The sequence below is a fragment of the Lepisma saccharinum genome, chromosome 30 (genome assembly GCF_977018435.1).
Source record: "Lepisma saccharinum chromosome 30, izLepSacc3.1, whole genome shotgun sequence".
NCBI lineage: Eukaryota > Metazoa > Arthropoda > Insecta > Zygentoma > Lepismatidae > Lepisma > Lepisma saccharinum.
Window position 1 is genome coordinate 32,108,724 of NC_139258.1, and position 254,000 is coordinate 32,362,723.

The 254,000-nt window shown below is 37.6% G+C and overlaps 4 protein-coding genes and 2 non-coding genes across 7 annotated transcripts in view; 3 read left to right on the top strand and 3 right to left on the bottom strand.

Moving 5' to 3' along the window:
* Positions 1-1,036, top strand: part of LOC145981925 (zinc finger BED domain-containing protein 4-like) — a 26,008-nt gene extending 24,972 nt beyond the window's left edge. Inside the window, exon 3 of the mRNA XM_083115421.1 lies at positions 911-1,036. Within this exon, the coding sequence (XP_082971547.1) occupies positions 911-1,036 (126 nt within the window). The remainder of the gene's footprint in view (positions 1-910) is intronic.
* A 20,828-nt stretch (positions 1,037-21,864) lies between these two features.
* On the top strand, positions 21,865-150,627 carry Cep290 (Centrosomal protein 290kDa). The gene is made up of 39 exons (XM_083115643.1): positions 21,865-21,964; positions 24,891-25,113; positions 28,181-28,328; positions 30,611-30,729; positions 32,805-33,011; positions 37,806-37,941; positions 40,939-41,075; positions 43,609-43,731; positions 44,801-44,916; positions 46,175-46,313; positions 48,195-48,385; positions 53,732-53,873; positions 60,084-60,213; positions 62,684-62,890; positions 66,126-66,291; positions 68,021-68,222; positions 71,864-72,313; positions 74,195-74,335; positions 76,459-76,632; positions 81,172-81,271; positions 82,868-83,049; positions 86,867-87,032; positions 88,087-88,267; positions 90,327-90,615; positions 92,060-92,221; positions 96,041-96,166; positions 99,422-99,655; positions 102,695-102,867; positions 109,299-109,517; positions 111,400-111,619; positions 119,717-120,166; positions 122,018-122,210; positions 126,698-126,903; positions 131,061-131,227; positions 132,030-132,120; positions 138,031-138,159; positions 142,754-142,922; positions 144,529-144,662; positions 149,983-150,627. Exons 2-39 carry the CDS (start codon positions 24,934-24,936, stop codon positions 150,037-150,039), a joined length of 6,756 nt encoding a protein of 2,251 aa, XP_082971769.1. The 5' UTR covers positions 21,865-21,964; positions 24,891-24,933; the 3' UTR covers positions 150,040-150,627.
* TRNAS-GGA (transfer RNA serine (anticodon GGA)) lies at positions 27,052-27,122 on the bottom strand. The gene has a single exon. It is a non-coding gene; the product is annotated as a tRNA-Ser (tRNA).
* A 10,235-nt stretch (positions 150,628-160,862) lies between the features above and the next one.
* The window catches only part of LOC145982052 (multicopper oxidase 3-like), a 115,685-nt gene continuing 22,547 nt past the window's right edge, over positions 160,863-254,000 (bottom strand). The window contains exons 2-12 of one of the 2 annotated variants that reach the window (XM_083115635.1): positions 225,720-225,756; positions 182,503-182,617; positions 179,381-179,598; positions 178,371-178,581; positions 174,399-174,682; positions 172,001-172,124; positions 170,648-170,865; positions 168,058-168,244; positions 166,385-166,591; positions 165,450-165,668; positions 160,863-163,371 (exon numbers count right to left, since the gene is read on the bottom strand). In XM_083115635.1, coding sequence (XP_082971761.1) covers positions 163,019-163,371; positions 165,450-165,668; positions 166,385-166,591; positions 168,058-168,244; positions 170,648-170,865; positions 172,001-172,124; positions 174,399-174,682; positions 178,371-178,581; positions 179,381-179,598; positions 182,503-182,575 — 2,094 coding nt within the window. In that variant the 5' untranslated portion in view covers positions 182,576-182,617; positions 225,720-225,756 and the 3' untranslated portion in view covers positions 160,863-163,018. The remainder of the gene's footprint in view (positions 163,372-165,449; positions 165,669-166,384; positions 166,592-168,057; positions 168,245-170,647; positions 170,866-172,000; positions 172,125-174,398; positions 174,683-178,370; positions 178,582-179,380; positions 179,599-182,502; positions 182,618-225,719; positions 225,757-254,000) is intronic. The other variant, XM_083115636.1, reaches the window with a different exon arrangement.
* LOC145981926 (uncharacterized) lies at positions 228,172-228,597 on the bottom strand. Its single transcript, XM_083115422.1, has one exon. The coding sequence runs from the start codon at positions 228,595-228,597 to the stop codon at positions 228,172-228,174; it is 426 nt and encodes a 141-aa protein (XP_082971548.1).
* On the top strand, positions 250,681-250,762 carry TRNAL-UAG (transfer RNA leucine (anticodon UAG)). The gene has a single exon. It is a non-coding gene; the product is annotated as a tRNA-Leu (tRNA).

Genomic DNA, 254,000 nt, shown 5'->3' on the forward strand with positions numbered 1-254,000 from the left:
AAGAAAGAAAGAAGGAGAGAAAGAAAACTCTCTCTCTCTCTCTCTCTCTCTTCTCTTAAAGAAAGAAAGAAAACCCTTCTTTCTCTTCTCCCTTCTCTTCTTTCTTCTTCTTCTCTCTTCTGTCAAAGAAAGAAAAAGGGAAGAGAAAGAAAGAAAGAAAAAGTAAGAAGAAAAGAAAAAGAAAGAAAGAAGGAAGAAGAAAGATAGAGGAAAAGAAAGAAAGAAAGGAAGAAAGTAGAAGAGGAAAGAAAGAGAAAGGGAGAGAGAAAGAGAGGATGAAAGAAAGAAAGAGACAGAGAGAAAGTTTTTCTTCTTCCTTCTCTTCTTCTCTTTGCCTTTCTTTCATTCCTTCTTTCTCTCTCTCCCTCTTTCTCTCTCTCCCTCTCTCTCTTTCTCTTTTCTCTCTCCTTCTCTCTCTCGCACACACACTCTCTCTCTCTCTCACTCTCTCTCTCTCTCAAGAAGGAAAGAAAGAAATAAAGAAAGAAAGATAGAGAGAAAGAGAGGAGAGGCCGAAAAAAGAAGAAAAAGAGAAAGAGAAAGAGAAAAGTTCATTTTCTTTTTTCTGAAAGAGAGAGAGACAAAGAGAGAAAGAAAGAAGTAGAGAGAGGAATAAAGAGAGAGATAGAGAGAGAATCACGTAGTCTATGCCGGCCTCCGTAACGGAGTGGTTATCGCAGCGCACTTCGACGTCGGGTTCGAATTCCCGGCCTTGGCATGGGTGTTCCTTGTGATTATCCTTTTCCTCAAATTCATCATATCATCCCTCATCTTCATCTTCGCGATTAGTCAAAAGTGGCAGACAAACGAAGTAAAATAAATTAAATCAATCAATCAATCGAATCACGTAGTTTCGATCTCCGCGGATTAGGCATGCTTTCTATTCAATTTCTTCTTTTGTTTGTTTCAGCTGGGTTGGAATATCTCGCTTGAACTAAAGGAAGCCGTTCAGCTCTATGTGCGGTCCGAGCTTCCCGCCTGCACACTGAATCTTCATCAGCGGAGTGAGAGAGCTGCTCCGTGGTGGATTGGTTAGCACAGCACGCTACGACGCCAAGGGTCTCGGGTTCGAATCCCGACCTGGGCATGGTCATGCATTTTCATCATGCATCCTCATTGTCGCGATTAGCCAAAAGTGGTAGAAAATCGATGGTAAATATAAAAAATTAAATTCAAATCAAAATGGAGTAGGGACTTATTTTGATTTATTGTTTAAGTCTACTTTATGCACAGTAAGGTTAATCGGGACTGGACCTGCAGTTTAAAGTGAGATCCGGACCACTTGTGCCTCCACCGGGTATCGAACCCGGGACCCTTTGATCACAAGGGAACAACGCTACCACTGCGCCATCGGGGAGGCCCAAGAGTAGGGGCTTGCGTTGAGAGATACTGAGAGGGAAGAGGCCCAACTTTTCACGAAACCTCTTCCTGTTCTTCCTCCATGGTTACAATACCACTCAGCACTGTTACTCACGAATCAGATAACGAGAGGCTTCCCACTGCAAGAACACTACCGTTTGATTGGTTGATTAATTTGGTGTTTTATGTCCACTTTATGCACAGAAAGGCTAATCGGGAATGGACCTACAGTTTATTATGGAATCCGAACCACTATGTGCCTCCACCGGGTATCGAACCCAGGAGCGACGACGTTACCACTGGGCCATCGGGGATGCACAGACGCGACCGACGAAGCCTCGTGCCTCAGTCACTCCCTCCTTTCCTCTCCTCTTACAACACTACAGTGCCACTGCTCGTTCTTCAGTTCACCCGTGCATACGAGAGCGCTCTTCCACAAATACGACGGGTTGCCCAGGTGTAGCTTAAAGTACAGTCACCGTCAATAAAAATGGAACACCTTTTTCCTGAAATGCTTGCTCCCCTGGAAGGCGATGTGTGTTGCGATAAGTGGATTTTAATAGCAAATTAAATAGCCGTAGAGTTAGGCAACACACACAACACCTCCTTGCAGGGAATAGAACCGATCAGGATCTAGGTGTCCCAGTTTTTTTGCCGTTGACTGTATAATGGTACTGTACATACATTAAAAATCACAGTGAACATGACACAATAAACAATACACCAGTACATATTCAATGGAATCGCTTTTGTACTGTATTAAATACTGATTATAGCAACATAGAAATGTGTTGTTTATTTCTGGAATTTACTAAAAATAGTTTCAGATAAACACTCCTCGGGTAAATGAGTTTGTAGTGCAGTTGTAAGACCATGTTGCGTACGGTTTTTACTGTGAGGGAATTATCATGACTGTTATTCTTATGTAACTGTTAAACAAAGAAATAAGCTTTCAGTTTCTAAGCGTTAAGCAAGAGAGAGTTGACTGTTAATTGGGTCTTGTTCACCATGAATGATGGTGTGTGGCTGAAAGGAAGGCCAAACAGGAAGTGGCTACATTGTATAGATTTTATTTATAATGCATTTACCTTCCTAGCTTTTACAGTGGCATTGTCAAGGAATTTTGAGTGGGTTTAACGATGGATGAAATATTTACAGGTGCGTTCTGCTTCAGTGATCGCGAATCTGTCACTCTTTCTCTCCTTCTTTGTTCCTCTCTCCCTTCTCCCTCTCTCTCCTTCCCTCTCTCTGTCTCTCTTTGTTCCTCCGTCTCTCTATCGCGTTATTTCTATCTTTACCTCTCTCTTTATTTTACTCACCCGGACCCCTTTTATCTTTATTTTCTCTTTGTTTCTCTCTCTCCCCTACTACTTTTATATTATTTTTCTCTTTCTCTCCCCTACTACTATTATTTTTCTCTTTCTCTCTCTCCCCTACTACTAATATTTTTAATTCTCTCTCTCTTCCCTACTACTTTTATTTTTATTTTTCTCTTTCTCCTTTCCTACTTTTATTTTTCTCTTTCTCTCTCTCCCCTACTACTATAATTTTTCTCTTTCTCTCTCTCTCCCCTCTACTTTTCTTTTTCTCTTTCTCCCCTCCTACTATTTTTTCTTTCTCTTTCTCCCCAACTACTTTTATTTTTCTCTTTCTCTCTCTCCCCTTATACTTTTATTTTCTCTTTCTCTCTCTCCCCCACTTCTATTATTTTTCATTCTCTCTCTTCCCTACTACTTTCATTTTTTCTCTTTCTCCCCTCCTACTTTTATTTTTCTCTTTCTCTCTCTCTCCCCCTACTACTATTATTTTTTCTTTCTCTTTCTCCCCCACTACTTTTCTTCTTCTTTTTCTCTTTCTCCCCTCCTACTATTATTTTTTCTTTCTCTTTCTCCCCTACTACTTTTATTTTTCTCTTTCTCTTTCCTACTACTTTTATTTTTCTCTTTCTCTCCCCTACTACTTATATTTCTCTTTCTCTCTCTCCCCGTATACTTTTATTTTCTCTTTCTCTCCCCTACTACTATTATTTTTCTCCTTCTCTCTCTCCCCAACTACTATTATTTTCTTTCTTTCTCTCCCCTACTACTTTTATTTCTCTTTTTCTCTCTCTCTCTTCCCGCCTACTTTTATTTTTCTCTTTCTCTCTCTCCCCTACTACTATTATTATTCTCTTTCTCTTTCTCCCCTACTACTTTTATTTTTCTCTTTCTCTCCCCTACTACTTTTATTTTTCTCTTTCTCTCTCTCCTCTACTACTTTTCTTTTTCTTTTTCTCTCTCTCCCCTCCTACTTTTATTTTTCTCTTTCTCTCTCTCCCCTTATACTTTTATTTTCTCTTTCTCTCCCCTACTACTTTTATTTTTCTCTTTCTCTCCCTTACTACTTTTATTTCTCTCTTTCTCTCTCTCTCTCCCCTTCTATTTTTACTTCAATATCTCTCTGTCTCTTTATTTCTCTCTCTTTCTTTATCTCTCTCACTTTCTTTCTCTCTCTCTTCCCTTCTATTTTTAATTTTCTCTTTCACTCTTTCTCTGTTGTAATATTTATCTCTTTCTGTCTTTCTCTTTCCTCAATTTTCCATTTTTGTCTTCCTTTACTACCTTCATTTCCTCCTCTGTATTCTATATTTGTTTTGATGTTTCTGCTTTCCTTTTTATCTCTCTCCTTCTTTCTGTATTTCTCCATATCTTGCTATTACCAAAAATAAGGGTATTGTTGTTCATGTGTAAGTGGATATAATTACTCACTAAACACTTATCACGTAAGTACGCTAAGTGGCGAAATAATGCAAAAGTATTAATTTACGTGATTTTTAAAAGTTTTTTTCTGAAATTTTACTACATTTGGTACTGTACATAACACATCAAAAATCGTAAATTTTCTTCTCTACGAGTTGGATGTTTTCGATACCATTCTCGCAGAAAGCATAGTACTTAATGAATATAGTAGTCACAATTGATATGCATAGGAACAGGAACATTGCAAATGGTTGGGCTGTTTTAGTATTATTTTCATGTAACAATTTTCCAACAGACTTTTTTTTTATCGAAAGTTGGGTCCGACCCATATTCATCAGTTAAGTTACTATTATCAGTAATAGACTTACTTTACTTGTTTCTTACTTATCTGGTTTCTAACTGAAGCATGTCAAGCTCCGATAAGCACGGAAGTGCGTAAGTCGTTGTTGTCAGACAGGAACTTTGAAAGTATTTTTTTCTGCGAACAGAATCTTGGATTTTCCTGTTTCCGATATTCATCATTAGTACAGCTGCACTAGCTCACCGAAAGGAAAGTAACGAGCTACTTGTAACGCATTTACAAGTAACAGTAACATTTTTCGAGAAACAGTAACTGTAAATAGTTACTTTTTGAAATTAGTAACAACAAACTCTGTAATTTTTTGAAGTGACTACTAAAGATATTAACAATTACTTTACAGCAATTTCTTTAACTAGACGATAATATAAAAGAATGAACTAGTTCATAATTGTCATAATTATATTTACATTAAGATATGAGATTGATTATCATTATTTGAAATTAATGCTATTTTTTATGTCGTTGATGAAAAGAAAAGCCTAATTGTAATTCACACATGAAACTAGTTACAAGAAAGAATTATATCTTATCTAGAATAAAGTAAATGTAAAATAATTTACTGTTTTAAAGTAACGGTTACACTCTCAAATGAGTAACAGTAACCTTAACTGGGGGTTACTTTTTTGAAACGATGTTGAAACTTTCCAATCACTGACGAATAGCAAAAATGAGAAATTCTCAACAGCCTTAGTTATTTGTTGCAGAGCAAGAATCATACACACAAAGGAATACAAAGTAATATAACCGATGGTTATATTTTATATTTATATTATGATTGTGCATTATATATATATATAATATAACTTTTGATTGAGAATTTGATTATCATATTCTGTTTACATATTGTACTTTTTCGCACAATCCTTTGTGGGAGTTTAATATCTTCACATAGGCCTCCCCGATGGCGCAGCGGTAGCGTCGTCGCCTTGTAATCAAGGGGTCCCGGGTTCGATACCCGGTGGCGGCACATATTGGTTCGGATCCCACTTCAATCTGTAGCTCCAGGCCCGATTAGCCTTACTGTGCATAAAGTGGACTTAAGACACGAAATAAATCAATCAATATCTTCACAGATGCTCACACATACACACACAAAGGTGTTTCTTTAACGTTGGTTGGTTACACATTGTATAATTGATTGATTGATTTGCTTTATATTACTTCTATTCTTGTGCGACTTTTGGCTAATTTGCGAAGATGGGGATGATAATGAATGAACACTCACAAACATTTTGCCTTGCCTTTTGCCTGTCCGGATTAAGCGAAGTCCGGCTTATCGACGTCCGTATTAACGAGGTTCTACTGTACTGAGAAGAGTTAAATAGCCACTTCAGATCAGAATCCTGCGTAATTTCCCACAGACCCCTTAAATAATTTATGAAATTTTCCTCACAAATAATATTTTGTTACAAAATGAAATCGTGTTGAATGTTTTACATTGGGCCCATTATAGGGGGCCCAAACGAGAACTGGGAGGCCCGGCCTCCCCGGTTTCGGCGCCCCTGGGGCTCGGGTCCGATGAACCCATGACTGATACGCCAATCAAGGCCAGAACTGTACAATTCGGTACGAATGAAAAGAAATGGAAGGTATACTTCTGGACAAACGTAAAGAAACTCTGGGGGGATGCCCCCACCCACAAAATGTTTTACCCCTGGCAGAAAAAAATGTTTTTAATCCGTGTCAATGATGTTTTTATCCCCCCTGAAAGAAAAAGGAATTGTAACCATACAGTATGTAGCTACTTCCTTCACAATGGAACAACCACCACTTAAAAAACATTCGGGATCAGTTTTTTAACCTTTAAGACACTTGTATCTACTTCTTGTCTGAGGTTCTATTTTTATTCTATATATTTCACTACAACCACAGATAAAGGTAGGCTATATAAGCAGATATGGAAAGAGGCAGGAAAACCGGTGCACTGACCTCCTGCTGAGAATCGACACTCCCAAGAAGTTTTGAAATAATCCGTTGAGAGGCGCTGAAGGCACCACTCGCACTCTTGCTTCCACTTATTCTGTCAGAAAGAACAAGAGATGGCGCTGCTGTATTTCCCCTCTGTCGAGGTCAAAAACCTTTATCTGTGGTATAACTAGTTCAATAGCTCCATTTGTGTATAAGTACCGGTTCTCTTAGAATGTAAATATACTGTTTCTAAATTACATCTAAATGTTATCATAAGATTTAATATTTCACTAACTGGTAACATATACAAATGTTCATACCCCCTCACCGCCCAAAAATCAACCCCCCGCAATGAAATCACAAATACTACACTGGCAAAAAGCTTAATTCGCACCCTGCTTATCATCACAATCTTGACGAAATATCAAGAATCCAACGTGTCCGCATTGGTATTCTTAACAAGAATTGGTAATATCGAAGCGACATGACATTTAGGGTCAGTAGATTTAACTAAACCTTTTGGAAGTGTCCTCAGTAGATCCAACTGTTTTCACATATAATACGTGGAAATAGAGAACTTTAATTCCTCAAATCTGAAATGTTCCTGCGTCACTGATAATTACGATATTATAATATGTTTTTTATGACAATATAAAACCCAAGACACAATAGGTAACTGAGAAACCGAGTCAGAAGTCACGTACTTAAAATAAATAAAAAATTTAAGAGGCACTTTTTTAATTTATCTTACCAAGAATTATCTGAAATATGAACTATTGTTTAAAAGTTATTGTCTTTATTTTCTCCGGTTGAACAACTTAGCCATTAAACTTAATTTCTCTAAATTACTTCTCAACCAACAACATGACTTGAAGAGAAATCAAAAAGGCGCTATACTTTGACAATGACATAACCTTGAAGTTAGAAAATATCAACAATAAAGGCTCGCTTAGAATAGAAGATGAAGATGCCTAGTCTGTAGTGAAAGTCATTAGTTCAAGACAAAGATATGAGCAGAAAGAGACGATAGGAAAAACCAGACATCTAGGATCAATATATTTAACTAGACCTTTGTGAAGTTAATATGCCCTGTGTTCATACTATAAGAAAACCTTGCCAGTCTTCAGCCAATAAAGCACCTTGGAAGTAGACCCACATTTTTTTATTAATTTTGCTGATTATATTTGTATTTTTGACGAATCAGGTGCTCTTTGTAAATACCCCGATTGGTTGATTGAATTAGTGCTTTAAGTCCACTTTATGCACATTAAGGCTAATCGGAACTGGACCTACAGTTTAGAGTGGGATCAGAACCACTATATGCCTCCTCCGGGTATCGAACCCGGGACCCCTTGATTACAAGGCGACGACGCTACCACTGCGCCATCGGAAAGGTCCCGGGATTTGTCTTACTGGATTCAAACCGACCGGTAATCAGGTATTAGCGATTAGATGTTAAGGGTTAATAAATATTTATTTTATATATGTTTACAAGTATGTGTGTGTATGCGATCTTATTTGATTATGTTTTACCTTAGATTTTCTTAGACAAGTTGCGGGAACTCATGTATGCAAAAGAACCATTACAATGGAAAGCCTTCAGGCTTGCGAGAGGGGAATTTCCATTGACAACAGGGTTCCTATAAAAGAGGCAGTTTTAACACCGCCACACCCAATTTTTCTAGGCAAGGAGAAGAGAATTTGCTGTTCAACGGACAGTGGGATGTTTCGGAATCTACGATGTTTGGTCCGTTAAAGGCAAGGAAACCAATAGAAATAGGAAACTACTAGTAGCAGTTGGTGTGAGCCAACGAACGAGTTAGGCAGTTCTCAGACCGAAGCGACACATGTTACTTGGGAAAGAACTAATCAACAGCAACCTTTCACACCTCCGCGGAATGACAAGTCGCACTAATCTGGCTGGTGAAATCTTCAATCAACAAGTGACACGTGTCGCTTGGAAGCGAACCCTTAGTAATTAATGCAACCTTTTGAACCGAAGCGACACGACTAGCTTGCGTGTGGCTCGGACTGGGTAGTTTTCTCAGCGGCGTGCATCGTGTTGCCTCGGTTTTTAGTTCGCACATGCACGGTGAATGCTTACTTACCGGGAGTTTTCAGACCGAAGGAACAATGAGTACATGTCTCTTGGACCAGATCATTTTCTCAATAACGTACATCGTGTCGCTTCAGTCTGTTGGTAGAGCATGCACAGTGAATGCTTGCTTATAGACTGAAGGGGCTCATTGTCGCTTGTCATTTCGCTGTGAACACCGCTGTCGGGTGTCGCTTTTAGACTGCCGAAACAACAGGGACCCAGTGTTGCCAACCTCCAGATAAGAAAAAGTGCAGTTTAATCTGTGAAATTATGCTAATGCTGATAAATTATGCTACGATCTGTAATAAAAAAAGGTAAAGTGCTCCCCTGTGCTTAGCACCACGCCATGAAGAAGGCGTATAGGGGGTGTGGGGGTAACGTCCCATTTCTTGATCCGGTCGTGAGTGAAGGTGATGTGATCAGCATCACGCCCCTGACCGCCTTTACCCTTCAGGGTTTCCCCCAGGTACCCATGTTATTCGACGCTGGGGCCGTTTCGAACGTTAGAAAAGTTCCCGGGTGTGAACCGGCCGGTGATCGAAGCCGGGACCTATAGCATGGTAGTCAGACGCGTTACCGACCTTTTCTTTTCTCTTTTTTATTTAAAAAGGAAAGTCCCTAAGCGGAAGCTTCCCCCATCACACTTCATTCACTCATATCAATTCACTCAAATTTCTATTTCAGGACTTTTTAGGACAGACAATCACAAACATCCATGACCGAGCCGGGATTCGAACGCGGGACCCCTGGCGTCGTAGCGCGATGTGCTAACCACTCCGCCACAGGGGCCGCCAATGAGCCACCGCGGCCATCTGTAATACAGGGTGTTCATAAATTATATTTACAACTTTAGACTTTAATAACATGAAAACTATACTAGATAATGACAAACTGTTTTCAACATGTGACAAGAAAACTCATAAAGTTTTTTTTTATTTTCCAGGCGACGCAGATTTGACGAAAAATGTGGACGGCACAGGAAAAAGCTCAGTGTGTAACCTGGTTTATAGAGACGAAGTCCGATACCCAAGTACCTGAAGCAGCTGCACCTTGTAGGCATACATACAAAAGTAATCTCTTATGCAAGACTTTGTGCACTGTTGCTCGTGGCATTGCCAACTCTCTGCCCACCGTACACACTGATTTTGTCGGTCTCCGTGCAAACGCCTGCCGGACCCTGTCCACGTTGGCGTCTGACACAGATGGCCGACCCGCTCCCTGTATATGGACAACACTACCCGTTTCCATGAATGACGTATGCCAAGCCCGAATGGTGGTTCCCTTCCATACTGTGTCCGAAAGTTTCGTTGCACTTGGGTATCGGACTTCGTCTCTATAAACCAGGCTGCACACTGAGCTTTTTCCTCTGGCGTCCACATTTTTCGTCAAATTTGCGTCACCTGGAAAATAAAAAAAAACTTTGAGTTTTCTTGTCACATGTTGAAAACTGTTTGTCATTATCTAGTATAGTTTTCAAGTTTTTCAAGTCTAAAGTTGTAAAGATAATTTATGGACACCCTGTATAATAATGAATTATTACTCTTATTGATAATTTGATAGTAATTTATGATTATAATCCTTTTCAGCCGAGATGACTTCAACATTGAACTAGAAAGAGTTTGAGATGATTCGTTGACTACAAAGTGGAACATTTGTGTCATTTGCGCCCCACAACTTTCTACCGATTTCTTGCCTTGTTCCTCACGAGATAAACTGGGGAGAATAAAGAAAATATGAAGAGAAGAGTATGATTAGACCGGAGATAAGATCTGTATACAATTTTATTTTTAATTTCTAAAATTATCGTGTTTTGAACTGAATTTCTACCTCCCAGAGAAGCAAGTTTGCAACTATGCTAGATTTTTCCCATTATGCAAACACGCTAGGTGCCAACGAACCTCAAATTGTCCTGGGTTTAGCATCATTTTGCTAGGGTTGGCATCGCTGCAGGGACCCCTTCTGTATATAAGCAAGCATTCATTCACCGCGCATGCGCGAACAACAGACCGTGGCGACACGATGCACGCTTTGAGAAAACAACCCAGTTCGAGCCAGACGCATGCGACACGTGCGGCTTGTCGTGTCGCTTCGGCTCGAAAAGTTGCATTTATTTCTGAAGGTTGCTTTCCTTTTAGACTTCAATGCGAGCTGTACCATAGCTAAAATTTCTGCGTTAGTTGACATTGTTGCAGAGGCGTCTCGTGAACGCATGCGGTGAATGCTGCGCATGCGTCAATTGTGGGATAAAGGAAAACTTGCTCTGCGACGACATTCATGAGTAGAGCCCGGAATTTCAGGCATTTATTTTCGTTAAAATAGGCAGGCAAAAAGGCATTTATAATGTGGAAAATAGGCACTAAAAATGAAAAAAAAAAGGCACATTTAGAAGTTGCTTACTTTTATCTATAATTTCTGGCAAAATGTTAAAATCTAAATTGGAAAGAGCATTTCAATTTTCTCAGTCTTGATTGCACATAACTAGAAGGTGCTTTTTAAGTTCTCAACATTCATTGATAGTCGTCTGTCAGAGAGAATGTTTTTCATAATAGAAAATGATCTTTCTACTTCGACAGAAGTTATTGGAGCATATATAAAACAAGCTAATGTAGCTGGACTCATTTCGGTAACAGCATTTTCACCTTTAAGAATATCACAAATTGTTTTCAATTGTTTCAAGTCCTCGTTTGCACTTTTCCGCAACAGCTGACCCCTTATATCCTGGCACTTCCATCATCTGCTGCATAGATTCCTCGAAGATTTTCATGGATGCTATAATTGTAATTGTCTCTGGCAATGCACCATAATGTGCAAAAATAAACTTGAATAGCACAGGAGTTTTTTCACTTCACGAATTGAAGCCGCTTCATTTTCTGGAAAAGCATAGATCACCTCACTGATTTTTTGAAGGTTGTTAGCATAATATATAGCTGCTGATATCCAGGTTCCCTATCTCGCCAAGACTGGTTGCTGAGGTAAACTAAGCTCAATCGCAACTTCTTGAAATTTTCGGGTTCCAGAGGGAGATTTCAGAAATATCTTTCTGTTCGAAATCAACCTGTCCACTTCAGCAGTCAATCATGCACAAGAAATGTTAACCGAAAGGCAATATCCTGACTCAGCATGAAATACTTTTTTCTCACACTTTTCTCCTTCAGCAATGTTGAAACATGCGTGAGTTCAATATTACTTAAATAAGGCGAAAATTATTCACATAATAAACGGAAGAAAAATAAATGCCAACAACGTTTTTTGGGAGAAAAATAATTTATATACACATTTTTTAAAAACAAGTTGTCAAATTTCATTGAAAAAGGCAAAAAAAGGCATTATAATTAAAAATAGGCAGTGGTGTCCCAAATAGGCAAAATAGGCAAAATGAAAAGGCTTCCAAAACATTCGAAACAACATAAGAAACGTATATCCGGAAAAATTTTATCAATATATGCAGTAGATAAAAAGAGGCATTTTGCCAAACTTCCGGGCTCTATTCATGAGCATTTCTACATTCTTCATATAGGAGAAGTATTTACTTTACACGAGAGCGCTGAACTAAGCTTATATGCGTATTACGTTTCTTGGATCTGAAGTGAAAGAAAGTCACTTCAGATCCAAGAAATGTAATATAAGCTTAGTTCAGCGCTCTCGTGTAAAATAAATACTTCTCCTATATGAAGAAATTAGAATGTAGAAATGCTCATGAATGTCGTCGCAGAGCAAGCTGTCCTTTATCCCACAATTGACGCATGCGCAGCATTCACCGCATGCGTTCACGAGACGCCTCTGCGTTGTTGTTACCTTTGTCCGTCAAAAGTTAACCTTTTCAACTTCACTTAAATCAGTTCTTGTTCCACCGGTCCCCTAGTAGCTCTGCAAGGTGTATATCATCCTAGTTGAGAAAAAAAATAAGAGTAGAAATGTTACATAATAATGATAACCCGTGTCCGAATACCGGCCTCACTCCCACGAGAGGTGGCACATCATCCAATCGGTTATGGAGTGGCGTGTGGTAAGCACGACGAACCCCCAGTCGTTGTAGGTTTTCTATAACGGGTTATGCTACTCATTCGTAGCTCCCAAGTTTGCTCACGATGGTGTCTGGCCACAGGTCCAATGCGAAGGCCGAAATCTCAGGAGAAAAGCTGTTACGCTTCACCCATGGGACTCGGACCTGCGTGCGTCCTGTAGCCGGAGCTCGAAGCTTGCGCCTTAAACCAGAAATATTGTATAATTACATTTATTCACAGGTGCGACTAGGAAATTTTTTATGGGTTTCAATACAATAAACTTTATAAGCTCAGTAAAACATTGGAAGAAAAAAAGCAAAGACAAGTGGTAAATTTGTGATATTTATTATAACTTGAATTGGAAGAACTAGAAAATATTAAGAAAATATTCATACGCTCCCACATTTTCCTCGTTAAAGAAAAGCAATGTACTTCTATTCGAACCTTGATGCTCTTATAATTGTGGGAGCTGCTGTGTAAAACGCGAGACAACACTGATGTAAGATACAATATCCTCTGGCAACAAGCACACACACCAAGGTTAATATATTCCCTCCCCTGCCACGCAAGTGCGAGTCATTCTTCCCATGCAGATAAAAGCGCGGGAATCTGATGACGTATCCTAACGTGAGCGGTCAGCTGACCATCACGCCACTACCAGCACTTTCACTTCTTGACATAGTGGTCATGGAGAAAGTAGAGCAGTGTTGCCATATGAAGTCAAGAAATCTTCCCTCCGCGAAGGGAAATTTCCCTCGGTGCAGGGAAAATCAACTAAAATGTTACGCGAAATGGGGAAATTATGTAAATGAAATTGCTATTTTGTGAAATGGCAAAGAAAAATGATGGTGGCTCAATCTCAATCCCCAAAACGCCAATTTCAGTGGCGAAGTTGTTATCACAGTGCGCTAAGACGTCAGGAGTCACAGGTTCGACACTTTATGAGTGTCCCTTCATCAATTTAATCTAATCATCACCCATCCTCATCGTTGCCATTAGCCCATATTGACAGAAAACCGAAGATAAATAACAAAAATCAAATCAAGCTCCAATTTTTTTGTTTAATTCTTAAAAATATGTTTTTAGAGAAATTGAGACAATTTCAATCGGTATCGTTAGATAAAATTATAATTTATTTTCTCAATCGAAAAAAAATGCTACATAGCCGATATTCTGGATACAAGATGCTCGCAAAACTTTTTGGGTGGTGGTGTGCAAGGGGTGGAAATTTCAGAAGTCTCTCAACTGTGTCAATCTCACGTCCGCATTGTCTGCATTCTTGCAAACTAAGGAGACTCTGGTGTCTGGACTCACAACCAGCATAATCCTCTAATCGTCTGTGTTGTGTGTGTTGTGCACTGACCATTTGTGTTTGTGATTGTGTCACCGATTTAATCTAATCACATCACCATTCATCCTCAGCGCCGCGATTGACGATTTGTTTCAGAAAAAAATGTGCTAAAACTTTCTATTGCATTCGTTCCAAGTGGCTATAATAGATTATGGTCCGTACCCAGGGGAGGGGCCATGCCCCCCTCGAACCAAGGAATATAAATATCTGAACCTACAAAAATGGCATTGGCGATTTTCAGATTTTGCAAGAATTTCGATTTCGTCCTTGCATTATGTGGAGAGACAACAAGAAGTCTGCAGTCTGCAATACTGAATAATTTTAGTTTTATAACCATTGATGAGAAGCTACCAGACTTTTAGTCAGGACAGTCCATTCTTATTAATCCCTGTCCCATCTTTATTCGAACTGTAGTCGTGTTGAGAAAATGTCTCGTTTTTTGTTAACCCACATTTAGACATGTTTTTTATTTTAATAATAACACAGGTCTAGAAAAAATATATACTTTTGTAGTTGCCAAGGATTTTTGACGGATTTAAGGTTTTTTGGTTGTGCTGAATCTAAAGTGAGCATTAGTCTTGCTAAGTTGGATCTGGTTCTTGAGATACTTCGATTTTAAGTTTGTCTCAATAAGAGCTGTAGGTGTTGACATTCGATAGGGCACATGCCTTTTATTTAAAATATAAAAATATTTCTCTAGTCCATCCATTTTGCATAGAATATATTTATTAAATGTTAGTTTTTATTTTATTTATTATATTTTCGTTTTATTTCTATTGTTGCGGGGAATGAAACGTTAAGAGGCTGCGTAAATAATCCTGATGCATTCTGCTACATTTGATGACGAATATTCTCTGCATAAACAAAGATCAAACACCACTCACTTTGCAAAGGAAACATAGGGGAATGTGGCCTATAATGACACACTCAGGTAAAATGACGTAGTGCGTGTTTCTCGGATGTGGAGGTCTACAGGCGAGGGCAATTCATACCTTCCGCCAATGCACAGTGTAAAAAAACTGGAACCTATGAAATGGCGAATGTGTACGACGAATGTGCTGTTGTTGGCAAGTGATTTTGTGAAAAAGTAGGTGGTGAAGTTTTCTCTTGCAAGTAACGGGAAATGTATTTGCACATCTTAAACTGTACACTATCGGATCAACAATAGGGATTTCTGTGCATAGTGTTCAATGGCTTAAATGAGAATGTACTGTCGCGTGGAATGTTCTATTGGCGTCAAAACTTCATAACTTCCTTTCATGTTGCCGGGTAAAACGACACATTACTGATAAGCCTAAAACTACAGTATGTCACTTTACCCTAATAGTGAAAATGTGGAAACATTTATCTTATATTTATCGTCGTCGCCTTGAAATCAAGGTGTCCCGGGTTCGATACCCGGTGGAGGCACATAGTAGTTCGGATCCTACTTTAAACTGTAGGTCCAGTCCCGATTAGCCTTTCAAATTCAATCAAAATTACACAGTATGTCATTTTACCATTACTTACTATGTCATTTTAGGCGTACTATTTCAGTACTTGAAAAATTACATGTTGTACTTCAAACGATTATTATCAGTAGAGCCCGGATTTAAATTGAAATGCATATTCTTTTCCAGAGTTCTAATGGTAAGGAGAACGGTTATACTTCGTATTACATAACTTGATGAGCTATTTAACTAAGGTTGAAAGTGCTTATAAATGCTTATTCTGCAGGAAACGGTTATGCTTGCTTATTTTATGATTTTGGTTTAAAATAGCATATTTTACCCAAATCTGCCATATTTCAATCCTATTTCAATCATACGATGGCATCGGGATGACGAGATCAATGCTTCTAAATAGCCGCATCCGAGAAAAGATACAGTACATCCATAATCATTTTTCCAAATTACCTGATATTATAACACAGTTCAAAGCTCGAAATAATGCATTGCAACATTTACTTTCTCTGCTTGATGAAATTTCAGTAAGGTTGTCTTCAGAAACTCAGTGTTGCTAAAATTGTGTCCGACAAGATCAGTCAGGTATTATTGAAAAATCCAGGTTACAAAACACTGTCAAATTTATAAAAATATTTCTGGTGAAGAAACAGACATTGAAGAGGAATTCACCGAAGAAGAACTGTGGTGTTTTTCACATGCGCCTGTGATGTCATGCGACGTGGAAAGAGCATTTTCACTGTACAAATCATTCTTCACTGACAGACGCAGGAGCTTCACACAATAAAATCTCAGGATGACCTTCCTGTAACAGCTTTGAATAAGGTAATAGATCTAATAAAGAATTATTTTTTTCCAGATTTTCCTGTATTTGTTTATGCTTATTTTGGTGCTTATTTCTTTCATTTTTTGTGCTTATTAACTTGCTTATTTTACTGTTTGATTGTGCTTATAAATCCAGGCTCTAATTATTAGTTGTTCTTTGAGCATATATCATTCTAATTATTTTTATATTGTAACTAAGGAGTGTAACAATGGGTTACAACAAAATCAGCTTTCTAACCTGTAGTCTTGTCCTATTTTTAGGCGTTCTACAAAAAGTATGTTATTTTAGGCCAATTTCCCCTAACTCTCATATTTTGGAATGCAGCATGGAGACCAAGATAAGTCTTGGGCTCATAAAATTTGCAAAACCTGTGTTGAATGTTTGACAGCGAAAAAATGGAGAACGGAAAATTCTGAACTTTGGTGTGCCTATGGTGTGGAGGGAGATGACGACCCACTATGACAACTGTTATTTCTGTGTTGTGAATGTGAAGGGCTTCAATCACTACAAGAAACATAAATGGGAATGTCCTGATTCAGGGTGCGAAATCAAACAAAGATCTTAATCTACACACATGTACGCGCAGATATAATTAAAATTATAATGTTATTACATGTAAATAAATTACTAAATATTTAAAAATACATTATTATTGAATATTAAATTAATATCAAATACATAGAATTAGTTTGTTACTTTTATTTGTATCAGATATTTATAAAGTAGAATACTAATTCCTTCACTAATTTGTTAAAGATGTCAATTACAAAATGGTTCAAATATTTTTATTATGTATAGTTGAAGTGAAATGGTTTTGTTTATTTTTTGCTTTTATTATTTGCGAAATCAAACAAAGATCTTAATCTACACGCATGTGCGCGCACATATAATTACAAATTATAATGTTATTAAATGTAAATAAATTACTAAATATTTAAAAATACATTATTAATGAATATTAAATTCATATCAAATACATAGAATTAGTTTGTTACTTTTATATGTATCAGATATTTATAAAGTAGAATACTAATTCCATCACTAATTTGTTAAAGATGTCAATTACAAAATGGTTCAAATATTTTTATTATGTATAGTTGAAGTGAAATGGTTTTGTTTAGTTTTTGCTTTTATTAATATAAAGCAATTAGATTTCTTACTTATATTTGTCTTGCATTCTTGTTTTGATTTCATTGCATACATTGCTATTGGTGTAGATCTATTAATGGTCTCTTGAAAAAAGATAGCGTGTGTTTTCAATATTATCCTTAGTAAAGTATATTTTAAGTCAATACCAATTGCTTATGTTTTGTCGTTATCACAAAAATCTCTAGCTCCCGGAAATTTTTGGTGGTGGGGATTTTTGAGGCCAAGATTGTTGGTGGGGAGCATCCCCTCCCTTTCCCCCACGATTTCGCACCCTGTCCTGATTTGGAATTAGTGTGACGACCTGCGTTTCATTGCGAAGACGTTCCTACCAGTATTTACCACATTTCCTGGCCTCCCATTGTCAGATGTTGAAGAAACGCAGGACTTCGTGTTTAACACACATGGTCATGGTAGTAGTTAGGGTGACCAGATATTTGTTGACCAAAAAGAGTATAGTCTATAGGTTGAAGGTGAGCATGCATTTTGTTCTTTCACGGGTTCCGCAAAAATCCCGCGCGACTTCTTGACAGTCTAATTATCCTGGAAATTATACAAATTTAAACTTCCTTTTTATTGTACACTAATTTTGCACGAAAAACTTTATTTTGTGACTATATAATATCTATTTTAATATTCTGATGCAATTCTTGAATATCCTAAAGCAAATTTCTTGGTATGTTGATGCATATAATTGGAGAGGAATATTTACACACCAATATTCATCAATATTTTGAACAAATTTTATTTATTACAATTTTCAAATGTCGGTATCGGTATCGGTGGGAATCGGTAAGAGTATCGGCATCTGTATCGGTATAGGTTCAAAGTGGTATCTGCTCAGCCCTAATCATTATCATTAAATTCCAATGAATTTGAAATATGTTTTGCTTGTTGATGGAATATGAAAATTACACTTGAAATTGTTCATAGGAAATTCTTGAGTCAAGGAGTAAATACTTCAGTTTGTTGACATCTTGACGTTTTTCGTTCTGTGGATTTTAAGGCATTTTTACACGTAAAATAATGAATGAAATTAAATAGCAAGGAAAAGAGTATATTTGGAGATTTTTGCAAATTGAAAAGAGTATAGAGTATATGAACACTCTTAAAAAGAGTATGTCTGGTCACCCTAGTAGTAGTGGAAGTGAATATGAAGGAATCATTTCAACACCTCAACAGTTCGCCCAAGAAAAACTCAATGATATCATACGAGACCTTGGTCTATCAAAGCAAAACCCAAACTTTTAACATCCATGATACAAGAAAAGAACTGTCTTAAACAGGAAGCTAAAATAACAGCTTGTCACACACAGTGCCGGATCTACAAGCCGCGAAACCCCGCAGTGTGTGTGGGGGGGCGGAGACAAGTAAGTCTTTGGGGAGCCCTCAGCCATTGACATAGTAGATAAGTAGAGGGTTCGTATATGTGTATGTAAAAAATAAGCTTAGTTACTCAGGCGTACAGAAACGAATACAATATATACAGGTAAAGGTAAAGTCAGTGCCGAATGTACAAGCCGCAAAACCCTGCAGTGCGGAGACAATTAAGCCTGTAGGGGGCCTTCAGCCATTGACATAGTAGAGGGTTCGTATATGCGTATGTAAAAAATAAACTTAGTTACTCAGGCGTACAGAAACGAATACATTGTCTCGCTGGGGCAGCCCGCAGTTTCCACCTTTCACTGTGTGCCGTGTTGCCATGTTCCGCGTACAGATTTACTCCGTTGAATAAAAATCTGTATAACATCGGTTTCGCAATGTGTATTGGCAATTATAATAGATTTTAAAAACAGATGCAAAGAGCTTAAAAAAGAGACCAATATTGTATTTGTAGTAGGACTACCCAATACCAAGAAAACCTTGTTTCGCAAAATTAAAAATAACGGTCTTTTTGACAAATTTTAAAAATCTGAAAATTAAGAATTGTGTTTCAAACCTTTCTGTTTGCACCATAATAAAATTTCATCACGATCGGACCACCCGTTTTAGATTTAATTAGTTTCAAAGAGAGCGATCGTTTGCAAAACTCGTTCTATATAAGTCTACTGGTTAATTTTTAATTGGGATCCACACTCGAGTGTCTATAATTTTTAATCCGATAGTAGAATCACATGAAGCTAGAATTTGACAAGAAATGCAGAGGTGAAGGTTTCTTCAGCCCTTCTCTAATCAGGAAAAGTTACGACTGCATGATTGTAACAAATGTATCCTTTTCCAGGTGTGAGAAAACAGTGTCATGTATATATCACATCACCCCCTTTCCATTTAAAAATTTTGAGTTGAATTCAATATGGCAGTCAGTAATATGGCGGACGTCCCCCTAATCCTACCTAACCTGTTTCATTATGACCAATAGTACCCAGCCTAGCCCCTTTACTCTTTATAAGGGTTGTTGAGGGACTTTTGGATCATCCTCTAGACCCTTATAGGTGACTTTGTCAACATGAGATCAAGAATTACACACACACACAAATATATTATTTATATATGTATATATATATATATATGTGTGTGTGTGTGTGATGGTGTGTATTTATATAGTGTGTGTGTGTAAGGTAGGTAGGTAGAGGGGGCCTTTGGCAATATTTTGCGAGGGGGGGGGGGCAAGATTTGTAGATCCGTCACTGGTCACACAAGAGAGGTGAGTCTTCTCTCATTCTTCAGCCAATATGTAGCTAACTCGTATATTGCATTTGCAATAACATCTCTTCCGGACCCTGTGGCCAAGTGGTTAGCACATCGCGCTGCGACGCCAAGGGTCCCGGGTTCGAATCCCGCTCGGGCTTGGTTGTTTTGTGAATGTCCATTCATCAATTTCATCACTCATCCCCATCTTCGCAAATCAGCCAAGATAAAATAAATTAAATCAAACAAACAAACCATCAATAACATCTCTGGACTTAAAACTACTACTTCAATTGATACTACTGGAATATAACGACCAGACGATTGGTTGTAGATAAGATAGTCATAATTTGTTTAAAAAAAACAACTGCCCTGGAAAGGAAATTAATGTCAGATAGTGAATTGAGTTAGATCCAATTGTAATAGGCAAAAATAATTGTACGGTGATCACTTTTAATTGTCTATTACAATTGACGAGAAGTAAAGTTTCTGATTATTATTTTATGCACATTATCATTTGTAGTAGAGTGCATAAATCTTTGGAACTGTTCTTCAAAGCCGTATGAGCCAAATTCCTTGCGTTCTATTAGTTCACTGGAAATAAATAACAATTACGTATATTTTGATTATTTAATTTTAGTACTTGGTAAGTATTTCTGGGAGGTCCGGACCCCCCTAAATACAACCTTGAACGCGGTGTTTATGTTTTTATTTATGACTTGTCCTAAATAGTTTGTCTTTGAGAAAATAGTGTTTTGTGTAATTAGTGAATGTATTTGTCTAGAACTGAATTATTATTATAATATTTCTAAATTGTGATTTATTATTCTATTGTGTTTATACATTACACGACTGTCTATATTTATTGTGTGTGTTCTATTATTATGGATATATTAGAGTGATGGATGAAATTGATGAAGGGACACCCACAGAGAACACCCAAGCTCAGACCGAAATTCGAACCCGGGACCTCTGGCGTCGTAGCGTGCTGTGCTAACTACTCCGCTACGAGGACCGGCCTTACTTCAATTAACTACCACAAAAAATACTACTCTTTGTAAAGGTATTTGATTTAAAATAAACACGGCAAAAATATAGAAAGGCAATTTTGTTGATGTGTTTTCTTAACTTTCGTCCGTTCAGTTCAACAACTGCATGAAATGTAAAGGAAAATGAAAAACAGCTATGCTTGATATTCATTCATCTGCCGGATCGAGTAGAAAGGTCTTCTCAAGATATTTTAATAATAACAACAACAACAACAATCATGTTTATTTTTATGAGATTTTAATATCCATTATTGTTATTATTTTCATATTAATGGCATGATCCCTCCTAAACGTTTCTGGCGACCTCCCCTCCTCCAGAAAGTTTTCATGTCTGCGGCCATGTCTACTATATAATTGTTTTCGTTGACGACACGACAACATACGACGTCTTATGTAAGCAAGCTTGCCATGCCATCTGATGTAATTTCTAGTTCCGTCGTTAGATGACGTCTCAAACGCTAAATGAAATATGTTCTCTGAGTCCTCTTGCGGCGACTTTGAGAAATACTACCTAAACCTATATTCTATGGGCTCTGGTTAGTTACAGACAAATGACACCCACTCAAGGCAATGCGCAGGTCCAGGGTAATAAAGTCATTTACGAAAAGTTATGCTTTGCTACATTATCTAAAAGGTTTACGAATCCTTTTTTTTTTTTTTTTTTGGTTTGACGGAGAAACTCTCACCATAGCTCTCACTTCGGTGACTGAAATCTCGTCTTCTAGAACCAAATCCAACCAGCCTAACCGCCTAGCCTAACCTAACCACCACAGATTATTTACTACCCCAAAAAGCTACCAGCCAATGGGAATGCTTGAAAACGTTGTAGCAACAATCACTACCGAATAGCATAGACACACTGCATTGCGCAGCTCACATCTTGCATGCTGTATAAAAGTGAACCTCTCGCAGCAATTCCATATCAAACACAGACTACTCATAAGTTTGAAGTTTGTTTACATCAAGGAGTCCGAAAGATAGATATTTTTGAATTGCAATGAATAATGTAATACATACATTTGTTAAAATAATATTGCAATAGATCGAGGAAATGGTAAAGCTTAAGCTTATTATTCTTATATGCAATAATTTTGTGTGTAAATGTTCATTATAAAGTGGAGAAGTTTAATTCTGTGGGGGCTCGTCTTTTCCTATTTAACCCCTGTCACTGGTCAAGTGCAGGTTTTCTTTTTCAGTTTGAAACATATAGAAACAACAGTGCAGTGCATATTTTTTTCTGTTTCTTGTAGTCAGGTGCCAACCTCGGATGCAAGAAACCAGTGTATTGAAAAATTACAAGGAGGAAATAAATAATTTGCAATGTATCTCAATGTGTGCATCAACGGATGATATTCAGCGAACAACTTCCCTCACACTTCATTGCGGCATATTTTAAGCAAACAGATCAAATTCTGTATGAAAATATGCCGGGTAAACATTCTGCATGTGGTCTTTGCCAATGTTCGTGGTCATATTACGAGGCATGTGTACATTTTACTTTTTGCATTATTCCATGACTTTGTAAGCATGCAAGAATATATTTCACATTGTCATTTTATCTACTTATTACATTGGTAATTTTCGGCACCAATGGACGTTTTCCCGATTTTAAATAAAAAGACAGACAGTTTCAGTTAGGTTTTCTTGCATAACATGAAAATCAATGGCGTGGGGTGACATTTTTTGTTGAGGAGCAGATCCACAAAATTTAAGAAAACCAGTCGAATTAATTAATGTTCCATCAACTTGGTAACATATTGATCGGTAAATGTTCGATCTAGCACAAACAGATTTCTTAATTTTTACAGGAGAAAGTACTTACCAAATTTAGTTTCTATAGTTTGTTTAAAGGTCGTGGATGTATTTTTTTTCCATTGTGCAATCTATTTGACTGCAAATTCATGTATGTAGTATCTTTTCGACGTACAATTTCTGTTGATATTATTAGCTTTCTTCATGTGAACCGAATGTTGCACCTGTCAGTGCTTCCAACCATGCCGTTGTTTTGCAAGAAGATGAAAAATGAAATACGACCACAAATTGTAACTATGTTTGCCTAACCTAACCTTCCGTGAATGTTTTCTGGGGATATGCGTGAATGGTTTTTCCCGCCATATTGTGTCTTACCGAAGCGAAAAAAGGAAGAACAATAAATACTCATAATGTGAAAAATTGAAGTTATTTTCTTGACAAAAGCTAAATAACACCTTAAAGAATCTTTCGAATGCATAATCGGTAAGTATGAATGTAAAAAATGAAGTAAACGAGTCAAAGGTGTTTGTGTGAGATCGAACATTTGTGTCTCCATACAATTCTACACAGATTGCCCATCTGTCTGTCTTATGTACAGGGTGGCCCGTAAGTCCCTACTCATTCACATATTTTATGTGTCCAGTGTATCTGTGTACTGTCCTTCATTTTCACTACATAATATTATGCGATGCCATGTTCTGTGAGACATTTTTCGCAACATAGCAGGGGTTATTGTTCCAAATGCCATCATTGGAATTGTAACGTTGTTTCGACACAATGTCCTTTATGTATCCCCAAAGAGAGTTATCACTCATTGTCAAGTCCGGACTTTCATAGGAGCCGGGAATATTTCAGAACCACAACCTATCCATTTGTTAGGGTAATTGTCATTGAGATATTCATGCACACAGAGGGCATAATGAGCTGGAGAGCCATCTTGTTGAAACAAAACCTCATCTCTGATTCCAAGTTCATCGAGTTTCGGTATAAACCATTGTTGTAACATATTGAAATATGAGATATGGTTTACTGGCCCATGAACATGGCATCGCATAATATTATCCGCAACAGCACACATTAAACTCTATACATTAGATACATAAGATATATGAATGGGTAGGGACTTACAGGCCACCCTGTAGGTAGGTAACAGACCAAGTCCTACCGACATCAAAACATTTGAGTGCATATATATTTCAATGTGGCCAGCTACCAATCATTCAAGTAGTTCTGCCCCTGCATTAAACGTTTGAGTGCCCCTGATTTACAGTACGTATTATTTTAAATCAGTTTGCTTTACATATTTCATCCATTTCCTTCTTTTTCTTTTTTTCTGTCAAACGTTATTCCCTCCAGAAAAATGCTCATGCAAATACCTAAGACAGTATTTTTATTTTTACTTATTTTCTTGCTTTATGTATATATAACATTTTTAGACCCAAAATTCTAGCACCCCGAATTTACAGTAACAAAGTACAGCCTGCTTTTCAGGACAAAGTTTCTGCAAAATTATTACTTCTTGTAGCATCAAACCAACTTATACTCGTTGTAGAAACATGAAATATTTAATTCACTGTCATTTTAGAACCTTGAAATGTTGTCTTCCAACTTGCCTTGTGAAAGTCATCCAGCATATAGTTGGCACTGAAAAGAAAATAATGAAACTTGAGTATTGCATTAAAGCTTATGATTCATATTTCCACTTTTCTAGTACTTCTGTTTCAGGAGGAATGCATACATTTTTTTTAATGTTTCAAGTTGATAATATTAGTTACAAAATTCCAACCTCATTCCAATCTATATTTAAGAAAGGACTATATACCGTTTTTGCTAGCATATAACACCCCCTATTTTATACACATTTTTGAGGAAAGAGCTTTATCACTGAGTATTGTAAGTAACTTATAGTATTTCAAATATAAAGTAATATGTAAGTCTACTTTCAACAAATAACTTACTTAATCTGACTAGGAAAGAATACATTTTAATATTCTTCGTCAAAATGCACACTTCTTAAACGATTTAATCACTCATAGTTTTCACAGCATTCCATGGTGCTTTGACCCATTCACTAGCTTGAAAAATATAGCTCTTTTCCTTCTTTTCGACCGATAAGACTGTTTTTCAGACCCATTTTTAAAGGAAAAAAAGTATGTCTTATGTGCCGGTAAGTACAGTAAAGTTTCAAAGCGTATGTAATTTTTTTTAAATATTTTGTTACATTTCAGGATTACATCATATGATATTGTGCATTTGTAATTCCTAAGCAAGATGGTTCAGCTTGATTGGAAGAGGGTCCTCTCATTGTCGCCAGAGGACCTGTCCGAACAGGACAAGGATGACTTCTATGAGTCGCTAGTGTGGTATGAACCAGAGGCTAACATTGAACCTGATAACATGAAAGTTTTATTTCAACTGACTCGGGAGATTTTAAAACATAAGGGAGAGCAGGTATGTAACTATTGGTAAAAACTAAATGGAAATAGTTATAGAGGCTTCGCTTTATAGTAATGCTCATCGTAATAGTACAGTACGGGCTGTACAAGATGTTTGTGAATTTCACTTCTCTTGCTGCTCTTTTGTTCTCCCTCCATCTGAAAAGTATAGTCACATTGTTTCATTGAGCTTGTTGACTCCAGACGTTAAAAAACAAAACAAGTGAATAGCCTATAGCAAATTGAGTTACTGATGGTTCTTCTGAGGTGGTTTTATCTTCCAGTAAAAATTAGCTACAAAAGTCGGCTATTGAGTTGGGCCAATTCTTGGTATACAATGTAACTCTTCTAATATTTGTGAAGGTTAAAACAGATCAAGGAGCAATTTTACAATACCGGGAGTTTCTCCAATTTGTTTCAAATTCGACTCTAATTTTGTCCTCCTAATCACGAATCTGCAGTTAAAATTTGGCGCTCACGCGTACAAATTGCAAAATAACCGAAATTAAGTGGTCTGCGATCGGCACAATTGCTCATTATTTATCAGAAAATTTTCTGTTTCAAATACCTAAAAAACGATATATACACCCCTGAATAATAATCTGGAGCACGGAAAGAAGTATTTACGAATGTATAGCCGTTTAAAGTTAAGATATTGCCATTTAAAAATGTCCCTCCTCCATTCTTCCACGATCAATGATCTCCAAGTGACAAATTAACAATGTCGCAACACTATAGACAGCGTAACGAATACCGATCTTCAATTGTTCACATCATCAAATTTGGCTACCATAATAGTGTATCAACAATCATACCGTTAATAATTTTGCAATTTCTATACGCCAGCGCCAAATTTCAAATTGAGATTCATCATTAGGAGGCCAAATTTAGTGAGTGTCTCGAATTTGAAAGCATGAACTCCCCATATTGTTAAATCATACCCAGATAAATTATAAAATAAAAATAGTTTTGAAATGCAATAATGAATTTTGTTATTTATTTCAACTTTTCTTCCACTTTTGGCTTATCGCAAGGATGAGGATCAATAATGATATGACGAGAATGATGATTGGATGCTCACAGAGAACATCCATGTCCAGACTGGGATTCGTACCTGAGATCTCTGGTATTGTTGCATGCTGTGCTAACCACTCCACAATGGAGATCATCGTGTCCCAATAAATAATGTCTAATACTGTTGCTGTAACAAAAAAATACAATATTCTGCCCACATTTTGATGACAGATTATGTTTTTTTTCACAGCTAATGCCTTTCATCATGAATAGTTTTATTGCTGGCATGTGGGGTTTGAGGAAGTTTCCAATTTTTAAATATGCAGTTCTTTAATTATTTTTTTTTCAACTCATTCCATATATTTTGCTGAGAAGGAAGTAAAATGTCATAATATCCTGTGTTGCATGATACCTACACAAGACATGACAAGGTAAAGTAATGATGAAGGCAGAAAAAATTGATTGATTAATTTTCTGTCACCTTTGGCTAATCGCAAAGATGAGATTGAGTAATGATATGATGTAATTGATGAAGGGCTCAGAAAAACCTAGGCCAGTATTCAAACCTAGAACCCTGGTGTCGTAACAGACAGTGCTCACCACTCCGTTTTGGAGATCAGCGAAAGCATGAAAAAATACTTTCTTGAAAATTATATCTTATAGTCTGATCTGTACTGAAAAAACAACAACCTTAAACCTGGGTCTTGAAGATACTTAAATGCATTTAATCAATTATGATATAATTTCAATATTTTGCATGTAAAATTCACAATATGCAGTGGTGAAAGCACACCTGTTTGAAATGTAAATACTGGGTGGCCCATAAGTTACTTGACCACTCCACCATGGGGACCAGTACTTCACACAGAAGACAATCATGAAGTTCATTAAATTAGGCACACACAGGAGATGTACTACGTAGATTTTCAGCGAAAAATGCAGGCTCGACCAGGACTCGAACCCGGGTCTCTGGCAATCCGTGCCATTGCTCTACCACTGAGCTACCGAGCCGGCCTGGCTTCCCCTGCATTTTTGCTGGCGCTGTTTTACCTGTGTGAAATCGTCTCTGCAAGTGCTACTGCAACGGGATCTGTTGCCTTTGAAACACTATAGAAGTCGACGTTGCCTGGTTCCTCCCAGGATTAATGGATTGACATCTCTACGCTGGGAGGAACCAGGCAACGTCGACGTCCATAGTGTTTCAAAGGCAACAGATCCCGTTGCAGTAGCACTTGCAGAGACGATTTCAGACAGGTAAAACAGCGCCAGCAAAAATGCAGGGTGAAGCCAGGCCGGCTTGGTAGCTCAGTGGTAGAGCAATGGCACGGATTGCCAGAGACCCGGGTTCGAGTCCTGGACGAGGCTGCATTTTTCGCTGAAAATCTACGTAGTACATCTCCTGTGTGTGCCTAATTTAATGAACTTCATGATTGTCTTCTGCGTGAAGTACTGGTCCATATGGTGGAGTGGTTAGCCCATCATACTACTATGCCAGGGGTCCCGGGTTCGAATTCTGGCTTGGACATGGATGTTTGTGAATGTCCAATTGTCAATTTCATCATATCATTGCTCATCCCATCTTCGCAAATTAGCCAAAAGTGGCACAAGAAGTGAAGAAAAATATAGCAAATCAATCAAATCAATTCTGAAGTACACAAACAAACTCTTTCGGAGATAACTTTCTATTCATTGTACACTTGAAATATGCTAAGTGCTTGACTTGCTACAAGCATTTTTTAATATCTACCATTCACTAACTATAGCCTAACCTCAAATTAATGAAGAGGTACCAACTGACTGTATGCATAGACGTAACTTGATGGGAGCAAGAGGGATATTTGCTCCCCCTGAAAAATATGTTCAGCTCTATTAAAATTTACATGCTAGGGATCCTTGTGATCTGAGGAGCAAGACAATAAAGATAAATTTTATGATTTCAAAAATTAACAGCTATATTTACAAAAAACAAACTTGTTTTGATCCACCCTGTACTTTGTATGAAAAGCAATGGACACAGTTACGAATCGGTAAAGAAAGTGTTCGTAGTCTCACTGAATTCCTCTTTTCAGGTTGAATCTCTGCTAACAGAACTTGATGAGATGGCCACCCGACAGGGAGAAGAGGAGGCTCACAGGCAGCGTGCTCTTATAGAAGAAAATGAGGAGCTTAAGATGCAGCTTGCTGAAAGACGAAGGGCTGGCAGCCAAGCTGGAGCATGTACGTTCAGATTTGTTAATCATTTCTTGAACACACACATTTGAGAAAAAATCTGTATTTGCAAAATATACAAAGAAGAATCTTTGTACCTATAAGCGGATACTTCTGTTTCAATCCAACGTTTTAGACTATCAGCAGTTTTCTTTATAGTCTAATGGAAGACTGCACATACTTGACCCCATACCACTGGTGTACGCAGGATTTTTTTTCGGAAGGTGCTGGAATTGTAAAAGTGGATCTAGAGGTATGGGATACACAATAACATTTTTTGTATATTTGGCTCTTTTCACTACAGTAAAAAACTCGTTAATCTGGACCCCATTAAGCTGGACTTCGCTTAATCTAGACAGGCAAGAGGCAAAAGAAAAAAAAAGCAGAATGCAAGGTTTTAAATGTGTCAACAATTGCATTTGTCATATTGCTTCTTTGCTAAGAATACGTACATCCAACGTCCATGGGAGAACTTTCCAAAGAAAATGCAGTCATTGCATTGTCATATTGCTTTACATTTTACTCTATTGTATAGTGTATTTAGGCCTATGCCCTAATAAACATGTTTTGTTGCTATAAACGAAGTTTTAATGCAATTTCTACTGTTCTTTTAGGTTATTTCAGTTAATCCGGACTTTCGTTAAATTGGTCAACTTATCCCCCCATTTGGCCGGATGAACGAGGTTTTAATGTATTAAAATTGTACTTGGAGACATAAATAAGGGGATTTGGATTTAAACCTTTTTTTTTTTTAGTTCTTAACTGATTTTCATTTGAAAATTTTGATTTTGTGAATATTTAAGGAGGGGCTGTAGCCCCATTAGCTCCCCCCTGTGTATGCCAATGCATCGTACCATCATCAGCCAAACTTTTACGGTTTAATACAATCTTCCTTTTCCTTTCCTTTCTTTGTAATGTTTTAATTCCTGAGGAGGGGACCAGAAATTGGTCCGAAACATTGGTCTGAAGCTGAAGTATCCATGTATAGCTACAAGGGTTATTTTTTGTATATTTTCAAATTATAAACGTTGGTAATATGAACATTCAAGAAATTGTTTAGCTGGAGCATATATGTAAGTGGGGGTTATACAGGGTGTCCAAAAAGTCACACAACCGAGACTTTGAACCATCTAACTTTTGTACAAAAAGTGAGAGAGACATGAACCTTGCAATGGGTATTAACTTTGTGTTTGTGGATATTTTTTTTAAACATGAAACAAGAAAACTATTCTCTACATAACCATTCAGTATGGGAAAAAGTTACTAAGGCGTAAAACAGTTTTTGTTCCAAGTAAATAGAAACATGAACAAAAGACATCTGTGGAGTTGCTTCCAAAAATTTTCAGTTTGTGTCAATTTTTCTCTGTTGGTTTTTATCGAATTGATTAAAGAAAGATAATTTTTAATGTATTTTATGCATTACAGATGATTTATGGGGTTAATTATGACATATTCATAAAAATGTATCTTTTTGAAATTACGAGGTATACTGGCAGCATTGGTCATGTCAGAGGGCAGTATCAGGTGTGTGTAATATATCTGGCTATGCTATTTAATCAATGTCCAGATGAAAAAAAAGTTTAAATTTATTGTATCAAAAACTAACCTATCTACATTTTGTTATTTCACAATGCAAATTCATCACTCTGTGTATATGAGAAATTACTAGAGGCACATATTTTTGGTAAATAGAAAAGCAAAATTTCGGTACAAAAACAGAGTCAATTTTGGGTTCAAAAGCGGTAAATAAAATAAAATTTCACTGTTATAGCAGCGAAAAATTGGTATATAAAATGACATTTTGGTTTTAAAATTTGGGAATATAACCCACATTTGATTTAAAAATGACTCTTACTATACAAAATAAACAAATCCCTTCTTATAACACATTTATGTCATTACCAGAATATTAAGTTTATTCCTACATGAAGGGGGTCCATTTTTGCTTCTCAAATATTTACAGCAGAATTAATCAATTTTCTGTGAATTGCATAACTCACAGGATAATTCTGACTTCAGAAAGTGTCGTGGCGGTAAATAAACTCTAAATTTCATGTTTAAGTTTCAGAAAAATGAAAAATTAACATTACAATGTGTTATTTCACATTTCTTGTTTTCATCAAAAACGAAATATGTATGTCTCTAGAAATTACTTATCTTTCTGTCAGGAGTGACTCTGCCTTCAACATCTTTGAAATCTCTAATATCTTGATATCTCTAATGAGGTAGAATTCTGCTACACTGCTGTTTTTCTAATGTATATGTGCCTTAATTGTACTTTTCCTTTGTAGTGGATGCATCGGATCCCCAACAGCAAATAATGAAATTGGAAATTCAGAAGGAACAGCTGTCAAATGAGCTACATGCACGAGAAGAAGAGTTGCTTCAAGAGCGCAATGAGTTGGAAAAGGTATGTGAAATATTATTTGCCTTGTTTTATATACGGTACCTAAATATTTTAAGAAGAATATGACCAAATCTATGTATCCATGTAAAGTGACTTAAAAATAGGCAAGCAAGCATATTGGGAAATTTATTTAATTTATTGATCATTATGAAATATATGAACTGTGTTTTCTGCATATAAATAGTGTTTCTTCTTTGGTACAACTTTTCATTTTCAGTTTTCTTGACATTTCCATGCTACCAACCTTTTTCCGAAGATGAAGGACTAATTACAGAGAAACTTAGTACTCGTGTTTTCTGCATAACTGTTTTCCGTTTATCTACTTATTTTTGTGACCACTCCATCAGGCTACCTTCACATGTTCGTATTTTGTCACCCTGGCCTATTGGTTAGCATTTTTCTTTACCGAGCACCTTGTATTCGAGCCTAAGGAATGGATAAAAAAAAACTGAGGAATGGCCCAGGCTCTCGGATTTGCTTTCCAAAAATACACTTTTTTCTCTGGATGCAGCTTGCTTGCCCCCAAAAATTATAACTTCTCGTCCAAAATTAGATTTTTTATTCTATTTTAAAAATCGTTGAAATTAAGCATTTTGACTCGAAAATGAAATTGTCAGCCATTTTCTTGAATTTTGTCATACTAACCGCCACTAGACACGGCCACCATCCTCGTTGGAACTTTTGCACTATGGCTTGGGTCACTTCTGTTGTTTATTGTTCCTTGATTGCCACTAAGTGCACTGTTGTCGCCTGTCTGCAGTGTCCACTGAATAGAACAACTAAAAACAGCTTCACAGAAAACGTGAGTACTAAGGTTTCTCTGTAATTATTTACTACATTTCTCATTTCCCAAAATATGAATTAAGGACTAAGGTGAGGGCATTTACTTTAGTCGTACAGGATTTTACCCTTGGTCTGGCAGTTAGTCAGAGGTAGAGCAAATTACAACAAGGGTTCTGCATAAGTATATGTGTATTAGAGCTCTTGCACACATGCCAATATTTTGTCGGCGTTGTCAAGAGATTGTGGACAAAATGTGAGATCGGAGATTGCTCCTGCCTGGAGAAAGGTTTTATCTTTTGTGCTTGTTGCATTTGGACATAACTACAATCGCTATATAAAATATAATAACATTAATATAAATGTGAAATAAGAGACGTTACTGGGTGCATCCCAGAATGTGAAATAATTGCAATAATATATCTGGAATGGAGTTCTTATATCATACCAACTTGCTCCTTTTTATCCATGTGGTGAAAGACAGGTTCCAAGAGAGCAAAATCTCAATTCCAGCCTTTTTGCCTTTCTGCAACCTTCAAACGAACCACAGGTTTTGTCCTGAGGGGTTATTTTAACAACACAGCTTCTTCCTTGGCACAGGAATTTATGGCCGAGGGTCTGTGTCTTTTTCATAGTGAGTAGTTATCGGCCTGGATGGACTGCTGTTTTGTCGAGGGGAACTGTGGCTGCATACCAACATGTTGGTGGTTCTTCAGAAAAATGTATTCTGCCAGACCATGCCATTTCCTCGTTGATTTCTCGTGCTGACAATATCGATTTCGAAGACAACACTGTTGTTATTGGTACATGCGTAAATGCTCTTTCTGTTACCGATACAAGAGTTCTCTGTTTATGATGCAGCTTATAACGATAGATAAGCAATGGTGATCAGTTGAGTCCACTAGCGGGAGCAGGCTACTTAACTGGAATGCCAGTCCTGCTGGCTGGCTGAAGCTGTTGTTCCTCTGTACAGGCCCTGGTTTTGGCCCCACAGGTCAGCCCAACACTGAGGCTCAATGCTTAACAAGCAATTGTTAAGCATTTATAATCAAACGTTTGATATATTTGCATGTTGGCCTGTAGATATTGTTTAAATGGTAGTGAAATGTCAAAATTTTCTTGAATAAACCACTCTGTAACTAATAATGATAATTCAGAATGTATTCTCTGTGAAGTTAATATAGTAATGAAAAATTGAAGTTAATACTGATATGCTGCTGTCATTGGTAGCGTAAAAAATTAACATTTTACTCCATTGTTTGCTTTATAGTAGTTTTCTAAATGTTGTTTCTCCATAGCTCTCTGCACAGGTTGCCTCTCTGGAGAGAGAGAAAGGTGAGATACAGAGGGAGCTGTCTGCTCTTCAGAGTGAATCCATTGACCAAAGGCAAGCCTTACTTCAGCAGCAGGAATCTTGGGAAATAGAAGCCCAACACCAGAAAGAATTGGCAGAAGTCACACGGCAGAAAAATCAACAGATTTCTCAGCTTCTTACCGAAGTGGAGGTAAGTTGTGATTTATATAATAGGTAATGCACTCCTACCGACTTTTATATATCTTCATTGCATTAGTATGTTATTACCCTATCCCTCTTCTTGCTGAAACGATAGAGCGTGCCATGGTTGACAGTCAAAAGCATTGCCACATATTTTCTCTCTTCTCATCTGTCAGCCGCCAGCCCTCATTTGGGCATGGTTACTGCATCACCCAACAGCATATATATGAGGGAGGAATGAAGAAAGAGACTGAACCAAATCTTTCACGACCCACCAAAAAATGCTCAAGGGAACAAGGGAAGAACGTCCAACTGCGTCACCCTCTCCCTGTCCTGTTTTAGGGGGAGGGGGAGGGGGAGTGGCCACTCCAAACTGACCTTCCTTTGTGAGTGTACAATTTACAAATGCTGTTCTAACACTTAAAACTTAGTTAATAGCATTTTAAAGCATTATAGAATTTACTGGAAATCTCTTTAAAATTGACTGGAAAATCTGTTTTTTGAAAATTAGTGGGAACTCTGGAAAAATTTCCATGTTACCTTGAACCGGAGCAGGACTATTTTATACATAATTCCATTGAACAGTGGAAAAATTTTCCTTTATGATAATTTGGCCAATCAATTTTACAGCTTAATCATGGCTATGAGTATGGAAGCTTTGACAGCAAGGTGACAAGTGACATGCAACACAATCACTTAATGACCCATCAGTAGCAACGTTTCACACTGCAGTGGCATCACAACCTTCATAAGTTTGCATGTGATTGGCTGGGCTCCAAATAACACATGTCAAATGCCACTTTTCCCTTTGTGTGAAATCTCCTTTATGAAAGATTTTTGAAGCATTGTAGGGATCTAAAAATCTTCATCTTGCAAGAATGGTTCACTTTGAAAATAAAGAAATAATTTAAATAGATTTAATTCATATTAATTTTAATCCTTGTTTCTTTGCAAAAAGTGCAAAAATGTTGATATCCTATGTACACTAATTTTGATAAATTTTTAGACAGTTTTACTATCTGAAATATACCGTGCGTTCATTTCGATCTTCAACCGAGAGATCGGAAGAAGCGTGGCGGGCGGCGCTGACGGAGATGCCGACATTTTCGGCCTGTAATGCCCGCTTATTTTTATTGACATATGGAGACATTTATATAATATTGCAAAGTGAGCACTAACCTGTGTTATAGCATGCAAATGTTCTTCTGTAATTAATCCAAGTTCTGCCCTTGTATACACAAATAAATACACTTTAGAAACGATGTTAAGAGCCACAGATAATAAAACATTTTAATCATAGTTTTGACCAGTAACGTCCTGCTTAAGTTTATATCCTTGAAAGAGTTTTGTGTCGATGGGGATCGTTTGGAGGTTTCGAATGTGCAACTCTGTATCAAGATTACGCTGCAGACGAAACCGTTAAAAGTCGATGGTTTTCGTGACCTTCCTTGAAATCCAAAATCTCCGAGCTCGAGTTTTTTGTTCCTTCGCGACTAGATGAAGACAGAGCTGTTAATATAGGGGCGAGCAGATGTAAACCAAGAGCGTGTTAATTTCGTACTGTGCGCAAGAGTGTTATACTTGGTTACTTGCCGTTACTTGTTTGTGGTATTGCAGTGTGTATGTGTGTTGTGTCAGTGAGACGATTGGAATGCCAGCCACAAGGTTCACGTTAGAACAAAGAATTTTTATGTATGACACTTACGTGAAAACAGACTCGTGTCGAGACGTGTGTAGGCAATTTGTACAGAAATTCCCAGGCGTTTCACCTCCACATAGAGATACAGTTAGACATCTTGTCCCTAAATTACGAGAAACTGGATCGTTAAATTTTAAAACACCTAAGCAAAAACGACGGATTCTAACCGAAGCAAAGCTCGATGAAATTGGTGCAGTGTTAGAACGTTCTCCAAACAAACCTCTACGCCGTGTTTCACAGGAGATGGGCGTGTCAAAATCATCAGCACATACAGCCACTAAGCTACTAAAATTAAAACCGTACTCTTATAACACAGGTTAGTGCTCGTTTTGCAATATTTATATAAATGTCTGCATATGACCATAAAAATAAGCAGGCATTACAGGCCGCAAATGTCGGCATCTCCGTCAGCGCCGCCCGCCACGCTTCTCCCGATCTCTCGGCTGAAGATCGAAATGAACGCACGGTACTTCTCAACAAAGTTGGCAATTTTGGTGACTAGACTTCACCATCAGACGAAGTCACAACAAACTCTCAATCACAGTGTACAGTACAGGAAACCAGATTCAGGCAAACACTACATTCGTGCCATCTCCAATAAATCTAGCCAAACAAAAGGCAAATGTATGGCTAAACTTTCCAAAGAGCTTTCTCGTAATGATCTAGTGAGCATGTTTTGAGGAAAGAGATAGCCACCATGGTACACTGAGTTACATTGAGTACCAACTGTTCACTTAGTGTAGCAAAGCCGAAATGCAGGTCAGATATCCTAGTCAACATGACTGCCATGCCCAACTGCCTAACTAAAGCACTCTGGTAATGTAAAGTTTCCTGTGCATGTAACACCATGCCATTAAGGCACATTTATGTTATGTATTGTAGGGACATACACATTCCCGAACTTGGTCATTTTAGAGGTGATGTGATCAGCACGATGCTCTGGCCACTTTAACCCCCTAAGGTTCCGCACAGGTAACCATTGATTTGAGTCGCTTTATGCGGGAACAAGTCCGATAAAATTCTGACACTAGATTACTCACCCTGGGAATCGAACCCGGGTCTCCTGCATGGCAGTCCGACATCCTACCAACTAGCCCGCTGTGGCTCTCTTGACACTAACTACAATATTAATGTAACTAACAAACTCAGCAAACACAAATGATACCCCTGCCTCCAGCCCTTACTCTTGATTTCCCAGGTGTACACAGTGCAGAGTGTGAGTGTAATGCACATTACATCAGCAGATCCATTAAGGCTACGAGGGTCAGTTTCCACGTCCATCCAGTCACGAAACCCTGAAACTGCTCCTCCCCACCGACCTTTCCTTGCTGCAAGCTGGAGTGCAGAATGGTCATGGGAGGAGGAGATAGCTTAGTATTATGCTTGTGGAAGTATGATGTTACTTGTTCTCTTTGGAATATCAAACTTCCGATGGTGTAAAAACATATGAATGGAGAAAGAACACTCAATATTTCATTTGCGGTTGGAAAAGTCAAAGTGCCCATTTGATTAGACATAACTTAAAGTTGCCTCTCCATAAGAAATATATGGGATCCTGTAAATACTATTTCACCATATTTTTCACAAATCGTGTCTGGCGTAATAATCAACTTATAAAACCGCTTCCACTTCCAACATGAGGTGAAATTCATGCTCTCTTTTGCCTCTGTCATTTTTTTTAAATAGCAGTTTACACTTCAACGTTATTGAAATACATGCCCACCTGGTGCAAAACTGTCTGCCATAGCCTTAACAGAAGATTCCAGCAGCACAAACACACAAACACAAAACATCCCACCACAAGGCTGTGGAAAACACATCAAATACAATAACCACGAAACCAGTCAAGTATATACCGAACTCGTAGCTCAAACATGTACGAACCTCAAATTATCCAAATAAACATTAAGGTAAAATTGTTATGGAGAAAGGTTTCTTGTTATTTTCTTGATGTTTTGTACCACATGTAGGTGTGATTCTTAAGAAATGCAAATAGTAGGAACCTGAACAATCTATTGCCATGCCCAGAATTAACCTTTAAACCGCCGGGCGGGTTTACGGCAGTAACCCCTTTTCACAGAGACTTTTCCGTGCAAATTTTAAATTTGTACACTTATTTTGGAAAAACGTTATAACTTGTAGACTATTGGACCAATCTGCTTCGGGTAAGTTTTGTTTTCAAGCTAAGACACCGGGGCATGCAACTGTGTACAATTCAGAATGCAAAAGTGAAAAGACGGGGTAAGGTGGGCCGTGTCCCCAAATTTCCATGAAAAAATAATAAAAATCTGAACTTCGCCCCATCTTTCCCCACTCCTATGGGGAAGGATGCACACTTTAGCTTCCTTTTCATAGTATGGACCTTTCGTAATGACATGAAAGTTGTTTCATGTTCCTAGCTGGCACACATTTACACTACCGGGTAGGTTTGCCAAATGTAACCCCTGATTTGCCGAGGCTTTTCCACGTGGTTTTTAAATTTTATTTCAGAAAAACGTTATAACTCGTAGACTATTGGACCAATCTGCTTCGGGTAAGTTTGTTTTCAAGCTAAGACACCAGGGCATGCAACTGTGTACAATTCAGAATGCCAAAGTGAAAAGATGGGGTAAGGTGGGCCGTGCCCCCCAAATTTCCATGAAAAAATAATAAAAATCTGGGCTTTGCCCCATCTTTCTCCACTCATATGGGAAAAGGATGCAAAATTTAGCTTTCTTTTCATAGTAAGGACCTTTCATAATGAAATGAAAGTTGTTTCATGTTTCTAGCTGGCACGCAAAATGTAATATGAGCCAATATGTTGAAGTCTGCATGCACAGCTTGAAAAACAAGGTTAACAAGGACTCGGACACGTGACCTGGGCATGTTGAAAGGGGGAAAAAGTGCTCCAACCTTGACAAATGCTTTTCCCAGAAAGCCGGTTAGTGTTTCCACCACCATATAAAACTATCAAGGTGCAAATAGCGTGGGAAATTTACCTAATTCGTCCTGTCACATATATGTGACAATGGCAACAAGAGCCTTACTTTGCGTGACACATATATGTGACAATAGCGGTTTAAAGGTTAAGTAATTTTGTACCTAACTTACTTTCTTTCATTGTAGGAAGTTGAGAAAGAGAACAGCAGCTTGCGAGAGAAATTGGCAAGTGTTCGGGATGAATTATCTGATGCAACAAGGCTTATATCCCAAATGACTGGTGAATACACTGGTTTGAAACAGAGTTGTCTGGAAAATGATGGTAAGTTGGGTGAAAATTGCAAAAGGTCTCACCTGTTGTTTTTTTTTGTTGTTTTTTTTTCACTTACCAGGTGTTTGGACTTTAACCCATTAAGTGTGGAATTTGTTGAACAATCGCTACTGGAAAATGTAGTTTTTTTGTTGTTTTTTTGCTGGAAAATGTAGGTTTTTACGTCAAATTCAGTATACGCCCTCCGCATTGTGCTGCTGTAGTGTGGAAGGTGTATATATACGCTTTATGTTTGTTTCAACTATATTCGATTTACTGTGGTGTATAGAGTCACAGAGACATTTGGTGAGGTAGTTCTTCCTGTAGTAGAAACAAAAAATAGCATCAGAGAGGAAAAAGATGAAAAAGAAGAAGACGAGTATACAGGGTGATTGGTAATTCGACCTATTCCTGGAAAGGGGTGTTACTAGAGCACATTTGCAACTAATTTGACCCTATGTACCGGGGGTCGGAAATCAATGGGTTTCGAGTTATTGCAGTTTGTAGATTTTCGTGACATATTCCGACTTGCGGCCAAAAAACTACTAATTGTGAAAAAAACTACTACACCCTGGGCACTTAATCAACACGTTGCTAACAGCTGACGAATGAGTGACTACTGGTAAAAAAATTCATGCCCAAAATTCCCATACCTTCAAAGAGTAACAGTCATTGGAGCACACGTCATGAAAAAATTTGGAAATTATCGTTTAAATCGAATAGGATTACTCAAAAAAATGGTAACACACTTAGCGTAAAAATTACGGAAAGAACTTCCTCGTTTCATAAGCTCTCCAAAAAGATACAAATGTTGTCAACTGGCACACGGGTTGGGGGAAAAATCTTAATATAAAGCGGAGAAAGTTCTTGCTGTAGTAGAAACAAAAAATAGTAGCAGAGAGGAAAAAGAAGAAGATGAAAAGAAAGAAGACGAAGAAAAATTTAGTTTCGTCTTCTTCTTTTTCATCTTTTTCCTTTCTTGCTACTATTTTTTGTTTCTACTACAGCTAGAACTATTTCACCAGACATCTGTGTGACTATATACCCCACAGTAAATCGAATATAGTTGAAACAAACATAAAGTGTATATATATATGCCTTCCGCACTACAGCAGCACAATGCAGAGGGCATATATATGTGCCATCCACACTTTAGAAGTGGTTAAGTGTACACATGTTATATTGAAACTAGAGAGCAGCCACATATTGAAACTGCCATGTACTTTTGAACAAAAAGTTAAACTTTAAAATAAACTCCAGGGTGTAACAGCCCATTGAGTGGCAGTGGCTGCCAAGTGACTCTTCATTGGGTGAAACATAGTCATTGTATCAAGTCCCTTCACCGCTGTTTTCTTGCTTTCAAGACTGGTGCCCACTACTTCTTGTCTTCAAGCAGCTCCCCAATTGTCTTCAGGAGGTTGCATTAACACCAAGTTCTTTGAACTCCCACCGGGAATTGAACCCGGGACCACTCGCACCAAAGGCAAGAATGATAACCACTTGGCTACAAGGGAGGCTTTTAAACAAACAATACCTACTACAAATTGTTGGAGAAACATAAATAAATAAACAAAAAAGAGATGCACTATTTCCTAAATATCCTTCCCTATGAGTCTTGTTGCTGTGATATGAGAAGTGTTCTACATTAAAATGCAGAAATATGTTTTCAACGAAGATAGAAACATTTTTTATCTTTGTCATCCTAGCTGTTCAAATGCATTGCATGCATTGCACATGTCACTGGAGCTTCAAATAGGCAAGAGGCATGTTTTGAGTGACATTTTTGGTCGGAAATGATATTAAATATAATTTTAATATACATAGAGTATTATGTGAAGTGGTTACCAGCACTTGAATGGAAGTCAGTATGAAAAGAACAACTTGAAAAGAGAAAATATTCTAATTCTAAGAGTGTTGCAAAATCATTTAATACATGTAATGTTTATTTAGGTCTTATTGGGGAGGAATAGTACAGGGTGATTCATATAAAACTAACACATTTCATTCATATTTTACTTCAATAGGAATACATCATAATACTCCTTGTTGGTCTCGCATGACGTGGGACATCTGGTACATTTAAACATTCTTACCCAGCTGTGCCTTCAGGAGGGGGAAGGACACTTTCAACATGGAATATAAATTTTATTAAACTCCCATATTTATGCTACAGTGCAGATGCAATAACGTGTTGCTATCTTAATTCTTGTTCGAATACATTGATAATGAAATGTGCCAGAATGGAAGTCAGTATGAAAAGAACAACTTGAAAAGAGAAAATATTATAATTCTAAGAGTGTTCCAAAATCATTTAATACATGTAATGTTTATTTAGGTCTTATATGTAATTGGGGAGGAATAGTACAGGGTGATTCATATAAAACTAACACATTTCATTCACATTTTGCTTCAATAGGAATACATTGTCATACTCCTTGTTGGTCTCGCATGACGTGGGACATCTGGTACATTTATACATTGTTGCCCAGCTGTGCCTACAGGAGGGGGAGGACACTTTCAACACGGAATATAAATTTTATTAAACTCCCATATTTATGCTACATTGCAGATGCAATAACGTGTTGCTATCTTAATTCTTGTTCGAATACATTGATAATGAAAGGTGTCAGTTAATGTCTAACAAGCAATGCAATACATGACAATCTACTACACATTCACAGATAGAAAATTGTATGAAGGGTGGCATTTTTACATTGGTGGTGAAATTTTGAATTTCAACCTTGCTCCCTTAATTTGTATTAGTTCCAAAATTGTTTTTTTTCTTCTTACTACTTTGTTTACTACACGATGTGCTTCATTAAATGTTTTGTCACAGTTTCTTATGTTTTTTTTTATAGCCAAAGATACAGCGAGGTATACACATTTACACAGAGAAAACACTTTCTGAGACATTACAGTTTGCGATTTCAGTCTTTGTACTTGGAGTTGTTATTTGTTGCATAATAAAATTTTAAAAATGATGTATTATAAATGCATTTTCTTATTTAGAGAAGATGTCTCAACTCCAGGAAGAGAATGTTGCATTGAGGTCTCAGGTCGATGACCTTGTTCAGCAGAAGATGTTCAGAGACCACCAGCTGGATGACTTCAGTGAAGCCGTGGATGCACGGATTGAAACATGGAAAGTAAGTACCATTTTTTAAGGGATGGCACTCTTTACAGTATGCTCGTGGAGTGTGAAAGTTGATAAAAATTTTAATATTTACCTTTTTTTTTACTAAAACATCATTCATTTTGCTCATATCGTTGCCAATGTTCATTGTCCATTGACAAAGTATTTTTTGAGTATATCAAGGTGCAAGATGCAATTATAATCTGTTTAATACAGAGTGTCCTGGAAAAAATGTAATTAAGAGTGTTGTTATCAAAGTACTTCAGTTCCTTTTTTGGGTCACCCTGTATATTGAGGGTATTACTCAATCTTATTACTCCTAAGTATTCAAATACTTAGGAGTAATATTAACAAATGAAAATTATATTAAAGAGGAAATAAAAAGTAGGCTTAATTCAGGAAATGCATGTTACTTCTCTCTTCATAAACTTTTGTCTTCTTGTTTAATATCTAAGAAACTAAAAGTTAAAATATACAAGACAGTAATTTTGCCTGTAGTATTATATGGGTGTGAAACTTGGTCCCTTACATTGAAAGAGGAACATAAATTGAGAGTATTTGAAAATAAGATCCTTAGGAAAATATTTGGACCTAAAAGGGATGAGGAGACAGGTGAGTGGAGAAGGTTACGTAATTTAGAACTACATAATTTGTATCCATGTCCAGATATTATCAGAATAATTAAATCAAGAAGACTTAGGTGGGCAGGCCATGTGGCACGAATGGGAGAGGAAGAGGAGTTCACAGGATTCTTGTTGGGAAACCTGATGGTAAGAGACCTGTAGGAAGGCCAAGACGAAGATGGAGGGACAACGTTGAGATGGACCTAAGGGAAATCGGTAGGGATGGAAAAGAGTATATAGAACTTGCTCAAGATAGGGAAAGATGGAAGGCCTGTGTTGCTGCAGCCATGAACCTTCGGGTTTAAGAAGGCTAGGGAGTTAGTTAGTTAGTGTATATTGAGGACTCCTGCATGACTAGAGGTTTATTAATCTTTTTCTTCGGTGTGAGTGATACCAGGTTCAATCCCTAGTGGAAAACAAATTGTGTTGACTCAACATCATCAGGACAATTAGGGTGGTTCTCGAACTTCAGTCTGAAAATCAGTTAAGAAACAAAATGGAACTTTCTGCACTGACCATGGCTAATTCAAGCATAAAAGTCACTTCCCCCTCAAAGAACTGAAGTGAGACAAAGGGTTTTTTTTTTAATTTAGTAAGATGAAATATTCTGCATATGCAACTTTGCAGCCAGCATTTTCTAACACTTTCTAATCAAGTAACACACAAGAATTTATGTAAATATATGTGATCCATAACGAACCACTCATCTAGCCCTAAGCCCATATATTTTAGTGGAGTAGATAGCGACCAATATAATCTCTGATTAGCATATTTTTTATTTTATGTTTTTAATCCTTTTAAGATTTAATGGTTCTTTAATCTTTTGTAACACTTAATTTTTTTTGCATATGTTTTCATCAATTCCAGAAATGTCACAGTCAGACAGAAGGCACTTGCTCATTCATGTACTATATTTTTTAGGAATGTAGCCAGTAGTATTTATGGACTAATAATTTCATTTTGTTATAGTTGATAATTTTTCTCCTCTGATATTCCTGCAAATATTCTTAATGAGATCAATATTTTGTTGATAAATTCTAAATTGTTTCTCAATGAATGTGAAAGAATCGTATAGAATATCATATTATTTATTAATGAACTTGCTTTCTTGAAACTTTGTTGTTTTTATTTTCGTAACAAGAAATTGGCAAAATAAACAAAGCAATAAAATTATATCATGTGATAAACACAAGATTATTAGAAAGTTGTTTTATCTCTAGAACATTTCAGCAGGTGACTTTCCCTTGTCAACTGTACTTTCACCTGACAGGCGATTTGGATAAACATTTCCTTTCATCTGGAAAGTGGTTGGACTCTTTATCTCATGTTATTTTTTCTTTTATCTTATCCTTTCTTTCTTCATTCCTCTTCCTTCTTCTCTCTTTCACTCTTGTCCTTTCCACTCTTTCTAACACCTTCTTCCATTCTTTATTTATCTTCAGTTCCCCATTCCAGTTCATTGTGTCTTCTTCTCCTTTCTTCTCTATTTCCTTGGCCTCCTTCCATTTTCTTACTAGTACTCTCTTCTCCCTTCCTATCTGCTTAGCCTCATTCCACTCTATGTCATGTCCTGTTTCTCTCGTGTGTTTAAATATCGCATTTTTCTCACTTTTAGCCTTTTTTTCGTTTCTCTTATGTACACACACACTGACATTCTTTACACTTCACTTCGTAGATGATCACTTCCTCTTCCTCTTCTCTGTTTTCCTTTTTCTTGTTTGCATTCTTCGCTATTCTTAAGATGCTTCTCCCTCCCTAGAAGGTTGAAACGTTATGTTTAGTTTATGTTTTAAAATAAAGTAAATTTTCTGCCTTGGTCAGCATATTGAGTTTTTCATATCATGGAGACAAGGCTTAATGGTGTTATAATTGAAACAAAGTTTAAACTTTTTTTAAAAACTGTCTTGTTTAATTTTATTGCAGAAATTAATGGACCAAAAAGATGCTGAAATTGAAGAACTACAAGCTAGACTTTCTCACCTGGAAGCCCAGGCTCCAAATATAGAAATAGATACAGAACGCAGCCATGTAGCCCTTCTCACAAAGGTAAGTTTATTTCATGGTGGACGTGGTAAACACAGTTTAGGTATTCTGTACGTGAAGTTCTGTGTTTCCGGGTTGCAGAATTGGATAGTTTTTCGATTAATTTCAAAGGCTGACTGTCTTCATTCACTAAGAGTACGACGTCTGGAACGAAGATTGTAGCTATCCAGTTCTGCAATGCACGTACACGGAACTTCACATACATAGTATGTAGCAAAGAGTATAATGAACACTCATCAGACTATAAGAATGTTCCTTGATTTGCCCGTCAAAGGTGTGCCTGATCCTGTAAAATTTTTCTCGGTATCTTTCTCTTTGAGTTGCACTGTCCTGCTAAACCAAAAAGCCTCAATTTCATTCCAGAAAATTTTGAAAATATGAGTAAATAGTCCTATGATCTGTTGACAGACGACTTTCTCAATTTTATTTAGCCAAAGAGGCAGTGGCAAAATTCTGCTCCTATCAAGGGGGTGGGATTGGACATTTTTGTCAACTTATTGAGTGTGAAAAGACAGATCACAGTGTCATATATTCATACATACATACTTGAAATGAAGGGGTGGGTGGGTGTTTTGTAGCTTTTGCTACCGCTTTCTCACGGGAGTATTTGTAACTGTAAGGGCGAAACATCTTTGCTAGTTTTCTCAACATTTTTTGAACTGATTTAAGGCTTTTTGGTTTAGAAAGGCAGTATACGTAGCAGAGACCTCAACTATAATAGTTGACTATATTTTCACTTAAAATGTGAAAGGAATTAAAATTTGAAAAGAAAATGCTCAACTGCGTACACTGAAGCAGTTCATTTACTGTGATTTTCTTGCTGTTTTTCTCAGAAAGGGATTTTTGTGTGAGTACAAGCTTCCCTGAGTCTGCACTAGTTAATTCAGTCACTGTAGTCAACGCATCCTAGGTTTGATTTCTAGCAGAGGCACATTACACAGTGGTTAAGTTCCTACTTTAAACTGCAGGCCCAGTCTCTATCAGCCTATCCGGACATAATGTGGACTTTGTCATTTGCGTACATCGATTTTAAAATTTCCTGCATAATTGAAATAATCCTGTATATTTCTAGACTCTTCAGGATAGGGAAGAACAAATAGAAAATCTGCAGAAGCAACTATGTCAGGCAGCAAAGGAGCTAAACGAAAGTGCAGGTGTCTTTGAGCAGATGAAATCTCAGTCTGTGAAGTAAGTGTTGATTCCGTTCGTAAGGGACTATGTTAAAAATAGAAATATCATGAAGGCATATTTTTAATTAGTAGGGAGACAAATTTATGGTAAATAAAAACTGAAAAAAGTTGTAAATAAAATGTTAGATCAGCGGTATATACCAGCGGTGGAAAAAAAAATGGCACACACTTTTTCATCATGAGAGGAAACAACATACAAAAGAGCTATAAATTGATAAACTACTTCATTTTTATATACTGTACACATACACAAGTACTTAGCTGTCCTACCAAAGAGATAACTTCAACACAAAATCACTTCATTTCTAAATTGCATATCTCAAGTGATTTATTCATTGTATATATTTAAAGAATATCCTTGCTGTCCTTTCACTACTGCACACACACAAACACATGTTGAAAATCACATGATGATAAACAAAATTCATTCATAACTGAACACAAATGACACCATTGTTTCCCTCAATGTGCGGGAGCAGACTAATCTTATCGCTGCTACAGCTAGCAAGTTCAATGAAACTGGAAGTTGAGTAGACATTCGGGGAAAGAAAGGAATGCAGCTTGACAGGGAGCGAAGTTTTCGAACTGAGATTATGTGCATGGGAAATCCCAATTTTCAGCGTCTTCCTGATGTGATCGAAGGTAAAACATTCTTCAGTTGCAAGTGGTAGGAAACTTTAGGCAAACGTTTCGTTACAAATTGACAGTTTACGCGCACAACCTTGATTGCCGGTTTTTGCATGTTTTCTACTTAATTTGATGACATTTCATGATTATTTCGCAAAAAAGCATTCATTTCATGGAGAAGCACACATTTCGCATTACTTCGTGAATAAAACTCATGCATATTTCATCATTGGGGGTGTAGTTATGTGCAGAATGTTCAAAATTGCATCTTTTTTTCACATTTTGCGATTTCGCGCATCGCGAAAATTCAATGTCCGTATTAATTAGTAAGGAAGTAGATTGTTTCGTCAGAATGATCTGAAAATGTAATTACAATTGCCTCAAGAAGTTGGGGAATTGGTCTAGTGAAAATTAATGGGAACCTCATTTGGACCGTACTGTATAATTCACATTGTATCTAAAGATATCTGTTTGGCGGTTACGCGGAGATATGTAATTTACTCTGATAAGCTTACTTTCATTTTTCGATTCAAATTTTCTTCATGATCGATTTTGCCACCCGTCTCGTGGCTTCGTTAGGCCTGTACTGTCTTGCTGTTGGAGGTGGTATAATTTTTTCTGTTTTGCAGGCAACCTGTTAGTGCGGAGGTTGATGCAGACACCCTCAGGAAACTAAAAATAGATCTTCAACAGGCAGAGTCTCGTGTGACACTGTTGGAAAATAAGTTGCACGATGCTGAAACAGATGCACAAACCAAAGCTGAAGAGGTATGTTTCAGTTGAGTAAATTTTTTGTTGACTTGCTTGTCAATTGAAGAACATATTTTGACATAGACAGTTGTACAGTTGTAAATAGAAAAAGTACAAGTTATGAACGTTTTTCTGTTTTGCGTAGGAAAGCAAATAAAGATCATTCAGATTTTAGTTGTGGAATTTTGTAATATTGTATTCTGTAGATGTTTTGAAAATAATTGTTTAAAACAATATATGTGAGCAATTGCTAAATACATGAAATAGGAAAGAAGGGAATCTTACAGGACATGTTACCAACATGATGAGCATCTTGACATTTGCCATCTTCGAGTCAACTTCATTTTCTTGAGGGACAAGATGGTCATCTGGAATATTAAAATGGGCTAGAATTTCACGAGAAACATTCTGATATCTTTATTTTTATCATAACATTAACAGTTACGCTGCTTGAACCACAAGTATGTTTTGTTATGTTGGTGGTGGTGGTGAAATAGAAACTGTTGGAAATCATTTTGATTATGCCATGTTATTGTAAAAGATTTCAAGGAACATCATCTTGAAATCTCAAGAAGTGGATACAGTTAACTTCTTCATGTATCAACCCACCTATAACAGTAAACATCTTGAGTTCAGAGAGCATAAAAGTTAAAGTTACATTCAAATTAAGCACATCATGATGTTGCTCATGATATTCTAGCACATTTTAGAATTTATTTACTTTACAAAATCAGCACATGTATTATATTTTTGTTCATGAATGTAATACCAAACTGACCGAGTTTTGAAATAAATTGCAGGCTATTAGTGTATGTTGGGCAGTAATTTTACCAAAACTAATACATTTATGCCTATTCATAATTGGGAAAAGAGAGACGTGGTACTATATAAATGCGGAGAAACTAGTACTCACTTTTATCTGCGAAGCTGTTTTTTCTTCTTTTTCGATTAATTTCAGTGGCCCCTGCCACCATCCTCGTTGGAACTTGTACTGTTGCTTGTCGTGCGTCTTTTGTTCGTAGTTCTCTGGTTGCCGCTAGGTGCGGGCAAGCTCACCACACTTGGATTCCCCTACTACAACAGTTATCACCCGGAAATAACAGACGACACAAACCCAGACGGACAGTTAACAACAGCGCACCTAGCGACAACCAGAGAACTACAAACAAAAGACGCACGCCAAGCAACAGTACAACAAGTTCCAACGAGGATGGTGGCAGTGGCCACTGAAATTAATCAAAAACGAATAAAAAACAGCTTTGCGGATAAAAGTGAGTACTAGTTTCTCCGTATTTATGCCTATATTGGCCAATTCTGGAAGAGTAGTGACGAATATGTCCCATTGCATGTTAGTTGAAGATTCATATAGTGAAAATCTTAAAATTCCAAACAAAATATAATAACACTAAATATGCTTATGAAGGCAGTCTTTATTTCTGTAAATAACACTTAACATCTGTCATTTGAGTTTGGTTCTGAGTGAAAAAGACACTGATATGGGGTTGAAACTATTGTGTGTTACATGTTTTTTATGGGAATATAGACTGCCTTGGTCAGCATATTTAGTGTTTTTTCTATCATAGGAACAAGGCGTAAAAGTGTTACCATCAAACAAAATGCTTTTAGAATTTAAACTTTCCAGATAGATTTTTAAGTTCTGAGGACTTTGTTTGAAGCATTTCACTATAGCTAGAGTTCTTCAGTATGTATACAGTGACACCTCAGTTTTACTTTTTTCAGGGGCCAAGCTGTAAAAACTTAAAATCGAGAAAAATTTTAGAACATTTTGTTTTGGTGAGATCTTTAAGAATGAATGTGTGAAGCAGAAAACTGTCAAATCTGGTGTATTTCGTTCAATGTTTATAAGACATGTGTGTGTATTTGTGAATGTTCTTTTAGATGACGGAGATGGTTATCCAGTTGAGGGAATATGAGTCGGGTGACTATGGATTGGCCGAAGCTGTTGGGGAAATTAAAGAACTGAGGAGACAGTTGCGTGTGAGAGATCGTCAGATTGAGGAACTAGTACAAGAATCCAATGAATTGCAGTCACAAACAGGACAACTTGAGGATGAAAATATTGCTCTTCGGTATGAATTTTTTTCTTTTCATCCAATCATGTTGATATTGTTCTTCTTACTTGATAGGTAGCTTGCAAAATTTATCCAACTTGTATGCAATAAATACACGTAAATGAGTTACTAACTTTATCCAGGAGGCTTGCATTTAAAGGTCTCACGGATAAAGTTAGTAACTCGTTTATATGTACAGTGAAATCGCAGTTATGCATTTCGCGATAGTATGTTTTTCTTGTTAGTATTTTGTCTAGGAATTAATTCGTGCGGTTGTTACGCACACATTGAAGCTGTAGTTCAAACACAAAATACATAAATACCTTAAGAAAAATATTGTCCATCGCGAGCCACCACTTTCGCCCATCTGTCAGGCAAGTTACGGATTCCGTGGCGAAAGAAGTCATCCTTTGAAGCGATCCAGTCAGAGACCCATTTTTCGATATCTTCTGAAGAAGTGAACCGCTGTCCAATCAAATCGTTATTCATGCAATCGAACAAGTAGTAGTCCGAAGGAGCAACGTCTGGTGAATACGGCGGGTGGGGTAAAACTTCCCATCCGACATTTTCTAAATAGGTTTTGACCGGTTTTGCGACATGTGGGCGAGCGTTATCATGTTGAAAAATAAGTTTATCATGTCTGTTCTCCCATTCTGGTCGTTTCCTGGCCAGAGCTTGCTTCAAACGCAATAATTGTCGTCGATAACGTTCTCCATTAATAGTTTCACCCGGTTGCAGAAGTTCATAGTACACCACACCTTTCATATCCCACCATATGCACAGCATAACCTTTGCACAGTGAATATCTCGTTTCGGTTGTGATGGACCTGGTTCACCTGGCTTCACCCAGGCCTTTTTTCGTTTCGGGTTCTCGTAATGGATCCACTTCTCATCGCCAGTAACAATGCGATGCAAAAACTGTCCTTGAAGCAGCAATTCGCAAATGGTTTTTCGTCTTTCAACGTCTCTGTCTTTCAATTCATGTGGAACCCAATGTGACATCTTTTGAATCATTCCCATGGCTTTGAGGCGTTTGGAAACTGTTGTTTGATCAACGCCTAATGCTTCTGCAAGTTCTTCCTGCGTTTGACACGAATCCTGATCGAGCAATGCTCTCAATTCTTCGTCTTCAAATTTTTTTGGCTCTCCAGGTCGCTCTTGGTCTTCCAGGCTGAAATCACCACTTCTAAATCATGCAAACCACTTCTGACACGTTCGCTCAGCTAGCGCATGGTCACCATACACTTCCACCAAAATATGGTGACTTTCGGTAGCACTTTTCTGCATGCTAAAGTAATGAAGCAGAACACCCTGCAAAAACACTTTATCTGGCACGAACTGCGCCATGTTCAGTTGACTACAAAATGCTGTTGTTGACGCGTCAATCAACTGCCGTATACTACGAACGATGCACGCTGACAGGAGTTTTCAATGCATGTGTGGCTACATGGAACTGTGGGACGATACGCTTGTTACGCCATCTCTTGTCCAGGCGCACGAATTAATTCCTAGACCAAATACATTTTTTTCCTGGCAGTCCCTGCCAATTTCCATAAGGCTGCGTATTATAATATTTCAGATATATAATTTTTCCAGTTATACGTTCAGCGATTTTAGTCCCAACAAGGGAAATACTTCAGTTATACGTTTTTAACTGTGCTTTCTGGAAAGAATCCTGCTCTTGGAGTTCAAGATTTCCGTGATGATAATAACATGTGCACCCATTCCCAAACAGGTTTTTTTATCAGCTGCAACCATGGGACCAGACTCTCGACTTGGAATTCTATTTTTGTCGCTTGCATCGGAAGGCAGAGGATGGCACCCTTGAACCAGATTGGCCTATGCTAAATAATACTGCTTTTGTTCTTTTGCATTGTATTGGGCAAGTCGTATCTGCCTGAAGCAGATTGGTAACTGATATCTTTCAAGCTGTCACACAAGTCACTGGCGCCAAAGCCTAAACATTACAAACAAGCTGAAGAAAGGGAGGGGGAGTCAACAGCAGTTTGCAGGTGGGGAAAAGTTCCCCTGTGTCTTATTACCATAATATTTAACAATAATATGGTTGACAGAGAAGTTGGAGTACTATTTTTTTATGCAAATGAAATCGCAGATAAACAAATTATTGAAAACTGTGACTTATTTTTAGTGTGTGAATGGTGTGAATTGCTACAAATATCAAGTGTCTGTGTCAGTGGAAATTGGTAAGGGTTGAAATTCGTAAGCAAACAAAAGGGATACAAGACAGGCAACTTGGTTACAGCACTAGCATTAGATTACTGACTGTTTCTTTCTTCACTACTTCCCAACCATTCCCCCTGCCCCCTTACCTTTCCCAAGCTGGCAGGTTGCAGCATAATGAATACACACTTCGAAGAAATTCAACAACCTGAGTGAAAATGGAATAAGGGATGAAATCCATTTTGGAAATAGCTAAATTTATAAAGTGATATAGACCTTGAAAGAGCAAAAATATGCCAAATACAGGGTGTACACAAAGTCTCTGACACATTTTAAATTATTAATAAATTAGAATCTTGTAAAGATACAAATAAACTGGTGGCAATGATAGATAAATAAACTCAAAACGTTTTATGTCCTGTGTCAGTACCGTATTAATCTATAAGATTATATTTTATTTAAACTCTCTCTGGATGCTTCATGTTGACCAGGGCATTCACTTGTTTACTCCAGTTGTCTCAACCTCTGTAGTATGTGAATAATGCACAGTGTTGTGCTATGCAAACTTCCTGATGTATTCAGGATATAGGAAGTTCCATCATGTTTATGGAGTCAGCTGTTTGCAATAGAGGTAGTAAAAATCACGATTTGGCATGGAGGAAAGTCTCCATGGCCTGGGTGAGACAGACTGAGAAGGGACTGACTTTTTTTTTGGATTGAGGAGAGAGAGGAGCTTGGAGAAAGGACTTGAGGGAAAGTGAGGCGAGTCCTGGTCAACGAGCAACGAAGCCTTGAGAGGTCTTACTTTTATCTTCTATATGTGCTCCTTTTGTCGCACAGAGAATGTCAAGATGATAATCTATATCTTCCCATGTTGGCATCCACAGTGGCTATCGCGCTGTTTATTATGGCTTCCAGAACTTCCAGGTGGCTTTGCGGGCCAAGGAATCTGACACATTCATCTTCATTGCTTGTGCTGGGACATCCTGAGTGATTCTATCAAAGGCACTCTCCGTTTCCAAAACTCTTTTTTTTTTTTCAGTGACTAATAGTGTTTCTAGAAGGAGGACATTCTGGTAATGTTTTCTAAGTTTATCTGTGTCTGTGTCACTGATTGTATTTCCAAAAACCAGAACACAGTTTGAGCTTTCTCCTGTAGAGTCTCCATTTTCTTCATTTACAGTAAAATTTCCCTGTTATCCTAGTCTGTGGAATCACTTGTGATATTTATTTTTATTTATTTATTTATTTATTTACTGCCCTCAACAGAAGTAAACCTCCACTTACAGATGGCAGGAAAGAAACAAAGAAAACAATACAATTAGCAAATATATAAACATACATCCACCGATAATACAATCAATCAATAACATAATCAATAATGAAATTAAACAATCTGACGCTTTCTCTTGTCGTTCACCATACAAGAACAAAGACTTGTGCAATAATTACATACATAAAATACCTATAGATATGTAATTGTAGAATACAATGGAAAATAATGGGGAAAATAGTGATACCGGAATGATTACAGTGTATTTTTGTCATAATTCTGATTCAATCATTGATATGAAAAGATAGAAAACATTTTTGAGTTTTTCTGTTGATTAATATCAATACTTCACTTGTACCTATGTCTAGGCTGATATTATTCAACAATGAAGTGTGTAACACACTTTGTGTTCACCATTGTATAACCAAAAAATGGCTAAAATATGCTGTCACAGAAATGATGAAATATGCATACATATGCCTTAACCTTTACTGGCCCGATGATACTATATGGTATCATGGTGCTTACGAAATGGATGTGCTTTTTGACCTTCATACTCTTATGTTTGGGTGGAAACTCTGACATAGATCTGGAGCATGCCTGGGAAATTCACATTGATGACCCCCCTCCCCTCTCTCTGCAACATATCCATGCCACATTTCGGAACAGAGTTTCACATTTTGGCTTATTATTCAACTTGTATGGCACCCAGGAACATGAAACATGTTTCATTCTCTTTTGAATCGTCCATTCTTTGAAAAGAATACTAACATTTGCACCCTCTCCCCAAAATAGCAGGAGAAGAGGGGACAAACTCCAGATTTTTATGTCTTTTTCCATTGGAATTCGGGGGTTGTGACCCCCCAAAGCTCCCCTTCCTTGGTCCGGCATTCTGAATTGTACATGGTTGCAGGTTGCATGCGCTGATGTTGTAGCTGCAAAACAAAAGTTATCCGAAGTAGATTGCTCCAATAGTGCCCAAGTTATAACAATTTTCCTCCAATGAGTGTTCGAATTTAAAATTCCTGCCGAAAAGCTTGGACCAGAATGGGATTACTTTCATAAACCTGCTCGCCCGTCTAAAGGTTAATGTAATTAATTTTTCCTAGCATGAATTTCTATTTGTTGCTGGAACATATCACCTTTACCAAAAAAAAAGAAGAAAGAAAGAAGATCCTGTGACAGCCGATATTGGTGCTGATATATTTGTATTGGAAAGTATGGGCTTTAATTTGATGTCCAATACCAGCTGATGTGCTTTCAGAGTGAGTGAATCTTGCAGGTTCCACAAAAATTAACATTGTCTAGAGCCTAATCCTGAGAATTATGCAAAGTGAACAATTTTTATCATTGCAACAGTATTGCATGGAGATATGAATTTTGTGATTCAATCATCATTTTATGTTAAATTATGAATATTTTAAATTTAATGTAGTAGATTTATATTTTGATAAATTTATAAATACAGGAAAAACTCGTTAATACGATATTGACAGTACTTTCCACTAAATTACAAATAATTTATAAATGTATTGGCTCAATAAAATTATGACAAACTAATACACTAATATGCCTATATCAGCTGTCCCTTATAACAGTGTGCTGGCTCCCATGGTGGAGTGGTTAGCACATCGTGCTACAATGCCAGGGGTCCCAGGTTCGAAACCTGGCCTGGGCATGGATGTTTGTGAGTGTCCATTCATCAATTTCATCATATCATCACCCATCCCCATCCCCATCTTCGCAAAAAGTGGCACAAATTTCAAAGTAAAATAAAGCATATCAATGAATCAAACCTTATAACTGTGCTTTTTTCATTTGTTGAAATAGTAATTGAAACTGTTTAGTAATTGCATTGCTTAACCTGTATTCACATTTTGAGTTACTTTATACCCCCACTTTTTTTCTAGTGAGAGGCTGGGAATTCCTCCTAGTGAATCTGTAAGTGTGAATGGTGTTTCAGCTTTGAGGAAAAGGGAACAGTCTTTGCTGCAAGTCCTTCAGCAGGAGGCAGAGCATTTGGAAGAGGACAAAGTCCAGCTTAAACTTGAGGTAAACAGAAAGGCCAGAGGCTGTTGTACAATTAGGCACTGTAAGGGAGATTTTACACCAAAGTGACAAGTTGCATGTCATTTGAAAATTAACCCTAAGACATAAATTCAACCTTTCATACTGGAGTGACCTGACATACCAAATGTGTTACTTATCATTTGAGGTGTTATTATTAAAGATTTTATTGATTTTTTCTTAAGTGTCCGTATTGTGTAGGTTAGCTTTTGGTGGATGGCACTATGGTAAATAAAAAAGCAAAATTTCGGTACAAAAACAGTTGATTTTGGGTTCAAAAGCAGTAAATAAAATAAAATTACGGTGTTATAGCGGTGAATAATCACATCAAAAGTGCTATATAAAATGACATTTTAGTTTTAAAATTGTGAATATAATCCTAAATTTGATTTAAAACTGCACTTATTACACAAAATAAACTTACCCCTTCTAATAGCACATTTATGTAGTTACCAGAGTATTAAGTTTATTCCTGTGTAAAGCAGTCCATTTTTGCTTCTCAAATGTTTACAGCAGAATTAATCAATGTTCCATGAATTGCATAACTCACAGGATACTTCAGACTTCAGAAAGTGTCGCGTCGGGATATAAACGGTAGATTTCGTGTTTAAAAGTATATTTCGCATTATTTTGTGACAAAACAGGGTAGAAAAATGCGCCTCACACCTTTCAGAAACATGAAAAATGAACGTTACAGGATATTATTTCATATTTCGTGTTTTCGTCAAAAACAAAATTTTCATGCCTCTAGTTATTAGCATTTTAAGAGTTAGGGGAAAGTTCCATAACTACAGCTTGATAACAACCCACGCACCAACAGAGGATAAATCTGAGGAAGAAAAGGATGCTTTCTATGATAAATTGGAGAGGGTTTACGATTCATGCCCCCAATATGATATCAAAATAATTCTTGGAGATTTTAATGCAAAGGTAGGCAGGGAAATCTGGGCTAAACCTGTGATAGGATCTCATAGCCTGCACCATGAGAGTAACAATAATGGAATAAAACTGATTGATTTTGCAAATAGGCATCAAATGATCATAGCAGGCACCTTTTATCCTCACAAAGATATACATAAAGCAACATGGAGAACTCCAGATGGGAGATCAAGTAACCAGATAGACCATGTAATTTTAGATAGTAAACACAAATCAAGCATTTTAGATGGACGTAGTTTTAGGGGAGCAAATGTAGACGCAGATCACTACCTGGTGATTACTAAGATCAAGAACAGAATATCATGTATACACAAAAGGCAAGAAAGTAAAATCACAAAATATGATATATATAAATTGAAGGAAAAAGACAGAAAGAAAACATATCAGCAAAAGATTACTGACAGACTGAAAAATCTGGAAGATGGCGTGAACAACACTAATCCCAATGAAGAGTGGTGCAAAATACGAGATGTAATAATAAAAGTAGCAGATGAGGAAATAGGGGAAATGAAGAAACAAAACCGTAACGAATGGTTTGACGAGGAGTGCAAGGAGATAACCAAGCAGAAAAATGAAGCATACAGAAATATGATACAAAGTTATTTTACAAGAGCAAAGCTAGAAGTATATAGAGAACTGAGAAGGAAGGAAAAGAAAATACACAAGAGAAAGAAAAAAGAGAGTGTGGAAAGTAAAATGAGACAAGTGGAATCATTTAATGGAAAACGAGAGAGTAGAAGATTCTATAGAACTGTCAATGAAATGAGAGGATTCCAAACTGGAGCATATATATGTAAGGATAAAGACGGACGACTGTTAAGTAATGACCAGGATATTTTAATTAGATGGCAGGAACATTTTAATGAACTTTTGAATGAACAAAACCAGAATGGAAGTGGAATGGAGCAAGAACAGAATCAGCATACGGAAGAAGATCAGAATGTAACAAATCCCCAGCTTAATGAACAGGAAAAGCAGGGACCTAGCCTTGAAGAAGTTAAGAGTGCCATTGAGAAGCTGAAAAACAATAGAGCGCCAGGATCTGACAAAATAACAGCAGAGATGATGAAACTTCACGGAAGGGACTTCTTGAGAAGCATTCAAAATCTACTAGATAAAATATGGAAGGATGAAGAAATCCCATTACAATGGGAAGAAGGTATAATATACCCCATATATAAGAAGGGGGATCGCCTACAAACAGAAAACTATAGAGGCATCAGCAAACTTAACACCGGATACAAAATTCTCTCTAATATACTTTTCCGAAGGCTCTCCCCGTATGTAAATAAAATAATAGGTGACTACCAATGTGGCTTTAGAGAGGGAAAATCGACCTCAGACCACATACATACAATTAGACAGATATGCGCAAAGACAAAAGAATTTGGAATAAATACATATCACCTTTATATAGATTTTAAATCTGCGTATGATACCATACGAAGGAACGAGCTGATTGAAGCCATGAGGGAATTTAACATCCCACAGAAATTAGTAAATCTAGTAGAAGAGACTCTAAAAAAAGTGCGATGTAGAGTACAAATAAGAAATCAGCTATCTCAAGAATTCGAAACAAAACAAGGATTGCGTCAAGGAGATGCCCTGTCATGTATGCTATTCAATATTGCACTAGAAAAGGCTGTCAGAGAATCAGGCATAGACACTAGAGGAACTATAATAAACAAGTCAGTGCAAATGATGGCATACGCAGATGATGTGGTTATAATAGCTAGAACAACAAGAGCACTGCGTGAAGCTGTAGCTAATCTCCTTACAGCAGCACAAAAAACGGGGCTTGCAGTAAATGCTGCTAAAACAAAATACATGGAAATAACCAAAGTGCATACTAGTACTACACATTTTGAAGTTAACGGGCTCTCCTTTGAGAGAGTACAGGAATTTAAATATCTTGGAGTGTATATAACAGAAAAAGGAGATTCCCTGACAGAGATTCAACACAGAATAAGTATGGCAAATAGAAGTTACTTTGGACTTGGAAAACATATGAAGTCCCGGTATATCAGAAGGAAAACAAAAGTTAAGTTATATAAAACGTTAATAAGACCTATTTTAATGTATGGATGTGAATCATGGATTATAACTAAGAATGCTGAGACAATGATCGGAAGTTTTGAAAGGAAGATCCTGCGCAGGATCTATGGTCCTATATGTGAAAACGGATTTTGGAGAAGAAGATACAATAATGAACTATATCAACTCTACCAAGATATAGATATTGTGAAGGAAATTAAACTAATACGGTTAAGGTGGCTAGGACATATATACCGAATGCCAGATAACTCGATGTGCAAAAAGATAACGTTTATGCATATGGAGGGCAGGAGAAAAGTAGGAAGACCACCTTTAAGGTGGGTTGATTCGGTAGAAGAGGACCTAAGTATGCTGGGAGTTAGGAGTTGGAGAAGGAAGGCGCTGGATAGAGATGGATGGCGGAAGATTCTGAAGGAGGCCAAGGCCTGTGATGGGCTGTAGTGCCAGAAAAGAAGAAGAAGTTATTAGTTTAGATAAAACATAAAGGTATTTTTAAAATCTGTCTTTTGAGATAAGTAAGTACACACTTCCAACTGAGCTAAAATTGTAGAAAATTTTACTGAGATATTTTTACTGTGTGGCCTAACTGATATAAAATGTGCATTCACACTGAACAGAGAGATATTTATGTTGTAAGAAATAAAGTTGTCAGATATGGTACTTAACCTGTGTGGGTCAAACTGAGGGTAAATGATCTACAACTGCATTCCCACTCGTAACCAGGTTAATGTAGAGCCAGGATGACTTGTGGTAGGAAACCATTCTGGTAATTTAATTTTTAACCCACTGAATTGTAGAGCCGCAGTGGTCTAGTCAGTAGGGCATCTGACTGCTACGCGGTGACCCATGTTCTATTCCTGTGGTGGGTGATCTAAAGTCGGAATTTTTTGTCCTTGTCCCCGCATTAAACAACTCTGGGGCTCTTACATATTTCAGCACAAAATCGTTATTTTCTGAAGATTGTTTACACAGCCACCTCACACCCTCACCCTGACTAACAGATTTTTAAAAAATAGAACTGTTCTTCCAGATATTTTTAAAAATTGAGAAACCTGTTGATATATACATCTTGTACTAGTACTTGTATTTATAACATAACATAATGATTATCGACAATTTATTTGGATTGGATTTCAAGGTTTTAGTAACAGATTCATATTCCTTTTTTCATGCATATTATTCACTTGCATAGGCTAATTATGATGTGAACGTTAAATATATATAAATATATATATATATAAAAATGTCCAATATAATAGCACAAACAAATTCTGGTTTTTCTACCACTGCCAACTGCCATAACCATCTTGTTGCCAGATAAAGTTCTCTGGTTCAGCTGCTAGAAGTTGTGGGAACAACCATTCTTGAAGCATATCCAGGTAGATTACCCCTGTCGCAGTTTCTTCCACGAAGAAGAACGGCCCATACACTTGACTTCGAGACACTGCACAGAACACATTGAGTTTAGGTGAGTCTCGTTCACATTGCACGAACTCGTGAGGATTTTCGGTACCCCAAATACGAACATTGTGTGTGTTAACATGTCCCTGTCGCCTATTCTATTCCTTTGCTATGCCAGCGCCGCCAACTTGGAAAACTGAGAACTAATGAACACCAACAAAATTTCAAACATTCAAGTCATGAATTAACACTGAATGAACACTGTTCACATATTCTACAAGAAGTTATAACAATTTAAAACTAGGACATTCTTTTTTGTACACACTGTACTTTTATAAATCCAGTGTGCTAGCCAACTGCTCAACGCCACTGATTATGTACTAAAATCACAGGCCTGTCATACATTCGATCCTCACCACTAGCAAAAAGAAATTTATTCACCTGCTCTCTCAAAAACATTGTGTTAGAATAAGTATAGTTAAAGGCACTAGACAATGGATAATGTATAATTAACATTGCATGCTAATGTAGAACCATTGTCACTAATATACAGAGAACTAAGAGGAAGTTTTCATCAATATACATATGCAGCTGTGGTGACTCATCCAGCTTCTTGCTAACCTCCATGGCAGAATGGTTAGCACAGTGTGCTACAATGCCAGAGGTCCTGAGTTTGAATCCCAGCCTGGGCATGGGTGTTCTTTGTGAGTGTCCCTTCATCAATTTCATCATGTCATCACCTATGCTCATCTTCGCAAAAGTGGCAGAAAAGATAAATAAAATAAACTAAATCAATCAATCATGTAGCATCACCAGAATCGTTCCCAGGTTTGATACTCTGTGGACGTGTACAGAGGTTCGGTCCCAATTGAAAATGATGGTCCAGTCCCAATTAACATATATGTGCATCAAGTGGAGTTAAAGATGCAAACTCAAGAAATAGGTGCCTGGGTGGTTGTTAACCACTTGCTTGATTAACCCGAGTTAACTCGGAATTTGTTTTTGCTTTACATATTATTTACCTGAGTTATCTCGTTAAAATCGTACAACTACAGTGCACTTTTCTGCCTACCCGGACAGTCTCGTTTGAGCCTTAATAGGTGTTAATTCCCATTTTGGCCACTAGGTGGAAGGTGTAGATAGCTTGTCAAGGTACTGTTGCCATCTACCGGATTCCCGTGACAGTACGTAGTTGTCGCCTTTCCAGATGCGAGAGGAAAAAAGTTTCGTCACGAGTCAAGATACTATTGCCCAGATTGCAATGTTGCACTCTGTGTTAGCCCATGCTTTCAGGTTTATCACACTGTGGGTAGTAGCATTTGATGTGACACAGTATGTGTGATAGTCTGTAAACTTGGACAGCATTAAAATGTGAAGACATTTTATTTTCGACAGTTTATATGCTATTTTCAAACATTTGTAGTACTTTATATGTACGAGTTAACTCGGGTTAATAATTATGGAGGATTTTTTAATAGTTTTGTGACCTTATTTGACCCCAAAAAAGAATTTTGTTACTGTCCCTTAATTGCCGATATTGTTACAATACAAACACACAATAAAAAAAAATGTGTAAAATATGGACCATTTTTGGGAAAATAATGTATCAGGCAAGTGGTTAAGGCAGATGGAGATATCTGCTTATAACATTGAGTCTGCTGTGGCCACAATTCAGAATGTGATTTTATCACACAGTATAGTGCACTTACTTTTTATTTAGAATCTATATGTTTCTTTTTTTTTCTTTTTTTTTCTTTTCCTTATTCTGAATTTGTAATTGCGACTGTTTTCTATTTACAGAATAGGAAACTTAAGCAGCAGGTTAACAAACTTATTCGTCAGATGCAAAGAGTTGGTCTTCAACCAAGTGTTGATTCTGTTGATGTGGCCGATTTTAGTTCTGGATGGCGCTCCAAGGTTTCTGATACAGGTACTTAGTAGCCACTGTAATTTTTGTTTACAGGGAAACCTCGATTTTACATTTTTTTGAATGGATCATGTTGAAAAATACTTGGAAGTTCAAAAATTTAAAATCCAGGAAAATTTTATAGCATGTTGCTTTATTGAGACCATGAGAATTGAATGTATAATGCGAGAAAATGTAAAATCAGAGTTTCCATTGTACCTAACTTTAAAAAAAAATTAAGGTATGATATTTTGCATTCAGCTGCATTGAAGCTCGGGAGGCTGAATAGCCAAATTAGTTACTACTTTAACCTCAAGGCCTAAGTTCAGTTCCAATAGGTAACCCCCAGAATTGCAGTGGTGACTCTGCATAAAGAGGACAATAGGATGGCTACTTAAATGGAAGAGACTCAAGTCTATAAATCTGGATAACAACAGCAATGCACTCATGACCGGATCAAGAAAGTGTAGGGCGTTACCCCCACACCCCCTATACGTCTTCATGGCATTATGCTAAGCACAGGGGAGCACTTTACCTTTTTTTATGCAACTTATGCACTGGCCATGTGTTACCAGTAAAAATCCTCTGACAAATCTTAGCTGCCAAAGGTCAAAGACATAATGGAGTTAATTTATTGGAATTGCAGAACCATGTTGTGTACAATTACACAATATTATATAAGGAATATAACAGATATACTAGTTTTTCTTGTATGTGCGCATTGCTTGCATTATAAAATTATTTTCCTGTAGTTTACGGTTATTACAAGCATAAGAAAACAGTTTTTTGTTGTTATGTTTCAGGAGAACACACGCTCCCTTCATGAGACATTTATTTTCATTTTGACTAAAGATACCTTTTTTTTTTCAGAACACACTCTCCCTTTAACAGACATTTATTTTCATTTTGACTAAAGATACAGTTATAATAATGGTTAGCAATTTTTTAAACTTTAAATTTTTTAAATCTTTAGTCAAAATGAAAATAAATGTCTGATGAAGGGAGTGTGTGTTCTCCTGAAACGTCACAACGAAAAACTGTTTTCTTATGCTTGTAATAACAGTAAACTACAGGAAAATAACAGATATACTTCTTTATGTTTCTTATATTTTGCAGTTACAATTATAATTTCAGTTTATGCCCAAACTTGCTGAAATATGCAACATAAATGTGATTTCATTTACTTACACAAGTAAACAATTTCTTTTTAACATGCCTTTTCTGTAAAAAACATGCATGTGTATATAAATCCTCACTACCCATATATGAGTATATATTAGGAATGGGCCAATGTGAAATTTTGGTCAATACCGACAAAGCACAAATATGAAATTTACTGATATCGATAACTGATATTCTACCGATCCGATATAAAATTCCAAATGGTACTTAAAGAACTTGAATGGTTCATTGATCTTCTTCATAAATGTGTGTTTCCAGTTGACTGCAGTGCAAAGGAAGTTGCATATTTACACATTTACTTTTTTAAAAGTTGGGCATGGAGATTATCCATAAAAAATTTAACAAAATGGCAGAACTTTGCACTAAATTATAAGATATTTATAGATATTGTTGTAATCCCGTCTTACCTGGGATCTGAGGTCACAGGGATGCTTCAATAATACATTTTAGGTAGAGCTTAATTATACTTGTCAGTTGAACCTGCTCCGATTAAGAGGAATGAGATATGGAAGGTTGAATTTAAAGGTTATTTACGCTTGTTCATACCTGGTAGGCGAGTGATGTTCTTGTCCAGATGCTTCTTGCAGACCGAATTGTGACTGATGTCAAGGTTCGATCCTGTGACCCTTGACTCACTGATCCGAGCAATCCCGCGCGACTGGCTGCATGCTTATGCAGCCGTAACTTCGTGTACCGTCGTCGTAGTTCAGTAAGTTGTAATGTGTCGTAGAGTAATCCAAGAGTAATGAGCGACTAATGAGACGAATGATCCAAAATGAGCCAAAAGAGCCAAATGAGAGCAAGCTTCCTTTTATAATCTTTGGCTTCGAAAGGTTATTACACCTTTCGAACACGCTGGATCATGTTAGATCCACGCATTTGCCTTTCAGTCATTGCTTCACAGAAGTTACAAAGTTAGCGAATTCTTGGGATCGCCCGCTGGTCGGACAATTCCAGGAAATAAACAAGCGTAAATATTATCATGACGAGGTTTTCTCGTATTTGAAATCTCCATATCTCTACAATATATTGGATCAGTAAAATAATCGGTAATTTTGCCAAGAAACCAAATGCTGATATCAGCTACCAATAGCATACCGATTAATCTGTCCCATCCCTAATTGAGAGCTACGTGAAACTGTTAAAATGTTCAGCTGACACTATCAGTAGGAACTGACAATAGTATTGGCAACAGAATTAATATAAATTCAAGGTCCTAGACAACTTCTTTGATAATTTATTTATTGTTTTATTAGTCAGTGCCTGAATATTTTAATGTATTAACAAGTTACACTATTTATTGTACTTACAGCCAGAAGACAATTGAACTTTGATGCCATAAATATACATGGAGATGAAAAATTCCCTTCATTGGAAATTGAGAGGCTGTCTGCAGAGAACGAACAATTAAATTGCGTTAATAAAGATCTTGAGACAAGGCTGCAAGATACAATTGAGGAGAATGACTGTCTGCGGAAAGGATTACATGAAATTTTGGAGAGTGTGCATCTACAGGATGGTATGTAACACAGAGTTTTGTTTTTAATATGCTAATTGTATGCCGTTTACATTGAAAAACCAGAATCAAATCATAGGGGAGTGGGTAGGGGGAGGGAACAAAGCTGCACTTATTATTTATAGTGGTATTTTTGTTTGTACTCTTACTCATCCTGTTGCTGTTGGGCTGTAGAGCTGTGGTGAACTAATTGGTAGAACATTTAACTGCCACGTGGGGGACCCAGGTTTGATCCCGAGGGTGGTGATTTCAGGTGAGAAGTTTTCCTTCAATGTCCCAGCATGAAGTGGCTCTGTGGTCCACCCAGCCTCTAATAGATGTGTACCTGGTGGGACAGGGTAGGAGGCCTGAGCATGGTGATGCAATTTGCATACTTTCATTGATATTTAGACTCCATGAAAGTGTCATGAAACCTTTTTTTGGGGACTCCTCAAGGCACTTGAACAGTCGAAAAGTATCGGTCGATATTGGTGATTAATAGGGCTATGATTTTCATCACTTTTTGATAAGGGTGATGTGTTCCCTAAATATATAGAAATTCATATTATGAAGACACTAATTAAATTACAGTGCTTTCTAAAGGCATATTTAGGCATATTTGGCCATTTTTACGTGATACAGCATATTTTGATAGATTTTCGGTCATATTCGACATATTTTCACTTGTTCAAGGAATATTCAGCCATTTTCGAAGTGGATTCATTCTTACTCCCATGTTTATTCAAATTGTTCAGTTTATTTCCTGAAAAATGGTAAAAACCAGTCTTCTTTTTCTAATTGAATGAAATCAGAAAATGGACTTTGGCCCAAAATAACTCTGAGCAAATATTTGCTTATTGTTGAATTTCTTTGCTGTATATTTTCTGCAAAATTATGAGAACATTGCTGATAAAGTGAACTAAAAATAGTATGTGAAAATATCTCAGCATATGTTAAACATTGATGTTTGAAACAGTTCAGTTGTAAGGGAATATTTTTTTCAAATTATAGTGCATATTTTTTTAAAATTCTAGGTCATAAGAGCATTTATTTTGCATATTTTGGTGATTTTTAGCTCATATAAATCCTTGCCCTAGAGATAAAATTCCAAGTGATATTTTCCGATACCTAGACTTTTCTATCAGTATTAGCGATTTTGGCAGTTTTACTGTAAAAACCGATACACTGTTATGCCTATACTCATAGAGAACCAATTCAGCTGTCTCATTCCTTCTTAAGCTCAGTACATTTTTGTAGACACAGAAGATGTATTAGAAATTTAAGTTGAAAATATAAACTTAACCAACAATGGCAAGGTATGCCAAGGACGTATCTTTGATGCCTGAAAGCACAGCACCCTATGTGCACAGCCAGGGGTCACAGGTTCAAATCCCAGCCTGTGTATGGGTGTTTTTTGTGAGTGTCCCTTCATCCATTTCATGCTATCATCACTCATCTTGATTGTTGCAAATAACTGAAAGTGGCAGATTAACAAAAATTAAATCAAATCAATGCCTGAAAATGTGTTACCATGATACACAGTAATTAAAAATCATGTTATTGTTTTGTGTTTAATATAATTAAACTTTCCCCATTGATAGGGAGGTTAAGTCATAAGTCATGGCAACTATTTTTTTTCTCTCGAACGGAGAATAAGATGAAAAATCTAAGATATACGTTTGAAAGTGTATGGAATATACCTTTGAATGAAGCCACCAGATGAAGTCTGGATGCAGGAGACCTCGTAGGCAAGAGGCAGAACACAGGACATTGGACAACAGTGTTTTATTATGTCATGAACAACAAGTACACAAGACTACATGGTTTAACAACCTTCAAAATATTCTCCCAAGTTATCCACTTGTTTTTTTATTATGGCATGGACACCCAGTGCTTCCCGTAGCTCTGTATGGCATTCCCGTCCATTTCTGTCGCGGAGAACTGCTATTTTTACGTACAAACGTTGCTCCTGCTTCATAACCTAATTTCCGAATGCTGTCACTCACCGACTGAACTTGGGTGCATGCTTACTGCCTCACTATTGTTCACATACACCATCTGGTGGCTTCTTTCGAAAGTACATTCCATACACTTTCAAACGTATATCTTAGATTTTTCATGTTGCCGTAACTTATGACTTAACCCACGTATAAGAAAAACACAGTGCACCATACACCAAAACTCAATTGAGATGGAGTGGTTAGCACATCGTGCTATGGATGTTTGTAGTGTCCATTTGTCAATTTCATCATATCATGACTCATCTGCATCTTCGCAAATTAGCCAAAAGTGGCACAAGAAGCAAAGTAAAATAAAGCAAATCAATCAATAAACAATTGAAAAAGATAAGCTAATTACGCTAGCATATAACCTTCCCACATATGAAAGTTATACTTCATCCTTCTCTTTCGTATGCTCACAAATCCTAAACAAAATAGTATTCCTATTAGCCCTCATAATAGGAACTTTACTTTCTATATCATCAATCTCATGGTATGGAAGGGGCCTCCCCGCTGGCGCAGTGGTAGTATTGTTGCCTTGTAATCAAGGGGTCCTGGGTTCGATACCCGGTGGAGGCACATAGTGGTTTGGATCCCACTTTATAACTGTAGGTCCAGTCTCGATTAGTCTTTCTGTGCACAAAGTGGACTTAAAACACCAAATCAATCAATCAATCATGGTATGGAGGCTTAGAAATTAACTTAATGTCATTTACCCATTAATTTCTATGCCAGACAACCAAAGAAATTCAAAGTATGTTACATTTATTGTATGTGTTAAAAAACATAGTTAGTTCCTTACTTGGAGAAAGGTGGCATCATTGATTGTACAGGGTGATTCAAAGTCACCATATATACATACATAGCCAGTGGCTGGCCAACACTCTTCCCAGACTTGACCACTGGATTTTTATCTGGGGGGGGGGGGGTCCACTTGAAGGTGATCATATATCAGGAGAAGATTATTAGAGAGTTGTCCACTTGCAATGCCGCAATCTTGAAGCATGTTCTAAGATTTCTGTCAAGAGACTGCACGGAGTGCAAGCCGAGTGGGTGAAACGCATTGACATGTGCACTCACAACAAAGGGGGTTGTATTGAATGTGTTGTATAACCACAAAACTGCTTTGTATGCTATGTATGGCAACTTTTGAATCACTCTGTGTGCATAGTGCATGTTACACTTGTATGAATATAGAAACATGTTTTTAAATGTTTAATTGCCAGTAAATGATATATGAAACTGTTACTTCATTTCAGCCTCCAGCAGTGTGAGTCTAGAGTCTCCTGTTTTGGAAAAGCTCCTGCAGGCACTGGATTCACGGCATATTAGTGGATGGTACCACCCAGCAATGAGGCTACAGGCTCAACTTCAGGCTATGGAGGGGACCAACACAGCTTTAAGGGAACAACTACGGGGCAGCAGGTGTCATATTTTTTAGTTTATATTCATTGCACTGAGATTGCATTATTTGCTGTATATGGATGTTTGTATATTCACTTCAAAGAGTATTATTACTGCATTTCACTGTGTCAAGATGGCACAAAGGGCGTGGCACATTTTTGATCTCTGTGTAGGTGCAGTCTCTTAGTTCCTTTTAAAAAAATATTATTTTTCATGCCACCACATTTTGCTGAAAAAATAATAATTTATCCAGAATTATGCATAACGTACAGGATAATGTTTACTCAGGAAAATATTATGTTTTCATATAAATTGGAATTGTTGTGCTTAACCACTTGCCCGACACATTATTTTCCCAAAAATGGTCCATATTTTACACTTTTTTTTTATTGTGTGTTTGTAATGTACCAATATCAGCAATTATGGAACAGTAACGAAAGTCTATTTTTGGGGTCAAATAAGGTCACAAAACTTTTCAAAAATCCTCCATAACTATTAACCCAAGTTAACTCGTACATATAAGGAAGTACTACAAATGTTTGAAAATAGCCTATAAACTGTTGAAAATAAAATGTCTTCACATTTTAATGCTGTCCAAGTTTACAGACTATCACACATACTGTCTCACATCAAATGTTACCCACAGTGTGATAAACCCAAAAGCATGGGCTAACACAGAGTGCAACATTGCAATCTGGGCAATAGTATCTTGACTCACGACGAATCTTCTTTCCTCTCGCATCACTGGAAAGGCGACAACTACGTCGTGTCACGGGAATCTGGTAGATGGCAGCAGTACCTCGACAAGCTATCTACACCTTCCACTTAGTGGCCAAAATGGGAATTAACACCTATGAAGCCTCAAACGAGACTGTCCAGGTAGGCAGAAAAGTGCACTGTAGTTGTACGATTTTAACGAGATAACTCGGGTAAATAATATGTAAAGCAAAAACAAATTCCGAGTTAACTCGGGTTAATCAAGCAAGTGGTTAAGGCACCTTTCAGACCAAAGTAACAACCATCAAGTAACATTGACACTTCCTGTAAAAGGCACCCACTGCACGTGCATGACCAAGGTGACACAATGCACGCAATTGAGAAAAAAAGTCCAATGTGGGTGACAACACAAGCAACAAACAGTACGTACATCGTCCTGTTCCACTTCTGTGAGGACCAGGGCCTCTCTCCGACCTACTAAGGTGGGAGATCATTCAACCAGTTATGGGGTGATGTGTGGTCAGCATGAAGAACCCCCCAGTCATTGTTGTAGGTTTCCGTGACCAGGTTACGCTACTCATTCGTAGCTCCTCAATTTGTGAATGGCCACTGGTCCCATACACAGGCCGAAATCTCAGATGAAAAGTTGTTTTACCTCTCCCTGCACACTGTAGTCATCACATCCAGAGATTTGGCTATAAACAATGAGGAATAGTCTCCGAAACTCCGTGCCACGAAATAAATTTAACAGCATGGCATATTTCATTGCCTCAATAAATGCTGACATTAATCATCTTGGACAGCACATAGGTAAATTAGGTGCCAAATCATCACAAGTACCCATACCAAGAGCCCAAAACATGATGGCTTAGACCGCACGGCCATGGTGTGAGACTTTTCTACAGAAGGTTGCATTTTTTTTTGAAGACCCATTTTGAAGTGTCTTGGTTGTCGCTTATCGCTTATTTTCTTGTCTGTTTGGTCTGAAAGCTACCCAAGAGTGTATGCATTATTATGTGTATTTATTTTGTAGGCAAGAAGAAAGCATCAAATCTCTGGAAGTACAAAAGGCTCAGATGAAGATAGAGAAACTGGAATCTATAATAGCACTGTGGAAGGAGAAGAGATCTTCAGGAATGGATATGGTACAGGATCTCTCATTGCCATCAAATCTCCCATTTTCTAGTGCTGAAGTAATAGCCAAGCTGAACAAGCACCTCCTTACTGTTTTAAATGTGAGTGAAGGAAAATCATTTTTATTTTTTTATTAGGGTTCAACTGATATTACTTTGAACCAATATCATTGTCAATACTCTTATCGATTGATTGATTGAATTGGTGTTTTAAGTCCACTTTATGCACAGTAAGGGTAATTGGGACTGGATCAGAACCACCATGTGCCTCCACCAAGTATCGAACCTGGGACAAGGTGGCGATGCTACCACTGCAAATACTCTTATCTAGGGTGACCAGACGTCCTCTTTTATCCGGACATGTCCTCCTTTTTAGATGTCTGTCCGGCGTCCGGGCGGATTTTTTAGAATTCTCTAAATGTCCTCCTTTTCTGGAAAGAGCATAGCATCGACCATAGCAAATGTGCTGCATAGAGAATGCTTTCACACATATGATTGATTGATTGATTTAGTTTATTTTACTTCGTGTTTTGTACCTCTTGGCTAATTTGCAAAGATGGGGATGAATGATAAAATGATGAAATTGATGAATGGACCTTCACAAACAACCAAGCCCAAGCGGGATTCGAATCCGGGACCCTTGCTTCCACACATAACATTCATCATTAAGTGCATTAAGTATTCGAGCAATGCTCACCTAGCATCTCGGAGCTAAACACTATTACTTTTCCAACTGAGTCATTAGTAGGGGTGAGCAGGATCCAGAAAAGTCAGTACCGGATCGGTAAGAAAAAATTCCCGTCTCGAAATGATTTCCAGACTTTTCGGGATCTCGAGCAGTCGGGAACCTCCAAATGGTCATTTTTAAAAATGGTTAATTCTTGATGTTTTCTGCATTGAAAGTGTCTTGGCACTCTTCGGAAATTGTTAGCTTTTATTTCAGAAATTTCAGAGGGCAAAAACTCAAGGAAAAATGACGTGTAAAATTCGTGATTTCCACAGCTGAAAATTTCTCGGCTTTGTCTGGAAATTGCGGATTTTTCCCATCCTGAACGTCCGGATTTAAAAAAAAAATTTCCATCCCGACGAAAAAAAAGTTCCGTTCCGCACACCCCTAGTTCATTAGTTCATATTATTCTAACTCGTTGCTTCGCAATCTGAGACTTTTGAAACACACATATTCTGAGCAGTTCCTTTTTGATTAATTGATACGGCTTATTTTAATTCACTTTTTTACCACTTTTGACTAATCGCGAAGATGAGGATGAGCTATGATATGATGATTTTCATGAAGGGACACTCACAAAAAGCACCCATGCCCAGGCTGGGATTCGAACGCGGGACCTCTGGCATTGTGGCACGGTGTGCTAACCACTCTACCACAGAGGGTGGCCAGTTCATTTTCGAGTCACACACACGTGATACAGAAACGTGTAGTGAGAATTTTGATTAAGTAATATTTACTTTTATGAAATAATGAGGCGAAAGCGTAAATTCACCAATGCTCTCGCTAGAATATATCCAGCTTTCAAAGGATGGAAGAAACGAATATGAGGTAAAGTGTAAGGTGTCTGTCACTTTCCCCTGCTGTTGGAAGACTGTTAGAAATGTTCCTGGCATTAAAATGATATCTCTTGACCCAATCTAAATGACCTAAAATTTAAATTCGGTTTTTGGAAATAATTTAAAGCGAACCTTACTTCTTACATTTGCATTCACTTGTGAGTATATTACATTCTAATATCCAAGAATTGGAAAAAGAGTAACATTCTGTGCTACAAATTATAGATATTCTTATTTCTGATTGTCATGTGTTAAATAGTAGATTAGGAGTTTGCTTTCATTACTTAAAGGTAAGAGAAAATTATTGAGAAAATGATGAGAATTATTCTGTGAGCAAGGTGTTGGTAAAGTAATGGCAAAATGAGTTGCCATTTTTTGCGGTGTCCTCTTTTCTATGACTTTGTCCTCCTTTTTAACTATGCTCTGTCCTCTTTTTTGAATGTATGTGTCTGGTCACCCTACCCTTATTGATTTCCACCTGCCAACCTCCAAACTGAAGTGGTCAGTGCACTATAAAGCAAGAGGTCCCAGGCTCGAACCCTGGTCAGACATTGATGTATCATTGTTCCATCACCCATTCCACCAGCTCAGCTATTAACACAAGAAGTTGAAAAGTGATGTAAAACAACATAAATTAGGGGTGGGCCGATATGAAATTTTGGCTGGTACTGATAAAGTACCAATCTAAAATTTACCAATACCGATAACTGATATTCTACTCATTCGATATAAGATTCGAAATGGTCCTTGAAGAACCTGAATGAATCATTGACCTCCTTAATAAATGTATGTTTCAAGACAACTACAGTGCAAAACAAGATGCATATTTAGGCATACATATGGAGATTATCCATAAAACTTTGCAGGATTTTGCACTAACTTATAAGATATTTATAGATATATATGATTGGTAAAATAATTGGTAATTTTACCAATAAACCGATACACTGATATGCCTATATCGGCTGATTAATCTGTCCCATCTCTAACATAAATAGTGAAGAAACAAATAAAGATTCTTATCCATATTGATATGTGAACATTGTAAAACCTTATTGTAGTTCAGAAAATTTATTAGTGTTAATGTGGTGGACCTCAATTATATATTTTTCAGGGAACTGTGGCTAAGTAACTTACACTGCAGGAATATGTATAACCCAGAAAAACTTTATAACATTTTGACCAGAAAAGTAAATGTATAATGTTGGAAATTGTAAAATCTGGGAATGTAAAATTGGAGTTCACTATACCGCATTTGTTACAACCTGTCCCGGTTCCTGCGCTAGCTGGTCGCTGGCTTTTCTCCGTGCTGGGGAAAGTCAAAGCCAGGCAGCCAATTAAAATACGCAATGTCTCAACAGTGTCTACGTAAGCGCCTTTCTTCTGGCTTCCATTCGCTCCTCGCTGCCCAGCAGACGATTTTTTCCTCGTTTCTCATTGGCACTGAAACTGTCAAGCGATCGCTAACGCGGGAAGAGGGACAGGTTCTAACAAACGCGGTATAGATAAGTATTGTATTAGAACTGGAAAATATCAATTTTTCAAAAGTATTTATAAGTTGACATTTAAGATCATCATTAAAATATGTGTCACTTAATTGCAAAACTAAATTTTTCATACAATATTGATGTAAAATGATGGACAATAATTAGTTTTGTGTAATTTCCTGAGAATTTCTGGTGGTTTCTTGGGTAGACATGCCAAGACAAAACCTATTTCTATTTTGCTGGTTTCCAAGAATTCAGTACAAAAATTGTTTAATATAGTGGGCTGGACCAATTTCAAACATAGACCGATAGCGATAATGTACCAATATAAAATATACCAATCCTACTGTTATACAAATGATCAAATATAAAATTTAATCTTCCTTGAAAAGCATGAATGTTTCATTTCAATATTTTTTTATTTTTATTTTGAACACTGAACTGCACTTTAAGAAACCATGTTAAATTAATAATACCTTTATAACATAATAACAGAATTTTACACTAAGTTACAGAATCTTTATAGAAATACCAGATCGGTAAAAATATTGATACTTTCACTGATACATTCATTTGCCTAACAATTTATGTGTCCCATCCCTACAATGTAGCTAGATGGTCTTGTATGTATTCATTTGATGTTATTCATTAAGGCACAGCAGATTTTAAGTCCCATTGTTTTTCTTTTTACAGGAATATCACAAAGAGGAGGAAAAGAGTAAGAAGTTGGAGGAAAACTTGGATATGCTTCATAAAAAGCTCAACATTCTTCGCCATCAAATAGGACTTATTTATAAGCAACACAAATCAGAGAAAGGAGATTGGACAAAGGAAAAGTTGCAGTTGGAGGCCGAGAAGAACAAGTTAAGTGATTCGGTAGCAGGTGCTACTGTCAAAATTCAAGAGTATGAAGATCATTTAGAAGCAGTGGAGAAAACTGAAGATGAACAAAAGCAGTTTGTTGTGAAGAGTGCGAGGAAGATGGCAATTCTGAAAGCAAATGAAGTACAGTTGGTGAGAAAATGTGATTATCTTAAGAATCGACAAAACCAACTAGAGAAAGAAAACGCGAAGCTCCAGGATGAGATGGCTTCTATGGAGTGCAGCGTTGTTCAGAGAATTGGGGATCTTCAAAGACATAAGGTAAACTTTTTGCCCATTTGTTACTTTGCTGTTTAATTTTGTCCTCAGTAATACAGGGTTATTCAAAAAGAAATAAACACTTTTTAATGAGTGTAACATGTGTTGTTATTGAGTTGCGCTAATATGTTATGGATGTATGAAAATAGTAACTCAAAACTTTTATTTCAGTGACCACCTGCAACCATAGTACCTACCAGTGACATCACATTACCACTTTTCCCAAAATTGCTGCTACCCCAACGGATAAGCCCTTTTATGTCATGAAAGCCTGTGTCAACTACCTCAGTACTTTGAAAATTCAGGACCGAATTTAAAAGAGCTCCACATAGCAGGCCATCAACATCGGGGGAATGGGTGGATGAGATCTGGGCAACATTCCTCCGAAGTCCAAGAAAAATCTAGATCTTGTGCCATACCAAGCTAGGTAGTGCCTTTTAAAATTCTATCCTGGTTTTGCAATGTACTCAGGCTTTCAAAACTCCATAACACAAAAGACCTTATCTGTCGGGATAGCAGCCATTTTGGGAAAAGTGGTGACATACTACGATTGTATGTGGTCACCAAAATAATACTTTTTGAGTTACTGTTTTCATACATACATAACATATTAGCACACAATAACAACACAAGTTACAATCATTGAAAAGTGTGAATTTCTTTTTGAATTACCCTGTATTAATTAAGTTACCCAGTTATGTTATACTGTAGAAGATTTTTCCAGTTCGTTATGAATGTCAGACGCAAGTTCGTAACGAGATTAGGAAATTATAGACTTTTTACACTCAAAGGTATCACTATGACATGATTAAACTTCAGCACATAGCAAAAACTCGAAGAAAAGCGAATCCGCTATATATCTCTGAGGGAACAGCTAGGGAGTTCAGCTTCCGTGGTGGTACTGTGGATGTCGTTTACCTTCGTGTGTGGTCGGAAATACTCGGTGTGAATCAGTAGAGGATGATGAAGGAATTGGAAGCATGAAAGGCAAAATATCAATTTTACTAAAACATCGTCCTGAAGCTCGCAGTTGAATGCTCATTCACCCCAACTTCCACGGGATGCAGAGCCGAGCAACAAGAATTTTTCACTCGGCTGTGCACAGTCAGCAAGGCAACCTCCACTGTAAATTTCCACCTGCACCAAGAGATACCCCAGGTGAACAGTTGGAGGTGCAAAGTCCACAAAGTCATGGTGAAATTTCCATGTATAAAAATCCCTGGAGATAATGAATGAAGCTCCACATCATCAGGAACTCGATTGACGAGACCACGACATCTGCCAGTTAAGAGATCACGACGTTATGAGGTGGGAATGAGCAAGCAGAATGAGAAGCAGTCCGGACTGTCTATGGGAGTAGGTGACGTAAACAAACATCCAGCCACGGGGAAAGATTTTCTTCAGTGTTACTTTTGGAAACGTTGATTTCGGGAGAAAGAAGTGTTCTTATTATGTTAATATAAATAATTTAAATAGCTCAAAAGGGCGATAAGTAGGAGGGAACAGCCTGTTCCCTTTTTCCATGGAGGGACCGCCACTGCTTAGTTTGTTTGTTCCACTTGCTGCCTATGTAAATTGCACACAATGTGCACTCATACGTTTCAGTTTAGTATTTTTTTGGTATTTATGTCCTTTTTTCTCGTGTTTATCAACTGTGTGATTCAATGCAAATGTTCAAAATTAATAAAATTATATTAATCAATGAATGTATTACTATTTATATTCTTTAAGACAATCAAATATCTGACTTGAGAAGTAATTTTTCTTCTGGGTATTTTTTACCAGTGTGCATCATTACGTCCCAGCGGAGAGTGTGCATCCTTCTAGTTAAGCATAATTGATTGTGGTTATTTATTTATTGTGGCAAATTCTAACTGATTTCAGGAAATGGCTAACTACCGCATCTCAGCTTTGCAGCACCTTGTGGAAGAAAGTGTTCCATTGCAGATGTTGGAGGCTGCAAACAGGCAGTACGCTGAACTTACTTCAAAGTATCGAGATTTACTGCAGAAAGAGCACAGCTTGGTAAGGATATTTCCATATTTTTGTGTGATTGGAAGTAGAAAGGGTTACACTGCCCCACTGTTACCCTAAGGAAGCTTCCAGATCAAAATGTCATGTGACTCTTGTCACTTGGAAAAAAATAATCTGTATATTATTTTCAATTCACAGAATGTGCAAAGATGAGATGTGGAAATTTGATTTTTATACTAGGACCATTGGTAGCTGCGATGGATTAGTCGGTAGGGCTTCTGGCAGCCATTCGAGAGACCCAGGGTGGGTGATGTAAGGTCAGAAATTTTCCGGCCTTGTCTCTGCATAAAGTGGCTCAGAGGCTCACCCAGCCTCAAATCAATGAACACCTGGGGGAAACCCTGCAAAATGCAGCCAGAGCATGGTGCTGATCACATCGCCTCCAAAATGGCCAAGATCGAGAATGTGTGTGGCTCTACTCCCACATTCCCTAAATGTGCCTTCATGACGTGGTGCTATATGCACGAGGAACTTTACCTTTTTATTCCACAGCCATAATTTTTATATGTTTTGCATTACTATTTGATTGCCCATTACCAAGATTTCAACATTGTAATTTAGCAATAATTGTGGCTGTTCCAGAAACGATAGCAGCATTATGTAAGAGTGACATGTTACCACATAAACAAGCTCGAATCGCAAAAAAACAACATATTTTTATGACAGGTTTACAAGAAGCTACACACTATCGAATTTGACTTGTATTAAAAAACACATGGAAAAATACCGTTATACAAACATTTTTGTCTGAACGATAAACAGAGTTAAAATTACTTTTTTCTTACTTTTGTCTAAAAGCAGGTATTTCTGGGCTTTCCACTGAGGTGTATGTGACTTTTTTCCCTCCAATGGAGTACAATTTTATGAGTATGTGAACAGAGTGCTCAATATTTTTGATGTGGACAGTGGAGGATAATTTTGTTGTGGTCAGACTGCACCATGTCTAGGTTGAGTAGGAAAATAGATTGGAATCAGCTGTGGTGCTTTCCTGTGAGACAGAACAAGTTTCCAAATGGTTGAAATAAAATTACAACAGTGACTAAACATGAAAACTAGGGTCGGAAGTTGATGAAAAATCATATTTTTTTTCTGAGCCTTGAAAACAATGCTAAACCATTTTTTTTTCATTTGGTGGCTTTTTATGGCTTTTACGTCATTGCTTCCCCCCCTTTTTTTCAATTTTTGAGATTTATTTTTCATCTCTCCTGTTGTTCCATGAATTTTAAATGCATTTGGTAGCATGACTTACATATTTAAATTACCTGACATGGTCTTTTTAGCAAGTTCATCATTAATCAAAAATACGGTCAATGGAAAAGCACAATATTATGTTTAACTGAATTTGGCAATGGATTAAATAATTAATTGTGGTAAATTTATTTTTCCTCCAACAGACTTAAAATAATTTGCATGAAGCCTACTGTGACGTTTCCTTGCTGGTCTCAAGTATCGCTTTAAGCTGTGGTTTTAAAGTAAAATTAGTCTGAACATAAAAAATATAACCTGTTGTATGCGAAGCACAACTGTATTTTCAGTTGCAGATGCTTACTGACTACTGTATCGTGCAAAGCTCTTTCTGAAAGGAGGTGAATGACTCATACAAATAAAAATCTGTGTAGTTTACGTAACCTTGACATATAAATAAAGAAATCTACATTAGCACCTAATTTCTTCTTTCCTTTACTTCAGTAGTTTAAAACACCAAACAAAGGCTTTAATCAAATTATTCAACTACTCTCTTGTAATTTATGATTTCTTGTAATGTATGAAAAATCAAGCTTTCATTTTAAGAGCGAAAATTATTTTTATGTAATTTTTTATGATTTTTAGATCATTTTAAAATAATTTTAAGGATCCTGTAGGTCATTTTTTTAGGTCATCAACTTGCAAGCCCTAATGATGACTATTGCACGTGTAAAGTTTTGTGTTTCCACATTGTGATCCTCAGTTACTGAAGGCAATGGTCCTTCTAAATTAATGGGAGGAAAAAAGCATCCAATTCTCAATATGGAAACATGAAACTTTACTTGTGCAATACTAAACAGCATTTAATTGAAGAATGTCAAGTGTACATTGCATAATGTTACGGAAGTATTCTTTCGTATTTTTCCTAGGTATCTCAGAGCCAGTTAGCTGCAAGGTTGCAGGAAGAGGAAGAAATATTGAGAAAGGACAAGGAGGAATTGCAGAAAGAGTTGCATGGAACAAAAGAGAAATTGCACTCCTTAGAAGTGATTGTTTCATCTCTTGGTGAAGATAGGGTTACACAGGAGAGTCATGACAATCAGGTAATGTTACCTGAATTTTTTTTTTTTTTTTTGCAAGGGTACACTGGATTGCATGTACATGGACCCCTCCAAGAATCATTAAAATAAAACAAAAAAATTACAAACCACAAAATTTTTATTCAGGATCAGCCATATCGACTAGACGTACATCTTTTTCAAAATATGCACCATTGACAGCTAAGCAAGCGTCCATACGCTCCTGCCACTTTGTGAATGTCTTTGAAAAGTCGTAGTCAGGTAGCGAACTGAAGAAAACTTGTGCTGCGGTGATCACTTCTTTTTTTCCTTTAAAAGTGGAAATAACCAAAAGTCTCAGTGTGCAAGGTCTGGGCTGTATGGTGGATGCAGGGAAATTTTATTTTTCTCTTCGTCGTGTAATCCTGAAAAGCCCACGCGGTATGCGGGCGTGCGTTATCGTGGTGCAATACGAAGGAGTTCTTCAAATGCGGCCTCTTTTTTGCTACGTGCTGGCGCAGAGTCGCAATGACTCCTTGGTGGCGACTGTGACTGTGGCTCTACTCAGTCTGTCTTGATCGGCATATGCCTGTTGAAACATTGCATATGTTTCCGCAGCACTTTTCCATAAACGCCAACAAAATTTTATGGCATGTCGCTGTTCATCTTGAATACTCATCGCGAAAAGCAATGTTATACACAAAAACCTGGAGAGGTAAACGAAACACGTTCCACGTAAATTAACACAGCTGCTCACTAACGTGGTATCGCAACATGTGACACAACTTTCTACGGAAACAGAATGAGCCAGCCTACACGACGCGACTAGTGCCGAAACCATAGGCAGTGTTGCCAAGTCAGGAAAAAATCTGTCTCACCTTCTCTGCGACAGCCTTTGTATATACACTCATAGTGAAACTTTTTTTTTCTTCTTATATTTCTGATTTTTGCACTGATACTATTGGTATTATCTGTGGAGCTGCGGTGGTTTAGTCGGTAGGGCATTTGACTGTTGACCTGGGTTTGATTCAGGGGGTGGGGGATCTAAGGTTAGAATTTTTCCAGCCTTATTCCTGAATAAGGGGCTCTGGGTCAGGGTTGTTAAAGGTAGAGAAACCCGTAAATTCTAACGGGTTATATTGGATTCTGTAACAGGACAGGAACCCAGTTTAAATTTGGTCCAAGTTGCATATTTGGACCGTATTTAAATTGAACCAGAGAAATGGTTCCGGGATCGAATTGAAATAACGGGTGTCCCACGAACGGCGCAACTGGGAATTAAGAGTGGCGTTACTTTGTAACCGAAACCTGTACATACATAAGTCATACACCAAATGTTAGCCCTGTCCAAGTAGATATTTTTAAACATAGAAACAACAAACGGGGTGCAGTGTTGTTCATGCAGTGTTGCCAAATGGAAGTGAAAGTGTAAATTTATTTTTCCACAAAGCATGGAAAATTGCATGTCAAACATTCGTACGGAAATTTGGACGTCAATTTCCACCTTGGGTAGGTGGACTATTTCGCCATCTATAGTTCAGAGAAGAAAACCGATCGTTTTCGCGTATAGCCAATCCTGAAATGCCTCGTAAAGGCATACCGGTCCAAATGGGTGTTTTATAAAAATTATGAGGTACAGTGGCAACACTGTTGATGTTTGAAGGCAACAAAAGGTGTGTTTAGTGATGGTCTATGACATGGAAATACTGGAAACAGGAAAAAAAGAAAATGAAAATTATGGTGAAAAAAGTGTTACTTACCTACTCCTGGCAACCATGCAATGCGATAAGAGCGCCCACCGAACGAGAACAAAAGAATCAGTTAGTTGTGTACTCAGAACTGTTTGAGCCGTGCATTTCGCATTGTTCGTAGGGGAAGATTAGAATTGTTCTGTGAAATGAAGTACTCTTTGGAAGAGAGGGTGTTCATTGTGGAACATTATTTTTGTTCAAAATCGTATGCTAGTGTAAAAACTGTGTTTCGCGAGAAATATCCGAATAACAGTGTTCCAGAAAATTCGACGATATATCGACTTGTTTCCAGATTTCATGAAACAGGATCAGTTAATGACAAACCCTACCACAGACAACCACCAGTTTTGACACAAGGTGTGCTGCAGGATGTGGAGCAGAGAATATCACAATCTCCCAGGAAATCTGTTCGTAAACTTGCTGCACAGTCAGGTGTATCAAAAACAACAACTCACCGAGCGTTAAAACAATTGCACCTACGTGCATATAAGGTACAGGCTGTGCAAGAACTGAAGGAAGCAGACAAAGGTGCACGTGTAAGATACTGCCAGTGGTTTAGAAATTTTATTAGAGACAATGGTGTGAATATTTTGGATAAGGTTTTTTTCAAGGATGAAGCATGGTTCCACTTAAATGGATATGTCAACAGTCAAAATTCTCGACACTGATCAAGTAACAATCCCCATTTGTTACATGAACAATCACTTCATCCACAAAAGATCGGTGTGTGGTGCGCGATTTCGCAGAGAAAAATAATCGGTCCATTCTTTTTCAACACAACAGTTGACGGAATAGTTTATCGTGACCTTATCACACAGTTTATTTCTCTGTTGGAACATGATGAACGTGATTGTTGGTTTCAACAAGACTCCGCAACATGTCACACATCTAATGAAACTTTAGACATGTTGGCAGAGTTTTTTGGCGATCACATTATAAGCAAAAAATTTTGGCCCAGTCGCTCCCCGGATCTGACGTCTCCAGATTTTTTTCTGTGGGGTTATTTGAAACAAACAGTTTACATTAATAACCCAAGAACACTTGATGATCTAAAAATAAACATTTGCACAGCCATTAACAATATAAACCAATCAACCTTGCATAAAGTTGCTTCCAACATGATAAAACGTGTTGATGAATGCCTCGGAAAATGGTTGTCATTTTCAACATCTTTTGTAAAGCTACACTGCCTGTTACGTGCATTGCATGGTTGCCAGGAGTAGGTAAGTAACACTTTTTTCACCATAATTTTCATTTTCTTTTTTTTCCTGTTTCCAGTATTTCCATGTCATAGACCATCACTAAACACACCTTTTGTTGCCTTCAAACATCAACAGTGTTGCCACTGTACCTCATAATATTTTTAAAACACCCATTTGGACCGGTACGCCTTTACGGGGCATTTCAGGATTGGCTATATGCGAAAACGATCGGTTTTCTTCTCTGAACTATAGATGGCGAAATAGTCCACCTACCCAAAGTGGAAATTGACGTCCAAATTTCCGTACGAATGTTTGACATGCAATTTTCCATGCTTTGTGGAAAAATAAATTTACACTTTCACTTATATTTGGCAACACTGCACCCCGTTTGTTGTTTCTATGTTTAAAAATACTTGGACAGGGCTAACATTTAGTGTATGACTTATGTATGTACAGGTTTCGGTTACAAAGTAACGCCACTCTTAATTCCCAGTTGACCCGTTCGTGGGACACCCTGTACTTTAATGACAGAAAGGTTATTTATGGTCCAGAAACCATTTACGCTTGCTGATTTTCTCTTCCGGGCCAGAATTGAATTTCTGGACCCTTAACAACCCTGCTTTGGGGTTCACCTAGCCTCAAATAAATATCTGGGGAGAATGGGGTAAAGATGGCTGGGGCATGGTGTTGATCACATCATCTCCAAAAAATTAAAAAATATCAAGATCGATATGTGGGGCACTAATCCGACATCCTGCCTTAGTGCAAAATGCACGGGAAACTTTGCCTTTACTAATAACCCATGGCGTAACATTCACTCCCATCAGAGGTGGGAGATCATTCAACGAGTTATGGGGTGATGTGTGGTCAGCATGATGAACCCCCCGTCCTTGTAGGTTTTCTTTGATATACTTCTCTCAGGAGACTTGAACCTGCATGCATCCATAGCCGGAGCCCAAACTTGTATCTTCGACCATATGGCTGCGGTGCGGGACAAACTTTATTTTTACCATATAGATATTTTCCGATTCCAATTCATATTTTTTGATTTAGCAAATGCCCAAAATTTTCCTCTATTGAGAATTAAATTTTTTTGAATATGTAATTGCTAGGGGCATGCATATTTCGTTTTTGACGAAAAACGAAATTTGAAAAAACACATTGTAGTGTTAATTTTTCATGTTTTTGAAAGGTGTGAGATGCATTTTGTGACCATGTTTTGTCACGAAATAATGCGAAATGAACTGCAAAAAGCGAAATGAACTCTTAAACATGAAATTCAGGGTTTATTCACCGACGCGACACCTTCTGAGGTCTGAATTATCCTGAGAGTTATGCAATTCCTGGAAAATTGATTAATTCTGCTGTTAATATTGAAGAAGCAAAAATGGATTCCTTTACACAGAAATAAACTTAATACTCTGATAACTACATAAATGTGCTATTAGATGTGAAATGTTAATTCTGTGGAATGAGTGTAGTTTTTAAATCAAATATAGAATTATATTCAAAATGTTAAAACCAAAATGTCTTTTTATATACTACTTTTCATCCAATTTTTCACCGCCATAACACCGATATTTGATTTTTTTTACCAAAAATATGTGCCTCTAGTAATTGCTTATTTTCAGATATCAGCACTATCCAAACAACTTGCAACGCAGGAACTGAAAGAACTCACTGAGAGACAAAGGGCAGATCATGCTGATAAGATGTACCAAATTCTCAGAGGTGATTAATTTGCTTTCATGCACTAATGTAAACCATATTTTAAGATATATCAATTTTTTCATTCATGTTTGTGTACAAAGTATTCAAGAATTACACCAGAATATTAAAATACCTATGAAATCACAAAATACAGTTTTTTACACAATACCAGTGCAAGAAATAAATTAAATTTTGGATAATTTCTAGGATAATTAGACTTCACAAAAGTGTCATGTGACATTTTTGCAGTCTGTTATTGGAATATAAAATCCAACCGATACTTTCTACTGGTATCAGCTAATAACGATACATCATCAGTATCAGCTCAGTCCTAGATATGTCATTTTAATTGATACCTGTAAAATATCCAAACGGTGGAAGCCTAATTTTATGTTCAAAGATTTTACAGTTTCCCATAGTTTTAGTTGTTTTTTTTTCAACTTGGTCCTAAAACCTGTAAAATGAAGGTTCCCCTGTATTAATTTATTGATATTGATATACAACATTCTATCGATCCAATATTAAAATGTAAATGTTCCATGGTGGCTGAATAGTTAGAAATCATACTCTGTATTATGACATTTACCGTATTAAAACCACAGTGTATATGTTTACTTTAATAAAAATAGTAACAAAATGGCAGAATTGTAGACTAAGTGATAATTAGAGGAATGCATATTTCGTTTTTGACGAAAACACGAAATGTGAAATAACACATTGTAATGTTAATTTTTCATGTTTCTGATAGGTGTGAGGTGCATTTTCCTACCCTGTTTTGTCACGAAATGATGCGATGCAAAATGAACTGCAAAATGCGAAATAGACTCTTAAACATGAAATGTAGAGTTTATTTACCGACACAACACTATCTCAAGTTTGAATTATCCTGCGAGTTATGCAATTCACAGAATTGTTATTTCACATTTCGTGTTTTCGTCAGAAACGAAATATGCATGCCTCTACAAATATCTTATCACAGTGCAGCATGTATGTATACATCATTGTTCACTTACCGATAAGAATAATCATATTCTGCGAAATAATAAAATGCAGTTAAAACATTCAATCAAACATCATTTCAATGTAAAAAAAATGTAAAAACATAAAATGTCAGCCCAGGTACTTTCAGCCCATAATCATCTATTTCATTTTCACATATCTCGGTAAGATTTACAAGACTGCATTTTAACATGGAGATGATCACTATGTTCACTTATTTTTCAATTTCAATTAATCATTTACTTCACGATCCATAGTTGAGGGCCAAGTACCATAGACAAATTACGGAAATACATCTACTAATAGGGTTCGAGAGTTCGAATGTATTTCACTTGTTCGGTCATTTTTTGCTCGAGCGGAAGAAGTATCAATTCTGTGTGCCATCTAACTTTGCCCGTGCAAACTATTTGCCACTCGAGCGAAAAACGCTCATTGCAGCACTAATCTGTAAAAATATTTGATCGTTAAAATGACTGGCAGTTTTACTCATAAACCAACACATCAGTGTGCTTATATCATCCAATAGTGATTGAAACATTGAAAACTTTGAAATATGTGCCACATATGCTTCTTTATTGTTCGTTCATATATGGTAATGCAATCTTATTCAAATTTCAGATCAGGTGAAACAGTTGGAGGAAAGAAACACAGAGCTGGAATCACAGTGTAAAGGTGTTGTGGAACAGAACTTAGAACTGCAACATATAGAGAGGGAACTACGGGATCAACTTCTCACATTTGTTAGCAAGGAAAACTTTGAGGAAATTCAGTCCCGTCTTCAGATTGTGGAAACACAAAAGGTAGTTTCTTGGATCACTTGTTAGTGCATAAGAGTTGTGCATGCTCTGCCTTACTATGAATGTTAGAATTTCAGAAACTTACGTAGTGTTCTGGCGTGTAGTATCGAAACAATTTCTAATTCTGAAGTGTGTTGTTTCTTTTCTACTAAATACCTCCAAAACTAAATAAGACTCTGTGACACAACCGCCCTTAACTCTTTCGCTGCGGAATTCTCTGGCACACAATATCCCTTGGCTGCGTAATTAAATTTGAAAATATATTTTTTTTATAAAAAAATAGTTTTCACAATTACATTGCATTATATATGAGAGAGAACTTACAAAAGTCATTCCTTGCACTGGAAAACCATTCTGTAGTCCCTGGTGGTATGATATTTTGAAAAATTTTGAAATTTTGAAAAAACAACATTTTTTTAGAAACAATAATTTTACAAACATTTTTTTTAGAAACAATAATTTTACACAATTAAATTGCAAAATATGTTATAGAGAACTTACAAAAGTCAATCCTTGCACTGGAAAACCATTCTGTAGTCCCTGGTGGTATCATATTTTGAAAAATTTTGAAATTCCCGCACATAGATCAATGCTGTTTTGCACTCTGCTCCATGATGTTACGGACGGCGGTACAAATTCTTCATCAGACACTACACAATCACTGTCACCACTTGAAGTCTCATAAAAACTGTCGCTATTATCGTCACAACTTAATTCACGTTTTGATTCTGAGTCGACAAATAACAGTTGAGTAACATCATTATCAGACAAGTGTTGACAACTTGACGAAGCCATGTTGTTTACATTCGAACATGCATTTGAAACTGACATGTAAGAGCACTCAACGCTCGTATGTCAAAGAATTCTAAACGGAGGCATAATTAGCGACATCATACGGATAAAAACAAAACTACAAGTTCAAATAGTTCAAAATACTATCAACAGATGTCAGAAGGCTACTAAAAGCGACGTACTTCGGAAATGTGACACCCGCAGCGAGTGGAAGTATGATCTCGCAATAATGCGACTTCCGCGGAGCAAGGCACCTGCCGTGCTGTGCATAAAAGCGACGACCGCAGCGAAAGAGTTAAGGGCCGAGGCTTGCCAAGCAACTTTTCATTGGATGAGGGTGCTACTCTCTGGGAATTCCTTGTCCGGGAATTATGCTTGAATTATTGGCTCTGCGAATTCTGCGTGAGTTTTTCTCCGTAGACATGGAAAATTGCAAGTTTTATTAATCCAAATCCCATTCAATTAATTTCATATTTATAAATGCCCTGAGGCAAGTTTTTCTCAATTTAACTTTCAATTTTATCAAGGAAGGAAAAGAAAGCTGCATAGTAAATAGAACAGAATTCTCTCAATCTGTTTACTTTGTTAGTGTCCTTTGTAGAACAATCTACTTGACAGACGGAAGATTATTGCCAGATAAGATACCTTGAAGTTGATTAGGTAAATTTGAGCTTGAAATTATTATACAATTACTATATCCCGTAAAATAAGTAACTTATGTTTGTAGATATATTTTGTGTGTGACTGTGCAATGGCAGTTGTAAACTCCTCACCTTAAATTAAATATTTTAAATACATATACCATTTAATTAAATTAAAATAGAATTTTTGGATATGTTGGAATCACACAGCCTTTATATATTGTTCATATATTTGTGTGTGTTGGGGGAGGGGGTGAGAGGCGGCAGGCAATACATAAGGTTGAAATAGAGATAACATATGCTTGTACTCTTGAATTTTGAAAAGTTCACCTTGTGAACTGGTAATTTTACTTGAATTTTATCATGGTCTGGAAAGTTCACCTTGTGAACTGGGAATTTTACTTGAATTTTATCATGGTCTAGAAAGTTTGCCTTGTGAACTGGGAATTTTACTTGAATGTTATCATGGTCTGGAAAGTTCGCCTTGTGAACTGGGAATTTTACTTGAATTTTATCATGGTCTGGAAAGTTCGCCTTGTGAAGTGGGAATTTTACTTGAATGTTATCATGGTCTGGAAAGTTCGCCTTGTGAAGTGGGAATTTTACTTGAATTTTATCATGGTCTGGAAAGTTCGCCTTGTGAAGTGGGAATTTTACTTGAATTTTATCATGGTCTGGAAAGTTCACCTTGTGAAGTGGGAATTTTACTTAAATGTTATCATGGTCCTAGAGTGTGCACCCTGGTGATACTGTCAGTGCATCGAATCTCATCACAATTGTTATTTGGCTTTCTAGACCAGAGCCTGCTACTTATTAGCAAGCAGCTCCCCCAGTTGTCCTCAGGATGCTGGGCCAACAATGGAATTATTGGAGCTCCTTGGGGATCGAACCTGGGACCAGCTGCCCCAAAATCAAGAGCACTAAGCATTCAGCTACTTGACAGCCCAGTAATACTACTTAAATTCTTGCAGATTGCCCAACCAGAAGCACTTTGACCAATATTACATGCCCCTGCATGGAATATATCTAATTTAAGTTTGTTATTATAACACCATTAAGCCTTGTTTACATGATATGAAAAACTCAATATGCTGACCAAGGCAGAAATTTATTTTATTATAAAACATAAATTAGGTCATTTTTAAGTATTTTTGCCATTTTTGTTGCATTTTTAATTATTTTTTAGGTTTATTTTTGCTCTGTGTTTGCTAAAATAACTTACATATTTTAATTCCATAACATGGTCTTTTTAGCAATATGCCACTAATTGAAAATATTGTCAATGCAAAAGCACGATATTGTTTTAACTGATATCTTTGGCAATGCAGTAAATAATTAATAGTGGTAAATTCATTTTTCCTCCAGCAAAACTTAAAATACTTTGAGTGAAGCCTACTGTGAGGTTTTCTTGCTGGCCACCATAATCGCCTAAATGACTGAGATTGATAGAATGTGTGAGGACCCTACCCCAGATCACCCTGTAGATACCTCATATCAAGTGCAAAGTGCATGGGGAACTTTACCTTACCCTTACCTTACATACAGGGTGTACCAAAAGTTCCCTTCCCCCCCTTCCCCATTGAATTGTAGACAAACATGCAAAATGTTATTTTAACAGCATGCGTATGATGAGAGGATGGTATACCATTAAATCAGACCAATGACCACCATTTACTCCAGAGGATCTGTGTGCACACCGCCATTTTCATGGCACAGTATTATTCGCCTCCAGGTGTGATGTGAAATCCTCCGTAACATGGCTGACATGAGAGAAGCAAAAGAACTGCGAACATCTTCTTGAAGTTCCCCAGTTGCCTGTTAACGATTATGGGCGACTTTCTGTTTGATATGTCCCCATCACAAGATGTCCGACTTGGACTTTGGGGTGGCCATTTTAGAGGTGCTGGTAAATTTGGCGATCCTCGCCCAATCCATTTGTCTCTGAACACATCATTGAGGTATTCTCTTAAAATGGCCACCTGAAATCTAGATCTGATATCGTATGTTACGGAGGATTTCACATCGCACCTGGAGGCGAATAATACTGTGCCATGAAAATGGCGGTGTGCACACAGATCCTCTGGAGTAAATGGTGGTCATTGGTCTGATTTAATGGTATACCTTCCTCTCATTGTACGCATGCTGTTAAAATAACATTTTGCAGGTTTGTCTACAATTCAAAAGGAAGGGGGGGGTAATGGGACTTTTGGTACACCCTGTATATTGGATTAGTAAAATTATGTGTCACTTTACCTATAAACTATTATTCTGATATGCTTATTTAGCCGATACTGATAAGAATACAGATCTGTCCGATTCATAATTGTACATTGTATTTTATATTGCATATTTTCTTATTAACCATATTTCAATATTTATTGTTGTAGAGTGAACTTCAGTTGGAGAATGAAAAACTACGAGAGATGGGTGATATAGGCCAGGAACAAGTTCGGGCCTTAGAATTACGGAAATTTTCAAAGGAGTTAGAACTGGAGTCATTGAAGAGACAGGTTCTCGATCTTCAAGCATTTAGTGATGAGAAGAGTACAATTGGTAAGTTATAACTCAAATGTGATGAAATATCATATGGCTAAAATTGTAATGAACATATAAGTTTTCCAATTTATGTTGTTAAGTATTCTGCTCAGCCATGAGTATGGTTGGGTTGAGTATTGTCTTAAAAGAATTCTCCATTTCAAAATAATCAAATCATGACTTTCTTAAATGTTTGCATACCATGAATCTGCATATCATGACTCTGCAAAGGTGCTAAGAGTTCAGAATTAATTTTATCTTCAATTTTATCATGCTGTTTCTGTGCAAAATATAATGTTGGGAGCATATGGCATGAGAGCATTGACATGTTGTAACCTTGTTGTCCTATATTATGTAAAGTTTCACTTGGCATCTTAAGGGGTATTTTTGAAAAACTGAAGCACTTAAGTGTTGGAGACAGCAGCATCAAGGGGTCCCAGGTTCGGTACCCGGTGGAGCCACATAGTGGTTCGGATTCCACTTTAAACTGTATGTCCAGTCCCAATTAGCCTTACTGTGCACAAAGTGGACTTAAAACATCAACTCAAACCAAACCAAACCAAATGTAAAACGTGAGGGTTGAAACATGTTGTTCCTACAGAACATTGGCGTGGGGCATATTTAATTAAAATATGATGGAAGTAGATTTTTATTATTTCATTAGTTTATGATTGCATTGAATTGTGAGTTACAAAACGTTAATGTAGGAATATAAAATACTAGTCTTGTGTAGAATCCAAACCTTTTCATTTCAGTCAACAAGATTCAAGCATGGGTACTCTTCGTCCTAAGGCAATAGCTGTAATCTATGTATGTATTAAGGGAAGGTCATACCTTTTGTGTCGGGGAATATTGAATTTTAATTATATATTATGAGAACAATGCAGTGGAAAGTTATTTTCCAGCTTGCATAGTTCATGTTTAAATGAATTATCATACATTTTTGCACTTCTATGTTTTAATATAAACTATTTATTTTTATAACTGTAATTTATGAAGCGTGTGAATATTCACACCTAAATAAGTGTGATAAAAATTGTCTCACAGTTCTTTAATGCCTTTTCTTTACTAGCTCGACTACACAATGATTTATTGAGAGTGCAGATGAATGAGGTAACAGTGCACAAAAAAGTTCAAAAGTTGCAGGGACAGATCTCAAAATTACAGTCTCAAAATATACGACAAGAGCAGAAGTTGGATGAGAAGGAAAAACTTATTGCCAACCTCAAGAATCAGCTCAACATTCGATGTCGGTAAGTTTCCCATTGTTTCATATTAATTTAAATTAGTTATTGGAATTTTATTTACATTTATTTTTGTTTATAAAGAAGACCATTTTTCCATCCCACAATTTGCCTCAGAAATAAATCAGTATTCCCAGGTTCAATACCCAGTGGAAACACATAGCACAGTGGGTCGGATCCCACTTTAAACTGTAGGTCCAGTCCTGATTAGCCTATATGTACATAAAGGGAACTTAAAACTTCATAAAAACAGTGCAACTCAATGTCTGTATCATGCAAACTTCGTTTTTGATCCATATTTTGATTTTCTATTATGCACGAACTGCATCGAATGAGAGCAGACAACTTTTCTTACATCTGAACTTACTATTTTTTTTTTTACTACAGCCAACACAATCTCATGTAACGTGATTGTTATGTTTTCAATGTCTGGGCCGGCAGTCAAATTTTGTCAAAGCAACCACACAAGCATATAATATATACACGCCTTCTGCACTGCAACATCACATTGTCAATTGTATATATAAGCCATGCACACTTAAGGGGTTAAGGAAGCTAAAATTCCAGTTTTATATTAGCAGAGAATCTCATGACATAAGATATTTAGTTTAAAATGTAGTGCGTGGAGGGTATTTACACTGTAAATGTTAAACATATATCAGTAGGGCATCTGACTGCCACGCGGGAGACCTGGGTTCGATTCCCAGGGTGGCTGATCAAAGGTCAACATTTTTCCAGCCATGTTCCTGCATAAAGCAGCTCTGGGGCTCACCAGCCTGAAATCAATGTACCTGGAGGCAACCTTGGGGGGGATAAAGGTGGCTTGACTATCACCTCTAAAATGGCCAAGATCAAGAATTTGTGGAACCCTACCCCCATATCCCCTAAATGTGCCTTCATGGCATGGTGCTATATGCAAGGGAAACTTTATCTTTTTACCTTTTATATCTTTTATCCAAATTGTGACTACATCTACTAGTGAAGAACCCTTGAGTTCGTGCATCTTCCTTCCCAAGTTACGTTACGTTACAGAGTGTAATCTCACATTTTGTTTTTCTGTCAAAACCAAATATACATGGTGCAATAGAACATTGCAGTTTATTTACTTTTTCTAGTGTACTTGTTGCTGTTGTTGGTGTATCATATTTAAGTACTATTGCAAAAATTAATAGAATCAATTTTGTGGATAAAGAAAGTACTTGTTTTGAGTATATTAATAATGCATAGAGACACATATTTATAAAAGGTAAAGTGCTCCCCTGTGCTTAGCACCACGCCATGAAGGCGTATAGGGGGTGTGGGGGTAACGCCCCATACTTTCTTGATCCGGATGTGATCAGCATCACGCCCCTGACCGCCTTTACCCCTAGCCACCGTGGCCAAATAAAATATCAAGATTTTGGTACAAAAGCTGGGAACATTTCGGGATCAAAAGCAGTATAAAAAATGACATTTTGGTGTTAAAATGGAGAATAGAATCCTAAGTTTGATTTAAAAACTACACTTATGACACAAAGTAAATATTTCCATTCTGATAGTACATTTATGTAGTTATAAGATAATTAAGTTCATTCCTGTGTAAGGCAGTCCAGTCTTGCTACTTAAATATAATAAATAAATTTTCCGGGATTTGCATAACTCTCAGGATAATTCAGACTTCAGAAAGTGTCGCATTGGTATAAGTTTATTTTGCATTTTGCAGTTCATTTCACATCATTTCATGACAAAATATGGTAGAAAATGCTCTTTACACCTTTCAAAAATGTGAAAAATGAATATTACAATGTGTTACTTCACATTTTGTGTTTACAGGATGGAGGCACATGGCACAGTGGTTCAGATCCCATTTTAATCTGTAGGTCCAGTCCAGTCCAGTCCCAATTAGCCTTCCTTTGGATTTAAAAGAACAGAACAAATCATATCAAATCACATTTCTTGTTTCCGTCAAAAATGAGATACGCATGCCTCTATTAATACATAATCTTTCATTGCCTGAAACCTGAATTGCATGCATATGATTCTGTATGTAAAATAGAAAGTACCTTTGGTTTCTTATATTACTTCACAGATCTCTGCATGAAGTAATCCAGGACTTAAGGCGACAGTACAGTGGAGCTGTCCCACTCACAACCCAGGAGAAGCTGTCGCTCTCTCTAATTACGGTTAATGAGGAGAAGCTTGAGGTTAGCCAGAAACTGAAAGAGGCAGAGAAGGCAGCCTGGGAAGCCGAATCGCAGAAGGAAGAATTGGCAGCTCGAATTCAGTCCCTGGAAGAACTTCAGAGCAGGCTGAAATCTGAAACTGGCTCTAAACAGATTATTGACTGGCACAACAAGAATGAGGAACTAAGACTCCAGGTTTGTTGATATATTTTATTTATTATATTTGTTCTGTTGGTTTAAAGTTGTAGTATAAGTAATGGAACTTTTCACTGTATATCACCATTTTATTCCACATATTGAAGAATGGTGATGAAATTGGTAAGAAAAAAAATAAATGTGCGATATGGAAATTAGATAGGGAGAAATTATCTGAAATCTGCCTTTCAAATTAAATTATTCTTGTATATACACTGCTGTTTGTGAAAATTGCAACACCCAGAAAGAATGGCCCGAATGAATCCAAACTCTGAGAATGTGTAGAACAGTGTACCAGCAGTAAGTGATTAGGACTGCAGAGAGATGGCGTACACGTAGGCCCAGCAGCACCCTCTCTTGTGTGACCAGAAAGGTCAGTGTTACGCCAAACTCAGTCATTGAAGAGCCGTCAAACGAAGTGGAAACATGAAAGCAAGTGCCGGTATGCCTCAATGAGACATCAAAGGGCGCAATATCAGCATGTGAGTGAGTTCGAACAGAGCAGAATGATCGGTCTCCGGGAAGCAGGTTTGTCATTACGTGACATTTCGGCTCATACAGGGCATTCTGCTACAACAGTTATGCATGTGTGGAACCAGTGGATAGAAGAGGGTCGTATGCAGCGACAGGTAGGTACCGGAACACGCAATGCGACCACAGCACGGGGTGACCGCCATGTTGTCTGCATGGCTATAATGGACCGTACAACTTTGTCCACAGTGTTGGCTCGACTCTGAAGCACTGAAATGGCTGTGGACCTGTCTGTGTCGACGGTTCGATGCCGTCTGCTGCGGGCTGGACTGGTGGCACGCAAGCCATTGCTTCGGCTTCCATTGTCCAGAAACCACAAACATCTCAGACTGCAATGGGCAAGTGAACGCCATCGCTGGCGTGGTGAGTGGCAAAATGTAGTGTTTTCAGACGAGTCCTGCTATAATATAATATAATTGCAGTGAAAGATGCATATACAGTAAAACTAATCCGGACTAATGGGGTGGGGGGGGGGATAAGCTGACCAGTTTAACGAAAGTCCAGGTTAACTGAAATGACCTAAAACAACAGTAGAAAGTGCCTTTTCTTTGTGAAGTTCTCTTGTTGACTTCTAGCCACATTTAAAACCTTGCATTCTGCTTTTTTTTTTCCTTTTTCCTGTCCAGATTAGGCAAAGTCCAGATTAACGAGGTTTTACTGTATTAAAATTTATGAACATTCCGATCTACTTGGAATTGGTACAGTTTTTGAGCATTGGTGTTGTGTTGTCACATCAAAATGGAAAATCGTTATCATAATTTCACAGTTAATTCATATTATCTAATACTGTCATTTTGGCAACGAGTAGTTAATAAAGAAAATGGGTAGTTAATATATCAATTGAATTGCATGTTGTTCCCATCATTGGTATTGTTCACAACTTGCAACAAATTGACGTTAATGTTTATTACAGGAACTGAAATCAAGGAGGCAAGCAGGATATCTGGAAAGACAAGTGAAGCATTTGGAGGAAACTATGAGAAGGCAAGAAGCATACATAGACAAATTGGAAGAAGAAAAGATCCATTTAGAAAAGGAATGGGAGCAGAAACAAATTGTATGGGAACAACGTGAGGTAAATTTATTGATTTATTTTCATAAGCTTCACCTTCACGACAAATTGTATGTATTTATTTAGTTTTACAATCTTCACCACTGATTCATCTTCAGTAAGGTACAGTGTGTTTTTAAAGTCGTGCAGGATTCTAAAAACCTATAACTTTTAATGTAATAAGTTTATTACAATGAAATATTGTTTGTTACACAGAGTAAACTTGAAAATTAATATTGGGCGTGGTTTGGTTCATCGTCAGATCTCCAGCTGGGCACCATTCACTTCCAAACACTCTTGCAATCTTCATTTGAATCCGAGAATTGCGTTCTGACGGTGCTCCTCCGGAATGTTGGGAATCCTATCGTGTATCTGGAACTTCAGCTCGTCAAGATCTGTCGGTTTCTGTGCGTACACCTGGGTCTTGACATGTCCCCGCAGCCAGTAATCGCAAGGTGTAAGTGGGTCTCCCCCGAGTCTGTAATGGTAACATCATGGCCTTGTAATCAGGGATGCCTGGGTTCAATACTTGCTGGAGGCAGATAGTGGTTCGGATCCCACTTTAAACTTTAGGTCCAGTCCCGATTATCCATACTATGCATAAAGTGGACTTGAAACACAAACTCAATCAATCAATCAGGCAAGGTGTAAGATCTGGTGACATTGCAGGCCAAGGTGTGGGTCCTCTTTTTCCTGCATCGATGCCATCTTGGAATCATGTGATCGCATGATCACCTGCACACACATCATTCAGAAGTGTGGACAGCAAAATTTTAAATTTTCCTCTGTGTAAAAGAAAACAATATTTCGTTGTAATAAACCGATTACTTTAAAGTTGTATTTTTTTAGAATCCTGCAGGACTTTTAAAACATGCTGTACATTGAAAGTGGAGGAAGTACTTGACTCACAATCTTGCCACTGAAGATTCTATGTTGATTTCCATCCTGGACAAGGGTGTTCCTTTGTAAGGTGACCCTTCATCATTTTAATATAATCATCATTGATGAATGCAATAGGCTCGAAGTGTAAGAAAAGAAAGACAAACTAAGAAAAATACCAATACAATAAAATCTCTGTAGTGTCATTCATTTGGTTTATTTTTGCTTTTCTGCAACTTTAGGCTGATTGTGAAGATGAGGATGAGTGATGATATGATGAAGAGACACCCACAAAGAACACCCATGCCCGAGCCAGAAGCTCGAACCTGAGACCCCAGACATCATAGTACACTGTGCCACAGAGGTTGGCTTAACCTTTACAGTCCCGATCGGTCATATGCAGACCGATGGAACAGAACATTTTTTGTCACCTTGCAACCCTGTTCACTTTCGATACTCATGCCTCCAAGTGGCTGGAACTTTAAACCATGTTTCAATATGCATCGACAGTGACGCTGGTGCTCTTCAGCTCCCTAATGACGTCAGCAGTAGCTGCTAAATTTACACCTCCTCTTTGTCTGTGCAGTAAAAGAGGCATCGAATGACAAAGCTCACAGAAGTGAGCTGGCGCCGTTGTAAATGCTTGATTGCCTTGCAGGAGGAAAGCAACGTATGAGGAAATTGTTTGACCGAAAGTTCGTAACATCTCAGCCAACTCCACTCCGCTCAATGTTTTTAGACTGTATTTTGATGAGCAAATTATAGAACTTTTGATTGGTGCAACAAACATATGCATCTCGGACACTGTTACCGGGTGCACCACAACTTGTAAGGACAACATACAGAGACGGAGGAGAGGGGAGAGGTGGTGCATGTTCAGTTTCAGCCTTCAGTAAGTTTTTATTTTTACTTCCAATTTCGTGTATGTATATTTGAAATTCCTGTCTTTAAAAAAAAAAAAGTGCTTGTTGCCAACCTTTGTCGAAAATAACTCATGCACTTAGTTTTCTTCCATTTTTTCTTCAGTACATTTTATTCTTAGTAAAATGTTTCTTGTTTCACTAAATTATCTGCCATAGGAGGGAAGCTATAACAATTTTTGCTAAACCTTACAAAACTCGTTTAAATGGCCTGGGACAGAGGTAAAAAGTGCATAAGTGCCACGGGACTGTAAAGGTTAATTCTATCTTGAATTCAAGTGTTCAATTGTTTGTATCCCACTTTAACATTAGCATGACTGAAGCAGTAAAGTTGACTGCAAGTTTATTTTATCTATTATCTCTGAATAAAATTTACCTGTGTACTTGAGCTTCTGTGGTATTTTCTCAACATGTAGATATAAATCTTTTAATGTAATTTTAAGTATTTGGAAGTTTATTTTTTTGACACCTACAAATGTTCAATGTGTGCACCATGGGTGACACAGCACACATCTACATGATAGTGTACTTCTTGCCACACTCTCATCAACATGGGCCTGTTAATAGTGTATTGCTGCGATATCATGTGGCTTCGGTGAGATGAATACCCTGTATTTGATGAGTCTTTGATGAAACCCCACAAAATGAAGTCACGGAGTATAATGTCCAGTGATCTTGGGGAACAAAACACTGTGACTGATGTGGGTGGTTTCTGTGTCGCATAGCAGCAGGGATGTGAACTCTCAGCTTAACAAAATATAAAGGCACAAACTGTGTGTATTCCTCGATCGTTCTGGAATGGTTTAATTTACGTAAGTTCAATAGTTTACTTGCAATGATTTTTTGTAACCCCCTCAATTATTTCTGGAACACCTGGTATTTCCCATTCTACCTAGAATTACTCCCCAATTTTCTTCTTTCAAAATCCAGTTACATGACGTATTTGAGGGCACAGGAATTAATTAGTTTATTTTCTACAATTTGTTGCTGAATATGTTATTTCAAGTTGTAGGCTAACATGTGTTATAAGTTTCTGTAAATATATATCTTCCTTTTTATCATTATTCTAACTTTAGAAAATGGGGACATAATTTGAACTTTTTATCAGGAAAAGGCATTAAAAGAAAGTACTACTTCAAAGCTCTCCTCAGTCAACTGTTGATGTGGACAAGTGGGGACGTTTGTAAACATTGAGCATTTACAGCAAAAAAATGTAGAGTTGATACGTCGGATAATGTAGCTCGCCTGTTCTCTGTCAAGTTTGCATCTTAAGAACTGGCCAGTTTCTTCAAAATACTGATGCATAAAAGGGGATAATATATCTTGCTAACACATTACAAAAAATTGTGGGGAGTTGTCTACTCATTGCGAAAATTAAGAGGATGCACATCAGAAGTAAAGTAATGCACAAATTTTATTAAATTATTTTTCTAATTCCTAATTTCCAACATTCTACCATTTGTATAATTAAAATAAGAACACTATAAAAATATATGAAATGCATAAAAATTGTAGAAATATAACTGTATCCTTACGTCACAAGCATACAGAAAAGTTGACCATTGTTAGTAATTATAGGTGTTATCAAGTGTTCGTAATGTGAGTGTTAAGCTGTAGGTCCTGTCCTGATTAGCCTTTATCTATGTAAGATAGATTTAAAACAAAACATGAACTTCTACTCTGTCTTCGCCCTGATTTCCACGTCTGCTGTATTGCTTGACAAGAGACACGACCACTGAGAAAGCTCCCAGAAATTATTAAAGTGGAGAGTCAGCCCATTGCAAATTTACTTGTTACAATATCTCACATATAACATGGGAAATGATAAATGTGATTCAAGATTTATTTTGTTAATTCATGGGTAGTGTGTGCTTGTATGGTATACCTGGACTTGAAGTTTGTAATCTCAGTGTTACTTAAATATGAAGAGACTAGGTTTAAAGGACGATGAGAAGAAGGCTTTAAAAGAAAATTCACATCATAGATGGTTGCTGTAAACAGAAAGATGTAAAGTTCCTTGATTTTAAAATTTAACTTGTTACAGGTGGAACTTCAAAAACAGTTGACAGATGAAACTGAGAAACAGAAAAGCCCCAAAGATGAAACGAAGCATCTATACCAGAGGCAGATGTCGGAAGAAAAGTTACCTGAATCTGAACAGCTGAAGCAGGTTTGTAATCATTAATATCGATCTATAAGATTGGGCTTTTAAATAGGACTAAGCCGATACCAAATACTCTTACCGATACAAATGCTTGAAAATTGAAACAATTAAAAGTTGTTCTAAATATTGATTAATGTTTGTGTGTGAGAATTCTACTCCAATGATTCCAGTTACCAGAGTTTTGCTTCATAATATTCAAGATCTACACCAGAATATGAAAGTACTTGTTATGTCAATGCAGAATACAGTTTCTTACACAATTTTGGTGCAAAATAAATGGAAACTTTTAATTTAGCATAATTTCCAGGGTAATTAGACTCCAGGAAAATGTTGTGTTGCATTTTTGTGGACCCCGTGAAAAACCAAAATGCTGGAAAAGTACGTAAATAAAATCCAACCAGTACTTTCCGATAGTGATACATCAGTACCAGCTCAGCCCTACTTTTGAATGGAACCTGATTTGTTTATACATAAAAGCAGTAAGAAATTGGTATAATTTTGTGCTCAGTTACAGGCTAGACTGATCTAAATAATGGATTGGTTGAAGTTAATGTCAGTTTTCTTAATACTTCTGTACGTAGAGTTCTGGACAAACTTAAAGAAAGTCGGACCTTATCTTCTTCACAATTTTGACGAGGCACATGACCCTTCAGTGTTGCCAGTCCTAACATGTATGTTTACTAGGGAATGCTTTGAAGATTCAAATATTGAATCGTGACGGATCGAGTATGATTCCAGGATTTGGGATTCAAGATTCGATTTTGAGATTCAAATCCTGTATTTGGACTTTGAGATTTGAATCATGAATTTGAGATTCGAGATTGAAAGCAAGAATTCAGGTCCAGAATTCAATTCCAGGATTCAGTTTGAGGTTTAAATCCAATAGGATACAGATTCGGATAATTTTGGATTTCGATAATTTGGATTCAGATTCAAATACCTGGTCAAGATTAGGAGGAAGATATGGTGCAAGCCTCTTTTAAGTTTGTCAGGACCTATATGCCTATATTGTCCAATATTGATAGAGCCCCAATTTATCTGATCCATCCCTATAAGATAGCAACTGTATTGTGAGCTGTATTGATTAGGGATAGGATATACATTAGCATATTTTTTTTTTCGGTAAGGGTGATGTGTTCCCCAAACATATAGAAATTTATATTATGAAGAAACTAATTAAGTTAAGGCACTTTTTAAGGGCATATTTTGGCATATTTGGCCATTTTTCCATGATATAGCATATTTTGATGGATTTTCGGTCATATTCAGCATATTTTTGCATTTTCAAGAAATATACAGTTATTTTCGAAGTGGATTCATTCTTAATCCCATGTGTACTAGATAGTTGTTTTTTTTTGGACTGTAGAAATTATTTTTTTTCATTTTTATTTGAAAATTTAGAGAAAGTATTCATTGTGCATTGCAACTCAGGGCCCATAAAGTGAACTAAAAATAGTATGTATGTGAAAATATCCCAGCATTTAGATATTGATGTTTGAAACAGTCCAGTTATTAAGGGCATATTTTTCAAATTATAGTGCATATTTTGTAAAATTTTAAGTCGTAGGAGCATATTTTATTTTGCATATTTTGGTGATTTTTAGGTCATAAAAGTCCTAGCTGTAGTAATGATAAACAAATCATCTTGTCCACAATTTTATGATTCAACTCAAATGAAATTAGGTACAATAATTTTATAGGGCTGAGCTGTTGATACTCATAACAATGCTGATAATTTACTAGAGCTTTGCTTTAAAACTATTAGAGAATTACAATGTTCTTCGTGAAAGTTTACCTAACCACCATTGTGTAAATGTTACTTGCAAAGTGTTTTTCTTTTATTCTTGTGCTGATGTTTTGTCTTTGTTCTTCAGAACTTTTTCAAGCTTACATTACCAAGATATATTTCCATTAGGGGTGGGCCGATGTGATATTTTGGCCGATACTGATAAAGTGCCAATATAAAATTTACCAATACCGATACCTGGTATTCTACCGATCCGATATAAAATTACAAATGGTCCTTGGAAGAACCTGAATGGATCATTGACCTCCTTAATAAATGTGTGTTTTGTGGTGACTGCAGTGCGAAAGGAGTTCAATATTTAGACAATCACTTTTTTTTAAAATATGGCATTGAGATTATCCATAAAAATTATAACGAAATGGAATAATTTTGCACTAAATTATAAGATATTTATAAATAAATTGAAGCCATGGTAGCTCAATCGTTAGGGTGTCTGACTACCATGCGAGAGGCCCAGGTTCGATCCCCGGCGGGGGACAACCGGCACTTTTTTCAACCTGCTCAAGCACCTACCCAGCATCGTATAAAGTGGGTACCTGGAGGAAATGGGGGGTAAAGGCAGCGAGGGGCATGGTGCTGATCACATCACCTCCAGCTTGGCCGAGATAAGACAGTGTGGGGCCGTAACCCGACACTCCCTATACGCCTTCATGGCATGGTGCAAAGCACATAGATAAATCGGATCAGTAAAATAATCTGTAGTTTTACCTATACACCAATATACCTATATTGGCCGATGCTGATAGGCTACGGATTAATCTATCCCATCCTTAATTTCCATACACATATATTATTAGCGTAGAGTGACTAGCCATATAATATACAGATAGATAGAGAGGAAGTAAATAGCTGAGAAAGTTCTTCGGAACCAGGATGAAAGAAAACAATAATAATAATAATAAAGAAACCCTTTCATAGTAACATTTATTGTATTATTTTGTAATATTCAAATATTTACATAAGAGTATTAAAATAAACATAATTCAATCACAGAATTCATTTTTTCATATAATACTGGTACAAAGCAAATAAAAATTTTGAATTTTGCAAACTGTTGCTTGACATTTTGCAGATCTTCTGATGTACCCTGACTTGGGAAAGTATTGGTTTGTGTCACTGTTTAAATTCTGCTACCGATAGCACTGGCATTTGCTGATGCTGACATACATATCAGCTCAGTTCTAGTGATGTGAAGTTTGAATATATGTTAACATCAATTGTGCATCTTTCTGTTTTCTGCTTCCACACCCTTGAGCTAGTTAACATCAATTGTGCATCTTTCTGTTTTCTGCTTCCAGGCCCTTGAGCTAGTTAACATCAATTGTGCATCTTTCTGTTTTCTGCTTCCAGGCCCTTGAGCTAGTTAACATCAATTGTGCATCTTTCTGTTTTCTGCTTCCAGACCCTTGAGCTAGTTAACATCAATTGTGCATCTTTCTGTTTTCTGCTTCCAGGCCCTTGAGCTAGTTAGCAGTAATTCTCAGAAGTTGATTCAGTATGAAGCTGAGTTGAGCCAATTGAAGGGAAGAGTAAGTGCCTTAAGTGAGCAGTTGGAGGACAAGGAGCGCTCTCTTCAAGCCAAGGAAAGGGTTTTGTCAGAGCTTCGAATACAGATACCAACGACAGTTGAAAGGCTGATTAGAGAAAAGGAAAGTGCTGAAGATCTGGAATCAAAATTAGCTTTAAAGGTATATTTGCACTATTTTTTTTTTTATTTCCTGTCTTTTTAAAGAATATTATACTTTCAAAACATGGAATTTGAGAAAAATAGGTAAGGAAAGGTACATGCTTTTAGTCAGGGGGAGAAAAATACAGTGTGTCCAGTTGCCATGGTGCCTGAATTTTTTTAACTCAGTTCTATTTTCTTTATAACATTTCGAGTTCACTTACAGAAATTTCCATTACCATTTAAAGAAAAGAAGAATGAATAATGAATACAGTATGTGTTTTTTTAATGTTTGTGTATTATCTGTATCACATATATCATTAAATCAGAATAATAAATATGCCATTATAAATGTTTGCACTATTACCAGCCGAATTTTAATTAGAATGTATTGCTGTTACCAGTTGAGTCCTCTTTAGGAAGACTACTCTTGTACAAGAAGTAATTACTATTAATCCAATCTTGTATTAATTAATAAATTTAATGTTTCAATATGACACTTCATAGCTTGTCTTAGTTCAATTCATTGCTTTATTAGCCTTTATTTATGAAAAAAAGAATAAAAGCTGGCTCTTGACAAAGAGGGACTGGCATCTCAATTATTTTTAGTTTTGTCTACTCATGCTTCTAATAATATTTTAATATAAATAAATATGTGTGAGGGGTAGCCACAAAGTAAGTTCCAGTAGACTGTTAAGGAAAGGTTGAGTTGGTTGGTGTTTTAAGTCCACTTTATGCACAGTAAGGCTAATCAGGACTGGACCTACAGTTTAAAGTGGAATCCGAACCACTTGTGCCTCCACCGGGTATCGAACCCGGGACCACTTGATTACAAGTCGGCGATGCTAGTGTTAAGGAAAGGGACACACACTTATCACAAGTTTATTATATTTGTTAAAACACTAAAATAACACACAAACGGCATGATAAAAAACACTTCGGAGTTCTTCCAAGCTTTTGACTCCTTCACGGAGTCATCTTCAGGGCTGGTCGAGGAAAGACGGAGTAGACGCGGTTGTCGTTACACTGGAGTTACTTCATGTGTCCGTCGGCAGATGTCATTACGGTCTTGCAGTGTTGGTAAGTCATGGTGGGTTTGGAATGCTGGTTGGGGGAGATGGAATTTTGAGTTTTACTGTGTTGTACCAAGAAGAATAAAGATTTCCACATAAATTGTCATTGAGGTTATTTGTGTTTTTGATCATGTGTACCCCTTCCTTAACGTCCCGTTCTATTTTTCCTTTCGCATCTGCAATAAAGGAAACGCAATCCTGTGGAAGTTGATGGTTGGTTTCTAAGGCACAGACATAGGACAATTCAAAAGACCCATCAAAAACCGTTTTGCCGACCACCTAGGGTACATACGCAGGAAAGAAAGTTCTTCTGGTTTATCCAAACATGCCTTAGAAACCAACCATCAACTTCCACAGGATTGCGTTTCCTTTATTGCAGATGCGAAAGGAAAAATAGAACGTGACATTAAGGAAGGGGCACACATGATCAAAAACACAAATAATCTCAATCACAATTTATGTGGAAATCTTTATTCTTCTTGATACAACACAGTAAAACTCAAAAATCCATCTCCCCCAACCAGCATTCCAAACCCACCATGACTTACCAACACTGCAAGACCACAACGACATCTGCTGACGGACACATGAAGTAACGCCAGTGTAACGACAACCGCGTCTACTCTGTCTTTTCTTGACCAGCCCTGAAGATGACTCCGTGAAGGAGTCAAAAGCTTGGAAGAACTCCGAAGTGTTTTTTATCGTGCTGTTTGTGTGTTATTTTAGTGTTTTAACAAATATGTTACCAGCATGTGACATAAGAAGTTTTCTACAGTCATAAGTTTATTATAGTTAGAATCCTTACACTGTATTTTTATTATAGTTAGAATCCTTACACTGTATGCTATTCTCATTAGAATCTCCACCATTATCAAGGGACTGTCATTGACTGTGCCTCCTCGATGGTGTACTGGTAATGCCATCTCCTTGTAATTGAGGGGGTCCCAGGTTTGATACCCGGTGGAGGCACACAGTGCATAAAGTGAATTCCTGTGCATACAGTGGACTTAAAAACAAACTCAGACAAATCAATAGAAATCAGCTGCCTTATTCTTTGTCATGGATATGAGTTACATATTTTCATGCATACGAGTATAAGGAAGAGTTAGAAAACCTTAAAAGTCCCACACAAATTGCAGGACAGACTGTAAACAGCTCAAATTTACATGAGGTATCAACTGTTATTTACAAAACTACATCAAGGCTGCAACACTGATCAAGTGAGCTTCACAACAGCATTTTTGTCATTTTAAAGATGGTGCCTCCTTCATACACATGCTCCAGCAAAGAGCAGTTGTTTTTTGCCCCCTGGAAGCCTAAATAGACATTCTACAGTAAATAAACATTCAATGTCTCTATGCATACTTACCACAGCAGCAAGTTTACAAATAGAGGAGGAAGTTCAACAATGGCATCAGTTCACCTGCAGATGGGTGGAAAGACCTTCACGGTGGCTCATAAGTGATTGCACATAGATTCCAAATATTCTTCTTCTTGATGTATTCAGGTACTAACTCAGACTTGAAAATATATGTGGACCAGCAATGGGTCTATCCTATATTTCAGCAAACATGAGCATCCCTTCATGCAGAACCCTACTAGTTAGTAAATAATAATAATAATTAGGTTTTCATTTGACTCATGTGATATTTATCCAATTGGAGGAGAATATGATTTTCACTCTTATGTATGGAAAAAGGTGTTGGTAAGGCATAGTGTTGCTTATCACCAAAGAAAAACCAAAACACTTGGTATTTCTATTGGAAAAGTTCTGTTGATTGTCCTTGCATTAAAACCATGTTTTGTTTTGCTTCTGCATGTTTCTTGAAGTGTTGCAAAAATATGCATGCCCATTTGAGGTATGTATCTATAAAAGGATTATCTAGATCTACAAAATCACCACTTCAAATATAGTTTTATCTCTCTCTCTCATACAAATATGCATAATACATTTACTTGTACTTAAACTAAGAACCAATAACTTGCAGGGTACCATTCAGAGTTTGAAAGATATAATTGGTCAAAAAGAAGACACCATATCCAGATATCAGTTGATGTTGAAAGAAGAACGTGATGAACATAGCAAAGCTGCTTTCAAATTTCAAGAGGAGATTCGTGAGCTTCATAACAGTCTCAATAATCAACAGGATGCATATAATAGGTAAGTGAGAATATAATTAAATGTGTTTACACAAAGTGTGAATCTGTAACTTCATAATAGCTTAATATTGTGCAAAAGAAATAGATTATAAAAAATTTCATCATCACCTCATACTTGTTTATTTGTTGATACGAGGGGTGTCCCATAAGTAGTGAGCCTGATAGAGTTCCCATAGTTCAATCTGAAAATAATTTTGGGATTTGAAATAGCAATTCTTTGTAAGTGTATAAGAAAAGCAGTGTCCAGTTCTAGCCATCCTATTCGTCTTTGCATGAGCTAGAAGTGTGCTAAGTGCGTAACGTCAGAAAAATGAAGAGAGAAGAGATACAAGCAGTGATCAAGTATCTGTTGAAAAAGAGATTGAGTCCCAATGAAATCAATGAGGATATGGTGACAACATTGGGAGAGGATGCTCCATCCTCTGCCACAGTGAAGAGATGGGTAGCCGAACTTAAGTGGGGGAGAGTGAGTGTGGAAGATGGCCCTCGTCCAGGCAGGCCAGTAGAGATGGTGACAAGAAAATGTAGAGAAAGTGCACAAGATTATTCTTGCAGACACGTGTGACTGTGCGATATATTGCAGAGGAACTGAAAATGTCCAAATCAACTGTGGATCGCATTGTGCGTGACCAGTCGGGGATGAAAAAGGTTTCTGCGTTGGGTTCCAAAATTTCTAACAAGTGAACAAAAGTTGACAAGACGCATGATCTCGGAACGAAATCTTGAGCTGCTCCAGGCTGATCCAGACGGGTTTGTTGAACGACTTGTGACTGTTGACAAAACATTAAAACATTAAAACAGTGCAAACACCCCGGCTCCCCAACCACAAAGAAGGCAAAGTCCGCTCCCTCTGCTGGCAAAGTGATGATGACAGTCTTCTGAGACTCTAAGGGTGTCTTGTTGGTTGATCATCTCCGAAAGAGAAACACCATGACCGAAGAGCATTATGCTTCCCTCGTGAGGCAATTATTAGGTGTTTTGAAGACTAAGCGACAGGGAAAGCTCTCTAAAGGGGTGATTGTGCACCAGGATAATGCACGTGTTTATACATCGCTTGTTGCGATAGCAACCATTGTGGGTTCGAATTATTGGAACATCCCCCTTATTCACCTGATCTTGCTCCATCAGACTTTCATCTCTTCCCTAATTTAAAAAAGCTTTAGGGGGTGTGCATTATCAGTGTGATGATGACGTCATCAGTGCTGTGGGTGATTATTTTGCAAGCCTTGAGGAAAGCTTTTATGAGACAGGGATAAAAGCACTTCAGAAGCGTTGGCAAAAGTGTGTGGACCTGCAGGGAGACTACATAGAAAAATAGGTTGCTGTTGTGGTCCCATCCTGTTCCCTTCTAGGCTAGGCTACTTATGGGACACCCCTCGTATATGTCCTTAGAGACTTGAATAACACCTATTGTACAGAGTGGTCACAAAGTTGGTGTCCCCCCTTATTTTTACACTACGATGGTTTTGGTTAACCTATAGACGCTGAGGCTGATTTTCCAGGTATTTGCACTAACGCCGAGTGTGTTTTCAGCGGGAAAATTGAAATTATGCATGTTGCTTAATGAAATTTTATATTTCCGGGACTAAGAATGTTAGAGGTACAAATGATACATTGTTTTGTTCAGTATGCTTTGCGCTATAATCCTGATGGGAAAAAAAATTCCGCAGTCAGTTAGAACAAGAAGAAAAAAAAGGGAAAGTAACTATTTTTTTACATGAAATTTGAAATTCATCGGATCCTTACGCAGGCCACGCCAGGACGTAAATCTCCAAAAGGTACCCGCGTAAAGCCTGGTATGTTTGCCATTGATGTAAAAAAATTTACTCACTTATTGCTAGTACTTTCGGAGAAATTTTTTTTCAATGCACAAATGCCGAGCATGTTTTCAGCGGGAAATTTGAAATTCTGCATGCTTCTAAATTATATTTTATTTTTCCGGAATTAAGAACGTTAGAGGTACAAGTGATATCTCGTTTTGTTCAGTATACCTTGGGCTATAATCCTGATGGGAAAAAATGATTTTCCGTAATCAGTTAGAAGATGAAAAAAAATGAAGTAACTATTTTATTGCACGAAAATTGAAATTCATTGTGCTCCCACGCAGGCTATACCAGGACGTGAATCTCCAAAAGATACCTACCATCTTATACGACCTTTACTCTTGTTGGAGGAGAAAAAATCTCAATGCCACAGCTTGCGGCTGGTCACATGCCACATGCTGGGGAACATACACACTGACCGAAAGTTGAAACTTGAATAACTTCAATTTGTCCAACTCGCTTTGTTAGTCTGTCATACCCTCTGTGGCATCTTACCTAAGTAAACATGTGATGCAAGGGGTTAAATATAGCATGACCAACAGAAACAAGGCAAATCATTCAACAACACTTCCTTGTAATCCTACGGTGCAGTTTTGTGAAACAGCAAGGAGCAGTTAGCTGTTTTCCAACCTTTTGTTGGAGGGTGGAGACTTTTGACTTCTTTCCCTGCTGCCTCCCCCTTCCCCCTCCCGCCACCACCACCTATGCTTTTGGCACCAGGAATGTCGGAAGGTTGTACTTCTATTGCCAAAAGCGTGTTTTGAAACACCAAAATTGAGAAAGAAGCGATGTTTTCGGAACAAAACAAATCACAATTTTTCACCCCCCCCCCCCCCAAATAGTAACAATGAAATTAAACTTTACTAATTGTCAATTACATACCTCTACACTCATGCAGAACTCAAAACACGTATCTCCGATCATTATCCAAGTTACAGTATATTAAGAAAGTAACATACTATGAGAAAAAGCTGCTTGTGACACCGGTGTAACAAGCTGTCCTTAAGGGAAATACCTGCTGTGACACCCTTGTCATGGCCCATCCTTTAAGGGTTAAATGCTTGACATCAACTGTACATCTTACTTAAAGAATTCAGAATCGGTGTGGAGACCATCATTTCTCGTAGCACAGCCAAATTCAGTGTCATGTTCTGGCAGATGTTTTTGCAGAAATTAATATGGGGTCATGTACATGAATGTGCATGTAAGTTATCCAATGTTATTTTCAAAAGTATAAACAAAAGTGCCACTTAATTCGACATGATCCAAGTAAAATTCAGGAACGAGGAAAACATGATATCTAGTGGTTGGAATCTGAAAGAAGTGGTTACAACCTGCATGCACAAGAGAGACAGTCTGATTATAATCGGATAGCTATAGTGAGTTGTTCATTTACAATAGAATTTTATAGGGAACGATGGGCTATGCTCGTTTCTCATCAGGAAAGGTTTAAACCCTACAAGCACCTCCCCTTTTCTCTTAGTGCTCCTCAAACATGCCCAAAATAACGATGTCTGCATTCTTGCAGTTACTTAATGTTGTTTGACATCTTTGTAAGATGTGTGGAATAGTTTCTTTTTATTAGTGAGACTGCCTAGTTCAAAGTTGAGAAGGCACTTTTTGCAATTTTTTGCAATCAACCAATCAACTTAATAAGAGACCACCAAATTATTGATTGCAAACTACCAGTAGCTCATGGGAATATTTTCAGTGGCTCATGAATGATTAGCCATGTTATATTGAAGTTGCTGATAGCTGTCTTGAGATAAATTTCATAATGTTTCCCCATGCTGTAGCCTGTAGAGGATCATTAATAGCAATAATTCTCCAATACAGTAGAATAAATATCAGTATTTCACCAGCTACCAGAATTGTAATCAAGGTGCCTTGGGTTCAATAACTGGTGGAGGCACATAGTACAGAGCATTCCCTGACATTCGCTACGAGACTCAGCGGCAAGCGGCCCAGGATCAGCGCTTGTCTTTCCCGGTGAACGGATCCGTGACAGTCTCTAGAGTCGGCTATTAAAATTACAGTTTTCATATTTTGTACTAACCTTGACTACAAAAGGTGTTGAAAATAATGTCCCTCTGCTGCAACTCATGCCTGGCATCTCCGAAGGAAATTGTCAGTTACATGTGCAAGTTCGTCTACTGTAATTCTCCCGATTTCTCGTACAATACTCTCTTCCAACTCGCGGATGGTGTGCGGATTGTCTTTGTATACTTTATTTCCCCATTTTTGTTTCCACTTTTATTCAGAACTGACCGTTACTCTAAAGTGGTCCTATGTGGAACAGGAACACCAGGAAATTTCTTTGCAAAACGTCGTCGCACTTCTCCACAATTCCTCTTTCCAAAGTAACACTTGACAAGATAAATCCTTTGTTGTAATGTAAACTTTTGTGGTGCCATATTAAGCCACAATCTTCAACACAAGGACACGACACAACACAACTTCCGAGGGAGGATCATACTGGCGTCAGTCTGCAACGTCAACAGAAAGGGAAAGAGAGCGAAGGCAGGGAGAGTGAAAAAAACAGACTGTAGCGTGTGACTGTCGCGGACTCCGTTCACCAGGAAAGACAAGCGCTGACACCGGGCTGCTTGCCGCCGAGTCTTGTAGCGAATGTCAGGGAATGCTCTGCAGTTCATATCCCACTTTAAACTATAGGTCCAGTCCAAATTAGCCTTTCAGGGTGTAAGGGGTGACCCTTTACGGAGACACCCAAATGTCAAACTTCATTCCATGCAGTCAACATGGACTGCATTTGGCAGACTAGAGGCTCTTGACATCTAGACTCACTGCCAGTATAATCATCCATGGGGCTCGTGCTGTGTCTATATGTTTGTTATTGATGCAAAATAATCTAACACGGTTATTTTTAGTAGTTTTTATGTATTTTATCTGCAACGTTTCGTTCTGGTTTCCCAGAACTTTTTCAAGCTACACTAACATTTAATAACACAACCTTACATGGCTAATCACTTTACACTTCTAAGGAATGAATAACTGTCTCTCCTTATTTCCTCCTAGGTAAATTGGTTTTTCCTTGCAGGTGTCATAGCTGGCTGTTTCTCCCCCTCCCCTCCATCCTGTAACCTACTCTTCTTGTCTTCCCTCCCCTTCTCCTGGTGGCACTGACATTCCCTTTCTCCTTTAACTTATCTGGCAAGTTGAAATATTCCATTTTTGTGCAGAAAATTGAAGGTGGCCTAGGAAACTTAACCAACTTACTTTCCACATGCTTTTTTATCAGTTCCACCCATTTCATTCAAATTTTCCCTTCGTTTTTGTTCATTTTCTCTCCCCTGTTTATGCATATGTGCTTTGTTTCATCCACGTTTCTCTCTATTTAATTTTCCCTCTTCTCCTTTATTTGTACTTTCTTAATCTTGTGCCCATATGTCAACATATGCTCACTCAATGCTGGACTAGGATCTTCCTCTTAAATGTCTCTCCTATGTTCTTTAATTCTCTCATTGGTGCTTCTCCCTGTCTCTCCTTTGCATTCATTAAACCATTTCTCGATGCTCTTTGGTGGCTTGAAGGCTGCTCTTAGTCCATACTTTGCATAGATGTTTCTTATCTTTTTCTACATCTTTCTTCTGAATGGCACACTCACATACTTTTTCTCTTCCTGTGATTCCTTATTTTCTTCTTTTTTTCCTTAGTGTTTCTCTTTTTTTTCATTTTCTTCTCTGTTCTTCTTATGATGTGAATTATATCCCCTGCTTTGTATCTATTTTCCTGTGCGGCCTCTATTACCCACTTCATTTCTCTGTCATAGCTTGCTTTGTTGTTCCATAATATCATTGCTCTCCATACAAAATTCTCCCAGAGAACTTTTTATGGTACACCCCGGTTTCAAGTCCTATCCCTTTTACTTCCCTTTCCAAACTATCCAAGTAGTTAATCTTTCCATTGTCCATTTCCTCTTTTATATACTTTATCCTTGTATTGTTGTTGTATGTATATCTTAGTGTAGCTTGACTGGGAAAATAGAACGAAACTTCACAGATAAAATAAAATAAAAACCACTATAAATAACCGTGTTAGATTATTTTGCATCTATAAAAAGTGGTTATGCAAACCTTTAAGACGAACATGTTTGTTATTGTCCCTCATCCATCTTATCTTAATCACCATTCATCCTCATCTTTGCCATTAGCCAAAAGTGTCAGGAAAGGGAAGTAACCTAAACTAAATCAAATCAATCATACTGATTAGCCTTTCTGTGCATGAAGTGGACTTCAAAATAAAGTCAAACAAACAAAAAGCCACCAGAGCTAAGAATATAAATTGTAGTGAACTCATGATCCACAGAATATTAGATTAACACAATATATATTAACTCAATCAGCCTGTCTGTCAATATCTCATAAACTAGTAAATATGAAGATTCAAACTTTTCTAAAGATGTGGCAAATCGGAGTTTCACATGACATAATTTTTTGATTGCCCCATCAATCTGCCTATTAAAAGAGAGTAATTTCATTACATTTTCATGTTTTTATGAATAGAGAAATCAGGGTAATCAAATGTGGAATGTTGCTCTGTGGTCCGTGAATATTTGGTGACTAAACATATGTTTTAATTCTCGTTTAAGGTTGAAAAACAACTTCCAGTATCCTTCAGCAGATGTTGCTTCCACAGGCTCCCTCGTAAGTCAGCATCTAACTCAAATCCATGAGCTGGAAGATGAAGTCGCCCATCTGAATACATCGATTGGTAACCTTTCAAATCAGCTGCAGTCATGTCATGTGGAAGCAGAGAGGGGAAGGTCAGCTGAAGACAGATTACGACAAGTCAAAGAGCAACTACAAAGGTACTTAAAATATAAATGATACTAATAATAACATTAACCCATCAGGCCTGGGCCAGAGGGGGCTCAGGCCCCATTTGTTTGAGGTGAAGAGTGAAAATGTAGGCAGAATATATTAATTTGTTCACAACTTCGTTCGTTCATCTTGTTTATGAGCAGAAGTCTAAGCAGTGACAAGTGTTTAGAAGATTCTCTAGACTTTAGAAAGTTCTTTCATAGGGAGCCTTCTTTATCTGTACCTTCCCTGCCCCTGTTGCAGCCTCTCGTTTGACAGAAATCTCTGACTTTGATGTCATTACCCACATTCCTTCCGCATCTGCATCAAATGTCAACAGATCCTAAGTTTTAATGCTTTGGCCGGGGGTGGAATGTACATTTTAGCATGTATGATATAAATATCTGCATCATCAAAAATAGTATGGAGTGTGTATTAAGAGATGGCGTCAGTAGCAGTCATTAGCACTTCAAGAGATGTTTTAGAAGATATAGAAAAAGAAACTGTAGTATTCGTATGATATTTCTAAATTTTATATTTTAAATTAATTTAATGACCGCGACATACATAATTTACCTTCATTTAATACTATTAATCTTTTGAAAAATGGACTTTGTTTACAAAGCCTTCCCTGATAATCTGTAGCCCCTTCTGGAGGCCAGTTCTAGCTACGGGCCTGCAACCCATGGCACCTACTAAGGTGGCAGATCATCCAACCAGTTATGGGGTGACGTGTGGTCAGCACAATGAACCCCCAGCCATTGTTGTAGTTTTCCATGAATGGAAATATAAATGATGCATATTGTTTTACTACTAACACTTATTTTAATGCAATAAAAACAAACACACAAGTTTTATGAATCAATGTATCAGTTTTACTTACGAAGCTTGATCTGGCTAAATTATGATGTTATAACAAGATTCTTATTGACCTGAAGCTGACCTCCTTGTGGAGTGGTTAGCACAGCACACCACAGGGTTCCAGGTTCAAATCATGGCCTGGCATGGGTGTTCTTTGCATATGTCCCTTCATCTACGCATATCATTACTCATCCTCATCATCGCAATTAGCCAAAAGTGGCAGCAAAATGACCCCCCCCCTCCAAAAATAGGATCATTGACCTGGAAATCATGGAATACCAGGAAGAGTCAGGGAACTGAACTATGGAGTGAAAAGGTCATCTTAAAATACATTTCACTCTTCCTCCTAACTGGTTTCTTTCATAGGTATATTTCATACATATAAAATGTTCATTTTCATTATTTATTGGATTCCAGATTCGATACCCGGTGGAGGCACATAGTGGTTTGCACCCTACTTTAAACTGTAATTCCAGTCCCGATTGGCCTTACTGTGCATTAAAGTGGACTTAAAAGAGAAACTCAAATCAAATCTATTATTTATTTTAAACAATATTCAATAAGTTTGATTAGTTTAATTAATATGCACAACATTAATTTATTGGTATGTTAAATGATTATAGAGTAGTTTGTAAAGCTATTTAAAAGTACCTGGAAAACTGGGAGAAGTCAGGAAATTTGGATTTGCAAAGTGGAAACCCTGTATTATTATTATTATTATTATTATTATTATTATTATTATTATTATTATTATTATTATTATTATTATTATTAATCTATTTTATTTGTAATAACTACTACTCCCAAGGATGAAAGGTTATAGAATAAAAATAACAATCAAATTGATGGTTCTAACTAACTGACTCAGACAAGGATACTAATAGTAATAATAATTTTAAAATTTCAATACAGGGAAATTGTTCATTATGAATATATTACTGTCCTAGCAGTGTGCTGCCCACTGTTGTTTGAAATATATATTCCTCCCTTCTAATATACTAGTAATAGTGACATGTCTATGCACTATAGGCACGAAGAACAGCATCAATCTGATCAAGAGTTATTGGAACGATATAGACAAGAGGTGAATGATCTGAAATCTGAGAATTATAATCTCAAAGATGAACTGAGGCAGCAAGTGAGCACCAGTACAATGTCTCCATCTGCAGGGTTGAAAAAACTGATTCAAAAACTGCGGAAACAGCTAGAGGAAAAGGAGAAGAAAGAAGAAGCTCTGAATGAATTGAAGGTAAGTCACAAGTCTATTTTACTAAAAATATGTGCATGTGTCGTAAGACAAATCTGATTGGTTAATTTGTAAGTGTGTTCTGAATAAATTTAGTGTTAATCAGGGTGGCGACAGACCTGGAAAACCTGGAAAAGTCAGGGAATTTGAGGTGTCAAAAAAATCAGGGAAATGTCAGGGAATTTCACCTTCACTTACTTTTTTAATTTTATTTATTTATTTATTTAAAGATATCGTTATGGAACTCTGCAAGGGGACAGGAAATAGGAAATCTCGTTTGTAAGTTTCGGCCTCAACTTTTAGGCCCCTTTTATGCGCAACTCAACCACGGCGCCAGAAACCAGTGATGGCGGGAGGAGAGAGAGAGAGAGAGAGAAATTTTTCTCGCCCGGTCTTCTCGGCGGGAATTTTAAATTCGAACACTCTTTGGAGGAAAATTGTTATAACTCTGGCACTATGGGAGCAATCTACTTCGGATAACTTTTGTTTTGCAGCTAAAACATCAGCGCATGCAACCGTGTACAATTCAGAACACCAGACCGAGGAAGGGGGGCTTGGGTGTGGGGGGGCACGTCCCCCGAATTTCAATGAAAAAAAAAACATAAAAATTTGGAGTTTGCCCCTCTTGTCCCGCTATTTTGGGGAGAAGGCACGAACTTTAGTATTCTTTTCAAAGAATGGACATTTCTCAAGAGAATGAAACATATTTCATGTTCTTGGGTGCCATACAAGTTGTATAATAAGCCAAAATGTGAAATTTTATTTTTACGAAAAATAGGTAATTTGCATTTTTGGAGGAAAATTGTTATAACTTGGGCACTATGGGAGCAATCTACTTCGGATAAGTTTTGTTTTTCCGCTAAAACATCAGAGCATGGAACCGTGTACAATTCAGAATGCCGAACCGAGGAAGGGGGGTTTGGGGTCGCGACCACCGAATTTCAATGAAAAAAACATAAAAATCTTTAGTTTGCCCCCTCTTCTCCAGCTGTTTTGGGGAGAAGGTGCAACCCTTAGTATTCTCTTCAAAGAATGGACGTTTCCAAAGAGATTGAAACATGTTTCATGTTCCTGGGTGCCATACAAGTTGAATAATGAGCCAAAATGTGACACTCTGTTCGGAAATGTGGCATGTATATGTTGCGGAGAGGGGGGGAAGTTGGTCATCAATATGAATTTCCCAGGTTTGCTCCAGACCTGTGTCAGAGTTTCCACCCAAACATAAGAGTATGAAGGTCCAAAAAGCACATAAATTTCGTAATCAGCACCATGATACCATATGGTATCATCGGGCCTGTACGACCTTACTCTGATGATACCATATGGTATCATCGGGGGAGTAAAGGTTAAGCCTCTAAATATTACCTGGAAAATGCATTGCATTATCATGTTTTCTTCTCCGTATAGGAGTAGTAACGGACTTGTCAACAGATGGAGGGGATAAGAGCGGGTGGCTCCATCCGATAGTTGTCGGACGTCGTAGTAACGCATTTTGTTGGGCAAACTGAAGGAACATGGAAACAAATATGTTCCATTGATACATACGATTTTTGTCGAATATCGCCACCCGACAAAGTATCTCACTACAACATGCGATAGAAATTGCATGGACTGCAACATCCAACAAAAATTGCATGAATAAACAAGAAGAGCTTTAGACTGCAAATATGCTGCTGGAATTTTATTGCTCTTCTGGCTCACTTCACCTTATTTAATATAGCAGTGCTTACGAAGGTTTTCTTTCATCATCCTGACGTATTACTGGTTTCGCACAAGTTAACATATGTTTACAATGACATTGCACTATTCTTAGATATCAAGAAGAATCCAACCAAATGGGATATATATTGAATACTATCACGAAAAAGCGAAACTTAAATCTGCATTGGTGAACGTTATAAAAATTGGCAAGTGCATGCTCCCAACCTCAAATTTACTGCAACACTAGTATTGCAATGAAATTAATGCCACACTCTGTCATGTCTGTCTAAACTCGTGAGAGATGGTCATTAATCTCTCACTGAGTAAGGTTAATGTCCAATATTATGAAATAAAGTACTAATAATAAATACTTAAATATTTTAATCAATCAATCATAAAAGCAAATCACATTCTTCAAGAAATGACTTTTCGCTGCCAGCCCTACTAAATTTTCACTTTCCATATACTGATTTATACGAGGGGTGGCCAGAAAGTAATTTCCGATTAGTAGGGACATTGATTTTTCGAAAACGCCAAAACCGTGAAAAATGGTAATTGCTGCGAAGTTATGTTTAGGAATGTGCTGTGATGTCTGGACACATTTTTCGCCCATTCGAAATATCGAAATAATGCGAATTTGGCATAAAATGCGAATTGTTGGCGTTTTTAGCGATTTTTTTTAAAGAAATGTCCTAAAACAATGAAAAATTTCATGAAATCCAACATTCTTGTCTTTTCTAGGCCATGTTTGTGTACATAGAACATGCAAGTTTTCCAACATTTTACTCAAGAGTAAACTATAGAGTTACACGTACATGGAATAATTCCGACAGCCACATTAAATCATGTATATCCCACGATTTTTTCAACTTCTATCAAAACCATTTGCATCACAGAGCAAAGTGGCATAGTTCTAACAGCAGATCGAGTGTGTATCTACCGTCACACAGGAGCCACATCTTCATGTTTGTCGCACGAGATATGTTTTGAATTACCAAGCTAAGTGCGCACCATCGGCATTTGTCGAGCGAGTAATAATGGAGCTCAGTCGTTAGGGCGTCTGACTAATATGCAAGAGACCTGGGGTCGATCCCCTGTGGTGGAGAACCGGGATGTTTTCCACCTATTCAAATTGCTCTGGCACCCACCCAGCATCATATGAAGCTGGTACCTTGAGGAAACTTCGAGGGCTAAAGGTAGCCAGGAGCGTGGTGCTGATCACATCACCCCCACCTTCAGCACTGATCAAGAAAGTGTGGGGCCCTAACTCCACACCCCTATACACCTTCATGGAAAAGTGCATGGGAGCGCTTTCCTCAAAAATCTATTCCAACATATCAAACTGTCACGAAAATACGTATACCATGTGACCTACAATTTAAAATAATAGTTTAAAAGCACAATGGAGTATTAAGTTTCGGTATATTTGGCAGATAAATGTTCTAAAACAAAAACACGAATTTTGGGAAACGTAAAACTAACAAGTCAAAAAAAGATAATGCCAGTTTTTGGTGCCATAATATATCGGTATCTGTTACGTGAGATTGATTGATTTTAATTGTTTGGGTGCGTTGCCACTTATGGTCATTATGCACTCTTCAGTATACCGGGTGGTCCATTTATAATGATAGTATGGAATATCGCATGCAGAATGCATCCAATCGAAAAATTGCACAGAAAAAAGTTTGATACTATTGAGGGGGTAAGTCAATGCTGCAATGTGAAATGAAACACCCCCATTCGTTTTACATATTTGGATTCCATGTTGAAAAAGAAGTATTTTTTGTTCGAAAAATTTTGTAAAAAAAATTGCAACCTTCGAACATTTATAAACATTTGGTAGTTTCAGTTTCATTTTGTTCCCTTTATGTAATAACAGTTTTGGTTTCCATTGAAAACATTGCAAAAACGAATTTTATTCATATTCATATTCTTTATTTTGTTCAATTCAATTGTTTCACTTATATGCAAGAGTTGTTTGCTTTACAGAGAAGAGAGAAGTAGTTTTATGCATTGAAAATGAGTCCGCACTCATGGTTCTTGCAAGCAGAGGGTTCCAAACCTGAGTGGAAATATCAACATATAATACCGAGAATGTATAAGGAGACTGATACATTACAAAATGTATTTCTTAATCAATCACTCTTCACTCTAATCTCATTTAGTCGTAACTTAAAAAATAATCAAGTATTTTATTTTAAACTTACTGCGTATGACAAAATTCCGTAATCCTTCCCTAGCTTGTGAATTGTAATAATTTCCCAAAGTCACTATTTTGCAGTTTGAATTCAATTTCATAGAAGATAATATTGGTACTTAACAAAACCATACGTGGATCTGTATTAGTTTATTGTTTCCATTTGCAAATACATCAATTTACTTTATTTTGTAATTGTCAGGGAAAAATGTAAATTTTGTCCTGGAAAAGTCAGGGAATTTCATTTCTGCTTGTTTGTAGCCACCCTGGTTAATGTAGGGATGGTAAAAAGGTAAAGGTAAATCTTCCCATGCTTACTTGCTGTGCCATGAAGGTACGTAGGGGAAAGGTGAAGTAGGGTTCCATGTATTCTCGATCTTGGCCATTTTCTGTAGGTGATATGTGAACAAACAGCAGCATGCTCTGGGTGTCTTTACCCCCAAGGGTTGCCCCCACGTACAGCAGTCAGCCCACAAGAAGATCCCCAAATGAGGAGAGACAGGGGTGAAGAGAAAGATGTCCATTTGAAGATTTTAGGGGTGACAGGAAGATTTCTGCCAGGGTTGGCATGTTTAAAACAAAAGTTTTTTAAACATTTAAAACACATCGCTTTGTTTTTTTCACAAATGTTTAAAACGATTAAAACAAAGTGTTTTAAACATTTTTTTTCACACTTGTTTAAAACACATTTTGATACCTGATGTTTGTGGTTATTTTCGTGTTTTGTAACTATGCCTTTCTATTCAATGCATGTCATTCTGTTTACTGTGCATTGAAATCTGTTCAGTGGCTGAAAATGTATATAGAATTAACATATCTTGATGAATACCCGTGGGTCACGTTTAAAACACCTGGCTATGTTTTTTTTGCAGGTGTTTAAAATATTTTTAAAATTGAATCCTATATGGATGAAACCAATTTGGTCCTCACTTAACACACTGCAAAATGTGCACTTTGTTGTTAATGTCAAAATGTATTAAAAAAAGAACAAGCGTAGCTACCACGTGGGCTCACTGGAGCCTGGCAACTGTGGATTAGTTGCAGCTTCTCCAACAGCCTACATGCGAGATTGAAGAGTAACATCAATGTGAATTTTAAAAAGTTAGTCAAGCGTTTACTATATAATAGGAACACAGCCCATGCTTGGATGATTAACTGATTCCTTATTAATAGGGACATTGAATTTTCGCGATGCGCGAAATCGCAAAATGTGAAAAAAAGATGCAATTTTGAACATTCTGCACGTAACTACACCCCCAATGATGAAATATGCATGAGTTTTATTCACAAAGTAATGCGAAATGTGTGCTTCTCCACGAAATGAATGCTTTTTCACAAAATAACCGTGAAATATCATCAAATTAAGTAGAAAACAAGTAAAAACCGGCAATCGAGGTTGTGCGTGCAAACTGTTGATTTGTAACGAAACTTTTCCTAAAGTTTCCTACCACTTGCAGCTGAAGAACTTTTTATCTTCGATCACATCACATATGGCCTCTAAATACTAAGCCTTGTCTAGCGAGAAAAGTAAACTATCCTTGCCCCACCCACTCGCTGCTACTGGCAATTACAGTTGAAATCTAAGTACTTGTGTATGTGTACAGTATATAAAAATGAAGTAGTTTATCAATTTATAGCTCTTTTGTATGTTGTTTCCTCTCATGATGAAAAAGTGTGTGCCAATTTTTTTTTCTTTCCACCGCTGGTATATACCGCTGATCTAACATTTTATTTTCAACTCTCCTCAGTTTTTATTTACCATAAATTTGTCTCTCTACTTATTAATCATTATTCTTAGAAAATAAGTCTGCTTGGCATTATGTTTTAAACGTTTTATTTGTTTAAAACATGTTTTTTCTGTTCTTGTTTAAAACAAAAAAAAATCTGTTTTGTTTCGTTTAAAAAAAACATAAATTTTGCCAACTCTGGTCACTGCCCTTTTGGAAGTGAGTGTTAGTTGATATTTTTTCATCCTTTCGTGGTGTTCTGGGAGTTTTGGCATGTGCAATGAGGAAATTTGCTACTGTGCATAATGAAGCATGTGAGATTGCAAGCAAAGTGATTGATTTCTGTGACCGTGAATCTGCAGAAAACAACTTTTGGTGCCAATTAGAAAGAGCATGAATCATCCATCTGCCTCAACAGGTTGCTGCTTTCTTCAGTGTATATAATATTTTTGTATTGCTTGTCCTGTACATTATGTAGTCTGAATGTGAAATAATGTTCAAAGAGAATAAACTGCAATGACTTGTGTTGCTTCACCTGTTATAGCGAGACCAGGTTGCACTTCCCTGAACCTAATAGTGAGTTGCCTGCTGCTAAATCACTTCACTTCCATCAGAGATCTTCTTGTGAGCTGTCAGCTGTCCCATTTTTATTACTCCCTCTGTCCCATAATTATGGTCCGGTATGCCAAAATGGTGACTTTTTATTTATGTTCTTTTGGATACTTGATCGGCCAATTTGTACTGATCCTTGAGTAATAACGTTGTATGACTCATTCCCGTTTTTAATTTTCTACTTCTGTATACACCAATGTCACAGTTTGCCTATCGGACAATTATTATGGGACAACAAACAAAAGTGTACCAAACAATAATTATGGGACAGAGGGAGTAGATATGAGCCACTTCATAAGAACAAGGTTGGAAAAGCGTTGACCCTAGATCACATAGACTGAAATGAAACCCAGTTAGATCTCCCACGTGACTACTGATTGGACCACTGCGACCATTAGGGTAGGACTGATGTGATATTTTACCTGATAACGATACTGATAACTAAGCTGAGGATTTACCCTAAAATGCCTTTTTTATTACCTAGCAAGGCTTCTAAGTTGAAAAGCTATTTCAGACGATTTCTGCAAAGAATAGTGCAGATAATCTTATGTACTGCTTATACCTATTCTATCACTATGTCTGTCCTGGGAGCCTATGGAACAAGGCCTCACATAATGGTAGAGAAGGGATTGGGCAGAATAAAGCAGGATGCCCTGCTAGGCACTCTCCTCTTCATGCACTCACTTCCCCTCTTACGCATTCATTGGTTGAGCACTCTCACGTCACTACTTGCACAGAGACTTGTTTTTGTTCCCTTGCTCCAGTGATTGCTGGGACAGAGAATACAAATCTGTGTGATAACTGACTACTCCATGATGCCCTCTGGAATCCCCCAGGTGTCCACTTATTTAAGGCTGGGTGAGCCCCCGAGCCACTTTATGTGGGGACAAGGCCAGAAAAATTCCAACCTTAGATCAGTCACCCCGGGAATCGAACCTGCGTCTCCCACGTGACAGTCAGATGCCCTACCAATTATTTAAAATAACTCGTTCCCATCCTTAATCAATATATAAAACTAGGGATGTGCCGAAGCCGATTACAGATGTATTAAAATCGGCAGAAATTGACATATGGGCATTGGTATCGGAATCGTCAAAAATCCGATATTTAAACCGGTACAGATTATACTAGAGTTTTACCTAGTAAGATTTATTGAAAATTTGGTTATGATTCGTCATTATTGTAGAGTTTTTGTAATAAAATTATTGCAAACTCTCATTCAGACGATCAACCTAACTATAAATCTGAAATAATTGCTGAATCAGGATCTGCTGTTGTATTGGAAATTCAAAAATGAGTATTCAAACATGAAGCAAGTGCTGAGCAAATGCTTGAGCATACCTGCTGCATCAGTATTCAGTGAATGAGTGTTCGGTGTTGCTGAACAGATTTGCGATAAGAGAAGAAGTAGGTTACTTCCTGAAGTGCTTCCAAATCTTGTATTTCTGAAGTTGAATCTGGCAGAACAGGAATTCATTTTGCATTTCAAAGAAATACTTGTGTACTAATGTTAAATCTCTAGGTTCACATAACCTTTTGTAGATGCAAATGTACTTTGCATCTCTTGTGAATGTATATGTATATACATATGATATGCAATAGAAATGTACATACCAAATTTATTTTTGTCATGCAGAAAATAACATCCCATTTCTGTTTAATAATCTTATGTATCGGAATCGGTTAAATATCGGCATCTGTATCGGTTCCAAAAATTATCGGTGAGTACATCGGGATCGGTAAATTTTCAGCTTCGTCACATCCCTATATAAAACCATGTAACTGAAAATTGACAATTTTATTGATAAGCATACGTTAGCAATCTTTTTCATCGCTTTATGCTTTTTACCTTTTTGTTCTAAGGGTCAGATGAACCAGTTTGCAGAAGAAGTGGCTGAGGAAATAATAGCAGAGAGAATGCCTGCTGCACACGATGAGGAAGCATCCACAAAGAAAGTAGAGTTACTGGAAGAGGAACTTCAGGAGACCAGAATTGAGAATCTCTCACTGAAGAAACAAGTGAGAAACAGCCGTAAAAGAGAGAAAAAGTATGCGGATGAAAATACAACTCAAAAAGAAGATTTGACAAACGCCCTAGATCGTAACCGGGTGTTGAAAGATGAGAACGAGCATTTGGCACGGGAAATCAAGAGATTGAATGAGCAGAAGTTCCAGAAGAAGTCACAGTCTGAGGTGTTGCTGACTGCGGAGAAAGAAGATTTGCGTCACAAGGTAAAACTGCTTGAAGAGAAACTTGAGGCTGCAAACAAACTAAGTTCAAGTACGGTAGAAGAGGATACTCGGAAACTGAAGGTGAGATTTTTCTTTTGCTCTCATAAATATTAATTTTGTTACTTATATATTGCCAGTTATACACCATTCATTCTTCATATTCGTAATTGTGTTCCTAGCTTGCGATTCCCATGTTCAATATTTGGTTACATGTTGCCTGCATCTGTTCACAAAATTCTGGACTGTTAGTGTTGCTAACCAAGATTATATGTCACTAAAATGTAACTTTTTCACGTTGCCCATAAAATTGCTTTTCCTAAATAAACTAGGGCTGAGCTGGTACCACTTGCAACCGATAACCTTAGTAATCACATTGCATCTAAAGATATCAGTTTTGCGGTTACACGGAGATATGTAATTAACTCTGATACACTTACTATTCATTCGTCAGTTCACGCCTGATGAAGCCACCAGACGAGTGGCGAAATTGATTGCTGAAAAAAACTTTCGCGGAAAAATGAATAGTAAGTGTATCAGAGTTAATAACCTTAGTAACGTTAAAGTTCTTGCAGATTCCAATACTTGAAAATTAAAATTCAGTAAAACCTCGTTAACCCAGACTAATGGGGGGGATAAGTTTACCGGATTAACGAAAGTCCGGATTAACTGAACTAACCTAAAAGAACAGTAGAAAGTGCATTAAAACTCAAACTCAAATCCGTTTATAGCAACAAAATACGTTTATTATGGTGTATTTAAAGGGCATAGGCCTAAATACACTATACAGCACAGTACAGAGTCTGCGGGAAACAGAATTTCATCAGTGGTTGACTGCCTTTTCTAGCCACAATTAAAACCTTGCATTCTGCTGTTTTTTGTTTTTTTTTGGCCTGTCCGGATTAAGCGAAGCCCGGCTTATCGGGGTCTGGATTAACAAGGTTTTACTGTATGTTCAAAATGTTGATTTAAAATTCAAAATCAAGTATTTCACACAATATTGATGCAAAATAAATGGAAACATTGAATTTTGCATGTTGTCCAAGATAATAATTAATTAGACTCCATGAAAGTATTGGTTGACAATACCAGCCAAAACTTTTCTTGAATTTAGGTTTTCTGTGAGGTCTTCAGTCTACAAGTATTTCACACCATTTTTCCTGATCCTGTGAAAGACCAAAATACCAGAAAGTTTTGGCTGGTATTAAATAAATTGCAGTTGATACTTTCTGATACTGGTACCACTAATGTCAGATGATACTGAAACATCAGTGTTGATATGGGTGTAGCCCTAGAATAAACTATTTAGCATTTTCATGAAATATTTGCAATTTTATATCTGATTGTTAAATGAATGGTTATTACTGTCGGTAAATTTTATTTTGCAATTGTCAAAAGTTTCATGTCAGCTCATCCCTATTTTTTTGCAATCTTAAATACATTTATTTTATGGATGGACTGATTTGAAATTTTGGCTGATACTAATAAAGTACTAATATAAAATTTACTGATACTGATAACCGATATTGTACCGATCTGATATAAAATTCAAAATTGTTAATTGACCTCCTTGATAAATGTATGTTACCTAATAAACCAAGCTTTTGCAATGCAAAGGAAGCTGCATATATTAAAACATAATGGCACAATATTGTACTAAATTGTAAGATATTTGTAGATATGTCGGATCAGTAAAATTATCGAATTTTGCCGATAAACCAGTACACCAATAAGCCTATATCGGCCGATATCGATAGAGTATCGATTAATCTGTCCCATCCCTAATTTATTTTGAGTATATTTTCAACAATCATATATAAATGTTTTTCTCGACTCATTTACATTTCATTCACGATATAGAAAAATGTTCTAGAGTTTAAAATTTCTTTCCCTTTAAACTCCAAGGGAGTCATTTTTCTTTTCATCTTTCCATAGTCAGCAGAAGAGCTTGCACGTTGGGATGAGAGAAAGCGGTGGCAGCAGTCAGCTGACAGGCTGAAAGAGAAGTTGAAGGAAAAGACAGCGTCACTGGAGAAAGTGGAACAGAACAACAAGTCATTGAGGGATACAGTAACACGGTTGGAAAGGGAGAAGAATTTCCTGCAAGCCAAGTTGAAATCAAGCAAAGGTGATTAAATTTAGCTATTCATTGTGTAATATATAGCTGCGGTGGTCTTTTGGTACGGCATCTGGCCGCCACGAGGTTTGATCCCCAGGTGGGTGATCTAAAGTGGGATTTTTTTCAATCTTCTCCCCCTGCATAAACAGGGTGGCCACTCACTGGGAATTCTGCATGAATTATTTCTTCCTGGAATTATGCGTGAATTCTGCATGGATTTTTCTTTGTAGACTTGAGAAATTGCAACTTTTATTAATCCAAATCCCATTGAATTTATACATATTTTTAGATGTTTTTAGGCAAGTTTTTAACAGTTTAGCTTTTGTTTACATCGAGGAAGGATAAGAAAGCTGCGTAAAAAATATAACAAAATTCTCTCAAAGTGTGTACTTAGGTCTTTTGCAGAACAATCTATCTGACAGATGGTATATTTTGCATGATAAGATATGTTGAAGTTGATTATGTAAAATTTGTAGAGCTCAGCCGATACCACCATTTGTCGATACCGATGCCGATACCATGACCAATACCCACCGATACCGATACTTGTATAATTCCAGTACAAAATAACAAAGGCTAGTTACCAAGTCATACTAACTTGTCACTACACTAGGCACGTTTTTAGAAATATATAAATTGGGGAGCTAGTCCAGGCCAAGTGTCTCAGAAATATGATAATACAATTGTTTCTATTTAATACGTTAATATAATTTTTTGTAGTGTCGAATGACATGGGTACCTGGGGGAAACCCTGGGGGGGTAAAGGCAGTCAGGGGCATGATGCTGATCACATCAACCCCACTCACAAATGGATCAAGAAAGTGTGGGGCGTTTTGTAATAATATGAAAATTAATTAATTAGTACTTAATTTCTCCGATGCGTATGGAGTATTGTTGTATGTAACCACATACTAAGAAACAGAGGAAAGACAACGTTAATAATTATTTTGTTCTTTCTATCTTGACTAAAAAATATTGTTATTACATAAATAGTAAAAATACGCTCTAAAGTCAGAGATAAAACAGCAAATATTCATCATCTAGCTTACATGTAGTTAAGACCGCTAAAATTTGTGTAAAAACAACAGTCATGGCAAAGAAATTTATGTCAAAGAAGTAAAAAAATTGAATATTTATTGAATAACAAGAAGAATGAATGTACGTCCATTTGATGAATAGTAAAGTCCCTGATAAATATTTTACGTACATTATTGTAAGTAGTGGTGTACATATATCTTTAGAGGGGCCTCTCCGATGGCGTCACTGTCGCCTTGTAATCAATAAATCGCGGGTTCGATTCTTAGTGGTGACTCTTAGTGGTTCGCGTCCCACTTTAAAATGTAGGTCCAGTCCCGTTTAGCTTTTTTTCTTAGTACTGTAATTCAAAGCTGTATGTTCTCAATGTAATCTCAGCGGAAATTATTGATTGATTGAACAAACTTTGAACAAACTTTCAAAAAGGGGAAATGTTGAGACGAGCTGTTCTCTTTGCCCTTTTTTCTAGCCACTGAAAATCTTTGATATTGGATTGTATCGGTAAAAGAAAATCAACCGATACATTGGTATCGGTATCGGTTCAGCCCTAAAAAATTGAGTTTGAAATTCTTATACAATTACCAATTTTTCGCAGTTAGTATATCCCGTGACGTTTGTGACTTGTGTTTGTAGATGTATTTTGAGTGTGAGTATGTGAAATGGCAAATTCTGCACGTTAAATTAAATTTTTTAAATATATGTACCATTTAATTGAATTGAATTAGAATTTTCACACGGACCCTTTATATTGTTAATATATTTGTGTCTGTGTGTGTGTGTGTGGTTGGTGAAAGGTGGTATTATGGAAGATTGAAATAGAGAAAACTTCTGCTATTACCTTTGAATTTTTGGAAAGTTTTCCTTGAAAACCAGGAATTATCATGGACTAAGAGTGGCCACCCTGATAAACAGCTCTGAGGTTCATCCAGCCTCTAATAAATGGGTGCCTGGTACCTTGAGAGTAAAGGTGGCCAGAGGCACAAATAACCGATATTGCAAAATTGTGGGACACTACCTCCACATCTTCATATGAGCCTTCATGGTACAGTGTAAGGATCATGGGGAACTTTACCTTGCCTATTCATTGTGTAATACAAGGGTCGTTAAAGGTTGACCACGACTTTCGTGTGTAAAATATTAATGAATGAATGTAGCGCTGCATTACTCCGGCAGGACAGACCATGATTCCTTGCGAGTAACGATGATTCTTTGCGATGCATTTGGCGCATGCGCAGTAGTGTAAACAAAGATGGTGACAAGTAGTGTATCTGTTGCTGTGGAATGCGGTGTATAATGAAATTTCTCGTGAAGGAGAAGGTGAAACCTGCTAAAATTGGGCGTAGACTGCAAGCACGGTATGGAGAACAAACACTGTCACGGGCAAGAGTGTTTGGATGGTGTCAACAGTGCAGTGAAGGGTGGGAGTTGGTAGCATGCTGCTTCTTTTGGTCTCCAGGGTGTGATTAGGGTCTGCCGTCTGCCGGTAAGATTTTGGGAACTATCTTCTGGAACATGAAAGGTGTTATCCATGTGGTTTTTTTTTTGTTTTTGTTTTTTGGAGAAGGGTGCCACAATTAATGGCCAGTATTACTCAACACTGCTTCACAGGGCTGTACGTGGGGCCGATCGGAAGAAAAGACTTGAAATGTTGTCGTAACATGTCATTCTTCTCCATGACAATGCCAGGCCACACACTTCTCATTTGACTCAAACAACACTGACCAACTTGCACTGGGAGGTTTTACCACACAGTCTTTACAGTCCACATTTAGCCCCCAGTGAATTCCACTTGTTTGGGGCTCTTAAAGAGCATTTGGGCGGTATGCACTTCCAGACAGATGAGGAACTCAAGAACGCTGTCCTTCAGTGGTTACGACACCAACCTACTTCTTTCTACGCCAAAGGTATCAAGGAACTTCCACAGCGATGGCAACAGTGTCTGGATGTTCAGGGGGAATACTTTGAAAAACTGACATAGTTTGGTGCTTCTATGTATGTATATTTCCTGTCTAGAAATAAAAGTCTTGGTCAACCTTGAACGACCCTTGTATATGAAGTATGTTTATTTGTTAGTGGTTAAGTATCCTTTTTCAGTAAAATCGATGAACTTACTATATTAATTTGGTTAATTTTGGTTAAGATACATCAACATTGATCTTAATTAAAACACTATTTACATGTAGTTCATACCAATTTCTATAGACACTGCCACCATCCACTTCAGAACGTAATGTGTTGTGCTGGGCAGTCTTCCAATAGCCAGAAACCCAGGTTAAACCCACAGTTGAGTCTCAGATTTTCAATAAGTTAAACTTTGTCTTGCTTCAGTTAGAAAATGTTGTAGTGAAATTACTCTACATGCAAAAGCATTGAAGAAATATCTGATTGGTCAGATGAGGCTTTATTTTCTCATAATTGATGGTTAAATTCTGTCTTAAAAAATGCTATTTCTTACTCATTAAGATTTTTCCAGTCTCCTTATTGGAGATGAACTGGATGTTTTTATGTTCTCATCCATTGATCATTTCATTATTCTTCGTCCATTATTGGAATTAAACTGTCTACACATGTTTTTAACTCAATTTTATTATTTATTGTTATATTTTTATTTGTTCTGTGTATCCTCTTGTGTTCATGCTCTCTGACAAGTAAGATGATCACCAACTAGAAATACTAGACTAACCAAATTACAAATAACTATGCAAATAAAATTGATATTTATACTACTAATGATTTATTGTGATGATGTTCAGTGTCAGATAAGAGATAGGATATTAAACCTTGTTTCCATGATAACCAAAAACTCAATATGCTGACCAAGGCAGAAATTTATTTTATTTTGAAACATAAACTAAACGTTACATTTCAACCTTCTAGCAAGGTCTTCTTCAGAATCTGTATCAAATACAAATGAATAAGGTACAAAACAGGAATATATATATATATATATATATATATATATATATATATATATATATATATATATATATATATATATATATATATATATATATATATATATATATATATATATATATATATATATATATATATATATATATATATATATATATATATATATATATATATATATATATACACACACACACACACACACAAAAATCACTCCCCTCCAGACACAAGATTATTAGAAAGTAGGTGGCCTTCTCCTGTCAACTGTTGACACCTGGGAAGGAATGTTCCAGATAATCAACTTTCTAATAATCTTGTTTCTGGAGGGGAGTGTGTGTGTATATATATATATATATTCCTGTTTTGTACCTTATTTGATTTGTATTTGGTACAGAGTCTGAAGAAGACCTTGCTAGAAGCTTGAAACATAACATTTAGTTTATGTTTTAAAATAAAATAAATTTCTGCCTTGGTCAGCATATTGAGTTATAGGATATTAAAATGTAAGTGCACTGTTATATTATATCTTTATTTCTGCAATTCTAAAGGTGTGGAAACATACCAGACTCGTGCTGAGGAGTTAGAAATTAACAAGGTAAAACTGGAGAATGAGATCTTGGACTTGAAGAATCAATTGGAAAGGCTGAGACAGAAAGATATAGCCCCTGATGTGGCCCATAGACATGTTCAACTTCTGCAAGAAAGGATTGAGACACAGCAGCGTCAAATTACAGCATTGGAATTGGCTAAGAAGGTATGCATTTCTTTGTATTTAAGTTCATTTTAATTTTTAGGCCTTATACGAGGGAGTGTCAAACGAAACCTTAATTTGGTTTTGTTTCTTGTCTAGTAGATTTCTGTCCAATGGAAACACTGTTAAGCCTTGTTTCCATGTTAATAAAACATCCAAATGCTGACCAATTCTTTAATAAGATTTTTTTTATTGTGAATATTCATCTGAAGAAGACCCTGTAGAGGGTGGAAACGTTTATACAATAAATTTTGCATTGGTCAGCATTTGAATGTTTTGTTTGATTTCTGTATGTAGAGTTGCACCAGTTTGCTGCATTTTAGCACAGATCCATTGCTGATCTACATATATTTTCAACTTTGAGTTGGTGCCTGTATACCTTAAGAAGAATGAATATGTCTTAGGGGTGCATGTGCAGTCACTTATGAGCCACTGCGAAGACCTTTCCACCCATCTGCCTGCGAACTGAGGCCATTGTCGAACTTTCTCCTCCATTAGTGAACTTGATGGTGTGGTAAGGTTGCACACAGATATTGCATTATTATTTGTCTAGAAATTCCTGACAGAGGGCAAGAAACCACTCCTCTTCACTGGTGCAAGTGTGTATAGTAGGCGCCATCTTTAAAATGACAAAAAATGTTACTTACTACCATGGTACTATCATCATTAGTTAGTACTAAATCTAATGTTCTATTGTTAACATTTCTAACATCATTAATAGAGTGTAAGGAATACAAATTCAAAAAATTATCTAACGCTCTATAACAAGGCCCCCCCTTTTTGAAGTTCATATGAAGAATCAATTATTAATGGGAGATTGAAATCCCAGCAATTATTACATTACTACCTTGAAATTCTTCGTTATTTTCAAAGAAATCCTAAAATGCTGTGTATTTATCAATATCACTGTTTGGTGTGAAATATACCGTAACTATATAATAAACTACATTTTTTAGATTTACTTTGACACATAAAGCATCAAAATTATCATCTAGAATAATATTCTTAGACATAATATTTTGCTTAATTGCTATAAGTACTGCACCACCTCTATTCCGATCTAACCTATCATGACGATAAATTCTATAATTATCAGTAAATAGCTCGTTGCTATATACACCTTTATGTAGCCAAGTTTCAGTAATAATAACTATATCATATTCATTTGTAATGTTATTTACATAAAATTCTTGTATCTTTGTGTTGAGCCCCCTTACATATTGATAGTAAATTGTGACATCCTCAGAATTCGCCATTACATTAACTTCTCCACGTCTTCAATTGTTTTCAGTAATATTATATTATGATCATCTTGATTTTTCTTTAGTTTGATATTCCCTGCATAATCAACCCATAAATACGCATAGATCTTTGTCAATATGACGAACAAATTTGACAACTATCCCACTTCACTTTTGATGGGGGAATTTTTTTAGCCTGTGACAGCAATGGCATGCAATGCATGGCAGCAATTGATGTGTCATTTCTTGAAAACTAAACACTGTAATTCAGTTCTGTCTTTTTTGTTCATTAACTTACATATAAAGGTATTACATACTGTAACTAGCTGATTCCCCGGCATTGCCCGGGTATTTATTTATCCCAATCTTCTATTAGACAGGAAAATAATGAATTCTAACTATAGTGCAAAATGTAACTAATTTTGTATACAGGTATTTAAAAGTATAAGTAAAATATTCAAATTATAAAGTAAAATCTTTTTCGTCTAAAGCAACATAAACTGAGAGTTGAAGAATATATTCACCTCTCTCTCTTTCACCAATTAGCTTAGCGACTCCGAAAACTATGGTGCCATGGATGTCTTACCCCCACAGTATTTCTTTCCAGATTGTTAATCATATGTGTACCAAGTTTGGTTGAAATTGCTCCAGGTGTTCGAGAGTTATGCCGGAACAAACATACATACGTATATACACATACATTCATTTATATATATATATATTGTAATTACATATACAATACATCCATTGTTACTATTATTAACAAGTGCCTTTTGAAAAAGCCCTTTGTTTTCCTTTTGTTACTATGGGATACATTGATGATAAAAGGCTATAACTACTGAACTACTGCATCTTTTTGAACAATTTATATTCTATATACAGGGTGACCTGTAATTAGATGTATTCCCTGAAAGGGGTTAAAGTAGAGGAAATTTGCAATAAATTTGACCTTATGATACCCCGTCCGAAAATTAGTAGTTTTCGAGATAATCGAATTTCTATTGTTTTTTTTTTCAAATGACAATTTTCCACATAAAAATTCGAATTGAGAAAAAACAGCTTATTGTATGGCACATATTTCAGCGTTTTCTGATAACTAACAAATAAGTGGTTCGTTGAAAAAAAAGTTTGTCCCAAATAACAATCACATGTAAGTAACGGGTGGATCTAAACTTACAAGTGGTGATAAAAAAATCCAATCTTAGTTTACTTGGGATTTGTGGCATTTTATTTTTCACCCCATGCCGATAGGTGAACTTGGAGTTGTACTGCATTGGGAGTGCCACTTTGGATTCCATTTGCAACACAGCCTGAATGTTAGACAACCTGAGAAATACTATCGTTGTGCAGATTGCATAGAGTCGCAGATGTCTTGTTTGTGCGGAATTTAATGTCGGTGGTTCTCGATTATTTTTTTTTTTTTTACATGTCACCCCTTTCCACCCCACCCCTAAGGCTGCCAGGGGTGTCTTATCCCCACAGTATTTATTTCCAGATTGCAAGTGATACGTGTACCAAGTTTGGTTGATATCGCTCCAGTCATTCGAGAGTTATGCACACACATACATCCATTTTTATATATATAGATTTGAGTCTTACATAATAATATACGGAATTATTATTTAGAATTGTAATTGCATAGACTGGTTTCCGTTCCATGTATGGGTTTTAGGTTTACAGTGCTGCTTATTAGGCTCTGAAATACAGGACGTTGTCAATCATTCCACTACGAGTGCAGTATGCTCGAGGGTGGGATACTCAAATGAGTTTGATCTGAAGTGGAAGTGGTCCCTTACAGCACTCTAGCATATACAGTGGAACCTCGGTTTTATGTTTTTCAGTGTATCAAGACAAGAAACCTTAAAGTGCATGAAAAGTTTGTAACATGTTGCTGTATTGGAACCATGAAAATTGTATAATGTGAGAAAATGTAAAATCTGGGAATGTGTAATCAGGGTTTCACTGTAATATTTAATAGAGGTTATAAGTTAGTTCCAACTTCTTTATTTTTTTCATTAAATGTTGTGTAAGTCGCATTTGTTATTCTTTAAAAGTTATTTTTTATTTGTTTTTTGGGGGGGGTGTAAAACCTCATTATCAGCTTAGAAAAAGTCAAGAAATTATGCTTGTGGTCAAGAATGTTTACTATTTTTTAAACTGTAGTGAATTTACATTGTTATATGCCTGTATTGATACAATTGAATATTTGGAAATATAAAATTGTATTGAGTTGTGGTTAAGATTTGCTCACTTGTTTCTTAAGAATTAAATTCTTGTGTGTGTGAAGTTTTGTAAAAATATTAAATTAAGTAATGTGGCCATTCCCCATCCAGGATGAAGTCTGAATCATTAATGTTTTACATGCATTAATAATTAAAGCAAGTCTAAATCTCTTATTGAAGTACAGCTTCAGTTTTCATCTTAACTGGCCTTGTGGCAGGAGTTTTTCATTGAATAAAAATACCTATTTTTCTTAATTTTCCAACTATATTTAAGTAGGGGGCAATTAAATAATGTTAAGAAAAAGTGGAAAAGGTCAAGAAAAAGTAATGAAAAAGTAAAGAATTTTGGATTTGTAATTTTGGTAGACACCCTGTGTTAGCCCATGATCTGTATATATAATGTTCGCAAATATTAATACTTGAGCTGTTGGTCAGCTCATGTAGTATGACTAAAAGGAAGCCAAGAAGAAAATACACACTTGGTTAGTGCAGACAAGGTGAGATGATACAGGATAATTAGTAAAAATTTGTTTATCACAGCATAACACAGCAACATCATCATCCTTCGCCGTTTCCTGCCTCTGGCAACATGAAAGTGGTAATGATATAAAACTCATAATGCAAATATTCTTTATGAATGATGTAATAAAATAACAAGTGTTGTGAACATAGTTTACAAAGCATGCTTATCTTGCAGGGAAACCCTGCGGTAGCGCAAGAAGTGGAGAAGCTCCAAGAAAGAGTGTCCCTGCTTCAAAAGCAGAATTTGCATCTTGAAAGTTCCAATCTGGAGTTAAAACTGGAGCTAGAAAAATTGAGGACTGACACTCCAAGGTTGAAGGAGCATGTTGAACATTTGGAGAAGTAAGTGAATGAGTATGTAAGTGTGGAGAGGCTATTGCTGTGTATGTAATTGTCTGAAGTGTTTTATGGCTCAAACAAGAACCTAATGTGGCCCCTTGGCATTCCACAACTTTTGTATTTTTCTGTTTATAACCCCTGTCACTTCAGCCACAATCCTACCTAGAGGTTTGGATGTCTTCAACTGGTAATGGGATGACTTGGGGTCAGCAGGTCGAACCATCAGCCATTATAGGAGATTTCCCAGACTGGATTACGCTACTCACTTGTAGCTCCCCAATTGCCTCATGATGGTGGGTTGCCACCTGTCCTATACACAGGCTGAAAACCCAGAGACTGAACCCAGGCAGGCTCTAACCCATGCCGTCCCACAGTCAGAATCCAAAGCAGAGCACCTTAGACCGCACGGCCACGGTTACGGTGAAGTCAGTAATAGATTGGTTTTCAGACCGTATGTAATACCAAATACCTGGGTTGAATCACAATTTCTAACAACTTTTATGATGGTTGATTTTTGCTCTCCTGAGTACAGTATGTTATTGTTAATAGTAATTTAAGTTTGAAGAATGCCACCAGGACTCAACCTCCGATGAGGTTATGAGACTTATGTCTCAATAAAAATCATGGTAGAGTGCCTGACAATAAGTGTTTGCCTGAAGGTGTCACCAATCGAATGCAGGCTTGTTCAGCTTCTCAGTCACTACATTATGAAAAGTTGCTGTTGATTGGTTTGTTCCCAAGTGACATATACCACATGTCACTTCAGTGTAAAGTCTCCCTAACACCTTTTCATTTTCTGTTCCAGCTATGTATCCCTGCTGAGAGCTGAGCAGTCAGAAGATAGAGTAAGAATTGCACCATCCTCCAGTTCCAGTTCAGAGGAGAAGCCTGTGAAGGTAGGCATTCTGTTATGTTTTAATCTTGCACCACAAGACTTGCCTACTTTGAAATTGAAGATGTGCCTCTTTTCTAAGTTAATGGTGTGAGGTGAAATTTATTCAAAAATCAATAATCACTACTTGTATACATTTGTATGAAGTTTTAAACAGATTTTTATGTTTATACATTATTTATATATATGTATAAACAACACAGTGACTCACTGCAAGATATAGTTGGACCCTTCTTCATGGGCATCTGGAAGGGGGGGAGGGGCATGCCCCCCCTGGAAAATGAAAGTCAACCAAAAATTATATATTTCACACATATAATTTCATTTTAGCCACAATAATATGTGTTCATTATTGCATGAACAACATAAATTCAAATTTAAGCAATGTTTTTTTATAGGGAACAACACTATTTTTCGAGTAAATGTGCCTTGTTTGCCCCCCCTGGAAAAAATACCTTCCTTGCCCCTCCCTGGAAAAAATCCTGCGGATGTCCATGCCCTTCTTATGACACCGAGTCTGAAATTGTGGAAAAAAAATTGAAATGTGTGTATTTGTGATTAGGTATAGAATATGTTTTTTTATGCTATAAATAATAAATAGAATGCAATTTTCTGTACAAATAATATTCTATATTCCACAAGGGGATATATTGAAAGCCACACTAGTCTAGTCGGTAGGGTGTCTTGAGTACCACGTGGCAGGAGACCCGGGTTCGATTCCCACGGTGGTGGATCTAAGGTCGGAATTTTTCCGACCTTTCGCCCTGCATAAAGCTACTCTGGGGCTCATCTAGCCTCAAATCAATGTTAGGTAAAGACAGCTGATGCTGATCACATCACCTCCAAAATGGCCAAGATCGAGAATGTGTGGGGCCCTACCCCCCACTTCCCATAAATGTGCTTTCATGCCACTGTACTACATGCTCGGGGAACTTTACCTTTTTAACTAGGCAATATGTTTTAAAAGAAAATAAAACTTATCGAAGAGATTAGGAAAGCATTTGCTGAATTGTTAATAACTGTATGTGCCTGCAAGTGTTGCCAGTTCACCAAATTTGCTTTTTTATCTGGCAGAAGGTTTTGTATCATATGATAATGATAATGAACTGGCAGAACAACGAGTCAGTCTATAATAAGTAATCTTGTTCCCACCCGCACCCCTTGCAATATAATTTCCAGTACAGAATCTAAATTACTTAATTGTAGCTCAGGACCAGGATTCAAACTTGCGTCTGGTACAGCATGCTAGAAGGTAGTTGACTACTTCATCATCACAAGCAATTCAAACGCAATGGATCCCATCGCAAATTACCACCACACAGATAATACAGCGGAAGGGCAAAGGCAATGCCAGGACTGGCTGAGTAGCTCGGCAGAGCTATGGCACAGTACCCAGGTCTTGGTCAAACCTACTGAATTCTTGTTTCTTTTTTTGTGCTTTTTCTGATAATAGCCGAGGATGAAATCTAGCCAAATCAGAGCATTCGGCCATCCTGTGGCCTTGAGTGCCATGCAGAGATATAAGACCGAGAGCGATAATAATTGCTGAGGCTATTGTAATAGATGTTGTATAGAATCACATTATTGATTTATTAGCTTAGTCGATATCAGTGATGTATTCTGGATTGCATCTCATGTTGGTATATTTGTGTAGAACCATTTCAACAAGATTTTTTTTTGCACTAAAATATGCGGTAAAAATTATGGATGGGGCAGATTAATCGGTACTCTATCGGTAGAGGCATGCATTTTTGACGAAAACACAAAATGTGAAATAACACATTGTAATGTTAATTTTTCATGTTTATGAAAGGTGTGAGGTGCATTTTTCCACAATGTTTATTCACGAAATGATGTGAAATGAACTGCAAGATGTGAAATAGACTCCTAAAAACGAAATTTAGTGTTTATTTACCGATGCAACACTTTCTGAAGTTTGAATTATCCTGCGAGTTACACAATTCACCGAAAATTTATTAATTCTGCTGTAAATATTTGAAAAGCAAAAATGGACCTCTTTATACAGGAATAAACTTAATACTCTGGTAACTACATAAATGTGCTAATAGAAGGGGTATGTTTATTCCATGTAATAAGTGCAGTTTTTAAATCAAATTTGGGATTATATTCACAATTTTCAAACGAAAATTTCTGTATATACATTGCTTTTGATTCGATTTTTCACCGCTATAACACCGAAATTAAATTTTATTTACAGGTTTTGAACTCGAAATTGACTCTGTCTTTGTACCAAAATTCTGTTTTTTATTTACCAAAAATGTGTGCCTCTTATCTATTGGTATCAGCTGATATTGGCATATCAGTTTATTGGTAAAATTACCGATTATTTTACCAATCCGATATATCGATAAATATCTTATAATTTTGAGCAAAATTCTGCCATTTTGTTATATTTTTTTATGGATAATCCCCATGCCACACTTTTTAAAAAAGTTAATGTCTAAATATGCAACTTCTCTTGCACTGCAGTCACTTCAAAACGCATATGTATTAAGAAAATGAATGATTCATTCACATCTTCAAAGAACATTTGGAATTTTATATTGGATAGGTAAAATATTGGTCAGCATTGGTAAATTTTGTATCTGTATGTTATCAGTATCAGCCAATATTTCATATTGCCCATCCCTAGTAAATATTAATAACGAAATTAACCTAATGTTAGTATTGTTTAATTGTATCATTAACATATAGAGAACTATCAAAAATGAATGAATCTTGTTGTTATTGTATGTACTTTTACTTATTATATAAGTTTTTTTATTTTATAACTAGTTTTATAACCACAAAAATTATTATTATTATTTTTTTTTTTTTGCTACACTGCAGGTCTGAAGATGGGAGAGGGTGGGTGCTACTGAGACACAATATCTCTGCCATTTTTGTGTATGCATACATTTGTTTGTAAAGCTACAGATAAAAAACAAGAGAATAAAGTTTCATTGGGATGAGTCAATATGGAATTTTGGCTATACTGATATAAAGTTTTTCCAATGCTAGTTACTTCTTCTGCTCATCTTGCGTAAAGTCACAAACATTCCATTTAGAACATGAAAGGGTTAGTCGCATCTTCTTTAATCCAAACTCTGTGGTGCAACAGATTGAAGGCCAAAGTCTGTGAAGCAGCTTCTCTCTGGATGATGGATGCATGGTCAGTGCATCAAGTCCTATCACACTTTTTTCTAGCTTTCAAGGCTGCTAATATGGCTTTCAAGTAGCTCCTCGATTGCCCTCAAGACACTGAAATTTTGTAGCTCCAACCAACCATCGCACCTGTGACCACTTGCTCCAAAGGCTATTCATCTGCACAAGAGCTCAATGTCTGTAATCAGTTGACTGCAATAGGTACTGTCTGAGGGAAAGTAACTGTGCATTTAGATAGGTACTTATCAAAACCAGGGTATATGATTTAAACCTTATATTCAGTAAAATTTCAACAAAAGTGGCAGAATTTTACACCAAGTGACAAGTTATTTATAGTAATATCAGATTGGTGAATTATTGATAGTTTTACCAATACAGCAGTCTCTCTATATATAAAAATGGATGTATGTGTGGGTGTGTGTTAGGGTGTGTATGTTTGTTTGTTCCGGCATAACTCTTGAATGCCTGGAGCATTTTCAACCAAACCTGGTACATGTATCACTTGCAATCTGAAAATAATACTTTTGGGGGTAAGACACGCCTGGCACCCCTAGGGGTGGGATGGGAAGGGGTGACATGTAAAAATAATCCAAAATGACCGATGTTAAATTCCGCACAAACAGACAGCCATGACTCTATGCAATCCTGCACAACGATAGTGTTTCTCGGGTTGTCTAACATTCAGGCTGTGTTGCGAAAACAACCGATATTAGTGTGGAATCCATAGTTTTCGTGACACTCCCAATGTGGTTCAAGTTCATCACCTATCGGCATGGGGGGTGAGAGGGGGTGGAAAATAAAATGCCACAAATGACCTAGATTAGTGTCGAATCCATAGTTCTCGGAGTGTCTACGCTAATTGGTGGCATTCACGATGAAATAAAATTAGTTACATTTTACATTATAGTTAGAATTCATTATTTTCCTGTGTAATAGAAGATTGGGATAAATAAATACCTGGGCAATGCCAGGTAATCAACTGATATGCCCAGTGCTTGATAAATTTTCTTCAATGCTAGGTGCCAGCTCTGAAAATCAGGCACCAGGAAACCACCTACTAGCAATTGTGCATACTACAGTATGTTTCAAAAGTCGCGCAATCCAAACTTTGAAAATGTATATCATGAAAATTGTAAGAGATATTTCCACCGGGTTTTATGCACTAAACTAATCCTGTAGGCTATCACTGGGTTCATAAATGTATATTAGCATTTATCTGAATAAAAGCAATTACATTATTTAAAAAAAACATTGTTAATTTGCTGAAAACATCTGAGAACTGATTTCCAACAATAAATACCAACTCTTAAACAATTTGTGGGATCATTTGTTGGTGTTTGACTGGTTGTAAAACAGTTGTTTTGTGAGGTACAGCAGAAGCAGAGCATTTTTATTGGAAAAACTCTTGCACATGAGTGTAAGAATGAGTAGTAAAATACTTTTCAGCAATGCACACGCACTGGTCCAATGAGTACGCCATGCTGAATCAATTAAAAAAAAACAGGCACGGTAGCGGCAAAAGTGAGCGAAGAGAATTGAATGTAACCAGGGGCAGTCTAGGATTCTCTCAAGAGTCCAATTTCGGCACAACATCTTGATTTACGATTTTTCACGTAAATGTATAGCCAATACTTAGACACATGTTGCATGCGACTGTTGGCAATATTTCGACCTGCTAGTGTTGCCATATATGGAGATATGTCCCAAAAGTTGCACTTTTCACTCAATCCATAAAATCGCCAGTCAAAAATTCATCAAATTTTGCTCATGGCCAGTATTGATCGCAAATGACAGACTGACATGGCATCGTTCATCAATTGTGTAATTATGACCCTTCGATAATTTCTTACATATTTTTCTTAGTCAGAAGTTCATTTCTGGAAAACATTGAATGCTGCTTTCCATCAGTTATTAATTTATATAATTTTCTGTACAGAGTGAACTGATAATTTTAAGCATTAAAAAATCTCTCAATGGATCAGGCTTTATAATGCAGAAAACCCGGTGTAAATATCTCTTACGGTTTTCATGATATACATTTCCAAAGTTTGGTTGTGCGATTTTTGAAACACTCTGTATAAGATGCTGAGCATCACGGTATTCAAAACATCGCTAAATTATTTGATAAAGCAGGAAATGGGGTGTTGGGGGACAAAGGGTAAGAAATTGTTACGGACTCTGGAATGTTCACAACGTAGATAGAAAAAATCATTTGCTAACTTACGCTGTACTGCAATTTGAATTTAGAGAATCATCAAAATTTCGTACATATTACAGCAAAAGCTCACAGTCGCCAGGCTGAAATTTTTAGTCACCATGGGGACCGGGATTTTTCGAGCCCTGGGTATGCCTATATTAGCCAATGCTGATAGAGTATAAATTAATTTGTCTCTTCCGTACTTTTTATACATCAGGTAAAACAATACCTGAATGAACATTTTTATGTACTGTTCATTTATATTTAGAAAAGTAAATGAGTAAATGAAACTCGCGATGTAATTGAAAAGATGGAAAAACATGTCTAATATGACCAATCTGTAGTGTAGAAATTCTAAATTTTACTTGTTTCCATTCTTACTTTGATGATGGTTTCTCATATGTCCGTGTTGCATTTAGTGTAAAAGTTGATTATTTTATTGTCATAATGAAACAACTTCTGTACATTTCACATCAGTGATGTTTAGCATCAGTTCAAATATTTTGTTTCAATTCAAGGAATTAATTGATTTCTTTTCTTTTTTTGTGATAGAGTACTTCAAAGAAGTCTACTGCAGAATTAGAGAAAACCATAATAGTTATGAAGAGAATTATTGAACGCCTTCAACTTGAAAATAAGAAAATAAAAGGATCAAAGAAAAGTGGTGCACATGAAAGAAAGGTGAGGAAGAACATTGTAAAATCAGTGCTTTACTGTAAGTTACAAATTTCTCCCTGCTCTCTTATATCCCTCACAATAGAGGCAAATTTTCATACCTAACACAGAGTGGCTACTCACCAGGAATTCCTTGAATTCTGAGAATTATGCATGAATTATTGGCTCTGGGAATTCTTCATGAATTCTGCATGAATTTTTATCTGTAGGCGTGACAAATTTGCATTTTTTATTATTCCAAATCCCATTGCATTAATGCATATTTTTAAATGACCTAAGATAAGAAATCTGTGTGTAAAATCCGTTTATTTTATTATTATTATTTTGTATGTGTTTCTTTGCAGAACAATCTATCTGACAGATGAAATATTATTGCAAGATAAGATATCTTGAAGTTGATTAGTTAAATTTGAGTTTAAAAATCTTTCACAATTAACAATTTTTCATTGATCAGTATATCCCATAACATTTGTAACTTGCATTTATAAAAAACAGGTAAGGTGCTCCCCTGTGCTATGCACCAAGCCATGAAGGCGTAAAGGGGGTGCGGGGTTAGGGCCCCACACTTTCTTGATCACGGCTGAAGGTTTGGGTGATGTGATCAGCACCATGCCCCTGGCTGCCTTTACCCTCCAGAGTTTCCTCCAGGTACCCACTTTATAAGATGCTGGGTGGGTGCCGAAGCCACTTGAACAGGTGGAATAAGCCCGGTTCTCCCCCGCTGGGGATTGAACCGGGGTCAGACCATAACGAATGAGCTACCGTGGCTATTTATGGTAGATGTATTTCGAGTCCGAGTATGTGAAATGGCAAATATAAAATCTGCACCTCAAAGTAAATATTTTAAATATGTATACCGTTTAATTGAATTGAATTATAATTTTTGGATTGGATCAGAATCACACAGACCCTTTATAATGTTAATATATTTGTGTGTGTATGTGTGTGGGTGGTGAGAGGCGGTGGTAATACATAAGGTGGAAATGGAGAAATCATCTGCTTGTAGCCTTGAATTTTTGGAAAAATACGTGTAAGAGATACAGTTTAGAATATACCATTCTCAGTCTTGTGTCCCAATATTTGATAATTAATATCTTTTAGATACCATTCTTGTCAGAATGATTTACTGAACTTGGAAAAGTAAATAGTGATCTGAATACACATTATTAGTGTGATATCCATATTATTGACATATCCGTTATCCAGATGTTGTGGCCATCCTTAGTTAGAATAAGCTGTAAGTGGTTGAAATGTCACACGATGGATAATGTCCATTCTATGCAGGAGCTGCAGAAATTAATCCTGCAAACCTGGGAGAATTTTTTTTCTGCAAATACTAATTTCGGGGAAAAGGACAGAAAAATATTTTTGCAGGGCCATAATTCAATGTTTCGTGACTGATGCCAATATTGGTCATGTACAATGCTTGAGAAGTTTGAAAATGGCGATTTTATGCATGAAGTAAAGTGGAACCACATGGAAATTCATAAGTAATCATTTTTCTCTGAAATTTTAATTGAAGGGCTCGGCTGTATAACATGGTAAGTGACATTTTGGTCATTTCTGAGTTCATTAAGAAAAAATATTTGAAGCTCCTACTGTAGATAAATTGTTTTCGTGTTGTGTTTACCAATTTCAGGGTTCCCACACACCTGGAAAACCTGGAAATCTCAGGGAATTTGAAAAAAATACAAACCTCAGGGAAAATCTTGTAATTGATTAATGGTTCCCAATGAAGCAAAACTGAGGGATTATAATATGCTCCTGTCTGTGGATAATCCAGGCTGTTGTAGCATTTCTCTTTCAGCAAGGAACTCGTATCTATTTGTTTGTCTGTTTCTTGTTTTTAAATATGATTCCAGGGCTGATGACCAAGTGTATACCCTCATAAATTTTGTGCTTTTTAAAATTTAATTAGCCTATTTCGATCTTTTACATGACGTAAAATATATTTCAAGATGTGGAAGACTCATAATAAAGATAACCTAATGTCCAAAGTTAACCAGTGTTCATCTGATTTCCCTTATAAGGGAGTAGTTTTAAGTTTTTTCTTCCTTCTTTTTTTACAAAATAGTAAAAAAAATGGAGTGTCCTGTTTAGGGAAATATTTATTTTCTGCCATATTTTGTGTACAATATCGTTGATAGTGTATTTACTGCATTTAGAACAAAATTTTAAATATTTACGTACTAGTGCCATATATGAATTATGTACTGTTCATAAATACTTGTTCATATTTTAAGTTTTTGATCATGTTTAACTATTGTTATAGTCATGACATGACATGTGAATTTTTACATGCCTCAAAAGCTCACATATGTGTAAAATGGAATTACTTGTAGGACCAGGTTGAATGGTGTATACTTAATTCCCCCATCACACTTGCACCTGCAACTGTCACTAACTTACCATTACGTACTAGCATTCCTCACTTCTTCATCTTAGATTAGGCTTGTTTTTGAGCACTGTTAAGTTGGTTTAGATTTTATCACATGGCAATGCATATGTGAAAAGTGGGTATTCTGTAAATAAGCATGTTTTAATAGAAAACTTGAAAGAAGAGTCTGTTGTGGCTATTCAGCAAGTTTATGATGCAGTGAAAGTGGTAGGAGGAGTGTCAAATGTAGAAGTAAGCAAAGATATGATCCAGAGTGTTACAGGTGCACGTATTAGATACGAAGAAGCATTGCAGAAGATGAGAAAGAGATGTGATCACAAGGAAGACAAAAGGAAAGAAATGAAACGTAAAGCAAGTGAGATCAGTGCTTTACAAGCCAAACAAACAAAAGATGCAATAAGAAGCAAAGGCTATTGCAGAACAATTAAAAAAACTTGAAGCTTCTGAGAAGTAAAGTTTCTTAATTTGCTGTATTATGACGATAAAATGATGAAAAGAGAAGAAAGTGAGATGCAGACAGTGAGACTAAATATCGAGAAGACAATTCAGTCTAATCTCTCCCAACTAATCAATCACTGTGATAAATGTCCTCGCTTAAATATGAAGTCTTGATTGGCACATCATTTTATGTATATACCTGTCAAAAATTCAAAATCAATGTTATAGCTCAGTAGAAAGCTAAGGATATATGTTGAAAAGGAATACCAGCTTACATATGCTGATGAATAGTGTTTATGTTCAAACTATAATATATATTTTTATAATTATTATATTAATAAAAAACTAGAAATAACAAAAGTTACAAGAGCATCCAATTATGCATTTGTTTACAAGAACATTTATTATCTCCTTGTGAGGTAGAGTAAGTCTTTTTCTTAATATTTTGGCATGCATCAGTTCTACATCTGAGTATACTCAATATGTCAATTTCTTCAACCAGGTTTACAAGATGGCTTCCATTCTTCAATTTTTAAAACTCCACATATGGTTAATTCACATCCAAAATGCAGAAGATATTTGTCTCACTTTGTCTTATTTCTCAAAACATTCATTTGAGGTAATGCATTATTCATCTACTAGCTTGGTAATGCAGATGCAAGCAGATAATAATTTCCTGCTTCCAATTTTTAAACTTTGCACTTTTCACAAGTTCCAAATCTTTTTTAAAGATTATGCCATTATAAAAGCATTTTCAAGATTCTGTTATGAACAAAATGTCTCTATATAGTTTAAACAAACTATTAAAGATTAACTTGCAAAGTATAATCTTTCAAAATATCAAGATTTATACAAATATCAATCCTTCACCAATAGCCACATTTTTACGTATCTTCCATCCCTCATGTATTATTTTTATTGTCATAGCATCAGACATTAAGTACATTTCTTGTTTTATATTTCAGTCTCAGTAAATTATTATTCCTTTTTAAATTGGTACTAATAATTGTCACTTCACATTTATATGTTTTAAAAATTCCAATAATTTGTTTGTCTTAACTATTATTGTATGCATTGCAGATCCATCTTTGTTCTTAATTACATGCAAAGAAGTGTAATTTTATTATTGAACTAGTTGTGTTACTTGCATCAGAAAGCAACAGTAATAAAGAAGGTGAGGATGGTATGGCTATGAGTGAAAATGGAGGAGGCTATTGTAAAATTATAGTGGTCATTTACTGTGCATTCAATACTCTGGAAAAAGTATGAGGATTCTGGAAAACTCAGGGAAAATGGATTTGGAATTTGCGTGGGAACCCTGCAATTTCACAAGTCTTCACTGAGTCCAATGCAAATTGTATGACATGGCAATTTCATTCGAAAATTGAAGGATAGGACATTTTAAACTCAAAAATTACCAAAATGTCACTTACTATGTTTTCCACCCGAGCCCTTCAATTGTCTTACTTAGCAACAACAGTCTGGACAGACACAGGCAAACATGTGCAAAAATACTGACAATACAACTGCATGGAAATTCATAAATAACAACTTTCCTCTGAAATTTTACTTGTGTGTAAATTTTGTTACACCTGACAACAGTGTATCAATAAGAATTGAGAAATTTTAAGAACACTTGTGTTTGCACAGGATAATTTTGTATTGTTTTTGTATTATTTTTTTTAATTCTTGGATTTCGTATGATTTGAGATGAAAAAAATATTATTGACTGTGTACGTACTAACTTTCCTTTCATGCTTATAGAGTTCTCCTGATAGAATGCAAAATGAACTGAAGTTGCTTCAAGAGGAGAAGAGAAGTTTGCAGGATCATTACGTAGATGCCTTGAACAGGGTATCAGAACTAGAGAAAGAGTTACAAAATTCTAACAGACAGTGCAAACTATTAGAGGAAAAACTGCACCTGTTAGTGAGTAAGTATCAGAAATTTTGCATTTTATACCCCCAAGTACTAGTAAATTGTACTATTTATAGAAATATAGAATCAGCAATTTTATTGGCACCAATAAAACACTGATTAATCAGAATAATCCCATATGAATGGATTTTGTTTTGTTTTATTCATAATTCTGTGTTCATTATTTTTATTTTGCTCATTATTATTATTGTCCCACGCCATGGCCATGTTCTTTGGGCTCTGGCTATGGACTGCACACAGGTTTGAGTCTCCTGGGGGAAAGCAGAACAACTTTTCTCCTGAGTATGGGACCAATGGCCACCCATCATTATCAGGAAATTGGGGAGCTACAAATGAGTAGCTTAACTCGGTCATGGAAAACATTCTACAACTGCAGGTTCATCATGCTGACCATATGTCACCCCATAACTAATTGGTAGGCAGGCCCTGGCCCTCACGGGCTGTCGCACGAAGTTTATTTACTTACATTATTATTATTGTTGTAGCCCTTAAACATCATAGTGACCACTTGAAAATAATAAAGTATGTACTACCCCTTGTGCTGATGATGTTACATAAATAAATTAAGAATTTCATGAAAGAAGTTTAAGTACATGGAAATATTTTGTAGGGTTGAACTAATACCACTGTATCAACCAATAGCAGTGCAATCAATTGAAATTGAATTACCAGCATTGGCCAATACTTTTCCAGAGTCTGAGAATCTCACGGAGTTTACTTAATTGCCTAATTGTCATTATTGTTGCAACAACATTGGGGAATAGATGGATTTTTGTGATGAAATGATTATTTCATGTGAAATTATTAGAGGCACATATTTTTAGTAAATAAAAAAGCAAAATATCGGTACAAAAACAGAGTCGATTTCGGGTTCAAAAGCGATAAATAAAATAAAATTTCGGTGTTATAGCGGTGAATAATCACATCACAAGTGCTATATAAAATAACATTTTGGTTTTAAAATTGTGAATATAATCCTAAATTTGGTTTAAAAAATGCACTTATTACACAAAATAAACTTACCCCTTCTAATAGCACATTTATGTAGTTACCAGAGTATTAAGTTTATTCCTGTGTAAAGTGGTCCATTTTTGCTTCTCAAATATTTACAGCAGAATTAATCAATTTTCCGTGAATTGCATAACTCACAGGATACTTCAAATTTCAGAAAGTGTCGCGTCGGTATATAAACGGTAAATTTCGTGTTTAAGAGTATATTTTGCGTTTTGCAGCTCTTTCGCATTATTTCGTGACAAAACTGGGTAGAAAAATGAGCCTCGCACCTTTCAGAAACATGAAAAATGAACATTACAGCATGTTATTTCATATTTCGTGTTTTCGTCAAAAACGAAATTTGCATGCCTCTAGAAATTATGAATATTTTAAAGCAAAACTTTGGTTACTTGCTACAATATAGTTTCCGTGGAAAGATTTCTATTTGTAAATATTTTGCAATGATTTGGATTGTTAAAATTTTCAAGTATCGATGGAAATCGTTAAGAGTATCTGCATTCAAAGTGGTATTGACTCAACCCTAGTAGTTTATGATCGAAAACATTTGTATTGTTTATTAATATTTCCTCCTTCTTTTGGTTATTCAGGGAGCGACAGGAAGCCAACATCTGATGAAATGGCAGCACTGAAGGCCCAACTTGCTAGGAAGTCAAATTTGCTGGCTGATGTTAAACAACTGTTACAGAGAGCTGCCATAAGGGAGAGAGAGTTGCAGGCACAGGTATGTATACTTCATATATTAGCACAAGAATGTGTTGCACCTCTGCTAGAAAATATATTTTCTTTATGATTTTTTACCATAAAGAGCACAACATACCACAAACTGCAAATGGTCATGTTAATCCATGGCATCAGAGCCCATGGCCTTCCTATCGAGTACCGGCCTCACTCTTACAGGGTGGCTACTCACCGGGAATTCCTTGAATTCTGGGAATTATGCATGAATGCTACATGAATTTTTCTCCGTATACATGAAAAATTGTAACTTTTATTAATCCAAATGAATTCATACATTTACAAATGTCTCGAGGCAAGTTTTTTTTACAGTTAGCTTTTATTTTTATCATGGAAGATAAATGAAGCTGCGTGGAAAATAAAACAGAATTCTCTCAATCCTTTTATTTTGTTAGTGTCCTTTGCAGAACAATCTTACTGACAGAGAGAAGCTTATTGCAAAACAAGATATCTTGAAGTTGATTAGGTAAATTTCAGTTTGAAATCCTTATACAATTAACAATTTTTCGTAATTGGTATATTCCGTAACATTTGTGAGTTGTGTTTGTAGATGTATTTCAAGTCTGAGTTTGTGAAATGACTCCACACCTTAAATGGAATATCTTAAATAGTATATATATACACACACACACACACCATTTTAATTTAATTGAATTAGAATCTCTGCATACATTGGAATCACACAAACCCTTTATTTTGTTAAGATATTTATGTGTGTGTTGGGATGGGGTGGGGGTGCTGGCGAGAGGCAGTAATACGTAAGGTTGAAAAAGTATCTGTTTGTACCCTTGATTTTTTTAAAATTTTGTCTTGAAATCCAGGAATCATACTTGAATTTTATCATGGCTCTAGAGTGGCCACCCTGTTCCACCTGCCAAGGTGTAGTTGTCGCCCAATTTTGTCACAATGGTGGGTGGGCACCAGTCCCATACACAGGCCAAATCTCAGGAGAATCGCTTCCCCCAGGAGACTCGAACCTGTGCACAACCCGTAACTGGAACCCAAAGCATGATGCCTTAGACTGCACAGCCATGGTACGAGACAAATGGTCAAGTTCTACATATTTTCCATTCACGTTTTCAAATCCTGTGCGGTTCTGTTTTTCTGCTTTCCGTCCAGGTGTTTCATGGTTATATTAATTGGAGAGTCAAAAACTAACCTGAATACTGTATTTCTTTTATTAACAGAATATGTACAATATGTTTGAAAACACTTCATCAATTTTCTACATAGCCTCCACCTGATTCAATGCAGTTGTGCCAGCATTTCACGAATGCCTGGATTCCATGAGAAAAAGAATCCTCTGATTAACTGCATAACCGTTCATGCACCAGATCTTTCACCTTACTGTTAGTGCAGAACTTAATGCCACCTTGTACTTCCTTAAGAGGGTCAAACACATGATAATCACTTGTTGCTAGGTCCGATGAGTATGCAGGATGTGGTGGACACTCCAAATGAATTTCTGTAAGTTTTTGTGCTGTTGCATGAGCTGTGTGTGGCTCTGTGTTGTCTTGAGGCAAAAGCACACTAGAACTGAGCAAACTGCCACGTTTTGACCTGATTGCAGATTTCAAATGGTTCTCAGGCATATCACAATATTACTCACTGTTAACATTGCAATCTCTGTTCATGTAATGTTGCAGGATTGGACCTTTACAGTCCCAGAAGAGTGTGATTATCACTTTGCCGGCAGGCGCAGCAGTAAGGAATTTATTTGGTTTCAGCCATGATGAATTCCTCTTCTTGCTGGCTTGCTTGCTCTCTGGCTGGAAGTAATGGACCCTGGATTCGTCACCAGTGACTGTACTCTAAGAAACAATCTCCTTTGGCTTCATAACTTCATAGCAGTGTTTCACAAACATTCGCATGACATTCCTTCAGTTTTGGAGGCAACTTGCTTTCATACCCATCTAGCATAGACTTTATGTTACTGCAGGTCATGAATGATATGGTGTGCACAGCCACCTTGTCAGTCCTTGCCCTATGATTTTCTCGGATCATTCGATACACTGAAGCAATAGTTGCAGTGTGTGGTAGACAGGATCGAGCTGCATCATTTAGATTTGACACTACAGGTTTAAATATTCTATACCACTCACCAACGTGATTAAGTGACACAGAGGAATCATCCTACTGCCGTTTCATCCTCTGGTGAATGTCTGTTGATTTTGTACCCTCACTACCGCTGCTCCTCTGTGGTGTATATCTCCAAGGGGGCAGCCATCTTGCTGTGATCCTTAACGTCATATTTCCCATCAAACTGGGCATGTTGGTAGTTACAACAGGAAAATAATTCTACAATGCAAGCAATGCGTACATACAAGAAAAACTATTTGATTAGATAGTTTACAGTTTTCTGAAGGGCAATTCTGAGAACTGTGTGTAGCCTTCATGCAATTAAAGCAAGGTGAAATACATTTTGCTGCCTTTATTCTTTCTGGTACCAATTTTGCTATGAATTAACTGCACTGATAAATGCAGTATGAAACATGGATATTTGTTTTGAAAGTAGTCTTACTTTTCTATCCACCTTTTGAGAATAAGAACCTTTGTTATGAAGTTCAGAACCTTTATTTTGTGTGAGCCCATTGTTATCCTCGACACCTTTCATGATGGATGCGATAAACGCAGTTTAAGAATTACTTACGTGAAATTACATATTTCCGCGTTGCACAATTTAATGTTTATTCCCAATTAATTTTGAAGAGACTCTGTCTTCATTCGCTAAGGGTACGGCATCTGGAGTGGAGATGGTACAGCATCACTGCTGCCCGGAAACTAACAAAGCAGTGACATGGTACCATCTGTGCTCCAGATGCCGTACCCTTAGTGAATGAAGACAAAGAGTCTTCAAAATTAATCAGAAATAACCAATAAATTGTGCAATGCGGAAATACGAAATTTCACATAAGTAATTGACACCTTTGTTGCAAAAACTGATTTAACTGTGACATTGAAGGAAGTTCTTCCCATTATTTATGAGTAACACTATCTCATTTTTTCGTCACTAAATACAGAAAAAGAGCGCTCTAATTGTCTGTTGGTTGACCAAGCAATTTCAAAACATGTAAATGTTTCACCATTCTGTGTAAAAGTCATTTCAAGACAGCAGCTGATTCTCTTTCAACAGGTGACAAGTCAAATAATGCCTTTATATGTTTGTTTACAATGTATCTTCTGTTTTGAAACTACTCCTTTAGAAGTGACTAGTGTTGGGCGATATATCGTCCAGACAATATATTGCGATATTGAAAAAATATCGTCCAGGTGATATAAACTACATGATATATCGTCATGATATTTTGGTGATATATATCATGTTGGTGATACATCATCATGATATTTTGGTGATATATATCATGTTGGCGATATATCATCACAATATTGGGCAATATTTATCATGGAGATGATATATTGTCGATATTATGATGAAACAGAAAAAAATTCAAATCGTATCATCTGTGTGATGATATTTTCTGGACGATTTATCATATCAAAGTTCCTATATCATCCATCCCTAGAAGTGACCAAGCTGTTTCATAATTCTGTGCTGAAATCTTGAACTCTTGAATGACTTCAAGTGCTTCCCTAGGCAGCGAAGAATGCAAATAGTGAAATTTCTGATTTGCTTGCAATGAAGAATTGTTATGAATTAATGCTTGAAAAATGTAATCATAATGTCCAAGAAATAATGGTCAGTTTATCACTGGCAATTTCACTGCAATATTGTCCTGTGTATCTTTCAGTTCTTCATTGCGGTTTTTAAACATTGCATGCAATTGGAGTACAGTTTATGTAAATGCCCCTAATTCAAAATATGCATTTTCGAAGCATTGCCTATCCTGTGCTTCCTGCTACTGTGGTGACTCGTATTATAAGAGTTCAATTTCCAATTGAATGTTTTTGAACTCATTCCATGAATCAACAAATTTCTTGTGATGTAAGGTTAATTGTGTGATTCCATTCTCTTGTGTTAGTCCGTCAATGTAAGCTCTCAAATGCATAACTCCCGCCTTTACTTGTCCTCACTGTATGATAAGCTCTTTCAGTCTTTTGGCAGCCATTGTTGCGGATATCATTTCAAACTGTTTCTTCACGACACTGTTCTGCACTGGAATGACTGTTCACTTACACTTCACAAAACACTAGCACAAGGGTAACACAATGGTGGGGGTGGGAGGGAGGGGGTAAGGTGGTAACTACGAGGGTCATCCAGAAAAAAAGGAACGTTTTGGTGTAAAACACAAACGACAAATGATGTGTGCAAAAATGATACAGAAACTACATATCTTAGTCTACTTTTCCACATATTTGCCATACCCATTCAAGCACTTATCATAGCATGATGCCAGTTTGTTGATACTGTCATTGCACTCGGTTGCCACCAAGGTATTCAACAATATAGTGACAGTATCTTTGACTTCATCAGCCGTGACTAACTGCTGCTTTCCGGAAAGAAGGAACATTTGATTGTAGCATACAGCACACTCCACGTACACCCCCTCAGTTTGAGCCAAGCAGCGAGATGGTACAGATGTGTAAGCTTCTGTGTACAGTATCGAACTGTGAGCCCTGAACATGTGCAACAAAATTGAGAATAATGCCAAGTGTGAGGTGCGGAGTGTGATAAGGTTTCTGAATACTAGGAAAGTTTGTGACAATGAGATTCATAAGCAAATAACAGAAGTGGATGGTAAATGACATGATGAATACCACTTTGCCATGGCTTAATTCAAAGACAACTGTCGCTTCATGGTTGAATACATTGATGGCAACCAAGTATAATGACGGTATCAACAAACTGGTATCACACTATGATAAGTGCTTGAATGGGTATAGTGATTATGTACCATAAATTTTTTTGCACACATCATTTGCTGTTTTTTTACACCAAAACGTTCCTTTTTTTATGGATGACCTCGTAAATAGAAAAGGTAGCATACTTGCATGCACTCAGTACCTACCTTAAAGCTGTTGGCTTGATCTCATTGTATCCAGATTTCGCGGACCAAAATGTTGTGACTTCAAACTGTCATGCATCCTTCACCTCAATTATTATGATGATAAACACACGTACTGAATATGCATTGTTTATTTTTTGTAATAAAACACAAAAGGACTGTAATTAGCACTTGAAAAAATAAACAGCTTTTTGTGCAACTTTATGTGGAGGCTGCATGTCTCTGCATGATCGCCCGAAGCTACTCAATTGTTTTGTTGTTCTACTGAAAGCCAAGAGATGGCACTGATTGTTTTTTACACAATGTCACGTTCACAAATTGATGGAACAATGTTTGTTCCAGGTGTTGTCTTTACAAGGAAAGGAAACTAGAAGCAATTGCACCACTGTGGAAACTTGAAGTACTAACTGAAGTAACCATGGTACCTTCATTCATTGAGACCTTGGGTATGGTATTCATAAAGTGAAGTGATAATTTAGGTTTGAATGTAATTAGTTTATATTCTTAAGGAACAGTGATAAGCAAGAAACCGTCCAGTGGCAATTTTTGCTACAACAATGTAACCACCATAATATTTAGAGAAATGTATTATGGCACAATTTATTACTAGTGTAAAACTATCGATGTTCCCAGATTTCTTGTCTATTAGTCTTGATGTCACAAGACATATCGTTCTCTTATATACACACAAAGTAATTCTGCCTATATGATAAGCATGTACTTGAGGTTTTCAAGCTCATATAAATCTTACTTTTTGTTGCAGTAAGTGGTTTTATTTGTGCTTGTAAAAATTAACGAGTACTGTAATTCTGAAGTGGAAATGTGGCAGAGTTTGCTGATAGCATTGAGCACCGAATGCCACACATTTTCAGATCTTATACACAGTAATCACCTATGTAATATTTTCTACTTACTTGCATGCAGCAAGAAATTAAGGCTATTACAGAGCATTCCCTGACATTCGCTACGAGAGACTGCGGCAAGTGGCCCGGCGTCAGCGCTTGTCTTTCCCAGTAAACGGGGTCCACGACAGTCACACGCTACAGTCTCTTCTTTTTCCCTCTCCCTTCCTTCGCTCTCTTTCCCTTTCTGTTGACGTTGCAGACTGACGCCAGTATAATCCTCCCTCGGAAGTTGTGTTGTGTCATGTCTGTATGTTCAAGATTGTGGCTTAATATGCCACCACAAAAGTTTACATTACAACAAAGGATTTATCTTATCGAGTGTTACTTCGGAAAGAGGAATTGTGTAGAAGTGCCACGACATTTTGCAACGAAATTCCCGGTGTTCCCGTTTCACATAGGACCACTATATTAAACCTCGTAAAAGGTTTTGAGTAACAGGGTCAGTTCTGAATAAAAGTGGAAAGAAAAAAGGGGAAATCTAAAAAATAAAGTATACAAAGACAATCCGCACACCATCCGTGAGTTAAAAGAGAGTATTGTACGAGAAATCGGGAGAATTACAGATGACGAACTTGCACGTGTAAATGCCAATTTCCTTGGGAGATGCCAGGAATGTGTTGCAGCAGAGGGACATCATTTTCAACACCTTTTGTAGTCAAGGTTAGTACACAATATGAAAACTGTAATTTTAATAGCCAACTTTAGCAACTGTCGCAGACCCCGTTCACCGGGAAAAACAAGTGCTGATGCCGGGCCGCTTGCTGCCGAGTCTCGTAGCGAATGTCAGGGAATGCTCTGTATATCAGTTGGTGGGTCTGTCATTGCACTGTGTTCTTGTAGAAGTACACCATAAAAACACTACTTACATTAGTAATACTAATTACCAACACCAACATATGATACTTTATCTGATATAAAGCAGCTAAACAAACATATTTTAACATATAATATTTCACATCCACCAGATATTGTTAACATGATTGACAAGAATATAAACAAATCCACATGATGTGATTTATTTAGAGGATATCGATGTAAAAATTATGTTTTATTTGTAGCGTAGCTAAGTGAAACTTATGTATTTTATTGTGGGGATATTGAAGTGAAACTTGTGTTACGGATTTGTTTATTTTCTTGCTGATGTAATTCTTGATTTAGAATCCTATTTCATGAAGATATTTAATCCTCAATGTACATAGAAACTTTTTGATCACCATCAAAATAAAATTTGCTTCATGCTCAAAAATCGAAAACAAATCATATCATATACTATATTCATGATATCTTAATATGCAAAGAAGAGATAAAAAGAAATATGCCATTCTTTTAACATTATGTTTTGCAATATAGAAACAATTTAAATTATGTTACTTCTTTATGTGGGAAAGGAAGTCCATCTAATGTTTTGATCTTGCCTAAAGATTCTGTTTAATAATATAATTGAAGATTAAATAACATCAATGACTAGTCAGCTTTTATTTTTGGTTGTAGTGCATAATTGTTCATTTTTAAGCAGTTGATTTGTTATGTCTAATAAAATAATAATTATAGTATTTATTCTTGATAATGTTGGCACAAGACATAATCTTTGCTTTTATTAATAAAATGTAGTTAAGATAAACTGCAATAGATCTTAAGAGACGGTTAATGAAGTAATTTTCCCATAGTCTACATATATTTTAACAATTCCTCCACACTAATTTAAGGTTTCGTGAAATACACTATGTAGCCAAAAGTCACCAAACATCCAGTACTGTTCATTCCAAAGACATCAGCCAGGTAACTAATAAGATGTTGGACCTCTCTTCACTATTATTACAGCATTTACTCTTCGGGCCAGGCTTTTCACTAAGTTCTGGTATATTGGTGGTGGATTTTTTTTTTCCAGTCATCCTGTAGCCTCTTGAATAGTTCATGAGTGGTTTTCAGTCGAGTGGATCTGGCACACAACCGATGTTCCAGTTCATCTGAAAGATGTTCTGGGGTTCAAGTTGGGGCTTTGAGTGAGCCAGCTAAGCACGTCCACCCATTGTCCTCAAACCACGATGTAATGGACCCTGCTTTATGGGCAGAGGCATTATCGTGCTGATAGAGAAAAGGGCCCATTCCAAACTGTTGCCACAGTGTGGGCAGCATGCTGTTGTCTAAAATGTCCTCATAAACACCGATGTTCATGTCACCATGACCAAAACTAATGGCCAGATCCCAGACCTTGAGACTACCGCTACGTTCACTTGGGTGCCCAGTGACTTTTGGCTATATAGTGTATATATTAACCCTTAAACATCCTATATGCAGGAATCCTAGCCATAATTTTAAAGATGATTTAGGAGCATATTGTGGCTAAGAATGTTCCAGAGAGTTATGTTTGTATTGATACATGAGCTTTAAAGTGTGTTATGATAATCAGCATGTTGTTGCAATTATGAGATACAGGTGGAAGGAAATAATAAACATTCAAGGTATGCATTGCTTGCCTAGACAAACAAGGTGTAATCTTGAGCATTCAAAAATTATATTTCCTCAGAAAAATATTTGCAATTCTTTGAATAAGAGTGGAGCATTTACCAAGCATTGTTTCCAACCTGATAACAGCATTCACTCCAGTCGGTAGAGGTGGTAAGGACTGAATTCAAATTTTGTTTTTAGCAAAATATTATAGCCTGATTGATTCTGAATAAAACGAGCTATCAGTTATAACTACAGCAACATTAGTCTCCCAGATAAAAAAAAATATATATTTATTTATTTACATAATTTCAAACTGAAAAGCCACATCCTAAAGCTAATACTGTGGAAACCATGCAAATTTATTTGTGAAAACACTAGAACTAATTGTGTTGTAAATAGATGTGATCAGTTACGTGTGCCTGAAGTTAATGCAAAATAAAGATATAATTACAAAGTTACACAGGATGTAAATTGGTGAAAGCAAATTGCGAATGTGATTTTATCTCAGTATGATTTACATGTGGATGTGCTCATGGACGTTCGGAAAAGGATAGGGGGCACTCTCCCCTGGAAAATGAAAGTCAACCAAAAATTGTACATTTCACACATTTCATTTCAGTCACAATAAGATATGTTAATTATTGCATGAGCACAGTGGTGTGGCATGGCGTGACTTTTTCAAAAGTGTTACCGGCCATCAGACATTATCATCTCCACCCTACCCCCCCCCCCCCCAAAAAAAAAACATGCCTTTGATCTAGATTATCGTTCTTTTTTTTTGCAATTCGCTCAATGATTTAGGCACAATCACTCCTAGAAAGTACTACCATTCATGAGAGAGTTCAGTGAATAGTGGTCGAGCCTTGTCAACCCTCTCTGTTTCTTTGCAAAGAGGTGGAAAGGGGAAAAAGAAACACACATTTCTCGGATCAGTTTGAAGTTTGTGTGGTGAACAGACGACAGAATTCCCCTCCTCCAGTGGTGGAAAGGAAGTCCAGATGTACATACTACTGTTGCCAACTTAGTATTTTGGAACAAGGTTTGTCCAAATCACAAACCGCATCAAGCACTTATCTTTTCGTCTATTACGTAAATGGTCTCAGTTGTAGGTAAATCCAGCTTTGGCTTTGCAGTCTAGCTCTTGTTGCTTCAGAGAAATAGTATCCCCGTTTTAGGTGGGATTTAGCTCTTTTCTGGAAATCTAATGTGACAACACTTGCTGATCCGGTAGGCTGCACCGGTAAGTAGGCCCCTAAACAGGCATATTAATAACCCCCTAGCACACTTGCCTCTAAGTCTTTCCCCACTGTTCCCTTGCATTGGCACCCTTTCCTCTTGTTACCTCTTGAGGGTAGGGGAACGGCCTGCCTCTTTGCTTATGTCGGTTGCAGAAGAAATGTCCTCTGCAATATACACTCGACTGCAACGCTGTCGGTTAAGGTATTTAACAATGTTGTTATGTTATTGAAGAAACTCTTTAATTTCTTTACATTTTGCTGTTGCCTGCGGTAACACCGGTTACATGCATGAATATGATAAATTCAAATTCAAGCAATGTTTTCCCTCCCTGGGAAAAAAATGCCTTGTTCGCTCCTCCCTGGAAAAGATCCTGCGGACAGCTATGGATATTCTATGTTACATATACTATGACAATGCATCACTTTTTATTTTTTTCAATGTCATGATAAAATAAAATTTCCAAATTACTTAGAATGATACTCACAAATTGTACAGTGAAGTAGTAATATTACCAGTCCCTATTTATCCTAATATTTAAGGTAACATACTAACTTTTCTTCTGTATGATCTAGTAAATTGCATCTGATCACATACTATTCACTATGTGCCTCCTAAAGTATACATGCCAGTATTAAGCATACATCGTTGCACTCAGCCCATTGTAGAATACAGCTGTAACAATTGTGTTAGTAACATAATTGCATATTATGGCAGGACCAACCTTGCACATAAATAACACATAATATTTTGCTAATATTTTTAAAGGCAATGCAGGTTTGCAAGTTTTTGTATCAACTTGTACATACAAATATTTTTATAAACACTCGAGTATGCAGTATACGTGAAGATTGTTTATTTTTTGTATTTATACTTTTGTTGGTGTGCCATGGTGTTTCTTTTTCATGTATATTTATTAGTTGTTGTATGTATGAGTTTTACAAGTACATGTTTTAATGCATTATGAAATGATCTCTTAAAAATGTGTACATGTTTTAAATTTATTGTAATTTATTTTGTTACTGAGATCAGTATTTTAATTACTAAGAAGTTAAGTGTGTGTTTAATTGTGTATTATTGTTGCAGTGAAAAAATAAAATGTAATTTGTATAAATGCTATTTTTAATATTGTGTCTTCTACTACAGGTTACTTGTTCCATGTGTTGGTTCATTATGTTAATTTATTTGCCAACAGGAGTCAGTTGTAGGAGAGAAACATTTATTTTTGTCTAACAACCATTTATATTTTTATTGATTTGTGATATGCTCTGTTCCTGTGATTCCTGTAGCAGACTTGTCTGTATATTTTTTTAACATGTAGATGTATCTGTTAGCAGATATTTCAATGTCAAAGTCTGTGACTGATCCAGAAGTTACAGTTGGGAGCGGCAAGTCTCAGTCAGGTACAGGGTACCTCACCTCATCGAGAATCAATTCTAACATCCACTTACACTGTTTTATACAGGGTGTATCATAAGTAATAGCGCAAACTGACACAGTTCAAAGTACACAATAATAGAACAAGAAAAGTGTCAGTAAACATGGGTCTGCAAACGAGCCATTTTCGAGATAATTGTGAATGTGTGGTTACAAGCCGCCACTGACTTCATTGTTTGTAAACGTCATCCTAGTTGGTAAAATGTACTCTTCGTTGCTGTAAGGTTTAATTTTCAGTACACAGTACAGCACGATTGATGTGACTCCCACGGTACGATTAGACTGTGTACTGATTGTATCCATCCTCTTTGAATCCAACGCCAAATCTCGAAAATATTCTGTTTTGTAAACAAAGAGCGAACTTCGGAACGTGCAAGGAGTAAAGCACTCGGTGTTTACAAAATGCAATCAGTGACGGCTTCTAACCACACATTCGCACACATTGTTAGGCAAGTGGGAGGGCTAGGGAAGGGTCCCGCAGTGCAGGTCTACATTCGTCACTGTGATACTTATCAAGTTGACAAATGTGTCGTCGGGTATGGTACCCGTCGATGGGTACATCTTTGTGCGAACAAGGTTGCAAGATACCGATCGAGGCGGGAGTGTAATAAGGAATCCTTAATTTATTATTACATCTCGCAATTTTGGGCTGTTCTACTTATATCTCTGAATTCGTGGAAGGTCTCGATTGGAGGAGTATATTAAACAAGGTGACCTGGCATATTGGCGCTGCATCTGTTACTGGGTGAACAGGTTGTTAAACTTATTAGTTACGTTAAGTAAATTGATTAACATATTTTACTTGCAGTTAAATGCTAGTCTGCAAGTAAAACTCTAGCATAATTAAATATATATAGTTACTATAAAGTTAAATATAAGCTATGAAAGTTAGAATATTTTATTTAATGTAATTAAGCAATTAAACTATTTTGTTTGTAGTTAAATTATATGAGACACTAACTTTTTATCAGCAAGATTTCAAATTGTGTGATTAAGTATAAGGTATGTGAACTTGAAATTTATCAGTTTAGAGTTGTAAGAAATTATTACAGATTAATAAATCTGGAGGTGTGAGAGAGGGTGCTAGTTCACTTAATTTAAACAAACATGCATAGAGGAAATAGACAGTTAATACTGTCATATATGTATGTGTGTGTAGCCTGAGTATAAAATGGATTAAAGGAACTTTCACTGCTTTCACTTACATGTATCAGTTTAAAGAAGTTTTCTCGGGCAATCAGCCAGGTGATTTCTCTGAAGATGAGAGAGACGTTAGCTCTCGGAAACCGATCTGGAAATCACCTGGCTGATTGCCCGAGAAAACCTCTTCAATATTCGCCGCCAGGAAAGCTTCAAGAATTATATATCAGATTCTCTTCCGAAATCATTTTAATTAATGGTACCCCCTGCAAGATCCAGAGTTGCATGTGACAGTTGCACAATTACTCCAAACATTCTGGGAGACAGAATCAGTCAAGCACAGGCGACAATCAGGTCATCCCAGAGCTTCCACTGATGTGTTAAGAGCATTTTGGCGCTGATTTCCCACACTTGGAAAATAAGACATTTGTTACAGTCATAACTGATTGAAGGAAGATATGTTGAAAATACCTTCACTATTGAATTTCTCATGAAATAGATATTTTTTTTTTGTTGAATTCAATATGGCGGCCACATCTGCTTGGAACACACCAATATGGTTTAACCTGTTTCTATCATACCATTTGTACCCAGCCTAACTGCTTTACATTTTATAGGGATGTTAAAGGACTTTCGAATCACCCTGAATATTAACCTATGTCCATGACTGTACAACTAATTTCTAATTACTAAAACGTAATCCTATGGAAGAGAAGGTGTTGTAACAAGAATATAAAGTAATAATACATCTTTGTATAAAAATACTCCTTTATTGCATATTTCAGTAAGCTTTGTTGTCAATGCTCCTGTCATTTTGCACAAATAATGTATAAGAGAATACTGAAAGACAATTAAGTGTTTTCAATTGCTAAAACTTTCTGTTCTTGTACAACAAAACTCCAAATAACAAACCTAAATACATTTCACTACAATGGCAAGATTCGCAACAAAGACATGTTGTAATACTGTTTTCTTACACAGGTACCAACTGTAAAAATCTCCCATATTTACACTTACGTATTATTATGCAGTTATATGCTTATTTAAGTACTTAACAACACATTCATACAAGTATAAAATAACTTATTCTTTGTTTCACCAGACTGCAATAGTAGATTATGATACAATATTGTATTAATTTTTGCATACTTTCTGACAAGGAAGGATACTCTGCTTGTTCTACCTTTTCTATAACATTATCACAGGAACTACAATAGCAGGATAGATATTCTCATATATATGCATATAATTGTACCAAATAACCAAATCTGGCATCTCTACATAACTAAGTTCTTCTTAAAGGTTCGCATAACCACTTTTTATAGATGCAAATTAATCTAACAGTTATTTTTAGTGGTTTTTATTTTTTTGCATAACTAATTGTACTTGTAAAAAAACAGTATGTATGTTGTGAACTTCCATCACTATTGAAGTTATAAGTAAAACATAGCAAGAAACATTGGTTGAATAGCAAAAATCCAGTCATATGCCATGTTTTCAATAACATTGCGTACTTGTTTCTGAAAAGGAAAGCTACTTTTCAAAATGTGTTTATTATAAATATAAATAATAACCATTTGTAATTCGAGTGTGCACACCCATATATATCTATCAGAACTGAAATATAATGTGTAGTTGCAGAAGTGACTCATTGCTGCCACACCACATGGTGCTTGATGTTCTTAAAGATTCGCATAACCACTTTTTATAGATGCAAAATAATCTAACACAGTTATTTTTAGTGGTTTTTATTTTATTTTGTCTGCGACGTTTCGTTCTGGTTTCCCAGAACTTTTTCAAGCTACATTAAGATATACATACAATAACACAGCCTCGCATGGCTAGTCACACTACACTTCAGAAGTGAATAACTGTGTTAGATTATTTTGCATGGTGGTTGATATATTGACTGCCCATTTGTAATGCAATACAGAGGTTGTTTCCGATCTATTGTGACGATTTCAAACTGCACCTACCTTAAGTAGGCTTACCATATTTTCTTGGGTCCAACCCAGGACATATTTGCGATCAACTCATTACTGCTGAATTTCAGGATTTTTTACAAAAATAAATTGAAATTACTTAAAAGCCTTAACATTTTATTGGAACATTATTAATGTTATTAATTATTATTATTGTTTCTCCACAACTCTAAGTATTGGATACTAGAATTAAGAAAATTGTCTACGCTTAAAAATAATTTTTGTTCCTGAACATTTATTTTCTTTTAGAGTGCATAGCAATTCTTTGGCAGAAGATGGTATAAATGTATGGGTTTTTCTTTCCTGAAGTTGACAAATTAATTGAGAATATGTCTGAAATGCTTCTGTTGCTGTGATAGAATTAGATTCTAATTTCAAAACTACATCATTAACCCATCAAAAATGGCAAGAATTCTTTCTATTGCAGGCAACAAACTAAGGAACCTTGTGCTGCTATGGGATAATACTTTTTGTTAACGTTAAATGCACACTTTCTTTTGCCCATTGCCAAATGCAAAGCCCTTGTAAATACTTATAATTATCAAAAACGTGTAGATGAGTTACTTCACACGCTTTCAAGACCACCAAGATGCTCACGGAAGTACGGAAACGGAACCGCTCGGAATTAGATATCTCAAAGAAAGAAAAAGTATAATCAATCCATGCTGGTCCTAAATTCTGGTCGTGAATATTCAATACCGGAAGCTATTTTCATGTTCTGATTCTCAAAATCCCGGACAACACTAAAAAAACAGGACTGTCCGGGCTAATTCCGGACGTATGGTAAGCCTAACCTTAAGAGAAACAATGTCGCCACCATCGAGAGTGCTCTATTTGGTGCCCCTGCATCTTGGCAATTGCCTGACAGCAAAGTTTCCACTGTAGGAAACTGGCACGAAGTGTAGTCATGCCCAGCCTCAACCACTCCTCCTGACAGGCTTTCCATAGCCCTTCAATGGTGCGGGGTCTCCTGTGAGACGAGGCTCATTTCAGTAGGCTGAAGATGCAAAAGTCCATCGGTGAGGCATCAGGTGACTTCACTGGAATGTCTGTGAAAGGAATGACATGAATTCCAGTTTCTTCTGCCATTTGTTGGAGGAAGAGGCGGGTTGAGAGAGATGTTTGACTTGACGCCTTGTCTTGATGCACCCACACTCGATTCTGGTTCCTCCCTTAGAGATGGGGAATGTCATGGCGATAATCAGGTATCAGGACGTTAGCCTGATAATAATCAGAATTAACCTTCGTATTTTTGACAACACACTGTATGCCATTGTACGAGTATCCAACAATGATCATGAAACCTGTGCCAAAACTTACATTCATTGAATTATCTTTGAAAGTCCCTCGCACCTGTCGATGGATAAACAATTGCACGTGACTTGCGACAGTCATCGTCCAATGTAACAACGAACTTCCACTTTTCACCTGACAGGTGCCGCTCATAAAGCTTTCGACAGTTGGTGCGACGTCGCTTTTCCAAACCCAAATCGTGGTGAATGATGGTTGCACTGTCTTCAGTGATGTTTGTAGCCTGTTCGCGTTACTTTTCTGTGTGACTGGGTTCTCCCTGGTGACCAGCACCCTGACTTCCCGAATTGTAGCTTGTGTGCTGCTAGTGGTAGGCTGGGGGTTGGCCTGTTTTGCCCCACAAGAATCATCCCACGCCTCACCTTACCTGCTCCTTTCAACACCCGTGATATGCCATTTTTGGACACAGTGAATCCACGCTCCTTGCACAGTTTTTTAATGCAATGCCACTACAACTGTAGTTTATGTCGGAAAGTGCAGTTATGTAACCCTCCCAATATGCACTGATTTTTCGGCGGCATTCTTCCTGATACACACTGATCACACCTGTCACGCACAGTCAATGGTACATCATGCACAGTCAACGGTCCAAGGTGCCCACACGACTGGTAGCTTCGTTTTTTTCCCGCTTGGTGGTACTGCACAACCATAGATCGGAAACAACCTCTGTACATGTGGCAGTTGTATATAGTGACTAAAGGTTAATTTTCATTCAATTATAATAAACCTCAAGTGTTTAATATAAATATAAAACTATACAGATCTATATAAGAAACTTCACAAATATGAACCTCTTATAGTTGAAAAAATTGTTATGCTAAATATTTACTCATAACAAATGCATATATATATATTCACATTTTGCATCTATTTTTAGCACTATTGAAATGTACAAAAAAGTAACTATTTACAGTTCCTCAAAATAACTGGTGCTTCCAGTTACATTAAGTAATACATATTAAGTAAAAACTCTTATCAAATATGACAACATTAATACTGGTTATATTTATAATGCATTATGAAAGGTTCCAGGAAGTTATTGTATGTTAATAACAGTGAAACAAACTAGAAACTACACAGCTAATTTCATGGATATGTCTATTAAAAATAATGCACAATTCTTTAGAGACACATGCAAATATTATAAGTAAGCAATACCTTAAATTATGCTTGTGAAAGTGAACGGTAATAGACCTTCAAAGATGTATCAATAAATTCTCTTTTCATAGTACATAATTTACACCATAAAACAATGTATTTTTTAAGTAAATTTTAGTGTACAATCTTATCACATATTTCTTTGCAATATTTCAGCTTTTAAAACATTGATATGTATTATAAATATCTTGACTGTTGTTATGAGGGGAAGTAAGTAAATAGGTCACAAACAGATGTGAGATAGGTGAAAATAGTAGTTCTAAAAGTGTCATTAGGTGGCAGCACAATCCAGTTTCATGATATTCTGGTAGCGCTCACTAGATATCAGACATACGCAGGTTAAAAATGTCAATCGTACTCTAGGAGTATACGTGGAGCAGATGATTCGAGCTGACAGGCGAGTGACGAAAGGCATAGTAGCAACTGCAATAGGTTGTCCTCATGGTTTAGCCTACAGCAAAATGCATGATCGTTTGAGTTTCCGAAAAGTGTGCACACAGTGGCGACAAACGCTTTGCGGGTGATGAAGATGTTGAACGTGAGGTGCGCCTGTGTCTGGGACAGCAACCCAAAGACTTTGATGAAGCAGGTTTCGGGGGACTGATAAAACGATGGGATATGTATCAATGTTGGTGGAGATTATGTTGAAAAATAAAAATTGTGTTCAAGTCAATATCTCAATTAGTATGATTTTAATAAATGTTTCTTACCTACTTATTGACTTAGCTATGTATGTGATTAAAAGAAGAGCAGAGGACATCGAACCTATCAACAGCAAAACAGGTACTTTTCGCATCTGTGGAAGGAAGGCCTCCTACTGTACGTATAAGAAATAGGAACATTCACCAGGCATTACAAGTAAAGGCACTCAGGACATTTTTCACAACTTCAATTCAGAGAGTAAATATCAAAGGTGGATGAGATGAAAATAAAGTAGCCAGGGGCAAGTTGCAATCATTTTGCCAATGTGGACAATTCATTAATAAATGGGATATTATAGTAATATTCATGACATGCAGTAAAAACTATTGCTTATATGTTAAAAGATAAGAGTTCATCACTGCAAAAGTATGAGTTTTAACTACAATCTGCATTCTAGATTTTTTTTAAAAAAACTGATAAATTATGGTAATTGGAGATTAACATGTTTTGTATTCAATATATTTGTTGGCTGAGTAAAGTTTTAAGTTCACTTTATGTACAAATAGGCTTATCGGAACAGGGCCTACAGTTTAAAGTGGGATCCGAACCACTAGGTATCCAGGATCACTTTATCACAAGGTGACGACATCACCACTTCTCCACCAGGGAGGCCTGTAGACAATATAGAACTGCCTTTGACATACCATTGAATTTTAACCATGTTTCTCCCCTGAACATGGGGAAAAAAAATATGAATTTCACAGCAGCCTTTGCAATTCATGTTAATTGTGTACAGTGTTCACTCTCGTTCAGTTGTACAGTGTTCAATCTCGTTCAGTTGTACAGTGAAATACACAAATTTTACCAATCAAATTGCCAGTGTGGCAGTTGACAACCTGTCCACCAGCATCAATGCAATTATTTTCCTTAAAACTGTGTAGGGTGTAGAAACATAAATAGTGGTGGACAATTTGCATGGTAATATTTATGTATCCTAATGTACTTTACACATGCTTGTTGGAAAATAATTACTGAAACAAAAAGAACTCTCTTCGACACTTTCTCACTTCTTGATTCACATTCACACACATGCATACTTCGTTTCATTTATCAGCACTATGCTAGACAGCTACATAATACACAAAGTCCAATGAGAAATTTCAACCATTGCACTGCGTGATTTGAATGTGAAGCACTTCGCAGAGGATGCAACTCCCATACAATGTCAGAGTCATCAGGAACTTGACCTGTATGTGAATAATTATGCGTTGTATCGAAATCACATTTAGTCAAGGTTTTAGAGTCTGTTCCGTATGGATCAAAGAAGTCTCCAAGGTCAGGTTGCCACTTAAAACACTGTGGGAATCCTTTTGGAGGAGGAGGAAAATCTTTCTGGTCTCCGACTTTGAATATCACAGCCATTCCTATTTCAACATGGAAGCTGATATGACAGTGGAACAGCCAATAGCCTGAAATATAATGCATATGTTATGAGATTGTATTGAAAGCATAAATACAAGGGATATTGAAATGAAAATCTTAAAAAGTTCGATAAAAATTATATGACAGACTGTATACAGGTCAAATTTACATCAGGTATCAACTGTTATTTACAAAACGACCTCAAGGGTACAACGCTGATCAACTGAGCTTTACAATCCAATTTTCGTCATTTTTAAAAATTGCACCTCCTTCACACACACACAAGTAAAGAGCAGTGGTTTTTTTTGGCCTCTCAAAGCCTACAACTTATAAAAATGCTCTGGCAAATGAAAATTCAATACCTCTATGCATGATTACCATGATGAAGACTTATTAGGGGATGATATAAATACAATTAAGAATAATGCTAAAATATTTTTCAAAGCAGCTAAAGAGAGAGGTTCTGGAAGTTAGCAAAGATAAAACTAAATATATGCTTACAGGCCGAAACCAAGTGTTGGATAATAATCAAAATCTATTTATTGATAACATCTCGTTTGAACCAGTTTCCAATTTCAAGTACTTAGGAATAATACTAACAAATGAAAATTATATTAAAGAGGAAATTAAAAGCAGGCTTAATTCAGGAAATGCATGTTACTTCTCTCTTCATAAACTTTTGTCTTCTCGTTTAATATCTAAGAAACTAAAAGTTAAAATATACAAACAGTAATTTTGCCTGTATTATTATATGGATGTGAAACTTGGTCCCTTACACTGAAAGAGGAACATAAATTGAGAGTATTTGAAAATAAGATCCTTAGGAAAATATTTGGATCTAAAAAAGATGAGGAGACAGGTGAGTGGAGAAAGTTACATAATTTATATTCATGTCCAGATATTATTAGAATGATTAAATCAAGAAGACTTAGGTGGGCAGGCCATGTGGCATGAATGGGAGAGGAAAGAGGAGTGTACAGGATTCTTGTTGGAAAACCTGATGGTAAGAGACCTGTAGGAAGGCCAAGACGAAGATGAAGGGGTAACGTTGAGATGGACCTAAAGGAATGGAAAAGAGTATATAGATCTTGCTCAGGATAGAGACAGATGGAAGGCCTGTGTTGCTGCAGCCATGAACCTTCAGGTTTAAGAAGGCTAGAGAGTTAGTTTATGATTACGATGCCAGCAAGTTTATGAATGGAGGAAGAAGTATGACAATGGATTGAGTACGCAGGCAGATGGGTGGAAAGACCTTCGCAATGGGTCATAAGTGACTGTGCGTGCAACCCAAAGATTCTTCTTCTTAAGGTATACAGGCATTAACTCAAGACTTAAAAATATATGTGGATCAGCAACGAATATTTACTAAAATGCAGCAAACTTGTACAACTCTACATGCACTACTAGAAAAACAAACGAAAACAAATTAAAGTTTTCATTTGACTCTCCCTCGTACATTGTACATTTTGTTAGTTCAGTAACATGATGTCTAAACTCTGTAGTTCCCATTGGGAGCCAAGGCATGCCAACCTGCTTTCTGGTGGGTGATGCATGGTTTAACACATTTGGTCTTATTTGCCAGTGTCCTGTGGGTCAATACCGAAATTTTAGAGCTCCCACCAAATATCGAACCTAGGACCGCTTTCACCAGAGTTGAGAGTGCTAGCCATTTACATATGCTCAAGCCCTAACATAGTGTCTAGTGAGTGGTAATTCCAGTGATTATTGATACTGTGAATTCGATCAGAATTGTGCACAGATTTTATTCTTGAATATGAAAATTCATAACCAGTATTTGAACTAGGCGGAACTATAGAAAAATAATGCCTTCCTACTTCAAGTAAGTTCTCACGAGAAACAGGAGTATATTACAAGATAAATTAACATAATAAGTGAAATTAAATATTGTGTTCTTTCTTTGATTGTCAGTCATGAACCAACAACAGATATTACAGAAGATATTATAATTTAACTGTGTCTTGCTGAAACCTAAGTGTTTAACACTGTCGCCTTGTAATCAAGGGGTCCCAGGTTCGATCATCAGTGGAGGCACAATGCACAATTGGATATCTGTGTGGAAACTAGGGTGCTCAGTGTAGAATGGGTCTTCAGAAAGAAAAAATACCTGGATTTGAAGCGTTGAATCTTACAATCGTGTATCCACCATCGGGAACCGTGACTGTATCTTTCAATGGAGCGCCAACTAATTTACGTGGAATGAATCCTCTTTTATCCAAATCCATAACCTCTTCCAGTGTGGTGTTTCTGCCCAATCGATCCATGGCAACTACTCTGAATGCATGTCCGTGAAGATGGAATGGATGATTCGCATCATAAGTCACTCCTAAAATGATTGTGAAGATGAAACGGAAGGTTTAATGTTATATTAATTCACTCTTTAATGTAAATAAATTGAAGAAATAGTATCGGTGTGATTGAATTAGAAAAACAGTTACAGTCTGCAAAAATTAAGTACGATAAACCCCTCAATTCAGCAATCTTCTAACAATATTCATTGTTAATTAATTCTTGAAGTTTTCCTGATGGCAAATGATGAAGAGGTTTTCTCGAGATATCAACTAGGTGATTTCCAGATAGGCTTCCAAGCTTTTGAGAGCTAACATCAGTTTCATCTTCAGGGATAGAAGTGACTTCAATCTCAAGAAAACCTCTTCATCAAAATTTCCATTATTCTTCTGTAAAGTATAATTGTGATGCTTTGAAACAAATTACTGTAATTCCATTCTCTTGAAAATATTTCAAATATTACATTGGGTGCATGTATATTGCCTACTGACACAACACTCAAAATACTGAAAATGGAAATCTTTCAGTTTAGAGATGAGAATGAAACAGGTGTTTGAAAATCAAGGCAAAAATGATGATTTAGGCACTTGGAATCTGAGACAAGACTGAGACCGAGGCAATCTCTTATTACATGTGACTTTGCCAATTTAAATCTCGTCAGAAAATCAGCCCGAATATAGACACATTGTGTGTTTGTAGAAATAAGCATATTAAGGAAATAACAGTATTTAGACACTAGTAGAAATCACTTACCTTTGTCAATAAGAATTATCTCCACTTCAGAATTAAGTGGAACTTCTAGGACGTGGGTACATTCACAGAACTTCTTATCACAATTTGTGACTGTAGTCTCATTGCAAAACGAATCAGGACGAATATCATATGGTTGTGATAATGGTGGAAATGATGGTAGTTTCATTGATATATAATTTATTTGAGGAGTGTATAATTTTTCCTTCACTGCAAAGAATAGAGACCATAATTTTTAACAGTTACTCTATATCTTACATGCTTCTTCTTTTGGCTGTTAATCATGCATATTACAATTCATTTGTCACAAACAAGGTTCACAAACAAATTGAAAAAAATACAATTGATATATCAGGAATGAAAGTGTAAATGAATATTTAGATTGCAAACTAAAGAATCTATATGTATATTCAAAACTAGGAACAATAGAAATCAGAAAGTAAATAGAAATGAAAGTAATGTATGCAATGAATTGAAAAAAAATAACCGAGAAAGAAGTGAAAAATAAAATATATATCCCAACACAATTATATATTAAATCCCAATATTAGAATAAGTTATCTAAGAAAAAGGAAAGTAAGTAGATAGAGAAAAAGAAATTTAATATAACAATATAATTGCTCTTATTATTGATTTTTATTTGCTAACTGAATACAAAATTATTTATTAAGTCCAAGATATAATTGTATATATATTGTTTAAGTGTATTACTAATGTATCTCCTATAAAAGAATGGAAGTTTATAGAATTGAAATATCAAGAATAAAGAAAAGTTATACCACAGATAGAGCCAGGCCCGTACCCAGGGGAGGGGCCATGCCCCCCCCCCCCCTCGAGCCAAGAAGTTTTAAAAAGTGAACCTATAAAAAGTTACGAAAATAACATCGACGATTTTTCAAACTTGTAAAATTTCAATTTTGTCCTTTCATAAATGAATGTGTTTGTTGTGTTGCGTCGCAGTCTCCAGAAGTCTGTAGTCTGTGATATTGGGTACTTTTAGTTTTATAACCATTCATGCAGGGCTACCAGCAATGGTGGCGATTGGAGAGGTATGGGGGCATTTCCCCCCCTCCCCCAGTATTTCCACTTTTGCTTTTGCATTATGGCCTGTTAATGCTAAGCCTTGTCTACCCAGACCTGATGGAGGCACATAGTGGTTCGGATCCCACTTTAAATTGTAGATCAAGTCCCAATTAGTCTATCTGTGCATAAAAGTGGACCTATAACAAAATTTAAACTCAAACATGTCTACTAAGAGAAAGTAAATTGTCCTTGCACCCCAGCTTTGGCACATCAATTGCCGCTACAGGCTACCAGGTGAAAATGTCTCTTTTTTTTGGTTATCCATAGCCATACGAAGGATCGTAGCGGGCTATTTGTTATCTCACATTTAGAACTATTATAATAATAATTGCTAATGAGTATAATTTGATTTATAAATATATTATTTTCTAAACACATAATTATCATGGTTGTTCAATGGTTCTGGTATAAGAAAATAAAGGAAATTTGAAAACATTTTTAATTTGCGAAACACAGAACTATCAGAACACACACACATGGATCTGCCCCCCCCCCCCCCCCTCAAAACAATCCTGGGCACGGGCCTGGATAGAACATTTTACTTGTTCTAATCAGAATTGATAGAAAATATAATACAAGGAACTCCTTCTAACCTTGTTGAAATCCATAGAGAGAAGATCTGTGAAACACTGGATTGTCAATTCCATAAAAGTCATAAGCCAAGTAAAAGCGATAATCGGGGTTCAGCCTAGGCATGTAATCTGCAGTGTTTGTGGTGTTCAAGTCGCTCATTAATATGGTGGTGTTGGAGTCCTTTCCTTCGTTCAGTGAATTCACTTGCTGCAGATAGAGAGAATTTTGTTGTTATTGATGTTATATTTGCTCAAACCCACATTTTTTATACATTCTTCTCAGAGTTTGACTTTTAGCAAAGAGAGACATATATGGTATCCCCTCAAAACAACCAGTTTGCCTTATTTATACTTTCACACACACACACATCATTATAAGGGGTCCCAGGTGAAGACACATAGTGGTTCGGATCTTACTATAAACTGTAGGTCCAGTCCCAGTTAGCCTATCTGTGCATAAAGTGGACTTAAAACAACAACAACTCAACATACATCATTATTTGATGTTTTCCATTTGATGTATGCAGAGGCATTAGCATCTTCTTGTGACTAACAGTTTTTGACATTACAGCCATATTTAGAAATTTAGATCCACTTAGTTTTCAATATTATAATAATATTAATAATAATAAATTCTTTATTTCCGTAGACCCATATCCATAGATGTGGAAAAAGTCATACAATACTAAATATTACAAATGGAGTAGGATTACAATGAAAAGAACAAAATGCAAACACAAAAATACAAATAAATCATATGGGTTAAACATAAACAGTTATAAGTGTCACATACTAAACTTGTAAAAGTTAAAGTTAAATCCAAATATAGGAGACATACAATATCAAAAGAATTTAAATGCAGTTTAACTATTGAAATTCATTGAGATTATATAGAGGTATATCTGTTAAATACTGTTTAATTGCTTTCAATTTCTTGTAGTTTCTGTAATTTGTTTTATGTGTGTGGGAAGTTTGTTATGGTATTTTATTCCTGCAACATGTGATTTGTCTGAGAGAACAAGTCTGTGTGCTTGCATGTGGAAGTTTTCTATTTGACGTGTGTTGTGCTGATGGACGGTCGAATTCTTATCTAATTTACGGTGTTTTAGTACATATTCAATTACTTTGTAAATATATAGGGAATATATGGTCATAATTTTATTTTCTCTAAATAATTCTCTACATGAGTTTTTAATTGGTATTGTGAACATATACCGTAGAGTAAGCAATCTTTGAGTGTATTGCTGGCTGCTCCTCCCCATGCTATTATGCAATATTCTAGGTATGGATATACAAGTCCATAGTATAAAATAAATATAAAGAGGTTCTCTCGGGATATCAGCCAGGTGATTTCCACACAGGCTTCCGAGCTTTCGAGAGCTAACGTCACTCATCTTCAGGGATTGATGTGCAGAGAAAGGTTAGGGTATGGTTATATGTGTTTGATGTGGGAGGGGTCTCTACGAAGTCCGCGCTCCCAGTCGACTATCGCTAACCAGGCTTGGTCCAGTTCTAGTCCTGCGTCCCTGTCCCTACGTGGACATCGTAGAGACGGCACCTGATTGGCCTGCCACCTGCACCGTACCCCTCCCACATCAAACACATATAACCATACCCTAACCTTTCTCTGCACTTCAATCCCTGAAGATAAGAGTGACATTAGCTCTCAAAAGCTCGGAAGCCTATCCAGAAATCACCTGGCTGATTGCCCGAGAGAACTTCTTCATCATTCGCCGCCAGGAAAGCTTCAAGAATTACAATAAAAATAAATATTTTGCTCAGATTTATGCTTTCAAGCGTATCTGTTTGAATTTATGATCCCTACAAAATATTCTGTGATCTGTGAACACATCTAAAATAACAATTCGCTTAAAATTGATGCTATATACATGGGGGTGTAGAATTAAATCACCAACAATCAATCTACTATCACTCACTCTGATTACCAAATTTACAGAATTTGTTCCCACAAGTCCTTTTACTGGGTTAGGAACACACAAACACTTTCGAATTACGGCATTTTGAAAATTAAATGTTATTGAAAAAAACATTTTTCTTCCATTTTTTTAGTCCAGAGCCATAAAAAAAATTGTTTGACCTTAACAGCATTCAAAAGAAACAAGAAAATGTAACAATCACACAGCTGACTTCAACTTTGCCTCAGTCATTTCAGTTAGTTTGTTATCATACAAAGAGTGTCTGAACCTATCCTAGCTGCCACAGAGATTTTTAATAACAAATTCTGATTCTATGCATGTACATTGGGATGCACAAGTATTACTCTGCAAATTGTCCATGGTTATCGTAATTATTTTTTCTCTTGCAACCTATGTGTTTTTAAGAACTGGGTTTTTACGTATGCTGGCAGAGGTTGTCTTCAGCTTGTATGATATTTTGTTTCAGTTCTTAAAGCTCTCATTAGGTAAAACAAAGAAAATAAAAATGGTAATGAACAATTTGCTTGGAAATACTTATGCATCCCACTCTATGTACAGGCAGACTCCGTTATCACTTCAATTTTTTTAGAGTTTTTCTTCTGCTTCTTAAAAATTGTGTTTTTTGTTTTTTTTATTTAAATGCACCCCGTGAAACTTTAAAAACAAGAAATTACCTTTCCTCCTCTTTCAGTTGCAAAGTAATCAACCGATTCTAGGGAATCTGTATTAGTAGTCGCTCCTTTGTAATGCAGGACTGCGAGTTGATAAGCTTTAGTAAATCTTTCATCGCAATCCATCAGCCCCCTAAATTTGATCCAGTAGTCTTGTACTTCTGCTGTGGCATTCAGAACAAAATCAAATCTCTCTCCAGCATATATAACCAAAGAATCAGCTGTAAAGAAACATTAAGGTATTTTGTAATATACGTATATACTATATTCATTACCGAAATATAATCAGAAAGGCTGGAAATTGGATCAAAGCGAGTGCAACAATTAATGAAAAGATATGTATATTTATATATAGTTACTATTGTATCTGTGATGAAACCCTTTCAATTTTTTCACGCAAACAACAAATTTAGGACATTTATGGCAATATCTAGGTTCCAATTATTATTTAAAAAGTTTGAGTTTGTCTCTAAGTCTACTTTATACACAGAAAGGCAAATCAGAACTGGACCTACAGTTTACAGTGGAATCCAAACTGTTATGTGTTTCAACCAGGTATTGATTACAATGTGATGATGATATCACTATGCCATCAGGGAGACCCCTTAACCTAAAATAGAATCTGAATAATCTGAGATTCTTGGATTCTATAACAATGCAATTGGGTCATATATATATATCATCATACTGATATGTATAGTAATGAGGTAAAAGAAAGTTAGAAGAAGATAACTATTTTCACTCAGGCTTTCCTGTTACATAGTCACGAATGTAGACATTGCAAGAAATAATAGTCTGAATGCAGGGGAGGAGGTTATGTGTAGGTCTGAGCCGATATCATTTTAAACTGAAACTGATACTCTTACCGATTCCCACTAATACCGATACTTGAAAATTGCAATAAATAAAATTTGTTCAAAATATTGATCAATATTGGTGTGTAAATATTCTTCTCCAATTATATGTATCAATTTACAAAGAAATTTGCTTTAGAATGTTAAAATAGATATTATGTAATCACAAAATGTGTTTTTTTTTTCAAAATTTATGCAAAATAGAAAGAAAGTTTGAATTTTGCATAATTTCCAGGATAATTAGACTCCATGTAAGTGTCGCACAGTATTTTTGCGGACCATGTGAAAGCCCAAAATGTTGGAAATGTATCGGCTGGTATCGGTACACTGCTGATGTATCGGTATCGGCCCAGCCTTAGTTATGTCACATTCTCTCAAAGGGTGACAATAGTGGATTTTGATTCAGCATGCACAAATTCTGCAGAAATTGAGAAGAAACTTTGAGTGTGCCACAATCCCACATTCAGTCTAACACCAGACTAATAAGAAAATGCTCACCTACCTTCAATAGGGTCAAAATTGAACCCATCACTACTGATTAACAGCATGGTATGATTATCAATGGAAACTTCTATTGGACAATTCAAGAAACCACTGTTGATTAATCTAAATCTGTAGCGTAAACCCTGAAAAGGAAATTACTAAATTATTATTTCATTGCACTGAGTTCCCTCATTATAATATTTCCTTGTAGCAATACAACATCGTGATAGTTACATATACACTTCTTACACAAATATATAACAATGTTTGTAGTTGTCCAGTATCTTTTGCGAAAAATTACTTTATTCACCTATCGATTCCGGTGACTCACAGAAGGCCGTTGATTGGCATTCAATAAATTTTATAATTATAAAAGTACAAGTGTAATTAAGAATGACAAGTTTTGTCCATTGTCCTGTTGTAAGATTTCAGGCTGGTTTACTAGATGTCACTTGTGTTATATATTAATATTCTTTGGTTACTTTCTTTACAATTGGTTTCCACAGTTGGTGCACCTGTTCTTGGTCTGTATTTAGTGTTGGGATGTTGCAAGGGATTTCATGTGTTTCTTTTATGTGAAGTCTTGACATTGTTGATGTTCTGTTCCAATGCCTTCATGGTTTCATGTGTTGTGAATGCCTTCTTTAAAGTGCCCATTTATTTGTTCCTGGATGGTTTCTACCTGTAGGCATGGGCATCCGGAAAGGAAAGGGGGGGGGGGGGCAATGAAAGTCAACCAAAAATTATATATTTTTGACATACAATTTCATTTCAGTCACAACAATATGTATTAATTATTGTATGAATATGATAAATTCAAATTTAAGCAATGTTTTTGAGGGAACAATACTATTATTGGGGAAAATGTGCCTTGTTTGCCCACCCTGGAAAAAAATACCTTCCTTGCTCCTCCCTGGAAAAAATCCTGCGGACGTCCATGCCTGTAGGTATGATATTGGCGAAGCGTGACATTTTTACGTAGTCATCACAAGACTTGTCAAACATCAGGGTTGATCTTTCAAATCTGGAAGGGGAGATAATATTTCTCCTCGGTAAACTCCAAAATTATTCCAAGCTTTCGATAGCTAACGTCACTCTCACTTCTAGCCTGAAGATGAGAGTGACGTTAGCTCTCGAAAGCTTGGAATCTTCTCCACAATTCACCTGGTCGATAACCCGAGAGAATCTTTTCATCAAAGGAGAAAATAATTTCAGTAAAAATATTGTTTGAAAGCATTGCAAAAAGTGCACAAATCCATACAGTACATTTCAGTTGTCATCAAATATTAGAAAAAAAGTCAATTATTGGCTCCCTGTACTGTTTAACTGTGTTAACTAAGCGTGATTTATAACTCCACCTGGGTTGTGAAAAGAATGGGATGGTTTTCTTGTAAGTTCTTGTGTAGCAAAGTGGATATGAATACATGGTATTTTATTCATTCATTCTATACTTGAGCGTAGCAATGCTCAACTAATGCCTTCGGGTACTCGTCTTCTTTTGCAAATCCGCTAAATGCCCCGACGTAACTGCGTACCCATCATAAGTTTGAGCAATAATAAATGTATCCTCCAGTTTCTACTTATTGACAATTTTTACATGAACAAATAACCTGTCAGATATACAATCGGCACTCACATCAGTAAACAATAAACCCTCCTCCTTATGCACAGATCTCAAGACAGTTGACAATTGAGACCTACTGTTAACATTAGATGGTTCGTCTAACATGATTGAAAGAAAGTCTGATTTTTCAGTTTATTTAAAGAAACATTCACTCACAACATCACTCATTATGTGTATTAGATCATTGCATTGTATGCTTTACAATGATGGAAAGAGCACTCGGAAAATTTTTAATCCTCATGACGTCAGAGAAACCCTACCGTAAACATGGGAGCTGAAAAATAGAGGCCGTTTATGACCGGACCTTCAAGTGGTCGTTGGGTGTCTTCCGAGCAGGTAGAGAGATTCGCACATTTTCTGCGATGAGCTGGGCCGGCAAACACCATTGCCTTCAATAGGAAACGTAGCACAAGTGTTGGCCACGGGGAATAGTACTGGGCTCTCATTCAGATGCGCTAAACTTAGCGAATCCCTTGCATATTTTTAGCCGTTTCATGGTGTTGCTTGGCTTATTTCGTACAAATATGAGAATATTCTGACTTATTTTTTACTTCTCTAAAATATTTAAAATGCAGTATTTTTATTATTTTGCATCACCGCATCTGCTTGCCTCTGGATATTGATATTCATTTTCTTCACAAAAAAAAAAAATGTCTTCCAAATCTTTGTTCTATTAAAAAATAATTGAAGTACTCAAATATAGAGAAATGTTGCGTGTAATTATCTATCAAACATCATATATAAACTGCTAAATATTTTATAATAAGGAAAAGATTTGCAAATGGACACCTACCTGCTCGACAGTGAACTTTGCAGGGGGAACATGTGTAACGTTTCCATCTTCAGTTTCAAAAGGCTGGAACATTCCCCTTCCATTGACCAAGATTGTGTCTGGCTTGTTGTTGCCTCTTGAGTGATGATGGGCCACAAACTTGTCTGTTCCTGTCATATGCGACCAATCCATTACCAGTATCACATGTTCTGGCAGATCAAAGTCGTAGAGATTTGCATGAGGATCCTGTGACTTTGGTACTCTTATTATGAGGGGACCAGATGCTCCGTCCGAAATTTGGAATCCTGTAGAAAGTAACAATTGAAATTTGGATTGAAAAGAAATTAGGACAAATTTAAAAACTGAACCTTGTCCTTGCCTGAATTAAGTATGCATTCATAACTTGATATTTTTCCATACGGGAGTCTCTAAGCAAGCATCACAATGTGTAAATAAAACTAACACCCTACTTCTAACGGAACCAAAAGGAAGGGTGCAAATAACCAGACTAACTAACTAACTAACTCTCTAGCCTTCTTAAACATGAAGGTTCATGGCTGCAGCAACACAGGCCTTCCATCTTTCCCTATCTTGAGCAAGATCTATATACTCTTTTCCATCCCTACCGATTTCCTTTAGGTCCATCTCAACGTTGTCCCCCCATCTTCGTCTTGGCCTTCCTACAGGTCTCTTACCATCAGGTTTCCCAACAAGAATCCTGTAAACTCCTCTTTCCTCTCCCATTCGTGCCACATGGCCTGCCCACCTAAGTCTTCTTTATTTAATTATTCTAATAATATCTGGACATGAATACAAATTATGTAGTTCTAAATTATGTAACCTTCTCCACTCACCTGTCTCCTCATCCCCTTTAGGTCCAAAGATTTTCCTAAGGATCTTATTTTCAAATACTCTCAATTTATGTTCCTCTTTCAATGTAAGGGACCAAGTTTCACATCCATATAATACTACAGGCAAAATTACTGTTTTGTATATTTTAACTTTTAGTTTCTTAGATATTAAACGAGAAGACAAAAGTTTATGAAGAGAGAAGTAACATGCATTTCCTGAATTAAGCCTACTTTTTATTTCCTCTTTAATATAATTTTCATTTGTTAATATTACTCCTAAGTATTTGAATTTGGAAACTGTTTCAAACGAGTTGTTATTAATAATTAGATTTTGATTATTACCTAACACTTGGTTTCGGCCTGTATCCATATATTTAGTTTTCTCTTTGTTAACTTCCAAACCTACCTCTTTAGCAGTTTTGAAAAATATTTTTGCATTATTCTTAATTGTATTCACATCATCCCCCAGTAAGTCTACATCATCTGCATATGCTAACAACTGAGTCACACCCCATTTAATTTTAGTCCTTCTTTAGTTTTTTTTACCTTCCTAACAGCATATTCTAAGGCAAAATTAAAGAGCAATGGAGATAATGCATCTCCTTGTTTTAACCCATCATGAATTGTAAATTTGTCAGACATATTAATACCCACACGAATTTTACTTTCTGTTTCACTGGTGCATATTTTTATCATACTAACAAGCTTCTTAGGTATTCCAAACTCTACTAATATATTATATAATTTATCTCTTTTGACCGAATCATATGCTTTTTTGAAATCAATGAATAGCTGATGGACATTTTGATTATATTCCCACTTTTTTTCAAGTGTCTGTCTGATGTGAAAAATTTGATCTGTAGTTGATCTGTTACGTTTAAATCCACATTGATAATCACCTATAATTTCATTAGCATATGGGGTTAGTCTAGTTAAAAGAATGTTAGATAATATTTTATATGTTGTTGAGAGTAGAGAAATTCCACGGTAATTATTGCAGTTCATTTTATCACCTTTCTTAAACACAGGAACAATTATGGATTCTTTCCACTGTTGAGGGAATTCTTCTTTATTCCATATTAAACAAATTAATGTATGAATTTGACATATTAATGAATTTCCACCATATTTAATTAACTCAGCTGGTATTAAATCAATGCCAGGTGCTTTGTTATTCTTTAGCCTTTTAATAGCATCTTTAACTTCAGTCAAGTTAGGTTCTGGAACTAAAGGTTCTGCTGTGTGGACTTCATTTACTTCTGATTTATCTCCTACATGGACATTTAAAAGGTCATTAAAGTAGTTCTTCCATCTATTTAGAATATCGCTTGGGTCAGCTAGAAAATCACCGTCTTTATCTTTTATAAAGTTTACTTTAGGTTGCCACCCCTTTCTAAACTCATATACACCTTTATATAAATCTCTGATATTTTTATTTTTGCTGTTTGTTTCAATTTCGTTAATTTTGCTTTTCAAGTAATCTCTTTTTTTACTTCTAAACCAGAGCGGGGAATTATCTGTTACAAATGCCACGTTGCACTATTTTCAACTTTTCATGTTGCTTAAATTTTAGTCAAGGAAATTATGTTAAAATATATATGTAGGGAGCTCAGAATATTTCTCTGAATGTAAGTGACAATGGTCTATATTAGGCTGCAGTGTTAATTGGAATCATCCATTGTCACAATAACTAACTCACTCTCTAGCCTTCTTAAACCCAAAGGTTTATGGCTGCAGCAACACAAGCCTTCCATCTGTCCTTATCCTGGGTAAGATCAATTTAATCTTTTCCATCCCTACTGATTTCTTTAAGGTCCATCTCAACGTTATCCCTCCATCTTCGTCTTGGCCTTCCTACAGGTCTCTTACCATCAGGTTTCCCAACAAGAGCTTTTAACTATGATTATGCTAACACTACGTTTCAAGAAAGAAGCTCTTCTTTTGACTAAAGGTGAACAAATATATTTTCGCCGGCTGTGGGGATCGAGCCTACGACAGATCTGTGATTTTGCTACTAATCCAGTTTGTTAACCAACAGCTACTACATGGTGCTGTCCCCCACCTCAAACATGAATTGTTTTCTAATTTGTGTTCTACTGTTTCTATTTTCTGAAGAGAGAGGACCATATTTACTTGAACTCTACACTAGGTGATTTATATAGAATTTTGGGCCATTGCTATGAAGGCTGCTTTTTTTTATTTTCCTCAGTTTCCAATTTGTTTTTTGTGTAGTACTGTTGTATTGTTCCACTCAATTATATGTGATTCATTCCATCCATATTCGGCTATTTTTTGCTTATTGTTTACCTTTGCATGTGAGCTTCCTGTGTACATCTATACTATTCTGTAGAGAGCATCATGATTCTCCTGTGGCACATGAGATGTTGTAGAGTCTACATATATGCAGTTTTTGCTAGCTTGTATACAGTTTTCTGGTTTTGCATTTGATTGTATGCCTGTATTCTTATTGCTCATGTCCTAAGTTGAAATTCTGAACCAATTCTGCTTATATTTTGTGATAACCCAGGAGGGTATCGTATGATTACCTCCCTGGTATATACATGGTATGCATAGGATTGACACAAAAGGCATAGTATCATACCACACCTTCCTGGGTAAGTGACCAAACATGGTCCCTCTCCTCAGAAAATAGAAATAGTAGTGTAATTGGAGCAAAAGTTAGTGCAGAATTCCGAAGGGGCACTGTGGTATGGTTGGCACACTGGATTTGTAGTAAAAGCACAGGTGTGTTGTAGATTCGATCCCCCACAGCTGGTAAATAGACATTTGTTCACTTGAAGACGATAGAAGATGTGCTCTTAACATAGTGTTAGAATAAGTTTAGTTTAAAGCACTAGACAGTGGAACCAATTAGCATTGCATGCCAGCTCAGTTGTCTGTAGATGGGCCTGTTCAAAGATGAGTAATGTATTTGTTTACTGCTGTTTGCAATTTCTTGTTGCTGACCTCTGTGATGGAGTGATTAACACAACCCACTACAATGCCATGGGTCCCAGGTTCAAATGCAGGCCTGGCTTCCTTCATCACTCATCCTCATCAAAAGTGACAGAAATGAGAAACTATAAATAAACAAAAAATGTTCATAAACCTGTTGCAAATAACTTTGAAATAATGTGCATACCTGAATGGGAGTGCCAGAAATGTGTTCCTGGAGTATCTGCTATGTAATGATACCGAAAAGATGAAAGAGGCAGTATGGGGCATTGCGTCACATATGGTACACCATCCATATATGGTGTCCCCCTCTGGTGATGTCCATGCCAGTGAATGGTTGTAGTTGATTCTGGCATTTGATTATGGATATCAACAACAATTCGATCACCATGGCAAACCTGAAATTAAACATAAAAATATATTACTCATATATGCCTATATTTATGAATTTTCCGTCAATCAGATGCTTTAGAGATATGTTGTCTCAATATTTTAACTTGTTATTTTTTATATTTCTGACTTATGTATTGAATGTATATTATTATAAGCCTCTTATAGGTTGCTAACTTACTCTGTAAAATAGTTAAATGCATAGTGTTGTATAAAGGTGTATATCTGTTTACAACACTTAAAATACATTTAAATTTAATTTCAATTCAACAAAGTTCGGTAAAAAGAGAGACATTATATAAATTGTATATTGAACTATGCAAATACAATTATGATAAATCATAATAATAAATAAAAATAGCTTTAGTAGTCCAGTCGGTTGGGCACCTGAAATATCTGGGTTCGATCTCAGGTAAGAATTTTTCAACGTTCCTGCATAAAGGTATTCTGGGGCTCACCCAGCTTCTAATGTGCATGGTGTTAATCACATTGCCTCCATGTTCGTTCATGATAGTGCAATGCACAGAGGAAAGTTTTACCTTCTTTCAAAATAACTATTAACAGTGGTTTTCCTATCCCCTGGGCATTGCACCATGCCACAAAGACACATGAAGGTGATATGATCAGCACCATGCTCCGGCTGCTGTATCCCCCCAGAGTTATCTACAGATAAAAGCTGAGTGATCTTCAGAACTAGAGAGACATTGTGCGGGCAAAATCTCAGCTGAGATAACTTATCTCAAGAATCGAACCCGATTTTCTGTTAATCAGTACCCTAAAGAAAAGTATCTCAATCTTTTTACTTACTTGTAAACTTGGACCCGGCATTTGTCTGTTGATTGTCACCAGAGGTCTCTGGAATCCATCAGCCGGGACACAGTCTGGGCGGTTGCAGTCAGTCTCGTTGAAAGGACAGTTGTAGCAAGCTTTGCTCAGTATGTAATACCACTCCACGTGGAATCTGTAGTGGCATGTGTAGGCTGGTTCATCTTCAGTGCATGGTCTTTCGCAGGGATGTTTAACATCTGTAAGAAATTGGGAAAGTGGATCAGTTTTCCCTACACAAACACACACACTTTAATTCACATTATCGTGATTGTGATATATGCCCCTAAATTGGCATATCTTTCATTTAACCCATATAATCACTAGTCCCAAACCTATTAAATACTGCACCAAGGGCGCCCGCAGAGGAGGGCACTTGGCCCATTCCCCTGATGGAAGGACTTCATACAATTCAAATTGTAGCTTGAAAACATGGACAAGGGGTGCATGGCCGTAGGCAGGAAAAATTTTCGGGGGGGGTTCATTCATAATTATTCCCAGGGCTTCGCCAGAAATTTTATTAATAGAAATAATAATTGTACAATAATAATTAAAATTTCATAATAATAAAACAATTTTATTCCATAATAATAATACTAATAATTATTATTATTATATTATTGTTATATCCTTGAGGGGGCTTACTCAATCCAGCAGATGAGTGAATATCCAGCATAAGTTTCTTTTTCTTTTTTTTTACGTTTCATACAGTGTGTACTGAAATGCACAATTATTTTACTTCGTTATTAAACTTTAGATACCTTCAAGAAAAAACTTTAAAAGCTAGATGGAAATTTTAGTCATAAAGTTTTTGTTGTTTGACTTTAAAATTAAATCTTTGGGATTTTGAAAAGTGTGGAACCAGTTATTCTCTTTAAAAGCTTAGCCTGGTGCATGGATTGTAACCTCAATCGCGAACGTAATGCGCTACGAATCTGGAGGTACTAGGTTTGAACTGCTATCAAGGGGGGTTTATTTTCGACTTTATCAGACGGGGAATTTAAAAGCTGCAAAGGGAATTTTGGGACAATCATAAGGGAATCTTCAGTCTATATTCCTTGTGACGCGGGAGCAACACTGGAAAGAGGACAGCAGAAGTGATAATGGAGGGGTCGCGTGTTGGCTACGATTCTGAGAATAAATGCTGTTTCACTCAACTTTCAGAATTCCAAATGTATGAAAATTCTAGCTCGATTGTTTCAACATTGTCTCCTTGTATTTTTGTGATGCTTCGAAAAAAAATTGAAAATTTGTTACAGATTTTGGTTTCTGAACATCCATGAATTCAACATGTCAGAAGTTTCGGGGGGGGGGTTTGAACCCTAGAAACCCCCCTCTAAATACGGCCATGAAGGGGTGTCGTGAAAGACAGCAGATTATGTGCCTATGCAAATTATCCTAGTGATGGCGATGCTTTATGAGCATTTTCATAACTGGAGAAGGCCTCCTCGATGGCGCAGTGGTAGCGTTGTCGCCTTGTAACCAAGGGGTCCCGGGTTCAATACCCGGTGGAGGCGCATAGTGGTTCGGATCCCACTTCAAACTGTAGGTCCAGTCCCGATTAGCCTTACTTGTGGACTTAAAACACCAAATCAATCAATCATAACTGGAGAGAGCATCGGCCCAGATTTCCCAAACTTTAAGCACTGCTGCCTGCTGTGAGAAGAAAATCCTTGTGCTGCACAGGGCCGGATTAAGGTGGCTGCTATTGATGCTGCAGTATTAGGCCCATTCCTGAAATAGGCCCAGATGAAAACGGACGAGAATTTTCCGAAAGCTGAACATTTTTTTTTTGCTATATTAACCTGAAAATACATCTTGGAATGAAATTTGGAGCCCCAATTTCGGACGCCTAGACACAGCGTTACTTATACGCCTATTATTATTCTTTGCGCTGTGACGTAACTATAACGTCGTTGTGTTTATTGTTCACCGAATATTTCAAGCAGCAGGCCCAATTTCGTCTTAATCCGGCCCTGGTGCTGCATATGGCCCATATTGGTCGCAAATGACAGATTAATATGTCATAAATCGTCAGATGTCTAATTAATGACCCTTCGATAATTTCTCAGATATTTTTTTTCTCACCCTAAGGCTGGATTCCGAAAATAATAATAATAAAGCTGACTTCCGCCAGTTATTAATTTGTATAATTAAGAACGTAACATGAACACTTTATGCAAGGACAGTTTACTTTCTCTTGGTAGACAAGGCTATAGTGCGACGGCAAAAGTGGCAAAAAGTGGGGGGGCAAACGCCCCCTAATCGCCGCCACTGTCTACGGCACATCACTGACCATGCCCATGATCGTGGACACACACACACGACATTGTATGGAAGTAATAAATGACGTCAAAACAGGAAAACAAATTAAGTGAACAAGCCGATGACGTAAACTCTTGTCGGTGGTCGTAGTTCCAGCAATCGCGCATGGATGGCGCTAGTAGTAAGAATTTACTAACATCAAAACCTCGTCCCGAAGCAATTTATGCATAAGAAAAATAACGGATCTCAAGAGCTCTGTGTTTTCCTGGACGACAGTGACCTCCCACCCCGAATTGTTTGTTTTAAGTCCACTTCATGCATAGATAGGCTAATCGGGACTGAACATACAGTTTAAAGTGGCATCACAACCACTGTGCAAGTGCCTCCACCGAGTATCGAACCTGGGACCCCTTGATTACAAGGCGACGACGTTACCATTACGCCATTTTTTTTTTAAAAAAAAAGCCTAAATGACAAGTCTTCCCCACACCTCAAAGTCAAACTCGTATAAATAAATCTCAATTCTCGTTTTGAACACAACACATCCATGTCTAAATCAGGATTCGAACCCGGAACCCCACCTCCCGAAGTTAGTGATCCACAATTCACTTATCTCTGCTTTCAATTTTGTATTCAATAGTGCAAAGGTTCCCATCATTCCAAGACTGTGCATAGAGAAATAAGGAGTAATTGGGAAAAAACTATTTCAAAGTTCATGTTTCAAGGTACCACTGTCAAACTAGCTATTTTACATTATTGCATTAGACATATGAAACCTTCAAAATACAAATATTAAGATTAGAATCAACACATTAACTGAAACGAAAGTTAATACGTACATTGGTCAGCACATGCGAATGCAGTAAGCAGCACCAAAGTTGATAGTATTGTGCATCGTGATGTTCCATCCATTGTTCACCTCCCCTCAAAAGCAGCTTTCTTCAATTTTTGTATCTGAAATAAAAATAAAAAAATACTAATTCACTGCGGATGAAAGGAAAAACACGTTCAAATAATATTTGAGATAATGTCAACAGTAAAAGAAATGATGAGAGAATATATTAGGTCAGTCAAAAAGTAAATGCAATGTTTTTCTTTTCTTCCGTAGGTTGGCTGTACAGCTTTCTGCGCTCGCAAGCCGATAGATAGTATCGTTGTCTTCACCTGTGGCAGGTTACAGCGTCATCACTTCAGTTCGCTCTGCAGTGTTGCCAAGTAAACATGGCTGCGCCACTGTCCGTGTGCACCACAGAAGAACAGCGTTCTGTAATCCGTTTTTTGTGGTCTGAAGGTGTACCAGGAGCTGAAATCCATAGAAGACTTTCAGCACAATACGATGACAATGTTTTACCGCTGCGAAGTGTTTACCAGTGGATTGAAAAGTTCAAAAGCAGCCGAACAAGTTTGAAGGACGAGGAAAGAGCAGGTCGTCCAGCCACATCCACTACTGATGACAACATTGAGCAAGTCCGTGAGCTGGTTCTGAATAACCGACGAGTGACTGTTGATGAAGTGACAAACCATAGCAATGCACGTTAGTCATGGTTCTGCATATGAAATTATCCATAACAGGCTCAACTTTCATAAAGTCTGTGCGAGATGAGTCCCTAAAGAACTCACTGACGAGAACAAGCGAAATCGTGTGAGAATCTGTCAGCAATTATTGGACAGACATGCTAACGAAGGTGAAGCCTTTTTGAAACGAATCATCACTGGAGATGAAACATGGATCCATCACTTCGAACCTGAGAGCAAACGCCAGAGCATGAAATGGAAACACCCTGAATCTCCAGTGAAAAAAAAAGTCAAGCGTCAACACTCTGCAAGAAAAGTGATGCTCACACTTTTTTGGGACTCAGAAGGGGTAATTATGGAACATTATGTGGAAAAGGGGACAACAATAAACAGTGAACGATACAGTGATATGCTTTCGAACAAGTTGAAGCCTGCAATTCGAAGCAAACGACGAGGTCGATTGTCGGAAGACATTCTTTTGTTGCATGACAACGCGCGTCCCCATACCGCCGCCAGTACCGCCCAAACTCTTCAGAATCTGGGCTTCGAGGTGTTAGAGCATCCTGCATACAGTCCCGATCTCGCCCCGTCGGATTACCATCTGTTCGGTCCACTTAAAGATGCTTTAAGAGGCCGTCGATTCGACACAGATCAACAGGTGAAGGAAGCGGTGCATACGTGGCTTGTTGCTCAACCGAAAACCTTTTTTTTCTCAGGGTATCGGAAAGCTTGTGGAACGTTGGACCAAGTGTATTGAAGTGCAGGGGGACTATGTTGGAAAATGATATCATTGTAAGTTTTCTATTGTTGCTGTGAAAAATAAAAAATAAATGATTGGGTTTACTTTTTGACTGACCTAATATATTGATTAATGTGGTCTATTTTACTTCGCTTTTCTGCCACTTTCGGCTAATCGGGTGCATCGTAAATCCAGTTTTTTAATAAACTGAACCATTAGAATTGCATTAATTTACGGTTAACTATGTAACATGAGTTAATACTTTAAAGACGACCATTGCCATTTCTTAACTTAACTTTAGTTACATGGCAATGGAAAGCGACAGTCATTTTTTTAGTGTCAAAAGAATAATGCTACTTTGATGTTTGAAGAAGACCGCAAACGTGCAAATTAGAAGAAAACAATTCAATAGCCTCTCACACAACGTTTAGTGAACGGCGAAAGACAAGGATGCCAAGGACGTATCGCGACAGAAAGTAATACAAATAACATTTCATGTTATTACTTTGTTTACTTCCATGTGAAAGTGTCCGTCAAGAGAAATTAGAATAGCTAATTTGGATTCTAAAAAATGACAGTGCAGTTCGAACTCAATGACTGTACTGAATCGAAAACTGGAAAGAGGCATGACTGTCACCGTCGCTGACCTACTGTCCGACCGCGAAGACGAGACTAATCTCTGTCCGCTGCAAACTGAAGACAATAAAAACAAATGCACGTGCCTTCCGAGAAATCCTATTGGTTGTGGAACCTTATATTACGAGCTGTGCGGGTCAGGACTCGAACCCGGAACCTTCGGTGACTAGATGTTGAGTCGGTTACTCAACGCGTTGGCCCACCGAACCTGCTAAAACGTAGTTTGATATGTCTTCTAATTTATTGTGTATTTGTCTTGTGACCAAAGTTTTTGAATGGAATGGTATCTTTCAAGCTTTCATAAGAGCCGCAGTGGTGTAGTTCGATTCCCGGGATGTGTGAACTAAGGTCGGAATTTTTCCGCCATGGTCCCCGCATAAAGCGGCTCTGGTGCTCACCCAGTCTCAAATCAATGTGTACCTAGTACCTTCATAAGAACATATCTTCGTAACGGGTTAATAATTTCCAAGCGGAGAACAAATCGGTTGAAAAGAGAAAAGCTTTATAGGTGCGTCATCACATGAAAAATTAATTGGTGCCTCCCTAAAATACCTTGAAATTTTTAAATGATAAAAAAGGCGTGAGGACATCTTGTTCGATAGGACTTGTAATTCCAATCACTTTTGGTCCAGGGTTTGATCCCAAGTTGGAGACAAAGAAGTAGTATCGGAATCTGATCCCGCTGAATCATTGTCACGCAGCTAAAATCAACTTCTAGGACCTTGGCTCTAAGAGAAGAGTTATAGAATAGCACTTATGCATAAATACACTACTATAGCAAATTACTGTAGGATACCTTTTCTTCTTGATTGTTATTGTTATTGATTTGCTTTATTTTACTTCGCTTCTTGTGCCACTTTTGGCTAATTTGCGAAGATAGGGATGAGTGACGATATGATGAAATTAATGAATGGACACTCACAAACATCCATGCCTTGGCCGGCATTTTCTTCTTGAGTATTTCATGTTACTTGTGGTGCCTCGTTCGTAATGTGCCGGCCCCCGTGGCGGAGTGGTTAGCACATCGCGCTACGACGCCAGGGGTCCTGGGTTCGAATCCTGGCCTGGGCATGGATGTTTGTGAGTATCCATTCGTTAATTTCATCATATCATCACTCATCCTCATCTTCGCAAATTAGCCAAAAGTGGCACAAGAAGCGAAGCAATATAAAGCAAATCAATCGTTCGTAATGTGAACATTGAATTTTAATATTATTTTATACATACTCTTAGTCCTTCAAATAATGGTAACCTTTCTTTCCTACCTCAGTAAACGTGTATTCAAACTCATAAGATATGCACTTTGAAACTTTTGAACATAGCTCTTAGAGTTTATACTTACTATTATTAATAACAAAAGGTTAATTTTATGAAAAACACACACAGGTATGTGTTTCTATGTATGTATAACAACTCCATGACATAAGTGCAATTTCAGAGCCAAGTCCTGCTTATCGGTTTTCTAGACCAGAGTCAATTAACTGCTTCTACTTTTAGTTTTCAAGCACATTACAATCACCCTCGCGAGGATCTGTCAACACTGAAATTTTCGAGATCACACAGAATCGAACCAGGGACCAGTGGCACTTAAGAAAACAGCACTAACCACATCACTTGTGAAGTCTCAGAACCAAGAAACACCAACTAGCCATTATGCACACCTGTGTATGCCGTTAGTCGAGCGTCCCCTACTTCTTACATAATAGATACGTCAACCTGTTGCACATGATGCACAAAAAATTACCACCTATATAATTTTACAGCGCATAATTTGTTTTCAGAAGAGTCACGTTCAAGAAAGATATGGAACAAGTGTTTTTACCTTAAGGCTGGAAAGAGATAATGTGTGTTACGAACTTCGACCTTGAACTGCTAGGAGTTGACGTCTGTAATTGCGTCCAGCTGAAATAGCAGAGTTGTAGTGACTAGTGAGAAAAGACATTGCACGCAGTGGCATTAACTTTCTCAGTTTTGCTGCGTACCTTTTGCAAAGGACGTCCAAGACTGGATGACAAGATCGCAACCTTGCCTCTGGCAACAACTTAATCTTACAAAGCAAGTTGTTATTTCTCCGAAATCCTAAAAGCATATATTTACGTGACCAGCATTATGAGAGTAGCACGTGTCGTGGTTTTTTAGGTAACTTTATATCGATGTCTAGCATATGCGACACCGAAGAGATGCCTGCGCACCCCGTTTTAAATCGCACACTGCATTTCCAATACCCCAAATTAGTTCTAAGTATTAGTAAAACTGATAATGTGACGAAATAAAGTTATTTGATTAGTTATTTACCGTCGCTTTTCTGTCACTTATTTCTAATCGCGACGATGAAATCGATTCAGCACTCGCAAAGAACAACCATATCCAGGCCGGGATTCGAACCCTGAACTCCTGTCGTTGTAGCACTGTGCTAGGACGGAGGCCGGCACGAAAAAGTTACATTTTACAATTACATATTGTCACAACGTGCTGTGCTTCGATTTTAATACCTTTCTGCTTCTTTGATATAGCTCAGTGAAGACCATTTCTCGAATTTTTTTTTTCTATTTTGGAAAAACTGCTACGATATTACAATTCTGAAAAAAACAACTACATTGTTTACAGTTCCTTCTAGAACATTCAAGAGAATATTAGGGTGATTTATTTTCACTGTTGTAAAATGGGATCTGAACTCCTGTTCAATATGAAAGTGCTAGTCATTAAGCTGTCGAAACACTTTCAGTGATACTCTTGATTCCATTGCCGAAGGGAATGTCTGGAGCGAGAGAACGAAAGCAAGTCTCTGCGCAAGTTGCAACTCGACAGAGTTCGACCAATGAACACGTTCGAGGGAGCGGGCTCATGTGGAGGGGGAAGAGTGACTGCAGCTACCAGCCTTTGCAGAAGCGTGTTCTGCTTTGCTCCGCTCACTTGCTTTCACCCTTTCTCTACCTTTATGCGCGGCCTTGCTCCAGAGATTCCCGGGACAAAGTATAGATTCAATACTTAGAGCATGCTTAGACCTGTTGCATGAAGGGGCCGGCGAGCGGCCGACGCTCTCGCTGTAAACGACTGAAATAACCTCCCTGTATATTTTCTTTTGTTAGTAATGTATTTCATCAAAATACATCATCAAATAGTAATTCATCCTATCATTGGTTTTCTCCCGTCATTGCAGACGAATTTTTGGGTGGTACTTTAACGAAGGTCGCCGGACCCTGTGGCTGAGTGGTTAGCACATCGCTCTGCGACACCAGGGGTCCCCGGTTTGAATCCCGCTCGGGCTTCGATGTTTGTGAATGTCCATTCATCAATTTCATCACTCATCCCCATCTTCGCAAATTAGCCAAGAGGCACAAAACGCGAAGTAAAATAAAATCAATCAATCAATTTTAACGAAAAGTCCTGCACGCTTCCTTTTTACTCCCTTCCGTACCCTTTCCACTTGACTCCCTCAACATAGCCGTGTGGCCTTTGTGTTAGAGCAGTCAGCAAGGCCAGAGGTCCGAGGCTCGAAAGCTGGTTAAAGGATAGATGTATTGTTATTGATTGATTGAATGAGGTAATTTTTCTGCAAACTTTTGGCTAATCGCGACGATGATGATGAGTGTTGATATTATAAAATTCGAGTTGAGTTGTTGTTTTAAGTCTACTTTATGAACAGATAGGCTAATCGGGACTGGACCTACAGTTTAAAGTAAGATCCGAACCACTACGGGTCTCTACCGGGTATCGAACCCAGGACCCCTTAATTACAAGGCTGTTGATATTATAAAATTGATGAAGGAACACTCACAAATAAAACCCAGGCCGGGACCCTTCGTAGCGAGCTGTGCTAACCACTCCGCCAAGGAGGTCGGCGGATGTTTTGTTGTGTTCACCATTCATCCTCATCGTCGTGATTTACCCAAGGATTTGAAGAAAACGAGCAAACCAACCGAAAAAGAAAGTATAGTCTTGATTAGAGTAAGGCGAGAGAAAAGTGACGAAGTGGGTTTTTCCGGTTTTAATTTTTCTTGTTTTACGCCACTCTTATTCCACCTTTGTCTAATTGCAACGTTGATGGTGATTAGGTGAGCCCATACCCAAGCCATAACTCAAACACGGAACCTTTTGGTGAGGTTTCTTCTGATCAGGGGCGGCGGTGGAGGGTGTGCGTGGCTGCTTACGCACCCCTTGATTTTCTTCCGCTCGCCCTTTCGCATCCTTTTTTCAAGGCCCATGTTTAACCGAGTGGGTAATACAGCGTGGTACAACGCCAGGGATCCCGGCCTGAGCATGGGTGTTCTTTGTGAGTGTACCTTCATCAACATCAGTCATCCTCATCGTTGCGATTACCCAAAAGTGGCAGAGAAACGATGCTCAATACACAAAAAATAAGCAAGTTACTACAATAGTCTTCACTTTCTTTGCAATATTTTTTATAGAAGCCTAGTAAAGTTGATTGGTATATGATGGAGAGACTCAAGAATGCATGCATGTTTCATGGTTTCCTAAATTTCAACATCGCACTCCCAAAATTTCATTCAGCATCTCCTCAGCACCCCTAGATGATTAATCATGGCACCGCCGCTGCATCTGATTTCTTGCCTTAAAAAAAATCACCTGTTTTCGTGCCGTTGAAACCAGGGTTGTTAAAGGTCCAAGAATTTTAAATAAATTCAATTCCGGTCCAGGAGAGAAAATCAGCTAGCGTAAATTGGTTCTGGACCGTAAACAACCTTTTTATCTGTAAAGTATTTCAATTCGGTCCAGGAACCTTTTACCAGATCAATTTAAATACGGTCCATGAACCTTTCTCCGGCTGAATTTAAAACGACCCATGAACCTTTTTTCAGACTGAATTTAAATTCGGTCGAGGAACCTTTCTTCCGGCTCAATTTAAATACGGTCCAGGAACCTTTTTTTCCGAATCAATTTAAATACGATCCAGGAACCTTTTTTTCTGAATCAGTTTAAATACGGTCCAGAAACCTTTTTTCCAGATCAATTTAAATTCGGTTCAGGAACCTTTTTTTTTTTTCAATGAAACAATACGCAACTTGGACCGAATTTAAATTGTGCGAGAGAAAAAAAGGTTCCGGTCCTACAGCGAAACCGAAAAGAAACTATTAGAATTGATGGGTCCCTGGATCTTTAACAATCCTGGTTGAAACCTCACCAAATCCGGTCTGTAAGAAAAAACTGCCGTTGGACGAAAAACCCATACCTGCAGGTGTACTGCATTCTTTTTTACAGTGTGACGCACTCATAATAAAAGCATGCCAACAGCAATCATCGTCTTTTTGCCTTAGCCTCACTATCGGAAAAGACTCGGCACGAGGCAGGTCAACGAATCTATGCCTTTGCAGAGCTATTACGTAAGTATGACGTCATAGGAAGAGTACCTGCATATACTTCACTGGGCATTGCTAGTCAGCTGGAACGCCGATATGTCAAGGCCAAGAGAGAGAGTTTTCGAGGGAGTAGGGGAAAGGGAATGATCACAGGACAGAACGAAATGGAAGAACTTTTGACGTCATTTTTCTGCCAAGGACCTTCATCTGTATTGCCAAATGAGAAAACTCGTGTGTTCCATTATTTCCTCCACAGCTACATAAACAGCTTTTCTAGACGAAAGCGCCCCCTCTCTAACCGGTCTTACGTTCACTCGAGCTGGCGAAGTGGCTATAATATGGTGCTACGACGTCAGGGGTCCCCTGGCTCGAATCCCGACCTGGGCAGGAGTGTTCTTTGTCATTGTCCCTTCATCAATTTAATCATATCACCACTTATCCTCACCTTCACGATTAGCCAAAAGCGACAGAAAAACTATGTAAAATAAACCAGATCAAATATTGAATATCTTAGATTTTTCCGACACCCAGAACTAATTGCTTGATCTCTGTGTATCTGTATTGGCAGGGATAGTATCAAGACGGAGCGAAACGATTAATTGATTTTATTTATTTTACTTCGCTTTTCTGCCACTTTTTGGCTAATCACGAAGATGGGGATGAGTGATGAGATGAAATTATAGAAGGGACACTTACAAAGAACACACATGCCTAAGCCGGGATTCGAATCCAGGAAAACTTGGGCGTCGTAGCGCGCATGCTAACCACTCCCCAGGTAGGTCGTCAGGGGACGAAACGAGACTTGACATAGTATAGTTCTCGCCTCCAGTAGTAAACAACTGCTTCTTTCGGTGTCTCGTCCCACAAAGGACACATTTTTTCAATTTTTTTTTTTTTTTTTTTTGTGTGTTTGATGCTTTTGATCCTTTGACTAGAAGACCATGTCACTCAATGTAGCCTCCATCTGCTGTGGCGCATCTCGTCCAATGTTCTTTCCATGGTTTGAATGCACTTTGGTAAAATTCAGGTGGCTGGCTTTTACACCATTGTTTCACACAAGAAATGAGGTCCTTGTCACTGTCGAATGTTTTTCCCCGCAGGTGGGCCTTCAGACGACCAAACAGGAAGAAATCCGAAAGAGCCAAGTCCAGACTATAGGGAGGCTGAGGGATGATGGCTGTGTGAGGACTGGCATTGTCATGATGGAGTTTGATTACCTTACCTTGCAGCTCCGGTCTCTTGGTCTGGAGAGCACATCGTAACTCCATTATGACAATGCCAAGCCTCACACAGCCATGATGACACAGCAAAAAATCATGAAAATGGGATGGGAAGTCGTCCCTCAGCCTCCCTATAGTCTGGACTTGGCTAATTTTGATTTCTTCCAGTTTGGTCGTCTGAAGGCCCACCTGCGGGGAAAAACATTCGACAGTGACAAGGACCTTATTTCTTGTGTGAAACAATGGTGTAAAAATCAGCCACCTGAATTTTACCAAAGTGCATTCAAGGCATGGAAAGAACGTTGGACGAGATGCGTCACAGCAGATGGAGGCTTCATTGCGTGACATGGTCTTCTAGCCAAAGGATCAAAGTATGTTCACCTAAAATTTCATCATCATATTGCAACTAATAAAAATATTATAACCATCTGTGCAAAAGTTATTGAACGCCCTTTGTATATGCAACAACGCAGCACAGACTCTCAATTGCCATTAACCGTTTGTTTGAGTTTGTTTTTAAGTCCACTTTATGCACATAAAAGCTAATTGGTGTTGGACCTATAGTTTTAAAGTGGGCGAACACTATGTGTCTCCAACCCGGGAATTGCCACTAATGGAATGACTTCGTAATTATTATCAACAGAAAATACGACTAATATGTGTAGTTAGGCCGATTGGTATGTCTGAGTAAGTTCCATTGTAAAGTAAATTTGGTTTAGGTAAATTCAAATATCGTACCAAAGTCTGGAAGGTACCAAAGTCGAACACTAAGTCTCGTGTTATATCGCTCTCGGTTTCGTTTCGGTACATCCCCAATCTATATTCCAGAGTCACGTAGGTGGCAGCCTATAGTACGAGATTATTACATAAGAACGTTGATTTGAGGTTGTTACTACTTTCTTGCACCACGACCTCGCAAAGTCACGCAACATGAGAACTTTTCACAGAGCACTTAGTATTTAACTGTTCCTCATTCATCACTCATTATACAATGGTGCTATATTATTAAAATAATTGCAGGCCAGATATATTTACTTGAGAAAATTCAATAACAGAAAAACAGCTAAACTCTATCCCAGGAGTCTGTGGAGCAAGCGAGCAAAAGCAAGTCCTCTGCGCAAGTAGTGACGTGAGTGGACTCGCTCGACCAATTGACACGCGAGAGTGAAAGGGTTTGCGTGGAGGGGGTAATGCAGCAGCGCGTGCTTTGCTCCGCCCACTCACTTTCTTATGTTATGACCAGTAGCGTGCCCAGGATTTTCGAAAGGGAGGGGTTATGTGTACATTTTTAAGTAGTCAGTCCTCATTTTGCCATATTTTCCTGCCTTTGACGTTATTTTCTTTAAAATACTGGACAAAAACTGGGGATTATAACCTCCACCAACTCCCCTTGGGCACGCCACTGGTTATGACAGTCGTTGTCTTACCGTTGTAGTGTAGACAAAGGGTTCCTATGCATTTTTTTTATGTTTCGTCAATGCTGTGCTGAAAAAAGAGCCTACACAATACTTCATAACATATATGCGTATATTTATACTGTTTTATGACTAGACAGTGCTTTCAAATTTCTTACTGTAGTTCTAAACCGGTTTTGCTTAGTGAGAGTATCGTATGTCATGGCTTTTCTGTTAAAAGTTATCGTCGCCCCTCACGTAAGCTAAAAAAAATGTATATATTAATTCTCTCTGGTGCTAAAAATACGTTTTGCCCCAAAATATTACTTGTATAATAGACAAAATTCCTGAAAGGGTTTTTAACTTAATTTTCTCTATGTCCCTACACTTTAGCCTTTTCATATTACTACTGTTTAACACTGGTCTGCTTACTTGTGACGTTTTCCCACCAACTCAATTACCCATAATTCATTTGCCCTAGCTTGCTTTCAACTTGGTTCGGCATGGTGCGTTTCGTGATGGGATATATCGCTTGAAAACATTTAATTTGACGCTGTTAACCATAAACATAGTATATATATATGGTAATTTTACACTCTGTCCATTTCCTGAACAATATTCTAAGAGCCCAGGAATAAATAGAACAGTAAACACCTACGAAAAGACGATACTTGTTTTCACCTAGACATGGAAGCTTCCAACTGCTGTGTTTCATGCTGTGAGTACATTTTAATTTTTATAAACTGTAGACTACACTGTTGATATTAAGCGTGTATGTGCGTGTTCCACACGATATATGTATTCTAACTACTTGTTTTTTGAAAGGGTGCAAGGGAAACGAAAGTTACAAGACAATTATGGTGATGTACGTAACCCGTTCACGTTCTTGTTTGTCCGAAGCCGAACATGCCTTTAGTTTTGTTAGCACAGTCTTATTTTAAACATGAACTGTACTAATGCTTACAGTAAGAACAACTTGGTGAATGCTAGAAACGGAATGAATGAATGCATTTCTATCATAAAATGACCAATGGCTTCGAATTTGTGTTATATAGCTACTGGTGAATTTATAAGTGTGCAAGGGCAAATTCAGTTTACGCATTCTTAATCCACACGAAGCTATGAAAGTGACAAGGTATGTTGGTTAAGTTCAAACATTTCTGTTCCAGATACCTTGAAAGTTGTCTGTCAAGCATCGTTACTTCGCACCTTGTCCCAAATGTTTCAACATTTTTGTAATGAAATTGCAGAGCATAAATAATACAAGTACAATGGCGTTCGAAAAACTTCATTGTTCACAGTCCTACTCCGCTCTCTTACTAGACCTATCATTTGTAAAGCTACTAATACAGCTTGCAACGTTGTCTGTAAATGATATTTTTGTGTGTATATTTCGTCATGATGCTTTTGCCCTTGCACATAAATGTACGAGCCGAATGGGATGTAAGAAATAGGTGAGAATACGTAGAACTTTCCCATTTGGTGTTCTTATATTTCCCCTTATCGCTTTCGTTTTTGTGTTAAAGTGGTTTTGTTCTTACATACTAAATGTGTTGATTTAAAATCTACCGAACATTTACTGAAATCATCTACGAGAAAGTGCCTAATTAAAAATGGGTTAGATGGAAAGAGGATGTTGTCTTAATTATTTTGTAGCAAATTCTAAATTCTAACATGAAACTATTACTCATATAATAGACAAAATGCCTGAAAGGGATTTTAACTTAATTTTCTCTATGTCCCTACACTTTAGACTTTTCATGATTTCATTATACAATTAAACGAATAGTGCATTGAACTATTTTTGATTGAAATCTTTGAACAAGATTTTTATGTTGCACTTTATATACAATACGATTTTTAAAAAATGTTGCTTAATTAAAAGAAGCAACGTCCTAGAAGCTAATTAATAGTACACAAACAAGGACGTAAAATAAAATAATGAAAATGCACTTTCAGGATAATACTCGAATGTACTACATGTATAATGTATAATCGATGGTTATTTATTTCATATGATCTTGGAACAAGGGTTATTATTATGTGTGGATCATACTGTTTTGAATGACAGTACCAAAGAAGATTTATGCACACTACTACTCATAATAATATGTATAAAATATTAATCAGGAGCTTTACTTTCCATCCACTGGATCTAACATAATTTTATTATTGTTCGATAAATATTCAATTCTTTATCTATTTGACATGAATTTATTTGTTTCTTATACAAATCTCATACCGTCTTCTTACGTATTCATGTAATAATAAATACGCAATATTATTAATTTACATATTGTAGTAATTGAATTATAACTTAATTATTTGAATTTAAACATTTATATTATTATTAATATTATTGTTTAGACACTTGGTTCGGACCCTCCCCCCGAAATATATTTCTAGATACGTGCCTGTACACAAACAATTATTTTTATCTGTCGCAGGGCCTCGAGCTAGTGCTTCCTCTACGGTTGCATATCCTAAAACGTTTTCCACAATTTCTATATCACCTATCAGGGTATCCATTCGTGTTTGCCAATCCGTGTTTGTTATAAACGAGTGTTTTCGCACTTATGGACAACCCTGTGTATTTGAAATCTAAGATCCTTTAAGTGCATTCTAAGCACAGATAGACTAATCGGCAGAAACCTATGAACGTGATGTAGATTATGGGAAATTACTAAATAATGAGGGAATAAATATGTGACGTGCATATCTTGTTAGGACTTGAACCAAGGACCCCTAGCTTCTCAACGAATTGCTACAGTTCCTTGGCAAAGTAACAGACCCAAATCGAAGTTACGTTTGTTTGTGTTTGCTCAAACGTCACATTTTTACCTCACTAGGTTAATCGCGACAATAATAACTGCGATTACCTGATGGCGCAATGGTAGCGTCGTAGCCTTGTAATCAAGGGGTCCCGGGTTCGATACCCGGTGGAGGCATATAGTGGTTCGGATCGCACTTTAAACTGTAGGTCTAGTCCCGATTGCCTCACTGTGCATAAAGTGGACTTAAAACACCAACGCAATAATGGCGATTAGATGATAATGATGAAATAGCGCACACAATGAAATACCCGACAGTCAAATCCAGAACCTTCGGTAGCGATGTCGTGGTAAGTCTAGCACTCCAAACTGTCGGTCACTGAGGTTGTGTGTGATATATTGTTGAATGGCTCGTGCTCAACGCACTGGTTTCCAATGCCTCTTGCTTCTTAGATTAGAGTCCGATATTTCCCATTATCACCACTTTTTGACCCTCTTTTGCTTGCACCGAAGCGTATAGTTGGTTACACGTTGATTTGGAATCAAGTAGTGTATTTGGTGTCTGCACCGTTTGCAGTACGTTCTGGGTGGGTGTATGTGTGGTGTATGGTCACGTGGTGCGTGCTAACTAATCAAAGAACGTTTAAAGCAGCAAACAGGCATTTGTTGAATCTTCTGAACTTGAACACCGCTTTCCGTCTATTTGGTTGAATGTCATTTCCTTGCACCACCCTGACACTGGATACACCTGCACTGCACCGGGTGTCTAAAAGTGCAGCGAACTAGATACTGCACGATACTGGGCTAACACTAAATATCTGGATCAAACCCTGGACCACTCGAATCATAGATATGAGCGTTAACCATTAGAAGAAGACATAACTCTTACTTACTACATCACAGAGTAGAAATTTACTTAAAAAATGCACTTGGAGATGAAAAAAAAAAAAAAAAATGGAGCGACATGTCTTTGAAGCGTCTTTCCGTTTGATGACGCGTGCTCAGTGGATGAAGTCCCATCGTCGCTGTCTAGGACGGTTATTTCACTCGCGGTCTTACGCCAGCTTCTTGCCAAATAATGAACATGGAAGATTTTCGCACACAAACAGAGAGACAAAAGGGATAGAATGAAAGTAAGAAAAGACAGTGGAGAAAAAGGAACAGAAAAACGCGGAAAGAGATAATGAAAGAAAAGAGAAAAGGCTGTTAAGAATGCTGAAAATGGGAGAAAGAAAAGGCGCTGGGCAAGAAGAAAAAGGGAAAGAAAAAATAAAGCAAAGATACAAATAAGAAAGAATTGGGGGAAGAAAAATATGAAAAAGAAAAGACAGTGGAGAAAAATGAAGAAATGAGGAAAAGAGAATTGAAGAAAGGGAAATGAGGAAAAAGAGGAGAATGAGAGGAAAAGAATGAAAGAAAGCTAAGATACTGGGCAAATAAATCGGAACAAAGGAAAAGAAAGAGAAGACGAAATAGGAGACAGAAAAGGCAATGGTCAAAAACAAACAGAAAGAGAGAAGAAGAAGATGATTCAAAGTGAAAAAAAAATATTTTCGTCCACTCATAGGCTAATAGGTACTCCGATGCCGTAGTGGTACCCTCAGTCCCCCCCCCCCACCACCACCACCACCACACACACACACACACACACACAGGAAGAGAGAGAGAAATTCTTAAATATACAGATGACACAAAAATGGAGATATTGATAGAAGGGAAACGCTAGAAAGAAAGAAAGCATAAAGAAAAAGATGGAAAGTATACAAAGAAAGAAGTGGAATCCGAACCACTGAGCAATGTGCCTCCACCGGGAATCGAACCTGAGACTCCTTGATTACAAGGCTACAGCGAAAGAGAGACGTGAAAGGGAAAGGATCCCATAACCACTAAAGAAGAGCGCACTTAAAATTTTTTGTCCACCGTTGAGTCAACCATGGGATTGAACCCGGGACCACTTGCTCCAAAGGCGAGATCGCTGACAGCAATGATCTGTTGGTTCATTTCGACTTGTCAATGAATAATGACAGTCAAGCACTAACCCCCGTAAGAAATAACGCTATTAAAACCGAAACAATATTTGCTCATACAGGGTCAACTCAATATAAAATTCTCATCCAGGCGAGGTGAATTTTTGGCGCCTTCTACGTTTCACCCTGCCCCCTCCACTTTCCGCCTTGGCCCTTCTACTTTCTATCTTCATCCAATAAAAAACGTAACCATGTTATATATTTACGGCTTTAAGGATGGAATATAATAACCTTATTTATGAAATACTATAAGTGTTACTGTTATAGAACACGTTTATTGTACGTACCAGGTACAGTCAACGGCAAAGATAATGGTAGGCAAATTGTCCACCGCTATTTTCATTACTTTTTTATTCTACAAGGGTCGTTCAAGGTTGACCAGGACTTTCGTGCGTAAAATATTAATGAATCAATGTAGCGCTGCATTACTAGGGCAGGACAGACCATGATTCCTTGCGAGTAACCATGATCCTTTGCGACACATTTGGCGCATGCGCAGTAGTGTAAACAAAGATGGCGGCAAGTAGTGTATCTGTTGCTGTGGAACAGCGGTGTATAATGAAATTTCTCGTGAAGGAGAAGGTGAAACCTGCTCAAATTTGGCGTAGACTGCAAGCACAGTATGGTGAACAAACACTGTCACGGACAAGAGTGTACGAATGGTGTCATAAAAGTTCTCCTCCACCCAAGAAAAGCAAAGCGCTGCCGTCTGCCGGTAAGATTTTGGGAACAGTCTTCTGGAACATGAAAGGTGTTATCCATGTGGATTTTGTGGAGAAGGGTGCCACAATTAATGCCAAGTATTGCTCAACACTGCTTCACGGTGCTGTACGTGGGGCTGTTCGGAAGAAAAGACCTGGAATGTTGTCGAAACACGTCATTCTTCTCCATGACAATGCCAGGCCCCACACGGTCCATTTGACTCAAACAACACTGGCCAGCGTGCACTGGGAGGTTTTACCACACAGTCCTTACAGTCCAGATTTATGACTCAGTGATTTCCACTTGTTTGGGGCACTTAAAGAGCATTTGGGCGAGACGCACTTCCAGACAGATGAGGAACTCAAGAACGCTGTCCTGCAGTGGTTACGACACCAACCTACTTTTTTCTACGCCAAAGGCATCAAGGAACTTCCACAACGACGGCAAAGGTGTCTGGATGTTCAGGGGGAATACTTTGAAAAACTGACATAGTTTGGTGCTTCTATGTATGTATATTTCCTGTCTAGAAATAAAAGTCCCGGTCAACCTTGAACGACCCGTGTATTATGTTTTAAGGAATGGAACTGTGTTGGTTCGAAGCAGGCATTGCCCTCTGCTTATTGACGTCATTACTTCAATTCATTATCATAACATTGTGTAATACAGATCGAATGAAAATAATGGTGAACAATTCGCTTACAGTTTCTTTTGCCGTTGGGTGTACGTTTTATATTTAATATCTACATAATGATATCAAAATAACAGTTATCTCTCTGCTTAAATTGCTAAATGATTTTGAAATATACTTTTTGTATTATGCAGCAGTAACTTCAATGATTGTCAACAACAAATCCAACTCTTTTTAAAGCAAACAGCCAAACACCCGGTGGAGGCACATAGTGGTTTGGGCCCCACGTTAAACTGTAGGTCAGTGGTTCCAATTTTGTTTTCGTTTCACGGCCCCCTTGCCCTTTCAAGATTTTTCCGCGGCGCCCAAGTCAGAATGTAGGCCTATTTAACACTTGCAACACTCAGTTAGTGTGGTTATTTGAAATTCAGAAACATTTTATATGTACGAAAGTACTAAAACCATGTAGAGATTTACAGGTAAGCGTCATTTCAGTGAAAATATAACGCACACTGTGTGAACCACTGCTGTAGGTCCAGTTCCGATTAGCCTTTCTGTGCATAAAGTGGACTTAAAAATAAACTAAAACAAACAAACAAACACGCTTATGTAAGCAGAAATAACGTTTTGGCGCTTCTCAAGGTGGTCGCCCCCGGCTCTGGTTTGCCCCCCATAAGTATACATGCCATTAAAACCCAAACAATATTTGCTCGTACATGTTACTCTTACCGAAAACACCTCACTTGAAGAGGAAACTGATGACACAACCTGAACACACTGTAGTTCATCCGATAACTGAATGTAAACACGCGCTGTCTTTCCCCCTTTCTCCATAGAACGGCGGGAAGAAGAAACGATTGGTTTATGGTTGGTTGTTCCCCGCTGCCTAAAGGCGAAATCCGAATGGGAAAAGCCCGATTAAAAAGATGAATAATCCCTTCATTCTAGCTCGCCCGGACGAGAAGGACGAAAACTGAAAGTCGAACAGGTAAGTCTGCGGTGGTGGGTAGGCCGAGGGGAAAGCCCCTCGATTTGTTAACGCCTGGTGCATTATGGGAAGATACCGAATTGCGGCATAATTCATTGTACTCGACTCAAGCTAAGATCGGCAAGGGTTACGGCGGATAGCTAATTGTCAAATTGGTAATGTTCAGTACATGATAAATGACGTGCAAAATATGTATGCTCGCTCTTTAGGTATACAAAAGTTTCGGGGAATTCCCGAAACGGAATCCAATGGTTACATAATTTTACTGCTCTTTAAATGGGGTCTCCCTTATCGCACAACGTTAGGACAACCTTGTGCTCTGACGTCAGGCGAGGAATGCCTACATTGTTAGGTTAGGTTTGTTTGTCTTAGCATAAATACACTGCAAATGTATTATTTATGTTAAGTGAAGTAACAACTTAAGCATTTAGCCTAACAATAAAAGCATTTCCCGGTGACGTCAGAACACTAGGTTGTGCTAGCGTTGTGCGATAAGGGAGACCCCTTTAAATGTCCTGTGGTTTGGCAGAGCATAAAGTAGGCATTATTATTGTGCCAGTAAAGATTATATAAGAAAGGGAATCTGGCGGTTGTTCTCTTTCTTCTGTTCTTTTATGCTTGTGTCCGGTTGCAGTGGTTTTACAGATCATCTTCCATTCTTCATGCTTTCTTATAAATTCCCTCTTTTTTCCTCCTGCGCCAATGTCAATTTTGTATCACATCTCGAAATACATTGAGTCATACAACAATTGCGTTGGCTTTATCACGGACGTATAAGCTCACGGCCGGTAATAAGGCCCACTTTCAAAACATGTGGTCCATACTCTTTAACATCGGTAGGGAGAAAAACCTTGAAATAAAAAGTGTATTTTGATAAGTGGTCTTCTTAAACCAGTGAAATAACTGTAACACTATCAGTAGCAGACACGGAGAGAAATTACACGACCTTTGCAAGTGGACCTTAATTTCCGCACCAGCGTATAATAAGGCCCATAGTTAAAGTGTACCTAAAATTCATCTCAATGGAGAAAAATTTGGCCACATGTTAGAAATGACTTTTTTGGCTTCTAGACGACAATACGAAAAACAAACATTTTATTGACAAGAAGTTAGCCATAAGAAGTAAAATACAGCAAAATTGTTTTCAAAATTGAAGATTCAAAATATTGCATGCAAGAAACATCTAAAAACCATATTTTTTCACAATATGAAATGACACTTTTGAAACCTGTATTGAATTTTGATTTGAATTTAAAGGAATCTTTGTTTTCTCTTTTTGAAACTTTTTTTTTTTAAGTGGGCCTTGTTCCGTGCAATGACAACGTGGTTATTTCAGATTACCCAACATTCTGTTTCTTTTGTCCGATTTCACACTGCGGGTAGGCCGTTTACGGTACAGGGTGTCCCTAAAGTCCTGCTGCTTTCAGTTCATTCACGGGATATCCCGACAGAAATGAAAATGTAGGATTAGAACATATTCTGTACGCCATGGCGCCCAGTCTATGCCCCGAGGCCCACATCTGGCCGGCCGTTGCCTCTTATGTGGTCTGGTGGATGTTGGAGTCTTCGACAAAAGGAATAGAGTATGTCTATTATGAAGCTAGACACAGATTATTAAGTTTATTCTATTTAGGTTGTTTTACGTCGCCTTTATACTTAATGAGTTAATTACGACGATAAGGATGAATCATGAACTGATAAATGGATGAGATGACAAATTCCCTAACCATGGTTCGAACCTGAGACCTCTGGCTTTGTAGTACATTCTGCTGATCACTATTAACAATAACATCAACGAATGTGTTTAGACTTCCGTGTATTTGTCATGAAAAATGAAAATGCTCGTTTATTAACTTCATCTTTTCATTAATTAGTGTTCTGGTGCTTTTCTTAAGAGCCACTTCTTGAATATTTCTCTTTTAATGAGATTTGTGCAGTTCTGTATTAAGAAACATGTTCCTAGAGTAAATAAACAAGTAATACTTCCATAGGAGTTCATATAAAATTCTAGCTTCCGTTGATCCACGCACTCTCTCTGTCTCTCTGCGCTTCGTGAATGAAACCAAACCTCTTGTCTTAATGCATGCGTTTATTCCAGTTCTGAACATGTTACAATTGAAGGGTTCGGGTGTAAAACATAATAAGTTACATTTTGGTTATTTTTGAGTTACAAAGTAAAATGTGCCATCCTTCAATTTTAGAGTGAAATTGTCATGTCACAATTTGCACTGGACTCTGTGAAGCCTTCTAAAATAGATAGACGCAACACGAAAGAAGTTATCTACAGTATAGCTTCTAATAACCTTTTTTCTTAATGAACTCAGGAATGATCAAAATGTTACTTACCATGTTTTACATCAGAGCCCTTCAATTAGAGGTAAACTAAGGAACTAAGTGACACATACGGACAGTGGAGAATTTATAAAATCTGGGCCCCTAACGCTATTCTTTATATTGGGTCCTTCAGGCATTATTGTTATTATTATTATTAACAGTTGTGTTATCATGGTACTTCACTTCCACTAATTGCATGCTGTGTATTAATAACAATTGTATACTTTATCACTATATTGTTATTTTCTGTCACTTATGCCCCTTCAGCGACTCATTTTTGTGCAACCGTCCTGGACTTGAAGCCCCTAATAGTCTGGGATAATCGAGTGGCAATTCCCCATGCGTAGGGGAAGTAACTCTCTAATCGGAAGTTAGCTTCGACCTTGTACGTCAAACAATTACATCATCAAAGACCAAGGTAAGGCACCACCTCACTTTCCGTTCGCATAATTCATTGGTCTGTCCGCCCATTTCTTTTTCTTCTTCTTCTTTTGTTTTTACCTCTTCACGAATCGTTCGACACCTGTGCTGACGTTGCATCAAAGAAAATGATTTTGCTTCTTTCTCAAGTTCCTGTTCTGGAAAAAGTCTTTGTTTTCCTCCTCTGTTTCTTCCTCTTTTATGTGGGCTTTTGTTGGCAGCAGTGGCGGATCCAGGAATGGCACTTGGGAGGGGCAATTTTCCATCGGAAGTCCATTCCAACCGATATTTACATTGTTTTTATATAAACAATATGTAGTACTACTCCGTGGTATACTCGGATTAACGTGCGCAGGGCGAAAATTGGGATACTGGGTTCGAAATCCGGATAAGTAAAGGATATTTATTATTTTCGTTCATTATTATTATATCTTTCCATTATCGTGATAAACATAATGATACGACGAAAGGTGGGAAACATTACGAAGGAACAAGGACATTTTCTCTCGTGTGGCCCCCTGTAGAGCCAGGAATATGTCAAAATATATGTAAAGCATTAGGGTCGTTATTTATTTATTTCATTTTGATTTGAAATGCAGATTAATACCAAAAGACCAATGAAATACAAACAACATATACAGGGTGTCACAAAAGTCTCCATACATAGAGAAATACGCCATTAATGTTTCTTGCGCTAACCGTGCCTGAGTGGCTAAATGCACAGTTCCCGAACCATTGGATCCGGAGAAGAAAGCCTGTGAAATGGGCGACCCGGTCTCCGGACCTCACGCTCCTTGATTTTTACCTGTGGTGACATTTGAAGTCCATCGCCTACCATGAAAAAATCAGGGATATGCTTCATCTGAAAGCTCGCATCATCGACGCCTGCACTCCTGTCACGCCAGACAACTTGCTACATGTTTGGCAAAACGCGTTGATCTGTGTCTGAGATTTTGAACTACCACATTCAGAACATTCTGTAACACAACTGAGTAAAGTCGTTCCTTCCTATGTGTGGAGACTTTTGAGACACCCTGTATATTAAATATAATGTGTATGAAAACCTAGTGTAGCATTTGAGAGGTGCGATCGGCCCCTATCGCCCTCCCCTTGGATCCGCGCCTGATTGGCAGAGATTTATTCGGAATTATCCAGCTTGTGGAGGGAGGCGAAAAGGTATATTTAGACCTAAAATAACCATAAATTTGGCCTTTGTGAAAATATGTTGAGAAACATTCCAATTTAGTCAAAAGATAAGTACGAGAGTGTCTTGGTTTTATTAATAGCAATAGTAGAATGCTCAGCCGTGAACTATAAGGCTTATTGAAACCTGAAGTGTGGAAACTTGATATCTACAGGAGATGAAGGTTCAGTATGTGTTGAATAAGGGGAGAGTGTATGAATGGGTGGAAATATTGTAAAACACAAAGCAAAATGTCAGCGAACAGCACCGAAGTGGGTGACCATTTAGCGTGACTGAGACACTGAAACAGTAGTTCGAGCAGCAAATCCATGACTGCATGCAAGACACTATTGATGAAATTGAACACAAGTCACGGTTTTGTGTATAATATTGTCAGCACTGTAGTCGATATGTAGTCATCATCATCGTCATCGTTCTACCATCAGTGACATTTTCCACAAGTTTAAATGATTTCATCCATATATTTAATGGAAATATTATCCATGAAACTTAGCGTTTATCCTCTGAAAATTTTGGGATTAAGAACTGAAAATTGTCCATAATGACATCGGGTATAGGTAAGTGTGTAGCAGATGCGTCAAATGGCAGCTGTCAGATGATTACAAGCGTGCACGAGAGACAAGTTGTCAGGAGCATTTGGGCTGTTATGCTCTCATGCAGGAGATGCTTTGCTCGATCGAATGGCAACAGAAGACAAGTCCTGAGTGCACCATTGTGAACCACAGAGAAAAAGATCGATGCAGTGGAACCCCCTTCGTCTCCGGCCAGGAAAATATTAGAGACACAGGCCTCTGCTGGGATGTCGATTGCCATACATTGGTGCACTTCCAGGAAAGAGCTAGACTGTGACTAGTGCTCGACACAGTAACGTGCTAGTGAACAAGTTCAAGCCCGCGATACGATCGAAACGCCGGGGACTTGTCTCAAAGGGAGTATTGTTGGTTCACGAAAACCTTCGCCTCTATACGGGAGGGTATACGGTGGATACACCAACTCTTCTGAAATTTGAGGTGTTTCAACATCCACCGTGCAGTCCAGACTTGGAGCCATCGAGTTTTCACTTGTTTGGACCTTTGAGGGAACATTTCCAGGGTCAGAAATTTAAACATGACAGCGATATAATGGAGGCGGCGCAAAGTTGGTTAAAAGTACACCAAAAAATAAATAATAATAATAAAGGGCATCCCTAACCGATTGTCTAGCGAAACATGGCGACTATGTTCAAATATAACAAACAAATAATTTCTGTGAGTACTCTTGTAAGAAAAGTTATTAATAAAATTCCTGTTATTAAATGACTTTCCCTAGTAATAAGCCCCAGCACAATTTAGCATCAGAGCAGAAACAATATTTTTTAATTTATTTTTTATCTTAAATCAGGAATGATAACAAAAACTCATGAACAGGTGCATGACACATACTTGCCGAAAATGGACACTTAACTGTCGTTAAAAGAAATTTGACTGTGTTACGACGGAAATTTTGTTTTCACAGCTATATTGTGTACTTGGTTATTGCCACGTGAAGGGACTCAATGTTGCTCACTTGTCTGCTGCTGACGTCACTTCTAATATGGTCCAGTGCATCTTCTGGCAAATTCAGGGACTGTTTTCTTCCCTTTCATCTGCTGCGTCAGCCACTGCGGTACAAAAAGCACCAAACGGTCTACAAATCGCTTGGATTATTCTTCCACAGAAGAAAAGATTTTCAAAAATAACCTTGAGCTACTTGCACACATTTCCTTGCGTTAAATTGAGCGCTTTTCTTCGGGTCTTATTGTGTGAGAAAGTTGGTGCTTATGTAATATTTCTTCCAGACATCACGAACTGTCGCTAATTGCAAGATGATTACCGGGATGCAGGACAACTTTCTCCTGCTTTTGAGCTACCTGCAAAGAACTCCTCCTCAAGATGTAGTAGCTGCCTTTAGTTTTTCTCAACAGGAACACTGTTCAAAAAGGCAGCTCAATGTTATAGTGTTTTAATTAATAAATAAATCTGTTTAGAACGGGATACGGACAATTTTCCACCAAAAATCGAGTACGAGAACAATTTGCCGATTGGATTTACATCTAAATTAGTTTCAAGCAATAACATAGTTCATCTGTTTCTTTGAGTTTTTGCTACGATATTTTTAATTGCTTAGGAAGGTCTGTCAGCATGTATATCCAAGGGGTCCATTTTACGTTTCGGTCTGCAGATATTGCATATTATATTGTATTTGGGTCTTGTGTAGTAATATACGGACTAATTTAGAATTGTAATTGCATGGAGTGGTTTCCTTCCATGTATGGGTTTTAGGTTTACAGTGCTGCTTATTAGGCTCTGAAATAAGGGACGTTGGCAATCATTCCACTACGAGTATGGTACGTTCGAGCGTAGCCATGTGCCTCCACCGGGTATCGAACCCGGGACCCCTTGATTACAAGGCGACAAGAGACTCGAATGAGTACGAGAACGAAAGTCAAAGTGGATCCATGCATTCATCCTATGAGTGATGATGTGATGAAATTGATGAAGACACCCATGCCCAGGCCTGAATTCGTACCCGAGACCCTTGGGGTCGTAGCGTACTGTGATCTAATAACCACCCCGCCAAGCCACACGAATATTGGATATAGACCTATGGCAAAAACGCTGTCCGCAGTGGAGGCAATGGGGAAAATGGTATCCCCAGCTATGGAAATGTATGCAAATCATCCCCCAGGTAACAATTTCCACTTTCCGCTGGGTAAAAAGTTTGATCTCTTTCGAATTGAGAGCAAATTCATGACAATAAACTGTAGTTATTCAAGTACTTTTATTTTAGTCTCTCCAGTTACACTTCGATCACCATTTCTAGGTGTGCCTCCCCGATGGCGCAGTGGTAGCGTCGTCGTCTTGTAATCAAGGGGTCCCGGGTTCGATACCCGGTGGGGCATATAGTGGTTCGGATCCCACTTTAAACTGAAGGTGCAGTCTCGATTAGCCTTACTGTGCACAAAGTGGACTTCAAACACCAAATCAACCAACAATTTCTAGGTTTCTGTGTAAGTGCGGAAACATATTAGAGAAATCCAATGGCACTCATTCCCTATGCATCTATCTTTTGTTTACATTGGACAAGGACAGGTTTAAAAGGAAACGTGTTGAGTCGCAAGCGAATAACAAATGGCAGGTCTTATCTCTCAAGGACATAACTTTTTAGAGGTTGAGCTGAGAAGATTGGATATTCTACAGTGAACAATTTCTTGAACTGTAAGAATTAAATTAAGTTGGAAACATCTTCCCTAGGATAAGAAAAGTTAAACAAATGCAGTGTCACTTTGTCATCCCTGGCGCAACAGGATAGATTGCTGACGTCTTTCTTAGAGAAAGTGCACTTCGTATCTGTGTCAGGAATACTTCTTTATATTTTCTGCAGCTCTTTCTCGAATTGAAGTGCATGTGTAGAGCCATACTTCAGGTACCATTATTACGCAACACAGAGACACCTTTCGGTGAGAAGTGAAGTAACGTAAGACATTTTGATGTATGCTTCCATAAGAGCCTCTCGAAAATGAAGGTTGGATGCTGAAGTGGCATTTGGTGAAGTTCGTGTGACGTCACATTTAGGGGGAAAAGAAAGTGCTTTGTAGACAATACTTTAATTCTTGGCACTAGATCCCCGATTGTAATTCAGCTATTTCAGTGTATTTAGTAGCACAAAACCTTAAAAATATTCATGAATTGTGATAATAAATAGAACATGTTCCAATCGATTCTAGATAATTGTAGTGATTTTGCATAAATAACATATTTTGAGGTTTTTAAATTAAGGAACGTAACTTCTGTCAGATAAGCTGAATACTCTACTCAGGTGAATTGTGGAATATGTGACGTAGAAACTACTTCAGTATGGGCTAGGTTTAGAATAAAATTAAAGAGCAAACGGAATGCAACATGTACGTACGTCTTACCCATGATTCGCACCAAGGGCCTCTAATAGCTAGTTATCCACTTCGAAGAAATACACCAATAAATGTACAGCATTGATTGATTTGCTTTATTTTACTTCGCTTTTTGTGCCACTTTTGTCTAATTTGCGAAGATTGGGATGAGGGATGGCATTATGAAATTGATGAATGGACACTCACAAACATCCATGACCAGGCTGGGATTTGAACCCGGGGCCCCTGTCGTCGTAGCGCGATGTGCTAACCACTCCACCACGGGGGCCGGCAAATGTACAGTAGTAGATAAGGTCATGTGTAATGAAGGCGTGCTAATGAGTGTCATACATCTGTGCGAATACTCAGGCCAATGTCACGCGTACTAAACTCCTACAAGCTGATTATAAATACAATAAGCAGACTTTTCAAAGCGCCACCGCATTGTTTACAATGCAAGCCTAAAAGAGTGATTAGTCTCGTTCTAGTGACTGATTTGCTAGCATATATGTGTAAACAACTGCTATGATCTCTTTGCTATTTTGTCTGAGAGTGTGCACGTTAGTGACTTTTCATCATCAGTGACGTCTCATCGCCGTCGAGCACAGCAAATGTAAAATTGTTAAACGTTTATTTCTTCAAAATGTCACACACATACAATAGAATATTTGATGCAACAAGTTCCTTGTAATTTAAATTAAAAACACATAAGGAAGATTTCAAGAATGCAAATTTGCGGTGTAACTTTCTTGTGAATAAAAGTAGGCAGAAACTAGAAAGTTTGCACAATATGCAAAGAAGGCTGAAGAACAACTTCTATTCTAGTGAAAAACTGTTCTGTTGCTGTATTCAACTGTTGTAAACGATCAAAGAAAGTGGTTTACCTCGCCAATAAGAATTTGGAATATGGAAACAATTGAATAGGTTCTCAATGAATATAGGCTCTAGCCACCACGAAAGTTTTCGTTTTGCACTAGAGGAAATAAGGTTCGTGACTTCTCGAGTATGAAATATCATATTGTGATCCAATTTAAGGGCATGTGGGACAGTTTCCACGGGGCTCTTCCTAAGCTCTTCCCCTCGTGGAAGTGTTGCCAACTTAGCTTCTTCTTGGAGCCAGATGTGGCTCTTTTGTGCACTGGTTTGGCTGTGAACTGGAGCGCCTGATTCCGTTTCCCACTATAACGCCATCACTGGTTCCGGCCCACATAGACCAACTTTTGCCATGATTATACATTTTGCACGTGACGTGATATTGTTATATTGACTGCATTGCCCCACCCCCTCTTATATCCCCAGCTACTTTTTTTTATATCGCCGTGTTGACGTGAAATTGACATAATATTGTTATCAGGGAATCCTTTATTTTCGATTTCATACGACCATCAGTTGGTTATTGAGATTGGTGATGCCGCCGGATCTAGATGGTGAAAACTAAGAATAAATTGTCATCAATTTAGAGTTAACGGTAATAGCAGCGCCCCACCCCCTTAAAAGAACTAACATTACCATAGGAAGCACTTTATCCAGCCTTCGTAAATCTAGCTCCTTGAAAGTCAGTTTTAACTCCATTTAAGATAAAATTTAGCTCTTTTATGCGCATCAGGTTTGGGAACATTGCCCGGATGCCCGTAGGAGGCAAGAAGAAATGCATTGGGCTTATGGGAGTAATATTTGATTTGTTCTCGTAGGAATATCAAACATCCGATGGAATAGAAAAATATATCAAGGGAAAGACGGCATTTTGATGATACATTTCACAAGCGGAAAAGTCGAAATTTCCATTTGATTAGCCGTAACTTGATGTTGAAGTTGATTCCCATAAGGAATTCTTATTCATCATGTTTTTCAAACATCGTGTTCAGCTTAATAATAATAAGCAATATAAAAACAAACGCTTCCACTTGCAACATGGCGAGTATTTCATACTCTTTTATACACCCAGTTTTTTTTACTAGCAGTGCCTATTCGGGCGATATTGAAATAAACTGCTCGTCATTAAAAATGCAACACCCAGAAGGAGTAATCGGAATCGGACGAAATGTGCACAGTGTGTAGAGGAGAGGTGCAGAAGGAAATGATTAGGTGTTCAAGGCCGTCATGCGTCATGTGCGCCTGTCACGCCATCTGGTAAGTGGTACCTGTAGCAGGTCAGATAGGTGCAGAAGAGCAGTGAAAGTGTGAAAGTCGTGAGTGTAGTGTGTTAAAATCGGTCAGCAATGCCACGTCGTCGAATACGGCAGCGATTCCAGCAGGTTTCCCAGTTCGATCGCGGCCGAATTGTTGCATACCGTGAATGTGGATTATCCTACCGTGAGATCGGTGCCTGTGTAGGACGGAATGCATCCACAGTGATCCGTGTATGCAACCAGTGGGTTCTGGAAGGCACTGTAGAGCGACGTAGAGGTTCACAACGTCCGACGTCCGCGTCGGACGACGGAACGAGAGGACAGACGTCTGATACGCATGGCCCTTACAGACAGAACGGCCACGTCAACGAGGATTGCGCATGAAGTACGGGATGTTTTACAACGTCCAGTGTCCCCACGAACCGTGCTTCGTCGTTTGGCGAACCGGTGAATTTTTTCCCGACGCCCACTTGCGGATTCCTCTTACGCTAGAGCATAGGCGTTTGCGTCTGAGATGGTGCAAAGACCGTCGTGCATGGATGGCGGAGTGGAATGCTGTAGTGTTCTCTGATGAATCCCGCTTCTGTATACAACATCATGATGGACGTACACGCGTGTGGCGGCACCGTGGCACTAGGCTTCATGACGCCTGCATCATGCATCATCACACAGGGCCTTCATTTGGTATCATGGTCATTCAAGGGACATTGAACAGCCAACGGTACATCACACAGGTTCTCACCGCTGTTGCTGTTACATTAATCCATGCACTGCATAATGCCACTTTTCAACAGGATAACGCGCGCCCCCATGTTGCAAGGAATGTCCTCGCATTTATGGAAGCTAACCACGTGTCCCTGCTTCCTTGGCCAGCACGTTCGCCGGATATATCACCAATTGAACATGTCTGGTCCATGGTGGGTCGCCGGCGGGCCCAACTGTGGTTTTCGGTACGTAATGTTGAAGACCTCTGGCACCGTGTGGAAGCCCCTTGGGACGCCATACCGCAAGCAGACATCGATTGACTCATTCTGTCCATGCCTCGCCGTGTTGCAGCAGTTATTGCCGCCCGTGGAGGCTGTACACGCTACTAGCTCCTTGGGGTTATGCAACCATGTTCTACGTGTCACATGTCACACCACCGAGCTCTAACTGTAATCATTTTCTTATCTTATTATGAACTGCATATTTGCCAAGTTTCGTGTTTCTATCTCATTTCCTTCTGGGTGTTGCAATTTTAATGGCGAGCAGTGTAAATGTACAATTGGTGTGTAACTCCTCCCCTTAAGCAAAAAATATTTACTATTAATTGATGTTACAAATGAACTTTCTGATTCCATGGTCCACATGAGCTGTCGTTTCGAAGTGACAATGAGAGTGGTAGTTCACAGTAGAGTAGAAGCACAGAATACTGAAAATGATGGGTCCCCCTTATTGCACAACGCGAGAGCAAGAAGTTGTTAGTTTAGGCTTGTTAGGTTTAGTTCTCTTAGCATAAATAATGCATTTGCTGTGTATTTATGCTAACGGAACCAAACCTAACATACATAACCTATCAACGTAGTCATTTCTCATATGACGTCAGAACACGAAGTTGGTCTCACGTTGTGCAATAAAGGAGACGCTACTGAAGATTCGTTTTGTTATATTCCAAAAATTGATTGTGCCCCAGCGGGCGAAGTCGAAGTCTATCATTCAACATCCCACAGACAATCTGTATTGTGGGTGCAACCAAGGGTTGCCCCCCCCCCCCAAAAAAAAATCGGGTTTGTTAAAATTTACAAGTTACTTTTGTTAACGTCCTGAGAGAAGCAAAGTAATAAATAGTAATATTTTTGATTTTGCAAATGTAACAGTTATTTAGAAAATAATCCTGGAGGCTGTATTTACGGGATGGACAACGTTTTCAATTCTCGCCCCCCCCCCCCCCTCCTTGCAAAACAAAGGTAGGTCCCAAGTTGACAATGATCTGTAGTTGCGAATTTGGTGACGAGGCCAGAGACAATGAAGATGGAAAGGGAGGTTGGGAATATATTTCTACTCAGTTGTCCCGTGTGAAGAGTTCCTTTTTAGTTGCAACGATTTACATAATGAAAGTACGCTGCTTGCCCTTCAAATGATGAAAAAGGTACATTTTGAAATTGCTTCTCATACATCCTCTTTGAATATTTTGTTGGTCGGTTTCCCTATTGCACATCAGAGGACGTTCCTGAATTTCATTTGTTTCATATTCCATTGTAGAAAATAATTTATTATTGTTTGATTTGTTTTATTTTACTTCGCTTTTATGCGACTCTTGGCTAATCGCGAAGATGAGGATGAATTATGGTAAGGAAATGGATGAAGCGACAATCACAAACCCACAGAGGATTATATTGCCTGTGAGTACGCCAGAGTCTATAGTTACTATGCACGGTGGATGTACATAGTGGTTGGGATACCACTTTAAACTGTAGGTCCAGTCCCGATTAGCCTTTTGTGCATAAAGCGGACTTAAAAATGAAATCAATCCAATCCTAGTTACTATGCAAAATGCAGACCAGGTGTACTTACACCCCATAGGAGACGAAGAATCGCACACACAGAAAAGGATAGAAGGAAAGAGTTAGGAAGAAAGGGACAGAAAAGTAGATTCAATAGAGAAATAGAATAAAAAAGTTTTTGAACGATATAACGTAAATGAAAGAAAAGAGAAACAAAGATACTTAGAAGGGGAAAGAAAATGGAAAAGGTAGTCATAATTGGAGAAACAGAGAAAGATAAAAAATGAAGAGAAAGGGACATAGATAAGATAAACAAGAGTAAGTATGCGGAAGAGAAATAGGGAGAGAGAGAATCTGACAAGCTGGAACCACCGAATATTATTTGTTCAACCATGAGCCAACCAAAATTAAATTCCCTGAGATAATGTCTTAATTTTATTCTCCCATGTCGCCACGCTAAAAGAACAAAACAAAATTCTGATTAGTGAAAACGTTAATGATAAATGTTTTCATTTTCTGTAAAAAGGTACACAGGAGTATCGACATATTTGTTAATGATACTTTTCAAAACGATTATTTAGCTTGACAGTCGACAGCTACTGTAGGACAAAAATATTCTCTAGAATGCAACGGAGGCTTTTTTTCAATATCCGAGCACATTTCGACTGAATTGATGTAAACATGTAACAAAACTATGATGCTGAGCTCTTGACATTTGATGTCTTGCTATTAATTTATTCACTAATGTCGGTAATGACTGATTTTGAACCTCAAAACAAGTATTACATTGTCTTATCGTATCTTATTTTGGATGGCCAGAGCATTTCGGCGCATACCTATTATCGCTATTTTTAACAGTGTACTCAATTTGACAAGCAGATTCATTTTAAATTGACTTGTCTCAAGATTTTTAACTGCCAATGGACTAACTAGGAAAGAGATCCTTACCTACAGACTCTTCTAGGCCGAACAAGAACAGCAGCCACAAGCGAGCGCAACACCTCAGCCAATGGCAACTACTTCTTGCTGTTTGTAGTTTCTTCCTTCTAAAGTGTATTTTAATAGACTTTCCTGATTTCTGATTTCCTCCTTGCAGCCAGATGACCTAGTCCTTTGCGACGTCTCCCTGATCGTATTTCCTTATGATAATGAGAACCTCTGAGTTATTACACAATTCATGAGAGCTGATTGACGATTGTGTGATTTAATATCCACATAAGCGGGGAAGGAGGTTTGTCTTCTTTTTTTAGTACTCAGTGATATGTTTTTTTCCTTATTTATGTATCCGACCTCCTTTTTTTAAAGTCTGGATCTGAGGATGGATATAACCACCTATCAACACCACTGGTATGGCGTAGGGATGGGACGACCCCCATCGCCCAGTGGCAATTGGCAGAGGTGGACTACTATGTGGTCCTCCCAGCTAGATCCAAGGGATCCGCTGAACAACGACAGGTGGGGTCCTCCATTCACATTGTGGGTTTGGCGTAAAGCTGACAACTATGCACTGTAAATAAGATATGTCAAGAATCAGCAACATAAAGCCATGGATGTTCCCTAAGTTATAGGGACAGATGGAAGGCCTGTGTTGCTGCAGCCATAAACCTTCGGGTTTAAGAAGGCTAGAGAGTTAGTTAGTTTAACGACACCACTGGATTCTGATTTCTGGCGATCTCTGAAGCATAATGCAAGTATCCTGTAATCAGGAAAATAGTAACTGCATTCATAGTTTTCAGTATAAATGTAATTTTTGCATGATCGGTGTTTAATTGCAGACATAAGTAACGTGCACCAGTAAAGGTTTGGGCCTACGCACACCTATTGCGACAGGTAATGTGAATTGTGGCCTTCCACATGCGTCAGCTAAAGCCGTGTGATTTCCGCTCACAAATGGTCATATACAGAACCTCGTCTCTTGTTTTGTAATCAGTGTCGTGCCCTTCAAAGCAATATCCTTTAAACACAATGCACTGATGTCATTGGTTCCCAGCCCGTAATGTATAGTGGCAGTTTCTATGAGATTCAGTAGAGAGTCGGTCACAACCTTGTGAGCTTTGTCAATGGTTAGTGATCTTGATTTTTCGCAAACGCAATAACACGGAAACATGTCTTAATTGATTTGCATTATTTTACTTCGCTTCTTGTGCCACTTTTGGCTAATTTGCGAAGATGGGGATGAGGGATGATATTATGAAATTGATGAATGGACACTCACAAACATCCACGCCCAGGCAGGGATTCGAACCCAGGACCCGTAGCGTCGTAGCGCGATGTGCTAACCACTCTGCCACAGGGGCCGGCAAAACATGTCTTAAACAATTGTTTATTTTTATGCAGTGACATGTTTTCAACACATTTTTCGAAAGCGCGGAAGTAACACGAATTTGTCATAAAATGCGAATTGTGACCTTTTTCGAGAATTTCAAACCGACGCCAGGACAATTTTTTTAGAATTTTCCTCTCTTTTCGAAAAACTGCTAAGATATTCCAAAATCTGAAAAAATTCTTAAGCTTAGAATTCCTTCTAGAGCATTCGCCTGAATCTTCGTGTGGCATGCTTTCGCTGTTGTCTAGATATTATCAAGAGTTTAAAACAGAATTAAGACAAGAGAAGCGAAGTAAAATAAACCAAATCAATCAATCAATCATGTCCATTCATCCGTATGAATTCCCACTATTTCAGGAACTATCTGACCTCCCCTGACGTACTGGTAAGATCGTCGCCTTGTAATAAAGAATTCCCGAGTTCGATATCTGAATCACACAGTGATTCGATTCCCCCATTAAACTGTAGGCCCAGTCTCGATTAGCCTATCTGTGCATAAGGTGAGCTTAGAAACTCAGATAACTCCTGAAGCGGTGCAGCAAACATAAGGGGAAAGTTTCTGACAAAATGGTTTCCCGTTCTGTGAATTATTTTTTTTCTCAGTTTGCGTAGTAATATTTTTAAGTAGCTACTGCTTCAGCACAATTCATCCGATTATCATGGTTCATACGTCTTTCTCTTCAGAATAGAACAGGTTTTCAAATGGTACCACGCACATGTGTACATCAAGTATGAGGAAAGGGAAATCGGTTATCATCTACCTTGAAAAATACTATGGTCTATATGTAATGCGTCCGCCAAGTTTCATTGCAATATCTTCAATAGCTATGAGGGATGAGAAAAAAAATATTTTGCAATCCTGTTTGACAATACTATTAGATGCTAATCGGGGATAATTCGGGAAATTTCCCTCCGAAAAATCACTTTTGGTAACTTTGGGGCCCTCTGGACCGGCCCTGGATATAGGTACCCGATTATAATCTACCTTGAAAAATACTATGGTCTATACGTAATGCGTCCGCCAAGTTTCATTGCAATATCTTCCTTCAATAGGTATGAGGGATGAGGGAAAAAATATTTCGCAATCCTGTTTGACAATACTATTAGAAACTCACAAACTCAAAAACCAAAAATAAATCACCAACAGTTCAAATAACGCAACACCAAAAAAATGTACATAAAGCAACTGACTAAACGCGGCACACAAACGAACTCACGTTTGCACTTTGCCCGACCCTGTGGCCGAGTGGTTAGCACATCGCGCTGCGACGCCAAGGGTCCCGGGTTCGAATCCCGGTCGGGCTTGGTTGTTTGTGAATGTCCATTCATCAATTTCATCATTTCATCACTCATCCCCATCTTCGCAAATTAGCCAAGAGGCACAAAACGCGAAGTAAAATAAACTAAATCCATCAACCACCACCATCACGTTTGCACTTTGTTAGCATAACACAAAAACAGTTTTTTCCTCTGAACTTCTTCATCTTCCTTTTCTTCTTCTTCTTCTTTGTCGGCATTGAAAATCGTGACTAAATGGACCGTGTTAAAAATGTAAACATAAAATTAGTGAGGTCTTGCCCGGTCCTCCCGGAACTTCCGGTTTAGGCCAGTCCCCGTTGGTGCCAGTGCAGATTCACCGGCATACGAAGTAAGAAATGAGCGCTTGTTTTCATCAGTTGTGCGACGATAGTCAAGAAAGGTATTTGTTGAAGTTCTACTATGAAGGAGTGGGCGTCTAGAATCCGTCGGATGATCAACTGCAGAGCAGATCATTAAAATATGACGTGTCTTTGTGAGCGCCAGTTGTATAGCATAGCCTACTACATACAAGTATCTCATGTACACGCACAACGAACTCAAAACGTACGAAAGTTTAGATATATTCAATTATTTTGTAAATGGAAAAGTGAGGGAAAGATAATTCTATAAAACTAGTGATATTACGTATTATATTATAAAGTATGCTTAAGTGAATCTTTGCCAACAAATCTGCAGCAGTAATGAAATGACACATAACAAATGCTAGTAAATATATATGCTTTCAACGTCGCCTTTCCGCCTGAGGGATTTAGGGAAAACCTATGATATGGCATGCCACTTTCACTTGCACGAATTCACTTCAAACAACAAGGGAGTTTTCAGACTGAAGCGACAAGCGATATCGGGATTTTGCACAGAAGCATTCGATCTAAAGCAAACCATTCACCAGTCACGCTTGCGCAAATAACAGGCCGGGGCAACACAATGCACGGTATTGATAAAACGGCCAATTCCGAGCGACAAGCGACACTTGCAATTTGTCGTGTCGCTTTAATTCGGAACGTGTTGTTTATTTTTTAATGTTGGTTTCCAAGAGACACGTATCGCTGCAGCCTGAAAGCTTTCTTTCGAACCAATTCACCACGAGAAAATGCACGTGTCGCTTGGACTGGACTGTTGTTTTCTCAGTACCATGCATCGTGTCGCCTCGGTCTGTTGTACTCGTATACGAGGTGAATTGTTTCCTATAGACTAAAGGGGCCGTTGCTTGTCGCTTCGGTGTGTAATCTCCGTGCCATTTAAAAGTGAATCTTCAGTGATCATTGAAATTTTTGGAACGAAAGCGACACGACAAGCTGCACGTGTCGCTCAGACTTCCAATGGCGTGTATTGTCCCGCCTGAGACTTGATTTCCCATGAGCGGTAAATGCTTATTTATAAACTAAATGGGCCTGTGTCGCTTGTCACTTCGGTACGAACCACTGCTGTCGCGTGTCGCTTCGGTTTGAAACCTCACTAAGAGGCGTGCTTTTCACCACAACACAATACGCAGATAAAAGATCAACATGCTTGTAACAAAATGAAAGTCGTACAAATCATTTCCCTGTACCAATCCTTTCTTCGTTTTGCTTGTAACAACAGGTTTCGTCTCTCTACGTCCTTCGGAAACTTACGAAGTGATACTTGACTCAATAAATTTGTTCCTGATCGAACTGTACAACCATATGCTACAGAGCTGATACCCTATTTCCTTGTAAAAGATTCTCCACTTTGCCCTTTCATATTAACGTCCATAGCACCGTAAGCGTAACCGGATGTTCGAGAGGAAACAGTCGAGTGCGCATGCTCCGCAGTAGCTCCGCCTTTAACACCGTCTATATACATTATGCGTAAAAAAATATTGTCAATCTTACCCCCCCCCCCCCCCCCCAAATATTTATGTGAAGTTACGGCTTCTGGGGACAAACCACGTATATAATAATAATAATTATAATATATCCTTATGTTATGGAGGTATTAATATTTCCGAACACCCTACACTTGAGATCGAAATTTTATTTGTGTGTAGCTTGAATGAACACTTTTGAAAACTTCTTATAGAAAAAAGCAAGGAAGACAAGTATTTATTTTTAATTCATGGCATGGCATTTTTTCATGGCGACAATTTTTTTTTGTAACTAACTGCTACGCAGTTTTGTCAAACAAAATGCAACTTAGGAAATTATTTATTTTTTAGAGGAATAAATGTGGCAACATTTTTCAAAGCTTCTGCGTAGTTTGAGAAACCCCTGTAATTGTTTATTAAAACTTCTTTAAAAGAGGCAAGGGAGGTTATTTTCTTTGGAAAATGTCCAATTAACATGGGTTTTGTGCGATTTCAAATAATTTCAGATGTACAAAACCTGTTAACATTTCAAACGTTTCTATAATTATTTACTAATAAATTAAGCGAACTGAACGGAGTATTTTATGTTCAGGCACGCATCCAGAAATATATTTCAGAAGCTGAGGAACCAAATAATAACAATAATGTATAAAATTAAGCCCCTATCACGCGGAACTGGATTTCTAGTAGGAATGCCCTAGTTGGCGCTGAACTGACTTTCTAGGTAGAAATCATGGCTGACTGCTTGACTGGTTTGGTCGCCTGGATTCTGTGGAACAGCCAATCAGAGCAAAGTTTCGCCATGTGAAGATAATCTGTGAGTGTGCAAAGAATGCGTTTTTGTCTGTGGTTTCCGAGTGTAACTCCAGCAATGTATAACGTATACAGCATGAAAGGCACGTGGAGTTACACCATCTATGCTGAGTGCTCGGTGTTTACAATTGAAACAACTAAAATATTCTTCCATACGTGTACAGTAAACGTTGTAAAGCATGTATTTAAGCGGCGCCATTGTTTTGCACCTAATAGCATTTTATACGAAACGTTATTCCTCTCGGTTGAATAGTTACCAGCTTTTAAAAATGTGAAGTAATACATTGCTTACATCTCACGCGGCCGCCATTACAACTTCACTCGTGACCTCTAGATGGGAACAAAAGTCTATCGACAAGTACGCTGATAAGTATCGTGTGAGGCGAAAACTAGCAAGTTGGTAGCCAGTCCAGCGCCAACTAGGGCATACCTACTGGCAATCCAGGTCCATGTGATACAAGCTTTATACGTTAATATAATTTATAGGTTTATTCATAATTATGTGTAAATAAATTAATATTGTATTGTTACTAAAATGGCCGCGGTGTCTCTTAGTCGACCTCCGTGGCGAAGTGGTTAGCAGAGCGTGCTAAAACGCCAGGGGTTTTAGGTTCGAGTCCCGGGTAAGGCATGGTTATTTGTGTTCGTCCAGTTGATAAGAAACAAAGAAAATGTAATAATTGAAAAGTGTAAAAGTGAGAAAACGAGTGAATGGTGGGGGATACATCCATGTAAGGGGTATTTCCTTTTAAAAATAAAGAAATAAAAAGTCGGTAACGCGTCTGACTACCATGATAAAGGTCCCGAATTCGATCCCCGGTCGGTTCTAATCCGGGAACTTTTCTAACGTTGGAAGCGGCCCCGACGCTCACCCAGCGTCGAATGACATGGGTACCTGGGGGAAACCCTGGGGGGTAAAGGCGGACAGGGGCGTGATGCTGATCACATCACTCCCACTCACGACCGGATCAAGAAAGTGTGGGGCGTTACCCCTACACCCCCTATACGCCTTCATGGCGTGGTGCTAAGCACAGGGGAGCGAGCACTTTACTTTACTTTTACTATTACATGAATAGATAAAAATAATAGATTTAAGAATAGAGATATAACACGTTATATTCATTATCTAGCTTGCGGATAGTTAATATCGACGAAATTTATGTTAAAACAACTTTTCTGGCAAGGAACAAATAAATAAAGAACGGAATATTTTTTTTAAAAAGGATACAGAATGGAATATTTTTTTAAAACAAAAAAAAATATGTTAGATTCACTTAACGAAAAGTAAAGTTCGTGAATATTATCTTATGCACATTATTATAAATAGTAGTGTGCATAAATCGTCTTTGGCACTGCCATACAAAGCCGTATGATCGCAATATAAACCTTGCCTTCCAGAAAGTTCGGTGGAAATAAATAAACAAGTGGTAAACAAGCACATTTTCATTATTTTTAGTACTTGCTAAGTCTTTCGGAGGATCCGGACCCCTGGACGACCTTAAATACGTCCTTGTTTATGTTGCATTAAGGCAGTGGTTCGTTTAGCCTACTAATTATAATCTTTCCGATTACTTTCTGTAAAAAAAAAATACACTTTACATGGTACGCGAATTATTTTTGCCTGGCCTTCCATTAATTTAATAGCAGTGAATGAATTTTATTGCATAGAAGTAACTCAAAATGTGTTACAAATTCATTTTCCATCGTTACAACATTCTTCCCAACACAAAACCTGTATATAAAAAAAAAACAACTCGAAATTAACATTCGTAAGCATAGCTGCTAATGGAGGGTTCCGCTCTTCCTGACGTACGTGGCTTCACCCACGACCCTTCTATACTCTAAGCCCGCGACCGTTGCGGAGAGGCGGAGTAAGCTATGTACCTTATATAACAGTTGGGCTGAAAAGTTCATAGGCTGACTCATAGATGGCGTTACTAGAATGAAATCCATGTGATTTTTACTTAGTACTAACCTTCAAAAGATACGTGTATAAATTTCACAGCTGCCGGATAATTAGTTCGTGAGATATAGCATTGTGAGTGAAGCAGCTTTTGTTATTGTGAAAAAATGGATAAAAAAGAATTTCGTGTGTTAATGGCGAAAAAAATACTGTTGAAGCCAAGGCTTGGCTTGATAAACATTATTCGGACTCTGCACTAGGAAAATCAACCGTTGAGAAGTGGTTTGCTAAATTTAAACGAGGCGAAATGAGCATCGAAGACGATGCACGCAGTGGACGCCCCAAAGAGGCTGTTACCGACGAAAACATCAAAAAAGTCTACAAAATAATTTTAAATGATCGTAAAGTGAAGTTGATCGAGATAGCCGAGACTTTAAAAATATCAAAGGAACGTGTTGGACATATTGTGCATGAATATTTGAACATGCGAAAGCTGTGTGCAAAATGGGTGCCGCGCGTGCTCACAATCGATCAAAAGCAACAACGTTTTGATGATTCGGAGCAATGTTTAGCGATATTCAACCGTAATAAACACGAATTTTTCCGTCGATATATTACAATGGATGAAACATGGCTCCATAACTACACTCCAGAGTCCAATCGACAGTCAGCCGAGTGGACTGCACGTGATGAACCGAATCCAAAGCGTGGAAAGACGCAACAGTCGGCTGGCAAGGTTATGGCATCAGTATTCTGGGATGCGCATGGTATTATATTCATCGATTACCTCAAAAAGGGCCAGACCATCAACAGCGATTATGATGAACCGAATCCAAAGCGTGGAAAGACGCAACAGTCGGCTGGCAAGGTTATGGCATCAGTATTCTGGGATGCGCATGGTATTATATTCATCGATTACCTCAAAAAGGGCCAGACCATCAACAGCGATTATTACATAGCGTTGTTGGAGCGTTTAAAGGATGAAATCACGAAAAAACGGCCCCATTTGAAGAAGAAAAAAGTGCTGTTTCATCAAGACAATGCACCGTGTCACAAATCAACGAAAACGATGGCAAAATTATATGAATTAGATTACGAATTGCTTCCCCATCCACCATATTCACCAGATCTGGCCCCCAGTGACTTTTTCCTGTTTGCAGACCTTAAAAGAATGCTCGCTGGAAAGAAATTTAGCACTGATGAAGAGGTAATCGCCGAAACTGAGGCCTATTTTGAGGCTAAAGAGAAATCGTACTATAAAAATGGCATCGAAAAATTGTATGACCGCTATAATCGTTGTATCGCCCTCAAAGGAAACTATATTGAATAATAAAATCGAATTTTGTCAAAAAATATTTTTTACTATGTTAGCCTACGAACTTTTCAGCCCAACTGTTATATCATTGCCATAGGCACAGATTACCGGAACTAGGATTGCGAAGTAGAAAATGGATGAGTGAAATGTAAATGTTAAATACTCTCTGATAGAAGTGGAGGGCTTTGGTTTCTTTGCTAAATGAATCACATACTATTCGAAATCCTGGTTCGCAGTGCGACGTTTCGGAATCCCACACGCCTTTAATATTCACTGCTGGAAAGGGGGAAGGTTGATGCTGCGGACTCACTATCTTCCACCTTCCACCTTGTAAAATAAAAAATCCCAAGTCTTGGGATGATAAAAATTCACCATTTCGGGAAATTTTCGAGATGGGTATTGTTCGAAATTTCAAGAAAATGTGAAAATCGTGAATTTTACACAGTACTTTCATGCTTCACACTCTTGTAGCAGTAGCAGTAGTGCAGAAAACGTCGAAAATTAAACGCTTATAATTTTAAGCATTATCATTTCCTATAGACCGTGTTAAAACTGTAAACATAAACATTGGTGAGGTCTGGCCCAGTCCCCCCGGAACTTCCGGTTTAGGCCAGTTTCCGTTGTTGCCAGTGCAGATTCACCGGCATACGAAATAAGAAGTGGGCGCTTGTTTTCATCAGTTGTGCGACGATAGCCAAGAAAGATATTTGTTGAAGTTCTACTATGAAAGAGTGGACGTCTAGAATCCGTCGGATGATCAACTGCAGAGCAGATTATTAAAATATGGCGTGTCTTTGTGGCCGCCATTTGTATAGCATAGCCTACTACATACAAGTATCTCATGTACACGCACGACGAACTCAAAACGTACGAAAGTTTAGATATATTCAATTATTTTGTAAATGGAAAAGTGAGGGAAAGATAATTCTATAAAACTAGTGATATTATTATATTATAAAGTATGCTTAAGTAAATCTTTGCCAACAAACATGCAGAAGTAATGACACATACAAATGCTAGTAAATATGTGCGCTTTCAACTTCGCCTTTCTGCCTGAGGGATTTAGGGAAAGCCTATGATATGGCATGCCACTTTCACTTGCACGAATTTACTTCAAACAACAAGGGAGTTCTCAGACTGAAGCGACAAGCGATATCGGGATTTTGCACAGAAGCATTCGATCTAAAGCAAACCATTCACCAGTCACGCTTGCGCAAATAACAGGCCGGGGCAACACAACACGATGCACGGTATTGATAAAACGGTCCATTCCGAGCGACAAGCGACACTTGCAATTTGTCGTGTCGCTTTAATTCGGAACGTGTTGTTTATTTTTTAATGTTGGTTTCCAAGAGACAGGTATCGCTGCAGTCTGAAAGCTTTCTTTCGAACCAATTCACCACGAGAAAATGCACGTGTCGCTTGGACTGGACTGTTTTCTCAGTACCATGCATCGTATGCAAGGTGAATTGTTTCCTTTAGACTAAAGGGGCAGTTGCTTGTCGCTTCGGTGTGTAATCTCCGTGCCACTTAAAAGTGAATCCTCAGTGATCAATGAAATTTTTGGAACCGAAGCGACACGACAAGCTGCACGTGTCGCTCAGATTTTCAATGGCCCGCCTGAGACTTGATTTCCCATGAGCGGTAAATGCTTATTTATAGACTAAATGGGAATGTGTCGCTTGTCACTTCGGTACGAACCACTGCTGTCTCGTGTCGCTTCGGTTTGAAACCTCACTAAGAGGCGTGCTTTTAACCACAACACAATACGCAGATAAAAGATCAACGTGCTTGTAACAAAATGAAAGTCGTACAAATCATTTCCAGGTACCAATCCTTTCTTCGTCCTGCTTGTAGAAGTGCATCACACATAAATTTGCCGTTGCGTAGAAACGAATTTTCGTTTCGTCTCCCTCTCTCTTAGCATCACGTGTTCTACCCTGCTCGAAAACCTTCGCTATTGTTGCCATATTGTCATTCCATTCCTGGACACACTCGCGCAAACATCATTGAAAACAATTGAATAGCGCTCCAGCTCACGGTTCCCATCGTTCGGCAGGGACGGTAATGTGGCAATATAGCACGACGTAGTGGTTGCTTCTTTTATGCAGTGCATGTTCATTGGCTAGCTAGTAACTAGTGTTGCCAACTGTAATAATGAAGCACTATTTCTGTCACGGAAGGGGAAAGACAGGTAAAGTGGCGGTGAGTTTTGTTGGATTGGAAGCACCATATTTTTATTTTATACTAAGTATTTGACCGGTTTGACGTTGTGTGCGTGTATTGCGTGTGTGTATGTAAAAGTGTGTGTTTGCTAATGAACGTTAAATTCCATAATGCCTCCAGTTCTGTCGAAGTTGAAATCAAAAACCTTGCATAGCCAAGCTCGGGAAAGTCTAAGCAACGTGCACGAGTTCATGAAGGAGGAAGCCAGTCATGGTGTTAGCATCCCAATAAAGCATTTTGGCAAGAGAGCAGCGGCTGCGACTGGAGTTCTTGAAAGAACAATCAGGGCTATCATGAACGAAAGACAATCTCTTGAGATGTCAGAAGGCCCCTCCACATCATTCCACACTCCCGGGAAAGAACGACAAAGACCAGCGACCAAATCGTCAGTGGACGCTTTCGATGAAAACGTTATCCGTAGGCGCATATACGACTATGCTCTGCGTGAAAATGAAGTGCCGACATTGAAAAAATTGCATGTCAAATTACAGGCGGACATAAATTTTGCGGGAAATCAAGAGAGTTTGCGACGTTTGCTGCGAAAGATGGGATTTAGGTGGAGTATTGAAATAGCATAAGAAGTCTCATTATTTATTTTATATTTTGATGTTTTAGTTAGGAATATATTGATTTTCAATTTTCCGTTGCTGTGTAATGACCGGGGGGGAAGGGTCGAAATAGAGCGGTATCTGCCGCCACCGCCCAGGGAGGCAAAATGACTAGCGCCGGCCCTGGTTCATAACAAAAGAAAAAGCCGCGCAGCTTATCGTCTAGTGGCAGTATATGTACTTGTTATTGTTGTGGAAGCCGGCATCCTTTGTAAATGTACAACAAAGGCAACCGACTGTCGCCGATCTCGGAGAGGAAATAATAATACTGCTTGAGGAGGAGTGTTATGGTGCAATTGTAGCGGTTTAACACGTTGTCATGTTATTATCTGCCGTTGCAGTTCCATACCAGTGTATACGGGTTTTGGGAGTGAAAAGTTAGAACGTCACCAGTGCATTAATGCAATGAAAAATAATATATATATTTTTTTATTTTGTTTGAAATCACTCAAATAAGGAATCGTATGAAGAAGTCTTCTTTGCAGCATTTTTGGTAATTTTACTTATGTGTTAGTTCATATTTTGCGAATTTTTAGTCCATATGTATGTAGCTACATACAAAGCCACTTGTTAGTACATATTAATCCTAGTCCTGGTATAATGCATGACGTTTAAAACTCAACGTTTAGATAGACCTGAATTCTCTAATTTTCTTGTTGTACGTAACAGCTGTGCATCGGCGCACTGCAGCGATTTTTCTATCTGCTCCATTAGCAACACTGCTTCTTTAGTTGTTTCGCGCATCGCACGGCAGAAATATCTGCGCTGGACTCTAACAACAGGTTTCGTCTCTCTACGTCCTTCGGAAACCTACGAAGTGATACTTGACTCAATAAATTTGTTCCCGATCAAACTGTACAACCATATGCTACAGAGCTGACACCCTATTTCCTTGTAAAAGATTCTCCACTTTGCCCTTTCATATTAACGTCCATAGCACCGTAAGCGTAACCGGATGTTCGAGGGGGACCAGACGAGTGCGCATGCTCGGCAGTAGCTCCGCCTTTAACACCGTCTGTAAAAGGTCGTTGTTTCTTCAATAGTAAAACATATGTTTCACCAACAAAAAAACGTATAATTCCGTTCAACACAGGTTACTTCAGTCAGAGATGTTAGCGGGCGTAATATTACGCCCAACACAGAATAAATAAGCTATAGTGACCAAAGGATTAATATTACGCCGAACACAGGGAAGGGGATCACTCCACATGCGATTGTGCTTACTGTGGTTCCACGGCTTCGTTAGCCTGATTTGACCATTTTGGTCTTCTAGTTAAAGAATTCTATGAAAGAATTAGCACTTACCTTTACTCTTCCTAAATCAAGAGCTGTGAGCCGAGTTCTGAAAGTAAACAGTATGAAAAATAATTTAATGTTACGAAAGCAAAAATATATAAAATGAGGGGGGAAGAACGAAAGATGCGTGAGAAAATAGCAACAATGTGAGAATTAAGTGGGACCAAACAATTAGAAATGGCCAGTGAGAGACGCACAAATGATGCTTAAGGAACTTACAACAGAATTTTTCCCTTGCTGTTTCGAAACCCAAGGCTAGAATCCATTCGTTACGTAATTGTTTATTCAGTGGTGGATAGCCACCCTCGATTTTGACGTCCATTCTTGTCTTTCTCTTATTTTATGAAGCTTTTCTGCTCCTTCGGCTTATCACGACGTTGAGGATGAATCGTGATTAGATGGATGAAATTGATGAAGGACACTCATAATGTCCAGACCAGGACTCGAACCTGAAACTTTCAATGGCAAGATCTTGAGACTAGCACACAACGCGCTGGACCACATAGGTCATTCTTAAATGAGGACGACAACTACATGGCCTTTGGAAACATACGGGTGCAGACGAGAGCGATATGAAAACTATTCGAACTAGCGAAAGCGATATGAAAACTATTCGAATAAAGTAGGTGAAGGCAGTGACGATGCTAAAGGATGTGGAGGGGCTGCAAACATTATTATGTAAATAAGTTGTCTCTATTTTTCTAGTTATCTCCTTTTTATCTCTCTCTTTCTCTCTCTGTCTGTTTGCCTCTATCCCTCTCCCCCTCTGTTTCTTCTTTATCTGACTCAATCTTTGTTCCCCTTTTTCTGTCCTTCCTTCCATATATATATATCTTGTTTCTATTTCTGTGCTTCTCTCTTTCACTATCTCTCTCCTCTCTTCCCCTTTCTCTGCTTGTTTCCCCCTTTTCTATCTAGTTCTCTCACTCTATCTTCTTTCTCTAGAGAGAGTAGGAGGAAAAGAGATCTGGAGAAATAGAGAAAAGGGGACAGAAAAAGAGAGAGAGAGAGTGAAAAGAAGTAGGAGAGAAAGAGAAGGGAGAAGGAAAGAAACCAGCTAGAGAGAAAGGAAGATATATATATATATATATAGAGAGAGAGAGAAGGAAGGAAGAAAAAAGAGAAATATTTTTTTCGCATTTTTGATAGTGATATGTCGTGACATTCTAGAAAAAATTGTAGAAATTATGCACAAGGCTCATACCAAAACATTGCACATTATAGACTTTCTTGTGAAAGTCGAATTTATTTTATTTCCCAACACACTATTACAGGCATTCGCAGTATAATTTTCATTTTTCTGTATCACAGCGGCACCGTTTGGGAAAGTCTTGTGTTTCCGCCACCACACCTTCATTGTTTGTTCGTCTCATTTCTCACATTACCTCATCAGAAATATTTAATGATAATTTCATTTATATTACACATTTTAGTAAATCCACATTCTAAATTTATTTATATCTATATCTATACACAATCTTGCAAATTCTTTATTTCTAAATTCAACGTATATTAATAATTATGGTAGAGGAGTTAATTTTCGATAAATTTAATCTTATCTTATTTCAGAATTTTTCTCTGCCCCACAATTTGGGTTATAGAGGTTCAAAAGTTCCAATTTCGGGGAGCTTAAGAAGAAAAGGGGGCCCAAGTTCCTCATGTGTTTAATACTTACTCTATGTGATCAAAAATATCCGGACACTCACTGGAATTAGGGCGTGAAGTTCGAAGCATCCTCCATCGGATGCACTGGCAATCAATACCATGTGGGGCCACCCTTGACCTTGATGACAGCCTCCACTCTCGCAGGCATACCGGCAATCAGGTGGCGAAAGGTATCTTGGGGAATGGTGGCCCATTCTTCGCGGAGTGCCGAGATGAGAAGAGCAGTGGATGTTGGTCGGCATGGTCTGGCACGAAGTCAGCGTTCCAAAACATCCCAGAGATGTTCAATGGGATTCAAATCGGGGCTTTGCGCAGGCCAGGCCATAAGTGGGACGTTGTTCTCTTGAAACCACTGTCCCACATGGCCCACAGTGTGGACGGGTGCATCGTCATGTTGAAACACGCAATCATCATCCACGAACTGTCCTTCGATGGTAGGCAGCATGAACGTTTGTAAAATGTCAATGTAATGATGTGCCGTGACAGTACCATGCAAAGCAACGAGGGGACCAAGCCCCTTCCAGGAAAAACATGCCCATACTCTCAACCCACCTCCACCGAATTTCACTGTCGGCACAACACAGGATGATAAATGTCGTTCATGAGGCATTTGCCACACTCACACACAACCATCAGATTGCCACATAGTATAACGCGATTCGTCACTCCACATCACTGATTTCCACTGTTCTAATGACCAGTGTCGCCTCTCCTTACACCATGCGAGGCGGCGCTTCGCGTTTCATTGGGTGATGTGGGGCTTATGGGCAGCCTCTCGTGAATGGTAACCGAGTCGTCATACCTCACGTCGCACAGTCATGCTACTAGGATTACATCCTGCCCTGGTTTGGAATTCCTGTGTGATGGTGGCGATCGCTGATTGCCGGTTCTCTTGTACTACCCTATTCAATACTCGGCGGTTTCTGTCTGTCAACATGGACGCTCGCCCAGAACGTTTTGCGGTTGTACACGTCCCATTATGTTTCCACTTTACTATCAGATCGGCGACAGTGGATTTCGGGATGTTTAGGAGGGTGGATATCTCGCGCACTGACTTGTTACTCCTGTGGCACCCAATCACTTCACCACGTTCGAAGTCTGTAAGTTCCTTCAACGGACCCATTCTGCTGTCTCCTGCACTATGCTGCCTGTAGTGGTCCCTTGCTTGCCTCACCTCACTGTAGATGGCACCACAGAGTGGCTTACTATGCACAACATACATTTTGACTGGTGTCCGGATATTTTTGATCACATAGAGTATCTGGTACTGTATACGAAATATAGTTTGGTCTTTTGTCCGTTATTTTGTGCCAGAAAAATGAGATATTGTGGGAAAACTATCCATCGGGCCCATTGTAATATAACATGGAAACTGGTAATCTGAGAGGAAAAGTGTTCATTAAGAAAAAGAAAGAGTATTTACATCCTTGAATCATTACAACAGAAGTTACAGAGATTTTCATAAACGTCTGAAACTCACGCTAATTGGTATGACCTCCAGATCCAAACGCAAGCGTGGAAAAAATTTCAATGTTACTTTTAAATACTTAATGGATGTAGATATAAGTGGTTAAATTATTAATATTTTAAAAAAATGTTGAAGCGATAACAGTTGGTTGAAATCGTATGGAACTACCCCAAGATGTATCATGCGGTATATAAGCATTTTCTTGTGACAAATAACGTTTTTTAACATTATCATCTAAATACTAAAAGACCTAACAGCAATAGCTTTTCCGAAAAGTTCTCCATAAACACTCTGATATTCTCAAAATCGTAATATTTACGTCTGTTGACAGTCCCTCTTAGACAACTCCTGTGTGCTGGAATCCCTGTTGCCTGTGCGTATTAGAAAATAGGCTTACCCTTTTCCTTACCGGTGACTGTTTGATTGATTTGTTTTAATTTACTTCGCATTTATTCCACTTTTGACTAATTGCGAAGATGAGGATGAGTGATGATATTATGAAATTCATGAAGGGACACTCACAAAGAACACCCGCTGGGATTCGAACCCGGGACCCCTGGCGTCGTAGCCGCGGGTTTTTAAATAAGTTTGCGTGAAAAGAATTTAGAAGTATCCTGAGAGCGTTGTGATTACGTTACGAAACTAAATGACCCTTGTTTTGTTCGTTAGACATCACAACTTTATTCTAAGCCGAAATTGAGTCTACGTACTTAACTAACTAACTCCCTAGCCTTCTTAAACCCGAAGGTTCATGGCTGCAGCAACACAGGCCTTCCATCTTTCCCTATCTTGAGCAAGTTCTATATACTCTTTTCCATCCCTCCCGATTTCCCTTAGGTCCATCTCAACATTGTCCCTCCATCTTCGTCTTGGCCTTCCTACAGGTCTCTTACCATCAGGTTTCCCAACAAGAATCCTGTAAACTCCTCTTTCCTCTCCCATTCGTGCCACATGGCCTGCCCACCTAAGTCTTCTTGATTTAATTATTCTAATAATATCTGGACATGAATACAAATTATGTAGTTCTAAATTATGTAACCTTCTCCACTCACCTGTCTCCTCATCCCTTTTAGGTCCAAAGATTTTCCTAAGGATCTTATTTTCAAATACTCTCAATTTATGTTCCTCTTTCAATGTAAGGGACCAAGTTTCACATCCATATAATACTACAGGCAAAATTACTGTTTTGTATATTTTAACTTTTAGTTTCTTAGATATTAAACGAGAAGACAAAAGTTTATGAAGAGAGAAGTAACATGCATTTCCTGAATTAAGCCTACTTTTTATTTCCTCTTTAATATAATTTTCATTTGTTAATATTACTCCTAAGTATTTGAATTTGGGAACTGGCTCAAACGAGTTGTTATCAATAATTAGATTTTGATTATTACCTAACACTTGGTTTCGGCCTATAAGCATATATTTAGTTTTCTCTTTGTTAACTTCCAAACCTATCTCTTTAGCAGTTTTGAAAAATATTTTAGCATTATTCTTAATTGTATTCACATCATCCCCCAGTAAGTCGACATCATCTGCATATGCTATCAACTGAGTCACACCATTTAATTTTAGTCCTTCTTTAGTTTCTTTTACCTTCCTTACATCATATTCTAAGGCAAAATTAAAGAGCAATGGAGATAATGCATCTCCTTGTTTTAACCCATCATGAATTGTAAATTTGTCAGACATATTAATACCCACTCGAATTTTACTTTCTGTTTCACTGGTGCATACTTTTATCATACTAACAAGCTTCTTAGGTATTCCAAACTCGACTAATATATTATATAATTTATCTCTTTTGACCGAATCATATGCTTTTTTGAAATCAATGAATAGCTGATGGACATTTTAATTATATTCCCACTTCTTTTCAAGTGTCTGTCTGATGTGAAAAATTTGATCTGTAGTTGATCTGTTACGTTTAAATCCACATTGATAATCACGTATAATTTCATTAGCATATGGGGTTAGTCTTGTTAAAAGAATGTTAGATAATATTTTATATGTTGTTGAGAGTAGAGAAATTCTACGGTAATTATTGCAGTTCATTTTATCACCTTTTTTAAACACAGGAACAATTATGGATTCTTTCCACTGTTGAGGGATTTCTTCTTTATTCCATATTAAACAAATTAATTTATGAATTTGACATATTAATGAATTTCCACCATATTTAATTAACTCAGCTGGTATTAAATCAATGCCAGGTGCTTTGTTATTCTTTAGCCTTTTAATAGCATCTTTAACTTCAGTCAAGTTAGGTTCTGGAATGAACTAAAGGTTCTGCTGTGTGCACTTCATTTACTTCTGATTTATCTCCTACATGAACATTTAAAAGGTCATTAAAGTAGTTCTTCCATCTATTTAGAATATCGCTTGGGTCAGCTAGAAAATCACCGTCTTTATCTTTTATCAAGTTTACTTTAGGTTGCCACCCCTTTCTAAACTCATTTACACCTTTATATAAATCTCTGATATTTTTATTTTTGCTGTTTGTTTCAATTTCGTTAATTTTGCTTTTCAAGTAATCTCTTTTTTTACTTCTAAACGTGCGGTTAACTTCTGGCTTTATTCTATTATAATTGTTTAGGTTTGTATCATCAGAGTTATTTAACCACCTAAGTCTAGCCTGATTTCTTATTTCTATTAGATTATGACATTCATTATCAAACCATGGCTTACTTTCTCTCGGTTTATGGTATCCTATACTTTCTTTAGCTGCTGATTCTATTGCATTACGTATGTGCTCCCAATTCTTATTTACGTCTGTTTGATTTATATTTTCATCATCATTTAAATCCTGCAAAACATCAAATCTATTTGACAGTTTAATTTGGTAATCTTTCTTAATTCTTTCATCAGTAAACTTTCCTGTATCAAATTTTATAACTTTTAGATTTTGTTGCTTATGATTTATCACTTAGAGTCTTTCTCTTAATTTAGCAATTACTAAATAATGGTCACTGGCACAGTCAGCACCTCTATGTGTACGAACGTCAATTATACTAGTATGCCTTTTCTTATCAATGAGAATATGATCTATCTGATTGTGAGTTTTACCATCTGGAGAAGACCAGGTATATTTATGGATATCTTTATGTTTAAAAGTGGTACTTTTCACAATTAAATTCTTTGAGGTTGCAAAAGTAATCAATCTTATACCATTATCATTACTTAATTCATGAAGACTTTCTTTACCAATCGTGGGTTTAAATGTCTCTTCTTTGCCAATCTGTGCATTACAGTCACCTAACAGAATTTTCATATCATACTGAGAAAATTTATCAAAGACCTGTTCTAACTGTGTATAAAAATCATCTTTAGTATTATCATCTTTATCTTCCGTTGGTGCATGTATGTTTATTAAAATAATTTTACACCACCTACCCTGTAAAACTGCATATGATATCCTATCATTAATAAATTCTACTGTTTTAAGAGCCGAGATAATTCTATTATTTATGAAAAAGCCTGTTCCAAAATTATGATTTTCAGTACCACCATAGAAAAAAGTATAATTTTTAGTTTTACAATTCCCTTCTCCTGGCCACCTAACTTCCTGGACAGCTACTACATCTAATTTATACTTAACTATCTCATTAACTGTACACTGAAATGCCCCAGGCCGGTCAAGGCTCAGAACATTCCAGGTGCCTAATTTAATATCCTTATTCCTAACGTAGATCTTATCCTTAGTCCAGGGACCTCCCAAAGTAGTCCCCACCCGGAGATCCGAACGGGGGACTATTTTACCTCCGGAATATTTTACCTTGGGAACATCCATGGTCTTGTATTGCTGTTTCTTGACATTTTTTTTTTTACAGTGCAGAGTTGTCAGCTCTACGCCTAACCCCCAATATGAATGGAGGAACTACTACACAAGACAAACACAAACACATTAGACAGCACAATTACTACACAAGACACACACAAACAAATCACAACTATAACACAATATAAACACAAACACACCACAACTACTACACAATATAAACATAAACAAACTACACGCCACAACTACTACACAAGACAAACACAAACAAATTAGACAGCACAACTACTACGCAAGACAAAACAAACACACTAGACAGCACAACTACTACACAAACATACTAGACAGCACAACTACAACATAAGACACATACATACACATCACCGATACTACACAAGACAAACAGAAATACATTAGACAGCATAACTACTACATAAGATAAACACAAACACACTAGACAGCACAACTACTACACAAGACAATCCCAACCACACTAGACAGCACACCTACTACACAAGGCAAACCCACATACAAGCACACCACAACTACTACACAAGACAAACACACTAGACACCACAGCCACTACACAAGACAAATTCACACACTACACAGCAGAACTACTGCACAAGACACCCAAACACACAACAACCACTACACAAGGAAAAAAACAAACGCACAACTACTACTACACAAGATTATGAAAAAAAAACAAAAAAAACATATGAATGAAAGAATGAAAAAAGGAAAAAACACATCATAACTAGATACATCATTTAGCTACTAACACGTCGCAAAAATCGGAACAAGCTGGTTGTTGATTTTGTAGCGTTCGATTTATTTTTATTGTATTTTTGTACTCGTGGACTGCAATCATGTCTAATTGTGCTGTAGCAAGCTATGAAAACTATAGCTAACCAGAGAACTAAAGGAACTGATATAAAATATCAATCTTTTATATCGGAAAATTTCTTCCTTACCGAATCTATATTAGTTGTACGCTTATCCATTGAAATTTGGGCCTATGCTTTAACATGGCTTTAGAACCCCCTTAAGGTGTGGAGTTTACATTTACCATTTCACATACTCAGACTCGTAAAACATGTACAAACACAAGTCACTAATTTCGCGGGATATACTAATCTACGAAAAATTGATAATTGTATAATAATTTCAAACTCAAATTAACTAATCAACTTCAAGGTATCTTATTGCAATAATCTTCCGTCACTCAGATAGGTTGTTTTGCAATGGAGACAAACAAAGTAGGCCGGACCCTGTGGCCGAGTGGTTAGCACCTCGCGCTGCGACGCCAAGGGTCCAAGGTTCGAATCCCGCTCGGGCTTGGTTGTTTGTGGATGTCCATTCATCAATTTCATCATTTGATCACTCATCCCCATCTTCGCAAATTAGCCAAGAGGTACAAAACGCGAAGTAAAATAAACTAAATCAATCACAAACAAAGTAAACTAAACGGACTGTTTTATTTTTCACGCAGCTTTCTTTTCTTAATTCATCAAAAAAAGCTAAACTGCGAAAAACTTGCCTCGGGGCATTTATAAATACATATAAATTTAATGGGATTTGGAAGAATAACAGTTGCAAATTTTCACGTGTACGGAGAAAAATTCACGCAGAATTCCTGGGGCCAATAACTAACGCATAATTCCCGGTGAGTAGACACCGTGGATACCGTGGGATCAGCTACAGCGAGAGTGTATATTAAAATGGGATAATGGTATGATTAGTTTATTTTTGTATAAAGTGGACACATTTTGCTCAAGCTCAGGATCTCTGACTTTTCAACTCATTGTTGCAATTCTCCTGAGATCCCAGTATTGCGTAACATGATCATAGAAATATGGTCAAAGACACTTCAAGCAAAGAGTGTGTTTAGCATTGATGAGGCTTTTAACAACACTTCAGCTCTTCCCATTGGCTCATTTCCATTTCTATCGCAACAGCATCAACACGGAAGTGAAAAATATGTCCACCATTTTACGACTTCCTGGTCGAAGATGTTGCCTGATGTAGTGGGAAACGCAATGGTCCAAAACCGTGTTCGGAATTTTGGGAAACAGATTAGATAAATTTAGCTCAATTTTACATATTGCTTGTCACAATTTATTCTGAAAATAAAAGCACGTTTACCTAATGTTATACAAACACAAGCAATATTCGTGTTTTACTCAAGAAATCCTGTTAGACAAATAATCGTACCTTATTGGAAATGCTTAAGTTTTTCTCTGAATGTTTCAGTAACACAAGCCATCATATAGGCTATTATCACACAATATTATGAAACCAAGTATGACATTAGTTGTCATAAGAAATATATTCATCAACATTTGTAATGCTTGAATATTAAATTGAGTTAACTTTTATCTCGTCCAGCAAGGAAAATATGTCGAATTGAAGAGAATTCACGAACGTAGCTAGTAATTCAACATCGAGTTCAATAAAAAGGACCTCATATTTATTTACAAAAGCCGTATTGTTAGTAAAAAAACTTACTTTTTTTAACAGAAAAGAAACATTGTTATCTGTTTTTAGCATTGTCGTTGCGAAACAATAGTTGTTAGACATGGTAATTAGTGAACAGCGACAATATCCAAATTTGTTAGTGCGTATTTGCAGTTGGGATATATCGGCCTAAATCTCGGTCATGGACGTGTTCATATAACACATTCGTTTAATCTGGTAAAACGTCAGTGGGTTATTTACGTTTCATTTATTAATTGTTGCTTGACATCAGTTCAAAGTACAGCGCCTTGAATAACGTAGTGTGGAAAACGACCCAAGAAACTGGTTCCCCAGACGGATGAGAAACATAGATGGCAGTGCGATCAATGTCGGTGCTAATTTTCTTATGAAAGTAATGCGACTTAGTTAGTTTTTTGAATATATTATGTAGATTTGTTTTGTCTTGAAAGGCGGTACGTGAATTGATGGAAACAGTTATATTTGTGGAGTGATTTGCAGTCACGAAATGGCATTAATTTGGAAAGAAAAGTCAAATAAAATTAATAAATAAATAACATGCGTAACACAAGAAGAAACATCGCAATGTGATTCCGGACGTCAGGTCTTGGACTGTGTATTAGAGTTTATTTTTCTAAGTCTACGTACTTTATTATTGTATTATTATATAAGAGGTATGGCGTAGTGGCAACGTCGTCGCCTTGTAATCAAGGGGCCCCTGGTTCGATAGCAGGTGGAGGCACATAGTGGTTCCGAACCTACATCCAACAATGTTCCCGTTGTTTCCAGTTTCTGTAATCACGAACCACTCATTGTAAGCACGAACTGTCAACCGAACCCGAACAAACACGAACCACTATGGGATGCGTCACAACAGCAGGGCCGAGAACTCAGACTGAAAGCACACTTCCGTACGATTGGCATTTAGCGGCAGAATCGCTTAGACGCACGCGCATGTCCACGCAAGAACTAGAGAGACCGTGGCGCCATCTCCACTGACGTCACAATGCTTCTCATACACCAAGGTATATCCGTAGCAAATATCATTCATTACATTATGACCAATAGTTTGATTTTTATAAGCGAAAATCAGGGGCCGAGAGCGAGTGAAACAGCCTGTACTTAAAATTATAGATCCAGTCCCGATTAGCATATCTTTGCATAAAATGGACTTAAAACAGTAACTAGGGGTGTAATGGGTAACCCTTTCTAGGGATAATTCTCTGTAGGGCTCACGTTGTGGCGTCCCTATACGTTTGTGATTGTTCCTTCATCCACCTCAGCTTATCACCATTCATCCTTATCTTCGTTATTAGCCAAGAGTGGCAGAAAAGCGAAGTAAAATAAACTAAATCAGTCAATCAATAAAACAGCAACTCAATAACAAGAGGAAGTTTGAGGTTTTGATTAAAAATCGAATTTCAATTAGCACTACACTGTGCTTGAATGACGTTAGGTTAAAAAGATATTTGTAAAATAATCTCCAAGCTCATGAAGACAAACAGGGCCGTACCATGGTTTGTGGAGGCCCCTGGGCAAAATGTTTTGTGGGACCCCCATTTTTTATTATTTCTTACTAGGAGCTTTATTAGCTCAACATGTTAACCACCAATTTTCAGCAGTTGAAATGGTAGACCTGATTTTAGAATCAGTAGTCATTCACAATCGAACATATCGCAGATAGGTTTGCAGGGAGAATAGCGCAGTAAAATAAAGTTACAGGACGAAAACTGTAGCGCTATAGCAACAGTACAATTGTAAATGTCTACAGTATATTATGAAGAGTGAACACCGTAACTACAATATATAGTAAATACTAAACGACCGCTTCAAGCATACTCTTCCATTCGAGCCCTTGTGTTTATATCTACTGAGCGATAGGTAGCCTACATGTAAAATCTCCTCGAACTTCCCCATAAAACACTTTAAAATAGTCACAAAATCTCTTACCGAACTACTAGAGCAAGAGATATCAACGTTTACACAAAATTTCCATGCAAGATTTCAACATATACCCTGAAGCTAAGTGAATTTCAAGTGAAATGTTCACACGTCGCCACTGATAACACTGGGGAACAAAAAAATATTTTATTTTGTGGCATAAAGTTTAATAACAGTTTCAGCACACAAAACATCTGTAATTGCCAATTGTATGATTGGTTCAGTTGAATTGACTCCAGTTATAAAAATAAACACACCATGGAAAATGTAGGTTGTAAAATTACTCCACGCTTTTCTCGGTAATATCAAAATTTGATAGTGGGCTGAAATTCCCATGAAGAAACTTATTTATTTATTTTTAAATTGTTGCTAGGCAACTTATGAAGCATTGCTAGGCAATATATCTCTTAATGTTGAATTTTGTAGTATAACTAAGCGAAATGCGTTTAATGTGAATACATTGGAAATATGAGTTCCTCACGTAGTAAGTGTTTCAGTAACCCAAATGTTTTTTGCTATATATGTGGAATATTTTGTCTACCATCACAGAGAAGAAATATCACGGATGTAGTGAGAAATTTGTATCAGGCTTATTTTGCCAAAAATCTGGCACAACAGAATAAAAAATGGGTCCCACATATAGTTTGCAAGACTTGTTTGGAATCACTTCGTTATTGGGGCCAAGACGGATGAAAGGGACTCAAATTTGGAGTGCCCATGACATGGAGTGAACCAAAAAATCATGTTAATGATTGCTATTTTTGTGCTGTGAATGTTAAAGGCATGAATATATTCAAAAAGCGTAGTTGGGTGTACCCTATGTACAGTCATCAAAGCCGCCAATACTGCACAGTGAAAATTTACCTTTACCACAAATTCGTACACTTATAAATGATGCCAATTTTACAACTTACATGTCTTACATCGTATCTGAGGCCTGGCTGAGCTTTGTGTCCGTCGTCAAAATCTTTTTGGGGAATCACAGGGCAGAAAACTACCACGATATAGTTGGAAATATGTTGACAAAGTTTGAGAAATTGGGAGCTAATATGAGTGTGAAGATACATTTTCTACATAGCCACATTGACAGATTCCCTGAGAACCTTGGTGATTTTAGTGAAGAACAGGGAGAAATGTTCCATCAGGATATAAGGATAATGGAAGAAAGGTTCCAGGGACGGTGGGATCGCCACATGATGGCCGACTACTGTTGGAGCTTACAGAGGGATTGCCCTAAAAAAACAATACAGCAGGAAATCGTATAGAAAACGTTTCATATAGTTTGTTACATCATTGACATATTTTCTTAATTATTATGATCATAAGCTTATATAAATTTATTTTTATAATAATGATTGTAATCACAAAAAGAAATATTAAATTGTTGTTGGAAGTTCATTTATATGTATGTCTTATGTTTCCGCCATTTTGGTTTATTTGCATTTATTTCATAAATTAGAGCCAATTCAGGAAATATATTATTATATCATTATTCAGCAGCATGAAATTGCCCTAAATTAGCTCTCAAACACTGTGCCGCAATTTCACTGTTCCTCAGTGTAATCCATGACAATTCAACAGCAGGGGAATTAAAGCTCAATAACCAAAATATTTAATTGATAGAGTAGCAGCATGTTTCATTATTGTTAGGAACTGGAACAGTATTCCCAACTTTTGACGATTATTTGTTATTTCCGTTATTCAACGTCACTGTTCTTCCTATTGAAGTTAATCGCGGTGATGAGAATGAAAAGATGATAAAGCGCTGCTTAAAGTTAGGTACTCCGTAGTTCACTGATGCACCGAGAGAGAGTGCTAGTATCTCCACATTTTTCCCCCTAGAAAAACTCACAGTTCTAATACGATGTTATTATCGAAATGAAGTTTTGTACTTCGTAGGATTATTTATTATCTTAATCGTATCTGAGAATTAATTGTTTGAATATGTTTGGCTTATTTCCACATCACAGCCAAATCAATCCATGGTATAACGTATACTGAGCTTCAGATATCTACAAACAGATCGACTGAGAGCTGTGCTACAATTGGATCCAGAAGAGTGTAGACATACGACAATATTGAATTTTTATTTTTTATTTTTAAAATACAACTTCTTATGTAGTTTTTCACAAGTATAACCAGCTGGTTAAACGATTTTTTTGGTGGAGGCCCTTCACAGCTTCCTTTTGGTGGAGGCCCAGGGGCAATTGCCCCAGTGGCCCATAGGTTAATCCGGCCCTGAAGATAAACAGACAATTTAACTCAAACAAATTTGAATAATAATTGTAATTATAAATATCAGAAATTGTCCTAAATTTGCGTGCGGAAAAGTTGGTTCTATGAGCTGAAGTTCTTGGGCTTCACAAAAATTCATTGGGTCTATTAAAATAAAGAATGGTACAACATCCTTTAAAGTGTACAGCAGTGGCGGCTATTGGGTGCCAAAACTGGGGGGCGCAAGAAGTTGCAAAAAGTGGGGGTCAACTGTCCCCCTGCCCCTTCCTAATTGCCGCCACTGGTGTGAATTTTGAACACAAATCCAAGCGATTGATGACGTAAAATGGAATCTAATATAATGAATGACACACAGAAGCTTTAGCAGTAAAGAAGGAAATTGGTCGCAGTAAGCTAAAGGTTACGACAACAGGACATATAGGTGACCAGGCGAAAACAAAAGGCCGATGACCGAAGAAAGTGAAACTGTTACTTGCACATATGCCACATGTTTTGTTGGCCTGGAATGCAGGAACGGATCAATGGGTACAACCTCTCGCTTAGCAGAAGTGGAGTCTTATACAGGGTGTACCACAAGTACGTTGATCCAGTGAAATAATTATTGAGGAAATGCTCATTATTGTAGCAAGATCAATCTATGATACAGCATACATGAATAAGTTGTCATTATGGCAGTGTTGCACACACAGTGCGACAAAGATTTGCAGCAAGCATAGCAGGAGTGACGAGGTCGATTTTGGTGATGACGTACTTCAGCTCATCTAATATGCATGTGCACTGTTTTTAGTATACTCTTTCCTCATTCCTCAAAGAGAAAAGTCCGGGAGGCAGATCTGGTGCCCGAGGTGGCTAGAGTCCTAGCGAACACAGTGGTTGACTCGATACCTCGTCGTAGGTATAGTATCGCTTCATAAGTTTCATCCAATTCAAATTTCCTTCCAATTTAAATTTTCTTTTTCAAAGGGCGAAGTTCAGCCTGTGGCTGTTCTGCCACCTAACCCAATTACCATTCGTCATCGCGAACAGCCGACAGAGGACGCTAAACATCAAACTACAGCAACTGAATGAAAAATGCATGTATATACGTTTATCACAAATTGGTATGTTGCTAAATTATATGTAGATATATGTATCATTTAACATTCAAAGTTTTGAAATAAAATAAGACAATTATATCAAAAATTACATTTGGAGATTGTACAGGTTCATAAACGTGCATTATATTTTCGCGTAATTATAGAAAATTTCTAATGAGCTTAATAACAATAATCCGATCATTTCGAGTAACATACAAATTAATACGATACCAAGTTATAAGATTTGACCCAATTTTGATACTCTCTGGCCTACTCTACGTACAGTCACGGACACTTCTGGGTTGTAACAAACCCATGGAAAGTAGATGGGTTAATTACAACCCAGAAGTGTCCGTGACTACAATGTGCAGTGGTAGAACTTACGGTTCCATTCCAGTTTGTTCATCTTTTCCTTTCTCTGCAGATGGGAAGGCAAGAAGGTCGTCCTTCACAGCAGGAAGAGGAGCGCTTTGTGAAAGTGAGTAGTTACATGAGGACGCGGAACAATATTAGTATTACGAGTCACAGAGTAAAGAAAAACATCTTCCGGATTTTTTGTGAGAAATTTAGGGAAAACAACTCTTGCATTGTCGTGATGCTTCTTGGAGCCTTAACTTTTATTCCGTTTTGCCTTTTCTGTAAATAGTAAGGATAGGATGGACGATATCGGAAATTTGATATCACGATATATTGTCACAGACGATACGATACGATATTTATACCGTATCGTGATATCGGCGATATGTGTCTTCACGATATATATCGCCAAATATCGTGACGATATATCACTGACACTATATATATATCGCTAAAATATCGTGACGATATATATCGCCAAAATATCGCGAAGATATATCCCCAACACTATGTATATCGCTAAAATATCGTAACGATATATCGCTAAAATATCGTGACGATATATCGCTAAAATATCGTGACGATATATCGCTGACACGATATTTATATCGCCAAAATATCGTGAAGATATATCCCCCACACTATGTATATCGCTAAAATATCGTGACGATATATCACTGACACGATATATATCGCTAAAATATCGTGAAGATATATCCCCAACACTATGTATATCGCTAAAATATCGTGAAGATATATCCCCAACACTATGTATATCGCTAAAATATCGTGACGATATATCACTGACACAATATATATCGCCAAAATATCGTGACGATATATTGTCTATCGCCTGTGTTCTTTGTGAGTGTCTCTTCATCAAGTCCATCATATCATCGCTCATCCTCGTCTTCACGATTAGCCAAAAGTGACAGAAAAGCGAATTAAATAAACCAAATCAATTAATCAATCAATCGTTACGACTGCTCAATCGGGGAGTCCTGATACTCTAATGTTATTCTATTTTATTCGTCTATTTTCGGCCTTTCTACGTACTTTGCTTTGCGTGTATGTTTCTTGTGATGTGATATAATAAGATAATATAAAATAACTGATTGATTGATTGAGTTGATGTTTTACGCGTAAGTCCACTTTATGCACAGAAAAATATAACATAACTAAACTGGCCTTTGTGGTGTAGTAGCTGTCGTGATGCTTAGTAACAAAGGACAAAAGTGATGTTGCAAAGATTCTCATATTACAGATTCAATTATCTGCCCAGACGAAGTTACAACAGTTAAAGCTTCTTAGAGATACAGCCCTTTCAGGGGCAAAGTCTGCGTTGGATGACGGCGTGGTTAGCGCATAGAGTCGCATCAACGCAGTTTTCTAGCTTTCTTCTTCACAATGCTTTGTCAAAACCGAAAACGTGGCTCTGTACCAGTGACATAACCCAGAATCGCCTTCTAAGTGTCTGAGCGCCTTAAGTGGTCGACTCAGGTCTCGGCACCAAAGATTCCGAGTTCGAATCCTGGAGTTTCATTTTCATCTAATCATCATTCCCTCTCATCGTCACGAAAGTTGCAGAAAAGTGGTGCAAAATAAGAAAAATACAAAAATGCGGACACGAGATCCATCACACAGTCTCGTCTGATCTCGTGTTAAAGTGGCAGGAGAATGATGCCTAACACATCAACTCCAGTATAAACGATGGTGATGTCCTGCCTGCACACCCAATATGTACTGTCATTTGTCGGAAGCAGTATGGGAGGGGAGCTTGTTGGATTTGCTGCAGGGGGCGCCAAAATCTATTTTTCTCCAGGACGCAGAAACCTCCAGCTACGCTTCTGCTTTAGTCTATATTAGTCAGGCAATGGAAGAGAAAGGTCTGGGGCAGTATTCTGTGTCCTCTCATTCGAGGTTATCAGGAAGTAAGGAACTGCAAGTCCTCGCCTCAACGGTGACCTAGTGGTGTCTATCAAACCCTTGGGTAATAACGGGCAAGAAACACGGAAGCCAATGAGGTATCATTCTTCCTCTTTATATCATCTTTCAACACTTCCAAGCAGACATTTGCCTTCTGGATAACGTGGTGGCTAGTGCCGTCGCCTTATGGTCAAGAATTCCTTGGTACGATTCCCGGTGGAGAGACAACGGTTCACATTCCACTTTAAACTGTAGGTCAATTCCCTATTAGCCTTTCTGAGCATAAAATGAACCTAATGTTACAGATAACTTTGTCAAACTCTTTTACGACCCCTCAATACTCATAAGTAACTCGTATTAGTGATGTCAGCTTATGTAAGCCTATGGCGTGTTCGAGTCACGGGACGTTTCCTAAAAGTGAGATGTCTCCAAGTCAAAGATATTCGGAAAAAGGGAAAACATGCTCATTTTCAAGGTGGCAACAATGTGTCTCATTGTTGTCCAAAAGTTTTCATCTTTGGAAGGAAGCAAGGTTGTTGTTCGAGCCTACCCAGCATTTCTCTATTACTATTATCATAATTATTATTAATGTTTTTGGTTAGCTCTCATGACGAATAATTGGAATATCTTAATTTACAAACACTGTACTTAAAAAATAATAACAAAATGAGTGTATTTGTGCATAAGGTGCTCTCATCAAAGATTGATAGTGAATATTTCTTGAAAGTTACTGCTTACAAGGTTCCTAAATATAGGACTGTAATTCTCTTATTTCAGTAAATAGTAACGATGGTGGTGAACTGAAAAGCTACTGAAAGCTGCCCAGACAACGCGAATTTGGTTACTTTCTTATCAAGGAGAAGAAAACAAAGATTATAGAATGTTCCGATAAGGATAGGGACAATGTGTATTGTCGTTTGGGTGAATTTATTGTAAAGGTACCTGTAACGTACAATAACAACACAATTCAATTACACATATTTTACAATGAAAAGTAAAATGTGATGATTTATTGTGAATACATATTCCACTCCAGGTCACCAGAAAATCTAAGATATAAGCGAATTACATTAATAGGATACTGATTAAGATTTATTTTACATATTTTGGGTTTTTAAGCTAATGGGATGCCAGCAGAGTATGAAATAAAAATTTTAAAATCCATAAACTGCATGGAAAATGAATGTCAGACTAAACTTATTTTACACATAAAATTTCAATTTTATCCTGTGTTTTTGGGGTGGGATGCCTTGATTGTCCCCTCCCCGGTAAAAAATATTCGTGTGATCACCCATGGGGAAGCAAACTAAATTAAACGTGCATTCCTAAGCCACGATTTTAACTTAGAACCCCAAACAACTAGACGTACACTGCGTTACAAAGAATAACATTGCACTGTTCTGTTTCATTAATAATTATCAAAGCAATGTCAGTTATTTGTTTAAAATGATTCTAAATATAAAATATTTTTAATCGCTACTTTCTTGTATTCATTCGGCGTTTGTTAAATACATTTAGTTTTATCAAAAGTGTGTGCTTTTTGGGAGTTACATATAGGGTGTCCCATAAAGTCTGCAACTTTTGAATCTGGCGCCATTTTTTAAATGTTTTGTTGGCAGCCCTGTTCTTATCATTTCTAGTATCTACTATCACTCCAATTTGATTAGCAGTTGTTGTTTTCTTTATTGTTGGAGGTGTTGCCATGGAGCGGTTAACAAATGAACAGCCCAAAAACCACACCATGCGGTCGTCCTTTGCGGGTGCATTTGATGTTCGTGGGTCACTCGTGGATTTTCAGTCCCCCAAATCCTGCAGTTTTGTTTATTAACAAATCCACTGAGGTGGAAGTGGGCTTCGTCGCTGAAAATGATGTTTTTTGCGAAATTTTCATCCGCTGCCAGTCTCTCTTCAATCCATTCGCAAAATCGTCTTCTTTTTTGATGATCCGCCGGCTTGAGTTTCTGCACCAGTTGGATTTTGTATGCATGCATGTGAAGGTCTTTACTCAAAATTATTTGCAATGAACTGCGTGGAATGTTCAACTGCTGTGACCGTCAGCGAATTGATTTCCTTGGACTTACTGGTACACTTTGTTGCACTACTGCGATTTGTTGAGCATTGCGTTGAATGCGATTTCGCCCAGGTGATTTCACAGTAGCAACAGAACCAGTTGTTTCGAACTTCTTTATCAGCCGCAGAACTGTAGACTTGTTGGGTGCTTCATTTCTTCCGAAAACCGCGCGAAGTCGTCTTACCGTCTCGGCCCCACTTTTAAGATTTAGATAATAATTTTTCACGATCAGAACGCGCTGTTCATTTGTGAACCGCTCCATGGCAACACCTGCAACAATAAAGAAAACAACAACTGCTAATCAAATCGGAGTGATAGTAGATACTAGAAATGATAAGAACAGGGCTGCCAACAAAACATTTAAAAAATGGCGCCAGATTCAAAAGTTGCGCACTTTATGGGACACCCTTTATTTGTACCATTTATCTACATATTTCATCATATTTTGCCAACAAATCCAAGGTCTAGTTATGACCTGAAACATTTATATATTTCTAAATTTGATTGTTTTTACGTCGCGTTTCTACTCTTTGGTTAGAAAAATAAACTGGTGAATAGGTGACGAAACGAACACATACCCATACAACCAGGATTGGAATCTGGGACCTTTGGTATCGTAGTGCGTTACACTAACCTCTCCGCAAGTGTAGTAAGCTAAAATATCTATAAAATACTAACCAGAGGAGATATAAACGTTCGATTGTCTTGATAATTTGCCTGTTGTCCGTAGCTGTCGAGTATTCAGAAACTACGAGCCCTAGAACTATAAAACTTAGTGTTCTGAGACAACAGTCAATCAGTCAATAATCACTTTGTAAGTCCTATAGATATTTCATACTGATAGAGCTACAAATATGAAATTTGGTGTATTTATAGACAAATAAAATAATAAATTTAAGTTACAACCATTATTTTCAGCATGCACGAAGAGAAAGAATTAAGAATATGGGCTCTGTTACAAAAGGTTGCATCATCCTCAGCGTTCTTGGATCATGTTGCAACCGTGTATCATTTACACTTCAATCCCCGGTTCAATGACCAATTAGGAAAAACCAGTTCAGTAATTATACTGGCACATGGTAGAAGCTGACATAGTTACTGTCGCTAGCTTACCTTTCTGTGTGCACGCAAACAAGAACTAGTTCGAACAAGATTCAAAACTAGGAAAGATATTGCCAGGAGAGAAAAGGGCACCAACGGTATTGTATCGCACTCACGTTCTGTGGCACCCCTGAAAGTAATGTATACCTTCCCTGATGATAAAAAATCATCTAGAGAAACGTAAATTAGCAGTGACGACACCAGAGTGTACTTACTCTAGTCACTAGTCCCCCCATCCAAACAGACGGAAAAGATATTGTGTATGAATTAATGTGATTGTCTCTTCACAATACATCCCCCTCCCCTCTGCCTTCTTCTGGGTTATCTTTCTCTACATGTAAGGAGAAATTATATATTCTCTTCATCGACATATAAGCACACCTCGTGGGCCGAGTTTGATAATAATAATAATCGTTAATTTAAAATAATTCTTATTTGATTATTATTATTATACAGGATGGGTGAGAAGTAATTAGGCATTGAAAATTTGCTGTAGTTTTTGTAATATTTAAGCAATCCCAATGACATTTTTTGTACATATACGTTATGGAATAGGATTACATATGTGCCAGCTTCCTCGAACGAACGGGGATGGAATCCCTGGTCTTCTGTAGGAATTCCTTCGGGACGTTTGTGATAACATCCCTTCGTGCTTCCAATTGTTCCACAGTGCGGGATTTTGTCTTGTACACTTCCTGCTTTGCCCAGCCCCACAGGAGAAGAATCACAGGGCGTGAGGTCTGGACTTCTGGCAGGCCATTCGTAAGGTCCTCGTCGTCCGAGCCAACGTACCGAAAAATTGTAGTCCAACCAGGCCCATACGGAAAGTGCAAAGTGTGGCGGCGCGCTGTCTTGCATGAAATCAAGCTTACCAATGTTTCCCCAGGGAGATACGATGGGCCAAACATACCTTTGCAACATTGTCAGGTAGCGTTCGCCATTCATGGTGTCATGCAGAAAATATGGACCAACGACCCTATCGGCTATTGTGACATTGTCAGGTAGCGTTCGCCATTCATGGTGTCATGCAGAAAATATGGACCAACGACCCTATCGGCTATTGTGAAATTCGAATGCACATATGTAATCCTATTCTATAATGTATATGTACAGAAAGTTTCATGGAGATTGCTTAAATATTACAAAAACTACAGCAAATTCTCAATGCCTAGTTACTTCTTACCCACCCTGTATATTATGGTTATCATATCGTGCACTTAAATATATTATTATTATTCCTTAGTTTTATGTCAATGGCATAAACTCCAACCCAAAAGAAAAAAAATCTGACGACGCCCATCCCCTTGGCATTACCCACCCAAACCAAAAATGTAATTCCCACAATGGTTTCAAAGACTAAAGGTTCTCTAATCTGGTGTACTGGATGTTGAGTTTTGGGTTCTATCAGTTCTTCCGTAATCCAGAAAATGGAGTTAAGAATAAGACAGTATTTGTTACACAAACAAAAGTGTATAATTCCGGAACACAGTAATAGAACAAGTACAACAACTTACATATCGGTATAATAGAAAGAAGTCTCGTCACGGAGAACGGCTATGACTTTTCAGACATACATGACAGGAACAATACACAGACTGATAACAAATAACATTTAATAATCAGGTCTGGCGTTCACTGCTGATGCAGATCAAGTCCGGCGTATATGTTCAATTGGTATACGACACTGGAGGTAAACGTGAGTGGAGTAAATCCACAATAGGCTGCCTACAGATTGGTGAATGAATGTTCTGCTACGTGCATTCTACCGCTACCTGGATCTCACACTCATAAACCCAACTGAATGTGGAAGGATTACAGCGTTACGTTGGATAATGTTTATTTAGTGATAACAGCCATTTCCTTTACGCGTTGCCAACCTGCTCTATCCAAGACATACACCGCGCAAATGCAACTCTTAAACGTAATCAGGTGATGTGAGCTTCTTAATAGTCAATACTGTATATATACGCTCGCACTCTGTATAGTTGACTTGCATTGGGTGACAATAATTGACAATGAAACGTTCATTGGCCTGGTTTACACATCAAACTCTCATAACTGGGAAGCAGAAAACTGAATTAAAATTACAGGGGAATTACAAAGCACTAACTACAATTTTTCTTTATTAAGAATGCGTATAAATAATAATTACACGATTTCGATTTTATTAAGAAAAAGATAAAGAAAAGCAAACCTCTACCCTTAAATTTAGATATGGACACAGCATTGCATGTTTCCCGTTAAGTAAGGTAGCAATCGTCTGTTTGTAGCAGTAACTGAGGAAGAAAAGACAAAATGGAATAAAAAGAAATATAAACAAATGAAGAGGTAGACAGGAAGAAAGATGTAAGAAACACAGAGCAAGAAAGAGAGGAAAGAATTGATGAATAAATTACATAGGCGTAACTTGGCTGGGGCAAGGGGGCACTTGCTCTCCCATAATTTTAAGGTTAATAAATTAACGATACTTTTTTAACCTCCTGGAACCTGGGGGGAAAAGTATTGAAGAGCATATTTTTATAATTGCGCAAATGTAAGCTATGTAGCAAAATAGACCTGGACGTTATTTTTGTGGGATGGAAATCTTTCTGGGTCCTGAAGTTAAGTCCCAAGTTTGATTCTCTCACCCCAAATTATGCCCCAAGTTTAATTCTGCCCCCCCCCCCCAATTAAGTCCCACGTTTGATTCTGTCCCCCGAAGTTAAGTCCCAAGCTTGATTCTATCCCACAAAGTTAAGTCCCAAGCTTGATTCGACCCCTCCCCCAAAAGTTAAAGTTTCCAGGTCGATTTTGCCCCCCCAAGTTAGGATTCAAGTTACGCCCATGATTCATGAATATAGAAAAGGTAGAAAGAAAGATAGAAGGAAATGTAGAAAAGGAAATAGGGTGAAAAGTATATAAAAAAGAGAATAGGAAAAAGAGAAAGAATGTGTAAGAGAAAGTCTTGGCAGCCATTTCGAAGCAGGGCTAACCTAAAAATTTTTAGACCATTCTCGAGCCCACCAAACAAAAAACTTTCTGGCTACGCCGCTGACTCTGTAAACGACCACATCAGATGAAACTGAGTACTAGTAAGTAGTCATGCCAGAGCCACTGATCGAACTTCATTTGTTGACTATCAAAATAATCTGTTAACACATAAACGCACGAATGCTATCACCTCAAGAATGTGACAAAGACGCTTCACCTCTAACTGTGCTTATAGCTTTGGCCACATCCTAATACCTAATGTCAAAAGTAATCCGTCAAATTTCAAAATGATGAGTTCAAGAGTATGACAGATCTCAAACCACTACTGTTAAATTTAGATGTGGAAACATCACTGCACTTTTCCCGTTAAGTAAGATATCAATCGTCTGTTTGTAGCAGTAACAGCCATTCAGTTAATATGTCACCATATTCATAACTGGTTTTGAAAGAGTAGGTACTGTAGTAACGGTGTAGTACCTGCAGAATTCATGCAGTTGCAGATATTCAGTGGCTGCCACTTTTCGCCACTTTTACCCCCGCACTATGCTAAACCTTATCTACAAAGGGAAATGTACTGTCTTTGACCCCACCCCACCCCCACCCGGTTTTGGAATCCAATCGCCGCCATTGTATGAAATTAATGTAGTCAGGCACGTAATTCAATGAAGCGTATTATCAGAAAATTATACGATTATGCCATATAGTGTGTATTGCAGGGCTGTTGCGTTAAGGAGGTTAGTTTCGTTTAGGGCAGTGGTTCTCAAACTGTGATACGCGTACCCCCAGGGGTACATTAACGACTTGAAAGGGGTACGCGGTCAGCTTCGAAGATTAATGTCGAGAATGTCCACACGACAACATTTTTGCTGTAGGTGTGTAGAGCAGACTTCATTGTTTCAGACATAATACCTTTAACACTCAACAGGAAAATAAGGCTGATTTTGTTACTGAGAATCTTATAGTTGTTTCACAAATTTTTGAAATAAAATACTCGTTAGACTAGATTTTGAGCCGAATTTCCGTTTGAAAGTCTAAAGTGCACAACCAGACATAAAAAAAAAAACTGTATCAGGCACATCCTTCTCACTAGAAACTGAGGATTTACAATTTAAAAAAACTCCAAAATTATGCTTCACTGTTTGTTTACAAACTTGTTTTTGTTCTTTACTTTTTCTTCAATAACTGGAAAAATATACGAAAATTAGTTGTTTATATATACTTCTTAGCATACATATACTTCACATTTTAATTTTTGAAACTAATCATAAAGATTGTAAACGTAGCAACGCCCAATAAAACAATAAACGTAAGATTTACCATCTTTCCAGCCCGAATGCCATCCTGCTCGATTGCAGATACACTCCTGCAACATATCAAAGACTTCCCACCAATCAGGCAGCCAAAAAGATTCCCCCAAATCCACTATTATTCGGAGAAAACCTATGGTAGGGATACGTTCAAGATGTAGTACGTACATGTAAATAGAATTCGGCAAAATTTAAATATTACTTTCTTATGGAGTTTATATTCATGCAGATCGTCATTTATAAACTAGCAATATTTCATTCTCGCCTGTTGAAGGTTTAATATTATTAAATATTAATGAATTGAACTTTATTTATATTTATGTTGTGTACTATCCAAATTGCAGCTTGTTTTTTATCTCATTTGAAACGACCAACTTAAGTTCCGGGGGCGACTGCTCGCAACGAATCCCCCCTACCTCCACCTCGCTACGCCCATGCTCTGCCAATGTCACAATGACGCAACAGCGAGTCGGAAAACACGCAGAGCGTTCAAGAAACTTCCCGTCGTCGGAGCAATGCACGCTGAGTGTGACGTCACGTTTCGTGACGAGGATCTGAAGAGATGCGAGCAACTAAGTTTCGCCCGCATTGTAGTTCTGTGGTAGCGTGGCCGAGCGGTCTAAGGCGCTGGTTTTAGGCACCAGTCTCCTCGGAGGCGTGGGTTCGAATCCCACCGCTGCCAATTGTTTTACTGCCGTGGACAAATTTTGTTTTGGTAAACTTTAAAGCCACTTTAATATTAGTTTTTCCTAGAGGCGACTGTTGATATCATTACGGATTATCATCGTTGTTTTGCCTGCTTCCATCCAGGGGTTGTTAAAGGTGCAGGGACCAGAAATTCTAATGGGTTCTATTGGGTTCCGCTGCAGGAACGGAACCTTTTTTTCTCGCACAATTTAATTCGGTACAAGTTGCCTATTGTTTCATTAAAAAAAAAGGTTCCTGGACCGTATTCTAATTCATCCGGAAAAAAGGTTCCTGGACCGTATTTAAATTCATCCGGAAAAAGATGTTCCTGGACCGTATTTAAATTTATCCGGGAAAAGAGGTTCCTGGACCGTATTCAAATTCATCCGGGAAAAAGGTTCCTGGACTGTATCAGCAGGAAAAAAAGTTCCTGGGCCGTATTTTTCATCCGGAAAAAAAAGGTTCCTGGACCGTATTCAAATTCATCCGGAAAAAATGTTCCTGGACCGTATTTAAATTCATCCGGAAAAAAGGTTCCTGGACCGTATTTAAACTCATCCGGAAAAAAGGTTTCTGGACCGTATTTAAACTCATCCGGAAAAAAGGTTCCTGGACCGTATTCAAATTCATCCGGAAAAAAGGTTCCTGGACCGTATTTAAACTCATCCGGAAAAAAGGTTTCTGGACCGTATTCAAATTCATCCGGAAAAAATGTTCCTGGACCGTATTTAAATTCATCCGGGAAAAGAGGTTCCTGGACCGTATTTAAACTCATCCGGAAAAAAATTTTCCTGGACCGTATTTAAACATCCGGAAAAAAGGTTCCTGGACCGTATTTAAACTCATCCGGAAAAAAGGTTTCTGGACCGTATTCAAATTCATCCGGAAAAAATGTTCCTGGACCGTATTTAAATTCATCCGGGAAAAGAGGTTTCTGGATCGTATTTAAACTCATCCGGAAAAAAATTTTCCTGGACCGTATTTAAACATCCGGAAAAAAGGTTCCTGGACCGTATTTAAACTCATCCGGAAAAAAAGTTCTTGGACCGTATTTAAACTCATCCGGAAAAAAAAATTCCTGGACCGTATTTAAAGTCATCCGGAAAAAAGGTTCCTGGACCGTATTCATATTCATCCGGAAGAAAGGTTCCTGGACCGTATTTAAACTCATCCGGAAAAAAGGTTCCTGGACCGTATTTAAACTCATCCGGAAAAAAGGTTCCTGGACCGTATTCATATTCATCCGGAAGAAAGGTTCCTGGACCGTATTTAAACTCATCCGGAAAAAAGGTTCCTGGACCGTATTTAAACTCATCCGGAAAAAAGGTTCCTGGACCGTATTCATATTCATCCGGAAGAAAGGTTCCTGGACCGTATTTAAACTCATCCGGAAAAAAGGTTCCTGGACCGTATTTAAACTCATCCGGGAAAAAGGTTCCTGGACCGTATTCAAATTCATCCGGAAAAAGAGGTTCCTGGACCGTATTTAAATTGATCCGGAGAAAGGATTCCTGGACCGAATTGAAATACTTTACAGATAAAAGGTTTCTTTATGGTCCAGAACCTATTTCCCCTTGCTGATTTTCTCTCCTGGACCGGAATTGAATTTATTTAAAATTCCTGCACCTTTATCAAGCCTGCTTCTATGTATCTTCGGTGCAATGTAAGATGCAAGATGTAAGATGATGGACAAGCACTGCAATATTTAAAACAGATCTGAAAATTTTATGTACAGGGATCGCCAGACCGTCGATCGCGAGCTACCCTAGCGGGGTCATTTCCAGTAGCCCACGAGAAATTCTTTCCAATACAATGTGGATAAGAGCAGAAATATTGAGGCTAACCTTATAACACCGCGTCTTTATCCTGATTGTACGCCCACCCACATACCACCTGTGAAGAAAAGCCGGAATGCGTAGCTAATAAGGTACAGAACCGCCTTTAACTTCCAAAACCGTCTGCATTCTCCGAGGAATGGACAAATACAAGTCCTGGATGGTGGATAATGGGATCTTGCACCATTCTTCATGCAAAACATGGTCACAGTCCTTCTGTGTCCGTCTGTCTCTGTCACTCAGTGTACATTTTCGTCCACGAAGGTGTATATCTGGTGATGTCTCTCCGGACACACAATTATGTCATCATGATCTTGGATAGTCCCCCTCTCGATACGCCAAATAACATGTCTACTTTGGTAACAGAGGCATCTGCAAGGCGGGCACCAACAATTTGCCCTCTGCGAAACACTGTCAGCTCCGACATGAGTCAGTATCAACTGCACTGCACGGTATCTGCAGTGCAACTGTCTACTCCTACCAGTCCGACAGGGTCCTATCTCACGGCGCAAAACAAAAGAATGTCGCACCGCGTCCGATTTCAGGTGGGAAAATTGCGTCGATATCACCCGTTCCCATGTCATGGTGTTTCCATATTTTTGTCCATCCCCTGTATGTGATTTACATAAACAAAAATCAATTACTTACATGTAATCAAAACCTTCCGCGAGCAGAGCTTATATAGTGTGACATATCCACACCTCAGAAGCTACTAGACCAACGATGAAATGTAAATGAAAGATCTTCTTACTAGCTTATTGACGGGACTGTTTGCCTGTACATGAAATTTAAAATGCCGATGATACGTGACGAATTTGTCTCTACGTCACCAATCCTAGAATAGGGTAAAAGAAAGCGGTAAACAACGCTTGATATGTTTATTCCAGTCGGTTTTGTGTATGTGTTTATGCGTACTCATGGACCATACGTAACGCTTACGTAAACAGCATATGAATGAACGACAAATATGTTATATTCAGATATAACTTGCCTAAGCAACGTTACATTCGAGTAAACAAGAGGTGAGTTCGATTACATATTCCGATCATGACCCTACCGCCGTTTATTTTTATTTTCCAAGGTTTTTGTTTTGCCTGTTACTAATCACAGGAAAACTGCGAATACCGTAACGTTAGTGTTACTCACAGACATAGGTAGTAACATCCCATTTGGCCAGTATCCAAATTTTATTATTCTTTCTGTTAACGACACTTGACCCCTCTGGAGTAGACTTGCCCTTATGCTTAGCTCCTTTTATTTGTATGTTCTACTTTTCCTTTCCCCTATCGTATTTTTTCTTTCCTCTTTTCTTAGTATTTGTATCTCTTCGTTATTGCTTACTTTCTTTCTTCTTCATCTTTTCTTTTACTTTTTCTTCCCTTTCTGTCCCCTGTTCTT

Bases quoted from the DNA above. Each gene is read 5' to 3' on its own strand.
- Cep290 (XM_083115643.1), top strand. From the start codon at position 24,934: ATGGTTCAGCTTGATTGGAAGAGGGTCCTCTCATTGTCGCCAGAGGAC. The intron at 66,292-68,020 runs GTGTCATATTTT...TTTATTTTGTAG, and splicing joins GAACAACTACGGGGCAGCAG to GCAAGAAGAAAGCATCAAAT. The intron at 109,518-111,399 runs GTACTTAAAATA...TATGCACTATAG, and splicing joins GTCAAAGAGCAACTACAAAG to GCACGAAGAACAGCATCAAT.
- LOC145981926 (XM_083115422.1), bottom strand. From the start codon at position 228,597: ATGTATGTTGTGCATAGTAAGCCACTCTGTGGTGCCATCTACAGTGAG.